At 45.3% G+C, this 287,127-nt stretch overlaps 6 protein-coding genes, 1 long non-coding RNA gene, 1 other non-coding gene and 3 pseudogenes across 20 annotated transcripts; 5 read left to right on the top strand and 6 right to left on the bottom strand.

Moving 5' to 3' along the window:
- The first annotated feature begins 66,923 nt into the window (after positions 1-66,923).
- LOC119519718 lies at positions 66,924-69,158 on the top strand (annotated as a pseudogene).
- A 10,573-nt stretch (positions 69,159-79,731) lies between these two features.
- RUFY1 (RUN and FYVE domain containing 1) lies at positions 79,732-131,240 on the top strand. 5 transcript variants are annotated; one of them, XR_005214120.1, is made up of 19 exons: positions 79,735-80,018; positions 86,521-86,694; positions 87,909-88,026; positions 92,698-92,799; positions 94,130-94,253; positions 103,557-103,618; positions 106,139-106,204; positions 107,762-107,831; positions 110,168-110,269; positions 110,991-111,107; positions 111,587-111,754; positions 116,870-116,967; positions 118,277-118,396; positions 118,879-119,008; positions 120,717-120,811; positions 123,407-123,455; positions 124,730-124,807; positions 125,534-126,599; positions 127,450-131,240. XR_005214120.1 is itself a non-coding variant. In XM_037817765.1 (18 exons), the coding sequence occupies exons 1-18, from the start codon at positions 79,739-79,741 to the stop codon at positions 125,675-125,677; spliced, it is 2,097 nt and encodes a 698-aa protein (XP_037673693.1). In that variant the 5' UTR covers positions 79,735-79,738; the 3' UTR covers positions 125,678-131,240. The 5 variants fall into 5 exon arrangements, 3 of the variants coding, with proteins under 3 accessions (XP_037673693.1, XP_037673695.1, XP_037673694.1); XM_037817765.1 differs by having other exon boundaries at positions 125,534-131,240; XM_037817767.1 differs by lacking the exons at positions 79,735-80,018; positions 127,450-131,240 and adding an exon at positions 86,304-86,320 and having other exon boundaries at positions 125,534-125,677.
- Positions 124,448-128,335, bottom strand: LOC119520023. Its single transcript, XR_005214122.1, has 2 exons — positions 124,882-128,335; positions 124,448-124,741 (listed from the first exon to the last, which is right to left on the bottom strand). It is a non-coding gene; the product is annotated as an uncharacterized LOC119520023 (long non-coding RNA).
- Positions 128,505-137,182, bottom strand: HNRNPH1 (heterogeneous nuclear ribonucleoprotein H1). 8 transcript variants are annotated; one of them, XM_037817773.1, is made up of 14 exons: positions 137,116-137,180; positions 136,692-136,819; positions 135,516-135,671; positions 135,166-135,309; positions 133,500-133,638; positions 132,358-132,536; positions 132,203-132,274; positions 132,013-132,146; positions 131,755-131,890; positions 131,248-131,331; positions 131,076-131,165; positions 130,320-130,412; positions 129,814-129,863; positions 129,156-129,266 (listed from the first exon to the last, which is right to left on the bottom strand). In XM_037817773.1, the coding sequence occupies exons 2-13, from the start codon at positions 136,786-136,788 to the stop codon at positions 129,814-129,816; spliced, it is 1,374 nt and encodes a 457-aa protein (XP_037673701.1). In that variant the 5' UTR covers positions 136,789-136,819; positions 137,116-137,180; the 3' UTR covers positions 129,156-129,266. The 8 variants fall into 8 exon arrangements, with proteins under 8 accessions (XP_037673696.1, XP_037673699.1, XP_037673698.1 ...); XM_037817776.1 differs by having other exon boundaries at positions 131,272-131,331; positions 132,013-132,125; XM_037817774.1 differs by having other exon boundaries at positions 131,272-131,331; positions 137,116-137,178.
- Positions 137,183-137,692: 510 nt separating this feature from the next.
- On the top strand, positions 137,693-141,848 carry LOC119519717 (annotated as a pseudogene).
- Positions 141,849-154,242: 12,394 nt separating this feature from the next.
- On the bottom strand, positions 154,243-154,349 carry LOC119520143. The gene has a single exon (XR_005214136.1). It is a non-coding gene; the product is annotated as a U6 spliceosomal RNA (small nuclear RNA).
- Positions 154,350-160,391: 6,042 nt separating this feature from the next.
- CBY3 (chibby family member 3) lies at positions 160,392-162,087 on the bottom strand. Its single transcript, XM_037817470.1, has 3 exons — positions 162,038-162,087; positions 161,888-161,945; positions 160,392-161,012 (listed from the first exon to the last, which is right to left on the bottom strand). Exons 1-3 carry the CDS (start codon positions 162,085-162,087, stop codon positions 160,392-160,394), a joined length of 729 nt encoding a protein of 242 aa, XP_037673398.1.
- Positions 162,088-174,185: 12,098 nt separating this feature from the next.
- Positions 174,186-174,906, bottom strand: LOC119519714 (annotated as a pseudogene).
- Positions 174,907-182,739: 7,833 nt separating this feature from the next.
- On the bottom strand, positions 182,740-188,426 carry LOC119519713 (lysine-rich arabinogalactan protein 19-like). Its single transcript, XM_037817469.1, has 2 exons — positions 188,421-188,426; positions 182,740-183,387 (listed from the first exon to the last, which is right to left on the bottom strand). Exons 1-2 carry the CDS (start codon positions 188,424-188,426, stop codon positions 182,740-182,742), a joined length of 654 nt encoding a protein of 217 aa, XP_037673397.1.
- CANX (calnexin) lies at positions 182,889-219,164 on the top strand. 2 transcript variants are annotated; one of them, XM_037817651.1, is made up of 15 exons: positions 182,889-183,045; positions 195,951-196,130; positions 196,416-196,489; positions 196,959-197,017; positions 197,458-197,599; positions 198,016-198,097; positions 206,610-206,802; positions 208,248-208,437; positions 211,359-211,472; positions 211,758-211,914; positions 213,048-213,263; positions 213,866-213,985; positions 214,867-214,993; positions 215,178-215,257; positions 216,908-219,164. In XM_037817651.1, exons 2-15 carry the CDS (start codon positions 195,954-195,956, stop codon positions 216,959-216,961), a joined length of 1,785 nt encoding a protein of 594 aa, XP_037673579.1. In that variant the 5' UTR covers positions 182,889-183,045; positions 195,951-195,953; the 3' UTR covers positions 216,962-219,164. The 2 variants fall into 2 exon arrangements, with proteins under 2 accessions (XP_037673579.1, XP_037673578.1); XM_037817650.1 differs by lacking the exon at positions 182,889-183,045 and having other exon boundaries at positions 195,945-196,130.
- A 1,672-nt stretch (positions 219,165-220,836) lies between these two features.
- Positions 220,837-264,076, top strand: MAML1 (mastermind like transcriptional coactivator 1). The gene is made up of 5 exons (XM_037817649.1): positions 220,837-221,410; positions 251,901-253,295; positions 255,325-255,561; positions 257,601-257,697; positions 260,958-264,076. The coding sequence occupies exons 1-5, from the start codon at positions 221,090-221,092 to the stop codon at positions 261,908-261,910; spliced, it is 3,003 nt and encodes a 1,000-aa protein (XP_037673577.1). The 5' UTR covers positions 220,837-221,089; the 3' UTR covers positions 261,911-264,076.
- Positions 264,077-287,127: the final 23,051 nt, after the last annotated feature.

Genomic DNA, 287,127 nt, shown 5'->3' with positions numbered 1-287,127 from the left:
TTAAAGAGCTCTCCCAAATCATTCTGAAGCAAGGAGCCAGTGGTCTAAACTGTCTAGTGATTTTTATTGAAAAGCAGTAAAATAATTTTAAAAACTTCCTAGTAACTCTTGGGATTAATCTTATGAAATAAATTCTAAAATACTGCTTTTAATATAAAGACAGATATGAGACTGAGCCCTAGCAAGCAGGAAATAGATACAGAATTCTGGTCAACTTTTGTAACCTATATTAAAATACATGTTTATTGAATGACTAGCAAGGCACACACACTTTCAAAATAGCATTATATAAATTTTGAAGACTTTTAAAAATGTCTAAACAGATATATATATGTATATATTTTAGCATCTGTCTAAACAGATATACATATGCATATATTTTAGCATCTACTATTTTAAGGTAAATTCTAAATCGGAATACTGTTATCTCGGTGGCTGAACTGGTAAACTTCAGTGGTAGTTCTTCAACATGGAAACACATTACTGACCAAATCTGCACAGGAATCCTTATAATTAGTTTTCTGTATTTTTGCATAAAATAGCAAATTGGTGCTTGGAAGACTTTTAGTTTAGGGTTAAAAAAAAAAAAAAAAAAAAAAAAAGAATTGTGAGAGGATTCCAGCTGAAACAACCCAACTTCACAAAGTTCTTTACTATTCTTTGAGAATAAAAATAACAGCTACTAAAAACTTTGTGAGATTGCAGCTAAAGCCATGCATACTGGGAAATGTAGTTTCAGTCACATCTATTACAAATGACAAGGCTGAAAGTCAATGAAAATAGCAGCAAATGGAACCAAATAATGAGGGAAGGAGATGATGAAAATCAGAGCTGAAGTAAATGAAATTTTTAAAAGCAGCCACTAAAGAGGATCAACAAAGACACAAGTTGACTCTTAGAAAGGCAAAATAAAATGGCTGCTGAGCTTGAGCAAGAAAAAAATAGTAGAGAAGGCACAAATAAATAATATCAGCAATGAAAAAGAAGATAGCACACAGAGATCCTACAGACATTAAAAAGATAAGAGGCCAAAAAGTTAAACATATCATTACAAAATGACCCAGCAATTTCACGCCTAGGTATGGGCCCAAAAAAAAAGTGGAAAACAGACATCTACTTGAAAACTTACCCATGAATATTCACAGCAGTGTAATTCTTAATAGATAGAAACAGAAGCAACCCAAATGTCCATCAACTGAAGAATGGATAAACACAATGTGGTATGTCCATACAACTGAATATTATTCAGCTAAATAAAGGAATGAATTATTAGCACATGCTACAGCATGGATGAACCTTGAAAATGTAATGCTCAGTGAAAGAAACTGGACAAAAAAGGGCACATATTGTACAATTCCATTTATACAAAACTTCCAGAATAGGAAAATCCACAGAGACGGGAAGTAGATCAATTAGAAACTCTCAGGAGAGTCTGCTGGCAGAGCTAGGATCAGTCGGTTCCCTGTGTTGAATCAAGTGTGGCCAAGGTGACGGGACCGTGTGGCATAGATTTAACTATCAAGGCCCCCCCAAGGGAGGGTGGGGAGCTGTTCTACCAGAAGCGAGGCCAGACAAAGAGTGGCCATTCCACCCCAGTTTGTCACTGTCCCTCAAGGAGTGTGGCCTCCAGACCTTCCCAGCAGAGGGCACAGAGCAGAACCATCCCCCCAGGTTCTGGCTTCCTGCTTCTTGCAATGTGAGCTTTCCACCCTGTAGACACCCTGAGCCATCGGTCACCGTATGCGTCTTCCACAGCCACTCTACCAAATCCCCACAAATTCAGTCTCTTACAGTTTTGGAGGTCAGAAGTCCAAAATCGGGTTCTCTGAGCTAAAGCCAAGCTGTTGTCAGGGATGGGTCTTCCTGGAGGTTCTGAAGGATGAATCTATTTCCTGGCTTTTTTTTTTCCAGCTTCTAAGGGCTGCCTGGACCCCACCGCCCAGTCCCAGAGCATCTGAGGAGCTCACGGGGACCCCGAGAAGACCAGTGACTTGGTGGTTCTGAAAAGGAAGAAGAGAATGGCCTACTTGTTTCAAGCCCAGCACACATGATCTCCAAAGCTTCAATTGCAGACACTGGGTGACCTCAGGGCAGCTGCTGCCATGGGAAGGGCTGGAGGACGGGTCTTGCTGGAGAACCTCAATGTGGCTGTGAAAAGCAGAGAGAAAAAAGAGACAGATGCCCAGTGTAGTCATCATCCTCTCTCAAGGACACGAGCAGACGTAGGGGCAGTGTGGGACTGCGGCTGAAGGAAGAAGGATGAGGTGCCAGTCCCTGCCTGACCAGTGCTCACTGCTGCCAGGGCGTCTCCCAGCAGAGAAGTAGAGCAGCCCTGCGACTGCCCTGCCTCCTGGGAGACCTGCTGGTGTGACCCAGGCACCCTTCGGGGTCTCCTCAGCTCTGTTCTGTGTCCCTGCTCATCCTGGTAGTCCCGAGGGCAGGGACTGGACCCAGTGTGGGACCTGGTGCATGGGAGACACTCAGCAATGCTGGGTGGTGGGTGGGGGATGGATGATGGATGGATTGGACAGACGGATGGATGAATGAGTGGATGGATGGATGGATTAATGGGTGGATGGATGGATGGATGGATGGATGGATGACGGATGGATGGATGGATGGATGAGTGGATGGATGGATGGATGGATGGAAGGAAGGATGGATGGATGGGTGGATGATGGATGGATGGACGGACAGATGGATGGATAAATGAGTGTATGGATGGATGGGTGGATGGATGAGTAGGTGGGTGGATGGATGGATGGATGATGGATGGTTGGGTCAATAGACAGATGAATGGATGGATGGATGAGGGAGGGAGGGAAGGAGGAATGGAAGGATGGAGGGATGAAGGAATAGAAGTGAATGGACCCAAGTAGCCCAGTTCTCTCCAACTCCAGGTAAGGACACTGAGGTCATTTCTCCCTTCTGGCCCCACCTCCAGCTGACAGCCAGAGAGTGGGTTTTGAAATCACACACTCCAGGGAAAGCCTGGGAAAGTCTTTTAACCACTCTGGGAAAGTCACTTAACCTCTCTGTGCCTGTGTAAAACAGGGGTGGCACCACTACTCGCCTCATACATTGTCAAATCAGTGGGGTAATCCACATAGAGCCTTCAGCACAGTTCCCAGCAGACACGAGCCCTCGAATGACGCTTGGTGTGCTCCAGCTGCTGTGCCCCTTCACTGCCTGGGCCTCTCGTCTGCTCCCTCTGAGGACGCTCCCAGGCTGGCGAGAGTGCAGCCCAGCGGGGTAAGTGCTGCGAGAGCGAGAAGCCCAGCATTTGCCGGTCCCGGGAGGGTCCCTGGGCCAGTCTGCCCTTCTACAACCTGGGGCTGAGGTCAAGACGAGTGGCCCCGGCCAGGCCCTGTGCTCCTCCTGAGGCCGGAGCTTCTCTGGAGTAGGGGCCTTGGGCTAAAGTCCCACAGGATGGCATAGAGGGGGTGTTTTCCCATGGGCCGTAGCCCTGCAACCCAGGAGAACGGGTGCAGCTGGAGGAGCCCGGGACGTGCCTCCCAGACAGTCCTCTTCCCCTGCTGTACCGTGACCCAGGGTGGCGTGCGAGGCCTCGGGTCCATCGGGGCTCGGTGTGCTGGCCCCTTCCCCACGGCAGGGCAGCGCACGCAGAGCTGCGGGGGTGCGGGAGAGCAGCGTGGAATCCAGAGCACGCCGGAGCTGCAAGAGCAGGCAGGGAAGGTGGCACCCCCAGGGCTGCAGAGCCCCGAAGGCCGAGCTAACGAGCCCGGACCCTTTCCCAGTTGTCAGAGCCAGATAGTCCCAGAAGGGTCTGAAACACGAGACAGCTGTGGTGGAGGAGTATTTTCCCGTCTCCGCTCTTCAGGACTGGATAACCAAGTACCACAAACGGGGTGCTCGTGGTGGATGGAACTGCGCACCTGTTTGGACATCTTGGTCGTGATCTGCATTCTCACGGATGGACCCACTGGAAATACGATCTCTTGCAGATGTGACTTCAGGTGAGGTGTGACCAGGTGAGTCAGGTTGGCCTGTAATCTGGATTGATGGAGACTTTCTAAGCAGAGTGAAAATCAGACGGAGAGAAGCCACAGGGAGCAGCCAGAAGATGAAGCCAACGGAACCCGGAGGAGAACGGAGGAGACACCGCCATGTGCGTTGTCACGTGACGGAAGAGCCAAGGAACCCCAAAGACGGCCGGACAGCCGGAAGGTGCCGACCCCGGGGGGCAGCCGCCTGCCAGCCTCTGAAACCGTGAGCCAGCCCACTGCGTGGCATTTGTTTTAGCAGTTGGGAAACTAAAGGCATGGCTCAAAACAACAAGAAATACTGCTGCACAGTTCTAGAGGCCAGAAGTCCAGAATCACGGTGTCGGCAGGGCCACGTCCCTTGAGGCCTGCGGGGAGCCTCCTTCCTGCAGGTCTCTCTTCGCCAGCAGTTCTCGGCGTCCCCAAGCTTGTGGACACATCAGTCCCCTCTGCCTCCTCCATCTTCTCATGGCCTCTTCACTTCCGCGCCGGTCGGTGTCTCTCCCCCTGTCCTAAGGATGCCAGTCGTGCTGCTTTAGGGCCCCCTCTAGTCCATTTTGGCCTCTTTTTAACTAATCACATCTTCAAAGTCAGATTCACGGGATGGAGGGACAGGGCTTGGGACTTTGACATTTTTGGGGGGAGGCACAATTCAACACCCAACAACCCCACGCGCTCTGGGATGGTGGGGGGTGGAAGCAGAGTCCAGTGTTCAGAAGTGCATCGGCGGTGGCCAGGGGCTGGAGAGGACGCTGTGCCAGGAGGGGCATCGTCCACGGGGCCTGGGGGTGGGCGCCGCGGTGGGACACCAGAAAGAGGAGGCGCCTGCAGATTTAGACAGCGCTGCCCGCTGCCCGAGGACCGTCCGAGGCTGGGTTCCTGGGTCCTGAGAGCTCGGGGAGGGCCTTGTCTTCAGGAAAGACGGTTCTGTTCAGCCTGTGCCCGGTGGCTGTCACGGGCTCCCATGTCTCCAACCCAGGCGCCCCGAGCAGGCAGCCAGCCGCTCCCGCTGCTGTGCATTATTAAATTATTCCAGGGGAAATTAGGAGAGAGGCATGAATAATTCAAGGCAAGGAACAGAGTTGAATCTAATAAACCCTGTCTGCCTGCTTGAACTCTGACACGACTGGCAGAGCGTGCGAGTAAACCTGCCGGGGAGTCTGAAATTAGAATTCCAGGCCGCGGATTCGGCGCTCCTAGATTTTGCAGGGGGAGCTGATTTGAAGAGACTCGTGCTGTTTGCTTCCCAGTTGCAGATCAGGGTTGAGAAGCACCACGGCTGAGCCCCAAATCTGGCTCTGCCACTGTTCCAACCTGCCCAGCCTCGGGGCTCAAGCAAGGAGGGGCCGGGCCAGCCCCTGAGGTCCTCTCGATGTCCTCGCAAACGCCAGGAGAGCTTGGCCACCCAGGCCGGACTCTTCAGCTACACATTCACTTAAACATCCGAGAAAATGAAGGTCAATATTTTCTCCACAGATGCCCACACTGTTCTGTGATTGTTAAATGATAAATGAGGGAGAAGTAAGTCATCGCCAAAACCCCACACATCCCGAGCGCTGACAGGGGTGCATGCCAGACCTCAGCAAAGCAAGGTCATGGGTGGAGTTAAATCAGCAGAGTCAGGCTCAGGGACGGTGGCTGGTGGCCCCAACCCACTCATGCAACGTCTCCAGCCCCCTGTGAATTCCCCCTGGGGGTCTCGTGAACAAGCCAGCTGGGCACACCACTGCCCCTACTGTAAGTTCCCACCTGGGCTTGCCCTGTGGACCTGGCATGGTGGCTGCTGGCTACATGTGACAGCCTCCACTCATCCCCCATCCCCCATACTGCCTTTCCACTGGGCCCTGCTGCTGCTCCGCCAGGCTCTGCAGGACCCTGCAGGGAGCAACAGGAATCCTCCAGGCACAACAGGGTTGCCACTGCGCCGGCGAGCCTCCCAGATCCCACCTCCCACATCCAAGCATGGTCTGACTATGGCTACTTTGAGCTCCTCTTTGGGGAGGGATCAGCCAGTGCCCAGGGCTCAGAGACAGCACCCCCATCTCCAGCAAGGCTCAGACAACCTGCTTGCCTCCATCAGCATCCCTGCCTGTATCCCTGGAGCAAGCCTTGTGCCTCCTACAAGTTACTCAGCCTCTCTCAGCTTCTGTTCCCTCATCTATAAAAGTGGGGGCTGTAGTATTTGTTTACGTGACTTGAGCTCTCTGTATTGGTTCCTTCCATGGATATTTATTGGGCTGTCAAAGGCAGCCTCATAGAACTGAACTTACAATCTAGGAAGGTCCGACATCACACAAGCAGGCAGGCTGCGTGGGGGCTCCAGGCCCAAGGGAAGCACTGGGCCCTTCCAAGGGGGCGGCTCGGCCCCAGCTCCCACCGACGAACTGGCAGGGGTGGCAGCCCGCGAAGGGACAACAAGACAGCCAGCTTGGGTGGGTGGGAAGCCAGCGATTTGTCACCGTGGGTGAGTCACAGGGACTGGCTCTTCCCACCACGGCCTGCCAGGGGGCCCCGGCCAGGCCCCCACCGTCCCTGCCCACCCCACCCCAGCCAGGCCGCCATCCTTCGGCAAACCCCCCGAGAGGCACATTCCCGCCGCCCGGCCCCCTGGGCTCCCTGCTGCACCGCAGGGCTCAGCTCTGCAAAGAGCAGCCGTACTTCTTTTTGACATTTTCCAGATAAGTGGATGCCTTCATCCTGGAATTTAGGAGCGACCTTTATCTGCTGTCTGGGAGGAAACATCTGTCACCAACTGAAGCCTCCCGCGTCTGCCCCTCCAGGCTCGGGAACCGGCTCCAGGGTCGCCGCCGTCTGGGCCTCTGGGATGATCAGACCCCGACTGGGCACTGGCCCTTCACCCAGCCCACCAGCAGCCCAGGGGCTGGAGCACCCGGCAGCGAGGAGCAAAGCGGGGTCCCAGGGGGCAGGCAGGAGAGTCGGGGTCCCCCCGCTCCCCTCCCCATGGACACTGGAGAGGGTGCAGCCTCCCCTGCAGCCGGCACTGCCTGGCGCCCGATCCAATTGGGGTGGTGATACATGATGTCTCCAGTATAGGCCAGTTCATGGGGACAGAGTTTACCGGGACTGGGGTGGGGGGCGAGGAGGGTGTTATTGTTTAAGGGGTGCATCATTTCTCTTTGGGGGATGGAACAGTTTTGGTTGTGGATGGAGGTGAATGTGTTTAATTCCGCTGAATCGTACACTGAAAAATGGTTAGCTTGGGGAAATGTGTGTTTTCTGTATACACCTGGCCACTGTAGAATTTTCTTAAAAATTGGGGTGATGGCAGCAAGGAGTAAGCTGGGGAGGCAGGAGTAGCTATTGGGCAAGCAGCCAACTGTCTGCCCGGGGGTGATGATGGGACAGAGGGAGGGGTCCGGGGGGGAGGCAGTGGAGGGGCTTGGGCTCCTGCTGCCCCGAGTGTGCGGACCCCGGCAAATGTTTTTTAGGGGGCCACTCTCTACGGGAACTATTAGGCCACCCAAAGGTGGCATGTCAGCCCCATTCTTCCCCCACCCCCAATCTCACACGATCCCACGAGAACCAGGCCACACCGGCCAGCAGGAACCATCTGGAACCGGGGCTCAGCCACGGGCCCCCGAATGAGCTCCACGCGAGCCCCCGGGCTCCCCGAGGCTCGCAGCAGCCCCAGCAGGAGGAGGAGGCACAGGGGTGCTGACGTGGGGCGTCACCCCCTGGGTCTCACCGCCAGCCCTGGCTGCTCCCAGGCACTGAAGAGGGACTTGGAAACTTTCTAGAAAAACACCCCAAAATGTGGAAGGCCGAGTGCCCGGGTCTAAAAACGAAACCCCCCGCGGAGGCCCTAGTATGGGACCAGGATGTCCCTAGACCCTCCCCCCCAGGAGCCAGGGCAGAGCTCGACACAGGGGTCCCGGAGCAGGGAACCAGGGAGGGTCTTTTGGACACTGAAGCGGAATTAGCCACCTCGGGCGACGCTGCAGGAGACATCGCCCTTCCCGTCCCAGAGGCCGGGGTGGGGGGTCCAAGTGCAGACGCTGCACCCACCTGCCCACGCCCGGGCCGCCCCACGAGGCCCCCTCTCCCGCCCGGTCTCCTTCTCCCCGAGACTCCCCCCGAAGGCCCAGAGCTTTCCGTGCAGAGCCGCAGACGGCGCTCGTCTCTCCGTGTCAACAAGCCCAGCGTCTCCGGGGCAATGACTTTTGCTGGGTAAACACTCGGCAGCGAGAGACGGCGGGTGTGAGCCCCGGCCCAGGGCTGCGCCGTCGGCGGGTCATCTCCCTGCCCAGGCACGGACAGCACCCCAGGGCGGCAGAGGGGGCGGGAGGAGAGAGCCACTGCTCATCCTCAGTTCCAGAGGAAGAACCAGGCCTCCCAGGCTGCAGCTGGGGAAGGAGACCCACCCCGGCGGCGGTTAGCCCTTGAGAGGGAGCAGGGCGTCCTGGAGGAGGGGGCCCGAGGCTGGGCGTCGGATCCCGATGGTGGCCCCTCGGCAGGCAGTGATCATGGCGGGCGGTGGAGGGAACACGTACTGTCCCCTCCCCGGCTTCCCTTCCTTAGGGATCCACCATTCCACGGTGACTGCTCTGTCCCTGAGTCTGGGGGGGACTCAGCCACCTCCCCGGCCCCCGCCCACCACCGTGAGCAGCTTGAGACCCAAGCTCAGCGGTCCTTGGCCGTTTCCTGCCCGCAGGGGAACAGATGTCTCCCTCATCGTCTCTGACTCGGGCTGGGGCAGGTCCAGGCCTGTTGGCAGGGGCAAGGGTGAGGGTCATGAGCTCTTCCTTCCGTCCACTTCAAGGATCTCCAAAGTCAAGCCTCGTTGCACAGTCAGGATTAATTCTCCTCGATTGGGTCCACGAGGGAAATTAACACTGCCCCAGTGACAGGTCTCTGACATTCTTCCTGGTGAACGTTGCTCCTTCGGCTAAGAGAACAAGCTCTCCTCCCCCTACTGCGTTACTCTGCAGCACCTTCCTTCTCTAAGCTGTCAAGGAAGCGTGCCAGCGCAAAGCCACGTCCCCCATTCGCTGAGTTTCCAATCACCCCACCACCCTTGTCTCCCCTTTATCAAGTTCCACTCCTCTTGGAGCTCAGCAAACATCTGCTGCATGGATAAATGATGGATGGATGGATGGATGGATGGGTGGATGGATAGTGGATGGATGGATAGATGGATGGTGGATGGCTGGCTGGCTGGATGGGTGGATGGTGGATGGATAAATGATGGATGATGGATGGATGGATGGATGGATGGGTGGATGGAAGGATGGTGGATGGGTGGATGGATAGTGGATGGATGGGTGGATAAATGATGGATGATGGATGGTGGATGGATGGATGGATGGGTGGATGGATGGATGGATGGGTGGGTGGGTGGGTGGACAGTGGATGGATAAATGATGGATGATGGGTGGATGGATGGATGGATGGATGGTGGATGGAGGGATGGATGGATAATGTGGATGGATGGATGGATGGTGGATGGAGGGATGGAGGGAAGAGAGATGAATGGATAGATGGATAGATAGGCAGATAAGTATATGGATAGAAAGAGGGATAGAATTTATGGATGAATGGATGGATGAACAGATGATGGATGATGGATGGATGGCAGATGGATGGATGGATGGATGGATAAACTGAATGATCAAGAAATGGATGAATGGATAGATGGATGGATGAAAACAGATGAAAGGATAGATGAATGGATAGGTGGATGCATATATGGATGGAATGGATGGATGGATGGATGAATAGATGAATTTCTCTTAAAAGACCATGAGCTTGATTTGCAATGGGTGGAGGTGGCCTAAGGGTACATAGACTGAGGAACAGAATGGTGAACTGTGGTGTATACATACAATGGAACACTGAGCAACTACGAGAAGGAGTGAAGCTGTGAGACACACAACGAGGTGAATGGATCCTGTACACAGTATTTGAGTGAAGTACACCAGAAATAAAGGCAAACACTATAATACCTCACCAGTATGGACTAACTACAATGTGTAAACTCAGAACTGAATCTTAGAACATAGCCTAACGTGGACATGATTATTGTAATAGTCCCTAGATTGTAAGCTCTTACAGCAGTCAACTCTATTCCTGAATTGTAATGCCTGTCTCTAAACTCTGAGATGCTGATCCCTTAGTGTATAACCTGATTGGTCTCTGGAACAATGCGTATCTATGGGACACCTGAAACTCAGAGCTAGAGCTCGGCAGATATGAATGTCAGTATTAGTGCATACAGCAACTGTTTAAAAAAAAGCTGAAAAAGAGCCCAGACTTCAATTAGTGATATGAATGAAGCAGATCTGGTTAAGACTAGGGCAAACCAGGCCAAAGGGTAAAGGTTGAAACTGATTGTGTTTTAAAACTTCAACTTCCATATGAGACCAAGGGAAGAGATGTCTATTTGGTGCAGGATCTATATTTTCTAAACAGTACAACTCTACAGTCGGTTTGTTCAAACACCACAATTACATGGAACTTTGAATAGGAAGTGAGATACTGTAGGTTAGTATAGATTAGAGTAAAATAGTGACACATCCCAAAGTAATTTGGGCAGAGAATAAAAAATATATTTACAGCCTTCCCCCCCTCCCCAGCCCCAAGGAGCTGGGGGAAGGTGCAGAAGTGTTGGACTTCCTCACCTGGACTGGTGTTGATGTTCTCACAAACTTTGGGACTGGCAGTTTGATATGCCGAGCCCTCAATTGGGGGACTTGCCCTTATGAAGTTCATTACTGCAAAGGAGAGGCTAAACTTGCATATAATTGTGCCTAAGAGTCTCCCCCTGGGTGCCTCTTTGTTGCTCAGATGTGGCCCCCCCCCTCTCTCTCTCTCTCTCTCTAACTGAGCCATCTCGACAGGTGAACTCACTGCCCTTCCCCCTACGTGGGACCCGACTCCCAGGAGTGTAAATCTCCCTGGCAACACAGAGTATGACTCCCGGGGATGAATCTGGACCCGGCATCGTGGGATTGAGAATATCTTCTTGACCAAAAGGGGGATGCAAAATGAGATGAAATAGTTTCAGTGGCTGAGAGATTTCAAATGGAGTCGAGAGGTCACTCTGGTGGACATTCTTATGCACTATATAGACAACACCTCTTAGGCTTTAATGTATTGGAATAGCTAGAAGCAAATATCTGAAACTACCAAACTCCAACCCAGCAGTCTGGACTCCTGAAGACGACTATATAATAATGTAGATTACAAGGGGTGACAGTGTGATTGTGAAAACCTTGTGGATCACACCCCCTTTATCTAGTGTATGGACGGATGAGTAGAAAAATGGGGATAAAAACTAAATGACAAATATGGTGGGATGGGGGGATGGTTTGGGTGTCCTTTTTTTACCTTTAGTTTTTTATTCTTATTCTGATTCTTTCTGATGTAAGGAAAATGTTCAGAAATAGATTGTGGTGATGAACGCATAACTATATGATCATACTGTGAACAGCTAGCTGATTGTATACCATGGATGATTGTATGATATGTGAATATATTTCAATAAAACTGAATTTAAAAAAAAAAGCAATTAAAAAAAAAAAAAGACCATGATCTTTTTGAAGGCAGAACTATGCATTTCAATTCCTTGTTATTCCCACAGTGAATTCCACACAAAAGGCTCTAGAAAGTATCTGAGCTCTAATGGATGCTCTCCAGACAGCGCTGACAAGGTTATTGCCCTCAGATGTTACACATTCCATGCAATATTCTTAGGAAAATGGGGTAAAATCAGTGGGAGTGACTGTAATGGGTACCAAAAATAATCCACCTAGAAGCTATTTTCTGAGAATTGCTGTGAGATGATCACACCCTTAAAAATGTACTTTGAAAATATAACTCATTAATATATATATATTATCTTTGAGCAACATGAAAAAAATGTTGAGTGCAAGAAAAATAGTCTTATTTTCCTATTTCATATGAGTTTCTCTCCCTTGGCTCCAACGCTGAATAGATATCAGCATAATTTAGGAAGGAACATCTCTTAAATATTTCTGTATATTTTTCCACAATCAGAAAGTAAAAATATGTTTTCTGTAACCAGACAGTTAAATCCACATGATGTAAAGGTCATTGGGGTCTCAAAAGCAATTCAGAAATCTCCAGCTCCTGTACTGAACGTGCCCCCCGGGGCAGGTCTGTCAGCCCTCCTCATCGCAAACCAGGAGAAGGGAAGTGATCAGCCTCCGGCCGCGAAGGGCCTCCATGGCAGACAGAACCCAGGCTCCCTCCAGCCCCGGGCACCGTCCCCTGCCGTCAAACCTCCATACCGTGTGCGGAGGACTCCGATGGGTGCTGAAGAGCAACGCCCACCAAGAACCAGCCCTGGGCCTTCCTCTCGGGCCTTCTTCTGGCCACACCCTCGAGACCACGCCCTGGTGCCCCAGACCCCACAGCTCCCACCCCATCAGCCCCACATTCACCTTCAAGACCCATGGGTCTTGGGTGGCTCTATCCTAAAGGGTGTACCGTGCACCCAGGAGGCCTGAGGGTGCCCAGGAAACAGCTGTCCACAGAAGAGATGGATAAATGATGGGCTGTTGGCCAGAAACGTTCTCCTTTCAGCACATTCCCACATTCCAGCACAGAACTCCAAGGCGTCCAGGAGGTCTTGCATTTGAACCTGGCTTTCCAGACCGTTATAAAGCTATGTTTCTGAAAGCAGGAGCTAAAACATATTTTATGATTTATAAAACATAAATGATTTATAATATGATTTATAACTGTTAAGTATTTAGATCAGCAGTTCTAAAACTTTTTGCCCTCAGGACTAAAATGTGTAAACTCTTAAAAATTATTGAGAACCTCAAAAACTTTTTATTTGTAAGATTACATCAGTGTTCACCATACTATAATTTTAAACTGAGATGTTTTTTAAATATTCGTTCATTAATTCATTTTAAAAACAGTCAGAATAAACTCAGTGCATAGTTATACAAATAAAGTGTTTTTGTCAAATACATTATTTGTTAAATATGGTATTTTATCAATATACAGTATTTTATCAAATACTTATATTTTCCAAAACAAACAAAAACCGTAACAAGAAGGGTGATACTGTTTTACAGCTTTGCAAATCTCTTTAATATCTGGATTAAGAGAAACTGGTTAGGTTCTCACCTCTGTTTCTGCATTTAGCCCATCGAGGTGTGTCATTCTGGCTAAAGTATAAGGAGAAATTCTGGACTCCCACAGAGAAGTGATTGGAAAAGGGAGGCATATTTTAATAACCTTTTCAGATAATTATGGATACTCTTGTCTGACACTACACCAAAATGCAACAACTAGTGGTTTCCTAAAGATTAGGCGCCAGGGCCAGAACTAAGATGAGGTAAGGGCACACAACTTAGGAAGACACTGATTCTCAGTGCTGTTCAAGTAGCAGCCCTGCACTTCACTCCTTTCACCCTGAGAGCAGCCCTGCTGGTTGAGCGTGGAATCTCAAACCATTCTGATGAACTTCTCGTACCCTGTTCCTTTCACGTTCATTCATCCATCTGGGCCCTTGAATGGATCTTTTGCCCATGCACGATGTTGTAACTGTCAGGACTAGGAGTTTATTTTCCCCTACTTACCAGCTAATAAGTTACCTTGCTCCTGTTTCATAGACGCAAGCAGAAGATACGAAATTCCTGGATCAGAGACAAAGGACTTATCGCTCACAGCATGTTTGCACAGCAGGAGCATGTTTGTCTTGCTTCCCTTTTCACCCGAGTCCCTCAGGAGTGATGTGGCCATGCACCCAGTGGGTTTGTGCTGCAGCTGAGGACCCCTGAGCTTGGAGCACCACCTCTTTTATAGCAGAAAGAAAACCTGCTCCTTGTCCCAGAGGGAGACGGTGCCTCCTTCCCCAAGGCGGCTTGCTACAAACACAACTCCGAGAAACGGCCTGAGTACAAAGAGCGTCCGGTGCTTTCCTTCCTGGCACACCCAGAAGTCAGGTAGGAGTGGAGAGCTCTTTTCCAGCAGAAGCACTATGCTGTCATTGGTCATTTAAATAATTGGTTCACTGAGTCACGCAAACCTTCCAAGTGTTGACACATTTCCTTAAACGACATCCAAAAATCACATTCAATATCAGCATCAATCTCATCAGAAAAGTCCTCACGTATTGAGAAGCCATTAAGCTCAGGGCGGCCAGGACACATTTTCCAAAATTCTAAAATTTGCTTGAAAGCTCAAATTTTATCATTGGCAACAAATGCTGGCTGTTGTCTTCCTTGAAGCTGACATGCTTGCTGTATTTATGTTTGATAAGAGTCTGCCAGATACCTGTCTGAATAACCATGTATGTCTGTCAGTCTGTCTTTCAAGTGAATATTGTATTCTGTGAAGACACGACTCAACTCACAACTCAAGCAATGGCACAAGGGCTCTCCCTGAGAGAACCACGAACCGCAGAAAGCAGCAGAAATGATTTCCCACATCATCGCACAAAACACTAAAAAGACATGCGCTCAGGAGTCATGATTTAATAAAATTAGCAACTTTCACTTCTTCATTAAAAAACATTCTTTAGTGGAAGTGACTTTTTTTTTAACTGGGAGTGGATAGCAGTACATAATATGAGTCCTAGAGCCTTTTGGAGTCACTGCCTTGATTTTAATTATGGCTGCAGTAGTTTTACACCATTGTTTTGTCTCATCCATGCAAATGTCAACACAGTGAAAAAGGCAAATAGACATTGCTACGAATGTGAAATTGTTCAGATTCCAGAGACCCTCTGGAAGGGTCAGGGGCTGCAGACCGTTTGAAGAGTGTAGATTTGATACTTGCCTCCATTTGTACCCTTGCCCCAGGCCCCGCAGATGTTAGGGAAAGAGCTTCAGGGACACAGAAACACAAGAGAGCAAGCTGTGTCCATGCCTCCAGGGAGCCAGCAGGCAACAGAAACGAGGGAAGGGGAGAGGCAGAAACAAGGCAAAACAGCACAGGCCCGAACCCGTGGGCAGCTGCCCCTCCGGTTGTGGACATGTGGAGATGCAGACCCAGTGAGGCCAAAACATCTAATTCACCAGGAGAAGCCAGAGGCCAGAAACGGAGTCCAGCCTGTGGGCTGCCATTTGCAACCTGTTGGTCTAAAAGGACAGTAGACTCTAAATAATTGCAAGTCATGCTGCTGTAAAGGAGCAGCCAAGTGCCCTGGAACACAGGGAAAGGAGGGCTGGGAACCAGCTTCTTGAAAATTTTACCGAGTAGGAACTATGATTCTCCCCATTCTACAGATAAGGAAACTGAGGCTTAAGTCTATAAATAACCAGCCCACAGTCACAGGATGACACCCCTACTGATCTCTCCCTCACCTCCACTTCTCCAGCCCCTCTGGGTTTCTTGCTGTACTGTGGGCAAGCACGTTTCTGCCTCAGGAATTTTGCAGCTGCTTTTCCCCCTGTGTCTGCAAATCTCCTCTCCCGGATGGTATTCAGGTGTCTGTTTGAAAGGAGCGTCTCAGAGAGCCGTCCCCTATCTACCAGACCTTTAAGAACCTCACATGTCTGCACATGCTGTATGCATTCACCCTGCTTTATTTTCATCTTAGTGCATATCATTTCTTAAAATTAGATTTATTTCCGTGCTTAGTTACTATCCGCTCCTCGCCCTCCCCCTCCACGCAGCCTCTTGCAGAAAGTGGTCCAGCTCCCCAGGCAGTGCCTTGGCACATGATAAATGTCCAATAGCTGTTTGCTAAGTGGCTGGAGAACATCTGCTGTAGGAGAGAGAAATGCAAGACACACACAGACACAGCTTGTAAGGGAGTTGCAGTTTACATCACAGTTGTAAAAGAGTCTAATGACGCGAGATGTGAAACTCAGAGGAAAACAGGCATGGAGAGGGGAAGTGGGTTGAACAGGGAGATCTGGTCAACCTGACAACTAATGGATGTGGAATTTGTGTTGGGGCCTCCAGAGCCGGCTGGCCGCTGTGGAAAACACTTTGATGGTTCCTCAAAAAGGTAAACAGAGCATTGCCATATGACCCAGCAATTTCACTCCTGGGTATATGCCCAAAAGAATTGAAAGCAGGGACTCGAGCTCATACACCAAGTTTCATAGCGGCATTACTCACAATCGCCAAAAGATGGAAGCAACAAACGTGTCCATCAACAGGTGACTGCATAAACAAACATGGGATAGACACACAGTGGAGTATTGTTCAGCCATAAAAAGGAATGACGTTCTGATACATGTGACAGCATGGAGGAACGCTGAAGACATCATATTCAGTGAAATAAGTCAGACACAAAAGGACGATTATCGAATGAAATACCTAGAATAAGCAAAGTCATAGAGACAGAAGGCAGAGTGCAGGGCACCAGGCCTGGGGAGAGGGGCAGTGGAGGGGAGTCATTGCTTAATGGTACGGAGCTTCTCTTTGGGGTGGTCAAAAATCTTGGTAATGGATGATGGTGAGTCACAACATTGTGAATGTAAATAACCCCTGCAGTGTACACTTAGAATTGGTTAAAATGGGAAATGTTTTGAGATATATATATATATCCATAATATTTTAAAAATGAAACAAAAAGATCCGGCCAGTAACTCAGCAGGTGACCTCACTGCCTTCCCCCCTACGTGGGACCCGACTCCCAGGGGTGTAAATCTCCCTGGTAACGAGGGGCATGACTCCCAGGGATGAGCCTGGACCTGACATCATGGGACTGAGAGTATCTTCTTGACCAAAAGGGGGATGCAAAATGAGACGAAATAGTTTCAGTGGCTGAGAGATTCCAAATGGAGTCGAGAGGTCACTGTGGTGGACATTCTTATGCACTATATAGATAACACCTCTCAGGCTTTAATGTATTGGAATAGCTAGAAGTAAATACCTGAAACTACCAAACTGTAACCCAGTAGCCTTGACTCTTGAAGACGATTGTATAACAATGTAGCTTATGAGGGGTGACAATGTGATTGGGAAAGCCGTGTGTATCACACTCCCTTTATCCAGTGTATGGATGGATGAGTAGAAAAATGGGGACAAAAAACTAAATGAAAAATAGGGTAGGGGGGATGATTTGGATCTTCTTTTTTACTATTTTTTTTATTCTTATCTTCAATTTTTCTGGTACAAGGAAAACGTTCAAAAAATAGATTGTAGTGATGAATGCACAACTATATGGTGGTACTATGAACAATTGATTGTACACCATGGATGATTGTATGGTATGTGAATATATCTCAATAAAATTGAATTTAAAAAAAAAAGAAAAGAAAAGATCTGGCCAGCAACTTCTGCACGGGCACAGGCCATCCAGTGATAACATGCAAGCATTTTACCTACTCTTTCCTTATGCATAAATATTAGTTGCTAGACTTATTGATAAAATAAAAAATAGACCGACAACCTGATTTGTTTTTAAATGGGCCAAAGGCTTGATATTTTCACAAAGGAAAATATCCAAATGGCCAACAAACATATGAAAAGGTACCCAACCTCATAACTCATGAGTGAAAGCACGCTGCGATATCACTGTACCCCAGCAGATTGGCTAAAGATAAAGAGACTGAGCACACCTCGTGTCAGGGTAAATGCGTAACCAGTGGAAACTTCACGCGCTGCTGGTGGGTATCCAAATTGGTACCGGCACTGCGGGAAACCCTGGAAATATCTCCTCACCCCTAGCTGATGTCTACCCTTTGAGCCAGATATTCCTCTCATTATAAACCCAAGAGAGATGCGAGCCTATATCCACTAACAGCCACGTTCGAGAATGTTCCCAGCAACTTTATCGTAATGGTCAACCTCCCAAATGCCCTTCAACGAGAAAATGGGTAAATAAACCATGACGTGCACATAACAGAATCCAACACCCCCCAAAAAATGAGCAAACTACTTATACCCTCGGCGACACGGACGGACGTCATTATGTCGAGTGAAAGAAGCCAGACACAAAAGAGAATGTACTGAATGGCTCCATTCATATGAAGGCCAAGAACAGGTAAAATTCTATTTTGAGGGCACCCTATGAAGTGTCGATAAGCTTCTTGACGTGTGTGTAAAGATTTCTGCTGTTTGCTTAAGATCGGTGTACTTTCTGCACTTTGTTATGTTATACCTCAATTTTTAAAAAAATACAAATACAGAGTTTGATTGAAGAAACCCCAACACGAAGGACGAATCAGAGTCTGTTTCTCTCCTCTCCAAATACCCTCGGTCACTGCTCAAGGGCCCCTTCTCTCGGTGTCAGAATCCCCTCCTCGCCCCCAGCCTGCAGCCCCAGGCTCCGGGCATCGCGCCACCCCTGCTGGCTGCAAGGCACCTTGGCATCCGGAACTCACGCATCCCTGCCGCCTTCGTTCTCTCTCCAGCTGCCAGCTTATGACTTGGCAAACTCTCCCCTTGACCTACCAAGTTCCCAGAGCCTTCCAGAAGCAAAGCAAGAAGGGAGAGAATGCATCCTGGGGTTCTGCCCAAGCCACTGCTCTGCAGTCACCCCCCCGTTTCCCCTCCGCTCTCCCGGGGAGCTTGCTGGGTGGCGGGTGAGGGCTCCATCACCCTTTCCTGTGTAACAGTTAAATGGGCTGGATTTTGATCCAGTTATTAGAAACAGGGCTTCTTGGGGTTCTGGTGCTGTCAAGCACACGAAAAAGGAACTTTTCTGTGGGGTGAGCAGTGGGGAAGGCCCTTGAGGAAGGAGCCAGACAACAACCCTTGAGCAGAGCTCTGAAGAGGGTCTGGGCAGGGCAAGGGTGGACGGCTCCCACAGCTGGGCATGGAAACACGGGGGGACGTGCCTTCCACGCTGGAGGGACTGCACCCTCCACACCCTCCCTCTTCTCACCAGCACGCCGTCATCCGTGAGTGCCCCAACCCACGAGGCCAGCACAGAGCCTGCTTGGCCAGGGAGTGAGCACTAAACACGGATGGAAGCAGTGGGCGCACCGGTGGGTAGATGGGCAAGGGGTCTGTGAGGGTCGTCGGAGGGACAACACAGAGGTTCTGGGCACACTCTCGGTGGTGTCCCCTCTGACCCAGCCCAGCTAAACGCTGCCCCCCGCTCATCTCCAAGGTTGCCTTCCATGACGTCCCATCTCAGGAGCCCGAGACCGGCTCAACGGGGGGTGGGGGCAGGAGGCTGCTGCCGGTTTGATTTTGCAACACATCTTGGTCTCCCAGGTTGTCCCGGCAAAGTACCACAACCTGGGCAGCTCACAACCCCACGGGTTTATTGACTCCCAGTTTGGGGGAGGCCGGAAGTCAGAGACCAGGGGTCTGCAGGGCCACGTCGAAACAGGGAGGGGAGGACACTTCCCGGCCACCTCTGGCTTCCGGTGGCTCCCAGCAATCCTCGGTGTTCTTGGCCGGCGGGTGCTTCACTGCATCTTCACGTGAGCATCTTTCCTTGACCCCCTTCCAAGGCCAGACACAGAGAGGACACCAGGGAGCCAGGAGGGCATGGGGAGGGGACCAGGAGCTGAGACGGACACCAGACAAAGTGCTCACAACTGCCCAGTCTGCAGCCAGGGGCTGGGGAAAGGACTGAGCAGGGTCTCCCCCAACAACAGCCCCACGGGGAGCAGGGCCTATGCAGCATCTCCTGGACGTCTCGAAGGCACCGCAGCTCACAACACTCAGCTCTCCACCCAGGACAGGTTCTCTGCCAGCATTCATTGCTCCGCCCCTGCTCCTCCACCCTCTGGGACAAACAATCCAGGGCAGAACTCAGGATCTCCTTGGAATCCCCCACGCCCTCATCCCCATCCTGCAGCTCCAGCTCTTAAATATCCTCAGTAAACCCTCCACCCGTCTCCGTCTCTACCATCTCCTCCCTGCACACATGGCTGGCATGTTCCTGGGAAGGACTGAGCCCCCTTCCCACCTCTGATCTCATCTCTCCCCAGGACCATCTCCCGGCTTTTCCCCAGCCCCCGTCCCTGAAAGACACCCAAACATACCTCAGTCCTAGGGTGCACACTCTAGAACTAATAAGGAAAAAATACCAATCCAGTAAAATTTTTTAATCACATTATATGTCATCCTCCATTTCCAAAGATTTTTAGAAAACAGAGGCAATTGGGGGATTCCTGAAACTCAAAGTTTTTGTTTGAGTACACCAATGTACAACACACAATACGTGGTGTAAGATGGTGCATGAGCCAACATAAAAACACCGCTGTGTTCTTGCAAACACCAAGTACCACGTACCACACGTTTGGCTCACAGCTCTGTCCAAAAGTGGGAAATAAAGAATCAGGGGACACAGTAGCTGCACAGACACCCCAAAAAGAGAGGCAAGAGGGACCCTGGGTTCAGGCAAAGCCCAAATTACCTTCTCCTTCACCTCTTGCTACACAAATACCCTTCAAACAGTTCTTGGGCTTCTTGTAAGTTATGCTCAAAAGACCTCATCCAGCAAGGACAGCGTTTGCTGAAAATGTAATCACTCTTCTGACAATGCTGAGCGTTGCCCATCATCCCGCTGGGGCTGCAGCCGCCGCGTGGGTCCTCTGGGTTGGTTCCAGAAGTTGCGATGGATTTTCACTTATCACTCCCTCAGCCCCCCTCGGGCAGCTGCAGAACAGAGTCTGCCCCGTGGCGCAGAGCAGAACATACTGGACTCTGCTGCACAGTTGGAGATGTGCTCTGTGTGTTCCTGAGAAGTGAGAACACTATTTCTCATTTCAGAGGCCGGGGCCTCTGACCGATTCCGCAGGAGCGTCTGGAGCAGCCCCAGTGGGGAGAGAGCAAAAGAATCAACACCGACGCTTACCGCAAGGGGAAACAGCACACACCTGACAGATCCCCAGGCATTTCATTCCCGGTTATTCAAAGCAAGCAACATTGAAGTCCCATTTTACATTCACTCACTTTGCAAAGAATAAGAAAGTTAAATGATCGTGTTCGATGCCGGCCCGGGTACAACGAAATGGGCCTGCTCGTACACCGGGGGCGGCAGTATAATTAGCACGGCCAGTTTTTAGCAAGGGGGGGTAGCTATGGGCAGCAAGAAATGGAGGGCAACCGCTCTCTGACCCCTCCATCCCGCATCTTAAGAAAGTTGTCGGAAGGAAAAACCATGCGCAAACACACGGAGACATTAGATCATCTTTGCAAACTCAGAGACAACCTCAGTTTACCGCACCAGATTTAATAAGGAATTAAGGCCCATCAGACAGCAGAATGGCGCGTGGCCGCGAAGTGCTAGGAAGACTAAATGCAATGTGGGAAAGCACCCACGGGCCCGGGGAAGGGAAAGAGGCAGAACTCAGAACCTTCCGACCGTGCGAAAGGCACCCGCACGTGTAGGCCTGGTGCTAAAGGACCTGCAGCCCTCCCCGCGTCGGACACTCGCCACCAACCCCGAGGAGGTGCATTTTCCCAATGAGGCGTCAGGAAGCGAAAGGCTCGACCACAGCCACAGACCCGGGTCCGAGTCCGGGCTGCCGGGTCACAAGCCAAGATCTCAGACGCAACCGTGAAAGTAAAACAGACATTGAGGGAATGGAGGACTGTTTGGAGGCTTTTCGTTGGTTCGTTTGTTTTCTAATTCTATTCTGAGTTTTCTTTCCAATACCTTTTTTAAGTAAAGGAAAATTGATCAGAGATCTGTGAAACGAGTAGCACTCGATCTCCTCTCTAGGAAACCTGCCCCGACGGAGCTCACCACCCTTGGCCCATCCTTCTCCGCACGGTGCCCACCACACGCCCTGCTCATGGCGGTGAGGGGGCTCCATCCTCGTCTCTGCATCCCCAGTGCCTGGCGTGGGCGGCCGAGGTGGCACCCAGGCCATGTCGGATGGATCGAATCATTCGTAAGCGGCAGCAGCGGGGGCAGAGGGACAGAGGACTTTCTCACTCCAGGACCTCCTTCCTTCCCAGGAGTTGCCCAGAAGTCTCTCCTCGGCCCTCTTCCCTCCTCCTGCTCCTCGATGGGGCCTCCACGGCTCCTGAATCCACTCCCTCTTCCTCCTTCCCTGGACCCCCTCTCCAGTTCAGGCCTGGCTCCAGCCCCGTGCCCTCCGCTCAGAGCCATCTTTCTCACGGACACGTCTCCCACGTGGCCCCTCTCCTGCTAGTGTCTTTAGTATCCACTGTGGCCGTCAAAGGAAACCCAGACTCCGTGACCCGGCGCAGGCCCCTCCGTCTTGCCTCCCGCTGCTCCCAGGCTGCCACTGTCACACCAAAAGTTCCAAGTTCCCAAATACGCCACACTCCTTGTTTTCATTTCTCAGCTGCTAAAACAAACACCGTACAATGGGTTGGCTGAAACAATGTGCATTTATTGGCTCACAGTTTTGAGCCTAGAAAAAGTCCAGATCAAGGTGTCGGCGAGGTGATGCTTTCTCCCAATAGACTGTGGGTCCGGGGCTGGCCGCCGGCGATCTTGGTTCTTGGCTTTTCCGTCACAAACCAATGCATATGGGGCATCTTCTCCTTCCTCTTCAGGGTTCCGTTGGCTTCGAGCTTCTGCTCTCCGTGGCTTTCCTTCCCTGAGTTTCACTCTGCTGATCAATTATTTGATATAATTCATATCACAGCCCGATCTGATTCGGTCGGGCCACACCGGAACTGAAGTCACATCCTCTAGTGGTCTTATTTGCACACCCACGGGAATGCACACCGAGATCAAGAACACGTGCAAACTTGGGTGCACAATTCAATCCCCAACACTCATCACACCGCTTTACAAATGCCGTCCTCCCGCCCAGCATGCGTTTCTCCACTCCTTTCCTGGTAAATTCTTTCGTTCTTTTTAAATAACAGCTTTATTGAGACATATTTCACATACCTTGCAATTCACCTATTTAAAGTTCATGATTCAGCAGTTTCTAGTGTATCCACTGAGGTCAAGAGTCCAGCTTTATTCTTTTGCATGTGGCCATCCAGTGTTCCGGTACCATTTGTTGAAAAGACTGTACTTTCCCCATTGAACCGTCTTGACACTCTTGCTGAAAATCAGTTAACCATAGATGTTTGGGTTTATTTATTGATTCTCAATTCCATTCCTTTGTTCTATGTGTCTATCCTTATGCCAGTGCCACACTGTCTTGACTCCTGTTGCTTTGAAGAAACTTCTTTAATTAGGAAATGTGAGTCTAACAATTTCATTTTTCTTTTTTGAGATTTTGGATCCCTTGAATTTCCATATGAGTTTTAGGTTTAGCTTGTCAATTTCTGCAACGAATTCAGCTGTAATTTTGATGGAGATTGCATCAGATCTCTACATCAATTTGGGGAGTATTGCTGTTTTAATATTAAGTCTTCTGATCCATTAACATCGGATGTCTTTCCATTTTCTTAGGTCCTTTTTAATTCTTTCAGCAATGTATACAGTTTTCATGGTATAAGTTTTGCACTTCTTTTGTTAAGTTTATTCCTAAATATTTTATCTGTTTTAATACTATAGTGAAGGAATTGTTTTCTTAATTTCATTTTCAGATTGTTCATTGAAAGTATTTAGAAATATAATTTTGTATATTGTTATAGTGTCCTGCAACTTTGCTAAACTTGCTTATTAGCTCTAATAGTTCTTCAATGGATTCTTTAGAATTTTCTATATAGAAGCTCATGCCACCTGAAAATTGAGAAAGTTTTATTTCTTCCCTTCCAATCTGGATGCCTTTTAGTTATGTTCCTTGCCTAATAGCCCTGGCTAGAGCCTCCAATACAATTTGAATAGAAGTGGTGAAAGTCGTCACTTGGTTGTCTTGTTCCTGATCCTGGTGGTAAAACATTTAGTCTTCACCCATCAAGTACGATGTTAGCTGTGAGTTTTTCATAAATTCCCTTTATCAGATTGAGGAACCTCCATTCTATTCCCAGTTTGTGGAGTGTTTTTATCATGAAGGGGTGTTGAATTTTGTCAAATGCTTTTTCTGTGTCTATTGGATGATCATATGCTTTTTGCTTTTATTCTATTGATATGTTTTATTACATTAGTTGATTTTTAGGTGTTAAACCAACCTTCTATTCCAGGGATAAATCCTGCTTGTCATGGTGTCTAATCCTTTTTATATGTTTCTGGATTCTGTTTTCTAGTACTTTGTTGAAATTTTCTGCATCTACATACATAAGAGATAGTCTGTAGTTTTCTATTCTTGTGATGTCTTTATCTAGTTTTGGTATCAGAACAAAATAAATAACGGCCTCAGAATGAGTTAGGATGTCTTTATTCCTCTTCTATTTTTTTAGAAGAGTTTATATAAAACTGATATTAATTCCTTTTTAAATGTTTGGTAAAATTGACCATTGAAGCCATCTGAGCCTGTACTTTTTCATTAATAATTCAATCTTTTTATGTGCTATAGGTCTATTAAGATTTTCTATTTTTTCTTGAGTCAGTTTTTGTCATTGGTATCCTTCTAGGAACTTGTCCATTTCATCTAAGTTATCTAAGTTCATCTAATTTGTTGGCAACTATAGCTGATCAGAATATTCTCTTATAATTCATTTTATTTCTGTAAAGTCACTAGTGGTGCCCCTCTTTTGCCTAGTGAATTCTTAGTCATGTTCTAAAATCCAGGTATTATTTTACCAGCTTGCTGCCCACCAACTCACACACACACACACACACACACACACACACACACACACACACACGCCTTTCCCATCGTGTTCTGTGCTCACAGCCTACCTTGGCCACAGTGAGACCAGGGCACCCCCAGCGCTCTGTGTGACAGCCTCCTTGTTATACACCAGAAAGCTGTGCGTTCTCCAAAGGTCAAGACCTCACAACTCACCCCTAAATGCCCAGTCCCCAGGGCAGAGCTGGCCGGACTTTGTCTGAACCGCATGAGTGTTTGCTGCTGTCAGATAAGGGGCTCTCCATGCTAGGAGGCAAAGAGCAGGTTGGAGAAAGCAGGTGTGTGGGAAAGTGAGGTGGGAAAGAGAAAGGGGCAGCTTTCCAAGTGCTGGTGGCCCCAAGCCTTCCTATGGGGTAACAACTTCTTTCTAGACCTTGTAGAGTAACTGCTAAGGAAACACAGTCGGGGAAGGCTCCAGGGCAACACTACACTATCAGCTACTCATAAAATGCCTTTCTGCAGCCCTCTTTCTTTCTCCAGAGGTATTTGGCATTTGTGGCTTAACAGATGAAGTTTGAAAGTTAAAACCAGTTCCCACAACACAGCCCCCGGTCCTTTGGGCGCTATCACCTGTCATCTGAGCCGGTAACAAATATGCAGGGCTGAACAAAGCGCGTCAGGGCTGTTTCTTCAGGGCTGGGAGGGTTTTATGGGATCTCTTTGCTAATTAAAATTCTCTCTTGCAGACAGCTGTGATCTTTGTGTCTTACGTATCTGAAAAATGCATCCTGACATTTAAGCCACACTCGCTGGGATGGTGCTAGCAGCAGTAACGAACCACGAAGTCCAATCAGGGTGGAAATGCTCAGTTCTATGAGGGCTTGATTCAAACGGCAAGTTCACGTAGATTCCTGAGGCTTGACGTTAATCCGTCCACACCCAGAGGATCTACCTTCTTGCCTGGCGGCGACAAGGCTGTTGACCAATTCTGCTGCCCCTGAAGTCTGCGGCCATCAGCCACCGTCTCTCTCTGGACGTCTTGAGGTGCTGCTACTGGCCAGTTGGCATCTTCACAGCACAAGTATGGAAATGCTTTCGGACCATGCACAGCTGTCACCAAGAAGTTAGGATTTAAGGGCTGGTGGTGATTGCTGAATCACTATATAGATGTTCCTTCTTACTTTCTGGTATATTAGCGTAGACAGAGGGACATACCTGAAACCTGAACTGTAGTCCAGCTGCCTTGATGTCTGATAATGATTGTGTAGCCTTTACCTTGTGCCTGACCTTCACTTATACCCATTTATCCAGTTTTTCTACTTTAAAGTCTTATGATCACTAAAATCAGCCCCTTTTTATTAATGAAGGGTCCTGGGTCAGCCCAGAACTAACCACCCCAAGTCCAAAGTTGTCTTGATAACCGAAGCTGGATCTAACCAAAAGGGGCCTGCCTGACATGTGTGGTAACTTAGACTTTAACCTACAAGTCACCTACACCTCATTATAATAGTAAAAATCACACCCACCATGATGTTAAGGCCATTTCTTACACACGTTCTGTGACTGAGCATGTCATCAATCTGCACCTGCTCAACAATTAGATCACCTCTAATTACATCATCTGGGGCCACTGTGCTCATTATCCTAAAACCTGCCCATCTATTGATGCTATAAAACTATCAGAGTTACTGCAGTTCGGGGAGGCAGATTTTGGACCCATGGGCTTTCTGCTCTCCTGCTTTGTGCCTAGAAATAAGACTCTTTGTCTCTTCGAAACCTGGTGTCTCAGGAGTTGGTCGTTTGAGCGCATCGGGCAGAGAATCCATCGCCTTGGTCCGGCGACAGGGCCGGGAGGTTGGGGAGCAGAGTCCCAGGCCCCTCCAGTCACAGCCTTTGCCCAGGGCCCTGAAGAGGCGGATGCGAGTGAATCTCAGGGAGCAGTAGGGGGACAGGGGCCTCCTGGCCGCAGACAAACCCCTGCAGCCAGACACCCCCACCCCCTGCCAGCGTCCTGGCCCTCCAGCCTCCCACGCCAGAGGAAGCTCCCTGTCCCCTCCCAGGTCCCCGGAAAGCGACCACGTGGGGTGGGGATGTTCTATCAACTCTTCTTAGAGTCTGTAGAGGCCCAGGCCATGGCTCCTCACCACGGTGGCTCTGGAGGGTGTCTCAGAAGTTGGGCCCCACCCCCCACCCACGGTCTCTGGTGCAGACAGCACTGATGGACGGCAGGGTGCTGCCGCGGCCTGTCCCGTGTGTAACAGGGAAAGCAAAGCTCGTTCTCAGGGTTTGGGGCTGGGGAGGAGAACAGAGGGCGAGACGCGCCCCTGGAGGTTAGGAGGCCGTGGCCTGGGCCTCTGGGTCACGTCAGGCCCCGAGCAGAGGCTGGAGGGGAGGAGGTGGGGACAGGAAAGGGCTCCCAGTGCACAGGGCAGATTTTGTCTGATTTTGTGTTTTTCTTCCTCTAGGAGATTGCTAGGAAGCACAGCTTTTTCCAGAGAAAAGAGTCAAAGGTCAAAGGGGCAGAGGGCACCTGCAGAGGAGAGAGAAGCCCCACACGGGGCCCTAAGACCACAGTGATGGGGCCTGCCCAGCTCTGGGCCCCTCGGTCACCACCACCACGGTTTTGCTTGTTGGGTTTTTTGTTTTTGTTTTGTTTTGTTTTTAATTCAACTTTATTGAGATTGTTCACATACCATACAATCATCCCAAATGCACAATCGGTTGCCCATAGTACCATCACACAGCTGTGCATCCATTATTCCAGAAAAGAAATAAAAACAAAGAAGGAAATTCAAGTCCTCCCAAACCCCTAACCAACCCCCTCCATTACTGATTCATAGTTTTGGTATAGCACATTTGTTAATTTGATGAAAATGTTAAAATACTACTAACTGTAGTACATAGTTTGCAATAGGTATATATTTTTTTCTATATGCCCCTCAATTATTAACTTCTAGTTATAGTGTCATACATTTGTTCTAGTTCATGAGAGAGATTTCTAATATTTGTACAGTTAATCATGGACATTGTTCACCACTAGATTCACTGTTTTATACACTCCCATCTGTTAACGTCCAACTTTCCTTCTGGTGACATATGTGACTGAGCTTCCCCTTTCCACCATATTCATATACCATTCAACACTGTTAGTTATTCTCACAATGTGCTACCATCACCTCTGACCATTTCCAAACGTTTAAGTTCACCCTAGTTGAACATTCTACTCATATAAGCAACCGCTCCCCATTCTTTAGTCTCGTTCTATATCCTGGTAACTTATATTTCATGTCTATGAGTTTACATATTATAATTAGTTCATATCAATGAGACCCTGCAATATATGTCTTTATGTGTCTCTTATTTCACTAATATAGTGCCCTCAAGGCACTATATTCTTCATCAACTTGTTGGGTTTTTTTAAACAATATAGATTTATTACCTATTCATAAAGTAAAGTCATCTTAAATACATGTGGGAAAGCGTGAGGCAGGAGCCGTCCCACAGGGCTGCCCGTTGCCCATTTTTGCCCTCCGATCTCACTCCTAGAGACGTGCTCAGTGGACGGGGCCAGGCCGGCACCCCCAGCATCCAACACGGGGAACGCAGCCTTTGCGCAGGGTCACTGCTGGGGGCTTCGCACACCCTCTGTTTAATGCTCTATTTTACTGGCAACATTCTGATGCCATCCTGGAGGGTGGCGTAGGGAGAAGCTTCAGCAGACGATCACGGAGTCGTTCGGAGATGCCAGCCCTGGACCCCGATCTTTTCTCTCCTCGGTTGCCACCTTTGAGTTGGATACACGGCCACTGAAACTGTGACCTATTAGAAGATCCTTGCAAAAAATACATAGTTGGTATGGCTATAAGGAAATAGCTGTGAAGAATGCAAAATTGTACACACTTCATGGAGACCAGTTTGGCATTGTTTATAAAGAATACAAACGCATTTGTCCCAGCAACCCCACCTCTGGGAATGTTTCCTACAGATAGATGTGCACAAGTGTGAAATGATCCGTGAATGAGGTTTTACACTGCAGCATTGCTCGTAATGGCAAAATATTGGAAGCAAGCCAAGGATCTATCAATAGGAAATGGATTAAATAACTATGGACCACAATGGAACATTATACAAGTGCAAAAACGAGCGAGGATATGCATCTGTGATGGTTCAAAGCTCTGTGCACCCCAGAAAAGATCACGTTCCTTTAATCCACTCCTGTGGGTGCAGACCTACTGTGCGTGGGACCTTTTGATCAGATTATTTCGATTGAGATGTGACCCACCCCATTCAAGGTGGGTCTTAATCCTCTTACTGGAGTCTTTATAAAACGATAAGACACAGAAAAAGCCCCAGAAAAGTTTAGAGAAAAGCCCCAGAGAAGCTAAGACAGGCAGAAGCTAAAAGAGAGGACACAAAGAAAACAGAGAGGAAGGTGCTGAAGCCAAAAGCTGGAAGAAACAAAACCAGGAGAGAAGGCCCAGCTGAGATTGCTGGCAGCTGATCTATCACCCTGTTGATGCCTTAATTCGGACATTTTCACGGCCTCAGAACTGTAAACTTGTAAGCTAATAAATCCCCATTGTAAAAGCGAACCCATTTCTGGTATATTGCATTTCATCAGCTTTAGAGAACTAAAACAACACCCCTTATTTTTCATTGCTTTGGTAAATTGATTTTTTTTTCATTGCGTTTTGGAGCATAGAAAAGCAATTGATTTTTGTTCATCAATTATATATCAAGCAACTTGCTAAACTCCCTTACTAATTCTAATCATTTATCTCTAAATTTGTGGAACAGTCTTCTATTTATACAATGATATTGTTGGATGATTACACTTTGGTTTCCTTTTTTCTAATCCTTATACATCTAGTTTATTTTTCTTCTTTGTCTTAACTGTCTGGGACCTCCAGGACAATATTGAATGGAAACACATATTGGCACCCCTATCCATTCCTGATTAGCTAAGGATTACTTCTAGCATTTCACCATAACATGTAACGTTGTTGTAGATTGTTAGTATAGAGCCTCTTCTATTCCTAGTGTGCTAAGAGTTTGTTGTTGGGTGTGTTGAGTGGTTTTTTTTTTTCAATTATAAATGGCTTTTTAAAATTTTATCAAGTATTTTATGCATCTATTGAGGATATCATCTGCTGTTTTCTCTTTTCACCTATTAAAGTGGTGAATTTGCTAATAGACTTTGCAATGTTGAATTAACCTTGAGTTTCTGGAATATAACAACCTTGACATAAGCTGTTAAGTTTTTATGTATATTCCCTAGATTCAGTTTGCCAATATTTTACTTAGAAGGTTTCGGCATCCACGTCCATGGGTAGAACAGCCTGTAATTTATTTGTCTCCTAATTTGCTTGCCTCGTTTTAGTATCAAGGTTATTTCAGTATTATAAAATGAACTGGAGAGCGTTTCTCCTTTTCCCCAGAAGACTTCATATAAAAAAGACTGAAACCTTTTTCTCCTTTAAAGTTTTGTTAAACTTGCTTCAGTCTATTGTTTTCTCTGTGAAAGACTGTTTACTAAGGATTCAATTTCTTTAAATTTTATTGAACTAGTGATTCTGGTTTCTATTTCTCCTTGGGCCAATTCTGCTTAATGGTATTTTCCAGATGTTTCTAGGAAGTTTGGAAATTATGGGCATCAAGATATCCATATTATTTTTTTACTATTATTTTAATCTTTGTTGTATCTATAGTACTTCTCCTTTTTCATTCCTGAAATTTGTGTGTTTGACATATTTCTTTTTTTACAGCTTCATGGAGATATATTTTAAATACCATAATATTCACCCATTTAAAGTGTACAGTTCAGTGGTTTTTAGTGTATTCACAGAGTCCTGCACTCATTACCACCATCTAATTTTAGAACATTTCAACATCCTAAAAAGAAACCCAAAACATATTTGCAGTCCTTCTCTATTCCACCCTCCCATCCCCCACCCCTGCCCCAAGCAACCACCCGAAAATAGCTTTTAATATGTTGGATATTTACATGACCCAAAAGTCAAATTGGCATTAAAATGCATAAAAACCTACCAGAGAATTCTAACTCCTGCTCCATCCCCATCTGCCCCCCAAAGGTAATGATTATTATTGGTCTTCTGTTTATATTTCTTTAAGCAAATACAAGGAAATACATTTATTCCTTTTTCCACCCTTCCTTACACAGAAGTAGCATAATTTATACACTATTCTGCACTTTTCTTTTTCACTTAATATATCCTACGCAGCATATCCTCACTCATTTTTGCACTTGTATAATGTTCCATTGTGGTCCATAGTTATTTAATCCATTTCCTATTGATAGATCCTTGGCTTGCTTCCAATATTTTGCCATTACGAGCAATGCTGTAGTGTAAAACCTCATTCACGGATCATTTCACACTTGTGCACATCTATCTGTAGGAAACATTCCCAGAGGTGGGGTTGCTGGGACAAATGCGTTTGTATTCTTTATAAACAATGCCAAACTGGTCTCCATGAAGTGTGTACAATTTTGCATTCTTCACAGCTATTTCCTTACAGCCATACCAACTATGTATTTTCAAATTTTGTCTTTTCACCAATCCAATTTGTGAAAAATGGCGTCTAAGCGTAGTTTCATTTGCATTTCCCTTATTGTGAGTGTGGTTGAGTGTCTATCATACGTTTAAGGACCATTTGTACTCCTTTCTCTATGAATTATTTCCTTCCTTTGCCCATTTTCTATCGAGTTCTTGGTCTTTTTTTTTTTTTTACAGAATTAAAGCCTCTTTCTTCAATTATCCATCGTTGTGGAATAAACCACCCCAAAATGGAAGGGCTTAGGCCAGCCGTGATTTACTATTCCTGGGGGTCTGTAACTGATTGGGCTCAGCTGGGCGATTTGCCCCACGTGGCACCAGCCGAGGTCACCTGGCCGCCGGGCTGAGCTCCACGGTCTAAGAAGACTTGTCACTTGTCCGAGCCTTCGTGCACCTCCGCGTGGCCTCGCCAAGTGCTAACGTGGACTCCCTTGCAGCGTGGTGGCCTCTGTACAGCCGGACACCTACCACAGTGGCCAGCTCCCGGGGAGGAACAGAAGCTGCCCGTCCTCTCACAACCGTGACCCAGAAGTCATGGGTGGTCACTTCAGGGTCCTGCTGGTTGCAGCGGTTCACGACGCAGCTCAGATGCAACGCCCCGGGGGCCGACTCCACCTCCGGGTGGGAGAAGTGGGGTGGGGGCAGGAAGGAAAGAACGGTGGCAGCCGTCTTTTAAGACCACCCGCCATCTACAGGGGCACTACGTAGATTATCCCTTTGTGAAATACTTTTTGCCATATTTTCCTTTGTCTTTTGACTTTGTTTAGTGTTTGCATTTGGGGGAAGGGGTGCCATGTAGATGTTTTTAAATATTTCTACCTTTTTATTTTGAAACAATTATAGATTCACAGGAAGTTGCAATGACAGGCCGAAGAGGTCCCCAAGCACCCTTCATGCAGCTTCTCTCTGTGGTTGCATCTCACATCACTAAAGCACAACATCAAGTGCATCCTGAGGTCTGAGGTACCCGGTGAGTCTGCCTCCTCCTCCCCGTCTTTTGGAATCCTCCGATGTCTGTTTTATATGTGATTTCCAGGGCTTTTAGGTATACATAGTGGTAGGAATCAGAAAAAGTACGTCTACCCCATCTTTCCAGAAGCAAAAACAAAGACTTTTTAAATATAATCAAATTCATCAGACTCGTTTTATAGCTTGGATGTTTTGAGTGATAGAAAGGATGTCCCCATTTCAAGGTTATAAAGAAATTTGCCCACGTGTTCTCCTAGTACTTTCATGATTTCATTTTTTAAATCTAAATCTTTGAGCCACTGAAGACTTATCCTCATAACCGGTTGAGCTAAGAACCCACCTTTACGTTTTTCCAAACGGCCACCTGGTGGTCCCAGCAGTTGCTCCCATTTGTTTGTTTGTTTCAAAGGCCACAAGCTTCTGGGTTTGTCCGGGGCTGACCGTGCCCCTTACTTTAGTCCCTGCGGACGCAGAATGACGGATGTGGCTGGGGTGGGGGGAGCTGGGGGCACGGTCCACAGGAAAGTGAAAGCCGTGGTGACCTTGATGTTGTTGGCACCGTCCTTGGACGTGCAGATCTCAGGTGAGGATGTGGTGCTGGGATGTGACTCCCAGCCCGGCTCTGCTCCGCGGCTGCCAATGCAGACTCCGTTAACCGACTCCATACGGTTCAAGAAAAAGAAAGAAAGGAAGACATGAAGGCGTGAAGATGGGCAAGCTTTATGGAAGGAAATCTCCTCACCAGGACTGCGGGGATTTTTTTCCTTAGACATGAAAAAAAGAAATTAATAGCAGAAATTTTTCAGAAATGGTTCTGGTTTTATCCAGATTTTTATTATCTTTTAATCATGCTGTATGTGATCATTTCATAACTAAATCAAGTTACACAGAAGGTCTGTTCCTATCTGCAAAGTCACTTCACAGATTTTTAGGGGTGGTTTCGTGGTTCACCCCTTAAAATTTTTGTGTCGCGGATCTTTTCCTGCACTGTGCCCTTGTGGAACAACTTTCTTCTACTTTGGGCAATTCTGATGAATTTTCTTCATCTGCAGAGAAATCCTGTTGCTCTTTTGCAGGGTGTGTCTCGGGGGCTTTGTATGGATCTGTAGTCACCCCTATTGTGACGCCAGCATTTGAAGGCGTTCTCTGTCCCTGGGCCAGCACTTAGCTGGTGGCCCCGGGGTGGCGTCTCCAGGATCCTCCTCTGTGGCCTGGTGAAGGGCCGCGTCTCCCACCCCTGTCTCTGCAGAACCGGGTCACCTCGGTTCAGGAAAACCCCTGCCCCAGCCCGGACCCCCGGGTCCCTCATCAGCAGCTGCTGCCCTTGAAGGACACACGACACCTTGCGAGGGGGGTGGGGGGACAGTCACTCTTTTCCCAAGGGGGTTCGTCCTAAAGTGGCCCCTTCTGGGTGCCCCGGGCCGGCATCCCTGCAGGTGCCCTGCCTCCCATCCGGTGGCGGATCAGAAGGACCCGGCTCCAAGAACGGGGCCGGTGGTCTCCAGGGGTCACTGCAGCTCACAGGGACGCAGCACAGTGCCCAGGTCAGTGTGCTCTGTCGTTCTACGCCAACGACCCCTCCAGGATTTGGAGACATGAAGCGTGAGGTCGAGTCCACCATAGGGTCAAGTTGAACAGTGGACAACACCGTCTGCCAAAGGGCCTTGGCCACCCCCACTTCTGAGAAGGTCCCACGGTTCCTCCTCGTCCTCCCGCTACGGTGGGCAGCTCTCCTCTGCTCGTGCTCTGCCGCTGCGCCGGCCCTCATCCTCCAGCTCCCGACACGGCGCCGCGTTCCAGGCGACCGCAGCAGGGCCAGTGTCGCAATGAAGCCAGTCACACGAGTCCTTTGCTTTCCCAGTGCCTATAAAAGTATGTTTACACTATACTGCAGTCTATTAAGTGTGCAACACATTATCTAAAAAACAGTGTACATACCTTAATTAAAATGTGACACGGAGACATGAAGTGAGCACGTGTTGTTGGAAAAATGGCGCCAATAGGCTTGCTCAACGCAAGGTTGACATAAAACTTACATGCGTAAAAACAAGAAACGCAATCTCCATGAAGCACAATAAATCGAAGCGCGATAAAACAAAGTGTGCCCTACTTCCTTCCACAGTCCCAAATGAGGCTCCAGGACAACCTTGGCTCCACCGACGTGCCCCCTAAACAAGGCGCCCGCCCCACCCTTGGCCGGGCACCAGCAGTGGTGTCACCGTTCCTTCTTCAACACGGCCTGGAGACGCTCTCGGCTGGGCCGTCCACCCCAGGGCGGGTGAGGGATTCCTTCCCATTTAACAGCCAGAAGGAGGAAGGAGGAACGTCCACCTGCCACGGCCCTCTGCCCTCGTTCACCAGCTCTCTCCTCCGGCGCCCGAGCCCGCTGGGAGTCCGTGGCGGGAGGCTCCTGCGTTGCCCGTGTCCTGGGCCCCTCCTCGCCTGTCCCCTGCATGTGGTGTCCCCAGAGTTCTGCCCCCTTGCTCTGTGCTAGACACTGAACCATGCCCCCCAACACAGACATGCTCAAGTCTAATGTGTGTGTGTGTGTTTCTTCATTAAAGAAGTTGTGGGTTCAGAGAACAATCAAACATAAAATACAGGCTTCCCATATACCACTCCAGTATTAATATTTTGCATCGGTGTGGAACATTTGTTACAATTGATGAAAGCACATCTTTATAATTGTGCTACTGACTGTAGTCCATGTTTTAACTTAGGGTTCACTGTTTGTGTAGGGCAGCTCCATGGGTTTTTAAGATTCTTATTCTGTTACCAAATATACAATTGAACGTGTCCCCTTTTGATCGCATTCACATGCACAATTCGGTGGCGTTAGCTGCTTTCACAGTGCTGTGCGGCTGTCACCACCACCCATTACCACAGCATTTGCATCAATCCAAACAGGAGCCCTACACGTCTGTACATATTAAGCCTTGACTTCCCATTCCTTATCCCCACCCCGTCCCCTGGTGACCTCGATTCTAGGTTCTGACTCTATGAATTTGCTTATTCTAATGATTGCAAATCAGTGAGGTCGATGGACACATGTCCTTTTATGTCTGGCTTATTTCACTCAACATGATGTCCTCAAGACGTCCAGGTCTTAATCTGCGTTCCTCTGCAAACAGGACCCTGAAGACGCTGCTGTCAGTTAAGGTCAAACTGCACGGGGTGGACCTCAGTCCCACAAGGCTCACGTCCTTGAAGCAAAGGAAATGGCGTGAGTGAGCGAAAGCAGAGGGGCAGCACGGGGAGACAGAGAGACGGCGTGTGACAGAGGACAGACCCCGGGACAGAGCACGGCACGTCAAGACCTCCAACCTCCAAAACTAGGAGAAGATAAATTCCTGTTGTTGAGGCAAACCCACGGTGTGGTAGCTTTCCTCTCTGTGGACTCGCCTGTGGACGAAATCATTCACCATGTGGTTCCCATACTCAGAGCCCTTCAAAGGCCCCTCCCGGGGCAGAGGCTCTGCCCGTCCCCCGCCCCCTCTCTGCGTGGCCCTTCCTCAGGGCTGAGCCTGGGGGGCCTCCCGCCCTCCCCGCTGCACCTTTTCACAAACTCTTCCTCTTCCCCACTGCGGCACCTGCAGAAGCCTCACGCTGTGCCCGTCCTGCACGTCCCACCGCTGCCCCCGGGTTCGGTGTCACACGTGGGACCTGGTCTCTGGGTAGGACCCTGAACCCCCAGCAGACCCAGCTTGGGGTCTTCACTCACTTCTGCTTCAGAGCCCAGAACGTGGTGAGTCCTCAAAATATCCACCGGGGAGTGACTGATTTACTCCCTTTCCTTCTCGCCGTCTCCTGTAACTGGTCTAATAACGAACCAAAGAAATGTGCTTAGTGAGTTTGGGGTGTTTACCAAAGGGAATTTCATTGTCTCTGTTCTTGATCTAACTGCCAGATCAGGCAAAGAATATTTTGTCCCCTAAGAAATCTTAATAAACCTGCTTTTGACTCGTGTATGGTCAGAAATTGTTAGCTTTTGTTTCCCTGTGGTCCTTGGTACTAGAACACATTCCACTCTGTTGGCTGATTCTTGAGCACGTCCAAGAAGAACATGTGGCTTTGGGGCCTCTTCTCTGGGGTCTCAAGCATTTGGGAAGAGCTTTGCTCTACCCCGTGTCCAGTGACCCCTGTCGTGACCTTCAAGACGTCAGCTCAAAGCATCGTTTCCCAAGCTGGCGTCCGCATCCCTGACCCCAACCTTCCTCTCCATCACTGCCATTGGAACTCTTGTAAGAGTTTGCTGGTTGGACAAAGCCCACCCGCTCTCTGCAGAACCAGCCCCGAGGGCACTGTCCCCAGCCTGCCGTGCTCACCAGGCTGACCCCACAGGCCTCCACAGGGCCACTGGGCTGCAAACCCACAACCCTGAGACGCAGCTCATAGGGAGCACTTGCTGGAAAAAACCACCGTGAACTCAGACCTGGCTATGACATTCTTCTCAGTTTGAGATCCTATTCTCTCCCTCCTCCCCCTGTGTCTTTGAATTCCCAGTAATCCTGTGATGACATTTCTTCACTGTCTGGGCTATAGCAGGTGTTCCAGTTTGCTAAAGCTGCCTTTATGCAAAATACCAGAAATGGATTGGCTTTTATAAAGGGGATTTATAGGTTACAAATTTACAGTCCTAAGGCCATAAAAGTGTCCAAACTAAGTCATCAACAAGAGGACACCTTCACTGAGGGAAGGCTGATGGCGTCCGGAACACCTCTGTCAGCTGGGAAGGCACATGGCTGGTGTCTGCTGGTCCTTTGCTCCTAGGTTGTGTTTCAAAATGTCTTTCTCCAAAATGTCTCTGGGCTTCTGTCTCTCTTAGCTTCTCTGAATTCTCTGCTTGGTTCTCCTGGGGCATTTCTCTCTAAGCATCTGGGGGTCCTCTCTTAGCTTCTCCAGGGCAAACTCTGGGCTTCATCTCTTAGCTTTGCATCTCCAAACATCCTTCTGTCTGCTTCTCCAAGCACTTGCATCTATGTTGGCCATTAGCTTCTCCCAGGGTCAAACTCTGGATCACATATCTTAGCTTCTCTCCAAAATGTCTCTCTCAGCTTCTCTGAGCTCCTTCCCTCTATGAGCTCTCTCAAAGGAGTCCAGTGATCTAATCAAGATCCACCCTGAATGGGCAGGGCCACACCTCCATGGAATGCTCTAATCAGAGGTCTCACCCACAGTTGGGTGGGTCACATCTCCATGGAAACAACCCAATCAAAAGGTCCCACCCTAATCAGAAGCCTGATAAGTCTGCCCCCACAAGACTGCATTAAAGAACACGGCTCTTGTGGCGAACATAATAGATTCAAACCGGCACGGCAAGTAACCACAATACACACAGTATTTTTTAGTTAATTGAATAAAGAGACCCAGATAAAACAAAGGCGGCTAGACCCTAAATTCTAATAGCCGGGTGCCAATTACATCTGTGACAAGAACCCTGTAGCCCCCTGATGGGGAGACCCTTCCTCTCTGCGGTGGAAAGCCTCGTCCCTGCAGCCCTTTGCAGGAAGCTCAGCCACTCAAATCAGCTTTGCCTCTGAGTTCCAGCCTCATATCCGAGAGACACGGGTGTCCCTCTGGTTACTTCTGCACCCTTGGTGTTCTGAATTACAGCCACTCAATCCCCTCCGAGAGAAAGTCACCCTTCTTACACGCCCAGAACTTTAGAGTTCGCTCATGCAGGGATCAGACTTACAAAGGGAGAAGACATCCTGAAAGCCCCGTCTTTCAGGAGCTGAGAGGAGCCCAAGAGGGCTGCCACCCCTTGTTGCCGAGGCTGCCAGCGGCAAGGCTGGTGACCCCACTCAGCCCAGACCTGGCCCGGGCTGCTCGGTGCCATGGAAACCGCACACGGCGTCGCCTGCTCCTCACGCCCTCGGCGTGGCCACTCGGCGGGCAGGAAAGAGCTGAGCAGAGCCTCCGGGAGCCAGCCTTCCTTCTCAGGTCTGACTCCACCACCACAGGGACCTGGGCCGGGCATTGCCCCGTTAGTGACAGCCCTGCCCTCTAAAGTGGGCGATGACATGGGAAGATGAGAGGATCAGAAACCCCGATTCAGAGGAACCAGTCTCTCTCTGAGCGTAAAGTAACTCATACAGTGTGACGGTTTGAAGCTGAGTGTGTCCCAGAAAAGCCCATGTTCAGGAAACATCAGCTAATCCGTCCCTGTGGGTGCAGACCCAGTGTGGGGGGGACCTTTTGATTAGGTTGTTTCCACGGAGATGGGACCCACCCCATTCAAGGTGGGTCTTAGTCCTTTACTGGAGTCCTTTATGAGAGGATAAAAGGCAGAAAAAAAGCCCCAGAGAAGCTAAGAGAGAAGCACACAGAGAAGCTGAGAGAGAAAAGGCAGAAGCTGAAGGCAGTGCCACTCAGTAGAGAAGGACAGCAGATGCCACCATGTGCCTTCCCACGTGACAGAGGGACCCAAGCTTGGCAGGAATCGGTCTCCAGAGAAGGTATCACCTTATTGATGCCTTAGTTTGGACATTTTCATGGCCCAAGACCTGTACACTTGCAAGCTAATAAATCCCATCCGTTCCTAGTATATTGTATTCCAGCAGCTTTACAGAACTAAAACACACACAATTACAGTGTGTTGACTGTCAGTGGACAACGGGCAGCCCTTAAAGGAACTGAGCGAGGAAGTGACCACTCACTCCTCGCAATCGGAAAGCGAAATAGAGGATTTACCCCCCCCCCCCCCCAGCTAAGGATCTGTCCCCTAACCTTCTCCAAGGGATTTAACTAGACAACCGCTAAATAGCAATATTATATATTTAGTGCCATAGCAAGCCGCAGCAGGGTGGCTTAGGAATTAGAAATTACCGTCCCTCTCTAGGGTCTGCCTCATCCGCCTTGACATCGTTCTAATCATCTCCTTCCTCCGCTTTGAAACTTTCAGTGGCTGCCCGTTGCCTGCAAGAACAATCTGAAGGGCTTCCATGAGCCAGCCCGAGTTCCCCACAATCTGACCCAAATCTTCCCTCCCACTGCTCAGCACGCAAGAGTGTGAACCTGGAGTCCCGCCAGGCTGCCCTCCACATTGACCCATAAGCATCCCGGGTTCCCTTCAACCGTTCTTTATCCAAGGCCCCGTCAACCCAAGTATGATACATCGTCCACTTATACGCGGCTTTACTTGAGCTAAGGGAGACTTCAATGATGCCTGGGAACAAATACAGTATTGCAAAGAAAAGATACGCATGGAGTCTGCTACTAGAAGACAAGAAAGGATTAGAAATATTCTCACCCAGTAAGAGGTTCTCTCAGACACTGGGGGACATCTGGCAGAAGCTGCCCAAGTTCTAGATGCAAGTTCCCTCTGATCCAGCAACCTCATTTCAGGATAACAATTCTGCAGATAGCCCTGCATGCAGATGGACGGCTGACACGCAAGATTATCCACCAGGCCTTCTTTGTAATGGCAGAAGGCTGGAAACCTCCCAACTGGTCATCAGTAGAAGGCTGGTTAACATGTTATGATACAGCCACCTGGTGAGACATCAGAGCTGGAAAAGACAGTGGAGGAGATCTCCAAGGACCAGTATGAAAAGCTCCCCAAGATACATGGGTAAGTGCATAGCATGCCGTCTCCTTATGAGAAGGAAAAAATTAAAATGTATAGCCACATATAATTGCATAAGAAAACACTAGAAGCATAAAGAAGAGTTGAATGAAAACGGTCACCCAGAGGGGGCTGTAGGAGGGGGAAGGAGGAGATAAGGCGATCTTCTCATTGTATCATTTTGACTTTCGAACCATGTTACGCATCTCCCGTTCCAAAGCTAGATGTCATTTTTAAAAAGAATTCTACCCACACAAACATAAAACATTTTTAAATTCAGCGACTTCACAAAAACACAAGTTAGGCTCCGCTTGCTGGGTTGATCCATGGGATTCAGTGTTTCCTCTTTCCTTCCCCGCAGAAAGCCCTGGGAAGGAAGCATTTTGTCCTGTCTGTCCTTGCGCAGCACCGAGCGTGCAGCAGGTATTTAAAAAATACTTGTTGTTGTTTTTAATGTTCTTTTGTGGAAACCAACAGCCGCAGATAAAATGCCAAACAAGGCGTCAGCGCATATGAACCGGACTGTTCACTTTATTTTAAAAGAATCACCATAGTGATGAGAGACAAGTGAGAGAAACGACATCGCCGTTGCTAAGGGCAGCAGCCGGGCCCGACGAGCCTTCTGGGACAAAACCGGACCTTATCTGCACCAGGGGTTCATCACCGGCTGTAACCTTACACTTTGGGGACATTTTATTGTCAAGTTTGATTCATTAACATTTGAATATGCATTGTTCCTTAAAACACATAGCTCAAATATAGGAGACTTGGTTTTCTTGCCATTTTTTCTTTGCCGATGGGGGAAAAAAAATGGGAAACGAAGTCTGGTTTATATATAATTTGTCACACATGTAATATATCCAACTTTGTAAGCACTCCAAGTTTTCATTAACTCTGCTGAAATATATTTACATTAAGAAATCTCTCAGCCCTAATGTCATTGGTTTCAAACTTCCAAACTTAGTTGTTTTGCTAAAAAATGCAGATCGGAGCCAGATGGAGGACGAAGCACCCCCATTCGACCTCCCTCCCAAACAAAAACCCATGAATGACAGAAAGGAGTTGGTTATTTAGAACAGGCAGAAAAGGAGAAGGAAAGGAGAGGAAAAAGAAATCTGGAATGGCATGAGAGAATAAGAAAGACCCCCGTTGGACCAGGGTATTTGCCCCCAGGCTAACGCTGAGCGTGTGAGTGTTTTGTCCAGAGAGGCAAGAAGCCAGTGACACTGAACCCCAGAAAGGCCACAGAACACCCCCCACCACTTTAAGCTATGGACCCCAGCCCACCCCAATAATCAACTGCAGTAAATAAAACAAGCTAATAGGATGTCTTAGACATAAAGAGGGACAGATGACTAAGGATCACCAAACGTTTGAGAGAAACCAACACCACGATAAAAAAGACATCAAACACAGCCCAGAAGAACTATAACCAGAGGAAACTCAGGGAGAAAATAAGACATTTTAGTAAGTATAATTGCTCTCTTCAGAGACATAAAGAGGATATTTCATCCATAAAAAGTTATAAGTAGTAGAAACTGAAGATTAACTTCGAGAACTCAATTGATGACACTTTTCCCAAAGAAGATAAACAAATGGCCAAAAAGCACATGAGAAGATGCTCAACATCACTAGCCCTCAGAGAAATGCCAAAAGATGGAAGCAACTCCAGTGTCCATCAAGAAATGAATTTATAAACAAAATTTGCTATAAACATTATTATTTAATAGTATTCAGACATAAAAAGGAATGTAGTTCTGATACATGTGACAACACGGATGAACCCTGAAGACATCATTTTGAGTGAAATAAGCCAGACACGGAAGAACAGATATTGTATGATCTCACTGCCATGAAATAATTAGAATAAGCAAATTCATAGAGTCAGAACTAGACTACAGGTGACCAGGGCCCAAGGTGGGGGTGGGGAGCGGGGGGTTAGTGCTTAACTGGTGCAGAGTTTCTGTCTGGAGTGATGGGAAATCTTGGTAGTGGATATGGTGGTGATGGTAGCATAACATTGTGACTGTAATTAACACCACGGAATTATATATTTGAATGTGATTGAAAGAGGAAATTTTAGGCTGTGTATATGTTATTAGACTGAAAATTTTTTTAAAAAGTATAAGACTATACAACAGAAAAGGGAACCCCAATGTAAACCATGGACTATAGTTAATAGTACAATTATAGTGATAATCTTCCGTCAGTTGTAACAAATGCACCACACTAATGCAAGGTGCTAATAATGGGAGGGAGGGAACATGGAAACTCTGTATTTTCTGCATGATTCTTCTGTAAACCTACAACTTCTCTAATAAAAAAAAAAAATTCCAGCAGTCATTTTGGCAGAAATGGACAAGCCGGTCCTAAAATTCATATGGAACTGCGAGGAGCTCCAGATAACCAAAACAATATTGAAAAGGAAGAACAAAATTGGAGGACTCACGCTTTCTGATTTCAAAACTACAGTAATCAAAACTGGGTGGTACCGGCATACTGACGGACGTATCAACAAATGGAACGCCTCCAAAGAACAACTGATTTTCATCTCGAGTGCCAAGTACATTCATTGGGGGGAAAACAGAATCTTCAGCAAAAAGCCATTTCTCTAGCATTCTGAAGGAAAATTGGTTTTAACCTAGAATCCAATCACTACCCAACCAAACTAGCATTTAAGTGCAGACGCACCATATAAACATTCTCAAGCATCTATATTTTTGTACCACCCCCACCCCTAGAGAATCCAAGAATGTAAAAGATAGACAATATAATAGATAATGGAGGGGAAAATAAAGCAAAAACTTAGAGTCGATACATAAGGTAAAAAGTAGATATGTCAAATTTCAAACTGGAATTAAAATTTCAAATGAGCTCACTGTGGTAGGGAAATGGTTACAGGGCGAGTGGGTACAAAATAGAAGGAAAGAGAGAAATCACACTCAAAGTGCATATGTTATTGTCCAACTGCAAGAACAGTTCATTTTGCAGATTGTCCAATTAGTACTGCCACATTTCTGAAAATAACTTAATGGAAGGTTTTTAATAAGCTGTAGTGATTCACAAATAATTGGACTAATAAACCATTTTGCCTTTTTTTTTTCTAAGTGAATGAGAGGGTTTGCAAATTTTGTGTCTTTGAATTTACTCAAGGACAGGAATAAGGGTGAGGGCTGGGAAATACATCTAAGAAATTCATTTAAATGATCACGTATCCTTTTCAGCACCTGCTGATCCGTTAAACTGCGGAGAGGCAGCTCACACTAGCTGGACGGCTGCCTGGGATGGGATGGGATTGCACACAATCAGGAACTATACAGAAAATAGCTGCATCCCAACAGGTTCTCGTCAACAGAAATATGAAAAACAAGAATTTCCAATGTATCAACCTATTAAGTTAAACATAAATCTCTCCTTTATCCTTTCAACTCCAATAAAGAACCTTCTCCTGCTGACAAGAGCAGGTGTGATGGATTAAATTCTTGACCCCATTCTCCGCCCTGCACTGCACCCTTCCACTGAGCCTGAAAGCATATTTAAGCCCGTCTGCTGGAGGGTAGAGAGGCCAAGGAAGGTAGCCAGGTCAGTGGGCAGCAGCAAGGCTTGCGCTCCAGAGCAGAAGCAGCGTGAAGCTGGCCCTGACGACGCCTGGGCAGCCCCTCGGGAGCCCCCACGAGCTGCGGGAGGTGGAACTGGGCCCCCCTTCACTGACCACCATGTCAAGGACAACCCCCTATGGCAGACTGAGCTCCCAATCTCAGCCCCTGTTCTAGTTTGCTAATGCTGCTGGAATGCAAAACACCAGAGATGGACTGGCTTTTTATTTTGGTTACACAGTTACAGTCTTAAGGCCATAAATTGTCCAAGGTAACACATCAGCAATCAGGTACCTTCACTGGAGGATGGCCAATGGTGTCCAGAAACCTCTGTTAGTTGGGAAGGCACGTGGCTGGTGTCTGCTCCAAAGTACGGTTTCAAAATGACTTTCTCCCAGGACGTTCCTCTCTAGGCTGCAGTTCCTCAAAAATGTCACTCTTAGTTGCCCTTGGGGCCTTTGTCCTCTCTCAGCTTCTCTGGAGCAAGAGTCTGCTTTCAATGGCCGTCTTCAAACTGTCTCTCATCTGCAGCTCCTGTGCTTTCTTCAAAGTGTCCCTCTTGGCTGTAACTCCTCTTCAAAACGTCACCCACAGCTGCACTCTGTCCAGTCTCTTTGAGTCAGCACATTTATATGGCTCCACTGATCAAGGCCCATCCTGAATGGGTGGGGCCACGCCTCCATGGAAATATCTCATCAGTCATCACCTACAGTTGGGTGGGGCGCATGTCCATGCAAACAACCTAATCCAAACATTCCAACTTAATCCCCACCAATATGTCTGCCCCACAAGATGGCATCAAAGAATATGGCTTTTTCTGAGGGACATAACACATTCAAACCAGCACAGCCCCCTTCCGGGGGCGTTAGCCCACTGTCAGCATGTCCTTCTGAGGGTGTTACTTCTAGTTAAGGTGGGGGCCCAACTGGATGAAGTCAGACCTTAATGTCGTCACCGGGGGCTTTGGGAAGAGAAACTACATGGGGGGATGGGAAGCGGGAAGTCACCGGAACTCGCTGAGAAAGGAGAGGACGTTGCCATGCGACGGGAAAGCCAAGGACCCCCGGGGACTGCCGGCCATTTGGAACACCGCCGACCCGGAGAGGAAGCCGACCTCTGGCCTCTGAAACCTGAGACCACAAATCCCCATTGTTTAAGCCAGCCCACTGGGTGGTATTTGCCACGGCCACTGGGAAACCAAAACAGCCCCCCAAGAAGGGTCTCGTGCAACCCCACATCCCATCACCCAGTCACTCTGAAGCAGAGCTGAACGTGGAGGAGGCGGGCATCTCTCAGCTCTTTTATGGGGGGGGATCATTTCCTGAATCCCCAGGACAGAACTCGCTCGGCCGTAGACGCTGAGGACATGCACAGCTTGGGGGTCACGGAAGTGGGTAGCCCAAAGGCCCAGACTTGAAACATGTTGGTGGGTAGCAGAGCAGGGGAGGGGTCCTGACCCCAGACGGCCGAACTAGCAGAGGCCAAGGGCAGCATCTTGGGGTACAGGAGGCGGAAGAGAGCAAGGCGGGAGGGCTAAGGGTTGCCACATGCTGGAAGGGGCACTGGCCGGGGGCCTGGAGTCACAGCTTAGCCAGACCTCACAGCAGGACAAGCCGGGGGCTGCTGGGGCTGCTCAAGGGGCCCCTTGGAAGACCCTAGAAATACCAAAGCAGGTGGGACGTCCACGGGGACCTGGGCTGCCAGGCTGAGTAGGCAAAGGCACCTCAGAGCTGCGAGATCCACGAATAATGTCAGTGAAGCGGCCTCAGAGCCACGGGCTGGTGCAGCCCCGGGCATTTAGCTTATATTCAGTGCGCATTAAAGCACGGAAAAAAATATGTACCAGAACTCAGCTGGAAGAAAACCTTGTAAAATGTCAATAGTGCCTCCCCCTTGCATGGTACTCGATGCATAATAAAAGAAAAACCTTAGATGTATTTATGGACACATGATGCCTTAAAGAAGAGCAATTCTCCGATGTTTTGGTCTCAGGACACAATTTATCCTCCTAAAAAATTATTGCAGACCCTAAAGAGCTTTGGTATACGTGAGTTGTAGCTATTGATTTTCCTGTTATTAGATATTAAAATTGAGATTTTGAAATATTTATGTGTTCATTTATAAATAAGAAGGCCATGACATTTGAACATAAATAACATTTTATGAAAAACAACTATACATTCCAAGACAAAAAAGAATTACTGAGAAGCACAGCCTTGTTTTACAGTTTTGCAAATCCTTTCACGTCTGGCTCAGGTCGGCTTCCACCTGCAACCTGTTATGATGCGGAAAATTCCACTGCACCTTCGTGAGAGAATGAGAGAGGGAAAAAAGGCAAGTGACATCTTAGTATTATTATGAAAATAGTCTTGGCCACACTTGGAGAACTGCAGCTGTAAAGTAGGACTATAGAAAAACAGGCAATAAAATTTTCTGAGCAAGTGTCACGGTGCCACCTAGTGATGCTTTTAATGATTGTAATTCCTGGTTGCCCAACGTGCGCGTGTTGAGGACTTGCACAGGGGGGGATGGAATTCATAGTTCGCCTCTCTCTTCACGTGTGACTGGCTCCGTGTGAAGTCTGCCTCCAATGAAGAAAACAGACAAATTCCCAGCAGAGTCCCAGGCCCCTGTGTGTCCTCCTCATTCATGAGAGACCAATGATAGATTAGCTCTTATGAGATGTTACGTGTGTGTGTATTTTGTACTAATAATTACCTCTAAGGTTATAAAAATCATTTATACAATATGATCAGAACTGTGTGATTCTGGATCCTTGTTGGAACAAAATTTCAAAACCCAATAGCGAGACAGTCGGGGACATTTGAACATGTTCATCTGACGGTATTGAGCACTATTGTGATTTTTTATCTAATGATCTTGCGGTCATGTGTTTAAAAGATTTCATGTAATTTAGAGGCATCACCTGGTGTTTTACACATACTGAAGTCTGTGTGGATCAAACGACAAGATGACAAGTTTACTCTAAAATAATCCCATGGTAGGGAGAGGTGGCTTTAAATTGATGTGAGAATGGGGGTCTTATCCTCTTCTCTCTATTTTTTATTTATGCTTGAGAATTTCCATAATAAAAACTAAAAAAGGCAAACAAATTTCTTAATAAAAATATCACCGGGGTTCCTCTCTGAGCCCCAGCCCTTCCCACTGGTGTGCGAGCATGTGTGTGCGCACATATTTAGGCCATGCGCATAATTGTGAAGATGTTAGCTGGCACTTACTGAGTGCAAGACGTGTTTGCGGTCAACTATAAACAGAGCAAAGGACAAAAATCCTCGATCTCAAAAGTCTCGTGTGCAAAATGCAACTCCGTTTTTCACAACCCCATTTTCATTCCTGACTCCACTTTCTGGAAATGTAATTTGATCCCTCCCAGGAAGACCCCATCCCATCTACAGTCAATTCAGGCAGACCCGTCCCTCTCTGCTTTCTCCCCCATCCTCAGGAGGGAGCCCCAGAGCCAGGGGAAATGAACAATACCTGCCCAGTCCCCAGCATCGGCCCAGGTGGCTCCTGACCCCTCGTACCTCGCATCGGTGCCCACTCACGGCCTTTGAAGGGACAGCTCCCAGTGATGGCCGCTGGCTGGCAGGGAGAGGCAGGGGCCGTGCTTTTGTCACAGCTGAGAGTGCCCCTGAGTTTCTCCAGTCCTTTCCCAAAAACCCCAGGGATGCGCACCTGCTCCCCCCAGGCCCTGGGGTGACTAGCACTCAGAGCCTTCCGGGATTTATCTGTTGCTATCTGTGCTGGTTTGAAACTTTCTGTACCCCAGGAAGGCCATGTTCTTTTAATCCAGTCTTGTGGATGCAGACCTATTGGGGGTGGGACCTTTTCGTTAGGTTGTTTCCATGGAGGTGGGACCCCGTCCACTCAACGTAGTTTCCTGGAGTCCTCAAGAGCGGTCAGGGAGGGAGAGGGCTCAGGGGCTGACACAGACCCAGACGCTTGGAGATGCAGACAGAGGGATGTTTGGAGATGTTGAAACCCAAAGCTTGCCCTGGAGAGACAAGGAGAGGACCCCTAGATGCTTAAGGAGAAAGCCACTGGAATCAGAAGCTGAAAGCAACACAACCTGGGAGCAAAGGACCAGCAGACACCAGCCCTGTACCTTCCCAGCTGACAGAGGTGTTCCGGACGCCATCAGCCTTTCTTCAGTGAAGGTGTCCTCTTCCTGATGACTTAGTTTAGACACTTCTATGGCCTTAGAACTGTAAATTTGTGAACTAATAAACCCCCATTGTAAAAGCTAATTCATTTCTAGTATTTTGCATAACGGCAGCTTTAGCAAACTGGAACAGTATCCAAAGCAACCCAAGAACATCTTGATTTTCCATCTTTGCCCTCTGCTGTGGGTTCTTAAAATCCATTTAAAAACTCAGCTGGCCTCCTGTTCTCTCCAAGTCTGAGATTTCATTGTCCTCCTTTCCCTGAGCCAAAAAACAAAAAAACAAAAAAAAACAAGAGTGCTGAGAAAGCCCACGGGGACCACAGTGAAAATAAGACCAGAAAATAACATACGTGGAGCTGGTTGGAGGGCTCAATTCAACCCAAAATGTATGCACGGAGAACCTGAGAAACAAGGAGCGTCCCTCAGATGGCAGGTTTGCAAATCCTTGTCCAGCTCACCTGCCTTTCCAGCCTCCACCCCCGAAGAAAGATTCATTCCCGGGCCTCGGGCCAGCTTCCCAGTGCACGCCCAGCAGCCCCATCTGGGGTGGGGGCACGTCCCTGAAATGAGAAGGAAAGGGAAGGTCACAGGCTCTGTGAGCAGAAGTTCTCAACAGAACCACTTGGGGAGCTAGTGAACATGCCGCCTTCCCGCGCCCCCGCCCAAAGATTTGACTCAGGGGGTCTCAGGTGGAATCTGAGAATCCGAGAATCTGCATTCTCCCAGCTCCTGCTCCCTGCTGATGCCGACGCCGCTAGGAGGGGCAGACCCCAACCACCAGGACAGGTGGTCCCGGGAGAGGCAGACTGCCTAGAAGAAACAAGAGAAGACTTGGAAAACAGTAGCAGTCACGAGAACCATTGAGGAGGGTCAAGAAGACATTGCAACAAAACAATAAAGAGAAAGAATTTGGAATATATATGTGCATACATGAATGCATAATACATAAACATAGTTGGATCATAAGTCAGTAGAAGAAGTGATCCAAATGATCAAGCAGAGCACACATTGTCCTAATTATACTAACCTTGCCCCGGCACGTACCCCAAAGCCCCAGTCCTCTGGCTTCCTCAGTCTGGCCACCCCCAGCTCTCCGGCAGAGTGTCGTGACTGCTCATCAGTCCCGGCTCCCTGGGCACTGGCTCCTCGGCAGTGCTCAGGCGTTTCTCCTCCCACCCCTTCCCAGCAAGTGGACCCGCCTGGCACTGGGTCTCGCCAGCGCGTCGTAAGCTGAAGAGACGGCCACTTCCTCGCCACACCTGGCACCTGGCTTGCCAGCTGTCCTTTACCCTGCTGCAGCTATGTGAAGAAAGCCACATGTTGAGATGTGGGACCTAACACATCAAAGCAGCCTCATCCGTGAGTCACGCATGAAACAGATGCCTGGACAGGTTGCCAGATCCGCAGCGGACACTGCAGGACTGAGAAATAAACCTGCACGTGGCCAGCCGCTGAGGGTGAGAGCTGCTTGTTACCGAGGCAGAAGCCTGGCCTATCCTGACTCATACTTTATCTCATTCAATTTTTCAGCTTTGATTACTCTCTTGATGCCAATAACTCCCAACTCTATAAAGCCAGCTCAAATTGGTCTCCCGGACTCCAGACTCAAATGTCCAACTGCCCACTCGACATCTCCCCTTGGATTGTTGACATCTCAAACGTCACACGTCCAAAACTGAATTCCTGATTTTCCTTCCTGTACTGGTTTGTATGTATTATGTCCCCCAGAAAGAGCCATGTTCTTTGATGCAATCTTGTGGGGGCAGATGTATTACTATTGATTAGATTGGAATTCTTTGATTGTTTCCATGGAGATGTGACTCAATCAACAGTGGGCAAGACCTTTGATTGGATGATTTCCATGGAGGTGTTACCCCACCCATTCAAGATGGGTGTTAATTGGATCACTGGAGTTGTATAAAGGAGTTCACAGACAGAAGGACCTCAGAGCAACTGAGAGTGACATTTTGAAGAGGAGCTGCAGCTGAAAGACATATTTTGAAGATGGCCATTGGAAGCTGACACTGAAATTTTGGAGAACGCCATTTTGAAATGCAACCTGGGAGCAAGCAGACATCAGCCACGTGCCTTCCCAGGTAACAGAGGTTTTCTGGATGCCAATGGCCTTTCTCCAGTGAAGGTTGATGTATTACCTTGGACACTTTTATGGCCTTAAGACTGTAACTTTGTAACCAAATAAACTCCCTTTATAAAAGCCAATCCATTTCTGGTATTTTGCATAATGGCAGCATTAGCAAATCCGAACACCTCCACAGCATTCCCCGTTTCGACTAGTGCCAAATCCCATCCCACCACCCTGCTCCAAGCCACTATCAGCTACCATCAGCCTTGCCGCAGGGGCCTCTTCCCACATCCCCTGCCCAATCTGTTTCCAAAGGATCAGCCAGAGAGAACCTGTTATAACCTTAGTCAGATCAAGTCACCCTTATGTCAAAACCTGGTGATGCAGCCACAACAATATCAATGTATAGATACAAAGATAAAGAGCCATATTGAACTCTCACGCTGAATTTCTTGGTCAAGCAATTAAATTATTCACTTTTATCATTTTCTTAACATACACAGATTCCTCACAATTCTGGAGACCAGAAGTCAAAAATCAAGGTGTTGGCAAGACCACACTGCACTGTTTGATTCTGTGGTTTACCCCAAAAAAGGCCATGTTCTTTTCATCCATCCCTGTGGGTGCAGACTTATTGAGGGTGGGACCTTTTGCTTAGGTTATTTCCATTGAGATGTGACCCACTTAATTCTAGGTGGGTCTTAATCCTTTGCTGGAGTCCTCTGTGAGAGGATAAAAGGCAGAAAAAGCCCAGAGAGAAATGCCCAGAGACTTTTGGAGAGAGCCAGTGAAACCAGAACCAGGAGAGAAGGGCCAGCAAACGTCACCATGTGCCTTCCCATCGACAGGAACCCCGGATGCCAGCAGCCTTTCCCCAGAGAAGGGATCTTTTCCAGGTTGCTAAAGCTGCCATTATGCAAAATACCAGAAATGGATTGGCTTTTATAAAGGGGATTTATTAGGTTACAAATTTGCAGTTCTAAGGCCATAAAAGTGTCCAAACTAAGGCATCAACAAGAGGACACCTTCACTGAGGAAAGGCCAAGGGTAACCAGAACACTCTCTCAGCTGGGAAGGCAGATGGCTGGCATCTGCTGGTCCTTTGCTCCCAGGTTGCATTTCAAAGTGGCTTTCTCCAAATGTCTCTTGGTCTCTCTTACCTTCTCCATGGCAAACTGTGGGCTTCATCTCTTACCTTAGCATCCCCAAACGTCTTTGTATCCACATCTCCAACCATTTCTAAGCATCAGCAAGCATCTGGGTCTGTGTCAGCTCTTAGCTTCTCTCTTAAGGACTCCAGTGAACTAATCAAGACCTGCCCTGAATGGACAGGGCCACATCTCCATGGAAATAAGCTAATCAGAAATATTACCCACAGTTGGGTGGGTCACATCTCCATGGAAACACTCAATCAAAAGTTTCCATCCTAATCAAAAGACTAATAAATCTGCCCCCACAAGATTGCATTAAAAAATATGGCTTTTATGGGGGACATAATACATTCAAACCAGCACAAACTGATTGTACACTTCGGATGATTGCGTGGTATGTGACTATATCTCAATAAAATTGCAAGGAAAAAAATCCCCACTACTTTGTATTGGTGATAGATAGAATCTGAAAAAAAAAAATCAATACTTTGCATTTCAAGTAAGTGGAGGAAAGATGCACATTGAATAAATGGCATTTGAGTAAATGGCTAACATTCGGGGGAGATCATAGCACACAAAAAAATAAATTCCAGACAGTTCAATATACCAAACTCTGGAGAAACGAAAACCAATGTCAAGGCAGAAGCCGTGGAGAGCAGGGAGGTGGGGGGGCCCTTGGAAAGCACGGTGCTGCCGGTCTCTTTGGCCAATGCCCCCCACACACACTTCCTCGGGACCATCCTGGCTGCGTCTTCATCTAGAATCCCGTGGGTTTTGGAAACCACGGGGTAACATTAGGGCAGTGCTAACCCTGCTCAGGTGGAAGGTGGTGGGCAGGAGCACACAAGCCACCTGTCCCCTGGACACCACCCACCCACCGTCACCACCCCAGTTCCTGGGGCTGGTGGATTACAACCTACAACCTGCCTTCTCTTGATGCCACCTTCAAGTGCGGGGATTTAAGTAAAATCCGGACCAGCAGAGGTGCCCGGTGGAGTGGCAGCAAACAAAGAGCGATCCTTGGTGGTCCTGGGGCGCCTTGGACCCCCACCCTGGGGCTGATCCTCTTTTCACCCCCTTACATTCTCCATGTGGGCATGTCACTTCCAGCCCTTCCCTGTGCTCATTGCCAGCTTGAGTATCGGATCCCTTCCAGACGGCTGATCACCCAGGAGTACGGCTACCTGAAAAGAAAGACATCAGCATACTCCATATACATCCACGCAGACAACAAAGATGACTGAAGCAAAAGTACTAGAGCAGACAAAGAGAATTTAAATAAGCACAAACAGCAGCCTAAAGAACTAAGAGGCTATGTTAGCAATACGAAATGAGAACAAAAATGCACTTGGAAAGTTATCACATGTGCTCTATTCTACAATTTAAAACTACAATTTAATAAAAATTTTAAAAATCTTTAGAAAAATAAATGTAAATATAAAGTATCAAAAATATAACAGAAATGTGATTATCCCATTGAATTGTATGCTTGGGAGTGCTAGAAATGGGAAAGTTCATGTTGTATATATGTTTCCACAATTTCAAAAGAGAGAAAGAGATTAAAGGGGAATAATAACTAATTGCAATACATGATCTGCATGGGATCTGATAATGAAGGAGAAAAGGTCCAAAAGGACATTATTGGGACATATGAGACCGTATTTGAGCTTTATATCAATGTTAAATATCTTGAACTTTATAATTTAACTTAGGGTGGTTACATAAGCGAATAAATATCCTTGTTTTTAGGAAAAATACATGGAAGTGTTAAGAGGAGAATGCTGTACACAACCTACTCTTAAATATTTAAAAATTAGGTAGATGAATAGATAAATAGGTTATGGATGGATGGAAAGATAGATAGATAGATATAGATAGATAGGGCAAATGTGACAAAATGTTAAAATTTGGTGGATCTGAAGGGGGGATGTGAAATGAAATGAAATAAACTTCAATGGCAGAGAGATTCCAAAAGGAGCCGAGAGGTCACTCTGGTGGGCACTCTTACGCACAATATAGGCAACCCTTTTTAGGTTCTAATGAATTGGGGTAGCTGGTGGTGGATACCTGAAACTATCAAACTACAACCCAGAACCCATGAATCTTGAAGACGATTGTACAAAAATGTAGCTTATGAGGGGTGACAATGTGATTGGGAAAGCCATAAGGACCACACTCCACTTTGTCTAGTTTATGGATGGATGAATAGAAAAATAGGGGAAGGAAACAAACAAACAGACAAAGGTACCCAGTGTTCTTTTTTACTTCAATTGCTCTTTTTCACTTTAATTTTTATTCTTATTATTTTTGTGCGTGTGGAAATGAAAATGTTCAAAAATTAATTTTGATGATGAACACCCAACTATATAATGGTACTGTGAACAATTGATTGTACACTTTGTATGACTGCGTGGTATGTGAATATATCTCAATAAAATTGAATTTAAAAAAAAAAAGTTGGTGGATCTAAAGAAATGAAAACCTATATCCTTTTAGGAACAAAAAGTTCAAGGGCCCCAATGCAGCCAAGAGGGCTCCATTTGCCTTTTTCTTACGATTATTATTTTTTTTTAATAGTTAAGATACTACCGGATGTGTTGTCAGATAGCTCCGTCCTGTTTGGTCTTTTCAGCAGACACTAAGCTTGCCTACCGCATAGAGGTTGAAAATCGGCGTGGAAATTTAAAGCAGGTTCTCATTGGTGCACAGCACAAATTAGTTATCTATGGGGATAATAGTTTTTTCATCTTCACTAGTCTCTGATGCAGCGTATCCAAACTAATTGTCATTCTCTTAACTGAATACCACTCTGTAATTGCAAAAAAAAAAAAAGGTTGTAGCTCTTTTGTTGACATTCTGAATGCTTCTAAGTAAAAACAATTTTTTTTTTTTATTGAAAGGAAAACCAGAGAGGCGGGGCAAGATGGCGGACTGGTGAGCTGTATGTTTTAGTTACTCCTCCAGGAAAGTAGGTAGAAAGCCAGGAACTGCATGGACTGGAAACCACAGAGCAATCTGACTTTGGGCATACTTCATACAACACTCATGAAAACGTCGAACTGCTGAGATCAGCGAAATCTGTAAGTTTTTGCGGCCAGGGGACCCGCGCCCCTCCCTGCCAGGCTCAGTCCCGTGGGAGGAGGGGCTGTCAGCTCCAGGAAGGAGAAGGGAGAACTGCAGTGGCAGCCCTTATCGGAAACTCATTCTACTGATCCAAACTCCAACCATAGACAGACTGAGACCAGACACCAGAGAATCTGAGAGCAGCCAGCCCAGCAGAGAGGAGACAGACATAGAAAAAAACAGCACGAAAAACTCCAAAATAAAAGCGGAGGATTTTTGGAGTTCTGGTGAACATAGAAAGGGGAAGGGCAGAGCTCAGGCCCTCAGGCTCATATGCAAATCCAGAAGAAAAGCTGGTCTCTCTGCCCTGTGGACCTTTCCTTAATGGCCCTAATTGCTTTGTCTCTTAGCATTTCAATAACCCATTAGATCTGTGAGGAGGGCCCTTTTTTTTTTTTTTTTTTAATCCTTTTTTCTTTTTCTAAAACAATTACTCTAAGAAGCCCAATACAGAAAGCTTCAAAGACTTGCAATTTGGGCAGGTCAAGACAAGAGCAGAACAAAGAGAGCTCTGAGACAAAAGGCAATAATCCAGTGGCTGAGAAATTTTACTAAACACCACAACTTCCCAAGAAAAGGGGGGTGTCCGCTCACAGCCATCATCCTGGTGGACAGGAAACACTCCTGCCCATCGCCAGCCCCATAGCCCAGAGCTGCCCCAGACAACCCAGTGTGACGGAAGTGCTTCAAATAACAGGCACACACCACAAAACTGGGCGTGGACATTAGCCTTCCCTGCAACCTCAGCTGATTGTCCCAGAGTTGGGAAGGTGGAGCAGTGGGAATTAACAAAGCCCCATTCAGCCATCATTTCAGCAGACTGGGAGCCTCCCTACATGGCCCAGCAGCCCAGAACCGCCCTGGGGGGATGGCACTCACCTGTGACATAGCACAGTCATCCCTCAACAGAGGACCCGGGGTGCACGGCCTGGAAGAGGGGCCCACTTGCAAGTCTCAGGAGCCATACACCAATACCAAGGACTTGTGGGTCAGTGGCAGAGACAAACTGTGGCAGGACTGAACTGAAGGATTAGACTATTGCAGCAGCTTTAAAACTCCAGGATCACCAGGGAGATTTGATTGTTAGAGCCACCCCCCCTCCCTGACTGCCCAGAAACACGCCCCATATACAGGTCGGGCAACACCAACTACACACGCAAGCTTGGTACACCAATTGGACCCCACAAGACTCACTCCCCCACTCACCAAAAAGGCTAAGCAGGGGAGAACTGGCTTGTGGAGAACAGGTGGCTCGTGGACGCCACCTGCTGGTTAGTTAGAGAAAGTGTACTCCACGAAGCTGTAGATCTGATAAATTAGAGATAAGGACTTCAATTGGTCTACACATCCTAAAAGAACCCTATCAAGTACAGCAAATGTCAAGAGGCCAAAAACAACAGAAAATTATAAAGCATATGAAGAAAACAGACGATATGGATAACCCAAGCCCAAGCACCCAAATCCAAAGATCAGAGGAGACACAGCACCTAGAGCAGCTACTCAAAGAACTAAAGATGAACAATGAGACCACAGTACAGAATACAAAGGATATCATGAAGACCCTAGAAGAGCATAAAGAAGACATTGCAAGACTAAATAAAAAAAATAGATGATCTTATGGAAATTAAAGAAACTGTTAACCAAATTAAAAAGATTCTGGACACTCATAGTACAAGACTAGAGGAAGTTGAACAACGAATCAGTGACCTGGAAGATGACAGAATGGAAAATGAAAGCATAAAAGAAAGAATGGGGAAAAAAATTGAAAAAATTGAAACGGACCTCAGGGATATGATAGATAATATAAAACGTCCTAATATAAGACTCATTTGTGTCCCAGAAGGGGAAGAAAAGGGTAAAGGTCTAGGAAGAGTATTCAAAGAAATTGTTCGGGAAAACTTGCCAAATCTTCTAAACAACATAAATACACAAATCATAAATGCTCAGCGAACTCCAAATAGAATAAATCCAAATAAACCCACTCCGAGACATAGTCTGATCACACTGTCAAACACGGAAGAGAAGGAGCAAGTTCTGAAAGCAGCAAGAGAAAAGCAATTCACCACATACAAAGGAAACAGCATAAGACTAAGTAGTGACTACTCAGCAGCCACCATGGAGGCGAGAAGGCAGTGGCACGATATATTTAAAATTCTGAGTAAGAAAAATTTCCAACCAAGAATACTTTATCCAGCAAAGCTCTCCTTCAAATTTGAGGAAGAGCTTAAATTTTTCACAGACAAACAAATGCTGAGAGAATTTGTTAACAAGAGACCTGCCCTACTGGAGATACTAAAGGGAGCCCTACAGACAGAGAAACAAAGAAAGGACAGAGAGACTTGGAGAATGGTTCAGTACTAAAGAGATTCGGTATGGATACAATAAAGGATATTAATAGAGAGAGGGGAAAAATATATATGACAAACATAAACCAAAGGATAAGATGGCTGATTCAAGAAATGCCTTCACGGTTATAACGTTGAATGTAAATGGATTAAACTCCCCAATTAAAAGATATAGATTCGCAGAATGGATCAAAAAAAATGAAGCATCAATATGTTGCATACAAGAGACTCATCTTAGACACAGGGACACAAAGAAATTGAAAGTGAAAGGATGGAAAAAAGTATTTCATGCAAGCTACAGCCAAAAGAAAGCAGGTGTAGCAATATTAATCTCAGATAAAATAGACTTTAAATGCAGGGATGTTTTGAGAGACAAAGAAGGCCACTACATACTAATAAAAGGGGCAATTCAACAAGAAGAAATAACAATCGTAAATGTCTATGCACCCAATCAAGGTGCCACAAAATACATGAGAGAAACACTGGCAAAACTAAAGGAAGCAATTGATGTTTCCACAATAATTGTGGGAGACTTCAACGCATCACTCTCTCCTATAGATAGATCAACCAGACAGAGGACCAATAAGGAAATTGAAAACCTAAACAATCTGATAAATGAATTAGATTTAACAGACATATACAGAACATTACATCTCAAATCACCAGGATACACATACTTTTCTAGTGCTCACGGAACTTTCTCCAGAATAGATCATATGCTGGGACATAAAACAAGCCTCAGTAAATTTAAAAAGATTGAAATTATTCAAAGCACATTCTCTGACCACAATGGAATACAATTAGAAGTCAATAACCATCAGAGACTTAGAAAATTCACAAATACCTGGAGGTTAAACAACACACTCCTAAACAATCAGTGGGTTAAAGAAGAAATAGCAAAAGAAATTGCTAAATATATAGAGACGAATGAAAATGAGAACACAACATACCAAAACCTATGGGATGCAGCAAAAGCGGTACTCGGGGAAATTTATAGCACTAAACGCATATATTAAAAAGGAAGAAAGAGCCAAAATCAAAGAACTAATGGATCAACTGAAGAAGCTAGAAAATGAACAGCAAACCAATCCTAAACCAAGTACAAGAAAAGAAATAACAAGGAGTAAAGCAGAAATAAATGACATAGAGAACAAAAAAACAATAGAGAGGATAAATATCACCAAAAGTTGGTTCTTTGAGAAGATCAACAAGATTGACAAGCCCCTAGCTAGACTGACAAAATCAAAAAGAGAGAAGACCCATATAAACAAAATAATGAATGAAAAAGGTGACATAACTGCAGATCCTGAAGAAATTAAAAAAATTATAAGAGGATACTATGAACAACTGTATGGCAACAAACTGGATAATGTAGAGGAAATGGACAATTTCCTGGAAACATATGAACAACCTAGACTGACCAGAGAAGAAATAGAAGACCTCAATCAACCCATCACAAGCAAAGAGATCCAATCAGTCATCAAAAATCTTCCCACAAATAAATGCCCAGGGCCAGATGGCTTCACAGGGGAATTCTACCAAACTTTCCAGAAAGAACTGACACCAATCTTACTCAAACTCTTTCAAAACACTGAAGAAAATGGAACACTACCTAACTCATTTTATGAAGCTAACATCAATCTAATACTAAAACCAGGCAAAGATGCTACAAAAAAGGAAAACTACCGGCCAATCTCCCTAATGAATATAGATGCAAAAATCCTCAACAAAATACTTGCAAATCGAATCCAAAGACACATTAAAAAAATCATACACCATGACCAAGTGGGGTTCATTCCAGGCATGCAAGGATGGTTCAACATAAGAAAATCAATCAATGTATTACAACACATTAAAAATTCAAACGGGAAAAATCAAATGATCATCTCAATAGATGCTGAAAAAGCATTTGACAAAATCCAACATCCGTTTTTGATAAAAACACTTCAAAAGGTAGGAATTGAAGGAAACTTCATCAAGATGATAAAGAGCATATATGAAAAACCCACAGGCAGCATAGTACTCAATGGTGAGAGACTGAAAGCCTTCCCTCTAAGATCAGGAACAAGACAAGGATGCTCGCTGTCACCACTGTTATTCAACATTGTGCTGGAAGTGCTAGCCAGGGCAATCCGGCAAGACAAAGAAATAAAAGGCATCCAAATTGGAAAAGAAGAAGTAAAACTGTCATTGTTTGCAGATGATATGATCTTATATGTGGAAAACCCTGAGAAATCAACGATACAGCTACTAGAGCTAATAAACAAATTTAGCAAAGTAGCAGGATACAAGATTAATGCGCATAAGTCAGTAATGTTTCTATATGCTAGAAATGAACAAACTGAAGAGACACTCAAGAAAAAGATACCATTTTCAATAGCAACTAAAAAAATCAAGTACCTAGGAATAAACTTAACCAAAGATGTAAAAGACCTATACAAAGAAAACTACATAACTCTACTAAAAGAAATAGAAGGGGACCTTAAAGGATGGAAAAATATTCCATGTTCATGGATGGGAAGGCTAAATGTCATTAAGATGTCAATTCTACCCAAACTTATCTACAGATTCAATGCAATCCCAATCAAAATTCCAACAACCTACTTTGCAGACTTGGAAAAGCTAGTTATCAAATTTATTTGGAAAGGGAAGATGCCTCGAATTGCTAAAAACACTCTAAAAAAGAAAAACAAAGTGGGAGGACTTACACTCCCTGACTTTGAAGCTTATTATAAAGCCACAGTTGTCAAAACAGCATGGTACTGGCACAAAGATAGACATATAGATCAATGGAATCAAATTGAGAATTCAGAGATAGACCCTCAGATCTATGGCCGACTGATCTTTGATAAGGCCCCCAAAGTCACTGAACTGAGTCATAATGGTCTATTCAACAAATGGGGCTGGGAGAGTTGGATATCCATATCCAAAAGAATGAAAGAGGACCCCTACCTCACACCCTACACAAAAATTAACTCAAAATGGACCAAAGATCTCAATATAAAAGAAAGTACCATAAAACTCCTAGAAGATAATGTAGGAAAACATCTTCAAGACCTTGTGTTAGGCGGCCACTTCCTAGACTTTACACCCAAAGCACAAGCAACAAAGGAAAAAATAGATAAATGGGAACTCCTCAAGCTTAGAAGTTTCTGCACCTCAAAGGAATTTCTCAAAAAGGTAAAGAGGCAGCCAACTCAATGGGAAAAAATTTTTGGAAACCATGTATCTGACAAAAGACTGATATCTTGCATATATAAAGAAATCCTACAACTCAATGACAATAGTACAGACAGCCCAATTATAAAATGGGCAAAAGATATGAAAAGACAGTTCTCTGAAGAGGACATACAAATGGCCAAGAAATACATGAAAAAATGTTCAGCTTCACTAGCTATTAGAGAGATGCAAATTAAGACCACAATGAGATACCATCTAACACCGAATAGAATGGCTGCCATTAAACAAACAGGAAACTACAAATGCTGGAGGGGATGTGGAGAAATTGGAACTCTTATTCATTGTTTGTGGGACTGTATAATGGTTCAGCCACTCTGGAAGTCAGTCTGGCAGTTCCTTAGAAAACTATATATAGAGTTACCATTCGATCCAGCGATTGCACTTCTCGGTATATACCTGGAAAGTCGGAAAGCAGTGACACGAGCAGATATCTGCACGCCAATGTTCATAGCAGCATTATTCACAATTGCCAAGAGATGGAAACAACCCAAATGTCCTTCAACAGATGAGTGGATAAATAAAATGTGGTCTATACACACGATGGAATACTACGCGGCAGTAAGAAGGAACGATCTCGTGAAACATATGACAACATGGATGAACCTTGAAGACATAATGCTGAGCGAAATAAGCCAGGCACAAAAAGAGAAATATTATATGCTACCACTAATGTGAACTTTGAAAAATGTAAAACAAATGGTTTATAATGTAGAATGTAGGGGAACTAGGAATAGAGAGCAATTAAGGAAGGGGGAACAGTAATCCAAGAAGAACAGATATGCTATTTAACGTTCTGGGGATGCCCAGGAATGATTATGCTCTGTTAATTTCTGATGGATATAGTAGGAACAAGTTCACAGAAATGTTGCTATATTATGTAACTTTCTTGGGGTAAAGTAGGAACAGGTTGGAAGTAAAGCAGTTATCTTAGGTTAGTTGTCTTTTTCTTACTCCCTTGTTATGGTCTCTTTGAGATGTTCTTTTATTGTATGTTTTTCTTTTTTTGTTTTTTTTGTTTTTTTGTTTTTTTAATTTTTTTTTCCATACAGTTGATTTAAAAAGGAAGAAAAGGTTAAAAAAAAAAAGAAGAGAAAAAAAGGAAAAAAATATGTAGTGCCCCCTTGAGGAGCCTGTGGAGAATGCAGGGGTATTCGCCTACCCCACCTCCATGGTTGCTAACATGACCACAGACATAGGGAGCTGGTGGTTTGATGGGTTGAGCCCTCTACCATACATTTTACCCTTGGGAAGACGGTTGCTGCAAAGGAGAGGCTAGGCCTCCCTATGGTTGTGCCTAAGAGCCTCCTCCCAAATGCCTCTTTGTTGCTCAGATGTGGCCCTCTCTCTCTAGCTAAGCCGACTTGAAAGGTGAAATCACTGCCCTGCCCCCCTACGTGGGATCAGACACCCAGGGGAGTGAATCTCCCTGGCAACGTGGAATATGACTCCCGGGGAGGAATGTAGACCTGGCATCGTGGGACGGAGAACATCTTCTTGACCAAAAGGGGGATGAGAAAGGAAATGAAATAAGCTTCAGTGGCAGAGAGATTCCAAAAGGAGCCGAGAGGTCACTCTGGTGGGCACTCTTACGCACAATTTAGACAACCCTTTTTAGGTTCTAAAGAATTGGGGTAGCTGGTGGTGGATACCTGAAACTATCAAACTACAACCCAGAACCCATGAATCTCGAAGACAATTGTATAAAAATGTAGCTTATGAGGGGTGACAATGGGAATGGGAAAACCATAAGGACCACACTCCCCTTTGTCTAGTTTATGGATGGATGAGTAGAAAAATAGGGGAAGGAAACAAACAAACAAACAGACAAAGGTACCCAGTGTTCTTTTTTACTTCAATTGCTCTTTTTTACTTTAATTATTATTCTTGTTATTTTTGTGTGTGTGCTGATGAAGGTGTCAGGGATTGATTTAGGTGATGAATGTACAACTACATAATGGTACTGTGAACAATCGAATGTATGATTTGTTTTGTATGACTGCATGGTATGTGAATATATCTCAATAAAATGAAGATTAAAAAAAAGAGAGAGAGAATATCGGAAAAAAAAAAAACAAAAAAACGGAAAACCATAGGATGGTAATGTAAACTAAGGAATATAGTCAATAGAATAATTATAACAATATTGTTTCATCATTTGTAACAAAGGTACCACAATAATGCAAAATGTAAATAATCAGGAAAACTGTTGGGGGTGGGGGTAAATGGGAATGCTGCATTTTCTGCACGATTTTTCCTGTAAACCTACAACTTCTCTAATATAACTTAATATTTTTTTAAAAAAAGGAAAGGTAAGAGATTTAGAGGATAGAAGTGGAAGTGTAAATATCGAGGTAATAAAAGTCCCAGGAAAGACACATGAAAAGGAAGGAAAAGGAGTTCCTGGAGAAACAAAAGAAATAAATTTCACAGCATCAAAGCAGGATGGAGATCTTGTATTGCAAAGCCACGGGGTGGCAAACAGGAGACCTAAGAAAAAAATCATAAACAGGCTTTGAATCTTGTCAAATTTTGTTTTTTTCTTGAAAATATTGAGATAATCATACTATTTTTCTCTTATTTACATGTGGATTGCACCAATAGATTTTCTGGTTTTGAACAATCCTTACATTCCTATGCTAAGTTCTAACTAATTATGATGAATTTAAAAATACATAGTGCTTGATTCTGTTCGTTATATTGTGTTTTACATCTATAATCATAAGTAAAACGGCTCCATAATTTTATTTTCTTATGTTATTTTTATCTAGTTTGAGAATCAAGAATTCAAGTCTCATAAGATGAATTGGGCAATTTTTACCCTTTGTATGTTTTCTAGTACAGCACTGTCCAATAGACATATAATGCAAGCAACAAATGTGATTTAAAATTTTTTAGCAGCCACTTGAAAAAGAGTAAAAAGAAACACATGAAATTAGTTTTGATATATTTATCTGATCTAATAAATCCAAAATAATATCATTTCAGCCTACAATCAACATAAAAATTATTAATGCAATAGTTTACCCTTTTTGTACTAAGTTTTTGAAAGCTGGTATGTATTTTACACTTAAAACATTTCTGCCCACTTCTCTTGCACTACACACACCCGCTGTCCCCTGCCACCTCTTCTCAATGTATTTTAAAATTGAATCTCAGTGTAGTTTTAATTTGCATTCTCTTATTATAAGCTTGGTTGAGTTTTTCTCATAGGTTTAAATGGCATTCTCATTCCTTTTTTCTGTGATCCGTCCCTTCATTTCTTTTGTCCATTTCTCTCTTGGCTTGTTGATTTTTTTTCTTTTCGATTATCATAATTTCCTCATATATTCAGTATAAAAATCCCTTGTATTGTAAGTTGCAAACATTTTTCTCATTTGTCTTTTTTTACTTCCTTTATAGTGGTTTTTGCCATGCAATTTTTACTTTTTATGTAATCAAATTTATTAATCTCTGCCCTTTTTGCTTCTGGGTTTTGAGTCACAGGAAACCAAAATTGTTTTCAATGTGAGTCATTGTGTGAGAAAACGTTCAGGGCCTTGTGTGTATGCCCAACGTAATTTTTTTATTAAGCCTCATATATGAATGAAAATTTGGCTGAATATGAAAGTCTAGGTTAAAGTTCTTTTCCTTCAGTACATAGAAATGTTTACTTTCTTCTTTTATTTCATTCATTGTCACCATTGACAAATTTGATGTCAATCTGATTCCTGTCCTGTACTGGGTGAACAGCTTTTTGTTGTTAAGTGTTTAGAATTTTTTCTGTCTTTAAATTTCACTGTACTGTTTCTATGCATGGTGTGGTAACTTAACAAATACACATAAAATGATATGAAAAGGGGTCAGAAATATTGGCAGGGGCTGGACCACAGGGCCTTATAGACCTGGATGGATGGATGGATGGATGGATGGATGGATGGATGGATGGAAGGGAGGACAGAGGGAGGGAGGGAGGGAGAGAGGATGGGAGGAAGGAAGGAAGGAAGAAAGGAGAGAAGGAAGGAATAAAGGAAGAGAGAGAGATGGGAGGGAGCGAAGGAAGGAAGGAAGGAAGGAAGGAATGGAGGGAGGGAGGGAGAGAGAGAGAGAGAGAGATGGGAGGGAGGGAAGGAAGGACTGTGTGTAGAAACTATCAAGTCTTAGATGTTAGAAACCCAAATCCACATTAGACCACTAGATGGCAACAAACCATTTCTATGTGTTATTCAGTGCGGCTTTTGATTAGCAGAAATTTATCAGAGACTTTCGGACATAGAGGCCATCTGCTCTCCTGCTCCGTGCCTAGCAGTAAGACTTTCTCTCAAGCCTTCTGGACCAAAAGAGTGAAGGGAAATGAAACAAAATTAAGTTTCAGTGGCTGAGAGGTTTCAAATGGAGTTGAGAGGTCACTCTGGATGTTCTTCTTATGCACTATACAGATATCTCACTTCAGTTTTCAGTGTATTGGAATAGCTAGAAGGAAATACTTGAAACTGTTGAACTGCAACCCAGTGGCCTTGAATCTTGAAGATGATTGTATAACTATGTAGCTTACATGGTGTGACTGTGATTGTGAAAACCTTGTGGCTCCCACTCCCTTTATACAGTGTATGGAAAGAAGAGTAGAAAAATGGGGACAAAAAGTCAATGAATATGGGGGCGGGGGTGAGGGGTATGGGATGTTTGGGGGGTTCTTTTTCACTTTTATTTTTATTCTTATTTTTATTTTTATCTTCTGGAGTAATGAAAATGTTCAAAAATTGATTGTAGAAATGAATTCACATCTATATGATGGTACTGTGATCAACTGATTGTACACTTTGGGGATTGTATGGTATGTGAATATATCTCAATAAAATTGCATTTAAAAAAAAAAACTGTTCTCTATTTGAAACCCTGGTGTCTCAGGAATTGGTCATTTGAGCGCATCAGGCAGAAAATCCCCCGCCCTTGTCTGGTATCCATTTGACGACCCAATGGGATGATGCCCAGGTCTCTGGAGCCCTGGTAGGATGGGTAAGCACAGTAACCTAGCCTTTTGCAGCCACTGGGCTCGGCAATCAGGGATGTCTCTGTCCTGCTGGCCTTCCAGACCCTTTTGGTGTCTTAAAAAGCTTCAAAGAGAAAAACCGTTTCCAGTTCGAGTCCCCCTGGACCTGGCTTTGAGGCCTGGTCCTGCTTCCAGAACGATCCCCTTTACTTCACCCTCGACACCTTTCTGTTTCCTGGGTACCACTCTGCTTGGGGTCCAAGGCCCTGACCTGAGTTTGTCTGTTGAATATACTCCTGGCAAATAAGTAAAATTGGTGTTAAATGAAATTAAGTAGGCTCGTTTAACTGTTAACTAGTGTGTTACCTAGGTATAAAGGGTTTAATGCTTATTTAATTGTTAATCAGTGTATTACTTAGAAACAATGATGCCTGTTTAATTGCTAATTGGTGTGTTTGGTCTAGTTATTAATTGGTGTGTTACTTAAATATATATAGTGCTAAGTGTCTCTAAATTTGTTAGTTGGTGTCTTACTACATTTGTATTGATCAAGTGTTCCTGACTGATTACTGTATTAGTTACGGTTCTCTAGGGAAATAGAACCAACAAGAAATATCTGTAAATATAAGATTTTATAAAAGTGTCTCACACAATTGGGGGGATGCACAAGTCCAAATTCCATAAGGCAGGCAGCAAACTGGCAACTCTGACGAAAGTGTTTGATGAACTCCTCAGGAGATGTTGGCTAGCCAAAAAAAGACATAAAAGTTCTCTCTCTTTCTCCCTTAAAAGTCTTCAGCTGACTGGATTAAATCAAGCTGACTGCAATCTCTCATTGTGAAAGACACGCCCTTTGTTGATGTGATCAGTCACAGCTGCAGCCAATTGACTGATGATTTAACAAACCAGCCTTCTGGTTTATTAACCAACCACAAATGTCCTTGCAGTAATGGTTAGGCCAGTGCCTGCTTCACCAGACATCTGGGCACCATCACCTGGCCAAGCTGACTCATGAACCAACCATCACAGTTACCAATTATGGAAATTCTTTAAAAAAGGGAACCACTGGGCTGTATTGAAAAACTGGAAAGATTTTAATTATGAATCCATGAGAAAAAAGTTTGTTTCTGTAACACAATCTGGCCTCAATATGATTTAAGATTAACAAAGGGTCTTGGGGTCAGCCCAGAACTAAACCACCCCACATCCAACGTTATCTTGACAACCAAAGCTGGATCTAACCAAAATGGGCCACTGACATGCACAGTAGCTTATCAGACTTTAACCCACAAGTCACCTGCATCTCATTATAATACTAAAAATCACGCCCATCATCATGTTAAGGCGGCCATTTTCTTACATACGTTCTGTGACTAAGCGTGTCATCAACATGAACGTGCTCAATAAGTAGATCACTTCTAATTAAAAAAAAAAGTGTTCATAATTTTCTACCCTGGGAAGTAGTCAAGCCTTCAACTCTCTTTAGAGGAGAAAAAGTCTCCTGACTGGAGTGGCTATTCAGCTGTTCTCTGTGCAGACACGCTGAAGTCTCTGGCCCAAGGGTGACCAGGTGAATTACTCCTCAGGTGTTTACCTCAAAGCAGGTAGCCTTCGTCCAATATCCATGGTGCATTACACAAATATTATCACGTTCTAGGTGGGTCTGATGTGAAAAGAGTAGGAGTCATGGCCTTAGAGAGTGACGATCTCTGGTTCTGGTAAAAGAGTAAAAGAACAAAAAGTTTGAGAACACTGGTCCGGGGAATGAGCTGGGGGAGTCACCTGCCCTGGTAAAGCAAAGACCAGCCCTGAACTCGTCATTTTAAAACAAAGTGAGTGTGAAATCAAATTACACTGTTAATTCCTTCAATTCACACGTAATGAGCACCCACTCTGTGTCGAATCTGCAACACGGAAGTGGGTGTAATGTTCAAGTGGTCCCTTTTCTCAAGGAGCTTTCCACATAAAGAGGAGCCAGACAGGCAAATCAAGGGCTCTTATTCACAACTTGTCATTCATTGTGACCAATAAGTATGTGGAATGAAGTTCAGCCCCACTAGAGATATCAGTTAGGAACACTTACATCTGCAAGTAAGAGATTTACAAATAGGGGCAATTTATCTTGATCATTCCCTCATGCTTGTCACCTCATGGTAGCAAAATAGCTGCTCTTGCTCTGGGCATCACATCTACATTCATTGAAGGAAGAAAGGGAAAGGGACATAGGTCATCAGCTGTATTTTTTCATTAATCAGGAAAAGCAAAAGTCTTCCCAGAACCCCCAACAGACTTCTGGTTACAGCTCTTTGGACAGGAATATGTCACTTGGCACCCCCTTTTGCCACAGAGGTTGTAAACACGAGTATCTCACCTAGTGATTTACAGATTCAACGCAATCCCAATCAAAATTCCAACAGCCTTCTTTGCAGAAATGGAAAAACCAATCCTCAAATTCATATGCAAGTGCAACTGGTCCCAAATAGCCAAAACAATCTTGAAAACAAACAAAATTGGAGGCCTCATAATTTCCAACTTCAAAACTTACTGCAGATTGCTGCCCTGGTCCCCAAGAGCTCCAGCAAGGCTGTGGTAATGTCCGGCTCTGCCCACGTTGCCGAGGACCCCTCAGGTGGGCTCTGGCTCCAGAGAACACATGGTGGGTGAAGAGGATTCTCTAAGAAAGCAGCTGTCAAAGGGCAGTGAAAATCTTGAGGAAGATGAAGACCAGAAAATCCCTACAGAGGAGTCCTTAGAGACCCCTAACAGTTGTCAGCTTCACATAAACCAGTTGATATCGAAGAAGATATAGTTGATGGCAGACGCAGAGCAATTGAAGCCATTTTTTATGAAGGAAGCTGGCAGTCAATTGGGTGAGTCTATGACCAATCTCACTGGAAAACTGGCACCATTAGACATTGATGGGTGTGCGCTCACATTTTTGTTTCTGTTCTTGAAGGCAGGAAAAACAACCACAGAGCTAAAGATCTACGGGCACCTCCAGCAAAAGGAGAGAAAGCTTCTGATTGTGAGAAGGTCTCTGCTAGATGAGCTGTTGGAGGCGGACCACACTGGAACCGCTGATCACACGTTTACTGCCCTCCTCCTCCTCTTTCTCCCTAGCACACTGGTAGTAGTCTGCACTGACGAGGGAAGGCTGGGGCCGGAGTTCAGTCTCTTCTCTTACACTTTTGGCAGAGTTCCCACTTCCTTTGGAACTGGAGGGCCATGTTCTTGTCCATACTTTCAATTCCCTTTTTCCTCTTTCAACGCTGGGCCAGAGGATACAGGCTGAGTTCCCATCCAGTGATACCTTCTCTCTTCCACGGCTCACTTTTCATGTTCTCCCAGACTGGAGTTTGAGGTTTTGGAACAACATACATTATATTAGCACATACACATAAGCTGCCAGCAGCTTCCCGGTTCGTTTTCACACTTGAACAGCTTCGTTTGATAATGAAGACTCATTCATGCATCAGAGAGTATGACCCTCAGGTACTGGACTCAGCTAGGGAGAAACAAGCAGTGTTCCAACACCCACAGTCAACCAGTACTTGCACTTCTTGTTTGCTCCAACATTCAGCTACTGTGACGGCTACCCCAGGACTCCCACTGTAAGATGCAGTTGCGGTCGCGTCTATTGCGTCGGGGGGCGGCCGGTTGCTGAACCCTCGGCTCTCGGCGTTGCTCGGAGGGTACCGGCGGCGGGGGCTCTTTCCCGGAGGCGAGGGCGAGGCGGGGGACTTGGCCAGGTCCCCCGCGGTGGCGTGCAAGGTGTGGAGGGCGGCGAGAGGAAACAGGCGGGACGCTTTTTTGAGGAGGGTAAAGCCAAGAGCCTTTATTCAGGGGTGAGCACAGGTTATATAGGCTGGCAGAGAGGGCGGGGGTTGTTTGAAAAAGGGGCGGGAGTTGCTCTGGCAACGGTGCATGCGCACTGGCGGTGGCGGGAGTTGCTCTGGCAACGGGGGTGGCGGGCAAGATAAGGGGGGCGGTTTTCTCTGGCAAGCTTCCTGGCGCCCAACGTGGGGCAAGATATTTTGGGTGAGGAAATGGGGCCTGCATCCGGCTCCACTTTCTCAGGCCCAGGGGGCTGTGGAGGGCGATATCGCCCGTGCCCACCACCCTCCCCAGGGGCGGATCCGGTCCCCCGGCCCAGGCCCGCCAAGTCGGAGCACGTAATCAGTATCCCGCATGCAGTTATGTTGCTATACAGTTTGCACAGGCTTTTGGTTGCCCTTTTGAGTGTACTACATCCTTGAAAGGATCTGTGCACCCTTGTTTCAGAATATCAAACAGGAACTCTTCAGTACTCGTGCTTGGGTCCTGTGTGTATTTAACTCCATCTCGCCATGTGTGCTGATTCTTTTCCTTCCTCCCTTCCTCCCTCTTTTCCTTTCTTTTTTCCTTTCTGCCCCGCAAGCCCAAGCCCTTTGCTGAGATGTTAGGCTTTGGTGACAGGACGTTCTATTAGGATTGGTGGAATTCTACATCATACTCCAACTATTTCAGCCCTTGAATGTGGCGGTCCATGAGTGGCCACAGCACTGTGCTTACAAGGACTTTCTCTGGTTTTTCCTCTAAGAAGTTCAAATCTACTGCCGAGTTAGCTGTATTTGCTGTGTCTGGGGTCGTGCACGGACATTCCTTGGCTCTTTGCTTAAGATTTTTCTATTCAGTGCTCTCGTGCTCTTCGGAATGGCTGTCAACGTCGTTGTCAGTGGTAGCCAGAAAAGACCAGTTTACAACTTTCTTATGTGGACTTCTCTTTTCTTGGGCCATCATCCTGTGCTTTTATTCTCAAGAATGTGCTCATCAGCAACAGCCTCGGAGAAATCCCATGTTTCTGGGTTATGTTCGGCCACGTTCCTGGACTTGTCATTTCATGTCTTAGAAGTTTGGACTGGAGATTGGATGTTCTGCCCAACTTGTGGCCAGGGGCTGTGTCAAGCTGCTACTGAAGTTGTCCATGTTATGTAGACAGTTCCAGGTTTTACGGATAGTTCACTCCATCCCTCAGCCACGGAAGCTGAGCTGTGGGACAGTCCCTGGAATCTAGCACACCTAAGCAGGACTTTTCTTTCCTTTTGGGAGAAGGCACACTACTAGCTGCGGTAATGATAGCTTTTGCTGGGTCATATCTGCTCAACGATAATTATTTCTCTGCATCTTTTGTTTCTTGACTTCATCCAATCAGAGACTATACATCATATTTTCTTGGCCACCGAATTCACCAAAACACTTAAAAAGAAATCATTTAAATACCTCTGGCTTAGAAGATTTTTCCATATACACTGTTGGAATGTATGCTAATTAAAAATGTGATTACAGAAGAAAAGAAAAGAATTCCATGTGGAATGATTTTTTTTTTGCTATTTCTAACATAAAGGGAGAAAATGTCATCTATTTTCCAAAGATAATCTTATTATACATCCTGTTTTGGTATTTGTTATATGAAGAAAGTTCAGTTCTACTTGATGTTTACCTCATTTTCTTTATTCAAAATAGGTTATGATTCCTGTGAAGCAAACATATGCTTTTTTTCTTGAATTATTGAGTCTGCATCCCTAATATATATTGAGAGGATCAAAATAGGAAGGGAAAAGGAAAGAGGGAGTACAGGAGAAAGAAAAACATTTCCTCTTATAACTTAAAAAATTTGTTTAAAGGTTTGCAGAGCTAATTATGTGTTTAAATTATTTTGTTTATCATGGAAAATTTATGTGGAAAATGACTTATTTTTATTAAACTTTAAGATCCTTTAGGCAAAGGATTATCAGATATGACACAAAAGCACAGGCAATAAAAAGAAAAATAAATTGGACTTCATCAAAATTTAAAACTTTGGTGCATCAAAGGACTTTATCAAGAAAGTGAAAAGAAAACCTACAGAAAGGGAGAAAATGTTTGGAAATCATATACCTGATAAGGGTTTAATATCCAGAATATATAAAGAACTCCTACAGCTCATCAACAAAAAAACAAATAAGCTAATCAAAAAGTGGCAAAGGCGGCATTAGTCACAATCGCCAAAAGATGGAAACAACCCAAGTGTCCATTAACAGATGAATGGATAAACAAAATGTGGTATATACATATAATGGAATATTATTCAGTGGTAAGAAAGAATGAAGTCCTGAAGCACACAGCAACATGGATGAACGCTGAGGACATTGTTAAGTGAAATAAGTCAGACACAAAAGGAAAAATGTATGATCTCACTGATATGAACAAATTATAATACATAAACTCACAGACATAAAATATAGACTATAGGTTACCAGGGTATAGAATGAGGACAAAGAATGGGGATCAGTTGCTTATATGTGCAGAATGTTTAACTAGGTTGAACCTAAAAGTTTGGAAAAGGAAATATTTGGAAGTGATGGTAGCATATTATTGTGAGAATAATTAATAGTGCTGAATGTGCTTGTGGTGGAAAGGGGAAGTTTAGAGTCATGTTTGACACCAGAAAGGAAAGTTGGAGGTTAAAACACGGGAATGTATAACAGTGAATCTGTGGTGGACAATGTCTGTGATTAACTATACAAATATAAAAAGTTCTTTCACCAACTAGAGCAGATGTACAACATTATTACAAGAAGTTAATAATAGAGGGGTACATGGGGAAAATTTACCTATTACAAACTATTGACTATAGTTAGCAGTACTATTTTAATACTCTTTCATTAACAGTAACAAATGTACCACACCAATACTATGGGTCAATAATAAGGGGGTTAAGGGGTATGGAAGGATTTGGGTTTTCTTTTTTTATTTATATTTCTTTTCTAAAGTAATGAAAATGTTACAAAATTGATCATGGGATTGTAGCACAACTATGGGATGATACTGTGAGTCACTGATTGTATACTTCAGGTGATTTATATGTGTGTGAATGTATCTCAATAAAACTGCATTTTTAAAAAGTGCGCAAAGGACTTGAATAGATGTTTTACCAAAGAAGATGCACAAATGGCCAATGAGCACATGGAAAGATGTTCAACATCATTAGCCATTAGGGAAATGCAAATCGAAATCACAGTGAGATACAATTTCAAACCCACTAGAATGGCTATTAAAAAAAAGAAAACAGCACGTGTTGAGGAAGATGCAGAGAAACAGGAACCCTTGTACATTGTTGGTGGGGATGAGAAATGGTGCAGCCGCTGTAGAAGACAGTTTGGCAGTTCCTCAGAAATTTAAATATAGAATTACCATATGACCTGGCACTTCTAGGTATATACCTTTCTAAAGAACCGAAAACATGGTGGCCGGTTGGAATCTATTATGTACCCCAGAAAAGCCTTCTTATTTTAATCAAGTCTTGCGGGTGCAGACTTACTATGGGTGGGACCTTTTGATTAGCTTTGTTTCTTTGGAAATGTGACTCCACCCATTCAGGGTAGGTCTTAATTAGTTCACTGGAGCCATCTATGAGAGGATAAAAGGCAGAGACATGTTGAAGAGAGCAGAGAGGCACTTAGAGAGAAAATGCCCACAGATATTTTGGAGATGCGGACAGAAAGCCATTTGGAGATGCTGAGCTCAGAGATGAAGCCCAGAGTTTGCCCCAGAGAAGCTAACAGAGGACCCCCGATGCTTAGAGAGAAATGCCCTGGGAGAACAAGCAAGGATGCACAGGAGCTGAGAAAGACGAGTGAAGACAGAAGCCCAGAGACATTTTGGAGAAAGCCATTTTGAAACCTGGGAGCAAAGAACCAGCAGACGCCAGCCACGTGCCTTCCCAGCTGACAGAGTGTTCTGGACGCTATTGGCCTTTCTTCAGTGAAGGCATCCTCTTGTTGATGCCTTAGTTTAGACACTTTCAAGGCCTTAGAACTGTAAATTTGTGAACTAATAAACCCCCATTGTAAAAGCTGCTCCATCTCTGGTATACTGCATTTCTGGAAGCTTTATTAGAAATGTAAATTTGTGAACTAATAAACCCCGATTGTAAAAGCTACTCCATCTCTGGTATACTGCATTTCTGGAAGCTTTAGCAAACCAGAATACAGGGACTTGAAGAGATATTTGTACACCAAAGTTCATAGCAGCATTATTCATAATAGCCAGAAGATGGAAGCAAACTAAGTGTCCATTAACAGAAGAATGGATAAATAAAATATGACGTATACATAGAATGGAGTATCATCCAGCCATCAAAAGAAACGAAGGTCCGATACGTGCTACAACATGGATGAACCCTGAAGTCATCAGGTTGAGTGAAATAAGCCTGACACAAAAGGACAGATATTGTATGATTGTGCTTAGATGAAATACCTCCAGTAAGCAAATACACAAAGGGACAGACAATAGATTACCAAAGGCTGGAATGGCATGTGGGAGTTGAGGAGTTATTGCTTAGTGGACACAGACTTTCTGTTTGGGGTGATGAAAAAGTCTTGGTAATGGATGGTCATGAGGTAGCACAATATTGGGAATGTAACTAATGTCACCGAATTGTACACATGAAACTGGTTAAAATGGGAAATGCTGTGGTGCATATGTTACCACAATAAATTTTTTAAGTGAAGAATGATCTTAGATGGACTCAAAATATCGAGTAACAATATCATAAAATGACTTATTTTTTTCCTATGACACATCCCATGAAAATATCCCGAATGACGAGCAGCATGGTAAATGGGATAACTACTTGACCACTTTCGATCAATTATCTTAAGTAATAGCTATGTCCAAAGAGATGCAAATAAAATGAAAATGTAGACACACACACACACAAGAAAAACATATGATTTAACTATTAAAAGATTAAAGAGGACTTTGAGAAAAATGATGAAACCTAAATATTTTTGTACTCTTTCTGATTCCACTGAAAGTTGAATGTGAAGTAAATGACACTATATCTTTATATCATACAATTTTCCTGAAAATTTATGCAAAAAGAAATCAACACTGTTTCAGTCTTTATTCATTCCAAAAACTAGCACATGGCTCCCAACACATTTTAAATTTTGCTATATATGAGATAAAAATAAACTTTTCAGAATTTTTGTTTTCATTATTCAAAATAAAATCCCAATCAAGCCTTTTGTGGATTTCCCCCCACTGTTTCATATGGATTTACTTTTTTCCTTTTTACTTTTTATTATGAAAATTCAGGCATTCAGAAAAGTGAAGAGAATAGACAATAAACTCTTATACTCATTACCTAAATTTTTAAATTTTGTACCTCTTGCCATATTTGCTTCATCTATTTTCTTTTGTTAAAGAATTTTAAAGAAAATTATTACAGGCATCATGACATTAGTCAACTTACTGTCTAATACAGGTCTAAAACAATAAAGACATTTCCTTCCATAACCACAATCCATTATCACACTTAACAAAATTTCATAACATCTAATACCTAGTCCATGTTCAAATTTTCCCAATTGACATCCCCCACCATAAAGAATGAACAGAAGAGAGGGAGGGAAGGAGGAAGGAAGGATGGAACAGAAGGAGGGAGGGAGGGAAGGTGGGCTCAGGCAGGTCAGCAAACCATCTGGGAGGTCTACCTAGCTAAATTTTCTGTCCATGCCAAGTAGGAAATAAGCAATCTGCAACTGCAGCCCTAGAACAAGACGGGGCAGTACAACTCCCATCCAGCTTCCGGCGATGGGGCAGGTGAGGGGCGAGAAGCAAGAAGCGGAAGGATGAGAGCTGCGTCTGAGAAAGTCCAGAAGGGCATGGAAGAGTAAAGCCCAGATGCGAGATGCCCCGAGAAAGACCACAAGCCCCGGCGAGAGGCAGGTGAGCAGTGACAGGGGGGACAAAAGGACAGCATCAAATCTGAGAGACAAGGGTCTATGAAATTAGGTGAGAATCCTCCAAAAAAAAAGTAAAAAGAAAAGTGAGAGTGAAGGGCAATGGTCGGGACTGGAAACACATTCAGGATAAGGCAGAAGACAAGCCCAAGGCGTAAGGGAAAGGCCCCAAGTTGAGTCTGAAAACGATCTGGGGAGGAAACACACTGAGGGAATTCACGAAAAGTCAAATGGGGGTTGGGGGCACATGCTTGAGACAAAGGACTTTTAAATCATTATTTCAAACCTACAGAAAATCAGAGACTAATGTAACATGTCTGGGTATCTCGTCTTACTACGTATACCTGAAATATTCACACGTCCTCTTTAGCAAAACCCCTTTTTCCAAGTTGTTCTGGTTTGCTAATGCTGCTGTTTTGCAAAACAGCAGAAATGGATTGGCTTTTATAAAGGGGGTTTATTTGGTTACAAAGTTACAGTCTTAAGGCCATAAAGTGTTCAAGATAACACATCAGCAATCGGGTTCCTTCACTGGAGGATGGTCAATGGTGTCCAGAAAACCTCTGTTAGCTGGGAAGGCATGTGGCTGTCATCTGATTGCTCCCAGGCTGTGTTCCAAAATGGCGTTCTCCAAAATGTCAGTGTCAGCTTCCAATGGCCATCTTCAAAATGTCTGCCTCTGCTGCAGCTCTAAGTTCCTTCTGCCTGTCAGCTCTTCTATATGGCTCCAGTGATTTAATTCAGACTCTCCCTGAATGGGTGGGGTAACACCTCCATGGAAATTATCCAATCAAAGGTCTTGCCCACAGTTGAGTCACATCTCCATGGAAACACTCAATCAGAAGGTTCCAACCTAATCAACACTACTACGTCTGCCCCCACAAGATTTCATTAAAGAACATGGCATTTTGGGGGACATAATACATCCAAACCAGTATACAAGTATTCTCCAAAGTTAGATTCCTATAAAGTAAAAAATGGAAAGGAACTTAGAAGTGCTGTGTTAGTTGAAGGAGAGTTAAGGTATCAGGTATGAAGAACTTCATCTGCAAACTCAATTGCTGACCCACACTCCCTTTTTTCTCTCTAGATAAACTCATGTGTTTGAGTTTATATAAGTGGTATCAGTTGCATTTACCATTCTGTAGCTTACTTTTAAAATTTTTATTCAGTAAATATCTTGGAGATATTTCCATGTCTGGACATACACCTTTGCCTCATTCCTTTACTGCTTCATCACAAGAAGCTATTGTCAATTAAGAATTCCTCTATTGGCGGACTTTTAGGTGATATCCATTCTGTTGCAAACAGTGCTCCAATGAGCGATCTTACATCCACAGGTGACTGTTTCTCCAGGATGCTATCATGTGAATCTGGATATAACAAAACTGGTTGGTTGGCTTTCAGCCTCCATCCTGTTCTCAAAAGGCAATTAACTAAAGATCTCTCACCACAATCACTTGGAATTTTCCCAGTTCAGCAAGTTGTTGTTGTGTACGATATAATTTTCAAGATCTTTTTTCTTAGGTTTGTGGTATTACAGATGGACTGAAAAATATTGCTTGCTTTGCTCTTGCAATAATCAACTCTGCACTTTTTGAGCCTGGGGTGTATGTGTGTGTGTGTATGTACGTGGGGAGTTAAAAAAAACTTCCAAATTGTGCTCCAAAGCCTATACCAACTTAAACTCCTGCCAGCATTGTACGAGAAAACCCATTTCCCCACCTTCACCAACACCTGATATTTTCAGATATTAATTTTACCAATCTTATGGGATAAGGGAAATGACATTTTATTGTTCTTTTAATTTGCATTTTTAGCCCATTTGTTTCTTATGGCAGAACCATCCTCCTTAGGACATGAGCCGGTTTGGATATATTATGTTGCCCAGAAAAGCCATATTCTTTAATGCAATTTTGTGTGGGCAGACTGGTTAGTCTGTTGATTAGGGTGATACCTTTGATTAAATTATTTCCATGGAGGTGTGGACACCACCCACTCTGGGTGGGTCTTGATTAGATCCCTGGAGTCCTTTAAGAAAGCTCACAGAGAGAAGGAGCTCAGAGAAGCTGAGAGAGACATTCTGGAGAGAAGCTAAGATATGTGGTCCAGAGTTTGTCCCCGGGAGAAGCTAAGAGCCAACACAGACCCTGACACTTGGAGATGGAGACAGAAGGGCGTTTGGAGATGCTAAGCTAAGAGATGAAGCCCAGAGTTTGCCCCAGAGAAGCTAAGAAAGGACCCCTAGATGCTTAGAGAGAAACGCCCCAGGAGGAAGAAGCAAGGATGCACAGGAGCTGAGAGAGAGGAGGTAAGACAGAAGCCCAGAGACATTTTGGGGAAAGCCATTTTGAAACAAGAACCGGGGATCAAAGGACCAGCAGACGCCAGCCATGTGCCTTCCCAGCTGACAGAAGTGTTCCAGATGCCATAGGCCTTTTTTCAGTGAAGGTATCCTCTTATTGATGCCTTAGTCTGGACACTTTTGGCTTTAGAAGTGTAAATCTGTAACCTAATAAATCCCATTTATAAAAGCCAATCCATTTCCGGCATTTTGCATAACAGCAGCATTAGCAAACCAGAACAGGATATAAAACTTAAAGAGTTCGTATGTCCTCATTAGCAGTGGGTGTCCTTCCCCAGATCTGCTCCACCCCAGCACCCCTAGATACGGGCTGGATAGAATGCCTGGAGTGATGGGGGGGAAGGTCCAGTTACACACCCTCCATTCTCAGGGTGGGCCCTACCGTGGAAATTCTCATAGCATCCCTATCAATGTTTCCGGAGTACTGGGAATATGTTTAGAAGTTCTTCATAGATGCTGTAAAATGCTCATGGGCTTACTTTCTCCTTATCGTTTGCTTTCCTATTTATAGGTGTTGTATTACTCCCTTTTGACAAGATATATTATCAATATATACAAATGCCCCATTTACTATCCTGAAGGGAAAATCATAGATAATAAACCTACCAACACTCAAGTTTTTGAAAAATTCATGTCCTAATTGTAATATAAAGGAGAAATAAATATATAAATGTCAATATGTAAATGAGACATAACCACCACTAACAGAAAAAATGTAGCCAGACATTTGTATCTTTAGGCAAACTCGCCACAATTGTGGCGGCACAGATGCCAACTGTTTCGGGTATTGTATCCATGATTCAAATGCCAAAAGCAGCGTTCTTGTGGGTGACGTGATTTTCTGAAATTGTTAATAACTCTTGGGTTTCTGAACAAATTAATTTGCCTTCCTGGAAAATTCAGTTAGTCCCTATTCATCAGTATTTCCAGTTCTCCTTTTTCCAGACATTAATAGGACTGAACTTCCCAACTCCCTTAAAGTTAGAAGTGGCCACATGATTTGCTTTGGTCAATGACATATGTCTGGGTAATATATGACATCCAGGCTGGAGTATTTAATGTTGATAAGATTGTATCAAGAAAGCCCTGGGGACACCTCATAGTAAAAAAAAAAGCCCTACTTCCTTCTTTGAATTCCCTCTTGCTATCTTTCGAAATTTGAAATCCCTTCCATGCAGCTGATCCAGATAGCCAATCAAGCTTCTGGTCCATTACTTTGACCCAATACCAAATAAAGCCCACAGACCTTAAACCTACCCCTAAAAGATGGACAAACCCTCTACCGATCAGAAATCAAGCTAACTTCCTTTTTATGTCTATGAAATCATTTGCCATCCCTAGAACCCTAAAGCTATTTCCGTTCTTGCAAGTGACCTGGTTTCCTTTGCCACAGCAAAACTCTAGTGTCCTGAATAAAATGCTGTGTCTGCAAACTCGACTCCGATTTGTCTTTCACAATGTGATGCAAAACACTCCAGCTTTGCTCCAAGTGATGGAGTCTCCAAGAGCCTGGGTCCCCAAGTAGCTCTTGCGTCCCCCCAGAGCTGAGCAGAGCACCCCCTTAAACTACACTGGATGTGTAGCATGATGAGAAACAAACTCTTGTTATGTTAAGCCACCGAGATTTGGGGTTGTTCATGACTGAAGCATAACCTGACCTGACACAATATTAAAACTGCAAAAAGAAAGTCTATGATTGTATACAAAATGGAATTAGGTTCCAGGCTTGCTACTGTCAGAAAACATGGTCTTCAACGGTTAGGCCTGCCCGATCCCGCATCAAACAGAGAAACATGTCTCTGTGTCTTGGTGAGAAGGTGAGTTTTATTAGAGGTGCACATGTCAGGAACTGGAAGAAAAATTTTCCAAGACCAATTTGGAGTGAGAAGGGCGATTTGGGCTTTTATAGTCCAAACAAAGAAATGTCCAGGAGGAAGGAACGAACAGAGGGAGGGAGGGAGAGAGAGAGGGAAGCTCTCATCATTACGAGCAAGTTTTTCCCCTGTCCAGCAACATTGGAAAGTCATGCAGGATGCAGGACGATTCTCTGTATTCCAGACTGACACCCCTATCCACCCATCTCACCACAATAACAACGAGCAGCACCTCTCAGTCACTGGGACAACCCAAACACCATCCCCACAAATTCCCACCACCACTGAGAACAACTGGACTTCAGGGACCAGATAATGCAAATCAGTGAAGTGAACTGCACCCAGGCTGAGAACCAGGAACAACTTGGCTTTCTCCAGCCAGCAATTTGTTGCCACCAAGAAACAGACCCAAGTCGCCAAAATCTTCTGATGTTTCAAGAAAGTCAAAATCCAGATTTCTATGCGAAATCTTTTACTTTCAAAACATCTGCAACAACTTTTTTTTCAAAGTTAAACACTAGGAATCAAACAAAACCCATTCTGCTGGTTTGGCTTGGTCAAACCACTTGCAAAGTGTCAAATGGTACTGAAACTCGAGTTTCCACTTAGTCAAAGTCCCCTTCTTTTCCTAGCGAGGTAACTGATCGTGAGTAATTCCTTACAAGCACAGTGACTCGCCCAAGCCTCGGGTTGTATAACAGATACAGTAACCACAATTGCTGACATCTGCTTATGTGCCAGACATTGTGCTTCTTACGTGCAAAATCTTATTTAAGAAGTCGGGTTCCAGTAGCATCGTCACGTAACTAATTAGTAGCGGAATCCAGAATTTGATTCCCAGTTCACCATAGCGTGTTCTTTCCCGACACGTTGTCATATTTAATCACTGAAATCTTAAGTAAAAAAAAAAAAAAAAAAAAGGCGGAAATCCTGCTCTCCTGCCCCCGTGTCCTCACTTCTTGCTCTTTAGACTGCTGCAGAAAAATAACACCGTAGAAAATACAAAAGAGAAAATGAGAATTAAAAAGAACTCGTTTCAGAAAGAAAAATAAAGTCTTGGGGGCTCCGTGATATGCCAGGCGTAGGGCTGGGCGCCAAACCGTGCTGGCAGAGAGCTCAGAGGAACTTCCTAGGCTGCGAGTCCTCTGGCTTTGGCGGGAACATCCGTGCTTCTTGTATTACGATTTGTACTTTTCCAGACGTTTTTAAGAGGAAAGAAAGGAAAGGAGGGCAGGGAGGAGGGAGAAGCAATGGGGCAAGCACAAAGGAAAAAGGGCGGGAGAGCGCAGCTCCGCCCGCCAGCGCCCGGAGAGCCCGCGCACGCGTCCTGAGAGCCCCGCGCACGCGCCCTGAGAGCCCGCGCACGCGTCCTGAGAGCCCCGCGCACGCGCCCTGAGAGCCCGCGCACGCGCCCTGAGAGCCCGCACCTGCACTGCTCGCCGGGTCACATGACGCGGCCAAGATGGCCGGCGGGGAAAATGGCTGCTCGGCGGGGCGGGGGCCGGGGCCGGAGCCCGAGCCCGGAGAAGAGTTCGAGATCGTGGACCGGAGCCAGCTGCCGGGCCCGGGCGAGCTGCGGAGCGCGGCGCGGCCGCGGGCGGCGACGGAAGCCTGGTCGGCGCCCATCCTGACCCTGGCGCGCAGGGCCACCGGGAACCTGTCGGCGAGCTGCGGGAGTGCGCTGCGCGCGGCCGCGGGGCTGGGCGGCGGGGACGGCGGCGCGGACGGCGCGGCGCGCGCAGGTAGGACGGGCCCGGGCGCCCCGAGGGCGGGTGAGACCGGGTGGCGGAAACGGCCGGCGGACTCGCCCCTGTCTGCGCGGCGGCGTGCGGGGCGGGAGGGCCCCGAGCTGGGGCGCCGCCGCGGGACCCTGTTCCTGGTGTGCCCCAGGGCGGCGGCGTCGTTCTCGTTAGAAAATGCACGACTGTAAGCTTCAGTTGTTTTTTAAAGTACGTAAGAGACGAAGGCAGCACTGTTCTTCTCTATCTCACAATGCCGGCCCGTCCCACACTTCCTCCAAGAGTTAGCAGCGCATCCCGGACTCGTCCTGTAGGAAGAACCCAATCGGAAGGCGGGAGGTTTTGATTCCAGCTTTCCTCTGCCACCGACCCGCTGCCTGATGGGGATGGGTCACATTTCCCCTCCGGCAAGAAAAGGGGTTTTTGTTGTAACACCTGGAGAGCTCTTTAAAGTCCTTTCCGCTCCTTGTAGCCGAGGATAGACTTCCAAGTATATCAGTGAAAAGAGCAGAGCCGTGGAAACGGGAAATGATTATGATAGCAGGAGTCTAAGTTAGAAAACGCTACTAATATCTAGAGCTGTGCTGTCCAGTACAGTAGCCACTACGGTATAGAACATTTCCATCTTCATAGAAAGGTCTGGAAAAGAGAGTGTACCTTTGAAGTTTATCAGTTCCCTCCCTACACTGGTCAGTTTGCTGTAGATAACGGCACTGGCCCCAGAAGAGTTAATTGTGAGATTTCCGGTGGCCTGGAAGGATTAACGAGTAGTTTAAAAGCTGACTCTTTTTGAAATTCTGATAATGACAAGTCGGACTAGAAAGTAATGAGGAAGCAGGTCCAGCACAGGAAGCTAGTTCCACGAGCCCACCACCTTTATGGAAACGTCTGTACATCAGTGGGGGTGTGACTATATTCGTTGACAGTTGGACCTGAGAATCAAGGCATGGGGTCTTTTGAAGTCCTGGTAGATGTTGGCACACAGTAAGGATTGCAAAATGAAACGTGCCAGTGTCTAGAACCGTGAAATTCTGTTTTGTAAGTGAAGTCCTGTGGAACCAAGGAGGGCGCACCCGTGACTTGGGCTCACCTCCCACTGCCTCCTCAGGATGGCTTCCCAGCTGCCCGCGCCCCTTCCCCTGGCCCACATGGCCTCACCCTGCCTGCTCCTTGCTCCTCCCACCTTGCCACCTCTGCTGGCCCAGGGAGGGTCTCAGGACTGAGAAGGTTTCCACTGCCCGGCCCCATGCTGGCTGCACCATGGCCCCATCAGGCTGGGATTTGGCAAGCCACCCCCTCCACCCAGCCTGTTCCAGATCCAACTGTGTCCCTGCACGAAAGTTGCAATCCTTCAGAGCCCTGGGAAGGGGAGATTGACTTTTGCACTGGGCCCCGAAACTATGTAGCAGGCCCAGCCTTGTGATAAGTACAATTATTATCCCAGTTTTAAAAAGAGGGGAATTGAGTGAAGAGATGTTCCGTAACTTGACCAAGTCACTTCGAAGTGGCAGGGCCAGGGCTTGAACCAAGGCCATCTGCCTCGAGCCCATGCATTGAATCTCAACACCGGGCTGTCACTCCCTTCAAAATAACTTATAAGTCACATGCCATGATGTATGCCATATGGATGTTTTAATTAATTAAAGAAAATAGGAAGCCAACAGTTGCCCCTCAGATCTGGCAAAAATTATGAACATGGTTTACGAAAGACTGAAAAATGTGGGAAACTGCTGGGCTGAACTGTGCTAGTCCCAGAGGGTAGGATTTATAACCAGCAGGCAGGACAGGAGTTGGGGTAAAGGAAAAGGACCTGGGGCGAGAGCTCAGAAAAGGCAAGTCAGGAGAAGACGGTCGCCACCGCTTCATCGGAGCCAGGGCAAGGCCAGCTTACTCTTTTTCCCACAGTGTCCCAGAGCCTTTTATCTGCTTACACAAACACTGAGGACAGGGAGGGTGCACAGAGCTTGAATGTCAGCAGCCTTCTTGCCGGGTAAAATTTTTTGGTGACACAGGCTGAAGGAAAATGTGGAATGTTGTAGAATGCCTTGATTGCTTGTTTTGAAATGTTATCTTCCGTGAGATCTGGTACCACAGCCTGCCACCGTGATTTCGTTGCCCATGGTTGTCTTGTTTGCTTTGTTTTGTTCTTGCAAAGGTAATAAATGCACGTGGTTTTAAAAAAAAAAAAAAAATCAAACCACACAAAAGAACAGTGTGTTGTTCAGTCTTCCTTCCCAGGAACTGTCACCAATACTGTGTTTCTCAGAGATAGTCTATGCATCCAGCACCATGTGCTTTTATTTACACACACACACTTTTTTCACACCAACAGCAGGATATAACGTTCTACATCTTGCTTTTTCGAGTTATGTCTTCTAAAGGTTAAATAGGAAAACATGCATATTCATAAGAATTAATCTGCAAAGTACAACATCTTGCATGTGGGTACTCACGGAAGAGGGCAGTCTCTTATTTTTAAATTAGAGACATATTTCCCAGAATGTCTTTCCCTCCACACAACTGGTACAGCTCCTTCCCAAATGAAGCAGGTAACTTTTTCCTCCTGCACTTGGCTGAACTCAAATTAGCCATTGAGGTGAGAAGGGAACATTCCTGAAAATTATCGAAGTGTAAAAAAATCCTTCCTTATCAGTACCACCATCCAGTATTAAAAGATCTTGAGACACAATGGGCTACTTAAAACTAAAGTTCAAATTTATAAAGAATCTAGTCACTTTGCTATAATGCAGGACCCAGCACACACAACAAAAAAACCCCTCTCCTGACTGCTTGCTCTCAGTGCCAAAGGTTACAAACCTGTAGCCCTTTGAGGTGTTTGTGGCTGGTGGTGGTTTTTTTTTTTCTATCCTGCTTTACAGTGTAGAAGCATTTTTTAAATATATTTTTAAGCCAATCAGCAAGTTTTATATAAAAATCCAGATCTCCAGCTCCTGCGGGAAGCCTGGACCTGGCACAGCTGACCAGCATTCATCCAGAGAGAGGGTGGCTCGCGGCAGGGGTGGCTCCCTGGAGCCTGGGCAGCTTCCCTCTGGGTCACAGGCCAGGCCTCCTAAGAGAGTCACGTGTGAGATTCCTGGTCAGACCAGGGATTTGTCAGTCCGGTGTGCCCAGCGCTCTGTGACCCTGTTGTGTTGAACTGTGACTAATGATGCTTAGAGGTGTGACTAGCTTGGCCGAGGTCACAAAGCCAGTAAGACCGAGAGACAGAATGGCCTGAAGATCCTTCGGACTCTCATTTTCCGTGAGTGTAGATTAAGCAGCAGTGGGAATAGGTGACTAACAACAGGGTGGGGATGAGATGGCTCCAGAAGGCTGTCGTGTTCCCGGAAATCGTGGCAGAGCCACTGCCGCCCAGCTCTGGCCTGGGGCAGGTGATCTTCCCATTTTCTGCTCACAGCACTCCCAAAAAGAATCCCCAGCTTTTAAAGTTGACATAGGAAATTCTTTGTCATAATTTTGAAGTTGCTCAGAATACATTTTCAAGCTTGTTATATACCGTAAAAACTGTTATATTGTTCCTTTAAATGTATCGTGATATCTAAATAGGTTCATGATGTGATAATCACCATCATCCATCTTAAAAATACATAAGAAATTCTTCTTTAATATTTGAAAATGTTTACATTTTCTTTTATTCCTTAAACTTGAACTTACAGTCCATTTCCCCTGCATAATCGGATCTTTTAATGGAGATGTGTATGTTTTTAAAAAATTGGTCATTGTGTCATACATCTCAGCAGAAAACATGTAAATAAATGGAAATTTAATAAATTTTTTCTTGTGACTAAGGCTCTAAGTGTTTAAAAGTGTTTTCTTCTGGAGTAAATTACCTTTAAAATTATTAGTAGGATCCAGTTGATCAAAGCAATGTAAATATATTCAACTTGTATAAATAATTATACAGGAATAAAATTTTATTGGAATTGCATCTCTTAATGAGCTGAATGGTGTTGGTTTTTATCAAATAGCCTGTACCTGTAGATGAATATATGTGGTTTCCTGATAAATTGTAACAAGACAGCATCAATTTTATTCCTGTTTTTTGTTTTCGATAGATGTGATCCCTGAGAAACCTGGTTCACATAAATCAGAAATAGAAATGGACAGGGTTTTGTTATAGCAGTGTTGCTCCAGTCTTCTTAGTTTCTTCCAAGTTATATGCCTTTATCAAATTACACTGATCTAATATCAAAAAAAAAATTTTTTTTTGTTTTTTTTTTTGTTCAAAGCAAATAATCAAAAACCACCTGCCTTGCAAAAGCATACAGCCTAGTCATTAAAGAAACTTCTCAACTTCTGGAAGTTACCAAAAACAGTAAAATTTAGCAATGATAATGAGTTATACTTGTTATTCTTTCACTTAGAGATACCTCTTTTAACCCAGAATCCTCAAAATGGTTGGGGACATCAAAATATTGCCTATTTCATTACACCTTTCTTTGCCAATACAATACTTTTTGACCAAAAGGCTTTTTAACTTAATGTGTACTTCAAAACATTTCAGTAAAAAAATTGGAGCTGCCATTTTAGCTCAACTTATGGAAAATCTCTACCAAGTTAATGGGACATACTAGGGATGAGTAGTGAGACTTGCTGAAAATAACTACATACATTTAAGAAGAAACACATTTGGCTTTTTTTTTTGTTTAATATTTTAAACTTTGTTTTCACTGGAAAGGTCATAAGAGGGATACATTTTTTGACAGTAATTGGATGGTGGAAGAGGTGAAACCCATCAAAGGAAAATTGTGATTACTCCCACCACCCATTCTACCATGTATCTCAATTCAGGATGCCCTGTAGAAGGCTAGGACCCCCTCTCCCCCAAGACCAGGCCTCCTTGACACAGGTACAAGGCAGTGAGAGATTGGAAACTCATGTTTTTGGTGAGTTGATTAATTATCAAAGAAGGTTGCGCCTCCGTGCCCCAGGTCAGTGCATCCAAAGGAAGATGCGGGACAGGGAGTGGAGGGCAGCTCCTCTCGAGTGGAGACGAGTCCATGAAGCTTGAGCATGTGGGAACTGATTTCCTTAAAATATCTGGGCCTGCCTAGGCCTTGGCAAGACTTCTTCCACGTGTTGCTGACTTGAAGACCACTATAATGTATAGGACGGGGCTTGATATCCTTCTTAGGGTAAACATCTTCACAAATTGCTTATATAGTTATTAGGCCATTCAGGTTTTCTCCCTCCTCTTGATGAGGCTTTACAAATTTTTATTTACTTTGCCAATCACCCATTTCATTAACGTTTACAAGTTTAGAAATTTATATATAGGACTTCCTCAGAACTTCCAAGTAACTATACCTGCCCATGCAAATACTTTCCCACCGCACAACCCAGATGAAATGTTTAGACCGGCTTTTCTTTCCCAGCAGCCCTCCCAGTCTCTTCTCAATTTTCTGCCGAGAGAATTTAGAATTTTTAGTCCCCAGGCTGTTTCCATAATAGTTACTGAATACCTTTATTACAGATCCTTCCTGTATAGAGTTAACTATGTAACGACTCTCCGCGCCCTTTCAACTCTTCCTATGTCCATATGAATCAGTGCCCGTGCAATAAGCCGGTAACGGGCTTGACACCCAGGATACACAGATCGGTAAGAAAAGGCAAGCAGTGCACCGCTCGGCTGGATGACAGGTTTAACGGGCAGTCCACAGCCGGCAGACGCGGAGCCCGCCCAAGCCCGACGAGGTGCTCGAGCTCCCCGGCAGCCGGCCCGCCGCTACCCGCAAGGCGCTCGGGCGGGGACGCTCGGTTCCCCGCGGGACCCCGTCCGGGTCCACGTTTCTACTTCTTCGGTGACAGCCTTCCTGGTCCGGGGCAGCCTTCGTACGCTCGTCACGGATATCCGATATCGGTCGCAGACAGACTTGGTTTCACTGGGAACAGAAGGAACGATCAGCGGAGCTCCCGCGACCCCGCGGAGTTCAGGCGTGTCTGAAACTCGTAACGCGCCCTGGTCGCGGACAGAGGGACAACTGTGCCAACACGGATGTCAGCCCGGAACCGAGCGGAAGACGCTTCCGCGCAGGACACGGCAGGGCCCGCTGGACAAAGGAGCAACGTCGGCGGAACGCCCCGGACCGAGAAGGCGAAGTGGCGCCCACCCCCTCGTGGGCGTGGCCTCGAGCGGGCCGGCCCAATAGGAACGTGCGGGGGCGGATCGCTTTCCCAGCACACCCTCCGGCGGAGGGGGGGGGGTGCTTCCCTCAGTTTGCGCGCTTCCATTGGTCAAAAATGGAGTTCCGGGTTGTCAGGGAGGCCAATCGCGGCAAGTCTTGGTAGAACCGTTGCCCTAGCGACGCGCGGGGCCGCCTGGGAGAGCCCGTGGGTAGGAAGGCCGGCGGCTGTCTTCTGACCCAAGCCGGGAACCCGCTGCGGCCAGGTGCGGCTGCGGGGCCGCCTGACCCGTCTCCTCGCGCTGGCCCGCGTGCCGCCGCGTCAGGCCGCTAACGCAGCTGTCCCTGCTTCTGCCCCGCAGCTTCCAGGAGCCAGATGATGGAGGAGCGTGCCAACCTGATGCACATGATGAAGCTCAGCATCAAGGTCCTGCTGCAGTCCGCCCTGAGCCTGGGCCGCAGCCTGGACGCGGATCACGCCCCCTTGCAGCAGTTCTTTGTAGTCCTGGAGCACTGCCTCAAACACGGGCTGAAAGGTGAGCCTGAGTGGGCTCCGGGAGCGTGGAAACGTGGGCTGGACGTCCACTGGGCGTTTACCCGTCTGTGCCAGACGCCGTTCTGGGTGCCGGGATAACGTCAGTGTACCGAGCAAGATCCCGGTCGCAGCGCCGTCCGGGAGAAACACGGCGCAGGATTATAGAATGTAAGAAACACCTGAGCAATTCTTAGTTTTCCAGTAGCCACGTTAGAAAGAAGGAAAAAGAAATTAAAGTTCATTTTAATGTATTTTCTTGAACCTGATCTATCCTAAATATTGTCATTGACACGTAATCAATACTAAAAACCTTACTGAGGAGGCCTTTTTTCTCATACTGTCGTAAAAATCCACTGTGTGTTTTACACTTAACAGAACATCTCAATTCAGTTCCTCAATGGCACAGCCACTTGTCAAGTGCTCAGTAGCATGTGTAGCTGCCATATTGGACAGCGCACGTCTAGAGGAAGAGACAAAGGCAGAAGCAAACAAACATAATTACCAAATGCTACTAAGTGAAGGAAATCGAAATGGGTTCAGCCTTTCAGCTAGGGTGAGAGGGGAAGAGAAGCCTGAGCTGAAGCCTAAAGGAGAAGGAGCCAGACTCGCAAAGATTTGGGGGGGGATGCGTTCCTAGCAAAAGAAAGCGCCAAGTGCACAGGCCCTTTGTGGGACCAAGCTTGGTTTGAGGAAGACACCAGGTAGCTGAGGTGTGCAGAGAGGGAGAGTGGCAGGGGATGAGCTCAGGTTGGTGAGGCGTTGGATTTTATTTGGAATGCATTTGGAGAGTTTTACGCAGAGAAGTAATGTGATTTATGTTTTTAAAAGAACTTTCTCCTGTGTCGAGAACAGATTCTAAGGGTGGGGTGGAGAGAATATTAGCAGCAAGGAGGCCAACTAGGAGGTTGTTGCAGCAATTCAGGTGATGAGTTGAAGAAATAAAGCATAGATTTGGCATCAGGTTGAAGGGAGACAAGGGTTTCACAAGCGTTCGTATGAGCCATATATGTAGATGTATCAAAGCAGCCCTGCTGCCAGGAGAGGGGAGAGCTAATGTGTCACTTGGCCTCTCTCTCCCAAGCCTCAAGACTAAGTCAGAAGGATTAAGCAGCAAAGCTCTGCAGCTTTTACTTGGCTTTTGGGGTAGAACCCGTGGGCCCCTGAGGAAATGCTGCAGCCTGCTCTAATGAATAACACTTTTGTTTTCCCTTTTAGTTAAGAAGAGTTTTATTGGCCAAAATAAATCTTTCTTTGGTCCTTTGGAGCTGGTGGAGAAACTTTGTCCAGAAGCATCAGATATAGCCACTAGTGTCAAAAATCTGCCAGAATTAAAGTAAGTAAGAAGTGGTTACACAGATTGATGTTTTAAAAAAAAAAAAAATCTCCTTTTTACTTTATCCATTTTTCAATTCCTTGGTGATGAAACCTTTTCTAACTTAAAACAAACTGTAGTGTCAGCCAATCCTACTTAGAATTTACTCCCAGTTCTGCTGCTCATTATCTACGGTCTTGAACAAGATTTGCCCCTCTCTGAGCCTTAGTTTCCTTTGCTTTAAAATGGGGACATTGGTTCCTGCTTGCCACATGGGACTATTCTGAAGGTCAGGTAGGTTGAAAAAACATTATAAAGCAAGGAGCAGTTAGAAAAATGAAAAGGAGTCATTGTTACACTCCCAGAATCAGTGTTTCCGTACATCTGGGCAGTTTTTCACCCAGATTTTAGATTCCAGGACAAGAGGCATTTGGGAATAGGCTGGGGCTCATGAGTCATTGGCCATGTCTGAGTTTGCCTTTGGGACCCCTTTGCACAGGCTGAAAATCAAAAACTGGACGGAATACAAAGAAGGTATCGTGGAATCCAGGTATCCGTTTAGAAAGGGCCCTGAGGAAGCTTGGGGCTGGTGGGAGGGAACCTCTGCAGCATCTCCCACCCAGGACTGGACTGCTCAGCCTCTGTTTGCTCCTTCCACAGAGCCAGCCTGTTTCATTTTCAGATCACAGTGATAAAGCACCGCTGTTTCCTGAGGGCCTGCCCCAGGCCAGGCAGTGTGCTGAGGACATTTATTTTCATAATCCCATTTACTCCTCCACATCAGTCCTCTGGGACAGCTGTTGGTATCCCCATTTACAAGTGAGGAAACTCGGGCCTGCAGTGGGTGAATAACTCGCCCAAGGGCCCTCGGCAGGTGAGGGGTGGAGCCAGAAGAGACCCCGGGTCTCCTGGACTCTAAAACCCCCGATTTTCCCATTAAACTCCATTGCTGCCAAGCCCCGTGCATTCCTCTGAAGGCTGGACTGACACCGTCCGTCCTGTCCCTAAGTCAGCCTCTGGGCCTCCACCAGAATGTGCTTGAAGTCATTTGCACATGACAGCCTTTCAGATATTTATTTGGCGCCTCTCTCGTCAGCCTGTAGTCTTCTGCCTCGTTTCTTTAAGTCTTTATATGGTGTGATTTCCAAAATCTTCCTGTCCAGCTCAGTCCCTGAAAAGCAAAGCACGTTACAGTGTGTCCTGTAGAGTCCACTGGGGCAGGACTACCCTCCCGTCCTGCACGGGAGGCAATTTCAAAGTCTCGTTCTGCTAACTCACAGCTCTTCATGAGCTAAATCCACCATATCTGTTTCCTTATTAAATCCTGCAGGTGCCAAACAGGTTTCAAGTTCAAGTAGCATAAATCCTCTCACTGCCAAAAAGTAAAGGCACGGGTAGTTCCTTCTCTCAGTGCCTCTGGAGGAGGCAAGTTGGGGCCCATGTGGAAAAGGGCTGCTGTTTCACTTTCTAAAGGATTGCAATGTTTTTACTATTTCCTTAAGAAGTACCAAAAGCTCTGAAATTTTGACAGTGTTTTGGGAGTTAAGACTAATGTTTTGTTTTGTTTTGTTAGGAACTTGTTTGACTCTAAGGCAGTTTGAAACTTGCAGAATAAACATTGCATTCCTTGTCTAATTAAGATAAAAATATCTTTTACAGTATGGTCTTATCACCCCAAATTTTTCAGTGTTTTCGAGTCAGGGCTTAACTGAACGTAGCTTTACACAACAAATTCTGATTTCAAATATTGGCACTTAAACCTAGACAAGTCTTCTCTCTCTGTCTTTTGAAAATTAAAAATAACTGTCTTTTTCTTTTTGCCTAGTATTTAATTAGGAGATAAAACTCCTAAAACAAACAAACAAACAAAAAAAGGATGAAATTGTAAAACCTCCATTTTCTTACTAACCAGGGAAAAAAAGCTACTGTTCATAGCTTGGTCTGTATCCTTCCAGATCCTTCAGTGCATGCTCAGACTGACAGATCAGCTTCTATTTTTATTTTATGCCCTCTCCCAGTGGCCTCACACTGCACTCATTTCTGTGGGAGACAGTTTGGCACTATCCACAAAAATCACAAAGGCAGCTACCCTTTGACCAGCTTCTAGGCCTTTTAGCCTAACGTTGGAACATGTGCAAAATGATGCGTGTACCGAGTTATTTATTGCAGCACCATTTTTTTTGTTGTTCAGTTCAGCTTTATTGAAATACATTCACACACCATACAGTCATCCATGGTATACAATCCACTGTCCACAGTATGATAATATAGTTATGCGTTCATCACCACAATCTATCTCTGAACGTTTTCCTTACATCAGAAAGAACCAGAACAAGAATAAAAAATAAAAGTGAAAAAAAGCACACCCAAATCATCCCCCCATCCCACCCCATTTGTCCTTTAGTTTTTATCCCCCTTCCTCCACTCATCCATACACTAGATAAAGGGGGTGTGATCCACAAGGTCTTCACAATCACACTGTCACCCCTTGTAACCTACATTATTATATAATTGTCTTCAGGAGTCCAGACTGCTGGGTTGGAGTTTGGTAGTTTCAGGTATTTACTTCTAGCTATTCCAATACATTAAAGCCTAAGAGGTGTTATCTATATAGTGCATAAGAATGTCCACCAGAGTGACCTCTCGACTCCATTTGAAATCTCTCAGCCACTGAAACTATTTTGTCTCATTTTGCATCCCCCTTTTGGTCAAGAAGATACTCTCAGTCCCACGATGCTGGGTCCGCATTCATCCCCGGGAGTCATACTCTGCGTTGCCAGGGAGATTTACACCCCTGGGAGTCGGGTCCCATGTAGGGGGGAGGGCAGCGAGTTCACCTGTTGAGATGGCTCAGTTAGAGAGAGAGAGGGCCACATCTGAGCAACAAAGAGGTACTCGGGGAGACTCTTAGGCACCATTACATGCAAGTTTAGACTCTCCTTTGTGGTAATGAGCTTCATAAGGGCAAGTCCCATGCTCGAGGGCTCAGCACATCAAACTGCCAGTCCCAATGTTTGTGAAAACATCAACACCAATCCAGGTGAGGATGTCCAACACATCCGCACCTTCCCCCAGATCCTCGGGGCTGGGGAGGGGGAGTGCAGCACCATTTTTAATAACAGAAGCTTCGAAACAACCTAGAAATCCTGTTAAATAAATTGTGGTGCAGTCCTGTAATGAAACACTCTGCAGCTGTGAAAAAATGATAGATATCTTTGTGTACTGGTACGGATTTTCAAAATAAGTTATCAGCAAAATAAGCAAGTTGCAGAACAGCCTGTAAAATGCGGTCATTTTTTGTAAGAAGGGGAGAAAAACAAGAACTTATATTTGTACTTGTTTCCATATGCATAAAAATGTTATACAGGAAAGAAGGAACTAGGAAGGGGGAGAACAGAGTCAAAAGGGAAATTTGCAACTGTAGGCCTTTTAATGCTTCTGGTTTTTGAACCAACTAGAGATATTACTGCCTATTCAAAAATAAATAAAGGTGAAACAACTTAAGTATTAACCTATATGCACTGTTTTGTAAACTTTTATCTATATAATATTAGATTTTAAACCTCTCTCCATATCAAATATTCATCCACACATTTTTTTAAACGGCCAAAGAGAATTCTGTTGTGTCGTTAGTTTATTTAACCCCCTTTGGGCTTTGTGGTTGTCTTCAAATTCTCACTATCACAACGAGTGCTGTGGTGAACAGCCCCAAATGTACATCTTTGGGTCCGTCTTGAGCTGTGTCCTTAGGATGTATTCCTGGGTATAGAATTTTGATATTTGATGTCATCAAATTGCCCGCTAGAAAAGAAACTCGACCAGTTCACGCTCCCACCCAACTGTGTGGCAGGGGCTGTTTTTTCACATCACACCGATGTTAAGTATCTTTGTCTCTGTACTCAGTTTTTTTCTTCATACTTTATTTTTGCGTGCATGTGTGTTCCAGAGTATTTTGTGTTAATGAAATCAGGTTAACCCCTAGAAGTCCATCTTCTGAAATCCCCAAGGTGCCTTCTGACGCAGTGGACTACCACTGGCTCTGATAGCTCCCTTTTATGCAGGTAATCGATAACGGCCTTCCCTTTCATGCTTTCTGGGATGTTACAAAATGCAGTTACTCTGCTGGAACAGAATCTTTTTCTTTTCTCTAAGTAGTTTCAGGTCTGCAACTGGGAAAGTTTTGTTCTCTTTTCACTGATTAAAGAGCAGGAAAACAGGGCTTTTCAAAATTGCATCTTTGAGCTAATGCCTTAGAAATCTTTTGAGACATCAACATTTTAACAAGCAATGACTATGTTCTATATTATGCTTTTTAAAAGAATCTTTATCCACGATACAAATCTAACATGAGAGTTCTAGCCCCCGGTGAAATTTTGTAAAGTTATGCAAAGTTTTATTTTATTATATTTGTTCCACGAATCAGAGTTGTGTGGTTTAAGATTTTTTCCCTTTTGTATTGTAGGAAAAATTGTATTTATGTATATTATATATTCATGGAACATAGTTCAAACAGTACCCAAAGTTAAGCAGTAAATCCTCTGCCATCCCAGACGGCACCCGCCCCCTTGTGTAAAACCAGCTGTTAAGCCTGTGCATGTGTGAGCATGAGTAGCTTTCTGGCCAAGTTGAAGTTTTATCCTTTGTTTTGTCATCGTTATGCAACAACGGTTTGCTTATCTGTTTTAATTCCAGGACGGCTGTGGGAAGAGGAAGGGCGTGGCTTTATCTTGCACTCATGCAAAAGAAGCTGGCAGATTATCTGAAAGTGCTAATAGACAATAAGCATCTCTTAAGGTATGTCATCACCTTTCGTTGCTTATGACAGCTTTGCAGATAATTAGAAAATAGCTCTGTAGATCATTTTGAATTAAAACAAGAGTGTATAATGCATGCACGTTTTATTCAAATTATCACCAATCTTCAGTGTTCTGTGGCTTAGTTTTAAAATAGCGACATTTCATTTTGGGGCTCTGATATCTGAAAGTCATTATGAATAAGAGTCATGACGTTTCAAAAATGAAAAGTGATTTCGAAGATAATTTCTTCAAAATTATCAATACGTAGGAAGCCTATTCCATGAAGTTTCGAAAAATGGTATTTATTAGACTGGATGATGACAGGAAAAAATGACTTTAGAACTAGGCACAGTGGACAATTTTAAGGTACGCTCTTTGTAAGAACATCCCTAAATTACCTATTTTCAGGTTCCATATCCAGCTTGTAAAATGCTATTATCTCTTAACATCAGCAAAGAATTAACCAGGCTAACACTGAAATGTATGGCTGGCTCGTCTTGGATATTTATAACTATGTAAGCAAACGTAATCATCATGAAAGCAGTTTTCTCTGGAAGATGAGAATTTATGAGGGAGGAATCTCTCTAGAATTTAATTCCCTTGACTAATTGAAATAAAAGTATTCTTTTGCAGCATCGCCTATTACCCATAATTTTTCAGTGTTTTCAAGTCCTGTCTTATTCTTGAACATACCTTTACCTGAGGGATACTAACTTCAAATATTTCATATTCAGTGCTTTGAGTACAGTTACACTGAAAAGTTTGAGTTACAGATTTTGTTCTAGTGAACAAATGCTGAAGTCGGTACCCATGTGGACACACACGCACACACTGGCTTGGGTGCTACTGGATTGGTAAACTGGCAAATCACTGGCAACCAGAGGCAGTAATGGGGCTGGAGCCACAGGGCAAGGGGCTGAGATGATGGGGGGTTGTGACCCGAGGAAGAGCTGTATTTTTGGATGTGGGGTGGCTGTGGGATCCCCGTTTCCTATTTATGTGGGTGTAAGTGTGGGAGTAGTTCATATCCGCGTGGAAGAGGGAGCCGGCGGAGACTCAGGAGGGGCTGGGAAGGCTCCTCCAAGCAGAGGGATTTAACCACAGACAGGAGAGAGGAGCCAGTTCTGTTCATGAGCAGAGAGGAGAGAATGGAGAAGAAACAGCAACCAGAAGTGCTGGAGGAAGGTGGAGGAAAGCAGGAAGTTCACACTAGGCAGTTTCCGGCTCCTCAGTGAAGTTGGAAGCAAGTTGCAAGGGCAGGGCAGGTTGGGGTGAGGAGAAGCAGGGGGATTTCTGAGCAGCTCCCCTATCGTGTTACTCTCTTCTAGTGAGTTCTATGAGCCGGAGGCATTAATGATGGAGGAAGAAGGGATGGTGATTGTCGGACTGCTCGTGGGACTCAATGTTCTCGATGCCAATCTCTGCTTAAAGGGAGAGGACTTGGATTCTCAGGTAAGGCGGCACGTTGGCACTAGCGGCAGTGCCTTCACAAGGTTCTGCGGGTGTGTGCTAAACTTAAGAAATGGCAAATGGCAAGGGGCCCTCCAAGAGAGAACTGTGCAAGACACTGTGCTGGGGCAGAGGAGGAAGCAACTGGAGAGGGCTTGGGGGGAAGGAGCGCTGGAGCCGGTCTGTGAAGGCAGATGGCTCAGGGCAGGTGAAACACCAGCACGGGCAAAGCCGCAGGGCCCACCCAGAAACTTGCGACGTGTTTGGGAACAGGCTGACAGTTCTCCGTGCTGGAACAAACCTGGGATGCTCGAAGGCAGGTGAAGGTGGAGCCTGGGGCCAGCGGTAGGCCTCAAATAACACGCCGATGGGTTTCGGTTTTATCCCTTGGGCTTTGGGGGGCCATTGGAGGGGTTTAGGCAGTGCCCTGAAATGATGAGGCCTGGCTTGGAGCCCTCCGTGTCATGAGCTAGACGTGGCCAAGACTTGAGAGAGCAAAAACATCAAGAAGAGTCTTCTAGAAGACCCGAAAGGTAGTGACGTGAGGATGGGGGTGGAAAGAGAGAGTCGCGGAGCTGGGGGAAGTCGAGGTGGTGAAACGGGGTGCGGGCACAGGCAGATGAGGTGTGGCGTGCTCTGGGGGCCAGGCCTGCCTGCCCGCGCAGGAGCTGGAGACCTGGGCTGCGGCCTGAGCCCCTGGTGGCGGCCGTGAGCATCTGAGGGGGACGGGGGCACCGAGCCACCCCCTCACCTGCACCCCCTCCTCGGGGCGGCCGTGGCTGCGGCTGGGCCCCACTGAGCCTTCCTCCCACCACGTTTTTGGACCTGAAGAAGCGAAAGCTTCTCCATCTCCCTGTACCAGGTCAACTCTTATATAACCTACCTCCCCCGCCGCCTCTTTTTCAGTAGTTTTGTTGGTTTTGCATGTTGAGAATTTTTTCAAAAAATTCAAAGAAGTGTATTTAAAAAGAAAGTAAACGTCACACTAATCTCATTATTCAGAGAGTGCTAACTCTGTTTCATTTTGTTGTATATCCTTCCAGCGTGTGAATGAAGGGTTGTGTGGGTGTGCTTATGCATTTTAGAGAGGGATGGCCTGAGTTTTCTTATTAAAATACAATACGATTATTCTAAACATACTGGTTTATCTTTTTTTTTTTTAATTTAACAATATTTTCCACATAGCTCTCAGTGTCAGTAGAGAAATGTTAACCATTTTAAATGCCGGCATGATATTCCATTTTATGAATATACCAAATTTTTTTTTATCATGGTAACAGCTACAAGGTAACATTTCCCATTTTAATTACTCTCAAGGACATAGTTCAGTAAATATACCATAATTTAACCAATGCCTTCTTAACGACAATATTATAAACTTCTTTAAACCTCTGTACCCTCGTCCATTTATTTCCTTAGGACATTTTGGCAACTAATGGGCCTCCCGGAAGGTTTTCATCTTTACACATCCTTCCGCTGGATGTGAGAGAACCCATTTCTTCCCTTGAACACTGGATATGACAGGCGTTGTGTTTTTCAGTCGGATAAACAGAACAACTCATTTCAAATTAACATTTTTGAGAACTAGTGGGGTCAAATGTTCTTTCATGATTGTTTTGTCTTTGGCAATTTAGCTTTTGTGATGACCTGTTCCTATCTTTTGCCAATTTTTCTGAGCTTTTCGTCCTTTTCCACTTTTTTATTATAGATGAAGGATATTAACCCTTTGTCTGGATGTTTTGTTATCAATATTTTTTGTTTTCATTTTTTTCTTGCAATTTTATTGAGATATAATCACATACCATATAGACATACACAGTGTACAATCAGTTGTTCACGGTATCATCATATGAATGTGCATTCATCACCACAGTCCATTTTTGAACATTCTCCTTACTCCAAAAAAAAAAGAATAAAAACAAAATTAAAAAAAAAAAAAAAAAACACAAAACAACCAATCCCTCCCCGCAATTATTAATTTACTTTTTTGTCCCCATTTTTCTACTCATCTGTCCATACACTGGATGAAGGGAGGATGAGCCACAAGGGTTTCTGCAATCACAAGGTCACGCCGTATAGGCTATATAGTTATACGCTTGTCTTCAAGAATCAAGGATACTGGGTTGCAGTTCAACAGTTTCAGGTATTTCCTTCTAGCTATTCTAATACACTAAAACCTAGAAAGGGATGTCTATGTAATGCATAAGAATGATCCCCAGAGTGACCTCTAGACTCCATTTGAAATCTCTCAGCCACTGAAATTTTACTTTGTTTCCTTTCTCTTCCCCTTTTTGGTCAAGAAGGTTTTCTCAATCCCATGGTGCCGGTCCAGGCTCGTCCCCAGGAGTCATGTCCCATGTTGCCAGGGAGATTTACACCCCTGGGAGTTGGGTCCCACATAGTGGGAGGGCAGTGAGTTCACCTCCCAAGTTGGCTTAGAGAGAGAGGCCACATCTGAGCAACAAAAGAGGTTTTCTGGGTTTGACTCTTAAGTACAATTGTAAGTAGGCTTAGCCTCTCCTTTTCAGTAACAAGCTTCATAAGGGCAAGCCCCAGGATCAAGGGCTTGGCATACTAAATTGGTTGTCCCCAACGTTTGTGAGAATATCAGGAATTCCCCAGGTGTGTAAATTTAATATTTCCACATTTTTCCCCAGTCCTTCAAGGGGACTTTGCAAATACTTTTTTATCCTTTGCCCAAATTACTCTGGGATGTGTCAGGGTTTCACACTAACTTGTGCAAACCAACCAGATCTCACTCCCTATTCAAGGCTCCATGTAATTATAGTGTTTGAGTAAACTTAACACACAAGTTAAATTACATAGCGTGCTACAGAAAATAAAGATTTTCCACCAAATGAACATCTCTACCTTTGGTCTCACATAGAAGTTTAAGTTTTAGAACACAGTCGATATCATCCTTTACCCTTTAGTCTGATATACCTTAGTCCCAACCAAGTCCATTTCATTCATGTCTCTAACTGGAGTCTGATCTCTTTTTCAGCTTTTTTATCATTTGCTGTGTGGGGTAATGCTGACATTCATAGCTGCGGGACTCTGGCTCTGAGTCTCAGGTGTCACTCAGATACCCGAAGTCCCAGGGACTGACCAGGTTATACACCAAGAGCTCAGCATCTCAGGATTTGGAAATAACAATTGCAACTCATGAATGGATGTGACTGCTGTGAGAGCTTACAATCTAAGAATCTTTACAGTGAGCTTTCTCCTGATAAACTGTGCTCTTAGAGTCACTTCTCAGAGTTTGCACACTATAGTTAGTCCATATTAATGAAACATTATATTGTCTGTCTTTTCGATTCTGGCTTATTTCACTCAACATACTGTTCTCAAGGTCCATTCACCTATTTGCATACCTCACGACTTCATTCCTTCTTGTAGCAGCTCAATATTCCGTTGTATCGCACACACCACAGTTCACCGTTCTGTTCATCAGTCAGTGCACCTTTAGGCCCCCTCCATCCATTCTACTTCCCCACCAGCAGTGATTAGGTACATCCCTCTCTCCATTGTTTCCATTTTTTTGTTTTTCTGGTTTCTCAGCAGTGGATTGCCCTATAGAAAGTTTTCCTTTTTTCTGCGGTCGCATTTAACTGACTTTTCCTTTATGGTTATGCTTAGGAAGTTTTTCCTTGTCTTTAAAAATTTAACTTTTAAAATCAAATATGTATTTTTTGCATTTAATCTTTTTTTTTTTACATAGTGTGAGGTAGGACTCTACATTCTATTAGAAATGCAAAACCAGTTTCTCGATACCATTTATCAAATATATTATTTTTCTACCAATTTGAAAGTCTACCTTTGTCATCTGTGAAAATATCCACAGGACATGGAAGTTTCTTTCTGGACTCTGTTCAGTCCATGTATCTCTTTATTCCCATACAAGTCGCACATTCTTTTAATTACTAGCATAGTATGCCTTACAGTCTGGTAGTTCAGTCCCTGCCTACTGTATTATACTTCTTTTTCAAATATTTCTAGGCTGTCCAACCATCCTACCAGAAGAACTTGAACACTATTTTGTCAGATTTCATAGTAAAAGCTCCACTGGGATTTTTATTGACTAGTAAATGTAATTGGGTATCGTGGTCTGATCGTTAACCACAAAGCCTCTAATATGTTAACATAAAATACGTTTGCTGCTGAAATCTGATGGATCCTCCTTCTCACAGTTAGGAATTATTGTTCTATTCTAATTTACTTTGAGTTTTTATTAAAAATGAATTTTGAATGGTATCAAATACCTTTTTTTGGCCTCTATTGAGATATATCTGTTTCAACCTATGATATAATTGAATTAATGTATAGGTTTCCTATTATAATGTTATGCCTGCATTCCTAAAATAAACCCTGCTTGGTCATCACGTATTATTCTGTTAATGTACTCCTAGGTTTAGTATCTTTAAGGTTTATTTGGAATGTTTTCATCTTCGCTTATAAGCAAAACTGTTCTGAATTTTCTTTTTCTATACTGTCTTCATCATTTCTGATGAGAAATTAGCACTCAATCTAATTGGGATTCCTTATAAGTAACGTGTTGCTTGTCTCTTGCAGCTTTCACAACTCTCTCCTTGTGTTTGCATTTGGTAGTGTAATCAGTATATGAAGGGATGTATTTTTCTTCGTGTTTTTCCTGTTTGGTGTTCTCTGAGCTTCTTGGATGTGCATATTCACATCTTTTGCTAAGTTTGGGAAGTTCTCTGTCATTACTTCTTTGACTGTTCCTTCTGCCCCTTTCTCTGTTTCTTGTCCTTCTGGGACCGCGTAACACTTATATTAGTGCACTTAATGGTGTCCCATAGCTGTCTTAGGCTATTTTCATTCTGTATTTCTTTTTTCTTTCTGTTTCTCTGCCTCTTTTCAAGTATCTTCAAGTTTACTGATTTTTTTCTTCTGTCAGCTCCATTCTGCTCTTGAAACACTCCTGGCATTTTTCATTTCGGTTATTAAGGTCTTGAACTCCAGTAGTTCTGTTTGGTTCCTTTTTAAATTTTTATTTATTTATTTAGACTCTAATATTGTTCATTCATTGTTTTCCTGATATGCTGTAGCTCTTTCTCTGTACAGTCTTTCATCTCCTGGAGCATTTTTAAGATCATTGTTTTAAAGGCTTTGTCAGTATGTCCACATTCTTTCTTCATTGGTAGTGTTTTGTATTTTTATCCTCTTCCTTTGGAGGGGCCGTCATGTCCTGTTTCTTTGTCTTGTACTCTTTTTGTTGAACACTGTACATTTTAATATTTTACAGTGTTAACGCTGGCATTTACTCCCTGGGGTGTCTGCTTCCTGGTTTTGTAACCAGCTGGTGACAAGGCAGATTTTCTGGAGCTCCAGCCCTGCTATCAGGAAGGCCTGCCCAAGGCGAATGCAGTGTGCAGGGTTTCCCGTCTTTCTGGGTCTCTGTCTTGTCCTGGGCTCTTGCTTGTTTGTTGTTTTGGAGGTCCCCTGTCTCCAGGAGCTTGGTTATCTCCTCTGTTTCCCAGGGGACAAACCTCCCTCTTTCAGGTATCTGAAGCTGGCAGGCCTTTGTCCCAGACTGTCCACCTCTGTAGTTTTTTACACTCCTTTCATTGTCTCATGCTGCCTTTGCCTGGAGGGTAAATTCTGGGAGGAGGGTCCCCCAGGGAGGACTTTCCCAATTCAGTCTTTCCAGCCAAAGGAGGACTGGGGACCCACAGAGGGGGTGCAGACCTGCTCCACAGGGCCCTGTAGAGGAAGGGGTCAGGAAGGGAACCGGAGACTTCTCCAGCAGATCCCCAAAGCTGAGCTTTCCTGGCCTGCCCAGCACAGGCAGCTCTTCAGCTGACTGTCCCCGCAGCCCTGAGGAAGCACCGCTTATATATATAATGTTAAGATATTTATTGTAGGAATTGGCTCATGTGACAGTGGAGGGTTGAAACAGTGTCTGCCCTCAGAGCCGGGACCTAGTGATCCGAATTTGCTAATCAAAAGCCGTGGTCTGTGCTCTGCCGTGCGCACCCCTGTTCCTGGGGAAGAGGGTTTTTATGTCCCTTTCCGTCACCAGCTGGTAGCCTGGGACTAGACCCCACAGCGCCCTGCTGCAGGCGTGGAGAATGAGCTCCAGTAGCCACCATGCAAAGAGAGCAGTTTGCTGTTCTTTACCATGATGTATCATCCTCTTCCTCCTGCTCGTCCGTGGATGCTGTACAGTGTAGTGTGCAGCCTCTGGAGTTTCTAAATAGTGATTCCGACAGCTCCTGCCTGTTCAGGAGCTGTTCCAGCGGAAGGACGGCACACTGGAGCTCCCTGCTCCGCCATCTTCCTCAGAAGGGTCTTGTTTTTAATCCCACTGTTCTCATTATATTGTACATTCGCTAAATGTTGATCGTATTTGGTGGAGATTTACCTACTTTTTGCTGAACTTTGAAGAACCATCTCTTGGTTTTATTTTATCAGTTCTTCTGTAGGGCTTTATTTGCTTTCTAATCCATTTCTGCTTTTGGTCTTAATTCTTTCCCACTTTTTGGATTATTGTTAGGTTTTTTTCCCAGTTGAACATATACATATATATTTATGGCTTCATTTTTTTATTTCAGAAGAAATACATGCTTCTCAAAAAAAAAGTTAAGCAATACTGAAGTGTCCAGAGGGAAAAGTGGAATTCAAACTCCCCTTCTCCACTCCCCACCCCAATCCTACTCTCTTCCCCGTAAGTAATGATGGCATTTCAGGGGGAAATAGTTCTAGAACCTTTTCTACTTTTTCTATGCATCTATGTATACATAGGTTTTGTTTTAAATTCAGTTGGTTCTTGTTTTCTGTTGCTGTGTAGTCAATAATAGTCACTTAAGCACCATTGCTCAGGGCTCAGGGGGTTGAGCAGGGTGATTTTTCTCAAGGGCTCATGTCATCACAGTGAGCTCCGGCGGCACTCTCTGACGGTTTGCTCTCTTAAATGCTTGTCTTCTGGGCCGAGAAGACTCAAGAAACAAGGTGACCAGAGCAGCAGGGGCTTCTCAGGCCTCTCTGTGTCCGTGAGGTCTCTCCAGGTGGTCTGTCCCTCTTGGCGACTGCAGGGTAGCCAGACTTGCTACATAGACACTCAGACTGCAAAGGCATGTGCCCCAAGAGAAAGACACATGTAGGCTGGACTGCCTTTTTTAACCTCACCACAGAAGTCACCTGTTCTGTTTCCACTGCATTCTGTTTGTCAAGGCAGGCCCAGAGGCCCCCCAGGTTCAAAGGATGAGAAATGGATTCCTCTTGGCAGGAGGTGCGTCAAAGAATATGCCAGCATGCTTTAAAACTGTCACTCAGAGGTTTCATTTTTACCTAGAATGGGACTGATTTTGTACATATTATTCTTTGACTTAGAATTTTATCCTGGATGCCTAAGAGTCTCCCCCTGAGTACCTCTTTGTTGCTCAGATGTGGCCCTCTCTCTCTCTAACTGAGCCATCTCTACAGGTGAACTCGCTGCCCTCCCCCCTACATGGGACCCGACTCCCAGGGGTGTAAATCTCCCTGGCAACGCAGAGTATGACTCCCGGGGATGAATGCGGACCCGGCATCATGGGACTGAGAGTATCTTCTTGACCAAAAGGGGGATGCAAAATGAGACGAAATAGTTTCAGTGGCTGAGAGATTTCAAATGGAGTCGAGAGGTCACTCTGGTGGCCATTCTTATACACTATATAGATAACACCTCTTAGGCGTTAATGTATTGGAATAGCCAGAAGTAAATACCTGAAACTACCAAACTCCAACCCAGCAGTCTGGACTCCTGAAGACAATTATATAATAATGTAGATTACAAGGGGTGACAGTGTGATTGTGAAGACTTTGTGGATCACACCCCCTTTATCTAGTGTATGGATGAGTGGAGGAATGGGGATAAAAACTAAAGGACAAATGGGGTGGGATGGGGGGATGATTTGGGTGTTCTTTTTTTCACTTTTATTTTTTATTCTTGTTCTGGTTCTTTCTGATGTAAGGAAAATGTTCAGAGATAGATTGTGGTGATGAACGCATAACTATGTTATCATACTGTGGACAGTGGATTGTATACCATGGATGATTGTATGGTGTTTGAATGTATTTCAATAAAACTGAATTTAATAAAAAAAAAATTTTTTTATCCTGGACATAGGAAAAATTGGAATAGAGACCATAAGCTTTGTATCTGTGGTAAATTTCTTGAACTTGATAACTGCACTTAACGTGTTATGTGAGTGAATATCCTTGTTCCTAGAAAATGTACAGGGAAGTAGTGTGTATTCAAGGAGCATGATGTCTACAACCTACCCCCAAGTGTTCAGAAAATGGATTGATAAATGGATGGATGGTTGGATGGATGGATGTGGATGGATTATTGGATAGATGGAAGTATGGATGGATGGATGATGGAAGGATGGATGGATGGGATATACAGCAAATGGGGCAAAATGTTGAAATTGGTGGATCTGCGCATCTTTGAGGGGGGTATGTTGAAGTTCTCTGTAAAGATTTTGTATTATTTTTATGACTGTCCTGGAAGTTTGAAGTCATTACCAAATAAAAAGTTGAAGAAAAAACAAATGTTATCCTGGAGCTTTTCTTCATATTACACTTCGATGCTCTGCATTCTGTGTTATAGTTGCGTAGGGTTCCCTGAAATGCTATAACATGAGTTATCCAAGCATTTCTCTGTTGATGGCCGTTTCGGTCGCAGCCGGTTTCTCTGTATTTCAAGTAGGAATGGCTTCACTTACTCCCTCTGGGGTGCACGGTCGCGGAAGAGGACCCTCCCTCATTCTTTCCCAAGGGCTTTCTTTCTTGACAACGCCCTTGATGTGTAGCTGTGTAAGGGGTCTTGGTCCCCTGCAGTTCCCAGCAATTGTATAGAATTTTCCCTGCGACACTGATGGGATCGGCTTCACCAGCATTGAGGAAAGGAGTCAGAATCTGTGTCAATTAAGGCTTCTAGTTTAGCCTAGAGAGCCAGGGCTCCTGTTTTTTGTTTGTTTGATTGTTGTTTTTTTAATTACTTTGTACCCAGAGAACTTGTTGAGCTTTGTAAACAACATGATTATGAATCTTAACTAGGTGGTAAAATTTCAGACTATTTCCTTAAATTCTCATTTTTAATAAGTTTTTCTTCTGGAAAGTGTTGGGGTCATTTTTCTTCTGGTTGGTTGGTTTGATGGACTGCCACTTTCTAGAGCTGAGGACAGATTTGTAAGAAAGAGACAGGAATGTAAATACCCCAGATGTTAAAGCTGATAAGGCTTGTGGAAAACAGGAAATGTTGTTTTTTTAATTTAAACTTGTGTGTTCTGTTCTGGCCAGGTTGGTGTGATCGATTTTTCCCTCTACCTTCGGGGTGTTCAGGATCTCGACGGTGGCAAAGAGTAAGTACTGTGTTGTTGGTTGCTCCCTTCACATTTTAGATGGGATCCTGGCAAAGAACACTACTCTTGGTTTTGCTTTATTTGAGATTTTAGTTTCTTATTTAGTGTTGAGTTTTTTTTAACTGCAAGGTAATGCACTAATGATCCTCCTCGTTTAAGAAGTTAAGCTGTTGCTATAGTTGGGGCTGCTTGAGCCAATGCCATGCTGTGGGCTGGCTTAAATATGGGAATTTATTAGCTCGCGGTTTTGAGGCTAAAAGAAAGTCCCAATCAAGGCGTCGTCAAGGTGACGCTTTCTCCTCGAAGCCTGTGGCGTTCCGGGGCCGGCTGTCCACGACCCCGGCTCCTGGCTCCTCCGCCACCGGGCGACACTCGTGGCGGCCTCTCCCGGCCTCTCCTTTCCCTAGTGGGTTCTGTTGACCTGCAGCTCCTTTCTTCCCATGGTTTTTGCACTCTCTCCTTGTCTGAATTTCATTCTGCTTATAAAGGGCTCCAGTGACAGGATAAAGACCTCTCCTGATGGGGCCGGGCCACCCCTTAACTGACGCAGCCTCACCGAAAGGTCCCCCTTACAAGGGGCCTACTTGACCCGCGGGGATGGGTGAGGTTGAAGAGCGTTCTTTCTGGGGCACAGCCAGCTCCAAACCTCCACAGCTGGGCAGAGGGAGGAAGAGGCGATGTGAAATCTCCCCGTTCACACGGCCCTCCTCACCTCCATCGCGGTCCCGCTCCTCACCTCAGAGAAAACAACTCTTCCTTTCCTTCCAAACCTTATTTTAACGCCTTAAGATACATATTTGTTGGTAAGGTATTTTGTGTAACTGTTTGTTTGTGTGTTTGACTACCAGTGGAATGGTATGATATAAATTACTCTTTGATCTGTTCTTTGATCGTAGTGTGCATTAGATGTCTTTCTTCAAATATCTAGTTCTTTCTCATCCTGTAACAAGGACATTGTTTTAAAATAAATTCTCTGGGGGAAAAAAGGAAAAGAGAAGGGAGTTGAAGAACAGTGTGTGTAACGTGGTAGCGTTTATGTTAGAATAAAGCAGGAGATGATGCGTGTGCATGCACTGTGCTCGCCCACGTGCGGCATTTGTAGAGGGGCACACAGCGCCTGCTAACAGTGCAGTCCTGTGGGGAATGGAGACGGAGGCAGACCTGGGAGGGGGTTCAAGTGGAATATAAAATAATTACCCACCAAAGTCCGAGAGTAACTGAACAAGTATTAAAAAGGCATTAATAATAGAAAGGTACATAGTTGCAAACTATGGACTGCAGTTTACAATACCATCTTAATGTTCTTTCATCAGCAGTAACAAATGTATGACACCAATACTATGGATCAATAACATGGGGGAATTGGGGTTTTCTTTTTTCTTTTTATTTCTTTTCTGTAGTAATGAAAATGTTCTAAAGTTGATCATGGGGATACATGCGCAACTATGTGATGATACTGTGAGCCAGTGATTGCACACTTCAGATGGTTTATATGATGTGTGAACATATCTCAATAAAATTCTATTAAAAAAATTATTACCCACCAATAAGGGGATAGTACAGTAAATTATACAACGTCTGTAATATTCCACACAAAGATATATTATGGAGACATAAAAAAGATTAATTTGAGCTACTGTTAGAGTAGACCTGGAGGGATTTCCACAAGGTATTCATGAGTGAGCAAAGTGTGACACTGAGAAGTGCACGATACCCCATTTCCTTAAATGAAGAAAATCCCTAATACATATTTTATGTTAATTATATGTGTTATATATACATATACATGCATACGTGTGCATATATCTGCATGTACATTTATGCATACATACGTGTATGCAGACATATAAAGATATATCTGTATATGTCTGTATACACACCCGGAAGATAGGCATCAAGTTGTTAATAAGGGTTAGCTGGGAGAGCTATGCAAAGGGCAGGACGGGGGAAAGCAGGTAAAATCACAGAAACAACTGCCCTGAAAAACAAAGCCAACGTGTATGGTGTGAGCCTGGGTAAAGGATCACATTTGTGTCAATTATATGCATGCTAGGGAGGGGGGGGGGAATCCTTAACTTTTAAAATGTTGGAGTGTTTGTGTTTTTTTAAAACCCAGAGTTCCCTGGCCTTTTGAACTAACTGATGAGCTTTGCTTTTCTGGAAGTCTCCTGATCTCCTTTCTTTCGGTGTGATGAGTTTCGTGTCCTCCGCCACATCCCAAGAGCCACCGGCATGAGACAGGCTGGTGTTTCCCGGCCTGCTGAGGGCTTGCTCTCCCCACACCCGAGGGTCAGCCCTTCCGGAGAGGGGCGGCCACGGAGCTGCTCCCCAGGGGCTCTGCAGGGTGCGTCCTCCCGGCGCCCGGGCCACCCTCTCCCCAGGCAGCTTGCAGTCCCGTTGGACCGTCTCTTGGTTTCCTGAAGACATTGGCACTTCCCTGAGCTGATCGGAAGGCTGGGGGCAGTTAAAAAGCACGAATGGTAAAAATATGTCTCCCTTTTTCATGCTCTTTTGAAAAAGGCACGAAAGGATCACTGATGTCCTTGATCAAAAGAATTATGTGGAAGAACTTAACCGGCACTTAAGGTAGGCCTCGCCGCCTCTCCTGTCTTACCGGTGCATGCTCAGTAGCCCGTCATCTTTTCATGCCGCCTTGTTGAGTTGCCTTATATTTATAACTAACAATTGTCATTCATAGTATGCTTTTTCCCAAAACAAGAAAAAAAGTTACCATTCAAGCAATGTGCATGAAGAAGTAGAATTTAGTATCGATAAAAAGCTTTGGGGACTTCTTTGATTTTTGTTTGTTTGTTTGTACGGTTGATACAGTTTAGAGAAGTAAGTAAATATAGATTTGAATCTTCACTCCCCACCCCCACAGCCACGTAGCTCAAGACCACAGCCATGGGGAGCCCAGTTGCTGCTGGGAATAAGATACTCCCTCTGGTGTCCTGGGGTAGGAATAAAGTGGAAAACCACTGGGTGAGGCTTTCCAGAACAATTTGGTAGTGATGGCAGGTCTCTCTGTCTTGATTTTTTATTTTAACTGGAAAGCCGCTACTGTATCTCATGAAACGCTAACCTTTGGAGGTGTTGGTCGGGAGTGGGGGGAGAGTCACGATCTGATCTCATTCTCTCTTGGACCCCTTCTTTGCAAGTGTTCGTGGCACCTGACAGCACCTTCGTACTCCAGAGGCCCAATTAAACCCACGAAGGAGCTGGCACCTTCCTCAGAACGATCTCGGGGAGATGCTGCTCCAGCGTCTCCTTAAGTGTGATGCTGGCTGCTACTTTGCCAACAGATTAAAGACAGATTCTTTAAACCTGGAGGCGTTTTATCAGAAATAAATGTTGACTTTTATCAAATGCCTTTCTACATCCATTAACATAATCGTGATTGTCATCCCATAATTTGTTGATGGGGTATATTTTATTAAGGGGCATCTTCATTAACGAACCACTCATGTATCGCAGGGATAAACGCCACTTGCTCATAGCTTTGACGATTTAATCTTTCTCCTAAGGTGCAACCTGACCTCCCCGTTCTCTAGTTTTCTTCACTGGCATGTATCAGGAATATGCAGCCTCACAAAATTAATTAGAAAGCTTTGCTTGATTTCCATGCCTGGGTACAGCTTCTGGTTCGTGAGCATTGTTTAATCCTTGAAAACTTGAAGCTATAAAGTGGAGGTAATACTTAGCTAGCTTTTCAGTTTTTCCCAGTTGTTAGTCCATCTAGGTTTTCTGTATTTTGAGGATAACTCATTTTTGGTCCTTTGTATTTTCTAGGAAAATACACTTCACTTCACCCATGTAACACCGTGTTCTCTCACTGCACTTACGTAGTGTTGTAAATCACGTATGTTACAGTTTTCAGAATTGAATGGAATACAAGTTGCCCTTGCTTCTAAATGCTTTACTTCATATGTATGACACAGTGTCCATTTTCTAAGACAGTATAGATGTTACAGTATTTTTTGTTAGATAGCTGTATTTAGGCTTCTCCTCTCCCCTGAGTTAATTGGAGACCTCCTGACTTTCCACTTCATATAGGAAATGTAGAAACCTCTGTTTTCATTTTTCACAGGCTGGGAAAACAGCTTTTATAAGTTCATATTTACTTCATATTTTAATTTCCTGCAGCTGCACGGTTGGGGATCTTCAGGCCAAGATAGACAGCTTGGAAAAGACAAATTCAAAGCTTCAAGAAGAGGTTGGTAACATGGAAGTCCTTACATGAAACAGCGTTTGCCCAGGTTAAGAGAGGTGGTCTAGTTGGCCAACCCGACGGGAGAGTCTTGGTGGTGGGAATGGGAGCTGCACGTGGGGCAAGCTTTCTCGAACTCTGCCTCTGTGGAATGTCTACGTTCTTGCGGTGTCCGGGGCTCCCGGGGAGACCGGCCAGTTCTCAGTGACTCGGCGTTGGTCACTCCCAGGACAGCCCACAGAAGCTCCTTGTAGGAGAAGCCCCGCTTCTGCTGTGATGCTGCTGTTGTCTCCCTCTTTTTCCACCTCCCCGATCTCCCCACTGCCCTGGAAGGCCAGATCCCATGGAGGGGTGTACATGCCGTAGCCCCCCTTCTGCCTTTCTGCCTCTGCACAGCATGGCCTTTCTCCTGCTTCTCAGTGGGAAGAGAGAGGGTGAAAGCACAGGGACGAGGAGGGCTGAGGCCGAGGAAGGGAGCCGGCTGCCCCCTCCCTGGCCACCTCCTTGGTGGACACATCTCGTCTCCTGCTAGCTGGAGGGTGCTCGGCCTTTCTGAGCCCCTCAACGGCTACCGGCCCCTGTCTGCTTTGGCCTGCCCACCGGGACCGCTGGGAGGAAGACGTGCTTTCAGAGGGGCTTGAGTTTGCCCACCCCCATGGCCGGGAGCACAGCTTAGAGCAGCCTTGGTCAAGGGGACCCCAACTTAAGGCTCACTTCAGACAGACAGCCCTCTCCCAAGGGACCCGAATGACAAGACTCTCAGGGGAGGAGCTCAGGTTTGCGGGAGTAGAAGGGGGCTCGGGGCAGGCTTCCTAGCCTGGCTTTGTGGGAGAAGCCTGCGTGAACTTAGAATTGGAAGGCTCATGTTCGCCTGGGTAGGTGGGCCTGTGAGCCTCGCTTTTCTTATCCCCAAATGGGGGGATAAAACCTACTTAGAATATTACTGTGAAGATTAGAGTTGATTAATATCATCCAAATGTGTCCTTGGCATGTGGAGGCGCTCGGCGGCTATCTGGTCGGTCGGTTGTAGGATAAGCAGATTCACCCTTTGTTCTCGCGGACGAGTTAGCGTGCTTTGAACGCATGTCTAACTGAGCTTGGGAAACTAAACAACAGGAATATTTTTCTTTAGAAGCAAATGATTGTAATGGAAAATGTGCTTTCCATTCCTAAACAGGGGTAAAGTATGCCTCTGTTTCAGGGGCGTTTTTGTGCCTTCGGAGAGTGGAATGGGAAGTAGCTTATAGTTTGGTCCTGGTTCTTCCCTTTGAGTAGCTAACACTTCCTTTTAAATCCTTCAAGTTTCTTATTTGGGCACAGCAGTTAGGTAGAGAAAACTCAACCCTGGGGCCTGGATCTGAGCAGAGAGTAAATCCGGGGAGGTTTAGATACTGTTGACAAAGGAGGAGGTGAGGGGGTCAGTGCTACAGGTTCCTGAACGGTGCTGAGAAGGACGCTCGAGGAAAGCACCCCGTTCAAGCAGTGGCCTGCTTTCTCCTTCTCCAGCCTCTCGCTTCTTACTCCAACCCGTGTTCTGAGGCTGGAGTAAGGAGGGGTCGGCTGGCGTGTTTACTCACCCCCCTTGCCTCTCCTTACGTCCATGAACGCCACCCTGCTTCAACACACGCCCGTACACTTTTCTAAACTCCTGTAGCTTCAGGGCACGTCATCAGTGGTTTGTTTTTCATCTCCCCTCTACCCCGCAAAATTCTTTAATTCTCCCTCCAGAGGTGAAACGCAGTTCTGTGCATTGGCTAGAAAAACTGTAAAGAAGGAAGAATCGGTAAAAATGCCCATAATCCCTTTGCTAGGTGACAGCTACTTTTATCACTTGGTATATTACTTTCCCATACTTTTGTTAGCAGTTTTAATGGAATTAATTTTTATTTTTTAAATTAGAGTCAAGAGCTTACCATGGAACCTGCTTTTTTTTTCCCCATTGATAATATAAGTATTTCTAAGGCTACTAAAAGTTTTTGCAAATGTTTTAATAGCTACATATTTCTGTTTTATGTCTCCACTGAAATTTATTCAGCCTGTTTCTAAGTTTTCATGTCTGTAAATCTTGGCCCACATTAAGTAGTATCCAGTCTTTGTGGAAGGGGAGAAAATTTGGGAGGCAGCAGTGGTTAGGAGAGAGTTTACTATATATATGTTTTCATGCCTTTGGAATTTTGAACCATGTGAATGTATCACCTATTCAAAACAAGGAAATAAAATAAGAAAACAACATATAATCAGAAAGCCCATTGTGAATTGTGAAGACACCAGTTAAGCGTTGTCTTTATTTGAGCAATGAGATGATTTTGATGTTAAGGAGAATAAAACTCTTTCTTACTCAGCTTTCCGCGGCAACTGACCGGATTTGTTCCCTTCAAGAAGAGCAGCAGCAGTTAAGAGAACAAAATGAGTTAATCCGCGAAAGAAGCGAGAAGAGCGTTGAGGTGAGAAGTGAACTTAGCGCTAGGCAGCTTGCTTCTTGCTCGGGCGTGTGCACTGTGACTCTCATGCTCGTAGTTGGAAAACAGCCCGTTCCCCATGAGGGACACCAGCACTGCCCCCACGCTGCCCTCCCACGGCAACTCAGCCCCCTGGACCGCCGGGGATGCCCCACACACGCCGTGCCCCTGGCCTCGGCCTTCTACCGGCACGTTCCCGTTCATCCCTCCGTTTCCCCTCTCGTGCCCGTTGTCTGTGCCGCTGCCCCATGTCCCGGGCAGGCCCCAGCCCTCCTTCTCCTGCCTTCCTTATACCTCTTTGGACATCCCTCCAGTAGAGCACTCAGTGTATTGCCTTTTATAAAACTGCTTGCTTGCTGCTCTGTCTTACCTGGAGACTTGACGATACCCGATTCATCTCTCGAGCCACCCATGCTCAGGAAATGCCAAGTGCTCGATTGCTCTGCTTCAAAGGAAATGAAATCTAAGCTGTTTTAGGGACCTAGCTCTTCTCAAAAATCCATTCCTTTCGCCCTCGTCCTTGATCTTCAAGTTCTAACACCATGAACATTTTGACCTTTCTCTGTCACACTTAAGAAACAAATTATCAAATTTTAAAAAACAATAGTTATCTTACATTTTTAAAAACTAACACATTTTTAAAATATTTTTGGTTAGCTTGCTTTCCATCAGCAGGTCACCCTTTCAGTGTTCTCATTTGATACAGATCACGAAACAGGACACAAAGGTTGAGCTGGAGACTTACAAGCAAACTCGGCAAGGCCTGGATGAGATGTACAGCGACGTGTGGAAGCAGCTCAAAGAGGAGACGAGGGTCCGCCTGGTGAGCGTGCGGGAGCCTGCCTCCTTACCGGCTGTGTTCAGTCGCTCAGTCTTTGGGTGTGGGGGCACGTGTCCTGAATCGTCCAGGACAGAAACTATTTCAATGTTGGTGGCCGTAAAGTAGCAAACCATTCCAGGAATTCCAACATTGCAGCATCCAGATAGCTTCCAGCACAAATGCAGGGCGGGCATTCTGTCGGGTGGTGCGTTCTGACCTGGGGGTTGGAGAACAGTTGCTAGAAATCTAGGCTCGTGTTGTCACTTACCAGCTTCCTGTTGACTTGACACCAAGTCCGTTTTAATTACAAAAAAAGAAAAGGGAAAACTTAACCTCGTTATGCTTGAGACAAATTTTTCTAGGCCTCTGTAACCTGTTCCGACCTGCGCTGGCATTGTAGGCATTGCGCAGATACCGCCTCCATTATGTACACGTGTGTGGTGTGCATTAGCACGTTTCCTTGTTGACATTATCCTCTTCAGGAACTGGAAAAAGAACTGGAGTTACAAATCGGAATGAAAACCGAAATGGAAATTGCGATGAAGTTACTGGAAAAGGACACCCACGAGAAACAGGACACTCTGGTCGCCCTTCGCCAGCGGCTGGAGGAAGTCAAGGCGATCAATTTACAGATGTTTCACAAAGTGCAGGTGGGAGCTGGCGTCGTGTCCCTGGGCTCTGTCCCTGCCCCGCTCCTTCTGCAGACCAGCCCGTTTGGGGCCACACTTCCCCCCCCTCGATGCTTTCCTGGAAACAGCGAGGAGAGCCGCCGCTCCAGCAGAGGCGCTGAGAGGCAGCCGCTGCCCTCGGCAAGGCTGACATGCATCCTGCCTTCCGAGTGACAGTTCACTAAACGTTCCGCCTCGGCTGTCCAGGGTCGCCAGCTCTGCAGCCTGCAACGTCTGTAACACTTGACACCGCCAAACCCGGCTGCCAAGGCAGTGCCGCTTATTTTTAGATTTTTCTTATGGCAGCACCGTGCCCCAAATTTCAATCCAGTACTAATAGAATTATGTGATCTTTTTTCACATCAAATCTCCCCGCCACCCTTTGGGCCTCAGATAGAGAACTGAGTCCGTCAGACAACTCGGTTTGGTGCACACTGTAATATTAATCCATACAGAACTCTTGTCTATTTATTTTTACTTCCTTCTGTCCCCCTCCCTACTGTCCCCCTCCCTACTCCCATCCTCTTTTCCATAGACCACCATTCTGATGTGTTTGTTTTCCTTTTTATTTATATCTGTCTTTCTAAAACGTGTCATTCCAAGTAGGAATTTTAAGTTCCGTAGGTGGTAACAGGCTGTAGGTCTCGTTCTGTTTCCTGCTTTGTCCCCCTCAGCCCTACACTTGCCTGCGGGTGTCTCTCGTCTTTGCACTGGGAGCAGCGTGGTTCCCTAACATGCACCCACTGCGTTCTCTTTGCCCGTACCCCCAGAGACGGACAGACGGTTTCCCTCCAGCTCCACGGCCACGCCCGCACACAGCTGTCTCCTTGGAGACAGGGCCGACTTTCTCCACTATAGTGACGGAGTGTGAGCCGGTCACCTCCCTCTGCACGCTGACCGGACAGGCCCGGCCCCATCGCTTTCCAGAAGGGCTTCTCCGAGGCCTGCGCCTTTGCTAACTCCTGCGTCCCCACATCCCGGCCACCCCTCCACACCACCAGGTTTCCCAGCTGTTGCCAGTCACGGGACATCTTATTGTTTGAATCATCAAGCTGCAGACTCGAGCATCCCCTCGTACGTTTGCTAGCCATTTATGTTCCTTCTTTGCGAATTGCCTCCTCATATTTGTTGCCCTGGTTTCTTTTGGATTTTGGATTTCCTGTCTCTGTTGATTAGCAGTAATGGCATGTATAGTCTAAATACTAATCCCTTATTGGTTTGCGTAGCCTAAGTGTCTTCTGATCTGTCATCCAGTACCTCTAAGTCCTTATATTTGATGTAGTCCAGTGTGTCTCCTCATGTTATGATTTGAAGTTTGGGATTTGTTTAAGAAGTGCTTCCTCATTCCCAGAACCCAGGTACAGTCTACATTAGTTTTACCTCTCACATGCAGGTTTTTAACGCATCTAGAGTTGACCTTCGGATATGGTCTCGCCTAGCAATCCAATTTGATTTTTCCTCCTATAGTAAGCCACTGTGGGCTAATCATTCTTTTCCCACTGGTACGTGGTACCACCTTTATCATACAGCAAATTCCTGTGCAAAGGGGAACTGTGTTTTCAGGTCTCTAGTCAGTTAGATGGTCTGTCTATTTTAATTACCATAGCTTTGTAGGATGTTTTCATGTCTACTAGGTCAAGTCTGCTCTGCCTGCTCTTCTCTTTTTTCCTCTATTAAGATTGACTTCTCTGTTTGTGGACCTTTATTCTTTTTTTTTAATGCGATTTTATTGCGATATATTCACATACCAGATAATCTTCCAAAGTATACAATCAGTGATTCACAGTGTCATCGTATAATTGTACATTCATCACCACAATCAATTTTTGAACATTTTCATTACTCAAAAGGAAGAATAAAAAACAATAAAAAATAAAAAGAATTTAAAAATTTAAAAAAATTAAAAATTAAAATTAAAAATAGAAATAAAATAATAAAATTAAAAATTTTATATTTTATAATATTTTAGTTTTAAATATTAAATTAATATTTTAATATTTTAAATAAAATAAAAAATATTTTTAAAATAAAAATTTACATAAAAATAAAAAAGTGAAAGAATAAAAAGAGTTAAAAAGAACACTTAAAACATCCCATAACCCTGATCCCTCCCTATTATTTATTCACTTTTTGTCTTTGTTTTCTTACTCATCTGTCCACACACTGGATGAAGGCAGTATGAGCCATAAGGTTTTCACAGTCACACGGTCACATCATAAAAGCTATATAGTTACACAGTCGTCTTCAGGAATCAGGGATACTGGATTACAGTTCAGCAGTTTCAGGTAGTTCCTTATAACTACTCCAAAACACTAGAAACTTAAAGGAATACCTATATGGTGCATAAGAACGCCCACCAGAGTGACCTCTCGACTCCATTTGGAATCTCTCAGCCACTGAAACTTCATTTTGTTTCATTTCTCTTCCCCCTTTTGGTCAAGAAGATGTTCTCAATCCCACGATGCCGGGGCCGGGCTCTCCCTGGGAGTCACGTCCCACTTAGAGGGGCGGGCGGTGAGTTCACCTGCCGAGTTGGCTTAGAGAGAGAGGCCACCTCTGAGTAACGAAAGATGCGGATCTTTATTCTTGATAAAAATTGGAGAGTAAGTTTATAAATTTCCTCCCAAAAAAGGCAGCAGAATTTTTTTAATGAGCACTACATTGAAAGTATAGACTCATTTGGAGAAAAATTGAGCTCTGCGTTCTGTTAAGCCGTTCCATCCAAGAGCATGGGATGATAGCTCTCCGTTTGTTCAGAAAGTTGTTCTTTGCACTTGTTTTCCTCCATAAAGGTCTTTCATTTTCTCTGAATAATTCTTAGATTCTCCATAGATTTTGTTGCTGTATGACTGATGCCTTATTTTTGTTACATTCTCTGGTTAGGTCTTGCTGGTGTAGTAGAGTTGTGATGTTTTTATTAACTGATCTTGTATTTGACAGCCTCTGGCTTACCACGTAACTCCAGTAGCTTGTCTGTTGATCCTGTTGATTATAGATGCAATTGATCATATATTTGGGAAATAAGACAAGCCTCACCTTCAATTTTTGCACCTCTTGCTTCTTTTTCATTTCCTGTAGCATTGGCCTGGACTTCTAAGGATGGTATTAGATGGTAGTAGAAATAATTAGCAAATTCATGGTTGTCATCTTAAAAGGAATGCATCTAAAGTTATCATTAAGTCTCTCATACTTGCTAGATTTTTGGTATATAATCCTTACCCAAGATAAGGAAGTTCCCATTTATTTCTTGTTTGCTCAGAGGTTTTATCATAAATGAGTGTTTAACTTTATTGTGTTTTTTTCTGCATTTTATCCATTGATATAATATTTTTCCCATCGTTTATGTAGTGATTTATATTAATAGATTTTCTGATGTTAAATAATCTTCATATTCCTATTCGTACTTGAATATGATGTATTATTTTAAATAGACTTTTGACTGATTTAGGTAATATTATATGTTATATATGTGTTTACTACTAAGATGGGCCTCTGGTTTTATTTTCTTTTACTTACCTTATTTGGCTTCAGAATCAAGGTTAGACTGGCAGCATTATAACATAAGCTTAACTGCTCTCTCTCTTTCCCTGGAATAACTTGTATAGGACAGCAAATATTTGTTGTCTAGAAGTTTGGAGAACCCGCCTGTTTTGTAGGACTCATCTGGCAGGTCTGGGGTTTTGGGTGGGGAGATTTTAATTATCATTTCAATTTATTGAATGCTTATTACTGTTGTTCATGTTTTCTATTTCTTCTTATGCCAATTTTGGTATATTTTTATATTTATTCCAGAAATACATCTATTTTGTTTAAGTTTTCAAATGCTTCAGCTTATAGTTGTACAGAATATTCTTTCATAAAATTGTTTAAATCTTTTTCATTCCACATTTTCTTATTTTCATCGTCTTTTTTCCCTTATTCAGTCTTGCCAGACTTGTGTCTGTCTGAAGTCTTTTCAAAGAACCAGCGTTTTTTAAAAAGTCCTCTTTATTGTTACTCTCATTCCTTACTTCACTGATTTCTACCCTCACCTTTTTTATGTTCTATTTTCTTATTTTTTAGGTTTGCTCTGTGCCTCACTCTTGAAATCAATGCTTAGTTCATTTGTTTTATCTTTTTTATTCCTAAAAAATTAGATTTTAAGTTAAAAATTATCCACCAGGTAATTTGACAAAAGTATTTCATCTCTGAAGCACATTTTGCACATTTTAACATCTGAAATTGAGATGCATCTTCTAATCAATGGCTTGCTTTTCCTTTCTCCATGATATGTCAAATTCTGGTACATCTTATACTCAGCTGCATCTTGGATGGAGTGAAGTAAGGCTTCGTGTTTACCTTGTCTTTTAGCTCTTAGGTATTTCCACGTTTCCCTTCTGGTTTATTGCTTTAGCACAGGGATGTTTTAGTAACATGCTGTTTGGCTTCCAGATACGAGGTGTTTTCAGCTGCCCTTTTGTTGTTGACATCTAATTTTATAACATTTAGGTTGGAGAACACAGTCTGCCTGTTATTTCTTTGGAATTGACTAGGACTTCTGCAGTGCATTTTTGGCACTTCCTGGGGTTGGGTCAGGGCTCATGGCATAAGTGCACACTCCTCCACGAGTCTGCCCTCGCTGCAGATACCAGGTCAAGTTTGGGGTTCCCAGGCCACCCCCACTTCTGACCAGCTGGCTACAAATTTGGAGACCTTCGAAAAGGCTGGTCCCGTCCCTCCCCACACAGACTCCACTCCCTTCTCCATCATCTGGTCCTGGGAGCCAGCGGGCAGCACTGCTCACCGAGTCGGTTCTTAAAACCCAGAAACAGAAGCAAAAACAGTAAGACACACACCCGAGGAGAAAGAGGAGCACATATCCTTTGCTGGGGAAGAATGAAGGACCCCCTCCTTCCCTCTCTGTCCTTCCTCCTGTCGAGAACGCTGGCAGCCTGGGCCCAGTTGACCTCCCAGGGCTCTAGGGAGACGTGGCAGTTAACGAGACACTCTGAGAAGCGCTGTGCAAGTCCAAGGTTAGCGATTAAGCCCCACGTGTAACCCAGCATGGGGCGGATGAGGGGCAGGCCGAGCACGAGCCCAATGTGCTTCGTTTTGCAGAATGCGGAGAGCAGCCTACAGCAGAAGAACGAAGCCATCTCCTCTCTCGAAGGAAAAACCAACCAGGTTATGTCCAGCATGAAGCAGATGGAAGAAAGGTAACTCCTGATCCCTGGCAGATCATCCCTGGAAAGCACGAGGCCTTCTTGGGGCCTGGGGACCTACTCAGGCGTCTCCCCCAAGGTACAGACAAGGTGGGGCGACTGCTCCTCGCCAGGCAGTGAATAGCGGGTCCCCCCGCCGTGCCTCGCGTGTGCTCAGCTAATCGGCCTCTGGGCTGCCGAACCAGCTTGTCTTCTCGCGGCCAGCACTATAGACAGTGAGCTCCTTGTCGCGGTGTGTTCAAGTAGGTCAGCGGTGGCTCAGGATGGAATCCGAGACTAGGCACACACAGATGCAGAGGCATTCCGTGGAGAGAGGGGTTCTCCGTGCTAAATGATGCTGGGACAGTTGGACATACATATGCACAAAAGAAAAATAGCCTCACTCTCATTAACTCAAAATGAACCATCTTTCTAAGTGTAAAACAAAACTATTAAACTTCCAGAAGAAAACATGAAGTCTAATTAGAGAGCTGAGATATGGCAGTGAAAGCCTGACCCGTGAAAGAAAGACTCGATAAATGGGGCTTTATCAAAATTTAAATTTACTGTGTTAGAGGCACTTTAAAGAGAATAAAAAGACAAGCTACAGATTGGGAGAAAATCTGCAAATCACGTATCCATTAAGGGCCTTTTGTTCAGAATACGTAAAGAGCTCTCAGAACTCAACAGTAAACAGTCCAATGAAAACTGGGTTTGAGGACTTGAACAAACACCTCAGCAAACCTCTTTGGGTGGCACATAAGCCCTGGAAAGGAGGTTCAGCGTCATTATCCTTAGGGAAAGGGGAAGTAAAATCAGATGAGATGGGGGGAAGGGGTGGGGTATAGGAACGCTGTACTTTTTGCATCATTTTTCTGTAAGTTAAAAAAAACTTTGTTTTAAATCACAGCAAAATGCCCCTATACTCCCAGTGAAAGATTTAAAAAACATGTTTTAACTGACAACATAAGTACTGGCAGGATGCAGAGTAACTGGTACTCTCATAGGTTGCTAGTGGGAATGGAAGATGATACAACCACTGTAGAAAACAGTTTCCTAAAAAGTGAAAACGCAGATATGCCATGTCCCGGCAGTCCCCTCCGGGACATTTGCCCAAAAGAAATGGGAACTTGGGCTCACGGGAAAACCCGAACGCGAGGCAGCAGCTCCAGTCCTACCCGCTCAAACCTAAAGCAACCCAGAGGAAGAGGCCTCTCGGGCGCGGGCTCGCTGCGGCCCACCTGCAGGCCGCGGGCAGGGACCTTCACTTGGGCCTCTGCTTCCCGGGCCGGGCTCACCGGGGCTCGCTTGTGCTCGGGCCCAGGCTGCAGCACTCGGAGGGCGCCCGGCGCGCGGCGGAGGACAGGAGCCGCGAGCTGCAGCGGGAGCTGGGCGGCCGGGTGGACACCCTGCAGCGGCAGCTCTCCCGGCTGCACGACCAGTGGTAAGGGCCGGGGCGCGGGGAAGGCGTTGCCTGCGGGTGTTCTTGTCCTCTCCAGAGAGAATGGGGGGCGCAGATCGAGTCCCACTTCAGGCCGTAGTTCCCCACATGAGGCTAGAAGCACAGGGAGAGCATACGTGCTGAGTGGAAAGCCTGGCAGCATCCTCCACTGCCAGCAGGCTCTGGGTTGTAAAGAGCAAAACGCGTCCAGAACCCTTTCCCCTCGGGTCTCCGTTTCTCAGAGCTCTTTTCCTTTGTCCCCACCTGCTTTTCCACCCTCGGAGGGGTCGTCCTCTGTCCCCGGAGGTGCTGGCGGGCCCGGGGAGAGGGGCACCCCCACTTCCCTGCCTGGCTGACGGGCTCAGATGGCCAAGCGGCAGCTCGGATGCGTCGCCATTCCCTGGGCGGTGAATCAGGCTGGGGCTTCTGGACTTTCCATGAAAGTCTCCCCCAAGACAAACTGAAGTTCTGTCCTCTGAAAACAGCTCAAGTCTAGAGAAGGAGCTGAAGTCAGAAAAAGAGCAAAGGCAGGCTCTGCAGCGAGAACTGCAACGTGAGAAAGACACCTCCTCTCTGCTCCGAACAGATCTGCAGCAGGTAGAAGGGCTGAAAAAGGTAAGCGAGACACAGGGCTTCCAGGGTCTCCAGAAATCCCGGGAAGGAGCCTCCCGGAGGGGGCTGCACCCAGGATGGGCGCCAGGTCCCCTGCCCCAGTAAGCCGCAAACGCCTGCCGTGCGCCCAGCCCCACTCAGGGTGGGGGTCCCGCCCGGGGAGGGCGAGCGGTTCCCTCCCACCCCACCCCCAGAGCCTGTGTTCTAGGGGGAGAAGCAAAAACAAGTCATGAACCAGTCAGCAAACCCCGTAAACTCAGGTAGCGAGGAGTGCTACGAAGGGGATGAAACAGCGGGGGCTGGGAAGGGGCGAGCCTGAGATGGCCAAGCGAGAGCCCTCAGGCCGAGACAGCAGGAGGGGTCCGCTGGTCTTAGCTTGGAAACAGGCGGAAGGAGAGGTCTCAGGCTGAGGCCTGGGGCGGGCAGAGATCCAGTCAGGCGGCCGTGAAACTGCGGCCAGGAACTGAGATTTATTCTGGTTGAAGAACTAGACCTGTTGGGAAGTTAGAAGCAGGTGAGATGTCTTCCCCTAACATAAAACCATCGGAAGGCGGAGGCTTCCAGCAGTTGTGCCAGAGCCGACTGCAGCCTGGTGTGCTGCGCGTGTGTTGGGGTGATGGGGTAGGGGCTGGGGGTGCCTCTTTGTGGCCAGGGCCCCTTCCCCACGTGGTGATGGGAAGAGCCGAGTGATCTGAGTGGGCCAAGGAAGGCTCTCTGGATTTCCGTGGGGAGGTCCCCGGAGCCCCTTGTGGAAAAGCACCCTGGAGCCAGGCCCGTCGAGGGCTGGGGCAGGCCGGAGGGGCTGCCTCTGCCACCGGGAGGAAACGGGGCCGAAGAGGAATTCCAAAGAGGTTTTCCATGTCGTGGAACACGTTCCCCTTGTCTCCACCGCAGGGTGCATCCACCTGAGATTGAACCAGCCCCTACCCCCAGAAAAGGCGGCAGGATGATTTGTCAGACATGACCCCTAAGTCACAGGCTCTCTTGGTGCTTCTGAGTCAGGGGTCCCCGGGGGAGGCGGGAGGGGGCTGCTCAAGGCCGACCTGGTGCTAGAGTTTCCCGGGCCGTAGTGTCAGACCCGGCTTATCTGTCCCTTCAGGATGCCTCAGGGCCCAGATGACACGCAGTCGTCAGCGTTACTCCCGTGAGCTCCCCTCGGCCAAGGGCTGCCGGGCGGCCACTCTCCGGCCACGGGCGAGATGCCGGATCTGGGCTTCCACCAGCCTCGGTCACTCATTGTCAGGAAGAGTTGGACCCGTCCTTTCCAAAAAGCAGTTTATTCAGTGGTTTATTCAAAGGTGCACCAAAAAAAAAAGCCCCTTTCCAACAGATGCAGGCGTCCTGTTTTGTGTAGGTTTCAGAGAGAGAGAGATGTCTATTTTTGAAAAAAACTTGTTTTTCAGTAGAAGGTTAGATGGGCAAAGCCGTCTGCCCCGTGCAGGTAACGGTAGCTGTTTCGGGTCCCGGGTCACTGTTGGCGCAGCCGAGCCCTCCTGGGCCCTCCCCTCAGGTACCCACTCGAGGAGAAAGCTGGCAGGAAGGAATCCACGGCACGCTCCCGTCTGGAGTGAGCGTAACACAAGAAAACCGCTTGGGGCTTTCACAGAACATTCCGGCCCGCTTGTGGCTCTGGTTACTAACCTTAGAAAAGCACTCTTTGTAAAGACTCTGGATGCGATTCTGCGTCCGGTGCCTGGCTTGTTGGTTTCAGGAGCTGCGGGAGCTCCAGGACGAGAACGCGGCGTTACGGAAGGTCTGCGGCGAGCAGGAACAGGCCCTCCAGGAGATGGGCCTGCACCTCAGCCAGTAAGAACCCGGCCCCCCCGGACCCGGTGCTGTTGTGGGAAGGGGGGTGGTTAACCCGCCACCAGCTAACTAACTTGTTAGCAAACGCTCAAGTTCATTAACCTAGAACGTAGGAGTTTAAGAGAACCAGGTCTGAGGGCCTCCCGGGAGATGGGAAGTGGGGGAAGTTTCCCCTGAATGTCGGCTCATCGGAGGGGATGGGGGTCCTGGCAGTTGCGGGCAGGCTGCGTGCAGCCAGCGTGCCATGGCGGAGAGCGTCTCGGCGCTGCTCGAGTCAGCACACAGTCAGACTGCAGGGAGGGCGGGCGGCTGGGCACTGAACCCGGCCTCGGCGTCCTCCAGCGGCCGTCTCCCTCGGGGCTCAGACCCTGTCCCCGTCTCCGCCTCAGCCGGTCTCCCCGGGCTGCTGGTCCTGTGAGGCTGCTCGGGACACCCAGCCCCAGCGGACAGGGCATGCTGCAGGGCGTGGGACGTGTCGTTCTGGGTGGCTTTCGCCTTCTCTAGCTCATGGGTAGCTTTTCTCCCCGTGAGTCAGGAGTCTTTGGGTTGTGAGTGACAGAAGCCAAACTCACACTGGCTTAAGCAAAAAAAAACCAGGAATCGGTCTCCACCTCCTCTGTCTGCTGTCCTTCCAGATGTCTCTCCATGGGGCAGGATGGCTGTCTCCAGGAAGCAAAAGTGCCTCTTGCTCCCTTTTTGGCCTTATTTTTCCTTAGTCAAAGTTCCCATGAGATGCTTGGTGGACATGCTCTCCCACTGGAGCCTGGCACCCGCGCCCGCCGCCAGTGCAGGGCTCTCCGGAGCAGACGGCCATGGGAACAGGTTTCCAAAGCTAAAACAGACATTTTTTTGTGGAAGTTTCAGAAGTCAGTCCAGCTACCCATGAAGGGTCTAGAGGACGGAGTCTTGGGGCTTGGGGGGCTGAGAAAGGAGCACCCCACAGCGCTCAGGGCAGCCACTCTGCAGGGGCAGGATCGGGAGACGTGAGCCAGGACCCCGGCGCTGTTATGGGGTGAGGGCACTTCAGCAGTCGGATCTCTCTGGAAAGAAATAACATAGCAAAGCAAGTCCGGGCGCTCAGTGGTGAGAAAGCAGGAGTCCCCAGCAGAGGGGCCCGTCGGGACGTTTTCCAGCTGCCGTGTGGCCTCGGGAGACAAGAGCACCGGGCACATGCTCACTCGTCTTCCTAATTTTTAATGGTGGCAACTAACGCACTTTAAAAAAAAACACTGTGAGATCCAGAAAAACCTCTGATAAAGGCCAGTTCCCAGGGAAAGCCGACGAGAGAAGCCAAGGCCAGACAGGACGCTGTACAAAGGGACCGAGCAGCTGGACGGGTTCCCCAAGAACAAGAGGGTGTGTGGGCTCTGACCCCCTAACGCCGACCCTCGGGGCGCACACAGTCAGCAGGTTAAATACGAGGTTCCACCCCAGGACAGGAGCTGGGGGACGCCCGCTGGGGGGTGAGGGTGCCGTCTCCGGCCCTGCCCGCCCCCCAGCCCGCCTCCCCCACTCTCACGGAGGCCCCTTCTTGGCGCCTCTGTCCCCGGCCGAGGGCCCCGTGCTGCTCTCTCCTTCCTGGTACTTGCCATGCGGGACCCCTGCCCCCGCCATGACGGGGAGCCCGGGTGCTTCTGGGGTGGCTGCGTGCCGTGCTCAGCGGGGAGAGGCCTTAGGGCCGTGGCCTGCCCCCCATCCCCCCGGCCACGGGGCAGCCCGTGTCTCTCTCAGGACCGTCCGATTCCTTGCACGTGGGGCCTCCCAGTGACGTTCTGGGCACTCGGGCTGCGCCCTGCCCTGGGTGCCCCGGGTTCCCGGGCCCTGCCTCCAGGCAGCTTCTGCTCCCTCCGGTCCCGGGGCTGTTTTGCAGGCGGGAGGGAGCCGCCGCCGAGGGGGTCTGTGAAGGTTTTCCAGTCCCTCCCTGTCCACGGACCTCGGAACCTGCCGTTTTGACACTTAGTCTGATCCCTTAGGTTAGATTCACCTCAGCTTTTAAGGTAGCGCCCCCCATGTTAAAAATGCGTGGTGTAGTTTTATTTGGTTTTAATGCCACCCGTTTAGATCCTGTTCAGTCCTGCCTTTTAGGTGGAAAACTGAGGAGCTGTTCTTGCAGTAAGGAAAGAGGATGGAGGACAAACGAGGTGCCCTGACAGCCCTCCAGCCACAGCGGGGAGGGACGCGAGCCCCCCGGCGCCCACTCGCAGCACACGCCACACATGGGTCAGCCCAGAGAAGCCCGGAACCTGGGCTGCTGTGAGGTCATGCTCTGTTTGTAAACGAGTGCATCAATTCCAAAATCTGTTTTAAACCCTTGCAGGCTAAACCCTCTGACTTGGGGCCAGAGTCTGTCCATGGGCTGCTATTTGTCGGCCTCAGACCCAGGCAGATCTGTGTGCCTTTGTGATTAGGGCTTCTGCAGGTTTTATGAACAGGTAGAAAGCATTTTAGGACAACTCAGACTGTTGCACTCCTCCCTCATAAATGTTGATATCATCACAAAGCCCAAACAGTCAGTGTGAGTTGTTTTGTTAATTTTGGAGCCTCTCTTAGGGCTATTAAAGGATTTTTTTTTTTTTTGGTTTTTGTTTTTTTTAGGTCCAAGCTGAAGATGGAAGACATAAAAGAAGTAAATAAGGCGCTAAAGGTACTGGAATATTAACATTCTTAGCAGAATACTGTTAACAGCTGACTTCCAGCTTATGTTCCTGTATTCTCAGCCCTGTCAGGTGAGAACGTGGGGTGGGGGGGGGACACAGGCTGACAGGAACACGCTGCTCAGAGACACTGCCGTTGGGCCGAGATGGCCGTGCCACGAAGCAGAACCGAGGTCTGATCCCAGGACGGTTGGCCTGGTTCACAGGTGCGCCAGGGGACGGGGAGGTTACAAAGCCAGGGATTTTAAAATAAAAGAGAAGGACCCTTTCCCAAGAGGGGCCCATGGCCTCCAGGCCCCGAGCCGGGCCAGGAGCACGTGCCAGTGCGGGCAGCAGAGGAGGGGCAGGGGCTCGGCCCTTCCAGGCTGGCTGCCCAATGGCCGCCCGTTCCCCGCAGGGAGACCCCCACCCTGGGCGGGGGCTGCCACCCCCTCAGGCCTCACTCCACTCCAGAGCACAGACCCCAGGCCAGAGTCCCTCGGTCAGGTTTTCCGTCCAGTGTCTCCGCCTCTGGTCAGCTCCCTTCCCAAGCACACAGCAGCTCCGAGAAGGAACTGGCACCGCAGCCAGCAGCCTGGAGTCCTGGCTGAGGTCAGCTCCTCGATGTCATTGCTGTGAGCTGCTCGTCTTTGTTTTATGGCCCCTGCACTGCCCAGAAGTGCTTTACACAAGTGACAGCAGCACCAGAGGGAGGCCGCAGACCCTCAAGCAGGGCTCCAGAGGACGCGGGCTGCCCCGTAACGACCCACCATCCTCAGGTCGGCCTCGGGCCTCAGTCCCTGAGCCCGGTTTTCCTTTTGGCCACGTGGCGTTGGCTTCCTGGGGCCTCGGGGTGTGCTGCTGCCCGTCTCCTGGGCTCTCTGCGGGGAGCAGGGACTCTGGTCCTGACAGACGTGCCCTCCATCCTCCTGGTTAGGCCAGTCACTGTGGACGGCGTCTCCCTCGGGGCTTCGGGGTTGCAAGTAACGGAGTTTGATTCTGGTGACCTCAGCCAAACGGCCTTTATTGAATAAGAGGGTCTCAGGGGTCTCGGGTTAGCAGGGGCTGGAGTCCTGCGAGAGGCTGGAGCAGAGGGCAGGCGCTCGGGCCAGGACACGTCAACTCCAACCGTTGTGTCCCCTTTGTTAGTCCCGGGAGGCCACGCCTAGTAGGAAGGGGCAGTTCCTCAGAAGGAAACCGAGATGGCAGCAGGAAGGGGCAGACAGCCGACTGTCCAGCAAGGACCAAGCCCTGAAACGGGATGCTCGGGTGTTTTTCCTCTCAGGGCCACACGTGGCTGAAAGATGACGAAGCAACACATTGCAAGCAGTGTGAGAAGGAGTTCTCCATCTCCCGGAGGAAGGTGCGTAAGGGGGCCTCCACCCACCCAGACAAGGGGCTGCTTGTCTGCACAGCCGCCCTCCGTGAGCTCCTCACCGCAGGTTCTCTGAGCAGCAGGATGTGGCCTAGCGACCCGACGCCACACGGCTGCCGAGGGGCTGATCCCAGAGTGGCGGGCCACTGTCGGCCCGTCGCCCGCCTTCGGGTTCCGGGGACGGCCCACCCTTGGGTGCAGAATTGACTGAGCTTGGGTAGTGGGCACAATTGGGGGCTGTCATTTGAAGACCAGGGAGATAACCTGCTGCAGTGTCAACCCTCCCATCCCCTCCCACATTCTCATCTGCTCACAGTAACAGTCTCTGGAAAATGAGCAAAACTTCCCCCAAATTCCAGGCAGTGCCTTGCCCACAAGCCCTTCCGGAGGCCACTCCTCAGAGCCTTGGCCCTGCCCGATGGGGTGTGCCGAGGGGGCGCTGCCCAAGCACCCAGGGAGCCCAGGACCTACACGGAGGTTCCCAGCAGCCCGTCTTAGACAGTGGGAGGCCACCAGGGAAGGCGGCGATTAAAGGGAATCATCGGGGCCCTTTGTACCACAGGTTACCAGCCCTCGGTCAAGTCCTAGCTTGAAGAGCTTGGGGAAGCCCACCTCTCCCCCAGCACTAACTTTATAGCAGCATAAACGTAACGAGGTCTGGGGCCGAGGCGGCCGGGGCAGGTGAGCTCACGGGGCCTCTTCTCCGCCCTCCAGCACCACTGCCGCAACTGCGGCCACATCTTCTGCAGCACGTGCTCCGGCAACGAGCTGGCCCTGCCCTCGTACCCCCGGCCGGTGCGCGTGTGCGATGGCTGCCACACGCTGCTGCTGCAGCGCTGCTCCTCCACGGCCTCCTGAGCCCGGCCCGGCCCGGGGAGCACCGGCGAACGCGCCTCAGGGAGACACGGGGTTGGGGGAGCTCGTTTCCCGAGACTCCAGGGAAAGGAGGAAACCCCGGCCGTGCCAGCAGCCCACGAGAAGGCGCGGACCGGAGCTGGAGCGCACACCTTCTTTTCTGAGCCCTGAGGGCTCTGCTCCTCTGTGTGGGGATCTTGTCAGAAGTAACCAGTTTTGCTATTGTCATTTTTCACTTTTCAAAAATTAACCTATTTTGCAACGGCTGTGCTAGTGATTCATCAGTTCCTTCCTCTTCCCCCCTCCCCGACCCTCCAAACACCCTTGCTCTCCTCACACCCTCCGGGCCCTGTGGCATGCCACCTCTGCCTCCGAGCAGACAAACGTGCCACCCAACCCCATGCCCACCCTGCAATAAAACCCCGGATGGTTCATTCTGGTGCAGAAAACAAGCCATGTCAACTTCACTGAAGCTTGCCAGCCAAGCATCCCCTGAAGGCCCACAGGGAGGAGGGCTGGGGTGGAGGGCAGGAAGTAAGGTTTGGGGAACACTGCAGGCAGCAATTGGCGGAGAGCCCGCCAGCTCTGGAGCCCAAGCTGTGCCCTGCCCAGGTCCTTGCCAAGCCCACTGCCGGTGGGCACAAAATAACCGACCGGCCTTGGGCCCATCGCCGAAGCTCACATGCGGTCTGCTGATGGAGCGGAGGTGCTGGGATGGAGAGCTGTGGGGGGGGCACCCGGCCTGCAGGCATAAGCTGTTCGTGGGACTTAAGACTGGCCTGGGATCCTCCTTTGGCTCCCCGAGCACATGCACCGGGACCCACCCCCCGGGAAGGGGCCGCAGCCTTCCCATCGGCTGGAGTGCACAGGACACAAGGCTCCGGAAGTCATGGGACAGAAAGCAGCAGCAGTCTCGGGACGTCAGGTGGGTCGGGTCCCCCTCTCGGTCAGATAGGACGCCCGTTCCTTACCCTGCCCCACGTGCCAGCCGCCGGGTCAGCACCGGTCTGACGCTTGTTTTAAATGGCTCAACTGATCTCGACTCCAGGTCTGCCCCAGCCTCCATCCTCAACATACCTTTTATCACGGGAAGCTGTCCGCATTAGGTCCCAGGATTAACCCAAGGTCACAGCTAGAGGGCTTCATGGTCAGGATTCAGGCCTGTCCAGCTCCAGAACCTCCTGCCTAACTTGTAAGCTTCAGGTTTTCAGACCAAATTAGGGAAGCAGATGGTGGCTGCACTGGGCCCCGCAACCTCGCTTCACCCAAGCAGGGTTTTAATCTCATGTGGCCCCAACTTTTTCAGAAAAACTCGGCATACTGCACCTTGTTCTCTCAGTGCACCCAATTTGTGCTCTCCACTTGCTGGGGGAGTAGGGGTAGGGGCTTCAGCAAGTCCCTTCACTTCTGAGCCTTGGCACTCACCTGCACCCATAAAAGGAAGGATAACCCCTACATCACGACTCATGACAGCATCGCAACAACCATGTGTCTGTGTGACCGATGCCTGGTTCCCTTCCTACTCTTCCCAATTTATATGCCCAAGGTCGGAGACCCTTCAGTCCAGTTTGGCATCACTTCCGTCCAACCCGTATTCTCAAGCTCAATTTTGTTCAACTATTAGAGGGCCTGGGGTATGAGTCATTCTAAGTTGTTTCCATGTGATACTGGTCCGTGGAGCACAAGATCATAAAGGACCATAAGGGACATAAAGGACTTTTTTGAAGTCAGATGGTTCTGAAATAGCTTATCAGCCTTACTCCCTAAATTTCTAGTTGACAAAGATGGTTCCTCGTTCCTAACCTTAAAGCAGCCACAGGACTCAACGACACCAACCCTCTTCTCAACACCCGAGATCAGGTAACTTAGTCAAGACCTCAGCCAAGTGCGCCCTCAGCACTGCCCTCTGGAAACGTGTCCCTCCCTCCAGCAGCCTTTCCGCAGTGCCCGGGACAGGAGGACTGCGGGGTCCTGCACACCTCCTCGAGTCCAACCCTGCCAGGTACAGCACGACCAGGACGTCAGCCTTAGCCCAAAACAAACGAGAACCTTCAGCACGGCCACGGCAAACTTCAGACCGGTGACTTCCGGGTGCACCAGCCCAGAGAGAGATCAGGTTCTAACCTCAGTGCTTCTGACTCCGGAGAAATGATTCCGTACCTGGACTCGGCAGAGGCAGTTTCCAAACGGAAAAGCCCTTGGGTCTAGACCAAAGGGAATTCTGTGAAACCTTTAAGAACTGCTTGTTGCAACTTAGAAACTTGTCCCCCAGCAAAGCCTGCGAGCCCTACCCTACCGAGACATGTCGCCATAGTTGGCTTAAACCAGCAGCTGTCCTTACCCCCAGAATCCGTGGCATCTACCCCAGGTTCCCAGGAAATACAACTTTGCTCTCGGGTAGACTTGACTTTTAGAGAAAAACACACAAGATCCAAGACCTCAACCCACAAGCTTCTTCAGAGGCTTCCTTTTAGAAGACACCCACATACAAGCAAAATCCAGACGAGTTCCCAAGGGTGGCTCCGGGCAGCCCCTCTCCTCTGGACCCGTCCTCAGCCTTGCCCGGGTGCCTGTGCACATGCAGGCCATGCAGCTCCCACAGCTCACAAGCAGTTCACGTCAGGCCAACTTGCAGCCCCTCCAGAAGGGCCCCCAAGCTCGGTTTACCTTTGTTGCACTGGAGGGAGGAGAAGTCTGAAGGCGTCTACACCGCAGCCTCCACTGCAGAGCCTCTGCCAAGCCTGAGACGTGGACCACTGTCACCTACGCCCCAGGCTGGAACAGAGTACAGAACAGTCCACATGACGCTGAAGCACAGGCAAGACAAATGGCAGTTTTTAAAAGGAAGATTTATTTGACAGTTTTCACTTAGCGCAATACACCTAAAAGGAAATCACGATACAATGAGATTTAAATCAAGGCCTCAGAATTTCATACAAACACCAAGACCAGAAATCCTAAAGTACTGGTATTGCGTCTCAATTTTCCCCATTAACTTAAAAAAGCTTAAACTTACGTGCCTTACAGATTAAATGAAACTAGTAATTAACGAACATGCCAAATGTTTCACTTTTAATTGTAGACACAGCTCCTATATTTTTGACTTTTACAAAAAAGCATGTCTTTCAACATGTACCCAAACAGTGCTCAATGTCATGTGTAGGTATAAGAGCAACATTTAACATAATTGAACTGCTTTAACCTAAATACGCTACTGCTTTAAGTACATCCTACAACAAAACTAACTTGAGAAATGCTGAAAATTGTTCAACAGTTATAGTTTACTCAATCTTTGTTGTTAACATCCTAGATGAATTTCGTGTTCAAAAATACTGAACCTGAAGTCTTTAAAACAATCCTGATTTCCACTTAGAGTAAGCATAAGTTACAAGCTTGTATTGCCAAACTGTTCAACTGAAGTTTTTGTTTTTTCTTTAAAAAAAAGTTGCCCAGGAGGCAGTGACCAGGAGCCCTTACACCCCCCACCCCCCGCTCACACTGGACATGCCCGACACCCCCCCCATTCCGTTCACTCCCACGGCCACGCGGCTTCCACTGCTGTAGCAGCTGCTGCCCCCGGCTCCTTGGCCACCTGCGGAGAGAGCGAAGGGACAAGTCAGGAGGGTGCCGGGTCAGCAGCCACCCAAAACACATTCCAAGGAGAGTTTACAAAGTGTACGAGTGCAAAGGGCTGCTGTCCGAGACAAGCAAGTTTGGAAAAGGGGAAACCCAACTCCAAACAAGTCTCAGTTAACCCCTTTTCTCTGCAGTACCAACTTGCCAGACTCTTGTGCTACCATTTAAACGGATGCTTCAGGATCAATGTGGAAAATTAAGTTTAAAGGAAAACTAGTGTTTTTCAAAAATTGCAAAAATTACTTTGTTGTTTTTAAAGCTAAACAAGGTAGTTCAAAAAAAAATTTACCATTAACCTTCACCTGTCCACTGAGTGGCATGTGTGAACAGGAGCACAGGGGTCTCGTGCTTCTCCTGTTTGTGGGCAGATGTGAGACCCAGCACTGCCCACAGCAGCAGCCTCCAGGGAGTTCAGTCAGAACCACTGACTGCTACCAAGTGTCATTACAACATACGTGTTTGCTAGTGGGAATTTAAATTATATTTTTTCAGAAAATATTTACCTATGCAATGTTTGATTGAAAATCACTGGAGTTTTCCTGTAAAACTTGGTCTGCAAAAGGATTTTGTAGGGTAAGACTATAATACCAAAATCACCATTCTTTAGACCAATTGAAAAAAAAATAAAACCAATCCTAGGTTAACTGACTAGTAAATACGGTCCTGAACCCAACCACCATTCCATTTAAAATTGTCCCTCCACCTAAAATTGATTTAATGCTAACCAAAAGACAGAAAGTGAACTACTTTATCCAATGTTTTCATAAACGGAGGCAGACAGTTTCTGGCTCGACACTATTCAAAACTGCAATAATGACTAGTTTCAAATTTTGTAGAACGCTTCCCCCTCCCAATGCTTGTTTCTGAAAATTTCTACACTAAGAAATTGTATCAGAGTTTAAAGTATACATTTAACACACCCATTTCACCAAAAAGGAGCCTGCACATTTTCCCCAACTAGAGAAACCTGCCTAGGACTCATGTCACGCATGTGAAGAAATGTGCATACCGTATCCACTCATGCTGCTCTGGCCACCGTAGCCGCCTCCGTAGCCGCCGCTCAGCTGCTGGCTGGCCGGGCCTCCATAACTGGACTGGTTCGCTGTTAAGAGAACATCAGAACCTTGTATCCAATTTAACGTGGTACCTGCTGATACCGGGCTTGTAAAGCTACATCTGTGGTTCTCCAGCCTTCGTCTTCTGTAACTGTGACTCCCTGCCCCTTTCTGCCTATTGACTTCCCTCAGACTAGCCCTCTATCCACCATCCAAGCTACTCAAACATTTACAAACCAAATGGCAACGGTCTACAGCCACAGGATTAAACCCACAGGATTTCATAAGCAGAGGCATTTTGTGAGGCTCTTACAAAAAACTAGAGTTGGTAGGGATCCCCCCCTTCATTTGATATACACTGAGATATACTGATACACATTCTCACTGAACACCTAATTAAGCCCCCCAAATTATTTTGACCGTTTTTGCCAAACATTTATTTCAGATCTAGACTTTATATTTAGGCAAGTCAAAGGGTTTCATTCTGGTCCCCTCCCCCAAAGTACTTAGATATAATCAGATTTATCTATCCTAAGCAGTTTTATGTAACTTACGTGGATTTAATTAGTAAACCAGACACAAAGTATATTCATTCAAATCAAGAAACTTTGCCTAACTTATACTGTTATACTAAATTCATTAAATCTTGATTAACTTACATAATCAACTTATAGATATATTTGGTTTTTAAAAAAACTAACGATATTTACACAAGCCCATGCCTCCCATCATCTGGCTACCATAAGCACCACCGCTTGCTCCTGCTGTAGAATTCAAGAAGAGCTCTACGTATCTGTGCTCTGAAATTAGAAAAAAGGCATACAAGGTTAGCTTAAAAAAAAAAAAAAAAAAAAAAGACACTAAAGTGATATTTACACAAACCCATGCCTCCTAGTATTTGGCTACCGTAAGCACCACCGCTTGCTCCTGCTGTAGAATTCAAGAAGAGCTCTACGTATCTGTGCTCTGAAATGAGAAAAAAAGAAGTTTGAAAAATGTTTGTTGAAGGAATCAGATAACCCATTTTAAGTTCTTGAAACAAGTCAATCTGTGAGCTTCAAATTCTCTTGATGAAAACAGTCTAATTTTTTCTCAAGTTTTCCAAAACGCTGGCTTAAAAACTAGCCTTAAGTTTCACATGTTAATTTAAACTGCATTAAGTCAGTCAATAAAAAATCCTAGTTGGACTTGATTATACTTCAACGTTCGTATCACACATCTCTTTTATTCATATTAATTGAAAAATCCACATACTTTCAACATCCGTAAGAACTTATCAGAGAACAAATTTCTCATACAACCTTATGGTATTGCTCTAGCCTAAATATCCTGGAAGATTTAGTCACACAATCCCCTATAAGCCCCAGATATACTTTTGAAGACACTCACGCATATTTGCTTTGTCTTTTGACATAGCTGCCACGGCATCTTCATGAGTAGCAAACTCAACATCTGCCTCTCCAGTCACTCTGCCATCAGGACCAATTTCAATGTGTACTCTCACAGGATTGAGCGGTGAAAAAAACTAAAGGTATTTCAAATAGTTAACTTTCTAATGTTACCAAAAAAAAAAGTTGTTAACACAGCATTTCATTCAGTTAACATAAGGCCCACATTTTTTTCATTGCAAATCCATCTGACACTTACGTTGTAAATGTCATTCTCGGTGGCTCTGTAAGGTAATCCACGCATGTGTACACAGTGTCCCGTTGTGCTCTGGAAAGTAGAGCTGCCATCCCCGTATCTGTGATCAGACATTCCTGAAAAACAATAATTGAGGTCTAGATGGACAAGAGTGTAAACATCCTCCAGCTGGAAAATTCAATTCTTACCTTACCTCTTCCAAATCTATCCGACCCAAATCCATAGCCATCGTTATAGCCATTATAATCATCATAGCCTCCATAGCCTGCAAGTAAAAAAGCACAATTCATCAAAGGAAACACTGGGCCAAAAGGAACAATTCCTCCAGCCCTGCACACCACCGCGTACCTCCGCCGTAGGCGCCACGTCTCATCCTTTCAAAGCCAGCCCCTCTGCCGATACTGTTATACCCTCTGCCGGCCCCAGGCCTGTCATAGGGGCCCGGCCTCTGCATGGCCATGAGCTTCCTCGGAGGATCATAGTGAGTTCTAACTTCAGCTCGACTGCTCTTAAAGATCTCGATATACCTAAAGCATTGTTCACGAGGGAGGGGAATGGGGAGGGGAGAGAACACATTAGTTCATTCGATACAGGTATTAGCTATACAAGTAAACAGTCGAGTCATAGCCATGAAACTGACAAATATTTAAAGCCAGATTTCTTTTATTGGCATAGGCTATGACCAGAAATTCACTCAATTTTAATATTACTTAATTTAAACTTTATAAAGAAAAAAACTCACTCCTCTTAGGCGCTGGGAGCCCAACCTTAGGGGTCAAGAGGAGCACTGTAAATAACAAATGTTTTAGGAGGGAAAGAATTCCACTCAACTTTCAACATACCAAGTCTTAAATCCACTGGCAGTGTGTATAGCAAGTGGGCTAAAAAGCCAGCCTTCACCAACAGTCTAGCCCACACTACACACTTCCTCTCGCCAATAAAAACCCCAAGCCTATGCTTTTAGTAGGAATCAGCATAGGTAAGCGCATGCTTCAATGAAAAATAGTCACAAGCAAAGAGAATAAAACCTTTTGTGACAATTTCTTGAAAGCTATGCTTATTAATACATATGCAGAATATTTATACAGCAAGAAAAAGTTTGTTGCATTTCAACTTTAAAAACAAGATCAGAAAGTATCACATTTTCTTATGGTAACAGTAATTTACTAGGTGGATGTTATTACAGCTAAAGCCAGATTTGCATTAACAGTTTTTTAAAGCCATAGTCTCTCAACTCCACTGACTAGTGTTAATCAAAATACAAAATTTAGGAAACTTTCAGGCCAAATTACATGGGGACCATTTTAAAACCTAAAATTGAATTTGAATGTAGTATGGGGCTCTTTGACATAGGAGAGGTTTGAAAGTTGTGGCGAAGCATCAATTAATTGGGACTAAGGAACTAGTTTCCTCCTTTTAAGCAGAGAGAATATGGATTTAATTGTTTACCATAAGAAAAGTGACAAATCCAGCCAACCATCCATCCCCACCTGTGCCCTATTCTTTCCTTGTGTTTCTTTAGAGCCTTTTCAGCTATTTCCTGTGAAGCAAACTGCACGAAGGCCTCCCCCGTACTCCTCCCCTGGAAGTCCACCGGCAATGTTATCCCATTTGGCACGATTTCCAACCCTTCAACCCAAGGACAAATAACCCCAGTAGGGGGGCAATATTAACATCACAAGCCCAGAAATGATTCTTCTTATAGCTTTAAATAAACCAGAATTTTAACTTTAGGTGAATGGTATGCTTTCAACAATACTCTTTAAATATGCATTGCAGTAATATGAAGTTCCATGATTACAACAAAGTCTAATTCTTAACACATCCCATTGCACAATAACATAAAAAAAACTTGAACACGGGATGCATTAAGAATTCAACAATTAAGAACACTTTTATCTATGCAACTTAATGCTGAGCACTATACAAGAATCGATCATACAGTTTCAAACATTAAATACAACAGTTTTACTAAATTCAGTACACGCATCTTTTACCTCAATTTATATTTCAATACTTTTAAGCTAGTGGAACTTCAAGAAATATACATTTAAACATTTTATATACAAATTGAAACATTGCTTAAATCATAATTGACAAACATACAATCTCAACTTTCAACAAACAACTGATCTACACAGTAATCATGCACGCTTATGCTCTAAAAGTAGTATGAGTCACTTCTGGAAATTCCGTCTATGAAAAATCCTTTCCGTGGATACATTCCCAAGCTTACAAAAAGGGTTTAAAGCACTTTCCTAGAAGATATGAAATTATGTTCATATTTAACGTTGACAGATAGCATTCATTTCTCACCAATTTAGATTAAAAAAAAAAAACAGACTCAATTTCAGAAATTCTGACAAAATATTAGGACTTGACACATTCTAATAATTCAAGATTTTAATACATACTAAACCATGAAAGGATTTCTTGTTCCTAATTCCAGTTCATTATGTCATGAATATTAAGACTAATAGTTAAAATATATTATCTAACATTGTACACATGCAATCTTATCAGCTCTTCAGCATAAAAACATTCAAATACTTTAGGCCCAAAACAATTTCAAAACACTTTCTGTATTTTACACACTGAAAGACTGTAAACATTCAACCTCTCTCTCTCTCTCACTACCATTTGACTTTCAGTCAAGCGTGTAATATCCTGGCTAAACCAAGTTGCTTCCATAGCAGTTTTTTTTTTTTTTTTGTAGGAAGAGAATTAGGTCATGAGATGTTTCTGGTTCATGACCCAGTGTCTCTTAAAACAGACACTTGCCACTGCCATAAATGACAACCGCCTAACCCACACATCAATCTTACGGTGAGGGATCTTACCTTTAAATTGAAGTACTTTGCTCAACAGCAATTGAGGCAAGTGGTTAAGCTATTGAGGACACTCCTCAAATTATCTAGTCTGAACTACAACATCAAATATAGGCAAAGTTAGCGCATGGCAGGTCTTAATTTCCACCTTTAAGATGGGCTTAAATTATTTGAAGGTCTCCAGGAAGAAGAAAACATTAATTCACTTGCATATACTTACAACCTGCTTAAATATCTACACTACTTAACTCTTAAGGGTCTGTATTAAATCACATGTTGCCAGAAGCTAACCAGACCTCACTGCTCAGCAACACACACGACTACATACCTGAGAAGAACTGAACAATCTCTTCCTTGCTACATCCAAAGGGGAGTCCTCTAAGACGCACAAAGCCATCATTGGCCGTGTCAGGACTATTTGGACCAGTATGCTTCAACACCCAATCCATTTCAACGTTGTTTGACTTGAATACTGAAAGAGGTGCTTAGAATTAGTCAACTTTGGAAAGTTAGAAAACAAAGTTCAGACTTCCTAGGTCTTTAGATAAGCTAGGAAGAGCTGCCATAACTCCCTTAGATGACCATTTCCATGCGGTCAAATACCTAAAATTCAGAAGGGGTAAGAACTCTATGTGTTTAATGTTTTGTTTACTGTTACTAGGGCAACATAAATCAAACCTTCAACATATCTGTGTCCCATAGTTTCTCTGTCTTTTTTCAGGGCCAACTTGACTTCATCTTCTGATTCAAGTTCAACAAAAGCCTCGCCACTTGGTCTGCCTTCTCTGGTGTAGATGAAACGAATACCTTGAGCCCCATTTTGAATTTTGCATTCTGGAAAGAAAACAGCCATTAATACAGAATCGAAAATGTAAAGTCACCTCTGGGTGATACAGATGAAATGCCCGTCTGTGTCCCCACTACAACATAGAACCCTGCTGGAAAGCCTAGAAATGACCGACGTATTATTCAATGGTGACTCTGATTGCTAAGCAGTCCCCGTCTCAAACTCTTATTCCCTAAATATGGTGATTCCAATCCATCAGGAAAACCCAACAATCAAGGCAGCTTCTTAGACGTTCTCTCTAAAGCCAGGTCTCCATTAAACATCATATGTCAACTTCTCAGCCACAAACCGTCAATTCTGGATCTTCTGGTTTTATGGCATTTTCTGAAACGCTTCAGCTGTGATCCGGAGCATTTGCTGGTTTTACCTTACCAGCAGCCACACTGAAACTCCCTCACTCAAATCCAACCTGCAGGCCCGTACTCACCTGAAAGGGCACCACCGCCACCCCGCTAATCGCTCCAGGCTCGCCCCCTTGCCAAGCGGCTTCCGGCACGCTAGGTTCTCGTTTTACAGGGCGTTTTTCCGTTAACGACACTAAATTCAGACAGTAAGTCAATGCTATCAAGTGTCTTTCCAAACCCCGTAATTCCTTCCCCACAGACCTCTCGTTCCCACTCGCACTAGCACAGAACAAGGGCGTTTCTCAGGAAGCGTGAACACTGCTCCGCAGCTACTCGGGCGAGAAACCGCCCCGGGCCGCGGGGAGCCGACGAGCGCGAACCGGCCACTGCCCGTCTCCACCGGGACGACCGCCTAGAGGTGGAGGGGACCGGGGCTCCGCAGCAGAAGGCCCCTTCCAGGGGCGCCCGGGGCCGCCCGCCTCTCCCGCGAGGGCCCGACGGGCATCCAGAGCCCGGAGCCCCGCGGCGGGCGAAGCGACGCGGGAACAAAGGGCCCGGGAGGGGGGAGGGGAGGTGGGGGGGAGGGGGAGGGAGGGAGGGGGAGCCCCCCCCCCCGCGCCGCGGCCTCCTGCCCGCTGGGGGCGCCCGCCCCGCCCGGCTCACCCGAGAAGAAGCGCTGCACCTCCTCGGCGGAGCAGGACCAGGGCAGGCCGCGCACCTTCACCACGAAGCCCTCGCCGCCTTCCGTGCCCAGCATCATCGTGTCTCGCGGAGCGCCGGCGTCGGGGACACTACGAGGCGCGAGGTCAGGCGGCCCCCGGCTCCCCGACCCCCACCCCCGGGCCCCGGGCGCGGCGCCGGCGCGGAGCCGAGGAAATGGCGGCGGCCGCTTCCGCTCCGCCCCCCCACCGCACACAATAGCGGCGGCGCGGCCTACAGGCCTCGGCGGCCCCCGCGCCCCCCGCCCCGCGCCCGGGCCGCCGCGGCCGCTCGCGCTCCACCAGGGCCCCGGCGGCAAGCCGCGCCCGCGAAAACCGGGTCCTCGGCGGCCGCCCGGCGGCAACAAGAGGCCCCGAGTGGGACTCACCAGGAAACGCGACCTGAGCGCGGCTGACCAGAAGTGGCTAGGGGGCGCCTGCGCAACCTAAATAAGGCCCGCCGAGCGCGCTCTGCGCACGCGCACGCGGGCAGTCGCACCGCCCCTTCGCGTCACAGAGCGCTCCGGCGCATGCGCCGTCCCACGCGCGGGCCCACCTCCCGCCTTCAGATTATTGCGCGCAGGCGTGTCGGCCTCAGCCCCCGCCCGCGTAAACCCGCCGGGCTCTCTTCTGCGCCTGCGCCTTCCCGCGACAATTGAATTTAGGGCCTCAGCGGTTTACAATTGAGTTTCCTGCGCATGCGTCGTTCTCCTAACCGTTTTGTCGCCTCGCCCGCCAGAGTGGGGGAGGGGAATGGCGGCAGGAGGCTCTCTGGAGGGGCGGCCGCCTCCTGCTCGCCCTAGCCTTGCTGGGCGCCCCTGGCCGAGTTGAAGGGGACGGGCGCGCCCCCTCTTCCCCGCGTCCCGGCCCCGCACCCCGCCGGGGCCCTCCCGCGCTCGCGCCCTGGGACACCCCCCCTGCCGCCCGGGCTTTGTCCCGGGACCCCTCGGGGCGCCTGTGGCCGAGATGAGTGATGTCGTGAAGGCCGCGCGCCGCACCCGCCGTCCTCCCGCCACGTCCAGGGCCCGGAGGCGGAGTCCCGTGTGTGTGTGTGTTTTGCACTATGACGGACACTTACTTAGATGTATAACCTCAGCCTTGAAACCTCCCCTCTGTCTACTAGCATATCGGTATCTGTTGGATTACGTTCAGCTGCAAGAAACAAGACAATTAACTGTGTCCTGAACAAGATAAACTTCTCTCTCACAGCTCACAACAAAGTATTTCTGCAAAATGTCAAACAGATGAAATGCAGCACAGCAGCAGGTATAATATGTAAGATATCTAGGCCTTCACTTCATCCTCCCTAAAATGCGGGACAATAAAGTTTTGACACTAAAGTTATAAAATTTTGATGATATCTTGCTAATGATAGTGTTTGACGCATGATACTGTTTGCTTACCAGTGAGCCAGATGAGGAAATGAAGTCCAGGGGAATGAAATGCATGAATAATTGGAGATGAATGGCCTTGAGGAGGGGTTGTGCATTTATAAATCAATTTTCTGAGAATCCAGTTTTGACAGGTTGAGGAAAACTGGAGAGGAAGGACATCAATGGGATAAAAGGGGCGGGTGATCCTAGATGGGGTCCCAGAGGTGGGCAGGGCCCCATCCGCCTGGGGAAGATGTGGGCAGATCTTCAGCAGAGGAGCAGTAGGAGCTGTTTGGGAAGGAAAATCCCTTCTGGGTGTGACGACACAGAAGGACCTGGCAGAGTGAAAGCATGATGGAGCGTGCCCTCCACTGAGGCCAGGATGCATGACTCCCAAGTCTTACAGCCCGGAGGTCTACAACCCAAACACTTCTTTTTCTTGAGTGTACTCGTTCCAGAATATCACACAGAAGCCTCCCTCCTCCCCTTCCTAATAGGTTACAACATTTAAGAGCTCTAGTCTTGTTAGATGGCCTAGGAACATTGTCTCCTGTTTAGATGAGGGGGAAACCTTGCCCCCCTTGATACTGTGTCTTAGTTTGCTAGTGCTGTGGAATGCAAAACACCAGAGATGGATAGGCTTTTATAAAACGGGATTTATTTTGCTACACAGTTACAGTCTTAAGGCCACAAAACGTCCAAGGTAACACATCAGCAATCGGGTACCCTCACCGGAAGATGGCCAATGGCGTCCGGAAAACCTCTGTTAGCTGGGAAGGCATGTGGCTGGCGTCTGCTCCAAAGTTCTGGTTTCAAAAATGGCTTTCTCCCAGGACGCTCCTCTCTAGCAAGCTTGCTTCTCTTCAAAACATCACTCACAGCTGCACTCCGTTCAGTCTCTTTGAGTCAGCATGTTTTATATGGCTCCACTGATCAAGGCCCACCCTGAATCGGTGGGGTCACACCTCCATGGGAGTATCCCACCAAAGTCACCACCCACAGCTGGGTGGGGCACATTCCAAGCAAATCTAACCAGCACCAAAAAGAAAGACCACAAAGATAATGGCATTTGGGGGACACAATACATTCAAACCGGCACATACTGCATTAAAAAATAAATTTTGGCTGCACCTGGAGGCTCCAGGTACAGGGAAGTCATGCCCATAGTACAGAGGCGCTAGCTAGCAGGTGTCTGTAGGTAACGTTCATTGGATACTTCTCTATCAGATATTGCCTGGTACTACGCTGTGGCTCTAGCAGAGAAAGAGATTGATGGAAACAAATCTAGAAACAGGTATATTTGAAAATTCGGCGTCCAATAAGGATTTTCAATAAACAGGTTTAAAACAAATGGCTAGCTCCTTAGGAAAAAATATCACTAGTGCCCTATTTCACACCATACATTAAAATGAACTCTAATAAACAGGCTTAAATTTAAAAGGATGAAAAGCTAAAAGCACTAAAATAAAACATATGTATGTATTTATAAAATTTTGAGATGAGGAAGCCATCTCTAATCATGAAATTAAAGACATCATCAGAAGAGAAAAGTGAGAGCCGGAGAAAGATGGTGGCACAGAGTGCTGAGGCCTGGAGCTAAACTGTGCAGCAGCTGGTAAGGAGATTTGTGTTTGTTATTTTCAAACATGTTGTAAAGTTCGTGTTTTGAAGCCAAAATATGTGTGGGTTTTTTTTGGTTATCCTCAAGTTTAGTCATCCACATCAATTCCTGAAAACAACTGCTCCTATACGTGGATAGATTGTTCAATCCAGACTCATAGGTACTGGAGAAGCGATTGGAGAAGTAACTGTCAAAGAATGATTCAGAGGAAGATGTTGTGGAAACACCTGCCGTGTCCCATGATGAACACACACACCAAGACACAAGGACCAAAAACACCGGCCACTCCTGCGGCTCACCGCCTGGCAATGGAACACAATATTAAGGCGAGTGAAGTTGTTGGCTCAGGGAAAGATGGCAGAATACTTAAGGAACATTGTCGCAACTATTTGGCAAAGCAGACAGGAGCTATATTACCTCCTTCCCCAAAAGCCGAAATTATGACGCCACCAGCAACACCAAAAGACAGGACGACTACTATACCAATATCAAAACGCCCGGTATTCACAGGGGAAGACACAACAGAACCCGACAAAGGCTTTTGCGAAGCGGTGGTCACAACGATGGCTGTGCATCTGAAGACTCCTCACCTTGGGGGTTGCAATGTGGTTGACCTGACTGAACTGGTTAAGCGGCTAAAGCCCATCGCTTTTGTGCGTGGAATTAAACTCTCCTCTATGCCCTTCTTAAAGGCTGCTTCCTGGGGATTGCTACGGTTCCCCTTTCTTAATGCTTCTGTGAATGAAAACTGCCAGAACATGACATATAAGGCAGTTCATAATCGGGGTAATGATGGATACTGAGCAAGGGTTGATTGTTCCTAATGTAAAAAATGCTCAGATCTGCTCTGTATTTGAGACTGTTAGTGAATTGAACCATCTCCAGAGACTGGGCTCTGCAAGGAGGAGCAGAACCAGGGATCTCACAGGAGGAACGTTCACTCTTTGCAACGTCAGATCACGTGGTGGGATCTATGCCAAACCAGTGTTCTTGCCACCTGAAGTAGAAATTGGGGCTTTTGGATCAATTAAGGCCCTTCCCCAATTTAATCCTGGCAACGTGGGACGTGACCCCTGGACCCGGCATCATGAGCTTGAGAAAGACTTCTTGACTAAAAGGGGAAAGAGAATTGAAACAAAATAAAGTTTCAGTGGCTAAGAGATTTCGAATGGAGTCGGGAGATCACTCTGCAGGTTATTCTTATTCTTATGCATTATATAGATATCCCGTTGTAGCTTTTAGTGTACTAGAATAGCTAGAAGGAAATACCTGAAACTGTTGAACTGCAACCCAGTAGCCTTGATTCTTGAAGATGATCGTATAACTATATATCTTACCCGGTGTGACTGTGTGATTGTGAGAACCTTGTGGCTCACACTCCCTTTACCCAGTGAATGGACAGATGAGTAGGAAAATGGGGACAAAAAGTAAATGACTAATGGGGGGGAGGAGGAGTATGAGATGTTTTGGGTGTTCTTTTTTACGTTTATTTTTATTTTTATTTTTATTTTTTGGAGTCAGGAAAATATTCAAACACTGTGGTGATGAATGAACAACTATATGATGATACTGTGAACACCTGATTGTACACTTGGAATGATTATACAGTATGTGAATATTTCTTAATATAATCGCATTTAAACAAAAAACAAAAAGACGAAAGTTTGACATTCCTGAGGGTCGGATAAGAAAAGAATCGTGAAGACCCCGCACTTTAGACCTTGCGCATCAATATCTAAAGCTAATCACCGAAGCTGGGACAACAAGACATGCTTGAGACAACACAAGATTGAGAAATTTGCCCGTGCCCTCCTCACAAGGATCCAGCGTCATCGCTGACCTGACAAGAAGCATCATGTGGACATTATTTAGTTTTTGACCCCTATGCATTTTCCTTTTCCTATAAAGACCCTAACTCACAACCCCACTTCCAGCTGGTTTGGGGAAGACGTCCTCCAGGTCCTTGCACGCTTCTCTGTAGCGCAGATCATGCGGGCCCTTTATTGGAAAGAGCCGGGCTTGCGGTGTCAATGTGGCAACTCCACTGGGCCCCCTCCTGCGACTTGCAGCCCTGATCCGTGCCCCGTCAGCTGCAGTGCTTGCCCGGATCCCACAGCTCCACGCCTAGCAGCTGCCCAGGGATTTCCCTGGAGGACTGAGGCAGGAGGTTCTCTGCGAAGCTTCTGCCATGGGTGGGCACAAGGTGCATTTGTGTGATGGTGATTTCAAAGCCGGGACCTCCCCTGGGCTGGGTACGTGGGGGTGTTTCCGTGTTGACCTCCACTGGGCCCGTCCGCCCCTGCCGAGGACACTGCTGACTTGCTCTGGGTTCATAAATGCGGACTCGGGGGCTCTGAGCCCCACCATCCACGACCCCAGATTTGTGGCTCCCTGTGGGTTTTGTATTTTGTATTTTTGAATCAAGGAAGCCCTTTGTTATTGAGGAGCCCAGAGTTTGCATGTTTTGTCTTTGTGTTTTTGTTTTTGCCTTTAAGTTAGAAAACCTGTTGACTTTGAAAAACTCCTATCTTGATGTTTTGTCTTCCTGATTTTTGTTAGTGTTGCCTAGCTGTGGGATGTGCCGGCTATGTCTCCTTTGGGTTGTCTCTTGTCTAACTGATCTAAATTTGGAGGGAACCCCTTAAAAAAATAAATTAATTTTCTACTGTAATGCTGCCTGGCCACAGTATAAATTGGATGTTGGCAAAGAGTAGCCTAAGAATGAGACTTTAAATTTCAATATCATCTTGCATTAGATTTGTTTCATAAAAAAAAAAAATCACAAATGAAATGAGGTGACTTATGTTTGAGCTTTTTTTAGAATGCCATTAATTCTTGTTAAAGAGTGTATATTCCTGTTTCAAAACTGCATTGACTAAAGTGTTTTAAGTATTTAGCATTATTCTGACCACTTTGATTTTGATAGTTAATCATATATTGTAAGATGTTTGCTTGAAGACAGTTTCCAAAATCGTTTTGGTAATATTAGTATGTAGGGTATTGTGCTAGTTTGAATCTATTACATCCCCCACAAAAGCCATGTTCTTTAATGCAATCTTGTGGGGTCCGACTTATTAGGCTTTTGATTAGGGTGGAACCTTGTGATTGGGTTGTTTCCATGGAGATGTGACTCACCCAGCTGTGTGAGACCTTTTCATTAGATCATTTCCACGGAGGTGTGGACTCTGTCCATTCAGGGTGGGTCTTGATTAGATCACTGGAGTCCTCTAAAGGAGCTCACGGAGAGAGAAAAGCTGAGGGAGACACGGTGCCATCATATAGTTGTTCATTCATCACCATAGTCAATTTCTGAATATTTTCCTTACTCCAAAAAATAAGAATGAAAATAAATGTAAAAAAGAACACCCAAAACATCTCATACCTCTCCTCCTCCCCTATTATTCATTTATTTTTTGTCCCCATTTTTGTATTTGTCTATACACTGGGTAAAGGGAGTGTGAGCCACAAGGTTTTCACAATCACATGGTCACACCGTGTAAGCTATGTAGTTATATGATCATCTTCAAGAATCAAGGCTACTGGGTTGCAGTTCAGCAGTTTCAGGTATTTCTTTCTAGCTATTCCAATACACTAAAAACTAAAAAGGGATATCTATATAGTGCATAAGAATGCCCTCCAGAGTGACCTCTTGACTCCATTTAAAATCTCTCAGCCACTGAAACTTTATTTTGTTTCATTTCTCTTCCCTCTTTTGAGTCAAGAAACCTTTCTCAATCCCAGGATGCTGGGTCCAGGCTCATCCCTGGGAGTCATGCCCCGTGTAGGGGGAGAAAGGGAGTTCACCTGCTGAGTTGGCTTAGAGAGAGAGAGGCCACATCTGAGCAACAAAAGAGGTTCTGGGGGTGACTCTTAGGCACAGTTATAAGTAGGCTTAGCCTCTCTTTTGCAGTAATGAGCTTCATAAGGACAAGCCCTGAGACTGAGGGCTTGGCCTACTAAACTGGCAGTCCCCAATGCTTGTGACAACACCAGGAACTCCCCAGCTGGGGAAGTTTAATGTTTCCACATTTTTCAGTCCCTCAGGGGGGCTTTGCAAATACTTTATATTTTGTGCCCAAATTACTCTGGGAGGTATCAGGATTTCACACTAACCTGTACAAACCAACCAGATCTCACCCCCTATTCAAGGTTCCATGTAATTTTGATGTTTGAATAAACCAGCCAAACAAGTTAAATTATATAGTGTGCTACAGAAAATATAGACTTTGCACCAAATAAACATCACCTCCTTTGGTCTAACACTGAAGTCAAAGTTTGCAAACACTGTCAATATCATCCTCCACACTTTATTCTGATTTACCTTAGTCCTAACCAAGTCCATTTTGTTCACATCTCTAATTGAAAGCTCATCTTTCTTTTAGCTTCTTTAACATTTGCTGTGTGGGGTAATACTGACATTCACAGCTGCCAAACTCTGGCTCTGAGTCTCAGATGTCACACAGATACCCAAAGTTCCAGGGACCAACCAAGTTATACACAAACAGCTCAGCATCTTAGAATTTCGAGATAACCACTACAACTCAGGAATAGATGTGACTGCTGTAAGAGCTTATAAACTAGGAACTTTACCATAAGCCTTCCCCTAATAACCTCTGCTCTCAGATTCAGTTTGCAGAGTTTGCACATTATAGTCCATATTAGTGAGGCATTGTAATGTTTGTCTTTTTGATTCTGGCTTATTTCACTCAGCATACTGTTCTCAAGGTCCATTCACCTAACTGCATAACTCACAACTTCACTCCTTGTAGCAGCTCAATATCCCATCGTATGTACACACCACAGAACCCTTCTGTTCATCAGTCGGTTTGTCTACCTTTAGTAAACTTTTGTCTTTTGGGGAGGAAGTCTCTGATTCACTGGGCTACAGGGTGTGCTTGATGCTCTTCTGTTGTTTTATTCCAGTAAGCAGGACTGAAAGTGTCTGGGTAATATCTTTCTGGGAACTAAGAACAAAGAGAAGACTGCTAAGCTCTGCTAGGGGAAGCCTATTTTTCAGCTAGCAGTAGAAGCATATTTTTGGTTGGAAAGATGTTTAAATGTGTGTTGCACGAGGGAAGGACCAGTTTATGAAACAATAGCACAGAATTGCTCGCTTTTATTGAAATGTGGATAATTATACACATACAAAGGAGAAAAAAAAGTCTGGAAAGATATAATCCAACACGTTTACAGGGACTCATTCTGTCCTTAGGGATGGGAGCATGGGTGGATTTCTGGCTTCTCAGTATGGTCTAATTGTTTTAATGCAGAGCACTCATTACCTGTAGGGGTAAAATTTTTAAAACTCTGAGTTACCATTCTCCAAGGACCGGGAAAGGGGATCCTAACGCCCCCTCTTGGGTTCATTCCACATGTCTCCTGTAGGCAGGGTGCAACCCAGCCGATCGGTTCTGAACCTTCGAGACACAGCCCCTGGCTCCCCCAGACTTCAGCCAGTCAGTCACTGTGATTCACTTCTCCACCAATCCAACCATATTGGTGGCTGATGTCATTCCTTGCACTTTTGGGGTCTTCCTAACTTCATTCTCCTTCTGGAAGGTTCCTTGAACCACTGCCCACCAGCTCCTCTCTGCCTTCTTTTCACGCATTCATTCATCCAGCAGATGTTAAGTGGATTCTCTGGCCGTGCCCTGGAGTGCTGAGTGCTGGACCTAAAGGGGCAATCGTGGGAGAAAATGGCCCCGCCCTGCGGTAGCTTACAGTCCAGCAGGGGAGGTGCACAAAAACCAAAGAATTATACAACCCAGTCTGTGAAGGCTAGTGAGAGCCCCTAACGTAATCTGGGGTGCTGGGGAAGGTCGCCAAGGAAGTGGCATTTAAACCGGGATCTGAGGGAGGCCTGGTTAGGGCAGAAGGATCCGTGGAAGGAACCCAGGTTGAGGGTGAGGGGTAAAGGGGCCGCAGTGGTGCCCCTGATTCCACTGACAGCAGGAAGCCACTCACTGAAGGCTGAAACCTGTGACGTGACCCAACTTACATCCTTAAAAGAAGCTTTTGTCCCTGCTGGGAAGAGTTTGCTAAGCAGTCCCTCATCCTTCCAAGCCCCACGCCACCCCGTTGGATATTCCGCACATCCTTCTTCTCTGATTTCCTTCCCATCTCTCCATCCCCAGGCACCACTCTGGACCAGGCCTCCATTGTCCGAAGAAAGCTGTAAGCTTGTGCTTTGGCCCGCTGCCCTCACACTCAGCAAGGGTGATTTTTCTCCCAACGTCTTTATTGAGATATAATTCACATGCTATAAAATTCACCTTTGTAAAGTTCAGTGGCTTTTAGTCTACTCACAGAGTTGTGTTACCATCACCACAATCAAAATTTAGAGCTTTTCACCTTCCCCCAAAAAAGGAACCCTAAGGCCATTTGCAGTCCGGAGCGATTGTTCAAAAATGCAACCGGGCCATGCTCCTTCCCTGTTTTAAATCCTTCCAGAGGTTCTCACTGTATCTCAGATTTGATCTAATTTCTGGCAAAGATGCAGAGTGAGAGAAGCACATGTTGATTAATTGTTCAAATATTAGAACAACCTTGCAACCTAGTGTCGAGTGAGCTACCAAACAGAGAAGTGGAGGAAGAAATTCTGAAAGGCTGACGAATTACCCCAAAGAGACTAAATTAAATCCAGAACGGATTGTACCAACGAAGAGCAAGTTTGTGTTTCCACTTTCAGCAGGAATAGGGGCTCAGAGGAAGCCATAACTCCTGTGCTGGTTTGGATCTGTTACATCCCCCGGAAAAGCCATGTTCTTTCAATCCAGTCTTGTGGGGGCAGACCTATTGTGGGGGGGACCTTTTGATTAGGTTTCCATGGAGATATGACCCCACCCATTCAAGGTGGGTCTTAATCCCCTTGCTGGAGTCCTCTATGAGAGGATAAAAGGCAGAGACATTTTGAAGAGAGCTCAGACAAGCTACGAAAGAAAATGCCCTGGGAGAAGGAAGAAGGACCCACAGGGGAGGCTCAGACAGAAGCCCAGAGACATTTTGGAGAAAGCCATGGAAACCAGAAGGTAAACCCAGGAGAGGCCCAGCAGACTCCAGCCACGTGCCTTCCCACGTGACAGATGAACCCCAGATGACATTGGTCTTTCCTCGGAGAAGGTATCGTCATGTAGATGCCTTAATTGGGACATTTTCATGACCTTAGAACTGTAAATTTGTGAGTTAATTAACTTCTATTGTAAAAGCCAATCTATTTCTGGTATATTGCATGGCAGCAGCTTTAGCAAACTGGAGCCCCTTCCCTGTAGAAAACAGTTACTTTTTCCCACTGGAGTCACAGTGTGTAAATGTTACCCATTCCACCTTCCTTACACACATATTGCTGCAGATGACAATGTTCACTAATGGCTGCAACCAGTGTTAACCCACCTGTAAACACACAACAGGGAAAAACAAACCAGATAGGAGAGAGACTAGAGACTCCAGGAGGTCCGAGGATGCTCCTGTGGGAGCGGCGTGGAACGGTGCACAGCCCCAAGGACAGTCCACTCCAACCTGCGTCCTCAGCCTGTGCAGAAAAGCACAACAAAGAGCGACAAGCTGGCCCTACCGGACAGCTGGAGTCCCAGCCTGCCGGCCAGAGTGGACCAGCTCCACAACCTTCCGTTCCTTGTGGCTGTGAGACACGCCAGCCGCCACTGAAGGATTCTTTCACCTGCTCTCCGTCACCCAGGAAATGCATCCTGGACTCTCAGTGCTCACGGGAGATGCTCCTTTTAGTAAAAACATGGCACCTGCTTGGTAGCACAGCTACCTGACTATCAACCTTCGTCCACACCCACCCAGTCATTTAGTGCGGAGATGATGGCGGCTCCCCGGAGGCCTGGCCTTGTCAATAAGGACCCAACTGCACAAAGCCGCTCCTTCCTCACCTTCACACTCCTCCTCCCAGAGCGTCCCCCATTCAGGGCTCAGTCCGTCACCAACCAGACCTCGTCTTTTGGTCCAGGAACTTGACAAATAAGGAGAATTACTATGAAGTCAAATGAGTCTGCATCATGTATGGCTGTCCCTTTAACCCGGGCAAGTATCGAAGACAGAGGGAAATTTTAAAAAATAAAGAAGACAAAGGGCAGCCAGGGGTCAGGTGCGAGGGCAGGACGGGACACACGGGGTTGGCAGTGGGAGGGAGCGGGCTGGGGACATCACCTGAGCAGAGAGCCGCTCTGGAGAGGGGCGGCCGGCAGCCGGGTCAGGGCGGGGAGCCGAGGACGGCAGGTCTGCAGGTTCAGCCCGCTGGGGTCAAGGACCGTTTCCGGGCCAGAGCTCCCTGCTAAGAGCGTCACCTCCTCTTTCTCACCGCGGCCTCCCAGCCATCCCCAATCTCCATAGACAGGCTCAGGGACTTGCACCAAGTCAGAGACTTGCAAGCGGAGCCGCCTTGCAGGCCGGTCCACATCCGAAGCCCTTGCCCTGTTGTGTCCAGCCTGAGAGCCAGGGGCCCCTGGCCCAAAGGAGCACCAGGGGACTTGCAAACCCCAGCAGAGGAGGCGGGGGCCCTGGGGCCCTTGCTGGGGAGTACCCTGGGGAGGGAGAGTCATCCAGAATCTCAAAACAGCCCCAGGAGCGGCAACAAGCAAAAGTGTCCCAGGCTCTGCAAATGCCAGGCGGGTGTCTGCTGGTGGCTCTGGGTGACCGGCAGGCCACACCCAACCCCGGGCTCCCACCCGTGCCTAGGAGGCCGGCGGCAGGCTGGGCCTGGGCAGTGACTCCCTCCTCGTGCGTGCACTGGAAATAGTTGCAAACTCTTACCACCACGCGCCCCAGTGGCATTGCAGCCAGGCAGGGTAAGGCCCTGTACTTTCCGTTCTAAACCCTGCTCTTCAAAATCCTAAATGTGCTGCTTGATACGTTTACAGGCTTGTATTATATATATATATTTTTTTTAATAAAGACATAAACTTTTATTTTCACAGAAATATAGCACCTAAAAGAGAGTACTGGTATTCAAAATACATACAAAAGTATAATATCTGCAATTTCTTTAACTTTAGAAGAATACAACTTAAAAAAATTTACATCAGTCTGTATTTTTTGTTTCCATAATAGTTCACACTCAAAAAATACTGAAGGCTCTAAAGAACTTATAATACTATGACTTATGTATATATGGAGAGAATATTAGAAATTTAAGTGATGTATGTATAAATAATTATTGATGTTATTAAAGTGATATTTGCATTATTGAAATTAATAAAGATAATTAAACCTTTATTTTTTTTTATTTTTATCTTCATTTTATTGAGATATATTCACATACCACGCAGTCATACAAAACAAATCGTACTTTCGATTGTTTACAGTACCATTACATAGTGGTACATTCATCACCTAAATCAATCCCTGACACCTTCATTAGCACACACACAAAAATAACAAGAATAATAATTAAAGTGAAAAAGAGCAATTGAAGTAAAAAAGAACACTGGGTACCTTTGTCTATTTGTTTCCTTCCCCTATTTTCCTACACATCCATCCATAAACTAGACAAAGTGGAGTGTGGTCCTTATGGCTTTCCCAATCCCATTGTCACCCCTCATAAGCTACATTTTTATACAACTGTCTTCGAGATTCATGGGTTCTGGGTTGTAGTTTGATAGTTTCAGGTATCCACCACCAGCTACCCCAATTCTTTAGAAACTAAAGAGGGTTGTCTAAAGTGTGCGTAAGAGTGCCCACCAGAGTGACCTCTCGGCTCGTTTTGGAATCTCTCTGCCACTGAAGCTTATTTCATTTCCTTCCACATCCCCCTTTTGGTCAAGAAGATGTTCTCCATCCCACGATGCCGGGTCTACATTCCTCCCCGGGAGTCATATTCCACGTTGCCAGGGAGATTCACTCCCCTGGGTGTCTGATCCCACGTAGGGGGGAGGGCAGTGATTTCACCTTTCAAGTTGGCTTAGCCAGAGAGAGAGGGCCACATCTGAGCAACAAAGAGGCATTCGGGAGGAGGCTCTTAGGCACAACCATAGGGAGGCCTAGCCTCTCCTTTGCAGCAACCGTCTTCCCAAGGGTAAAACCTGTGGTAGAGGGCTCAACCCATCAAACCACCAGTCCCCTATGTCTGTGGTCATGTTAGCAACCATGGAGGTGGGGTAGGCGAATACCCCTGCATTCTCCACAGGCTCCTCAAGGGGGCAAGGCTTGTATTATTTTTATATGGAAAACTAGCATCAAGTGCACCTTCCAAAACGGATTGGGCCTGGGTTCCCTTGGAAGCAGAGCCTGTGGGGACGTGATTTGGGAAGTGAACAGGACACTGCTCCTTGTCACCAGGCGACAGTTGCTCAGGTGGCCAAGACATCCTGTGGCACTTCAGGAAATGTGTCCTCTGGGGGCAGGAAAGAGGGTACACTCACCCACGGGCTCCTGACTCGCTCCCCCAGCTGGTCCGGTGCCCCCTGGCAAAGCTGGCTGAAGCCCCCATCAGGGTCAGCCAGTGGGGGTGGGCAGAAAAGGTGAGCAGAAGGAGCACAACATTTTGAATGTAATTGACAGCACTGAATTATATATTTGAATGCGGTTAGAAGGGAAAATTTTAGGTTGTAGGTGTGTTACTAGAATAAAAATTGAAAATAAAAATCCATGGGCCTGCCCTACACAGGGAACCCTAAGTTAAACCAAAGACTGTAGTTAACAGCACAATTATAAAAATGTGCTTTCATTGATTGTAACAAACGTACCAGTAACACCCATGCAAGGTGTGAATAAGGTGGGATATGGGAATCCTGTATTTGATACGTGATTGTTCCGTAAACCCACAACTTCCCTAATGAAAAAATAAAAAAACAAGTAGATAAATAACTAAAAGTGACAATGACAATTAATTGCAATATGTGATCCTGGATAACATTACATTAGCCTTTACCCTTTGACCGAACAATGCCACTTCCCGGAATCTATCCCAAACACTAACTAGCCAAGCTACTAAGCCACAGGCTTTTTGTTGCAGCATTAGTCGTATTAGCAAAAGAGGGGAAAACAATCCAATCATCAGCGACATAATGGAATAGAGTATCGGACGCCCGCCCCATAGGATCCTCCAGTGCAGCTACAGAAAAGAAAGAGAATATCCTGCACGAGCTGCTGCTGTGTCAAAGCCCCGGCATTCACCCGCACGCGAAGAGAGCAAGGCGCCTTGCAGATTTTACAGCCTGCTATCCTCTGCCCAAGAAAGGGAGGACGTATATCCATGTATGTTCCACTTACGTTTTCCAGGAGAAACAATGGGAGGATAAATAAAAATTAATATACACATTTATTTAGAGGGGGAGGAAGGCGCAGGGTGTCCCATGCTTTATACTCTTGTCCTTGGAAATATATAAACATGCACACATTTTTTAAAGTTTAATCAATACAGACGTTGGATTGATTTCTCTGCCATCTCAATAAGCAGAGCCTGAAGGGGCACGGATGATTTTTAAGGTCCTTCCCACTATGGTTACATCAAAAACAGGAAAATGGCAAGTGTTAACGAGGACGTGGAGAAATTGGAACCCTCGTGCGTTGCTGTTGGGAATGTAAAATGGGGGCAGCTACATTGCAAAATAGTGTCTCAGTGCCTCAGAAGATTAAACATAGAGTTACCACCCCCAAGAGAAACGAAAACCTATGCTCACACAAAGACTTGAAGCTGAGAGTCCATAGTAGCCTAAAATGGGGAAGACAACCCAAATTTCCATCAGTAGGTGAAAGGGAAAACAAACTGTGGCATTTCCACACAACAGTACTACTCAGCAATAAAACAGGATGAATCTTGAAATAATTATGCAGAGTAAAACAAACTAGGTTTTGAAAAACAACACACATGCAAAAAAACAAATACATACTGTTTTATCCCATTTATATAAAACTCAAGGGATGGAAGGAAAGGATTACGAAGGGGCACAAAGAAAATTTTGTAGGTGATGAATTTGCCCATTATCTTGATGATGGTGGTGTTTTCATGGGTAGATAAGAAGTCAAAACTCATCAGCTTGTGTGCTTTAAATGTTTGCAGTTAATATTCCACGAAAAAGGGTGAGATAATACCGGAAGTTCTTGGAGTATATCATCTATCGAGTTGGATATTCCTTTCTATATTTGTTTTACTGAGAGTTTTTCTCTTGGGTGGATGTTGAATTTTATCCAAGGTTTTTTCCTGTATCTTTTGAGACTATCATATGGTTTTTGTCCTTTAATCTCTTTAGGTATTATATTTATAGATTTTCTAACATTAATTCGCCTTTATATTCCTGGGATAATCTCAATTTGCTTGGTCCATGGCAAATTGTCATTTTAATACACTGTTGAATTTGGTTTGCTAATAATTTGTAAGGCTTTTTGTATTTACCTTTTTGCTACTTCTAATTTAATCGCGTTTATCTTTCCGGTAAGATTGGCCTGTGGTTTTCTCTTTCAGATCATCCTTTCCTGGCTTTGCTGTCAAGGTCAGACTAGCCATGAGTTCAGGAATGCTCTCTCCTTTTCTGTTCTCTGGGAGAGTTTGTTCTTTTCTGCTTGGAATGATCTGTTCCTTGACGGTTCGGTGGAGCTGGGCTGTGAAGCCATCTGGCTTTGGTATTTTCTTTGTGGGAAGATTTTGAAATACTAATTCAATCTCTTTAAAGCTTATAAGAAAAATTCAGGCTTCTTTTTGAAAAGAAATTATTATGGAAAATGCCAACATATTCAAAATTAAAGAGAAAAATAATGAACCCTTATGCACCCATCACCCAGCTTCTACAATTAACAACTGTGGCCAAACATTTTCCCTCTGCATCCTCACCCATTGCCCCAACCCACATCCTACACTATTAGGAAATTAATTCTAGATGTCATATCATTTTTTAAAAATTGTGGTAAAATATATAACATAAAATTTCCCATTTTAACCCATTCAAGCATACAATTCAGTGGCTTAATTACATTCACGATGTTGTGCTCCCGTCACCACCACCCATTACCCAAACCTTTCCATCACTCCTGTTTTGGTTGGCTAACGTTTCCAGAATGCAGTATTCCAGAAACGGATTGGCTTTTACAATAGAGATTTGTTAACTTACAGTTTACAGTTCTGAGGCCATGAAAATGTCCCAATTAAGGAATCAACGGGGGATACCTGGACTCCGAGGACAGGCCGCTGGCGTCCGGGGCGCCTCTGTCGCGTGGGAAGGCGCATGGCCGGCGTCTGCTGGTCCTTCTCTCCTGGGTTCTGTTGCTTCCAGCTTCTGGCTTCAGTGGCTTCTCTCAGCTTCTCCGGGGCTTTTTCACTGAGCTCTCTTGGCTTTTTCTGTCTTTTATCCTCATAAAGGACTCCAATAAAAGGATTAAGATCCACCTTGAATGGGCTGGGTCACGTCTCAGTTGAAATAAACGTAACCAGAAGGTCCCTCCCACACTAGGTCTGCACACACAGCTTCAAACCAGCGCCCTGACCGGGAACTCTGCACCCATTAAACGCTGACTCCCCATTCCCCTCGCCCCTCCCTCCTGCCCTGATAACCAGTAATCTGCTTCCTATCTCTATCACATCATATCATGTTATCTGTAAATATTTCAGTAGGTATCTCTAAAAGATAAGGAATTTAAAAAATAACGTTAATATTTTGCACCTACAAAAATTTGACAATAGTGTAATAAAATTAAATATTCTGTCCATTTTCATCTTTCCCTGATTCTTTATCATATTTTTATTGTAGAATATGACATATATTCATGAAAGCGATAGCTTTCCAAGTGCAATTTAACAAATAGCAAATTTTAAAGAATATTACAAGCTACAATTCCACAGTTTCAGTTATTTCCTTATTATGAAATATAACATATATACAAAAAGGTAATATCTTTCAAAGTATAACTTAACAGGTAGATACATAGGAAATTTCCAAGTTATTATGAGTTACAGTACCATAGTTCCAGTTATTTCCTTGTTGTGAAGTATAACATATATACAAAAAGGTATAGCTTTCAAATTACAATGTAACAAGTAGCTGTAGAACAAATTTCAGAGGATGCCGTGAGTTACAGCTCCACCATTTCAGTTCTTTCCTTCTAACTATTCTAATACTCTAGCAACTAAGAAAAAGAAAATTACATAAAGATTCAGTAATCATAATCCTTTGTTAAATTCCCTCTGTTGCTGCCCTTTCCTCTAGTTTAATTTCTTTCCCGACCTTCAGGGATGTTGAGGCAGTGACCACCCTAACCTTTCCTGTTGGAAAGGGGTGTCACCTTTTGAGCAAAGGGGACACATCTAGTTGATGTTCTTGAAGAGGCTGTTGCCTCTGGGTTTGGGGACTTAGCTGACACAGGAGATCTCTGGAGGGTTTAAGTTTCTGACGGATTAACTTAGTGAGTGAAACTTTTATAGAGTCGCAGATAGGGCCCTGCTATGCAATGTGTAGATTTTCCCCATGTACCTTTCTGTTGTCAACTCTCTGTGCCAGTGTCATCCCTTGGGAATACATCATGCAAGCACCTGTCTGTGGTGCTGATCTGGTGTGAAATATGCCTTTAAAGAAAAAAATACGGAACGCTTCATGAATCTGCATGTCATCCTTGTGCGGGGGCCATGCTAATCCTCTCTGTATCGTTCCCATTTTAGTATTTGTGCTGCTGAAGCGAGCACTCCCAGATTCTTCTGGATTGTTTTTGTTGTTGTTCGTGTTGTTTTATGGCTTGTTTATATCAAGAGCCAAATAGCATCCATCCATTGTGACTGCCTGGTATATGTCTGAAGTGTCTTCAGAGGTCTGCTCGAGTCTTGCAAATCCCAGCCCCCATACCCCCGTCCCAACTGCCTTTCCCTTTCCGGGACATGGGCTGGCCCTCCTCAGTGCCCGCTGCCCACTCTCCCTGGCCATCTGGCCGCCGAATGGGCTTCGGCCATCTCTCTGTCAAGCCTCAAGGCCCGCTGCTCCCCCTCTCTCCGCTGCTCCGGGCTGGCGTGCACCGCAGCCTTTTGAACTGCTGCTGTAGTCCCCAGGACACGCTGCAGCTGGGAGACTCTGCAGCCACCCACAGCCCCTGTGGAGAGCACGGGGCCCACGGGACCCACTTCCCTTCCGTCAGCCCTGGCTGTTTAGGGCCGGGTTGGACACCCTTCGGGAAGCAGACCACCAGTGGTGGTGGAAAAGCTCCTTCTCTGTGGCTCCAGGAACGGCCTGAGTGGGGCTTCTCCAGCCCTGGCCTTAGCGGCTCCTTCTCTCTGAGTCCCAGAGCCCATCCACCTCCAAGGGCCTCCTTGTTGGCCCCGTCCCTGGGGACCAAATAGGCATTTCTGGGTCTTTGGGTCCTGCCAGTGTTCCCTGAGGGCCCTGTGGCCATCCCTTCTCACACAGGATGGTTCCAGATGGAACCTTGGGTTTGGACTTCAGCCTCCAGAACTGGAACGGCTCCTGGAGAACTGGGTCAAGTGGTGACTCCTCTGGCCTCACGTAATAAATCCACTAGAACATTCCGCTTCCTTGAGCCTTCAGATCCCACCCTCAAAACTTGTCCACATGCACGTGGTCAATAAGCACATGAAAAGATACCCAGCATCATTAGCCATCAGGGAATTCAAATCAAACCCACAATGAGGTACCACTTCACACCTATTCAGTGCAGATATTATTAAAAAAAGAAAAGAAAAGAAGTGTAGGAGAGGATGTGGGTAGATAGGAACCCTTGTACATTGCTGGTGGGAATGTAAAATGGTACAGCTCCTGCCAAAGCCAATTTGGCAGTTCCTCAAAAAGTTAAATATGGTGTCACCATATGACCCTGCGATTTCACTTCCAGGTCTCTACCCTAGAGAACTGAAAACAGGACTTAAAGAGATTTTTGTACAATATTCATAGCAACGTTATTCACAATTGCCAAAAGATGGCTGCAACCCAGGTGAAAGGATAAACAAAATGTGGTATAGTCACACAATGGAATATTATTCAGTCATAAAAAGAAATGAAGTTCTGACCCGAGAGACAACACGATGAACTTGAAGACACCATGTTGAGTGAAATGAGCCAGGCATGAAGGGATGGACACTGTGTGATCTCACTGCTGTGGGATATCTAGAACATGCAAACTCACGGACGGGAGGTGGATTGCAGGTTCCAGGGCCTGGGGATAAGGTGGGGAACCGGGAGTTAATGCTTAATTGGCGCCGAGCTTCTGTTTGGGGTGATGAAAAGTTTTGGCAATGGGTGATGGTGAGTGTAGCACAGCACTGTGAATGTGATTAACAGCACTGAACTGCACACAACTTTAGGTGGTTACACTGGGAACACCTGTGTTAAATACATGTTTCCATAACAAAAATTGAAAAAACGCAGAACTCTGCCAGGGCAGCCCTGGCCTTTCCACTTCATTAGCTGTAGCTCCCACTGCGTCCTGCCTTCCGGGCATCCTCCAGCGCCACAGACGGACACGCTCCAGGTGTCCCTGGCAGGAGCCACGGGAGGTGCTCCCCTATCAATAAGCCGTCTTACCCGGTCTCTCCAGGACCCCAGGTCTCGTACCCTCAAGACCCAGTTCCACACGTGTTCCAGTTTCTGCTTTTTGACAGGTTCGCAGCTTTTTGGGTGACTAAGCTAGAAGAGAGACTGGACTTCACCGCTGGGGCTTTGCTGAGACCTGATCCTGGGTATTGGTCTGGGAGCAATGGGACAAGGTAGATTTTCAGGAGGGTCAGCATCGTCTTGTAAGACACGCACCTCAGGGGAGAACTTGGCATTGTCTCCCGGCCAGGCGAGGCTGTGCTCTGTCAAGGGGAAGGAGGAACTTCTGCTGGCTGCGAGGGCCAGGAGCTCCAGGTCCTTGGGTACATCCACCCAGACATGCCCCTAGCAGGCCTCAGTCCCCGTCCTTCAAGAGTCCCGACGCTAGGGTAGGAAAACTGTTGAAGATAGAGAGTCCCCTTTGTAACTCTACTGCCCCGCGGATGAAATCTTGGGCCTGGTTTTCAGGCACATTTGCCTCCTGGCTGCAGGAAGTGAGGGGCCTTGGGACTTTTTGAATTACGGCATGTCCTGAGTTGAGAGGGGCTGACCTGAACCTTTCATTCTCAAGAGCCAAAGCCACCGCATACACCACACTTGCTCTGCCACTCCCATCTCTTTCAATCTACCACAGGTAAGGGTTTTACATTTTAGGACACTGCAGGTTATCACCACCCGGCTTCCCAACAGTAGCAAGCTCTTTGTTGCATTCTGACGTACATGATCTATTTCCAGATACCTGTCCCAAAGGTCTGTCTTCTAGTGCCACTTCCAATACTAACTGCCTTTGCTGAGTCCCCCGAAAAGCAGGGACTGAGCCCAGGACTCGGGTGCAGGCAGGTTATTTGGTAGATGATTCCAAGAAACAGGGAAGAAGGAGGCGGGCAAGTGACAGAGGGTGGGAGGAGGATTCAACAGTGTGTTGTTGGGCTGGTTACCAATACAGGCAACCGAAGCGAGATCTCCCCGGGGCCCCTCTGAAGAACGTGTCCCAGGCACCTCCGGATGGGCTGTTTGAGGACAGGAGGTGGGCCGGGTAGCCACGGCTCCCATCCCCTACTGCTGGAAGGTTGCCCCAGAAGCTTCAACTCCCCCACACTCCTAGGCTGTGCCTTCAGGCTGTGCGAGCTCCTGAAGCTTAGGAGAAAGTCCTGACATAGAGAAGCAGAGAAACTCAACAGACTCTTGAAGTGAGCCCCTGACAGTGTACACAGAACCATCTACCATAGCAACAGCTAAAATCAGAGGTGGGCTTTTCAGAGTCAACCAGAAATTCCAAAAATGTCTGCTAAGCTGTTCCTGCCTCCTAGGGGCGCAGAAATCTATGACAATGCCAAAAGTCAAACACTGTCTGTTCCCCTGGGTTCTTCCTGAAGAGCAGGATTGAGATACCTGTCTCTTGTGGGCCTTTTTTCATTCTGGAGACGTTTGGAGTCAAGTTAGTGGTAAGCACTATGCTATACTGAGATTCAGCAGAGAACAACAAAAATTTCTGCCCTTATGGAGCTTACACTGTAATGGAGAAAGAAAGACAACAAATAGATAAGATACACAGCATGTCAAACAGTAGTAGAAGGTAGAGAAAAATAAAGGAGGAGGAGAATAAGTTGTGCTGGCTTGTTTGGGGGCTGGAGGGAAGAAAGGCTATTTTAAATAAGGTAATTAGGGAAAATCTCACTGAACAGGTGACATTTAAACAGAGCCCTGAAGGAAGTGAGAGTGAAATCAGCAAGACACTAAGAAGGAGCAATTTTTAAGTAGGAGGGAAATCAGGATAGTGTGGTGCCGGGAAGCCAAGGGAGAGAAGACTTTCATGGATGAGAAGGGATCAAACGAACGCACGGCTTTTGCTGGGCCGAGTGGGAGGAGGCTGAGAACCAGCCCACGCACCTGACAAAGGGGAGTTCAGTGGTGCCTTGACGAGAACAGGTTGGTGGCAGCTGAGGGTGAGAAATCCTAACTTGAATGGGTTTAAGAGCAAACAGGAGGGAAGGAGTTTGAGACAGTATAAGCAACATCGGGGGGTTAGTTCTAAAGGGAAGCAGGAAAATGACGCAGTAGCAGGAAGGGGATGTGGGTGAAGATGGCATGTTTTTTCCAAGACAGGAAACCAACTATTTCCCTCTTATTTCCCTTTCTCTCTCCTCTTGCTGTAGACATATCCACAGCCTTTTTGACCTCCTTCTTCAAGCCTAAAGTCATATTTTGCAAAACTCTATTCCTGAGTGTTTTGATAGTAGGTGAAAGCCACAGAAAGTCCTTTGTCCCTGCTCTGTCATGTCCTTCCCCTGGGGGGGGGGGGGGGAGCTTGGCTGCAAAGTCAGATACTCAAAATATTATTCTGCCCTATTTAATCTGGGTACTTTATCGACTAAGCAGGGCACACAGTGGGCCGTGGGGTTTCCTGCCCACCTGCCACCGGTGTAGCAGGGCAGATACTGATCTCTGCCCAAGGACTATTTGTTTTCCAGTAGTTTGGCCAAAGCAATATTCCGTCAACCTTAGGCATGCTTGGATCACCTTTATGATTTTTGCTATTTCCCCATAAGACCTACAATTGGTACTTCATGTTTTTATGTAAATCAACTTTTTTTACTGTTATTCTTGTTTTTAATGTAATTTTATTGAGATATAATCACACACCATACAATCCTTCCAAAGTACAATCAATGGTTTATAGTATCATCACATATTTGTGTATTCATCACCATGATCATTTTTAGAACACACACATCACTCAAGAAAAAAAGAAAAAAAAAGAAGACCCCAAACATCCCATACCCACAACCCCTCTCTCTTATTGATCGATCAATAGTATTGCACTCTACCCAATGTTAAGGCTTACAATAGAGGTTGGTTAACTAAGACTATTCTTATTTTTATTATAGTACCTTAGATATATAACATGACATTGGCCATTTTAACCATTTTTTTAATATACAATCCAGTGGCCTTAATTACATTTTAATTATTTTAAAAGGAAATTTTATTTCACGACTATTATAACTACGTTTAATATTTTTACTTAGTCCATACTAATATAAATACAGAATTGTTAAACTACAAAAAAGCACTGCCCTAAAGAAGTATCATTTTTAAGTTTACTGTCTAAAGACATGTTTAGAGTTGCTCTGCTGATTCATATAACATGGTCATATTTTTGTATAAAGTTGTGGGTTAGTAATTCCTGGTCAGTTCCTGAAAGCAAGTCAGGCTGCTGCAGGACACCCACATTCTCTCTCAGCTTCACCTGGTGCTGGGGTAAAGAACCTAAGTCCTACGGAAGGGTTTATGTCACCTTGGATTCTGAAGTGACCTGTCTATACCCCAGGTAGAAGTTTGCATATTGTAGAGACCAGTGTCCCCACTTTGCTCTGCATCCACATCATTCACAAGTACAACAGACTCTGTTCAGTAACACCTTATAAAATAGCTTGCACATGTGTGTTGTGGGGGGGCAAGCCCCCAGAGAGAACACTGATCTCCATGGGGATCCAAATTAGACACCTGCAGCAGGGAAGTAGTGAAGCCAGCTAGGAAGTGACAGCCAGGACTCAGCTCCAGCCAACAGCTGCTAGGCAGAATGAAGGTCCACAAGAGCTGAATCTTGCGATTTTCCAGGAGAAACAGAAAAATTGGATTTTTGAGTGACATCTCATTTTTAAATATCTGCAACTAACGTTATGTATATATATATATAAAGTGGCTCGAACGAAACCTGACTGAGCACCGGATTCCCCCTGCAAAATGCTCGTCTGCACCCTGGAGCGGGCAGACTTATCCTATGGAGAAAAAGGAGGCCCGAAACAGAGCAGCGACTTGCCTAAAAGCCCCACAGCCACAGGGTGGAGGCGGAACTCCAGGTTTTGAAGGGCTGTTCTGGGGTGGGCGGACAGACTCCTGGGAGGTACGACAGGCCCGCCCCGCGCCTCCAGGCCCGGGGAACCCCTGCCCGGCGCATCGCCCCCCACGCGCCCCGCACCCTGCAGCCCCTGGGCGCCCAGCGCCTCTCCGCCTCCCGGCCCGCGCCCTCGGCTCCTCGGCCCTGAACGACCGGTCTCGGGCCTGGCTCCCACCTCCGCGTCCCCGCGCGCGCACCTCTCCCCCGGGCCCGGGGAGAGGCGCAGAGGGCGGCCGAGCGGCAGCGCGCAAGGAGCGAGTGCGCACGCGCAGCACGCAGCTTTATTGCGTCACCGCGACTCCAGAGCGCGCGGCTCGAGCATGAGCACGCCGCCGGCGCCCTCGCGCGTGCGCAGCTTCCTCTGCCAGGCGCGCGCGGCGGGCGCGGGGCTGTCCTGCGCGTCGAGCTTCTTCTCCAGCAGGCGCATGCGCGCCGTGGCCTCCGTGAGCATGTCCATGAGCAGCTCCTGCTGCAGCTTCAGGTAGTTGTTCTCCTCCAGCAGCACCTGGCCCTTGCCGCGCTGCACCTGCGCCCTCCAGCCCGCCCCGCCCGGGGGCCCCTCGAGCGCCCAGCGGCCGCCGCGGAAGACGAAGGCGTGGTCGCTGAGGCGCGTGCGCGGCGCCCCGTAGCTGAGCCCCAGCTCGGCCTGGCGCGTGCGGTGGTCCAGCAGGTAGAAGGTGGACAGGGACGAGATGCGGCGCAGCGGCGGCCGCCGTGGCGAGAAGCGCCGCGAGCAGTGGTCGGCCCAGAAGCGCCGCAGGCGCTCCCACAGGCGGCCGGCGTGGCCCGTGAGCTGCCCCCCGAAGGCCTCCAGGGTGGCGGCGCGCGGGGGCCGCAGGGGGCTCGGAGCGGCGCGCCCGCGCCTGGGGATCCCCGCTGTCCTGGATGCTGAGGCGAGCCAGGGGCGCTGCTGGGGGCGGAGGGGAGACCGGAGGCCGGTGAGTGGCCGCTGGGTGCAGGCCGACTCCCCGTCCCGCCCCTCCCCAGCCCTCGCACGGGCAGAGGGTCACTGGAGGGCCACCCACCCCCCCAGGACCCGAGAGGAGCAGGAATTTGCCAGGCGGGTTGGGGCGGGGTCCTCCAGACAGAGTGAAACGCCGGGGCCAGGCTTGCCTGTGCTCGATGGGAGGAAGGGCTCGGGGGTCGGATTGGTCTAGGGCACTCGGTTGGGGCCAGCAGAAGAGACTGCTGACGGGGTGGGCCAGGGCACCACGTGGAAGTCTCAGACCTTTAGATTTCATTCAAGGGGCCTGTTGAAGCCAGGATTGGATCTGGCTTCTGGAAAGGATCTGGTGGGATGCCTAGCAGAGCCAAGACCAAGTGCCCTCATCGTCCAGCCAGTCAACAACTTTGCCCTGGCCCCTGCTCTGTGCCAGACCTTGGTCTGGACAGTGGGTCCCAGCCCAGCCAGTGCTGGCCCTCAAGATGCTTCTAGCACTGCCAGGAACACAGCTGACTGCACAGATCCCAGTCCGTTGTGCTCAGTGTCATCCGGGGGCATGTGTATGGGCATGGACCTATGCTTAAGTCCCCAGGTCACAGGGGTTGCACAGAACAGACATGACCTTTGTCCCAAGTGGACTGCTTTCAAAGGAAGCTGAAGTCCAGAGAATGACAAACACACCCCCACCCCCTTATCAAGTACTGATTCTGTTGTGTGAGAAAGTGGGCTATGGGTTGCTTTTTTAAATCCCTCTTTTCCCCATGGAGGGTGAAAAGGGAGAGCTGGGGCAGGGTCCCCTCTGTTCTGGCCTCGTTGAGTCCATGCGTGTGTATTCCTCTTACAGAGCTGGGCACGGGCTGGAGGGTCCCAGCCCGTAGAGCTACTTTAGGGAGGTAATCTCTGGAAGCCCACGGAGGACACGGGGTGGAACCAGACCTGTGTCTTCCCAGGGGACCCTTCCTTGAGAGTCTTCACGGCGTGTTGGGCCTCACCTGGAAGACGTGTTGGAGGTGCTGAGCTGCTGCCCCAGGCCTGGCCCCATCTCTGAGCCACTCAGCCCCTGTCCACCGCTTGTGACTCATAATGCCTCCAGCCCAGGGCAGCAGGGATGTTGGCAGCTGCACTTTCAAACTGACCCTGGGTGCTCCTTTGCATTCACTCAGTGCATTTATCCACCTCCACTCAGGCACTGTGCTTGGGAAGTGAAGAGATCCCCTCCTCGCACCAACATTCACGAAGTGGAGTGGGGTGGGGGTCATGAGCTGAGCCTGAGAGGGGAATTTTGTTCTAGGGGAGTGAACAAGGTAGGGTTTATGAAGCTAATAGGGTGTTACAGGTCAGGTTCCCTAGAAGCAGAGCCTAAGATTGGGATTCTTCAAATCATTTATTGGGTTTGTGCTCTCAGGAGAGAGGAGTGAGGGAAGCAGGACAGGGCAGGGGAAGAAGCTAAGCAGAAGTGTGATCTCATGACCCCACAGGGAGCTGTCAACATAAACTGCACCCCCGAGTTCAGCCCCATAAGGTAAAAGGGCTTTTGCCCTCCCTACCACCATTGCAGTCATTGTCAGGGGGAAGCTGTAACTTATCAACCAAAACTTAAGGCATCTGTGGGATGGCTACACGCCGATAAAGGGATCAGGTAAGGTGCCAACAGCCTGGGGGAGGGAGAAAGGAAATAACTAAATGAATAAGAATTTGTGGTTGTGATACATGCAGTGAAGAAAATGAAATAGGGAGAGAGAGAAAGTGAATATGGGACAGAGGGAGGGGGAGAACAAATTAGACATGGTGCTCATTCAGGCTAAGACCGGAATAATCAGGAGATCGCAGCCACAGGAAGATCCTGGGGGCTGCAGACGGGAAGGGGCTCAGCATGTTTGAAGGACAAGCGCCATGCCTTGGGGTAACATAAGGAAATGAGGTCAGCCCTCCTTGCAAGCCCCCCCACCCCCCAATCACTGTCATCACATCTACTTGGCGTTCGTGACCCCAGGACATCATTTACAAAGGTGTCTGAGCCTCTACTTGGGGCCCCCAAGTCACTCCAGCCCCCTGCGTGACCCAGGCTCCAAGGGAACTCACAATCTGGGGTAGGCCCTTGTGGTAGCCCCACCACTTGGGGAACTTTTTTTTTTTAGCAGTTTTATGGAGGTGTAATTGGCATCATAAATTGCATATGTTTAAAATGGATAATTTGGCTTGAGAAATCAGCACAATCAAAATCATGATTACCATCATCTTCTGGCGGCATCTGTTACCTCCAGAAGCTTCCTCTGTTTCCATCACCATAGATTATTTTGCTTTTTCTGGAATTTTATACAAATGGAATTATACAGTGTGTGCTCTTTTGCAATTGCTTCTTTTAGCATAATCATTTTGCGATTTACCCACGTCGTCGCATGTTATTAACAGTTCATTCCTTTTTATTGATGAGTATTATTCCAGTGCATAGAAACACCACACTTTGTTTTTCCATTCACCTGTTGGTGGAGATTGGGGTTGTTTCCAGTTTGGGGGCTATTTTGATTATTATTACAAATAAAGCTGCTGTGAAAATCTGTGTGCAAATCTTGGTGTGGACATTTACTTTCATTTTTCTTCAGGAATAATAGAAATAGAATGGCTGGGTCATATGATAGGTGAATGTTTAACATTTTAATACATCATCAGAATGTTGTACCATATCTCCATCAGCAGTAAATTAGATTTCCTGTTCCTCTGCATCTTCTCCAATAGTCTGGTAAATCTTTTTAATTTTAGCCATCCTATTGTGTGTGTAATTGGATCTCATTATAGTTTTAATTTGCATTTCCCTAAAGATTAATGATGCTGAGCATCTTTTCATGTGTTTATTTGATCTCCACTTTGGGGAAGTGGCATTCAAATCTTTTGCCCATTTTAAATTACATTGTTTGTCTTATTGAGTTGTGAAAGCTCTTTGATGATAGATACAAATCCCTGTCAGATATGTTTTTGCAAATATTTTCTCCCAGTCTTTGGCTTGCCTTTTCATTTCCACAGCGCTGTCTTTTGGAGAATTAAAGTTTTAATTTTGATGAAGTCCAGTTTATCAATTTTTTCTTTTATAGTTCATACTTTTTGTGTCATACTTAATTTTTTTGCCAGACCCAAGGTCACTAAGATTTTTCTGTTTTCTTCTATAAGTTTTATAGTTTTAGGTTTTCCATTTAGCTCTATGTTCCATTTTGGTTCACTTTCATTTATGGTGTGAGGTAGGGATCAATACATTTTTTTCCCATATAGATGTCAAATTGACCCAGCAGCATCGTTTATAGAAAAACTAGCTTTCCCCCCTAATCGTAGTTGTGTCTGTGTTGTTCATCATATGGCCGTATGTGTATGGGGTCCCTTTCTGGGCTGTTCTCTTCCTTTGGTCTATTTACCTATCCTTGCTCCAATATCACATTAATTATGGTAGCTTACCATAAGTCTTAATATCTGGTAGTGTAAATCTTCCAGCAGTATTCCTTAGGATTGCTTTAGATTTCTAGGTCCTTTGTATTGCCACATAAACTTTAGAATTACAATGTCAGTTTCCACAAGTAAACCCTTGTGGTGGCTGTTCACAGCCCCTCTTCTTGTCATCAGGACCCTGAGGGCCCAAATCAACCTTCAGGTTATCTGACGGGCATGGAGTCAGAGCCCAGAACCAAGCCAGGGATTCCTATTCTCTTACTGTCTCTCCCACTCTATGAAAATGACTTAATGAACAGTCATATTTCAGGCAGGACACTGACCATCATCAGGAATGCTGTATTAGTTAGGGTTCTCCTTGGAAACAGAATCAATGAGAGGTGTCTCTGATTATCAAATTGTAAAAGTGACTCACGCAACTGCGGGAGCACACGAGTCCAAATTCTGCAGAGCCGTCAACAAGCTGTCAACTCCAAGGAAGATGTCTGATGAACTCCTCGGGAAACGAACCGACAACTTTGACGAACTCGTCAGGAAACGAACCGACAACGTTGACGAACTCCTCAAGAAACGAACTGGCAACTCGACAAGCTCCCCAGGAAATGCTTCACTGAGCAGCTGAAGAAGAAGTGAAGGTTCTCTAACCGTCAGGCTTATAAGCCTCCAACTGATCACCTGGACCAAATCCAGCCAATTGCATTCTCTCACTGTGGAATCACGCCCCTTGATGAGTCATCAGTCAGCTGCAGTCAATTGACTGATGATCCGACAAACCAGCCCGTTGGTTTATTAACCAGCCTCAAATATCCTCACAGCAATCATCAGGCCAGTGCCACCTAGCCAAGTTGACACATGAACCCAACCATCACAGTCCACCCCTTGTCAACTTGGCAGTTGTACACATCACCTAAAACCATACCTTCAAAATGAACATTACAGCTTATGCCTTATGATAAGGGGTAAGACAGAGAAGAAAGCAAAAATATTTTCTTTACAGACAAATATAAACATTCTCTTAACAAAACAAGGAGGAAATATTCATGCCATCATAGTCCTCGTTTCTGTAACTGGTCACGTGGCCGTAGTTCATATTTATCATGACCTTCTTCCACTACCCATTCCATGTTCCCTTTACCCTCAGCAAGCACTTCAGCTGGCCGTGGTTCTTTGCCTGGTGGGGTGACCCAAACCTTCATTCCTGAAGTTTCTTGGCCATTGGTAGTCCTGCCTGGATTGGGTTGTTGCAGTTTTCCATTGACTTGAATCACGGGGCATGGTAGTACTAAGAGACGCCCTAGGGGATCTCCTGTATTCCAGGAAAACTCTTCTTTACTTCCACTGTGTAGTTGCAGTGCTATTTCCCCTTGATAGTCAGGATCAATCACCCCAGCCAGTACAGTAATCCCCTTCCTTACCTGTTGATTCAGAGGCATAAGAAGCCCAAAGTGGCCAGGTGGCAGTCTTAACTTCCAGTTCAATGGGATTATTGTGTTTTCTGGTGGAAGCACTCCTCCTTTTGGAACCAAGACTTGTAGACCAGCAGAGCTTAAACTTGCAGGGACAGGAAGCAAAAATTTCCCTAGTGGATCACTAGGAGTGATAGTGAGTGGTGCCACTCCTGTTTCCACCCCTTGATTCCTGGACCCATGAATCCTGGCTATGGGAGAAACAGCACCATAGAGTGGACGCTGATTCAGAGCATACACAGCCCCCTGGAGAACACTGCCCCAGCCCTGCAAGGTATTGCCACCTAGTTGGCGCCGTAATTGAGTCTTCAACAGGCCATTCCACCGTTCTATCAACCCAGCTGCTTCTGGATGATGGGGAACATGGTAAGACCACAGAATTCCATGAGCATGTGCCCATCCCCTCACTTCATTTGCTGTGAAGTGGGTTCCTTGGTCCGAAGCAATGCTGTGTGGAATACCATGACGGTGGATGAGGCATTCTGTAAGTCCACGGATCGTAGTTTTGGCAGAAGCATGTCGTGCAGGGAAGGCAAACCCATATCCGGAGTATGTGTCTATTCCAGTAAGAACAAATCGCTGCCCCTTCCATGATGGAAGTGGTCCGATGTAATCAACCTGCCACCAGGTAGGCTGATCACCCCAAGGAATGGTGCCATATCGGGGACTGAGTGTGGGTCTCTGCTGCTGGCAGATTGGGCACTCAGCAGTGGCTGTGGCCAGGTCAGCCTTGGTGAGTGGAAGTCCATGTTGCTGAGCCCATGCATAACCTCCGTCCCTACCACCATGACCACTTTGTTCATGAGCCCATTGGGCAATGACAGGAGTTGCTGGGGAAAGAGGCTGATTGGTATCCACCAAACAGGTCATTTTATCCACTTGGTTATTAAAACCTTCTTCTGCTGAAGTCACCCTCTGGTGAGCATTCACATGGGACACAAATATCTTCATGTTTTTTGCCCACTCAGAAAGGTCTATCCACATACCCCTTCCCCAGACTTCTTTGTCACCAATCTTCCAATCATGTTCCTTCCAAGTCCCTGACCATCCAGCCAAACCATTAGCAACAGCCCAGGAATCAGTATACAGACGCAACTCTGGCCAGTTCTCCTTCCAAGCAAAGTGAACAACCAGGTGCACTGCTCGAAGTTCTGCCCACTGGGAGGATTTCCCCTCACCACTGTCCTTCAGGGACATCCCAGAAAGGGGCTGCAGTGCTGTAGCTGTCCACTTTCGGTGGTGCCTGCATATCGTGCAGAACCATGTGTAAACCAGGCCCGAGTCTTCTCTTCCTCAGGCAACTGACTGTAAGGAACTCCCCAAGATGCCATAGCTGTGGGCTGGGAAAGGGAAGGTAAGGTGGAAGGAGTGGGGGCCATGGGCATTTGGGCCACTTCCTCATGTAACTTCCTTGTACCTTCAGGACCTGCTCGAGCTCTATCTCGTATATACCATTTCCATTTTATGATGGAGTGCTGCTGTGCACACCCAACTTTATGGCTTGGTGGGGCAGACAACACCCAGCTCATGATAGGTAACTCAGGTCTCACGGTAACTTGGTGGCCCATGGTTAAGCGTTCTGTCTCTACTAAGGCCCAGTAGCAGGCCAACAGTTGTTTCTCAAATGGAGAGTAGTTATCTGCAGAGGATGGTAAAGCTTTACTCCAAAATCCTAAGGGCCTGCGTTGTGATTCTCCTATAGGCGCCTGCGAAAGGCTCCAAATAGCATCTCTATTTGCCACTGACACTTCCAGCACCATTGGATCAGCTGGATCATATGGTCCAAGCGGCAGAGCAGCTTGCACAGCAGCCTGGACCTGTTGCAGAGCCTCATCTTGCTCCGGTCCCCACTCAAAACTAGAAGCTTTTCTAGTCACTCGGTAAATGGGCCGGAGCAGCACACCTAAATGAGGAATATGTTGTCTCCAAAACCCAAAGAGGCCAACTAAGCATTGTGCCTCTTTTTTGGTTGTAGGAGGGGCCAGATGCAGCAGCTTATCCTTCACCTTAGAAGGAATATCTCGACAGGCCCCACACCACTGGACACCTAGAAGTTTTACTGAGGTGGAAGGGCCTTGTATTTTTGTTGGATTTATCTCCCATCCTCTGTCACGCAAATACCTTAACAACAAATCTAGAGTAGTTGCTACTTCTTGCTCACTAGGTCCAATCAACATGATATCATCAATATAATGGACCAGTGTGATGTCTTGTGGGAGGGAGAAATGATCAAGATCCCTGTGGACAATATTATGACATAGGGCTGGAGAGTTGATATAACCCTGAGGTAGCACAGTGAATGTAAACTACTGGCCTTACCAGCTGAATGCAACCTGTTTCTGGTGGTCCTTGCTGACAGCAATAGAGAAAAAAGCATTTGCCAGATCAATAGCTGCATACCAGGTACCAGGGGATGTGTTGATTTGCTCAAGCAATGATACCACATCTGGGACAGCAGCTGCAATTGGAGTCACCACCTGGTTAAGCTTATGATAATCCACTGTCATCCTCCAGGACCCATCTGTTTTCTGCACAGGCCAAATAGGAGAGTCGAATGGGGATGTGGTCGGAATCACCACCCCTGCATCCTTCAGGTCCTTAAGAGTGGCATTAATCTCTGCAATCCCTCCAGGAATCCGGTATTGCTTCTGGTTCACTACTTTGCTAGGCAGGGGCAGCTCTAGTGGCTTCCACTTGGCCTTTCCCACCATAATAGCCCTCACTCCAGGAGTCAGGGAACCAATGTGAGGATTCTGCCAGTTGCTGAGTATGTCTATTCCAATTATGCATTCTGGCACTGGGGAAATAACCACAGAATGGGTCCGGGGACCCACTGGACCCACTGTGAGACGGACCTGGGCTAAAACTCCATCAATCATCTGACCTCCATAAGCCCCAACTCTGACTGGTGGACCAGAGTGACGTTTTGGGTCTCCAGGGATTAATGTCACTTCTGACCCAGTGTCTAATAATCCACAAAATATCTGATCATTTCCTTTTCCCTAATGCACAGTCACCCTGGTAAAAGGCCATAGGTCCCCCTGGGGAAGGCTGGGAGGAAGAGTAACAGTATAAATTTTTGGCAGTGTGACAGGGTCCTTCTCCAAGGGTACCCGGCCTTCCTTTCATTCAAGGGGCTCTGGATCTGTAAACTGTCTCAAGTCTGGGAATTGATTAAGGGGCCGTGACTCTCTTGTTTTTGTAATTCAAGGGAGATTTTTGTTCACATGGCCTAGAATTCTGCTTATATAGTTCAAACAAGAATTTAGTCGATTGCCCATCTATTTTACTACTTGGTACTCCATGATCCACTAGCCAACGCCATAAGTCTCTGCGAGTCATATTATTTTGATTGCTGCTTTGAGCCTGTTTTCCATTATGGTAGCCATGCCCACCTTGTCTGTGGCGATTAACTGCAGCCACTTGGCTTCTGCTGACTCGGGACCCGATTATCCCCATTGTGTTTCAGGATTCCAGTTCAGTGACAGCAGTTCCTACAGTAATATCTGACCTACAGAGAAGGGCGACTACAGAGCTCTTCAGGGATGATGGAGCTAGTCTCACAAATTTATTCCTCACAGTCCTGGTAAAAGGTGTGTCCTCTGGACATTCCAGGGCTGTGTGAGCAGGTCTTCCATGATAAATCCACTCTAACATTCCAATCTCTCTAAGCCTTTGAATCCCCTCCTCCACATTGTACCAGGGCAGTTCTGGCATTTCAACCTCTGGTAATGCCAGCCACCTTTTGATCCATGTGTCAGCCAGCCACCCAAACAAACTGTTAACACCCTTTCTAATCCCTTGAGCTACAACATTGAATGCAGAATCTCTGTTTAGTGGGCCCATATCAGTGAATTCAGCCTGATCCAACCTTATATTCCTTCCACCATTATCCCACACTCTCAATATCCATTCCCACACATATTCCCCTGGTTTCTGTCTGTATAAGTTGGAAAACTCATACAGTTCTTTTGGAGTATAGGGTACTTCCTCATGGGTCACACTTTCTACCTCACCCTTTGGGGCTTGTTGGGACTTGAGCCTAGTTATAGGTCTTGAAGCAAAAACTGGTGGTGGGGGTGGGTCATGAAAAGAGTTAGAATTATCTCTCAAGCCATTCACCTCAGGACACTGTTGCATTTTCATCTCTTAAAACAGGATTAATCTCTCCAGACAAAAGAGTGAGGGCTGCTTCCTCAGGGGAGGTGATTACAAGATTAGCAGGCACTGAAGGGGTAATCTCCTTAGGTGGGGGTTGGGTGGCAGGCTCCTTAGGGCAGACTGGAGGCAGAGAAGCTGTTTCCCCAGGACAGCCCTCTACAGGTAAATCTAACAATGACCCAGCAGAATCCAGGGTTCCAATGTCCTCACTGTCATTATTATCAATCCATATGTCCCCATCCCAAGTTTCTGGATCCCATTCTTTTCCAATCAATGCCTTTACTTTAACAGCAGACACCCTGAGAGGTTGAGATTTTAGTTTACGCTGTAAATGTGCTACTCGCACAATAAGAGACTGCGTCTGATTTTCAGAAACCTCCAATCTGCGGGCACAGGAAATAAGATTTTCTTTCAGGGCACAAATGGAACCCTTTACATCTGTCATACGGCGTTCAAGTTTTGAATTTGAAGCCTTTAGCTCATCCCTTTCTCTTACAACTGTATCCAAAGTATCTAAGAGCAGCCAGCCAACATCATTATACTTCTTAATACTGCGAAACTCCGTGAACGTGTCGAAAACACTGTCACCCAGAGCCTTGCTTCATACTAGAGCACAATTAGGAGAATCAAATGGTGCTATTTTGCTTATTTCCTTTGCCAACTCCTGCCATGGACTCTTAGTACCCTCTTGATTATTGGAAATAGAGTCATTAGTGCCTCTGAATCTAATCAGAGTAGAAAACAAATTGTAAAAGCCCATTTTAAGATTCCGTTTCTCAAGAACCACTTCCGGTACCAAGTTGTATTAGTTAGGGTTCTCCTTGGAAACAGAATCAATGAGAGGTGTCTCTGATTATCAAATTGTAAAAGTGACTCACGCAACTGCGGGAGCGCACGAGTCCAAATTCTGCAGAGCCGTCAACAAGCTGTCAACTCCAAGGAAGACGTCCGACGAACTCCTCGGGAAACGAACCGACAACTTTGACGAACTCCTCAGGAAATGAACTGGCAACTTCGATGAGCTCCCCAGGAAATGCTTCACTGAGCAGCTGAAGAAGAAGTGAAGGTTCTCTAACCGTCCGGCTTATAAGCCTCCAACTGATCACCTGGACCAAATCCAGCCAATTGCATTCTCTCACTGTGGAAGCACGCCCCTTGATGAGTCATCAGTCAGCTGCAGTCAATTGACTGATGATCCGACAAACCAGCTCGCTGGATTATTTACCAGCCTCAAATAGCCTCACAGCAATCGTCAGGCCAGTGCCACCTAGCCAAGTTGACACATGAACCCAATCATCACAAATGCGTACAACTTTCAATTTCCCTCGTCCCGTGGAGTATCAAATCAGAAAAGCTACAAAACCCAATGAAGTCTTGATTGGATGCTTTGAACAGGAAATGGTTAGAGAGAGGATGGACATTCCCATTTAACGTTAACTCCTTCATATGTAGGATTTGATTTTGAGGAAATTAAATGAATTTACAGATCCACAGTTGAAAAGCATAGTTACCAGCTCCTTTGAGGGACTCCGTTGTTTTGTCCTGAATAATTCTTGTCATTTAAATGAAAGCCTGAGATTGGGGCATTCTGCAGAAAATAGCAGAATTTCCAAAGTAGGAGCTGATCAATTATCTGAAATTGTGAGAGTCTGGCTTTTTTTTTTTTTAATTCAAATTTAAGTTCAAACTTAAATGTTGTAAATTTAGAAGTTGGACAAGGAACTCCTGTATATTCTTCATCCAAACTCCCTGTTGTCAATATTTTACCCCTGAACCATTCGCACACGGCCCTTTACCCCTAATTGCTTCAGGGTGTATTCTCTTACAACTACAGTACAGTTATGAACTTCATAAATTTATATTGATCAATTATTTTATCAACTGATTATATACTATTTCAATCTTGTCAGTTTACATTTTTTTTTTTTTTAATCCCTCTAGCACAGGATCCAGTCTAGGTACAGATATTTCTAAAAAAGAGAATTCTCATGTCTTTTTAGCCTCCATTAATTTGGAACTTTTTTTTAATAGAAAATTACTTGTTTTCTGTTTGTCTGATGTTCCCTTACCATGAGATTGAAGTTACACATTTTAGGCCTGAGTGCTGCGTAGATGGTCGTGTGTCCTTCTCAGGGTATTGCATCTAGAGACATGCAATGTCCATCTGTTATTGGTGATGTTGATTTTGGCAACCCAAACAACGTGTCGTCGGATTTCTTCACTGCATGATTACTGGACTTGGCATTGAGGATAATGCATAGTGGCAGCAGGACCGGTTTCTTGTCCAAAAGGAGATGAACTTCACCCTGCTGGGGAGAGGACAAGAACTGATTCAGAGAGGAGGGCAGTAAAATCAGCAGCTGAGAAACTCCCTTGGCACTCTGGTCCTCAGGGCCAGCCCCAGGAGACCCAGAACCCCCGAGAAGTTGGGGGTTCCGAGTTCTAGTGTGGGAGGGCATGAAGGGCCCCGAGAATTGGCACTGGTCCACCTGCAGTCCAGGAGAAGAGGGGCCGGGAGAGGGCCTGAGGCAGCTGCTCCCCGCTTGGGGTGGAAAGGCAGGGCAGGCTCGCATTTTCTAGAGCTTACTACCTGCCGGGTATTGTTCTATGCATCTTTTTTTTGATAATTAAATATTTTTATTTGATGTACAGATTTCAATTTCACTTGTACTTGCATACAATTAATTTTTTTCTAATGAATTTTTTTCTAATGAATAACTGTTCAGAATTGCATGTTAGTTCCACTGACCCCCTTTTCACTTTCTCTTTATAACGTGAGCCTCACACTGTCCTTTCATAATCAAAGTTGTCAGCACCAAGAAGAAAACAGCCGCTGGCCCTTTCCTTTCAGCAGTGTAGGGATTGTGTGGACATAAAACATGTTGGGCAGGTTCATGTTTCTGTGGCAACATTTGGTTTATTAAATATATGTAGTGGAAAGGGTCCCATTACAAAAGAAACTTGAATATATTCAGTGGGCTGGGTTGTTCAACTTGGCTGTGTCAGTAACCAGGTGCATCATCTGCCTCACAACTGCAAAGTACCAGAATTTACAATTTGACAGTGGGAAGGCAGCTCAGATACCTCAGTCCCACCCCTTCCCTTCCGTGTTACAGATGGGGAAAGGGGGTCAGGAAACAGAGCTGAACGGCAGGACTGGGGCAAAAACACAGGCTGTCAGCACCAGGCTCTTTATTATACCATGTTCGTTTATCCCCATAGACTGTCAAACTATTTGAATAAAATTGTGCTCTATGAGCCAATTTTTTTTCAATCTGAGGTGCCAGAAAAAATGAATTGTTAAGTTTCTTCTGCACAGTTTTTTCATCTAGGCTTTAATTAAGATAGGGACAGTTTTGATCTGTCTTTCCACTAAAGTTTAGGGCATTCACTTCAACTTGAGTTTGGCGATTAATGAATGAGTGGGATGGGCTTCAAGAATTGTTTATCTCTCATGCCGTTTCTCTCTTTACCTATCACTTACATAATTACCTGTTCTCAAATTTAATACCTAGGTCAATGACTTGATTTATTTTTTAAAAGATAATACCAGATAAAGTAATAGGCCAGATTGAAATAGTGTAGTTTTAACATCCCAAACAGGAAGGAATTTTTTATTTTCCAGTAAAAGGTGACATAAATTATATGGAGAAATAATATTAAAAAACATTCAGAAGTAGTCCTTGTTGTTCAAGGCATTTAAGGATGGCCAGCAGGGGCGAGTGATGTGCTAGACTCCAAGGAATTTTATTGGCTTCAAAATTAAAAACCATTTTCTAAGATAAAAGGAATGATCAATAGCACAGTAAAGAATAATCAGTACTGAATTTTGTAATGGAATGATTCACGTGAGTTTCCAACTAAAAACAATAGAGCTTATTTACTTTCCTAACAAATAATGATTTTGCCTTTCACTGTAAAATTCAGATCTGTCATTTATAATGTTGCCTGGATTATCTCCCAGCGGGCTCTGTGGGAAGTGCCGATTCTGGTAAACCCAGGAGCACTGTTCCTGCTGAGCAGTGAGTCGTTGGCCATGAGGCAGGGTGGAGGCACCATATGGATGCTGGTTGATAGGTTAGTCTTTGGTGGCCATGGAGCGGCGATCAGTCTTCTCAGTCGCTGCCCCAGATCCATCGTAGGTATTAGAAGCACTGACCAGTTATTCCAAAACCAAGCACGTGATTGATGAGGTTCCACTTTCGACCTGTTGTGCTAACCTGATTGCAGGGCTGTCCAACAGGTATAAAGCCACACCAGTCACCTTCCATTCCAGTGTTTACATGCAACTTGTGCTTTCCTGGCTGGAGTGGGTAGATGAGAGATTTCTCTTGCATTACTGTAATTGGCAAAGGAGTGGTATCAGTCGCCTGGAACAGGGTGTTCACAGGTGCCATAACCTGGTCAAAACGTCCACCAAGTCCTCCCAGTGTCACCGTCATATCTACCTGTAGGGCTTTTTCTTCTTTCTTCTCTTGGAGCACTTGGAGGCACTTGGTAAAGTCAGTGTGGTCTTGATCAGGGGAAATCAGCTCCCAACCCCTAATACTGTAGTACTCCCTGACTTCAGGCCTAATAGAATCAAAATCTCCATTGATGAATTCAGGCAAAAAGCTTTCCTGCTCTCCTTCCGTGATGTCATATAAGCGGTTGGCATCGCCATCAGCACAGGCTTTTAAAATAACTTTGCTCCAGAGATACAGAAAAAGTTGTTCCAAAGGCTGGTTCAGAATCAAAAGGTGCTACTTCAGATTCCCAGTGGGAAGCAGGGGTTCCAACGGGGTAAAGACACGCTCCATATTGGAATATTGGCCTGGGATGGCGGGTGGAGCCGCTAGTGAAAGGAGCCCACCCTGCAAGAGCAAGGGTGAACGATGACTTGGCACTCAACTGACGAGTTCTGTTCTATGCATCTTAACTCAGATAATCCCCACGGTGACCATAACAGGTGTTTCAGTTTCCCAGCTGCTTAAACAAATACCATACAATGGGTTGGTTTAACAAAGGGAATTTATTGGCTCACGGTTTCAGAGGCTAGAAGACTTGCTTCCTCGTGGGTTGGTATCTTCGGGCAATCTTTGGGGTTCCTTGGCTTTTTTGTGACATGGCAATGCAAATGGCAGCCTTCTTTCTCCTCTGGGTTCATTGACTTCCCACGTTGTTTCTGGTTGCTTCCCATGACATCACTCTCCAGCTGACTTGCATTTTGCTTATCAAGAACTCCAGTAATCTGGATTAAAACCCAACCTGATTTAGTTGGGCCACACCTTAACAGGAGTGTCTTTGTGAAGAGATCTCATTTACAAAGGATCCACACCCACCAGGATGCCGAACAAGACCAAGAACATGTCCAAACTGGGGGACACGATTCAGTCCACATCATGTCAGACTACTCACACATCGAGTTGCTAATGAGGTGTCACTAATGTGGTTTAGTTTACCCGGAAATTATTAGGTTATGCTTTTGAATCAGGTAAAATGGGAGCTACGATATTCCACACCAGTATGGCAGAGTGAGATCTCACTTTGAAAATCCCTTCAGTGCAATAATGGACAAAATGTTTAAGAGGAAACCAAAGGACAGGGTTGGGATCATGTAAAAGATAAAAACTGTCTGTACCTGAAATGCAAGAAAGATGCAAACTGGTTTGCAGCAGCTGAAGCTGTCAGCTTGGTGGGCTCTGCCTCTGGAAGCAGAGAGTAGACACTGGGAGCTTAGTACTGGCAGGATAAGTAGGACCCAGAACACTCCATGCAAAATAGGGAATTGGAGTCAAGCTACTGTTTGGAGTCAGAAGCTGGCATGTCCCCTCCCCTTTACAAAAGGAGACTTCAAAATAAGCTATCATTCTGCTGATTGGGTCTACAGATTTTTTGCAAAAGCTGCACCATTTTACATTCCCACCAGCAATGCATGAGGTTTCCAATTTCTCCACATCCTTGCCAATACCTGTTATTTGCCATTTAAAAATAATAGCCATCTTAATGGGAATGAAGTGGTATCTCATTGTGGTTTTGATTTGCATTTCCCTAATGGCTAATGAAGTTGAGCATCTTTTCATGTGCTTGTTGGCCATTTGTACATCTAATCTGGTGAAATGTCTATTCAAGTCCTTTGCCCATTTTTAAGTTGGGTTGTGTTTCTTTTTGTTGTTGAGTCGTAGAAGTTCTTTATAGATTCTAGATGTTAAACCCATATCAAATAATGTGTTTTCCAAATATTTCCTTCCAATCTGTGGGTTGTATTTCACTTTCTTGATAGTGTCCTTTGGTGCTCAAAAGTTTTCATTTTAACAAAGTCCAATTTGTCCACATTTTCTTTTGTTGCCTGTGCTTTTGATGTCATATCTAAGAATCCATTGTCAAATCCAAGGCCATGCAGATTTGTTTCTATGTTTTCTTGAAGGAATTTTATAGTTTTACCTTTTAAATTTAGGTCTTTGATCCATTTTGAGTTAATGTTTGTATCTTGTGTAAGTTAGAGTTCAACTTCATTCTTTTGCATATGGATATTCAGTTTTCCCAGCATTATCTGTTGAAGAGACTGTTCTTTCACCATTGAGTGGTCTTGGCAACCTTGTTGAAAATCAACTGACCATGGATGCGAGGGTTTAATTTTGGGCTTTCAATTCTATTCTATTGCTAGCACCTCACCGTTTTGATGAATGTAGATTTGTAGAAAGTTTTTTTTTTTTTTTAATTCTGTAAACTTTATTTTCATCATTGTTGTAAGATTAAATCATTGTAAAGTGCCAAATATAGAATCAAAATGATCACTCAAATGGTGTCTGGTATTGGAATTATTTAGAGCAATTCTGAGGTTCTTAATACATATTACCAAAATTACATTTGGAACATTACACCCATCAACAGTTATGAGATTCAAATCCATTTGAAGTGAGTGAGAGAAAAATGGAATTGGAGCATGAGTAGCCAGCATTAAAACATTGGGAGTCCTTGGCTGTTCAAGAATTTATCATCTTAGGACCTACAATGAGATTCGGTACAGACAACTCATGACACAAAAATTTTACTAATCAACTGACCCTTAAGCAAATAGTCCTCACTAAAACATCCCTTAACACTAGCATCTATAAATATCCTTATCAGATTCTCTGATTTCAGGTATGGTTCCAAAAATGTAATGCAAGTTGATTGCAAAGTGAAATGGCAAATCTTATTTATATTATGTGCTAAAGTAGAACTGCTTTTACCAAGAGCAAAACCGTTACCAAACGAGCATCTGACAGATACGGATCAGACAAGTAACAGAGAATCTTCAAGAATGATTTCAGGAGAGGTGTTTCAGAAAATATTCCGAGTATCAGCTAGAAGATCTTGTCCCTTAAGGTAAGATCTCAAGACTTGCTGTGGACCACTGTGGGTCTCAGAGAATTCCTTCCCTGCTTGCTGTGCTTTCACCCTCTTTACTCTCACCCAAGAAGGCACTTCAGAATTCAGGAGTGGGAAGGACATTATCAAATAATTCTAGTTTATATTCAAAGTAATCAACCTAAAACCTTTAAACTTTCAACTATTACTCATATTCAGTCCTTACAATATACTTTATAACAACAGTTGCTTTGTTTTTTTAAATAACAATAGTTTTGAGAGTGCACAAATCACTCAAATATGGGGAGAAAGTATAAGTTGTCTTTATATTTTTATTTATTTTTCTAACGTCTCCTTTTTTTTTCTAATATACATATTAGCACAGGAGTACATGCATATGATTTATACAACTTCATATTGGGGCTGTGCATATGATTTATTTTTCAGTAGGATGCAAAATCAAATATTTGGAAGGCCTGTGGTTGAAGAGGGTTGAACTGGGGCTGGTTCCCAATCTTAGCAAACTGGGAAGTGAATCCTTTCTCTTTTCATTCTACTAAAGACTCATGAAGTAAGAAAGCCACTCTGCTGGACTGTTCTTTAATTTCAGTAGAAATCAAGTACTGGCACTTGTTTCTGGCTCCATTTCATACCTGCAAGTTAGGCCCTTATGGTCTGGCTTCCAAGCATCTTGCTCACCTACGAAGGCAATATAAAGGTGACTATTCTACTTGGTATAACATTATATCCTTTAGTAAACTGAGGTTATCCAACCAGTGAGAACTGATTAAATTGTTCTCTCTCAGCCCTAGGGAGCAATTAAACACTAGCTAAACAGTTAGCTTAGAAGTTTGTAAAGAGTTAAAACAGATAAGTGAAATTAGTAGTTAAGATTTTTATCAAGTTTAAATTAAAAAACTCCAACAATGATTACAATTGGTTTTTGTTTAAAGTAATACATTTGTGGCCCAAAAAGTTCTTAAATTGTACATTTTAGGTTTTACCAACTTCATAAAAATGCTTTGGGGAGAGCTGCACCCACATTTCAATTACGTGATTATTTCTCTGCCCATTCTTCTCTCTCTTTTCTTTCCTAAATAACTTCTTTCAGGTATGCTTCAAGATAGAATTTATCCTCCTCATATTTTGTCCACTGCTCTTTAGGCAAGATCTGCTGTCTCACGCTCAGGTCCAGTGCTCTCTTAATGCGGTATTACATTCGCCTGTACAGAATAACCCAGTCTCGTTCCCTATTCTACGTTCCATGTAATTAGGTTGTTTAAATAAACTGACCAGACAGGTTAGATTAGTGTGCTACAGAGAATTTAAGTTTTGGACAAAATAAACATCTCTTCTGGTTAGCTCTGGGATTTTACCACTTATGGAAAGTCTATTTAAAGAGAGAGGTAAAATAAAGACAATACCTGAGTGTTGGTGACAATGTGGAGAATCTGGAGCCCTCCTGTGTGGAAATGTGAAAGAGAGCAGCCACTTTAGAAAACAATTTGCCAGGTTCTTAAAACGTTAAACATCAACTTACCCTGTGAGTCAGCAACTCGGCTTCTGAGCTACCTGAGGGAGACGGAAACCTCCACCTGAAGACTTGTCTACAAACGTTCACAGCAGCATTATCTACAACAGCCGAGACGGGAAGCCGCCCAAATGCCCATCAGCCATCAGTGCCTTCGCAAAATGTGGCTTATACATAGGTGGGAATATTAAAAGGAACAGATTATTAATCTGTGCTACAACATGGATAAACCACAAGAACATCAGGCTAAGTGAAACAAGGCAGATATGAGACTACATGTTTTATGCCTCCATTTATATGAAATTCCTAGAAGAGGAAATCTGTAGAGGCAGAAGGCAGTGCAGGGGTTGCTGACTGCAAACATACCCAAGGGAACTTTGGGGAGATATTCCAAGACTAGATGTGGTGATGGGTACACAACTCTATACATTTACTAAAAAAATCATTGAATTAACACACTTACAATGGGTGAACTTTATCGTATGTAAATTATACACCAATAAAGTGTAAAAAAAACCAAACAACAAACTCCATGATGGTAGAATAAAAGACATTTAATTGTGCAAGATTTTTAAAAACAATGTACTTCACACAGTATTTCTTAGGAAGCAACAGGAGGATCCATCTCCCAGTTGAGGAAGTAAACTAAGATAGAGGGTGACGTCAGCTTATTAGGGGAAAATTAAAGCAGAAGTCCACATAAAGAGTTGTAGATGAATGTCCATAGCAATTTTATATAATATCCCCAAACTGGAAAACAAGCCAGGTGTCCATCACCTGGTGAAAGGGTAATCAAACTGTGATGCATCCTAGAATAGATTAGCGAGTATTAAAAAGAACACACTACTGATAAGTGCCACAACATGGGTGCTACATACTACATGCTGTTATGAGTCCAGGAGTATGAAATCCTAGAAAAGACAAATCTTATAGTGTCAGAAAGCAGATCAGTTTTTGCATGAGGCCAGTGGTAGGGACTGGCTGGGAATGGGTAAAAGGGAAACTTTTGGGGTCATATGAAAAAGACAAACCCTGTAATAGAAAAGTGGACAAATGACATCAATAAACAAGTCACAAAGGAAGAAACAGAAATGATTAATGAACATGAGAAATGATTAACCTCACTGTAATAGAGAAACTTCAATTAAAATAATTTCATACTGTTCTTTGCCTATCAATTTCACAGTGCCGGATTAGTGTGGGTACAAGGAAGTGACTGTTACTGACCTAACCACATACAAAGGGCCTGTTGGAATGTGGGGTGCTCCCTCTTGCCGTGTGCCCCTCATTCTCCTTCAAGCAAAGGAAAGTGTGAATGAGCAAGGATGAGGTGGCTTTTCTTCTGGGACTTTGTGGGTATGGTGGAGGGGGCAACTTTAGCTATAAGAGGAAGCTGGAAATGAAGGATAAATTGATCAATATCTTCAGTACAATTTTGTTTACAGTGGCTTTAAAGCATATATATTTTTTTGAGAAGTTAGGCACAAAAGCAGAAATCTATTTGATACTTTATTGGAAAAATAATATATGCATCTGTTATTAACAAAAGTCTCCTTCCTTCTTCCAGAGTGTCAAGCCCTCTCTTAGCAGTTTCTTGTACAGTTTTCCAGGGAGCCTGTTTGTCCAAGCTTCTGTTTTTAAGAATATACCTCTCTTTGTGACACAGAAAGAAGCATATTTCACTCAGTGCTTTTTCACTTAAAACTAAACTTGGTGATTATTCCACATTATGAGCACATATATGTCCTCACCTCAGGCTTTTCATACTTTATTTAACCAGTTCTCTAGAATCGGTCAGGTTTTTTCCAAGATTTTGGTCCCAAAACAGTGATGCAATGTGTATCATTTGTATCTTCATACCCTCAAGTATGGTCCGTGGATATATTCCATACATACATGTGGATATATTCTCAGGCGTGCAATTGCTGGGTCAAAGAATATGTGTATTTTTAAATTCATATAAAGAATTTATTTTGAAAAACAATGTACAGGTTATACAATAACATCAGAAAATATTCAGCCCCATCTGCCACACCTCCTACATCTAAAAATGATACGATTATTTTAATGAGGTATTCTAATGCCTCAATGTACCTTTGAATTGGCAAGAAAATTCTCCTTCTTCAAGTTTTTATCCTTAGTCTTCTACATTGAAGAACATCTTACTTTGGTGGAAAAACCCGTACCCCTAGACCTGCTCCGTCTCAGGTACAAAGTCACATTCCCAGGCTTGGGCCTAGCTTGATCACTTCTTTCTTCTGGGGTTTGAGCACCTCACCTCCAGTCACCCAGGCCCCAAATCTCTCCGTGTTAGCTTTGGTTTCTCTCTTTCCTTGGCCTCCTGAGTCCAAGGCGCCATTCATCAGCATCAATCTTTAATGCTTTGTTTCTATATAGGAAGCCATTTCTGAATCCTGCCCCTTATCAACTGCAAGAAGTAATTTCCGCACTGTCCTCATAGCCACTCGTCTCCCTCTCTTCAGCCCCCCTGGAATAATATTAAAATAAGCCTTCCCCAAGCACCTTAATCATGACCCAAATTTAAAATCCGGAATATCTCCTTCAATTCCTTGACTAGGCCAGTCCCGCCTCAACTCTCGAGCTGACTTACCATCACCACTTCAATGAACATCCTTCCCCAGCCTTAACTATTGTACACAGCGTCCCCAAACACCCTTTGCTTGGTTTCTTGCCTTTGCACATGTTGTTCCCTCATCCCAAGAAACCTTCCTCCCCCTCTCTATTTCTAGAAAACCTGCACGTCCTACAGGTCCAGCTCACATCCTACCACTCTCCCTGGCCGCCTAGGTGAAAACAGCTCTTCCCAAATCGGAACCGCATTCAATTCAACACAGGCGCTCCATCTTCAGCCCTCAATCTTTGCTGCAGGGGTGACTGCCCGCACACGTCGAAGCTCACTGTTTGGAATACTGGCATCGGAAAGCTATTTCACCTTGCACACCCAGGTAAATAGGAAGTAAAAGGCAAAGCTCTCTCGTGCAAATCTGGAGGTTCAGAGGTGGAGAAGCACCAAACCCTGAACCCAGGCGAACACTTCAGTGAACCCTCGGATGCCCTTCCAGGAGGGCATCACACTGGCTTCTAGGTCACACCCACTGGTTCCGGATTTTTCCGCGCTAGGATTCAGCCCTTGGGGAAGAAGGGAATGGGAGGCAGAGGCCAGGACCTGTACAGTTCTAGAAAAGCCCTAGGCCTCTTCCATTTTCTGAGCTTCTCGGCGCAGTAGACTGCAGATGCGCTAACGGCGGCTACGCACACCGCGAGGTGTGTCTGCACGTTTGCAGCGCTCCGTCCCTCTCTCAAGCCTGTCCTCAGCGTGACGTCCAACCCTCCTTGCAGGAAAGGACCCAAACCGGAGGTTCACATTACTCTAAACTGCATTTTACTTTGGGCAACGGGCGGCCGCGGGTTCCGGGACCCGGAGCGATGACTCGGCAGGACCCGGGCCTGGTCGGAGAGGGCCGAGGCCGCGGGGTCGGGTTCCCCCGCCGGACGGACCCCCGAGCCCCTGTGCGGGCGCCCATTTCCCCTCGGCAAACAGCACACGCGGTCCTTCGCGACGCGGGAGCCCCGAGGGTCGCTTTCAAAACCCACCCCCGAGGCACCATGGCAACCAGGCCTGGCCGCGCCGACCCCGCCCCATGACGCGCGCGCCCGCCGTCCCCGATCCCGCCCCCCACTCTCGCCCAACCAGGAGGCAGTTCCTGCCTCCCTTCAAGCCAATCGCCGCCCTCCACGAAGAATAGCCCTAGGGGGCGTCTGGGAAGGAGCCCAGAGCGACGGCCACGCTGGCCAACCGGATCCCGGTTCTCGTGCATGGGGGCGGGACTTGGCGCCCGCCGCGGCCAGTCCGGAGCGAGGGGCGGGCGCGGGGCCGGGCGTCCTGCGGCGGCGTCGCTCGCGCAGCGGCGGCAGCGGACGTCCAGGCCTCTTGGTTCCGAGGCACGTGACGGTCGGGCCGCCTCCGCCGCGGTCTCCACTGCAGCGCGGGGCCGGGCGAGCGTGCGGGCGGGACGAGGCGCGGGTGCCGCCGTCGGTCCCTGGGAGGCTCGAGGTGAGGCGGGGTGGGGGCCTGTGAGGAGGCCGGGGCCGGGCCGGGCGCCCGCGTCGGCCATGAGGGGCGAGCCCCGAACGCGGGCCGCCTCAGGTGCGGGGCCGGGCCCGGGCCGCGCCGCCGGGTCGGGAGGCGTGGCAGGCGCCCGGGGGCGCTCCCTCGGGCCCGCGGCTTCGCTTCCGGGGCTTTCCCGGGCCTCTTCCCGGTAACAGCCGCGAGGTGGGTCGGAGCGATCGGGGTGAGATCCGCAGTGGGGTCGGGCCTAGTCGGTGGCCCGCGGAGTGGGGAAGGGATATATGGGGCCGAGAGAGAACGTGTGGGATCGGCGCTGCGCTCCGGAACCTTTGAAAACGCAGACTCCGAAGTGAGGAGTCGGGAGAATGTACTAGAACGCGCCGGGTGTGGAAACTTTGGTCTGCACGCTGGTGGCCCCTCGCTGGGGCGGGGAGGGATCGGTCGGAAATTCACGGGACGGGCAAAGGGAAGTAAAAGGGAAAGCGCACGGAGGGGAGGGAACCGGCTGGGCCAAGGTCGTGCGGCCGGTCAGCCCGGGAGGAGAATCGAGGGCGAGGCGGTGTGCGGGTCGTGGTGGGGGTGAAGGTCCTGGTTCACATCCTCCTTGGGCCGTTCGCTGGCTCGGCGAACTTGGGCAATTTCCTTAACCTTTGTGCTCCAGTTCTTGCCAAAGAGTAGGTATAGTAACACCCGATGGCGCTGGGAGGGTTATATTAGGGTGTCTATAAAATAGGACGGGGAAGCCTGGGACAGACTGAATGCTGTTACAAAATAGAAATGGGGAGTGCTCAATAAATAAAATAGGACAGGGAAGCCTGGTACGGAGTGAATGCTCAGTTATAAAATAGAATAGGGAACGCTCGATAGATAACTACTGCGGTGAATTACTGTGATCTCGATGTTGCTTCCTTGCACTGACGTCCTAGTCTTGCGTTTGGCGGAGTGCTGTTTCCCAGGATGGCCTGGGGGAAAAAACTGGAGCTTGTGCTTTTAACTGCTGGACCAGGCACCAGCAAATGCTGGCTGGGGGGAGTTAAGCTGAGCTGAACATTGAAGAGCTTGGGAGGACAAAGGTGAACGCGAGTTGGGTCTCTTGAGCTCTTATTTTAAGAAGCTTGCTTAGCTTTTTAGTAAGTAGGTTTTTTTGTTTGTTTTAAGAGGAAGCAGTGTAAACTTTAAAATCACCCCCACCCAGGGGCTGGTCTTCAGAGTCTGATCCTCTCCCCCTCAAGATCTGAATGTACCAACACCTATTGACCAAGTGTATTGATTCAGAGATTCATCTTCCTCAGGTACTGTGGGATGAAAATTGCTTAAAATCATCCCTGAACAAGAGGTATTTACATTAAAATCAAGGTTAAGAATACATTCTCTCTGTGTCAGAATTACTTAATGCCTTACTGGAATTGCTGGCCTATCAAAAAATAAAATGAAATAACCAGCATAAAGGAATGGAAAGTAACAGTGGTTGAGGGTCCTGAATAGAATCAACTCCATGTTTTATCTTTGATATTATTAGACCTAGAGCAGAGGTAAAGAACTGTGTGGGAGTTCAGAAAACAAGCCAGATAACTGGATTGTGAGGCTGCTGGAGAGAAGTAAGTATTGGGGTACATGTCGTATAATAAACCGATTTTCTAACCTCTCTGAAAACAGGTGTCAGCGTCCCGCCCCCCTTCCATCCTCCCCCCACTATCTTAACTGGGCAGTTGAGCTGTCACCTTATCTTCCAAGGACCACACTGGGGGGGGGGGCGGGGTAAACGTTTTGGCAGAAGTCCTTGCTGCAGCTTTGGCAATCCCATTGTTTCTTCCTTTCAGTTAGAGTTCCCTTGGCCCTGCAAGATACATTAAGGGGATGAAATGACAGTTGGTAATTCATAAATTCAGGCTCAAGAGATGAAGTCCAAGCCCGGCCACAATAACTAGCTTATGTCCCGCCCTGGTTTACACGTCTCTAAAATGGGAGTGAGATGTCTGCTCAGATACCTTACCTTTGTCGATCCCAGTAGACTCCTAAAAATGGCAAACATGAAACTACTTTGGAAAGTGTAAAGAATTGGGCAAATAGATTGGGCAGCTCCTAATAACCCCAGAAAACAATCAAAGTGTCAAAGCATCGTTGTAGCCTAGCTAGTTTACTGTAGATCTTTGTCAGAAAAATACTGGTTAAATGCCTTGTTGACTGCAGCAGGTGTACACTTTTAAATTGAGGTTAACTTTGAGCTGTGAACATGGATTTGTGGAATTTTATTTTTTAAAGAAGAATCTTCAGCAGTATGTTTTGAGTATTTACATCTTAAACCTACTTATTTGAAAGGAAAAAAGAAAGTGCTGTGAAAAAATCAATTCTAATATTCCTATCAGTGAAAAAAATCCAAAAAGGTAAACAAAACAGTGTGGAAGATCTGTTTTAAAATGGAGGAGCATTTACAATAAAGACCACTTTGTATTTTATCTACCCTTTTATTTCCTTTAAATTTTTTAGATGCGCATGATGGTAAAATCATAAGGTACAGTAGGAAGCAGTAGTATAGTCCATCTGTGACTGGAGGCTTTTTAAGTGGTTCCTTTCCAAACTGTGACTTACCATTTCTTATTTGCCTTAAAACTCAGGGTTTCATACCTTTAAAATTTCACAAATAAAAGGCGTTGTTAGGCAGTATCTGGTCATAGTTAAAATCCCAGCTAACATTGAGTACGCACTGCAGGCTGGCACTGTCATAAGCACATCACATGCATTTGTCTGTGCAGCAGTCTTACAAGGCAGATATTGTTATTCTCATTTTCAGGATGAAGCAACTCGGGCCCAGAGGTCAGTAATTCACCTAAGCTCACACAAGTTATTAGGTGCCTGAGCAGAACTTGTGAGTCCCGGCTTGTAAACCCTCACTGCTGTATGCTCTTGGACAGATTATGCAACGTCTCTTAGCCTTAGTGTTCTCGTGTGTAATGGGGACGATAGCGCTGCCCAAGCGTGGTTCTGAGGATGCAGGTAGAGCCCCACAGGTGTCTAAAGTCTGCAAGACTTGACATTTTGAAAGGATGTAAAATAGAGGCATGGGTTGCTTATGTGAAGGAAAGGCTGCCTATTTTTAAAATCACTTTTTTTTAGACTGGATCGTTTTCTTCTGTTACTCTTTCTAACCTATTGTAGGTTCAAGGAGGTGAATATGAAAATGTCACAGGAACAAACTACTCAATATCCTAACTTTTAAGAGTCCAAGTCTCCCCCGAAAGGCTCAGGACCAGATGGCTTCACTTTTGAATTCTGCCGATAGAGAATAATTAGCACCAATCCTTCACACGTTCTTCCAAAAAAACAGGAGAGGGAACACTTCCCAGCCCATTCTGTTAGGTCAGGATTACCCTGATACCAAAACCAGGCAAAGATGTCACAAGAAAAAGAAACTGCCGACCAGTAGACCCAAAAATCAGCAAAACACCAGCAAACTGAATCCAGCAATATAGAAAGCTTATACACCATGACCAAGTGGGGTTTATTGCAGAATGCAAGGTTGGTTCAACACGAAAATCAGTGTAATATACCACTTTAGTAAAGGGACAAATATGACACGATCATCTCAATAGATGGAAAAAATTATTTGACAAAATTCAATACTTTCATGTCAAAAACACTCAGCAAACAAGGAATAGAAGGGAACTTCCTCAGCCTGATTAAAACACAAAGAAATAATCGCTTGGGGGGAAAATCAGACTCAGTTGAAAAGACAACTATAAAAATTTAAATTTAATAAACCTGAAAATAATTTGAGCCTCCGTTTGTTGTAAACAGATCTTTTTCTGAATGGACCCTTATCAATGATAAAAGTTTCTCTTTGAGAACTGAAATTTATTTCTTTAATTGTCTGCCCATTCCTGAAGTTTTTTAGATTTGCTGAAATTCGATGCAGTATCTGTCTCCTGTTAAAACCAGTATATTTTATGTTTGGTTGAAATCTCATGTATATTATTAAATGTGTATAGTAATATAGATTATACTTTTGTTTTTTAGATTGTGTGCTGAAAACAACTGTAATTAACCTTAAATAAAATTTATGAGAATTTGTAAAGAGAAATAATTGAGCAGAAGAGTAAGAAAGAAATCACAGATAATCATAGAAGTTTCCATGTCAGAATCCTAAAATTGAATATATACTGTTGCAAGGAAAAGTTGAAGAAATCAAATAGTGTAATTGGGGGAAAATGAGTTTTTCTTGGTATGTGAAATCATGCCACTTTGTTGAAATATGTTGCAGGAGTAGGCAGGCATGTATACCCTGTGGTCCAGTATGAGAATTTAAAACGTACTCAATTTGATTGTGTTTCAAAAAACCCAAAATATTGTAATGTACCTATGAAGTACTGGACGTGTATTTTTCACAGCAAACTTTTGAGCCAGTAGCACCCACATACGGAAATGAAGACTCCTGAAAGTTACTTCCTGACTTCCAGGACCCTAGACTCCCGTCAGGTCATTCTGCTGCATCCGCCATGTTGCCATGTGCTTAAGGAATTAATTTTTCAGAAGCATCGGTTTTTAAATTTGAAACTTGTCTCTTGAATTCAAGACAGCTTCAATCTTCCAAAAGTTGAGAGTGAACTGAAATATTAAATGTGAGTGAGGTAGGTGCTCTTAAAGATCCCTTCTGATCCTGAGATGTTGAGGGTAAGGCTTTTTGCCCTGTCTTTGGGAAATTGGGAAGGCAACCAGTAATCATTTGCGTATAATATGAATGTGCTTGCTTTGTGGCTCTTGTTTTCTTGGCATTGTATACATTTGTCCATGTGTATCTGTGGCCCCAGAGTGTAGAGATTCTCTGACCTGGTCCAAATAGATAATTATGTTTGATTATTAGAAACAAAACCCTTAACTGGAAGAAGGTAGAAGAACTTTACTTCATTAAGTTCAAATTTCTGATCAGCTCTTGTTTCTGACACTTTTGAGAATTTTGTGCTTTAGAGGACAAGAACAATTTAAAGCTGGTTTCTAGACTATTTTGATCAAATCTAAACAAACATCTTCACTGGTCCAGTTTTACATTTCTTTAAACTTTTTATTTTAGAATAATTAGATTCACAGGAAGTTGCAAAAATAGTACAGGGAGGGAGGTCCCTTGTACCCTTCCCCTGGCTTCCTCCAATGGTAATATCTTACATAACTATACTACAATATCAAAATCAGGAAATTGATATTTTTTGTTTTGTTTGTTTTTTTTGTAACAGCTTTATTGAGATATAATTCACATAACACATTTCACCCATTTAAAGTACAATTCAGTGTGGATTTTTAAAAGAAATTTGCCAGTTTTAAGTGTACAGTTCAGTGGCATTCCATTTATAGTGTTGTGCAACCGTTACCACCATCCGTTATCAAAACTTTTTCATCACCTCAATAGATTTTGCATGCACTTGTGTGTGTGTGTGTATGTATGTGTACAGTGCTTTGCAGTTTTATGTCAGCAGTTCACTTTTGAAATTTTTACTTTTTTTGGCATTGTTTTTTATAGAAGGAAAATACAGAATAGGGCTAGCAAACCTGTGTGCATTTTTGCAAGTTAGGTAAAAAGTAGATTGTAATACTCTGAGTTTACTTGTATTTACCAAGAAAACCAAAAAAGCATGATTTGTAGAACTAATACTACATTATATTCATAAAGTCCAAAAATATGGGCAGCAACTCAGAAAGTCATCAGGTCACATTCAATTTATATATAAAAAAATTCATGTTTTTAGACTTTATAGACATCTTAAGTAGGTTGACTTTTTTTAATGTTTGATACCCAGTTGTTCCTTTTGGAATGAAATGTTCTCAGCATGCGCTCATTTGGTGTTTGCCATGTGCCAAGCCCCACACTTGCTCCTTCAACATTTTGTAACCCAGAATTCCTGCAGTTGAAGCTTCCGCTTGCTAGAAAACAGTGTGGGACTTTAATCAAAGGCTCACTTGGGAGATTTACTGATGAGTATTTGAAGACTGTGCAGTCTGTCTGTCTAGAACCTAGATATTCTAGGTTTATCTCCAGATCAAGTTCTGGATCATCAGCAAGTGGACCCTGTAGTGTCGGTCTCCCCAGTGTTGGTTTTATTGACTCTTCTTTGCTTATGTTAAGGGATAGCGTGAGACAGAGCCAAACACTGCTCCCCTTTGGCATGTAACTGAGACCAGTTTTTTTTTTTTTTTTTTTTTTTAAATTCAGTTTTATTGAAATGCATTCACACACCATACAATCATCCATGGTATACAATCCACTGTCCACAGTATGATAATATAGTTATGCGTTCATCACCACAATCTATTTCTGAACATTTTCCTTACATCAGAAAGAACCAGAACAAGAATAAAAAATAAAAGTGAAAAAAGAACACCCAAATCATCCCCCCATCCCACCCCATTTGTCCTTTAGTTTTTATCCCCATTCCTCCACTCATCCATACACTAGATAAAGGGGGTGTGATCCACAAGGTCTTCACAATCACACAGTCACCCCTTGTATCTACATTATTATATAATTGTCTTCAGGAGCCCAGACTGCTGGGTTGGAGTTTGGTAGTTTCAGGTATTTACTTCTAGCTATTCCAATACATTAAAGCCTAAGAGGTGTTATCTATATAGTGCATAAGAATGTCCACCAGAGTGACCTCTCGACTCCATTTGGAATCTCTCAGCCACTGAAACTATTTCGTCTCATTTTGCATCCCCCTTTTGGTCAAGAAGATACTCTCAGTCCCACGATGCCGGGTACACATTCATCCCCCGGAGTCATACTCTGCGTTGCCAGGGAGATTTACACCCCTGGGAGTCGGGTCCCACGTAGGGGGAGAGGGCAGTGAGTTCACCTGTCGAGATGGCTCAGTTAGAGAGAGAGAGAGAGAGAGAGAGGGGCCACATCTGAGCAACAAAGAGGCACCCAGGGGGAGACTCTTAGGCACAATTATATGCAAGTTTAGCCTCTCCTTTGTGGTCATGAGCTTCATAAGGGCAAGTCCCATGATTGAGGGCTCAGCACATCAAACCGCTAGACTGAGACCAGTTTTGAAGAAACTTGTCCATTCCAGAAGACTCATCGATGTTAAGATTTCATGTTTGTGGTTTTCTTTTTTAATTGCCGGCTCTCCGAAGGCCCAGGCCGAGGCAGATGTTTTAAGTGGGCGCACCGTGAGACAGCTGTTAGGACAGAGTGGTCTGGTTAGGGTCACGTGGCCGGCCACCTGCCGGTGCTGCCCGGGCCACGGAGTTCACGGTGACAGCAGTCTGGGAATGATGAAGATACCCGTTTGAGAGAAAATGGCCCCTAAAAGAAAACCAGAGAATGAAGTGCTCCGAGCAAGCGATGGCTTCAAGCAGGAAATTAAAGGTGTGGGGGAGGTTGTGCTGTCGTGGCATCCAGGAGTTTGGGCCGGCTCGTCCTGAAGGAGCAGGTGCACCGTAGTGCGCACAACCTGTGCAGCAGAGAGTATGGAGAGGTGGTTAATGTTCCTTTGTTAGAGCAAATTGTTATTTGGCTTACAGGTAATTTCTGTATCCATTTTTCTTCCTGACCAGGCCAGACTAGGGACCACTTGTTCTGTGGCTTTGGTGGTGGTGGGAGTGGTGGGTTGTTTGTTTTTTAAAAGCATTATCGCTTTGTTCTTGAGCTGATTGTTATATGTTTTCTATTGACAATCTTAGAAACTGGGTGACAGCAAAGTGTGCTGTCTCAGGATTCTGAGAATGTAAAGACAAATGAAGACTCACCCTTAAAAAGGGAAAAACTTATGAAATCCCCTTAGACATGAAAGTATGAGAAAAGTCATGCCTTTTAGAAACAAAGCAGTATAGAGTTAAAGTAGGGTGCTGTTATTGGCAGTCCAGAATCTTGGTTTTGGGTCCTGTTCTGCCAAAAGGTGTGTGATTTTTGGCAAGTCAATCTTTATTCCTGTTGTTTCCTCAGAAAGGGAGTTAGATGAGATTTCTGTGGGGTATTTCAGCCTCAGGGTATTTTGGAGAGGGTAGAGGACCAGCTGAGGCATAATAGTGCAACATGCCTTTTTTTTTTTGGTTTGGTTTGGTTTTGTTTTAAATAAACTTTGCTTTTTAGAACAGTTTTAGATTTACAGAAAGTTTGCAGTGATATCCCAGAGAGTCCCAGATGCGCACACCTCGTTCCTCTATGAAAGGCTTCCATTAGTATGGTATATTCATTATGGTTAATGAGCCAGTATTAACTAACATCTATACTTAATTCACATTTCCCTAGTTTTTACCTGCTGTTCTTTTTCCATTTTGGGATACCACAGGACCTTAGACTCTTGTTTGCTGTGACTGTTTTCCAGGCTTTGCTTGTTTTTGATGAGCCTGCCCTTTTTGAGAAGTACTGACCATGTCTTTTTTAGAATGTGCCTCAGCTGGGATTTGTCTGATGGTTTTCTCACGTTGAGGCTGGGGATATGGGTTTCAGGGAGGAGGACCACATAGTTCACGTGCCATTCTCATCACATCAGGGGTACGTGCTGTCACCGGGACACATTGTTAATGTTGACTTTGATCACCCAGCTGAAGTAGTTTGCCAGGTTTCTCCACTGTAAAGTTGCTCTATTTTTTTTTCTCCATTTCTTCCAGTTAATGAAGCAGAGACTTAAGACCAGCTTAAAAAATACATTATCTAGAATTGTTTGCAATTATGGGTAGGTCTCTAACAAAACTTCAAATATTTAAGTTTGCTTAATAGTGGCTCTTGCAAGTTGGCATTATCTTGGGAGTACTGGGAAACGATAGGGGTTCAAACAGTGTTCACAGAGCTAGCAGGGCATAAAGTGCCCAGGGGTAGAGCTGTAAGAATTGTCATGGTTTGGCCATCTAGAGTCCCCACAGTTGGAACAATCTTCTGTGTAGTTTGAACCTAACAGGTGAGTGCCCATACACTTCCCTGAAAAGCCAGGTTCTTGACTCGGAATCTAGGCGAAAGGCTGGTGGGAGTGAAGTGCATGCCCTGAAGTTTTCTGGAGACTTCCAGTACTGTTCTTGACAGGACAGGCAGTCTTCTGCCACCTGGAAAGCTTTTTTTCTTTTCCCTGGGGTCATTCTGCCTCGCCCACCTGGAGGCCTTCCTTCTCCCAGGTTCCTTAGTTCCCCAGCCTGGAGTGTCCTTTCTGCAGCTAAACCCTCCTCACCATGAATCCCTCTGTTCTGGATCACTCCCTGTAGTGCTCTTTGCTGGCCAGTCCTCCTGGTTTCTGTCACCCCTCCTCAGTGCTTAGTAACATTTTGTACGGCGTAGTAGAAATATGGGGTTTGGATTCTTTGAACTTGCGCTTGTTGGTTGTGATCGTGAGAAGGTTATTTAAAATGATTTCATTGAGTCTTAGTTCCAGGTGTGTTACAGGAGGCTTAGATGAAACTGTGGTGCAAACATGCTTTATAAACTGGCACATAGAGCCTGGCTGGCTTGTTCATAACCCTCCAGTCAGTGGTTCTTGCGCCTCACCTGGGAACTTGCTGGAAATGTGAATTCCTGTGCCCTACTGAATCGGAAACTCTGGGGCTGAGCGCAGCAGTGTGCTTTATTAACAAGCCCTTCTGGCGATTCTGCTGCACGCTCAAGTTTGAGAAGCTCTGCCCTACTTCATCACTCTTGAAAACCTAAAGACAGGATATCAACTAGTTAAAATTATTCAGGAAAAAAACCAAGTTGTTAGCTTGCTAGGCCTTTCCTTGAGTAACAGAGTTCTGACATCAATACCTAGTCCTTGCTAATCCCGTGGTTTTGTGTTTACTCAGTACTGGTCTTAACTGCATTTTGTTTTACTTTTAAAAGTTGTAACCATTGTAATCATGATATTTTAGCTATGTTTCTCGGGCTAATTTGAGTATAATTATAGCCTGTCCCTGGGAATCCAGTCATGTGTATAGCATTCTTTCTATGAGAAAGATAACTCAGAGTTGTATAATGTTGATTTAGATAGAAGTGTTGAGCCAGCCTGTTTAGTTTTAGAGACTCTCCTATTGTCATTGAAATTCAAACAGAGCAGTGTTGCTGAGCCATGTGTATTATTTTGATGGTAGAAAATAGAGGCCTTTCCAGTGAATAAATGAAAATTTTGATTAAGTATATTAGAAACCAGAGCGCGATGTTGACATTGAGACTTGCTTCTAAAAACTAATATACCAGTCCTAGGAAAGGTTACAAATGATTTTATTTTGCACTTCTGTTGTTTTCAGCACTGCTGTTTTCGTGAGCATTTAGGCATCCAGTGAACTTTACCTTTCATTTTGTGAACACAGTCCCAGGATGCCTAAATAAGAAAAATACCACAGAACCTAATTCATGAAAGTCTAGTTCTTTGTGTTTGAGTTACTCGCTTTAAAGGATTACAGAATTTATAAGGAATTTGGCATTACATTCAACAGCAGAATAAGTTGAAGTAAATTTTTTCTAGAAACTTAATCGGTCAAAATGGCAGCCACAGTTGTGAGTTGAGGCCGTGGAAGTTTATGAAGGAGTCACTTCACTTTCTTTCTGTCTTTCTTAACTGGTTTTTGGACTTTATCCAAAAGCTAAAGGTCTCCATTGCAAACCAGAGACCAAAAATTTAAGCTCAGCTTTCTTAAGATTTTATGTATCGAGGATGGTATAAAGGCACAGAAGCTGAAGACCTAAGTTCATATTTTTGAGCTTGTTTGTTAAGAGACTTTAGGCAATGCATTTCGCCTTTTCGAACGATAACCTGTTTATAAAAAGAGAGATACTGGCATCATTTTTATAAATTACCAGCATCATAGGACTGTTAGGAGGGTCTGTTGAGAAATTATATTAAAATTCATTGTAAATGGGAAAGAAGCCAAGAGTAAGGTTTACTAGTCATACTTTCCCTCCTCTCCCTAGTTTTCCTTCCTACCTGTGGCAGCAGAAACTATCAAGAGCTTTCTAGAAATATCAACTTTGTGGCAAACCGTGGCTTCTTGGACAGACCATGAACTAAGAATAATTATTTTTACATTTTTAAAGGATTGTAAGAAAGAAAGAATAATAGGCGACAGAGAACATCTGTAGACCATGAAATCTAAAATATTTAGTATCTTCCTCTTTACAGAAAAAGCTTGCGGACTTCAAATGTTCTCTCAGACTTGTTTTAGTGACACGTTTTGATAAAGTGTTTTAAGATAGCAGGTTGGTGAAGTATTTGTTGAAATGCATGTGTTAGACAGGGATTTCCCTATTGAATACTTTTGCATGGTATGGTTGGATTAGCCTTTTAGTAGAAACTTCATAAAAACTCATAAAAAAGAATATGAAGTTTTCAAACTTCATATTCTTTTTTAGAATGTCTTTATCACTTGATTATTACCTAAAACCTTGAGATTCTTTAGCTTATTTCAGCAGAGAAAGGAATCATCACCTGGGGAGAAAGCAAATGAGAGAGAAAAAGTGGTTTGTGGCAATCAGGGAGAAAGGCAAGCAGAATCTCTAAATCTTGTTGAAAAGAGAAAATTAGAGAGGAAAACAATACTTGAGATGTGTTTTAGTTTTCCTTGGTGGCGTGTTAAGGGAGAACGAGGAGGAAATGTATAACTAGCCTTGACGTGCAGGAGGGAAGTCGGAGATGTCTGGAGTAGAGCGGAAGATTCTTAGGGGAATACCTTGTAGAGCAAGAGGAGGGTGTGGGCTTGATGGCTAGGGGATTTTGCAAACATGGACTCATGAAAGAGCTTTTGGGTGATCAATCTGGTCATCTGGATGTAAAATGGCTTCAAAGAGGAAGAAGTGACTGGAAGCCATAGTTGCACAAGGTACCAGTAAGCATCTTGATGGCCGGTGATGGAGAGGAATGGAAGATGGGCTGGTGTAGTATGTGGATGGAGAGAAAGGATATCTTGTATACATGTCTTGTAGGGTTTCTTCCCCAGCCACATGGCTCATCTTTGTAAATCCAAGAACAAACAAAAATTCATGTGTTTTCAAACCATTCTGTGCATCCCTGTGGCTCAGTTTTTCTATCTTTAGATTTGTAGTCCTTGGAAAGGCCCACTGCCCCACCCATGGCAATCTATAGTATGCAAGGTATTCACATGCTCAGGAAATAAGAGATTAAAGTAACTGGTCCTTGGTTTGATGTTTTGGAGCTTGAATCTGAATAATTTAAAAACCATTGTCTACATTTGATGACATTGGAACAAACCAGTAGCATCCATGTTGTCTTTAATACGAGGTGAATTATCTTTTTATTTATTTCATTGAATTGTTTTAATCAATGCTGTTTGTAAATTTATGTTTGAAAGGGCTTTTTCTCTAGATTTGTGTAGCCAAAGTAATAGTCTACATAGTGGGGACAGTTGTTTATGTTTGAGGTTTATTTTGAAATTTTCTTGAAATTGAATCTTCTAACTGATGTTAAGAAAATTCCTTAACCTCTCTGGGCTCACTTTCCTAGTCTCTAAAATTAAGGACTCACACTAAGGTTCCTTTTAGCTCTGACTTGAAGGACCTTACTTTTTTTTTTTTTTAATTCAGTTTTGTTGAGATATATTCACATACCGTAATGTCATCCATGGTGTACAATCAGCTGTTCACAGTACTATCATATAGTTTTGCATTCAACACCCCAGTCTATTTTTGAACATTTTCCTTACACCAGAAAGAATAAGAATTAAAAAAAAAAAAGAAAGTAAAAAAGAACAACCAAATCATCACCCCATCCCACCCTATTTTTCTTAGTTTTTGTCCCCATTTTTCTATTCATCCATCCATACACTGAGCAAAAGGAGTGTGATCACAAGGCTTTCAAAATCACACTGTCATCCCTCGTATACAATTGTTGAAGACCCTACTTTTAAGTAAAAGAGAAGCTAATGGTGTTTATGAAATTTTAAATAGGAGGCAGTGTATCAGCTTGACTCTGTCTTACATGCAGGCCATGGAAGGGAAGTGGTTGCTGTGTGTGCTGCTGGTCCTTGGGACTGTTGCCATTGAAGCTCATGACGGACATGATGACGACATGATTGATATAGAGGATGACCTCGATGATGTCATCGAGGAGGTAGAGGACTCAAAGCCGAAACCAGACACCAGCGTTCCTCCTCCATCCCCAAAGGTCTGCAGTGCTCTTTGAATCTGTTCTTTTTACCTCTTGAGATAATCAAAGTATGAAGAGAAATTTCAGTCCTGTTCAGAAGGAGAGCAGAGTTGGCTAAAATGCTTGCTGATCTCTGTCAGCCTTTGTTATGTCTTGCCAAAGGGTAAATTATATGGATTGAATTCAAGGACCAGCTCTGTAAGCTTTATGGTAATTGAAAAAAAAACCGTGTGAATAAATTCTACTGGGAAAGACATGTTGCTGAAAATTTCAATTCTTAATTTATTTTTATATCGAACACAGGTCACTTACAAAGCTCCAGTTCCAACAGGGGAAGTGTATTTTGCTGATTCCTTTGACAGAGGAATTCTGTCAGGGTAAGTGTTTCTTAGGAAGAAAAAATCTTAGATGCAAACATCATGTAAATAGAATGGAATAATGGGTTCCTCTTTGCACGGCTTCTTATATAGTGAAATGTCTAACTTTTTAATGTTCCTAGTGTTGGCATCCATTTGGGAAAACTCTCTTTTGGAATGTCGAACTCTTCCATTCCTCCCCCTCTCTGCTATCCTCTTTTTCGTTCTTTGAGAAAACTTTTTTTCTTGAGTCTTTCAGAAGCAGAATAATCTGAATATGGTACTTTTTCTTACAGATTCTTGAATTGAGTACAATGTAATGTTACTACTGTGTGACATACTTAAAAGTTGAAAGTAGAGGTGCTAAGTAGGCTTTAAGAAGAATGGGGATTTGAAAATGTAGATTCTGCTTTTGTTGGCATTTACATTGTTTCTCTTCATAGGTCAGCTACCATTTGAATCTTAACTTTGGGATTTGTCTTAATTATAGGTGGATTTTATCCAAAGCCAAGAAAGATGATACTGATGATGAAATTGCCAAATATGATGGTGAGAATTCCGTTGATTTATATCACAGATTGAAGATTGGCATTTTGTTTCCATGTTTCTCTTCACACTAGTTTGAAACATGCATATTTTATGATTTTTGTCTTTTAAATTTTGCCATCTTTGTGTATTCTTGTATATTTTATAGGATTAGACCTATTTGATGTTTGTTTTACATCATAAAACTGCAAAGCAATTTATCATTTATGGTTAATTCTGGTCAATTATAAAATAGCTAGTTCTATTTTTTTTTTAAAGCTATATCATAATATTTGTCAAGTATATGTGTATTTAGTATTAATAGACCACCTCTAATAGGTAACTGGAACATATTAAAAATTTGTCAGTATTTTAGGCTCAGAACGTGGAGTTTTGCTTGTTCCCATTTAAAAGGCTTTGAAAGGTATAGTTAAAAAGTCCGACACTTCTGGGTTGTCTTGTAGGAAAGTGGGAGGTGGATGAAATGAAGGAAACGAAGCTTCCAGGCGATAAAGGACTAGTATTGCTGTCTCGGGCCAAGCACCATGCCATCTCCGCCAAACTGAACAAGCCTTTCCTGTTTGATAGCAAGCCCCTCCTTGTTCAGTAAGTGAAGTGGTTGTTGATAGATGCTTTCCAGGTCGGGTCACTCAGAAGACATTATATTGTAAAACTACTATAAATTACAATGGGGATTTTGGGGTGATTTTTAGAATCCTATAAATGGGATTCCATAGTTTTTTTTTCCTGCCTAATGAATTGTATTGAAATAAACTGGCTGTTCTTCCTCCTGACAGCAAATGAACATCTGAATTTTGTTAGGAATGTGCATTAAGGTTTTGTCTCATTTCACTTAATTGTTTTTCTGAGATTGAGTAGCCATTCAAAAGGAATATACTGTCTAATCTTTATTAAGGAGGTTGTGGCAAAACATATGATTAAGATGGGGAGGAGGAAAGTAAACTAAGAGATTTGATTTTTCAAAATGCCGTGCAGTTTTCTGCTTTTCTCTTTGAAATTAGGTATGAGGTTAATTTCCAAAATGGAATAGAGTGTGGCGGTGCCTATGTGAAACTGCTCTCCCAAACCCCAGACCTCAGCCTGGTAGGTACTTCCTGTTTCCTTCTGTAGCAATTCAAAGTTCTTTTTCTTCTTTTTTTTACTAGCTTTCATGTTATCAGGGTTCATTTTTTAATTCAGTTTCATTGAGATATATTCACATACATGGGAGATTACCCATGGTGTACAATCAGCTGTTCACAGTTCCATTGTATAGTTGTGCATTCATCACCACAATCAATTTTTGAATATTTTCTTTACTTTCCAAAAAGAATGAAAATAAAAATAAAAAAGAACACCCAAATCATTCTACCCTCCCCATCCCACCCTATTTTTCATTTAGTTTTTGTCCCCATTTTTCTACCCATCCATCCATACTGAATAAAGGGAGTGTGATCCACAAGGTTTTCACAATCACACTGTCACCCCTTGTAAGCTACATTACTATACAGTCGTCTTCAAGAATCAAGGCTACTAGGCTACATTTCGACAGTTTCAGGTATTTCCTTCTAGCTCTTCCAGTACACTATAACCTAAAAAGGGATATCTGTATAGTGCATAAGAGTGCCCACCAGAGTGACCTCGACTCCGTTTGAGATCTCTCAGCCACTGAAGCTTTGTTTTGTTTCATTTCTCTTCCCCTTTTTGGCCAAGAAGATTTTCTCAGTCCCACAATGCTGGGCCCAGGCTTCTCCATGAGAGTCATGTCCAGCATTGCCAGGGAGATTTACACCCCTGGGAGTCACGTCCCATGTGGTGGTGGTGGTGGGGGGGGGGGGGCAGTGAGTTCACCTGCCGAGTGGGCTGAGAGAGGCCACATCTGAGTAACAAAAGAGGTACTCTGGGGGAGACTCTTAGGCACAATTTTAAGTGGGTTTAACCTTTCCTTTGCAGTAACAAGCTTCATAAGGGCAAGCCCGAAGAGCAAGGGCTCGGCCTACTAAATTATTAGTCCTCAGTGTTTGTGAGAATGTCAGTAATAACCCAGGTGGGGATGTCCAACATTTCCACATTTTTCTTCAGTTCCTCAAGGGTGCCTTGCAAATATATTTTTACTCTCTGTACAAATTACTTTAGGATGTATCAGTATTCCACACTAACCTATACAGACCTACCAGATCTCACTTCCTATTTAAAGTTACATGTAATTATGGTGTTTGAGTAAACTGACTGTACAAGTTAAATTATTTAGTATGCTGCAGAAAATATATATCCTGTACCAAATAAACATCTCTTCCCTTGGTGTCACTTTTTTTTTAACCTTTTATTTGGAAATAATTTCAAACTTACAGGACAGTTGCAAAAATAATACAAACCCCATGTAGAGAACTCAGCATATCGCCTTCCTCCCCAAAGCCACATCTGCCGATTTTAATATTTTGCCATCTTTGCTATATACATTCATCTATTTTCTGAACACTTGAGAGTGGATAACGCATCATAATCCTTGAACATGCAGTACTTCCGTGTATGTTTCCTGTGAACAAGGATATTCACTTACGTAATCACAGTTAATCAAGTTTAAGAAACTGAACATTGATACAAAGCTTATATTTTTTAATTCAGCTTAAGTCACAAAATTGTCCTTTTGAGACTTTTCTCCTCCATTCTCAGATCCCATTCAGTTTCATGTATTTCATTTAGTTGTCATTAACTCTTTTAAAGTTTTTTTTCTTATTTTAGTTGTGAAAACATAAATACAATATAAATCTTCCCATCCCAACCCGTCCTAAGCACACCGTTCCGTGGGATTCATCACGTTCACAGTGTTGCAGTACCCTCACCACCTTCCATTACTAGAACTTTCCCTTCACTCCAAACAGAAACCCTACACTCATTTTGCAGTGACTCCCCATTGTTCCTTAACTCCACCCTTGGTAACCTTTTCTCTACTTTCTGCGTCTGTGAGTTTGCATGTCTAATATTTTCTTTGTGATTACCATGGGGCTTAAATTTAACATCCTGTATCTATAACAGTCTTGTTTCCTTTGAAACCAACTGAACAACTTCAACAACTTTAATAATATACCCCTGTTCCCCCACCTTTATGTAGTTCCTGTCACAAATGACATAATTTATATGTTGTAGAGTCCAAAACCACTGATTTTTCATTATATTCTGTGCATTTGCTTTTAGATTCTATAGGAAATTAAAAGTGGAGTTACAAACCAAAAATACAGTAGTACTGGCATTTATATTTACCCACGTCATTATCTTTATGGGAGAACTTTATTTCATGTGGCCTCAGTGAATTGTCTCCTGTTCTTTTTCTTTCAACCTTCAGAACTCCCTTTATAGCATTTCTTGTATCACCGGTCTGGTGGTGGTAAAGGCTCTCAGCTTTTGGTTATCTGGGAATGTCTTAATCCATCCCTCGTTTTTTTTGTTTTTTTTTCTTCTTATTCAGTTTTATTGAGATATATTCACATACCATATAGTCATCCATGGTTTACAATCAACTGTTCACAGTACCATCATATAGTTGTGCATTCATCACGCCAATCTATTTTTGGACATTTTCCTTATACTGGAAAGAATCAGAATAACAATTAAAAATAAAAAAGAACGTCCAAATCATCCCCCCATCCCACCCTATTTTTCATTCAGTCTTTGTCCCCATTCTTCTACTCATCCATCCATACACTGGATAAAGGGAGTGCAGTTCACAAGGTTTTCACAGTCACGCTGTCACTCCTTATAATCTATATCGTTATACAATCGTTCAAGAGTCAAGGCTACTGGGTTGGAGTTTGGTAGTTTCAGGTATTTACTTCTAGGTATTCCAATACATTAAAACCTAAAAAGTGTTATCTATATACTGCGTAAGAATGTCCACCAGAGTGACCTCTTGACTCCATTTGAAATCTCTCAGCCACTGAAACTTTATTTCATTTCATTTCGCATCCCCCTTTTGGTCAAGAATATGTTCTCAGTCCCATAATGCCGGGTCCAGATTCACCCCCACCTCCCTCATTTTTGAAGGACAGTTTTGCTGATACAGAATTTTTGGTTGGTGGTATTTTGCTCTCAGCACTTTGTGTCTTACCACTGCCTTCTTCCTTCCATGGTTTCCAATGAGAAATCAGCACTTACTGAGATCTATGGAAGCTCCCCTATATATTGCACATAGCTTCTTTCTGTCTTGCGACTTTGAAAATTCTGTCTTTGGCATTCGGCAGTTAGATTTTAACATGGTATGGTAGGGGTCTGTTTCGGTTTCTCTTATTTGGAGTTTGTTGAGCCCCCTGGGTGTATATATTCATGTCTTTCATACAGTTTGGGAAGTTTTCATCCATTATTTCTCTGAATGGTCTTTCTGCTCCCTCTTCTGTAATTCCCACATTGTGAATATTGGTATGCTTGGTGGTGTCCCCAGGTTCTGCAGCCTTTGCTTTTCTTCATTCTTCTTCCTGATCCTCAAACTGGGCGATTTCAGTTGTTCACTAATTCTTTCTTCTGCCAGCTCCAATCTGTGTTGAATCCCTCAGTAATTTTTGATTTCTGTTACTGTGATCTTCAGCTGTATCTGGTTCCTTTTCATAATTTCCATTGCTCTATTAATATTCTCTCTGTGTTCCTTTCTCATTTTCCTGATTTCCTTTAGATCTCTGTGTTTTTCCTTTAGCTCTATGAGCATATTTAGGACGACTTTTTAAAAAGTCTTTGTCTGGAATGTGCCAAGTCTGATCCTCCTCATTGATGGTTCCTAAACATGCTTTAATTGTCTCCTTTGTCTGGGCCATCTCTTCCTATTTCTTTGTATTTTTTTTTAAAGTTTTGCTGAAACCTGGACATTTTGATATTTTAATGTCTTATCACTGGCATTTAGACTCTGAGATGGCTGTTCCTTAAGCTTGTAGCCATCCACTTTTTTTTTTTTTTTTTTTTTTTTCTATCAAGTAAAATTTACTCATGATTATTTTTGGCTGTTGCTACCTCTTTATAGTTTTAGGTGAGTGCTCCTTAGATACTGAAATCTGTAGTTAACTCTTTTTTTTTTTTAAATCTTCATTTTATTGAGATATATTCACATACCACGCAGTCATACAAAACAAATCGTACATTCAGTTGTTCACAGTACCATTACATAACATACATCACCTAAATCAATCCCTGACACCTTCATTAGCACACACACACAAATAACAATAATAATAATTAAAGTGAAAAAGAGCAATTAAAGTAAAAAAGAACACTGGGTGCCTTTGTCTGTTTGTTTGTTTGTTTGTTTCCTTCCCCTATTTTTCTACTCATCCATCCATAAACTAGACAAAGGGGAGTGTGGTCCTTATGGCTTTCCCAATCCCGTTGTCACCCCTCATAAGCTACATTTTTATACAGTTGTCTTCAAGATTTCATGGGTTCCGGATTGTAGTTTGATAGTTTCAGGTATCTACCACCAGCTACCCCAATTCTTTAGAACCTAAAAAGGGTTGTCTAAATTGTGCATAAGAGTGCCCACCAGAGTGACCTCTCGGCTCCTTTTGTAATCTCTGCCACTGAAGCTTATTTTATTTCCTTTCACATCTCCCTTTTGGTCAAGAAGATGTTCTCCATCCCACGATGCCGGGTCTACGTTCCTCCCCGAGAGTCATATTCCACGTTGCCAGGGAGATTCACTCCCCTGGGTGTCTGATCCCATGTAGTGGGGAGGGCAGTGATTTCACCTTTCAAGTTGGCTTAGGTAGAGAGAGAGGGCCACATCTGAGCAACAAAGAGGCATTCGGGAGGAGGCTCTTAGACACAATTATAGGGAGGCCTAGCCTCTCCTTTGCAGCAACAGCCTTCCCAAGGGTAAACCCTGTGGTAGAGGGCTCAACCCATGAAACCACTAGTCCCCTATGTCTGTGGTCATGTTAGCAACCATCGAGGTGGGCTAGGCCAATACCCCTGCATTCTCCACAGCCTCGTCAAGGGGGCCCCACATATTTTTTTCCTTGTTTTTTTTAACTTTTTTTTTTTTTTTAAATCAACTGTATGAAAAATAAAAAAATAAACAAAAAAATTAGAAAAAAAAAACACCACATACAATAAAAACATTTCAAAGAGACCGTAGCAAGGGAGTAAGAAAAAGACAACTAACCTAAGATAACTACTTTACTTCCAACATGTTCCTACTCTACCCCAAGAAAGTTACCTAATATAGCAACATTTCTGTGAACTTGTTCCTACTATACCCGTCAGAAATTAACAGACCATAGTCATTCCTGGGCATTCCCAGAACGCTAAATTTACCCACGATAGCTTATCTGTTCTTGGATTATTGTTCCCCCTTCCTTAATTGCTCTCTATTGCTAGTTCCCCTACATTCTACATTATAAACCATTTGTTTTACATTTTTCAAAGTTCACATTAGTGGTAGCATATAATATTTCTCTTTTTGTGCCTGGCTTATTTCACTCAGCATTATGTCTTCAAGGTTCATCCATGTTGTCATATGTTTCACGAGATCGTTCCTTCTTACTGCCGCGTAGTATTCCATCGTGTGTATATACCACCTTTTATTTATCCACTCATCTGTTGAAGGACATTTGGGTTGTTTCCATCTCTTGGCAATTGTGAATAATGCTGCTATGAACATTGGTGTGCAGATAACTGTTTGTGTCATTGCTTTCCAATTTTCCGGGTATATACCGAGAAGTGCAATCGCTGGATCGAATGGTAAATCTATATCTAGGTTTCTAAGGAACTGCCAGACTGACTTCCAGAGTGGCTGAACCATTACACAGTCCCACCAACAATGAATAAGAGTTCCAATTTCTCCACATCCCCTCCAGCATTTGTAGTTTCCTGTTTGTTTAATGGCAGCCATTCTAACCGGTGTGAGATGGTATCTCATTGTGGTCTTAATTTGCATCTCTCTAATAGCTAGTGAAGCTGAACATTTTTTCATGTGTTTCTTGGCCATTTGTATTTCCTCTTCAGGGAACTGTCTTTTCATATCTTTTGCCCATTTTATAATTGGGCTGTCTATACTATTGTCATTGAGTTGTAGGATTTCTTTATATATGCAAGATATCAGTCTTTTGTCAGATACATGGTTTCCAAAAATTTTTTTCCCATTGAGTTGGCTTCCTCTTTACCTTTTTGAGAAATTCCTTTGAGGTACAGAAACTTCTAAGTTTGAGGAGTTCCCGTTTGTCTATTTTTTCTTTTGTTGCTTGTGCTTTGGGTGTAAAGTCTAGGAAGTGGACACCTAATACAAGGTCTTGAAGATGTTTTCCTACATTATCTTCTAGGAGGTTTATAGTACTTTCTTTTATATTGAGATCTTTGGTCCATTTTGAGTTAATTTTTGTGGAGGGTGTGAGGTAGGAGTCCTCTTTCATTCTTTTGGATATGGATAGCCAACTCTCCCAGCCCCATTTGTTGAAAAGACCATTATGACTCAGTTCAGTGACTTTGGGGGCCTTATCAAAGATCAGTCGGCCATAGATCTGGGGGTCTATCTCTGAATTCTCAATCCGATTCCATTGATCTGTATGTCTATCTTTGTGCCAGTACCATGCTGTTTTGACAACCGTGGCTTTATAATCTTCAAAGTCAGGGAGTGTAAGTCCTCCCACTTCATTTTTCTTTTTTAGAGTGTCTTTAGCAATTCGAGGCATCTTTGCTTTCCAAATAAATTTGATAACTAGCTTTTCCAACTCTGCAAAGTAGGTTGTTGGAATTTTGATTGGGATTGCATTGAATCTGTAGATGAGTTTGGGTAGAATTGACATCTTAATGACATTTAGCCTTCCTATCCATGAACATGGAATATTTTTCCATCTTTTAAGGTCCCCTTCTATTTCTTTTAGTAGAGTTATGTAGTTTTCTTTGTATAGGTCTTTTACATCTGTGGTTAACTTCATTCCTAGGTACTTGATTTTTTTAGTTGCTATTGAAAATGGTATCTTTTTCTTGAGTGTCTCTTCAGTTTGTTCATTTCTAGCATATAGAAACATTACCGACTTAATGTGCGTTAATCTTGTTTCCCACTACTTTGCTAAATTTGTTTATTAGCTCTAGTAGCTGTATCGTCGATTTCTCTGGGTTTTCCAGATATAAGATCATATCATCTGCAAACAATGACAGTTTCATTTCTTCTTTTCCAATTTGAATGCCTTTTATTTCTTTGTCTTGCCGGATTGCGCTGGCTAGCACTTCCAGCACAATGTTGAATAACAGTGGTGATAGCGGGCATCCTTGTCTTGTTCCTGATCTTAGAGGGAAGGCTTTCAGTCTCTCACCATTGAGTACTATGCTGGCTGTGGGTTTTTCATATATGCTCTTTATCATGTTGAGGAAGTTTCCTTCAATTCCTACCTTTTGAAGTGTTTTTATCAAAAAGGGATGTTGGATTTTGTCAAATGCTTTTTCAGCATCTATTGAGATGATCATTTTTCCCTTTCGAATTGTTAATGTGTTGTAATACATTGTTTGATTTTCTTATGTTGAACCATCCTTGCATGCCTGGAATGAACCCCACTTGGTCATGGTGTGTGATTTTTTTAATGTGTCTTTGGATTCGATTTGCAAGTATTTTGTTGAGGATTTTGCATCTATATTCATTAGGGAGATTGGCCAGTAGTTTTCCTTTTTTGTAGCATCTTTGCTTGGTTTTGGTATTAGATTGATGTTAGCTTCATAAAATGAGTTAGGTAGTGTTCCATTTTCTTCAATGTTTTGAAAGAGTTTGAGTAAGATTGGTGTCAGTTCTTTTTGGAAAGTTTGGTAGAATTCCCCTGTGAAGCCATCTGGCCCTGGGCATTTATTTGTGGGAAGATTTTTGATGACTGATTGGATCTCTTTGCTTGTGATGGGTTGGTTGAGGTCTTCTAATTCTTCTCTGGTCAGTCTAGGTTGTTCATGTGTTGCCAGGAAATTGTCCATTTCCTCTGCATTATCCGGTTTGTTGCCATACAGTTGTTCATAGTATCCTCTTATAATTTTTTTAATTTCTTCAGGATCTGCAGTTATGTCACCCTTTTCATTTATTATTTTGTTTATATGGGTCTTCTCTCTTTTTGATTTTGTCAGTCTAGCTAGGGGCTTGTCAATCTTGTTGATCTTCTCAAAGAACCAACTTTTGGTGATATTTATCCTCTATTGTTTTTTTGTTCTCTATGTCATTTATTTCTGCTTTAATCCTTGTTACTTCTTTTCTTCTACTTGGTTTAGGATTGGTTTGCTGTTCATTTTCTAGCTTCTTCAGTTGATCCATTAGTTCTTTGATTTTGGCTCTTTCTTCCTTTTTAATATATGCGTTTAGTGCTATAAATTTCCCCCTGAGTACCGCTTTTGCTGCATCCCATAGGTTTTGGTATGTTGTGTTCTCATTTTCATTCGTCTCTATATATTTAGCAATTTCTCTTGCTATTTCTTCTTTAACCCACTGATTATTTAGGAGTGTGTTGTTTAACGTCCAGGTATTTGTGAATTTTCTAAGTCTCTGATGGTCATTGGCTTCTAATTGTATTCCATTGTGGTCAGAGAATGCATCACAAGCTTTTGAAAGTTTGCTTTTGAATGTTTTTATTGAGTTACTTAAAATAATCCACTTTTGTCTCTGCAGGATCAATTCCACGACAAGACCCCTTATACGATTATGTTTGGTCCAGATAAATGTGGAGAAGACTATAAATTGCACTTCATCTTCCGGCACAAAAACCCAAAGACGGGTACATATGAAGAAAAGCATGCTAAGAGGCCAGATGCAGATCTGAAGACCTATTTTACTGACAAGAAAACACATCTTTATACATTAAGTAAGAAAAATTATTAGTTTCAAGGTTTTAGAACATTAAGTTGACTATCCATTGAATTTGAGGATTGCACATCTGGAGAGGATCCAAGCCTGCAGATAAGGAGGAGTCCTTGTTTACTCTCTCCCATAGGTTGATCTGAGAGCTGATGTTTGAAACAATTTAATTAAAATAAATTTTATTGTCCTATAAAGAGTTTCTTCACTGGTCCTCTTATTTCCTCTCTAGGTTTATCTTCTTGTTGAAAAGAATATTCAACAAGAGGACATACAATAGAAGTATACATGAAATTTTTCCAAGTTATTTTTTACTTGAACTTTCTTTGGCTCCTCTGGCACTTGGGTAATCGTTTAATTGTTTGGACATTGGAATAGTTTTTTAATTTAATGAAGCTTTTCTTGCTGTTTTGAGATCCTATAGACATGATTCTTTTTCTAAAGAATATAATAATCCTTTTTTCTTTTTAATACTGTAGAAGTTCAGGAGATAGAAATAAGCAAAAAGAAGACATTGAAAATTATCTAAAATATCGCTCCTAGACATTACCACTGATAGAACATTTTGATACATATTTGTCCAAACACTTTTTTGTATGTGTGTATAAATTATACAGGCACATAACATTTTACCAAAAGTGATCATACTATAGTACTTTCTGTACTTCTGATTACTTTCTTTACTTCAAAAGAATGTGAGAATTTTTCCATGAGAGTATATATTTTATCTTCATTATCACTTATAATAGCAGTATAATATACCATCATCTGGATGTGCTGTTACTTAGTCACTTGCCTATTGGACATTTAAGTATGGAATCTGAGCTTTAGCTATAATAAACCACATATTAAGAGGCCTCTATGTATCTAAAATTGTTTTCATTCTTCATTGGACTCTAAAAGTACAACCACGAGGCCATGTGGTTTAATAATAAAATGTTCAAGGTTATATAAGGCTTGTGTGACTTGAAATTTTTAGTAACACAGATGGCAGTAATACCAGCTGTGAAAGTGAAGAAATGGGCCTTTCCTCTTGGGGATGGTTATAACGAATAAACTTACTTGCCTGATGACTGAAACCGTTTGTGTCAGACCAGTGAGGGTGCATTAGTTATGTATCTTTGTGTTTTTTTGATTTTTTAATGTACATAATTGAGGTCACTTGGTTTTAAAATACTTAACTGTTACTTGTTGTAATTCCTGGAAACCTGAGGAACTGGCGTTTAGGCTCCACAGATGAGGAGGAGGGTGTTCACTTGCCCTCCGCCCCAGAGCCCGTCCAGGGCAGAGCCAGGCGTGGGAGACCACGTTCTGACTCCAGAACACGTTGTCTTACATCCAGGTTTCTGCACTGCGTCCTTCTGTGGGAAGTTACCATCTCTTGTGTTGTGGTAAAGAGAGTCTGGGAATGAATGACTAGTGTTTTTTCTTCTCCATTTAATTTTATTTCAGTCTTGAATCCAGATAATAGTTTTGAAATATTAGTTGACCAGTCTGTTGTGAACAGTGGAAATCTGCTGAACGACATGACTCCTCCTGTAAATCCTTCGCGTGAAATTGAAGACCCGGAAGATCAGAAGCCTGAGGACTGGGACGAAAGACCAAAAATCCCAGATCCGGATGCTGTCAAGCCAGATGACTGGTGAGCTTGTGGGACCTATATTACTTGTGGCTTGAGCAAGCCAACATTATTGAATAAGAGCTGATATTTTCAATAATCTATAAAAATGTAGGCTACTATAGCTCAAAAAGGGCCAATACCATTCATATGCATTGCTTCACCATTTTAAAGACAGCAAAATGCTGAAATTATGTTTTTTATACATTTTTTTAATTGTGAAATTTAACATATATACAACAGTGATAACTTTCAAAGTAGGATTTAACAAGTAGTTAGCAAAATTCAAAGAATGTTATGGATTGCAGTTCTGCAATTTCAGTTATTTCCTTATTGTAAAATTTAGTGTATATACAAAAAGGTGATAACTTTCAAAGTACAATTTAGTAAGTAGTTTATATAGGTTTTAACTAGAAACACTCTGCTCTGTGTTGAGCAGTAGAACAAAAGCCAGAAGGACTCAGCCGGTCTCCACAGAGCCCCAGTCTAGTTGAGGGGCAGTCATGTGAAGGCGATTGGCATGCAGTTTGGGAAGTGGTTGGTTGGAAGGTGTTGCTGGGTGAACAGCACACTTAGTAGATCCAACCCAGGGTTGGCTTCTTGGAGAAGGCAAATCAAGTTGAGGCTTGAAGATGGGATGTGAGGTAACTAGGTGGTGGAGATTGGAAATGATACCCCTGGTTTGAAGAAGAATGTATCAGGTGCAAATGTCGAGGAGCTGGAGTGAGCTTAAGGAATATGAGAGAAATTGAGGCTGTATCTTTTTTTATGTAGGTTACAAAATGGAGAGTGATTAGAAATGGAAATAGTTGGGGTCATGCTCTTATTTGTGGCCACATGTGATATATTTGAAGTCCAGTACAGAAGCTTTCAGCCATGTCAGCACGTGAATAAAGGAAAAATAAAGCTCACCTTTCATTTGTAAAAGTGTCCTCTTAGGCTTAGCAATTGAATTCTAGCTGATGTCCCCCCACCCCCACCTCCGTGCCCACCCTTTTAAAGGCCAGCTCTGTGTATATGAAATTTTACTGTGCACTAGTGTAAATGCCCAGTTCATTTTTATAATTGGTGATCTTTATGTTTGAACTCAACTTTGTTGAGTACTGTCTTCCTTAACTAGCTTTGGGCTGGCGGGGAGGGGGCGCGTTGTGGGCAGAGTAAATGTTCAGCTTCAGAAGGGTCAGCTGACTATTATACAAATTCTTGAAATTCTCATATAATTTAAAACTAGCACAATACGAGCAGAATCTTGACCAAGGATAGAAAGTATTTTTGTTTTCCAACTAAATTGGCACTGTCTTCCAGCAACTGCATAAAACTTTGAAGTTGGCTGTCTTTGTGAATTTCTTAGGATGAATTTTTTTTTTTTTACTGAGATACAATTCCCATACCATAAAATTCACCATTTTAAAGTGTACAGTTAAGTGGTTTTAGTATATTCACAAGCTGTACAACCATCACCATTATCTTTATTCCTGAGCATTTTATCACCAACAAGAAATTACCCCATCCCCATTAAGCAGTTGAACCCACATCTCTCCTCCCAGGCCCTGTAACCACTTACCTGCTTTCTGTTTCTATGGGTTTGCCTATTTTGGATATTTCTTATAATGGAATCAGATAACTTGGTCTTTCATAACTGCTTTTACTTAGCATAATATTTTCAAGGTTCGTCCATGTTATAGCTCGTAAGAGAACTCCATTCCTTTTTTAGGACTGAATAATATTCCAGTGTATGGACATTGCACATTTGTGTTTATCCATTTATTAGTTGATGGACGTTCAGGGTTGTTTCTACTTTTTGGCTGTTAGGAATAATGCTTTGAACATTCATGTACGAATTTTTGTGTGGGCATAGGTTTTCAGTTCTTCTGGGTGTGCCCCTAGGTGTAGAATTGCTAGGTGATGCGATAACTGTCCACTTAACTTAGAAACTGTTTTCCAAAGCAGCTGTACCGTTTACGTTCCTATCAGCAGTGTTTGAGGGTTCTAATTTTTCAGCATCGTTGTCAGTATTGTCCTTTTTTTTCCTTTTATTATAGCTATTCTATGAGTGTGAAGTAGTATCTTATGTGGTTTGCATTTGCACTCATTTCTCTGGCTCATTGGCCATTTGTATATCTTCCTTGAAGAAATGTCTGTTCAAGTCCTTGGCACATTTTTTTAATACAGTTTTATTGAGATACATTCACATTCCCTACAATCATCCACAGTGTACAATCATTTGTTCACAGTACCATCATATAGTTGTGCATTCATCACCATGGTCAATTTTTGAACATTTTCCTTACTCCAAAAAAAAATTAAAATAAAAGTGAAAAAGAACACACAAAACATTCCATTCCCCCATCCCACCCTATTCTTCATTTAATCTTTGTCCACGTTCTTCCACTTATCTGTCCAAACACTGGATAAAGGGAGAGTGAGCCACAGAGCTTTCACAGTCACACAGTTACCACAGTCACACAGTGCAGGCAACACAGTCATACAGTCGTCTTCCAAGAATCAAGGCTACTGGGCTGCAATCTGACAGCCCAAAGTGTCTCCCTCTAGCCATTCCAGCACACTAAAAACCAAAAAGGGATATCCATGCAGTGCACAAGAATACCCTGCAGAGTGGCCTCTTGACTCCACTCGAAATCTCTCAGCCACTGAAACTTCACTCTGCTTCATTTCTCTTGCCCTTTTTGGTCAAGAAGACCCTCTCAATCCCATGATGCCAGGTCCAGGCCCATCCCCAGGAGTCATGTCCTGCATCCCCAGGGGGAGTCACACCCCTGGGAGTCATGTCCCACGCAGAGGGGAGGGCAATGAGTTTATCTGCCAAGGGTCGTGGCCCATTTTTTAAATTGTTACGAGTGCCCTGTTTCAGATGCAGAGAGTGGGACCACACTATGATTCCTTGGCCAGTGTTGTCTTTACTAGCTTTTTCTTTTGTGTTTAAGGGATGAAGATGCCCCTGCTAAGATTTCCGATGAAGAGGCCACGAAACCTGAAGGCTGGTTAGATGATGAGCCAGAGTACATTCCTGACCCAGATGCTGAGAAGCCAGAGGACTGGTAAGAGCATTAGCTTCTTAAAAGTTGATCTGCTTTCTCGTGAAGTAAATTTCAAATACAGTGTAGAGCTTGCAGGGTAGAGCTTGACAAGTTTAATTGCATATTCTTTTTTTTTTAACGCTTCTCTCATCAGAAGACGTTACTGGAAATGCAGAAACAGAAGACAGTGCTTTGCAGTATGGTGCTGTGAAAGCATTGTGGCCGTATTTTGGGGAGTGCTTGGACCGCTGTCCCTAGTTCTGCACCGCAGAAGCCATTTGTAACTTGTTGCTCATACCTCCGCAGGGATGAAGATATGGATGGAGAGTGGGAAGCTCCCCAGATTGCCAACCCCAAGTGCGAATCGGCCCCTGGTTGTGGGGTCTGGCAGCGACCTATGATTGACAACCCCAATTATAAGGGTAAATGGAAGCCTCCCATGATTGACAATCCTAACTACCAGGTTTGTGCCTCTTGATGGCTAAATGGCTTTTATTGGTCTTAGTATTGAAAATTGTCTTCCGTGAAGCTGTCAGGTGGTTATCATATTCAAATTATTAAATTAAAAACAGTAAACTTCATAAATTGAGAGAGAGAGCTTAATGGATTAAATGTTGCAAAGAAAGATAAACCTAGAACCTGGAGAGAACAGCTTTCATTGTTGCCTTATAACTTAAGCTTAAAGGCTAAAAGAAAAAAATGGGAAACTTTGGATTTGGGTACCCTGCTGTCTGGTGGCAGCAGTACTTCAGCTGCAGGATCTGAGAGACGCGAAGGAGAGAGGGTGGCAATGTGTGTTGGCACCTCAGCCACAGCAGATCAGCTCACTTCTTGGCCTCAGTATTTCCAACTGTAAAGACACTGTGAGGCCCAAGGGAGGTGCTCAGAATGCAGGGAGTGATGATCAGGCATGCTGGGGAAACATAGCCGTTCAGACCCCATCTCTTTTCTGTTTCTACCCCCATAGAATTACAATCATTCATACCCACTTTATTTGTCAAACTTTACCTTGTAAAGTGTAGGTCTGTCTATACGAACACATTGTATGTATGTTTATCTGCCTCTAGATGCATTTTTACTTGTGTAGTCAAACCATAAGATAAATCAAAAATTGCCCTTCACCTGTTTGGTTGATGGATTTTTAGGTGGATTGCCATTTTCAGTTTTAGAGTCAGTGCACCTTTATCCGTATCTAGGTGGATGTATTATTTCTCTAGGTAGTTTTACTTAGAAGGGAGATTGCTGGTTGAAGATCATGTACATTTTAAATCACCTGAAAAAGACTGTACTGATATACACTCCTACCCAAAACTGCAGTTGATAAGCGTGGAGGTTGCCAGAACAGTTCAGGAAGAGCAAGGTTGTGTTTTGAACCAACTTGTGGGTACTAAAAAAGAAAGTGGTTGGAGTCCAGATATCTTAGAGGTAGAATGTGCAGAACACTTGGCACCAGATTCATTGTTCCCTTTGCTCATTTAAGTTTCATGAAGTTGGCACATATCTCCATTGATCGTGTAGAATTCATCCGAGAGTAGGTTCGCCATAAATTTTTATCATTACCTGAAATAATAATTTTCTTTTCATATGATTTCCTAGGGAATCTGGAAACCAAGGAAAATACCAAACCCAGATTTCTTTGAAGATCTGGAACCTTTCAAAATGACTCCTTTTAGTGCCATTGGTTTGGAGCTGTGGTCCATGACCTCTGATATTTTTTTTGACAACTTTATAATTTGTAGCGATCGACAAGTAGTTGATGATTGGGCCAGTGATGGATGGGGTCTGAAAAAAGCTGCTGATGGGGCTGCCGAGGTTTGTGCCTGCTTTTTATCTATTTTTGCGGGTAATTAAATGCTGCTTTTGTGAAAAGTTATCTTTTCGGGTATGTCGTTTTGCTTTTTTGGGAGTATTGGCATAAAAAGAGACAAATTGCCGCTAAAGACAAAATCCTGGGTTTTAGGACATGATTTCATTAGTCTAAAGTAGTGGCTTTGGATTCTTTATTTGTGTTATGTGTAGGGTGTGTTTTAATGCACTTCTAAATGTTGAATCTTGGTTTACCCAGTATATGGAATTTTTAAACATTTGGTCATGTGGCAGAGCTGGGAATTGGAGAGCCAGGGTCCTTTAGATCAAGAAAGTCTTCATTTTTCACTGGTTCCTGAGGTTAAGGAAGCCTTTTGCAGGTGACTAACTTTTGCCTGTAAAAGTTAAGTCACCTTGATGATAAAGGGGAACATGAAAATTGAAGCTCTTCTCTGATGTCCTTTTTAGATTATACTAACATCTTGGCTTGAACTCTTTGAAAAAGGAGGTGCTTGGGTAGTGCTGGGCAGTGGCTGAACAGCGGGCAAGTGTGCCTGTGTTTGGTGTCAAGAGCCAGACCTTGACGTCTGTCCTGTCTTGTTTTTCAGCCGGGTGTGGTGGGGCAGATGCTCGAGGCAGCGGAGGAGCGCCCGTGGCTGTGGGTGGTCTACATTTTGACTGTAGCTCTGCCTGTGTTTCTTGTTATCCTCTTCTGCTGTTCTGGAAAGGTGAGACTTTTCTTCAGAGTCACTTTCAGAAAGAACTCTTGTGCTGTTAAAAACAACATGCAAAAGATACATTGTGCCAGGTCTTCTTCATAGCAGCTCAGTAGTGACTGGCCCAGATACGGCGTTGCCTTCAGAAACTTCTCTTCACTAATTCTCAGTGGCCATTGACTGTGCCCAGATGGGAGTAGAGTTTTTAGCCCCTCAGTTTCTAGTGTTATTTACACCACTATATAATTATTACTGTTTTTAATATGTGGCAGCAGTTTTCCCAAAAAGTAGTCTTAGATATAAACCAGCCTTCTGGGCACAAATCAGTTTTCCTCCTGGCAGAGTTGTTTCAGTTCTTAGACTTTCTGTAATTGGATCTTTGATTTCTCATTATCCATTCTTTCCCCATATCCCTACCTTCCAAAAGAAATACACAGAGTGGGTAGCACAGCCTTATTGTTAGTTTTGCTTGTTTAGCCCTTGTTGCACGAAGTGTTAAAAAAAAGACAAAATTTTGATTAGGCTTGCTTTACTTATGCTAAATGAAGATTGTACTTCACCTTGCCGTCAAAACACGTTGTAATCTTTTCTAGCCTGTGCACCCCATCTGTGGCCCGGTTGGCTTTAGTACTCAGAGCTGCACTTCTGCCTGGCCCTGTGGTTTTTACTGTTCCATCTGTCTTGAGCCTCTACATACACTTGTACACACACACGCACGCATACACACTCGGGGAAGTCCCCTGAAGGTAGGAATTGCATCTTACTCGTTTTCTCAATCGCTGTCCTCCAGGATGTAGCCTGGTGCAGAATCTTTCCCACAGGTACTCAGTGGTCCTGTGATAATGTAATATATAAAAATGCAAACAGAACTGTTTACTTGGGGAATATTTCAGAAACAGCCTAGTGCTGTGGAGTACAAGAAGACTGACGCTCCTCAGCCAGATGTGAAGGAAGAAGAGGAAGAGAAGGAGGAGGAAAAGGACAAAGGAGATGAGGAGGAGGAGGGTGAAGAGAAACTTGGTAAGAATTAGACCCCAGAATCTGCTTTAATCCAAAACCCTAGAATGTGGTTTTGAAGCCTTATAAGCAAGTTGTGGTAAAGATTGTTTTAGACGCTAGTGGTATGTTCTGATGGTAATTGTCTAAGGGCTGAAAAGAAAAGGGAAGGTTTTTCTCAGTTGTTTCACTGTAACTTCTATTCTAGAAGAGAAGCAAAAAAGTGATGCTGAAGAAGATGGCGGCTCTGTCAGTCAAGAGGAGGAAGATAGAAAACCTAAAGCAGAGGTAAAAGAGGGGGCTGGTAAATTTAATATCTCAAACAAAGTTAAAGGTGCATTTAAAGTAGAGGGAGTAGTTTTGTAGGGAAATTTACAGTGGCTATGACAGTAAAAAATCTGTTAGCCAATTTTATAAAAGTGGGGTTCTTAAGGATGCAGAACAATATTTGATAACTGAAAGCTACATCTGGATTTTTTCTGTGCTGAAAATGGTTTCTTGGAATAGCAGAATGTTTTAGGGGAAAACTAATAAAATGCTTTCTAACATGAAACTTCAGGTTATTTACACTTTTTTTAATTTATTTAACAGTCTCATACATCTCTTGTACAGAGCCCTTAAAAGCTTTTATTTCCTCTGCTCAAATCACCGTATTCTAAAGCTTTATCCCTGTTGCCCATGGATTGATTCATTCCCATAACAAATGATGAATGCCGTGTGTTATTCCAGGAATTTGGTATACAATAGTGAATGAGACAAAGATTCCTGACCTTTGGGGAGCTTAAATTCTAGTGGGGGAAAACAGACAATAAGCAGTAAATATTATACAGAAGTAAATGCCACAGAAAGTTAGAAAGCAAAAGGCTATTTAAACAAAACACAAAAAGGATAGGAAAAGGTATTGGGAGTGCTGGGGTGGGCTGGGTTGCATGGCCTCGTTGGAAAGTTGACATCTGAGCAGACTTGCAGGAGGTGAAGGACAGCTTTGCCATGGAGCTGACGTTGAGGAGAGTGTTCCAGGCAGCCGAGCAGCCAGCATGGGGGCCCGAGGGGCCAGGGTGGCAGTCGAGTGAGAGCATAGGGAGGCCCCAGTAGGCGCGGGCTCCTAGGCAGTTATGCAGACGCAGTCTTTCCCGTCTAGTGACATGGGCAGCTGTTGCACGCTTGTGGGCATGGGGAGAGGTGTGATCTCTGCTTTCTGTAGGCCAGGGAGAATCCTGGAGCAATCCAGGCAAGATGCGGTGGCTCTGAACGAGGTGACAGGAGTGGGGGTGGTGGTGAGAACCAGTGGGCTTCTGGATCTTGGTCTTCTGGGGGATTGGTTAGTGGGATATGAGGGACAGACAGTAGTCAGGGATGACCCCAAGGTTTTGGGTTGATGGATTCAAATTCAAACCCAGCTTGGCATGAGGGCTGTCTGCTATCTGACCCCTTCTTCAGTGTCCTTTGTCTTAGTATCCCAGCAGAGATGTATGTATCTGGGCTTTCAGAGGTCCTTTTCCTAACGCTTCTCTGTTTCAGTCTGAGCCCTCATGGAAAGCTCAACTATGTTCTATTTCCAGCTACCACAACTCCACCCTCCTATTGATAAAGGTCAAGGCTGTTTGTGTCCTTGTTTATATTTTCAGTGGATATGTTCTGCTTCAACTACAATGCAGAGTTCTTGAAGGCAGGGACCACATCTCATGTTTTTATACCCCTTGTACTGCCTCACACAATAAAAAGTAGCTATAGTAGAACAGAAAGAGCACTGGGCCCTTGTAGTCTTGAGTGTTACATGAGACTCTCCTTGGATAGGCTTCAGGCCCCATGAATCCCAGGTTTTATTTTTTACTCACTTGGGCTACTCTCAGCCTGACTGATCTTGAAAATATGGTAAGTTTTTATTTTTAAAAAGTGCTCTAGTTAAAAAGAGTTTCTTGTCTTTTCAACCAACAGGAGGATGAGATTTTGAACAGATCACCGAGAAACAGAAAGCCACGAAGAGAATGAAACTATCTTAAGAACTTGTTCTGTGATTTCTTCTCCCTCCCTCTCCCCTGCAAGTGTTGTCCCAGGAGGGGACCTGGTACACCCTAGGTTGAAACTCAGAAAACCTCAAGACACCACCACCAACAGGTTCCAGGCGAACACTGGCCCTTGTAATTTTCAACATCTAGCAGTAAATAATTGCAGTTGTGACATAAAGGACCCTGTTTTTGTAGAAAGAAAACATTTAACATAATGGTTGTGAAATGTAACATGGAGAAACTAACTTGTATTTTTTTGTTTTTAAACATCTTTGTTTTCTAAAATAGAATAATAGAACTTTGCCAGTCTTTAAAATCTTAGCTTAATTTAATATATTAATCTGTCTGTGCAGAAATAACATCAACATTTAGAAACACTAGGGGGACAAATTGCAGTTTTTGTTTTTTTAAGTTTGGGATTACACAACATTCAAGTGTCTCTGTCCCTTAAAATTGATAATCATGTTTAAAGTGCAGTCATTCATGGTTATGATCTTGTTTTGCTTGCTTCCATTATTCAGTTCCTCCTGAGGAAATTGAGGCAAGGGATTGCATGGAAGCCCACATTTATAGAAAGGTTCCGTTGAAGTTGTATTAGAAGTAGACATACAAAAAGAAAAACAAAACCTTTTCACTTGATGTTGGTTACACCATAAAGTGTGTGTATTCTGTTGTGCTTGGAACTGCTCAGTTCTCAGACAGCTTGGGAGGAGGCAGCTTAGTGGGGTGCACTGGGCGTTCCTGCTTGACACAGGTGGCTTCCGAGGACTGCTGGCTGGGCATGCGCGCTCTGGAGTGGCTGCAGATGTGTTTTAATCACTTCTTCCACTGTGTTGACACTGTTTTCCTTACCTGTTTCCCAGATTCCCAGCTTTCTCCTCTGCTATGCATTTTCTTCACAGCGCAGCTTGCTGTTCGTCGCTGAAAACGATTATAAGCTCTGCATAGTGTTAAGCTTTATTGTGATTACGTGTATGTTTCTTCTTTTTCCTTCTTAAGCAGACCCACACCTTTCCAGGGTCGAAGTACAGGATAGAGTACAATCTTTCATTTTTATCCATTTTTGTTACTCTGTGTGCAGACTTGAGAAGTCTAATCCAGAGGTGAGCCAATTCAGAATCGACTGTAATTGAACACAGGCTTAAAGTATTCATGGGAGGAGTGACATCTAGCATGCTGATATTTATAGCTGCTGAATCTTTCAAGTTTTCGTTTTCAATTCATGTAACAGTTGTGTCTTAAATTACACAATAAAGCAATCCTGTTCAAGTTTTTTTTTAAAGCACTGCTTGTAGAATTTTCTACAGTGATTTTAGGTTGTTGGGTGCTATCAGAATCTCTCCTCCATCAATAGAGTGTAGTAATATCTATTACAACACACTGAAACGTATTCAGAATTAGATGTTTGTGCTTTATTCTTTCTTCAGAGGCATTTCAGATGTACTGTTGATACTGTTTCTTGCACTGAATATGTAAACACTCTGCAGTGTTTATATTGTGGAGGAAGGGATATTCATAAAAGATGAAGGTTGTATCCGTTTATTTTGTTTATCTTCAACATTTTTACTGGTTCACTTAAATCCTTTTGAGGGTGGGATGCATTGTTCTTGCTGTTCAGTGCTTTATCCTTTTCATCTGTTCTGTGGTCACAGTGACCTTAGCTATGTAGCAGACTTTCCCAAATGTATTGAGTGCAAATAAACAGTTACTTAGCAAGACCTGGAAATATGTCTGCAGGTTTCTCCTTGAAGCACACGTGTGGGATCATTGCATAGAATTTCCATGAATCTGCCTTCTTCACTCTTTCCTTAAAGTTGCATTTCGTGCCTCAATCACACTTTCTTCCAGCTGAGTTGTGGAGGGACAGGTTTAAATCATTAGCGTTTATGGCTTTCCCAGGGTTATTTAGCAGAGGTGCCCCCTGGCCCCCAAGTGCCTTTTCTTGGTTCTTTCATTCTTTTTGTTCAAGGTACAGCCTCCTGATTCAATGTCTGACCCACTAATGAATGACCAGCAGCAGTTTTCGGCTCAAAAGGCACGTATATGATTTTACAGGCTGGTTCTCTCTGCTGCAGTTGTAGAATACCCACTTTCTATTAGATGTGCCCCTCAGTTCCTCTTATCCACCAAGTAACTTTTTTCAAATTGTGAAGTTACTAAATAGTATTAAAGCCCTGTGTTAAGCATCTGCTTTTGACTGAGCTTCTTCATGGTAACCTTAAGTGTGTGTGTCTCTTTGGTGAGCTAATCTCTCTTTATTTTTCCACTGAATGTGAATTTGCTAATATGCAGAAACTGTTATGGACTGGGGAATAGTGTTACTTTGTCTCACAACATGAGTTTGAGTCAGTCTTTTATATTTAATCCTTGCCTGTATTTCCTGCCTGATTGTGGTTCAGTATTTTCTGTTGTGTAATAGGGATAGCAGCTCAGAAATGGAGGGGGATGCTATTGGTAATTTGTAGATACTATTCTATAAGACATACAGTAACCAAAGAAGTTTTTATTACAAAATATTCTTTGGACTCCATCTTCCATTAGTTTTACATACGTCGGGGATGCTTTTCACAGTCATGCTAAAAGAGTTTTTCGTGACCTGTACTGCTTCTGAATGGCTTACTGAGAAGTGTACAAAATGTAGTACACTGAGTTACCATTACTCTTAAAAAAGAAATCATTTATTTAATTCTGATCTAAAGTTTATGTTTTAAGACAAAAAGCAAGACTGCTTTATGACTTCATGGGCACTAAGCACTTTTGCCTTGGGTCATTTCCTCGATTAAAAAAAACAAGAAATTGTATGCTTTGACTGTATTTGCAAAAAGAAATAATTGACCCTAAAAGATCTTTTTTTTTTTTCCCTTCTGATTTTAAAATAAAACCTTTTTTGTGGGCCCTAAAGGCTGTGCCTAATCTGCGAGTCCACCCCGGTAAAAACTTGAGTGACATGCTGTGGATGGCGCCCTTCTATCTGCAGCCTCTTCCTGGCACCTCCTACTTAGCCAGTTAGCAATTAGGGCTCCAGTACCTGTTACCAGTATCTCTTGGCTCAACGCAGACCGTCTCGCTTTAGTCTTAAATTCGTCTCGTCGTTCCTGTTTTTTTTTTTTTTTTCCCTCTGACGGTCCCTTTGCCTGTGAGTTATGTAAACTAGAGCCCAGTGAACAAGGACTAGTCGTCTTTGGTTAAATTTTTCTTAAATCCAGTTTTATTGAGATATATTCACATGCCATACGTCTTTGGTTAATTTTGAGTGACTCCATGTTACCCGACAGACCGTCTTTAAATGTAAAGCTTGCCTTTCCAGTAATCCCCACTAATGGAGCTGTTCTCTCCTTCACCCCTTCCTTTCTCAGGCCTTTTTTTTTTAAGGTAGTGAGTGGCTGAACTTCTGAAACTTGTTCACTTTTTTATATAAATGGGAGTTACTGACAGTCCCAATGATTCAGATTCTTCAGCTCACTCGTGGACCATTCTGATGGGTTTGGGGGCTGGATGTCAAGGAAAGACGGCTGGCACTGAGCGTGACTACTCTGGCTCCCGGGAGGCGCAAGGGGAAGAAAGTGGCAGCGCTCTCCCGCCAGGCGCCCGGACCCGGCTCGCCCAGTGCGCCCGGAAGGGCCCGCCCCCAGGGGCGGTGCTTCGGGAACCTCCGGCCGCTATGGGACGGGCTCCCGGCGGTCACGTGGGGGCCGGTAAAGCGGCTTTAAACCCTGCTAGGGAGCCTGAGCACGCCGCTGACGTGCTCGCCCCACCCCCTCGGGTGGCCCGTTCCTCCTCCGCTGATTGGCCGGAGCCCCCGTTCGTCAGCACCTGACGCCGGAGGCCCCAGTCGAGGCTCCGCCCTCTTCCGAGAGGCCCGAAAACAATTTTAAGATGGCGGCGACAGCGGTGCGGAAAACAATGGGGTCGCGGCGGCAGGGGCGCGCCGAGGCCTGAGGCGGGCAGCGAGCGCCGGCCCGCAGTCGGGCCGAGCCGGGCGGGAGGAGGGCCCGCCGCCGCCCACGGGGGGCCATGGCGCGGCCCTGAGGCGGACGGCGGCCGCCGGCGAGGAGCGGAGCCCGCGTCGCCAGCCGGCCCCGAGCGGTCCGGCCCGGCCCGCCCGCGGCCCATGGTGCTGCCCGCCTGCCCCATGGCGGAGTTCGCGCTGCCGCGGCACAGCGCCGTCATGGAGCGCCTCCGCCGGCGCATCGAGCTGTGCCGGCGCCACCACAGCGCCTGCGAGGCCCGCTACGAGGCCGTGTCGCCCGAGCGCCTGGAGCTGGAGCGCCAGCACACCTTCGCGCTGCACCAGCGCTGCATCCAGGCCAAGGCCAAGCGCGCCGGCAAGCACCGGCCGCCGCCCGCGCCGGCCCCGGCCGCCGCCCCGCCGCCCGCCCCGGGCCCGCGCCTCGACGCCGCCGACGGCCCCGAGCACGGCCGCCCGGGCGCGGTGAGTAGGGTGCGGCGCCCGGCGTCCGCGGAGACTTCCCGGGGCGCGGGAGGGCGCGGGGGTCCCCGCGGCGGCTGCCTCCCAGACGTGGTGTCCGAGTGCTGAGAGCTTTGCCCGGGGTCGCCTGCGGCGGTGGCGTGGGTCCTGCCGCGGGGGCTTGGTCGCGCCTCTTCCGCAGTGTTGATGGGCTCTTGCGCTTCGCTGGGGTCAGGGCGTCAGTCTGCACCCGGCTCGGCCCGGAGCGTGCTGAAGTCGTGAACTCGCCATTCCCACTTGACAATTTCAGTTTTAACTCGTAGGCCTATTGAAAACCTCTGATGGTACTGATTTGTTGATCGATGACTCTTTGGGGTTTTAGTAGACAGTTCGTGAAATTTGTTGGTAGAGGTTTTTTTTTTCCTTCCTGCAATTGATTTCTCTAAGAGAGAGGGAGACGATAAGATTTTGTGTGCGTGGTTTTCTTGGTCATTTAAAGTTTAAAACCAATGTCACTGCGCTTATTGTTCTGGGTATTTTCTAATTCATGCCTTTACTTACCTCCCAGCCTGGCCATGGTAGAGCTCTCTCCTAATTCCTCCAGAGGCCTTTAGACTCTCCCTTTCCATTCTCAGTAACTGATCTTCCTGAAACTCTGCTGTCGGAAAGCTCAAAGCCCTCCCATTGCTTTCGGGACCAGTCTGGCCCAAGGCATCCTTCCGTGTCCCCTCCCGGGTCCTCTACTCTGGTTGAATTATTTTCCTCCTCCTCTCCCACACTAGCCTGGGCTGCGGGACCACAGGACAGACCCCGGTTTCATTGCTTACTGTCTCGACTGGACACGTCTTCTCAGCCTCACTTTTGCTTGTTTGTAAACTGGGGGGATGCTTGGCTTTTTATCGCTGGGTTCTTACAAGACTCAAAAAAAGGGACAGTGACTGTGACAGGATTTCATAAACAGAAAAGCTGCTGCAGAACCCTCCTTCCCACCTTTGAGAACCTGCCGTCCTTCCTGGTCCAGCTGTCCGCCTTCCTCCTCTTTAAAGCTAGTCTCGGCCACCCAGCCACAGCGGCCAGGGTCTCCTTTGTCACAACAGCGGGCAGCGTGTGTTGTCCATGCCCTTTATTTTTAGCACATAGTACAGCCTTCTGTGGGACATGTCCAGCCAATTACACTGTGAGCTCTTGGAGGCAGGGAAGGCCTTTGGCTCCGGGGACTGGGCACATCTTGGGCCTCAGCATGTGTTTGTTGAGTGATTGAGGTTCAAGCTGGTCTTACTTTACTCAGAAGTCTGTCTTCCTAGTCTCTACCCTCAGAAAACACAATGGCTTCCCTGCATGAGCTGCCACTTGTTTTGAGGAAAGCCTGGAAGAGGAGTGCATGGTCATTACTGTTTAAGTCAGTAATGAAAGCTGATAAAAAAAAATCTTAGTTTTACGCATAACTTGAACACTTCCCAAGAAGCAGGTTAGTAGTGATCAAATTTCTTTATTTACATGAACTCTAAAATGCTCAAAGCCCTCCCGTTGCTTTCAGGACCAGTCTGGCCCAAGGCATCCTTTCTGTACCCTCCCGGGTCCTCTACTCTGGTTGAATTATTTTCCTAAGTCTAAAGAAATTCAGACCCCATGAGATTTTTTGAGACCTGAATTACTGAGGAAATACTGGGGATGTTGTTTGGAAAGAAATGAGTTCTGAGTGTGTTAAAACTTGATTCTGGCCTGTCATTCACTCCTCTGGGCTCAGAGCCAGATCAGATGTACCATATTATGTTGCTGGATTTACCTTACTCTTTCTTTGACTTTATACCTTTACTTTATACCATGACCCACTTATTCATGTTTACATTTTAGAGTTCATGTAAGTGTCTACTAGGAAGAGTGATCCCTTACATTCTGAGCTCACAAGTTATTTTAGCTGAGCTGATTGGCCTTGGAGTGGGAGATAGCGCTAGGAAAACAGTGGCATTTTCAGTTCAGAGAGGGAGAGTCCTTGACTTTGTAGATTTGGCATGGAGAGCAGAGCTTTTTACAGAGCTGGAGAGGAGCGGGTGCCTCTTAGCGATTGTTCTTAACACCTCCACATTACATCCGTGGTCTCATTACTGTCCCTTACATTAAATTCTTGGTTTTTGCCTCCCCCCAAGTGTGCTATAGTACTGATAGGCACCCATTTCATAGCCAGTTACCATCACCAGACCATTTGTACAGCCGAAGAGGAGCCGAATGTGTTAATCGATTTCACCTTTGGGTGTTTTGTTTTCTTGTTTTTTGTTTTCCCTTCCTAGGATATCCCACCATGTGAAGTATTAACCATTATCTGCTACTCTGTTGGAGATGAATCAGGCACAGGGCTTCAGATATTTTTTCCCCATTTAATTGTCAAGGGATGACCCTGTTAGGTTTTCTTTATACCATGTGCACTCTTAAAAAAAAAAGCAGTATTCTACTGACAGGATTGACTTTTTATTAGGAATGCTAGATTATGGAGAACAATCCTGGCTGTTTATACAGTCATTTATTGGGTAAATGAAAATAGTCTTTTGTAGTAGCTTGACCTTTTCTTTTAGTAAAATGCTGTGTGAGTTTTGCTTGGTCCCTTTAGTGATCGTTGTTACACTTGTGCTGCTGAGCAGAAAGGACCTTTACTCCAAAGTGGTTGTGGTAGTTGACAGAGTTGACAATTGTATGCCATCCATTCATCCTGGAAGTTGCTTCCCCTGTTTAGTTTCAGATGTGCAAAATCTCTCTCTCTCTCTTAGCCTTTTATTTGGAGATAATTTCAAATGTATAGGAAAGCTACGCAAATAGCACAGAGAACACCTGCCTACTCTTTACCCAGACTCACTCACCCATTGTCGACATGAGCCCCGTTGGCTTTATCGTTTGTGCTTTCTCTTTCTCCTCCTCTCTTTCTTTCACTCCCAACCTTTTCTTCTCTGGGTGGCCTGAGAGGCCGCAAATACCGTGGCTGTCTGCCCCTGAACTCGCCAGCATGTAAGAAAGGTGTGCTTAATTTTGATAATGATTTTGTAAAGAAAACTTAGGTGCAGATCATACAGATAACCTTAAATTCTGAAATTATTTCCAGGGAGTAGATGTTTCTGAACATAAAAAAGATACTGTACTGTAATCACGTGGTAGTTTTTGTTTGTTTTTGTTTTTGTTTTTAAAAAAAGGATTTGGTAGCTTTAGGATCCCATTTCTTCCCGTACACCTGGGGCCTGTGCTGGCACCATCTTCATCTTCAATATCTCCTTTCTACTGGGTCCTTCCCTTCAGCTTGAAAACATGAGCATCTGTTTTCCACACCAGAGAGACCTTTGTTTTGGCTTTTCTCCCCCTCAGACTGTTATTCCATTTCTTCCTTCCTCTGCCCTTGGTCATTCCTCATTAGCCCTTTGCAGTCTGCCATTGCCCCCCAAAGGACACAGAGCCTGGGATTGCCACATTCAGTGGCTTCTTAGTCATCCTTCTTGACTTCCTCCTCCCTGAGACTCGTCTGTTAGCTGCCACTCTGTTCTGATTTTCTTTTCAGCTTTCTGCCTGTTTCTTCTCAGTTGTCATCCTACTTTCCCTTATTAATTTATGCAACAAATATTTGAGTGCCTACTGTGTGCCAGATATTATTCTGGGGATAAAGAAGGGAACAAGACAAACCAGTACCCTACTCTTGTGGAAGAGATCGATTTTAAATTTTAATTTTAAGTCACAGTAAATGCTAAGAAAAAAATTTAAAACAAGTAATGTGATACTGCATGCCTGCCAGTCTTGGTTTGGACCTAAATGACAGGGGCTGTCGGGGGGAGACTCAGGAAGGAGCAGTACAGCCGGAGGGACCCACAGCCACAAAGTCCGAGAGGCAGGAACCTTCCCGGCTGCAGCAAGAATGGAAAAGAAGGCTGGTGTGGCGGGAGGTAGCTGGCGTGGGAGGGCGTGGGCAAGGGCCAGACCTGTGTGAAGGGCGCGCTAGCAGGATTTCACGCAGATGCGTGATGTGACCTGGCTACTCGGTGGGGGATGCACGGGGTGACACAAGCCAGAGCGATGCAGTTAAGGGGCCTTTGCCGTGGTCCGGCTCGGTGGGGAAGCCAGGGCTGCGACTGGGAGGCATGGGGTGCAGAAGAGGAGATGGTTCTGGCTAGCTCGTGGTGCAGACGGGCAGGACTTGGTGATGCCTTAGATGGCTAGAGGTGGGGTGAGAGAGGAGTTAAGGGGAACTCCTCGGTTTTTGGTTTGAGACACGTTCTCTGCACTTGGCACAGTTTTATGTATTGGTATTCCTCGGATTATCGCCTTACCCCCTTTACTTGTTTCACTCTGCATTATATTCTGGGTCACCTCACTGGCTCTTTGATGGCTTCAGTCACCACCTTAAGATTCTCCAAATCTCCAGCCCGGATCTCTCTTCTGATCTGTAGTTCCACCTGTCTACTGGGTATCTCCACTTTGATTTCCCACATGCTCAAGATGGACTCTCCCTCTTTCTTACCAAATCGTGTGGACCTTTTGACTGTTTTCCTTCATCCAGCTATCCAAAGTAGAAACCTGGGAGTTCCCCACTTCCAGCATCCAGGTGGTCACATGTTCAGCTAATCCTGGGCTTCTGCTGGAGCCGGGCAGTGTGGTAGGTCCTGGGCCTGAATTGCAGCTGCTGGGGAAGCCGACTGGAGCCGGGCGGTGTGGTAGGTACTAGGCCTGAATCGCAGCCGCTGGGGGAGCCGACTGGAGCTGGGCAGTGTGGTAGGTACTAGGCCTGAATCGCAGCTGCTGGGGGAGCCGACTGGAGCCGGGCAGTGTGGTAGGTACTAGGCCTGAATCGCAGCTGCTGGGGGAGCCGACTGGAGCCGGGTGGTGTGGTAGGTACTAGGCCTGAATCGCAGCTACTGGGGGGGATGACTGGAGCCAGGCAATTGCAGAGCAGCACCGAGAGCTGCAGTGCCTGCAGGAATATCGTGAAGGAATACCTCTTGAGTGGTTTGGAAGGCTTTAAAACCTTGAATTTTGAGATGGGTCTTAAAAGATTTTGTCAGATACTTTTCCCAAAAGGTGTTCCGTGGAACACTAATTTCCTGGCCTTTTAAAAGTTTTAGAGTGGAACAAATTTGGGAGTCACTGGGTTAAACTAATTTAGACAGTTTTCTTTATTTAGGACTTCACTGGACCTTTAATATGCATGGGACTCTGGAGCACTTACTGAGGGGCGTCTAGTAGGACTTTGAATCCTTTGGGAAACTCGGTTGTAAGAAAAGCCCAAAATCGTGACAGTGCGAGTACTTTGAGTTGGGCGCTTGCAGTGTCAGGGGCTGGAAGATAAAACTAGAAAGGTAGGAGTTGGATCTTGAAAAGCCTTATATTTGAGGCTGGATTGCAGTAGGTAATACTGAAACACTCTGAGCCCCTCACACTTTTTTAAGTTGATGTTTAAGACTTTTTGTCCTAAGTTTTTAAACTTCTCAAAACTTAGCTTTAGTGTTTGTTGTTTGGATCAATTATATGTTAAGTTACTATAACTCTACAGTATAAGAAATTTATGTTAACACAGCTTTATAAATGCTACATATATATATATTTTGTGTGAATCAACTATTTTACAAAGAGAAATGGAAGAAAAAAGGGGGAAGCTATTTATAGTCACAGGGAATGTGACTTCTGGGGAATTATAAATATTAACATTTAAAAATAAAATGGTTACATCACTTTTTAAAATGTAGCCAATGGAATCTGAATACTTTAGAGATTGTCCTTATCTTTCATCAACCATTTAAAGAATACTTTCCCTTAACAGAAATTTTAAATCATTCCTTTTTCTCCTGGAACTTGCATTTCTTTTACACTTGCCCATGTAATTTTAATTTAAGGTAATTGATGCTTGAAAGTCTTTATTGGTCACTTACATTTCTCTGGGAAAAAAATGGGTATAAAAATTGAAATTTAGAATTTAATTTACTTTGACCATAGGGATCTAAGCATCTTTTTGTATCTTTTCTTTTTAAAATAATTGATTCAAACAAAAGAGTATATGTACCATTTAAAGGCGCCGTGTGTTACATAAATTTCTTACTTCAAGGAGTTAAGCTATGGTAATTTAGTACACAGTAAATGACAAATACATTATAAATTTTTGTAAGTAATTATTAGGCAAAAAGTGCAGGTTTATTAGAAATGCCTCTTAATGAGAAGGCTTTCCTCTCTCAATTTGTTTATGTAACCATAAGAGAGTATATTTGTTGCCAAAATGAGAGCGTTCTCAATTGTATTCCTGTTTTTTGTTTTTGTAAATATAAGCTCTGGAAAAAAACATGTTCATATTAATAAGTATAAGGGAAGGGGGATTTAGTTATAGCAATGCTATTCAATTCTTTGAAACCCTAGTTATGTGCCAAAAATCACATAGTAATGTGTTATGAAAAATTATTTTACTATTGAGCTGACAGTTTGGTTAAATCCTCCAATTTTACTGAAAGCAAAAAATTAGAAATCATCCAGCTTTCAAAAGGGATTCATCTAGTTAGTGGTCATTTGCTTTCTCAATCACTGAGAAATATAAAAAGAAAGGCTTTACCAAGCCTTATCAATTGATTATTGATTATACCTTCTATTCTTTCACTTAGAAATATCTTGTTTAACCTAATATACTCAAAATTCATTGGGAAAATCAAAATACTGTTCAGTTCAGTACACCTTTATCAATATGGTATTTTTTGATAAAATAATTTTATTTGCTTTAAATATATTTTCATCAAAACCCTAGTGCTACAGATGTAACTCGTTTAATAAATGGAAACTATCTTCCACATAACCTAATCAACAGAGCCAATCCTCATTGTGCTGTTAATCAGCCGAATGAGACTCACTTTGTGTTAGAAATATCTTGGTTTCATTTTTCAAGTATACATGATAATCCAGGTATCCCATGACTACCGTATTACTTCCGAATTCTAATTCTGAGAGAGCTAGATAAACATTTGCATGGAGCCTTGTGGTGAATTTTGTTGCCTGTATCAGATAAGGCAGACTGCTTTCGTGTTTCTTACCCACGTTCTTTGCTCTCTCATGGCGTTCTCTTTCAGAGAAGCCGCACATTCTTTGATAAGTTGAGGGATGGAAGAGTGAAGTCCTCAAATGAAAAAAATCTGCATTCCTGCTGCCCACTCTGTGGCATATCTGAATTCAAACCGTCCCAACCGACAGGCTGCACTTTGGTGACCTAAGACTCTAGAGCGTGGCAGAACGTTTGGAGCAGAACCAGTGGCATAGGCCTGGTGGGTTAGGAAGAACCGTCCTGGGACTTCTGGGCCATCATGGTACTCACAGTGTGCTCTCTGGCCAGCAGAATCTGCTTCACTTACAAGGGTAAAAAATGCTGAATGTGCATTTTACCAAGGTCTCTAGGTGATTTATACGCACGTTACAGTCTGGAAAGCACCCCTTAGTTATCCCCAGAGATAAGCACTGCCCTGATTTGAGCACTTAAAGTACCGAAGTTTGGCCTGTGGCTTGGGATGTTTTGAGTCCAGATACGTCATAGAGTGGGAAGGAAGAATGGTGATGTCTTCATTTAAAGGCATTGCTCTTCTACCCTCAACTAATCCGAGGCTGTTGGAGGGAGAGCTCCCTGGTAGAGCAAAGAGAACGGGCCTGGTGCTGCAGCACGTCGTGGGATGAAGTCCATGAGATGCGCCAGGTCTTGGAGATTCTTGGAGTGTGCTTCTTGGAAAGTGGCCTGATCTCTCTCACCTTGTTGCCTTCTTGTGTGTGTGCGCCTTGCCCCCGGTGCCATTTAGAACTTTGCCCCTATGTCATCCCCTCCAGGACCCCTGCTCCTGGGACTTAGGGCAGCCGTCCTGGGCGGGCATCCTCAGCTGTCTCCGCAGCCTCTGCGTGACTTGCCTGTCTGGGATCAGGGCAGCCGATCACGACTGCATTGGTGGAGGCAGCCCAGCCAGTCAGGGCAGGATTCATTGAGAAAATTTGAAAAGGACCAGCCTCTCTGAATATGCTGTCATTTCATCCTCACGCTAGTCTCATATAATAGGTATTGTTAGGCCCAGTTTTTCATGTAAGGAAACCGAGATGCAGGTTAATTTTCCAAGGTTGACAGCTAAGTGGTGGACCCAGATTCAAGCCAACGTCCAATACCAAGGCTCTTTATCTTTCCACTCTGCCGTTTGACTTCTGCCAATAAAATCGTATGTGGGAAAGAACTGTATAAAAATTAGAAGTTCTTTTTTAGAAGCAGATTGTTAGTTAATACGCTGGTTGGTGTAGACCAGTGACTTTCAGTCAAATATACTCGCTGTGCCGCAGGGGTATACATATTAGAATGACTTGGGGCCCTTATTAACTACACATGTGCCTACTGCTGCCGCCCCTACGCCCTGTTCCTCTCTGTTCTTGCTGAAAGGATTCACTGCTGTTGATGGGGTCCGTCCTGCCCTGTGTTGGGGCAGATTAAATGATTGGTTTCATTTCTTCCCTCCCTAGGTCACACGTGCCCACACCTTGCCGTGGTCTTCTAATGGACAGAGCGTGTTTACCCATCCCTTGATTTTGGTCTTGGCCATGTGACTTGCTTGGGCCAATGAGGTATTGATGAGGGACATAAGAGAATATGCTGTATCCGTGAAACAAGTATTGAAAAGCATTCAGAAAACAAGAACTTGGAAGTTAAAATATACATGAAGTATTATCTCTACAAAACATATATATGAAAAAATGAGTAAATGTCCCCCAAAATGAATAAAGAGAAATAGATAGAAAATAGAAGAGTAAAAAAAAAATTGGAGAACCAGTGTCCAACATTTGAATAATAGAAGTTACAGAAAGAAAGAAAGCAGGGTAGGAAATGATAAATAATTCTAGAACTATTTCCAGAATTGAAGGCCATGCGTTGCCAGACTAAAAGGGCACACTGTGTCCAGCCCTAGGGAGGAAAATAGACCCTACTGTTCATGCCGTTCAGAACACTGGGCTTAAATAGAAGGTTCTGCAGGCCTCTGGGTGGGGAGTGCATAGATCGAGATCACATTTCAATAGCAGGTCTTTGGACATCACCGCAGCAGTATAGGAGGCAAGAGGACAGTGGAACGAAGGAAAATGATTAATACCCATTGCTTTCCACCTAGCAAAACGATAGAACAAGAACGAGTGTAAGATGAAGTCATCTTCAGAGAGTAGAGGTTTAAAAACTGTAACTGTCACACATACCTTCTAAAGGCCACTGGGACATGCTCCGGGAAATGGGAAGAGGAGGGCAGGGGATCCAGGAGACTGGGCACAGAGAAGTGAGAAGGGAGTCCCTTGGGGTGGGGCGTAGGCTGGCGGGAGGACAGCTCTGCACCCGCCGTGGGGTCGCCTGAGCCGGGTGGCAGCGGTGGGACCCAGCAGGCAGGCGTCGCCCCGAAAACCCCAGCTCCAAGGCACAATTCCCGGGGTTCTCACCAGGACTTAGCTTGTCCTTTTGTTTTGTTTTGTTTTGTTTTTCTCAGTTGTGTTTTTTTTTTATTTAAACTCTTTATTTTGAAATACTTTCAAATTTACAGCAACAGTTACAAAAACAATACATACCCTTCACAGAGAATTCCAACATACCCTGTTATCCACCAATCTTGACACTTTGCCACATGTGCCAAATCATTCTATCCACCCATCCATCAGTCTGTCAGTCCATCTGTCTGTCTGGCAGTCCATTTATGAATCCATTTGCTGAACACTTGATTGTTTGTTGTATACATCATGCTCACTTAACAGTTACAACTGTCAGGTACATTTCCTTAGAACAAGGTTATTCACTTATGTAACCACCTTAAGGGCAGTTACCAAGTTCAAGAAATTTGATATTGTTACAAAGCTTAGTCTGTATCCCAATTTTTTTCATATGTTCATGTGATGTCCTTTTGTACCTTCTCCCTTCCTTTGTTAGATCCCATCCAGAATGATGTGTTGCCTTGAATTGTCATTGCTTCCTAAGTTGTTCTTCCTTATTTTTTCTGTAATTGTGACTTATGTACAACTTCAGCTTTCCCATCTCAGCCACTCCCAGGCGTACATTCTGTGGAATAATTCACATTCACTGTGTGGTAGTACCCTCACTACCTGCCATCACTAAAACGTTCCCATCTCCCCAGCACACACAAACCCTACATTCGTTTCACGTTAACTTCCCCTCCCCCGACAGCCTGTGCTCTTAATTTCTGTCTCTATGAATTTGCATATTCTCCGATATTTTATTTGTGGTTACCAACTGACTTGAATTTAACATCTTAAATCTGTAACAATTTTGCTTTGATAGCAACTTAATTTCAGTAATACATACAAACTGTATTCCTAAATCTCTCTGTGGCTCCCCTTCTACCTTTATGTAGTTCTTGTCACGAATTACACGTTTATACATTGTGGCTCCCAAACCACTCATTTCTCATTACATCTTATGCATTGGTTGTTTTAGATCCTATAGGAAGTAAAAAGTCGAGTTACAAACTAAAAATGCAGTAGTACTGGCGTGTACATTGACCCTGTCATTACCGTTACCGGAGATCTTGATTTCTTCCTGGGGCTTCAGTCTATTGTCTAGAACCCTTTGCTCTCAACCTGCAGAACTCTCTCTAGCTTCTCTTGTAGGGCTGGTCTAGTGATGTTTGTTTGTCTGGGTATGTATTAATCCTCCCACTTTTTTTTTTTTTAATTAGAGAAGTTATAGGTTTACAGAAAATACAGGATTCCTACATGCCCCACTTCACATATGCAGTTTTCTCTATTAACATTTTGTGTTTATGTGGTCCTTGGTACAATTGATTTAAAAATATAATAATTATACTATTAACTATATAGTTCATAGTTTACATTAGAGTTCATTGTATTGTACAGCCCTGTGCTTTTTAAAAATTTTATTTTAACATACATACAACCTAAAATTTCCATTTCTACTCACATTCAAATACATAATTCCATAGTGTTAATTACATTCACAGTGTTGTGCTACCATCACTACTGTCTATTACCAAAACTTTCCCATCACCCCAGACAGAAACTCTGTACCAAGTAAGCACTAACTCCCCATTCCCTGTGTCCACTCTGCCCCTGGTAACCTGTATTTCACTTTCTGACTTTTTGAATCTGTTAATTCTAATTATTTCATTTCAGTGAGAGCGTGCAATATTTGTCTGGCTTATTTACCTCAATATGATGTCCTCAGGGTTTATCCATGTTCTAACATGTGCCAAAACGTCATTCCTTTTTACAGCTGAATAATATTCCTTTGCATGTTTATACCACAGTTTGTTTTTAGCCCTTCATCTGGTGATGGGCATGTGGGTGGCTCCCATCTTTTGGCAATTGGGAATAAAGGTGCTAGGAACATCAGTGCAGATATCTCTTTGAGTCTCTGCTTTCAATTATTTTTGGCATATAACTGGAAGTGGGATTGATGGGTCATATGGACATTCTGTACTTAAACTTTCTGAAGAAATGCTCTACTTCTCAATATTTTTTATATCGATTACCTGTTGTGATGATAATATATTGGGTTAAATAAAATTCATTATTCACTTTACCTGTTTCTTTTTACTTTTAATGGGACTGCTAGAAAACTTTAAATTACATATTTGGCTCGCATTTGTGGGTAACTTTAAATTACATATTTGGCTCGCATTTGTGGGTGACTCTGTATTTCCATTGTCAGTGCTGTGGTGGTAATAGGCAAGTTTGTACTATATTCAGTTTAACACTAAAGCTGTATTGGACTGGGATGGAGGAGGATTAGCGGAGCTGTAAGAACAGTTATGAGGCAGTAGTGAGGTGCTTCCCAGCAACCCCAGGAAGGAACTCTTACTCCCAACCCTGTTTTTATTAGATGAGGGACCAAAGCTTTGAAATGTTAAGTAATTTGCCTGTGAGCGCACTGCCCTTAAGCAGTGCTACCAGAACTCAAACCAGGTCTAGCTGTGCTCTCAGCACTCCGCTACATGGGATTACAGTAGGACACAAGGGAAAAGGTGGGTGGCACTAAACATTTGTCAAGGCTTAGGGGAAGAGAGAACCGGAAAGAGGGTTGCAAGTGGAAAATAGAGAACATGAGTGGTAACGGAATGAACAAGGACCTTGAAGAGATGGATTGGGTGGGGGCAGGAGAGAGAACCCAGGTGGGGCGGGGGTTGGATTTAGACAGTGTGCTGGTTTGGAGATGGTTAGGTACCTCAGAAAGGCCATGGTTTTTTTTTGTTGTTGTTGTTTGTTTTATTCTGTTTTGATTTGTTTTAAGGCCATGTGTTTTTTTTTTAATTCGGTTTTATTGAGATACATTCACATACCATACTATCATTCATGGTATTCAATCAGCTGTTCACAGTACCATCATACAGTTGTGCATTCATCACCCCAATCTATTTTTTTGAACATTTTCTTATACCAGAAAAAGTAAACATAAAAAATAAAAGTAAAAAAGAACACCCAAATCACCCCTGCTCCCACCTTATTTTTCATTTAGTTTTTGTCCCCATTTATCTACTCATCCGTCCATACACTGGATAAAGGGAGTATGATCCACAAGGCTTTCACAGTCACACTGTCACCCCTTGTAAGCTACATTGTTATACAATCATCTTCAAGAGTCAAGGCTACTGGGTTGGAGTTTGGTAGTTGCAGGTATTTACTTCTAGCTGTTTCAGTACATTAAAACCTAAAAAGTGTTATCTATATAGTGTGTAAGAATGTCCACCAGAGTGACCTCTCAACTCCATTTGAAATCTCTCAGCCACTGAAGCTTTTTGTTTCATTTCTCATCCCCCTTTTGGTCAAGAGGATGTTCTCAATCCCATGATCTCGGGTCCAAATTTATCCTCAGGAGTCATGTCCCACGTTGCCAGGGAGATTTACACCCCTGGGAGTCAGGTCCTGTGTAGCGGGGAGGGCAGTGAGTTCACCTGCAGCGCTGGGTTAGCTGGAGAGAGAGAAGGCCATGTTCTTTTAATCTGTCCCTGTGGGTGCAGACCTATTGGGAGTGGGACCTTTTGTTTAGATTATTCCAATTGAGGTGTGACCCACCCATTCAAGGTGGGCCTTAATCCCCTTGCTGGAGTCCTTTATGAGAGGATAAAAGATGAAATTCAGAGATCTTGGAGAAGCTAAGAGATGAAATCCAGAGTTTGCCCCAGGAAAAGCAAGCAAAGATCCACAGGAGCTGAGAGAGAGAGCCACTGAGACCAGAACCCAGGAGAGAAGGACCATAAGATGCTGCCATGTGCCTTCTCATGTAACAGAGGAACCGTGGATGCCAGCAGCCTTTCTTCAGGGAGGGCATCCTCTTGTTGATGCCTTAATTTGGACATTTTCACAGCCTAAGAGCTGTAAATTGTAACTTAATAAATCCCCATCATAAAAGCCAATCCATTTCTGGTGTATTGCATTTTGGCAGCTTTAGCAAACCAGAACAGAAAGGAAGGGCCATAGCTCCTACATGCACAGAGTCCCTCATTTAATTCAGAACTTCTGTAAACGGAAGATCGCAGTGTTTATGTTTTCAGTAGATGTCGTGATACATCTTATTTTCATATGCCTGAGTAGCATTCATAGAATTTGAGAGGTCCAAAGGATTTTAAAGATAGCTGTTCAACCAAACAGTAATTATCTGCTGCTTTTTTAATGGCTCAAGTCTATTCTAAAATAACCCTCCTTTGATGCTGTCTGGCTACCACCAGTCTCTCTCCTCTCCCCACCCTCTTTTTTTAAGTAACATCTTTCTCAAGATGTAAATCACATATCATCCAGTTTACCTATTTAGGTGAAAATTCAGTAGTTTTGTATATATTCAGAGTTGTGCCCCTATCACCACAATCAATATTAGAACATTTTCATCATTCCAGAAAGAAACCCTGCATCTTTTAGCCATCACCCCTCAACCCCCAGCTCCCATCCCTACTCAACTACTAATTTACTTTCTCTGTCTTTTTGCCTTTTTTTTTTTGGCAAGTTTCTTATTTACTCTAGTGCCTGATACAATGTGTTGTACTTTTAAGTTAATAAATAAAAGGGTAGGCGCTCAGATTTTTTGTCCATGAAGTTTCTGGAGGTCGTGTCTTACCTTGCCATTGATATTGCCTTAATCTGGCTTTAATTTTTGTTGCCTTGATGTGTTTTGTTTTTAAATTAAAGAAGTTGCAGGTTTACAGAAAAATCATGCAAAAAATTCAGGATTCCCATATGCCACTCTATTATTAAAATCTTGCATTAGTTGTTAACAATTCATGAAAATATTTTTATAATTTTACTATTAACTATAGTCCATTGTTTACAGTAGGGTTCACTGTGCTCTACAGTCTCGTGTTGTTTTGCTTTTTAATTTGTATTCTAGTAACATATAAGCAACCTAAAATTTCTCCTTTTAACCACATTCAAAAATATAATTTAGCACTGTTTACAATATTGTGCTACCATCACCACCATCCATTAAAGAAACTTTCCGTCATCCCAAATAGAAACTTTGTATAATTTAAGCACTAACTCCCTATTCCCCAACCCTACCCCATCGCCTGGTAACCTATGTTCTAGATTCTGATGCTGTGGGTTTGCTTCTTCTAACTCTTCCATGCATATGTGATATCGTACAATGTTTCTCCTTTTGTGTCTGGCTTATTTCACTCAACATGATGTCTTCGGGTTCATCCATGTTTTCACATATATCAAAACTTCATTCCTTTTTAATGCTAAATAGTATTCCACTGCATGTATATACCACATTTTGTTTATCCATTCTTCTGTTGATGGACACCTGGGTTGCTTCCATCTTTTGGCAATTGTGAATAATGCCACTATGAACCTTGGTGTGCGTGCAAGTATCTGTGCAAGTCCCTGCTTTCAGTTCTTTTTGGTATATCCCTAGAAGTGGGATTGCCAGGTCATATGGTAATTCTGTACTTTGCCAAACTGTCTTCCATGGCAGCTGCACCATTTTACATTGCCATCAGCAATGAATGAGTGATCCTATTTCTCCACATCTTCTCTGACACTTACAATTTTCCATTTTTAAATAGTAGCTATTGTAGTAGGTGTGAAATGATATCTCATTCTGGTTTTGATTTGTTATTTCCTTAATACCAAATGATGTTGAGCATCTTTTCATATGCTTTTTGTCCATCTGTGTATCTTTGAAGAAATGTCTGTTCAAGTCTTTTGCCCATTTTAAAATTGGGATGTTTGTCTTTTTGTTGTTAAGTTGGAGAATCTCTTTAAATATTCTGGATATTAAACCTTTGTCAGATACGTGACTTCCAAATATTTTCTCTCTTGTGTAGCCTGTCATTTTACTTTCATGATAAAGTCCTTTGATGCTGAAAAGTTTTTAATTTGATGAGGTCCCATTTATCTATTTTTTTCCTTTTGTTGCTTGTGCTTTGGGTGTAAAGTCTTAGAAACCTTTACATAACACAGGGACCTGAAAATGCTTCCCTACATTTTTCTTTATGAGTTTTATAGTTTTGGTACTTATATTTAGGTCTTTGATCCATTCTGAGTTGATTTTTGTATATGGTGTGAGGTAGAGGATCTACCTTAATTCTTTTACATATGGTGATCCAGTTTTCCTAGGACCATTTGTTAAAGAGACTGTTCTTTCCCAGTTGTGTGGTGAAAAATCAGTTGGCTGTAAATATGAGGGTTGATTTCTGAACTCCAATTTGATTCCATTGGTCTGTATGTCTTTTCTTGCGCCAGTACCATGTTGTTTTTGTTTCTGTGGCTTTGTAATAAGCTTTAAGATTGGAGAATGGGAGTCTTCCAACTTTGTTCTTCTCTTTTAAGATCACTATGGCTATTTGGGACCCCTTACTCTTCCACATAAATGTGATGATTGACTTTTCCATTTCTGCCAAGGAGGTTGTTAGAATTTTGATTGGGAGGTGTTGATTCTGTAAATTGCTTTGGGGAAAATTGACCTCTTAACAATATTTAGTCTTCCAATCTATGAACATGGAATGTCCTTCCATTTATTTAGGTCTTTGAATTCTTTTAGCAAGGTTATGTGGTTTTCTGTATACAAGTCCTTTACATCCTTAGTTAGATTTATTCCTAGATATTTGATTCTTTTAGTTGCTATTGTAACTGGATTTTCTTCTGGATTTCTTCTTTAGATTGTTCATGACTTGTGTATAGAAACAGTTCTGATTTTGAAGTGTTGATCTTGCACCCTGCCACTTTGCTGAATTCATTTATTAGCTTTAGTAGCTTTGTTGTGGATTTTTCAGATTTTCTCTATATAGGATCATGTCCTCTGTAAATAAGGGTAAGTTTTACTTCCATTTTGAATGCCTTTTATTTCTTTTTCTTACCTAATTGCTCTGACTAGAGCTTTCTGTGCTGTGTGGAATTTCAGTGATGACGGTGGGTGTCCTTTTCTTGTTCCTGACCCTTTAGGGAAAGCTGTCAATCTTTCACCATTAAGTATGATGTTAGCTGTGGGTTTTTCATATGTGCCCTTTGTCGTGTTGAAGAAGTTGCCTTAGATTACTGGTTTTTGCTGTGTTTTTTACCAAAAAGGGTGTTGAATTTTGTCAGATGTCTTTTCTTCATCAATTGAGATGGTCATGTGGTTATTTTCCTTCATTCTGTTAATGTGGTGTATTATATTAATTAATTTTCTTATGTTGAAACACCCTTGCATACCTGGGATACATCCCACTTGATCGTTGTGTATAATTCTTTTACTGTGCTGTTAGATTCGGTTTGCTAGTATTTTGCTGAGGATTTTGCATCTATATTCATTAGAGAGATTGGTCTATAATTTTTTCTTGTGGTTATCTTTATCAGTCTTTGGTATAAGAGTGCTGTTAGCTTCTTAGAATGAATTAGGAAGTATTCCTTCCTCTTGAATTTTTTGAAAGAGTTTAAGCAGGATCAGTGTTAATTCTTGAAATGTTTGGTAAATTTCACCAGTGAAGCCATGTGGTCCTGGGATTTTCTTTGTTGGGAGATTTTTGATTACTGATTTCATCTCTCTTTACTAGTTACTGGTTTGTTGAGAACTTTTATTTCTTCTTGAGTCAGTATAGTTAGTTTGTGTGTTTCTAGGAATTTGTCCCATTTCATCTGGGTTATCTAATTTGTTGGCATATGTTGTTCATAGTATCCTCTTTTTTTTTTTAATGGAATTTTGTTGAGATATATTCACACACTGTATAATCCATCCAAGTATACAATCAGTGGCTCATAGTATCATCATATAGTTGTGCATTCATCGCTACAATCAATTTTAGAACATTTTCCTTACTCAAAAATAAAGAAAAAAATAAAAAAAGAACACCCTAAACATCCCAAACCCATTAGCCCCGGTATTATTTATATATTTTTGTGTTTATTTTACTGCTCGTCTGCCCATACAGTGGATAAAGGGAGTGTCAGTCACAGGGTTTTCACAGTCACACGGTCGCACGATAAAAGCTAAATGATTATACAATCATCAAGAATCAAGGCTACTGGATTACAGTTCAACAGAATCAGGTATTTCCTTCTAGCTATTCTAATACATTAGAAACTAAAAAGGAATATCTATATAATGCATAAGAATAACCTCTGGAATGACCTCTCAATTCCATTTGAAATCTCTTAGCCACTGAAACTTTATTTTGTTTCATTTCTTTTCCCCCTTTTGGTCAAGAAGGCTTTCTCAATCCCATGATGCCAGGGCCAGGCTCATCCCTGGGAGTTATGTCCCACATAGAGGGGAGGATGGTGAGTTTATTTGCAGAGTTGGATGGGAGAGAGAAGCCACATCTGAGCAACAGAAGAGGTTCTTTGGGGGTGACTCTTAGGCATAATTTCATGTAGGCTTAGCTTGTCCTTTGCAGAAATAAGTTTCATAAGGGCAAGCCCCAGGATCGAGGGCTTGACTTATTAAATTGGGAGTCCCTGATGTTTGCAAGAATATCAGGAATTCCCCAGGTAGGGAAGTTTAATATTTCCACATTTTCCCCTAGTCCCTCAAGGGGACTTTGCAAACACTTTTTTATTTTCTGCCCCAAATATTCTGGGGTGTATGGGGGTATTACATTAAACTGTACAGAATAACAAGATCTTATTGCCTAATCTAGGTCATAGTATCCTCTTATAGTTCTTTTTATTTCTGTGGGGTCAGTAGTAATGTCACCCTTTTCATTTCTGATTTCCTTTTATCCTCTCTTTCTCCATCAGTCTAGCTAAAATTTGCCAATATTAATGATCTTTTCAAAGAACCAACATCTGGTTTTGTTGATTCTGCCTTTTTTATTCTCTTTTTCATGTATTTCTCATCTCAACTTGGTGATTTCTTTCCTTCTGTTCACTTTGGGTTTAGTTTGCTTTTCTTTTTCCCGTTCCTCCAGATTTGAGGTTAGGTCTCTGATTTGACATCTTTCTTCCTTTTTTTTTTTTTTTTTTTTTATTATATTATTTTATTGTAGAATATAACATATATACATAAAAGGGATAACTTTCCAAGTGCAATTCAACAAGTAGAGAGAAAACTTCAAAGAATATTATAGGTTACAGTTCCACAGTTTCAGTTATTTCCCCATTATGAAATATAACATATATACAAAAAGGGAATAGCTTTCAAAGCATGATTTAACCAGTAGATATATAGGAAATTTTCAAAGTTATTATGGGTTATAGTAACATAGTAACATAGTTCAGTCATTTCCTTATTGTGAAATCTAACCTATACACAAAAAGGTGTACCTTTCAAATTACAAATTAGTAAGTAGCTATAGAACAAGTTTCAAAGGATGCTATGGGTTACAGTTCCACCATTTCAGTTCTTTCCATGTAACTATTCTAATACCTTAGCAACTAAGAAAAAGAAAATTATATAAAGATTCAGTATTCATAATCCTTTGTTAAATTCCTGTCTGCTGCTACCACTTCCTCTAGTTTAATCACTTTCCCGATCTTCAGGGATGACCAGGCAGTTACCACCCTAACTTGTTCATGTTGAAAAGGGGTGTCAACTTTATGAGCAAAACGAACACATCTAGTTGATGTTCTTTTTTTTTTTTTTAATCTTCATTTTATTGAGATACATTCACATACCACGCAGTCATACAAAACAAATCGTACTTTCGATTGTTTACAGTACCATTACATAGTTGTACATTCATCACCTAAATCAATCCCTGACACCTTCATTAGCACACACACAAAAATAACAAGAATAATAATTTAAGTGAAAAAGAGCACTTGAAGTGAAAAAGAACACTGGGTACCTTTGTCTGTTTGTTTGTTTGTTTCCTTCCCCTATTTTTCTACTCATCCATCCATAAACTAGACAAGGTGGAGTGTGGTCCTTATGGCTTTCCCAATCCCATTGTCACCCCTCATAAGCTACATTTTTATACAGTTGTCTTCGAGATTTATGGGTTCTGGGTTGTAGTTTGATAGTTTCAGGTATCCACCACCAGCTACCCCAATTCTTTTTAGTATTTGAATTTTGCCACGTTGATGCCCTGATTTTTTTTTTTATTTCAGTTTTATTGAAATATATTCACATATCATACAATCAACTGTTCACAGTATGATCATATAGTTACGCATTCATCACCACAATCTATTTCTGAACATTTTTCTTACATCAGAAAGAATCAGAATAAGAATAAAAAAAAAAAAAAAGTAAAAAAAGAACACCCAAACCATCCCCCCATCTCACCCTATTTGTCATTTAGTTTTTATCCCCATTTTTCTACTCATCCATCCATACACTAGATAAAGGAAATGTGATCTACATGGTTTTCACAATCACACTGTCACCCCTTGTAATCTACATTATTATATAGTCATCTTCAGGAGTCCAGACTACTGGGTTGGAGTTTGGTAGTTTCAGGTATTTACTTCTAGCTATTCCAATACATTAAAACCTAAGAGGTGTTATCTATATAGTGCATAAGAATATCCACCAGACTGACCTCTTGACTCCATTTGAAATCTCTCAGCCACTGAAACTATTTCATCTCATTTTGTATCCCCCTTTTGGTCAAGAAGATATTAATCCCACGATGCCGGGTCCACATTCCTCCCCAGGAGTCATATCCTGCATTGCCAGGGAGATTTACACTTCTGGGAGTCGGGTCCCACGTAGTGGGGAGGGCAGTGAGTTCACCTGCTGAGGTGGCTCAGTTAGAGAGAGAGGCCACATCCAAGCAACAAAGAGGTACTCGGGGAGACTCTTAGGCACAATTATATGCAAGTTTAGCCTCTCCTTTGCAATAACGAACTTTACAAGGGCAAGTCCCACGATCGAGGGCTCGGCACATCAAACCGCCAGTCCCAATGTTTGTGACAACATCAACACCAGTCCAGGTGAGGAAGTCCAACACTTCTGCACCTTCCCCCAGCTCCTCAGGGGGAGGGGGGACGGGAGGCTGTAAATGTATTTTTTATTCTCTGCCCAAATTACTTTGGGATGTGTCACTGTTTCACTCTAACCTATACCAACCCTCCGCATCTCACTTCCTATTCAGAGTTCCATGTAATCGTGGTGCTCGAACAAACCGACTGTAGAGTTATACTGTTTAGAAAATATAGATCCTGCTCCAAATAGGCAGCTCTTCTCTTGGTCTCACATTGCGTACTATACCTTTTTAATATTTTTAAAATGTTAACTCGGGGGCTTATGGCCTGAGATGTCTGTTAATCTTGAGTTTGTATCCAGGTAGTGATAGCACAGGTTTTCTTGAATGTCAGGAGCTAACAAAACCAAGCAAACCTAAACAGAAAACACCTGGCAGTCTCTGCGTACTGGCTTTCCTTCAGCGTCCCACCCTCCTGTCTAGCAGGTCAGCCCAAGGCGAAGGCAGAGTGCGGGGCGCCCCCGTCTGCTGTGGGCCTGTGTCTCGTCTTGGACTTTTGCTTGCTGTAGCCTTAGGATTTCCCTGTTCACAGGAATTTAAATACCCTCTCAGCCACCCAGGAAGCTGACCTTCTCCCTCCTGTGTGTTCCTCTGCAGGACTTGAAGCAGGTAAGCCGTGGCCCCTGGCAGCCCGACCCCTTTGTTTCTTACTCTGCTTTCGCTGTCCTTGAGCCGCCTTGGCCAGGAGGTCAGGCTCTGGGCTGGAGCATGTGGAGAGACGTTTCCCAGGTCCGTCTTTCTTAGCGGGAACAAGGCCGCGGACCCACCGAAGAGCCTGGCGGGCTCAGGGCTGCTCTCCCGAGGCTCTCCAGAGCTGCGCTTTCTTGGCCTGGCACCTGCCTAGTGAATGCAGCCCTTACCTGTCCTCCTGAGCTCTGAGGAAGTGTACTGTCTTTCAGTCTCCTCTTTGTCCAGGGTGGGTGGGACCATGGCCGTCCCCAGAGCGGGCCCCCCGTAATCTGCAGTAGCTAATCAGAAGCAGTGCTCAGCAGTTGGCTTTTGGGGAGCTATGTCTTTGTGTCTCACCCTCGCACCAGGTTCCTGCAGCAGGGGCCAAGTGTGAGTGACAGCCATGAGACGGGGGCTGGGCGGAAGTAGCCCCTGCCTGCAGAGTGCAGCCCGTTGGCATTCACCGTGATTTACCAGCCTCTCCTGCCCACTCTTCCCTGGGTGCTGCACCCTGTTCACTGGGTGCCGGAGTTTCAGAACACTTGACTCAGGCACTTCCTGCCTGTTGAATAGTTGCTCTGGTGGAGGGACTGATTCCTGGAGCTTCCTGCTCCTCCATCTTCCCAATCCTGTCCCTCTTCTCCCTTTTTAAACTGGACTTGGGAAAGAACGATCCACACTCATCTCTGCTCACCTCCTGCTTCCTTTTCAGTTGGCCTCTGATTGCCAGATCAATAGACACGTTCCCTTTTTATCATTGTGGACCTTTCCGATGCCTTTAACCCGTCACACCTAAGCTTCTGCTCTGCGTCTGTGTCTCCAGGTGCCTCCAGATTCTCCCGGCCCTTGTCTTTGACGTGGGCCCTCTCACCTGCCCCTTGGCCGTCTTCCCACCCTCTGCAGTGGTGGGGTCCTCTCCTGGTTTCAGCTGCACGCCCTGCTGATGGCTGCCTTCCCCCGGACCTCAGACAGCGTTGTTCCCTGCCTCTTGGCATTATCTGCATGTCCCACAGTCACCTCACGCTTTCCGTGCCTAAAACTATGACTGTAAAAGTGGTGGGTTCTCTGCCTGATGGACACAAATGACCAATTCCTGAGACTTCAGGGTTTCAGAGGGAGGAGTTTATTGCCAAGCATGAAAAAGGAGCACAGAGGCAGTGATTCTGAGAGTTTTGTCGTATCAAGAGACAGGCAGGTTTTAGGATAAATGGCTCAAGGTGACAAGGTTAGAGATGATCTAATTATTGAGCAAGGGCAGATTAGTTACACGCTTCATCACAGAATGTGTGTAAGAAGGTGGCAGCCTTAATACGATGATGGATGTGATTTTTAGTGTTCTGATGAGGTATGGGTCACTTATAAGTTAAGGTTTTAGTTACTGCACATGACAGGCAGGCCAATTTTGGTTAGATCCAGCTTTGTCTAGTAAGACAGCTTAGGAATTGGGGTGGGTTAGTTCTGGCTGACTCAAGTTCCTTCGTTAATTAACGTTAAGGGACTGTCTCGTGATCACAAGACTTCAGAGTTGTAAAACAACATAAAGGGGTCAGTTACGTGTTATCACAAGGCCTTTACAATCATAAGGTTAGGATACAGTCATCAAAGATCAAGGCATCTGGGTACAGTTCAGTGAGTTTCAGTAGATTTGGGTTTTTACTTGTGGCTATTCCGTAATACACTAGTAAAAAGGCATCCATGTAATGATTCAGTAATCATAATCATTTATTGACGACTTCTCAGTTACAAAACTGAACTCATCCCCTCCTCCCAAAAAAACACAAGCAAACCTGCTTCTCCTTTATTTTCAGTCTGTCCCATGTACCCAAACTTCAGATAGAAACAACTTCTAATATAAAACCAGTCTGCAGTACCTGCTGAATTTACTTCCGCTCGGAAGTCCATCTCTTCCTTCCCACTCTCATGGTCCAGTCCACATCTGTTTTACTTGGTCACTCTGACTCTCCACACATCCACTGTGGAGATCTTACAAAAATGCAAATCTGACCCCATCTGCTACAGTCCCTCGAATGGCTTCTGTTAAAATGACGGTCAGCACAGCGTCACCCTTAAGTGTTTGTGAGGGGAAAAAAAAATGAATCTCATCAAGCCTCTACCACTTAGCAGGAAGTTGAGAATATAGAAAGAAGATCTTGAAAAGGACACCATGGGATGTAATCAGCCAACTGTAGAAGGCAAGAAATTCTACAGGACACAAGGTTCAGCTTCCTTGAGAAATGAGTGCAAGAGACAAAAAAGGAGAGAAGAGGGCACTATAATGTGTTAAAAGAGTCTTATGAGCTGGTCAGCTATATGCAGCGTGTTGGATTCTGAAGTGAATAACCTATCTGTAAAAATAGTTGGATTTTTTTAAACATTCAGTGATGATGATGTGATTTTTCTAAAGAGCATTTATATTTTTGAGATACATACTGAAATATTTGAGGAGAAATGTGTGATTCCTAGATTAGCCCATAGAGCAGGTAGGGTGCGAAGGAAAGAGGATTGGCTGTGAGTTGTTTGGGTTGGGCAGTGGGTACATGGAAGTTCATTGTACTGTTCTTGTTATTTTGTGTAGCAAAATTTCCCATTAAAAAAAAAGTTGTGTTATTGTGGAACCACATTCCATAATGAAAGGGTGGGAGTTTTTTTGTTTGTTATAAAAAGATGTTGATGAGACAGAGAAATTTGAGCACTGATGGGATCTAATGTGATGATAAAAATTATTATTGTTTTGGTTATGATGATGATACTGTGATGTTATACACAGACATTTTTTAAGAGCTCTTATTTCTTAGCGATGCATACTAAAGTATCTGTGGATTGAATGATATGTTGCCTAGGGTTTGTTTTTAAAATAATGCAGGTTGGGCGAATAGGGAGGTAGAAGCGAATCAAAATTGGCCAAATACTGCTGGTTGTTAAAGTTGGATGATTTTGACAATTTTGAAATTGTCCGTCAGTGATATTTGGGACCATCGTGGTCTGTTCCTGCTTCCCTTCAGCCTCCTCTTTCAGTGCTCCCGGCTGTGCCCTTTGCACTGCAGCTCCTGACTCCCTGGGTTCTTTCCTCCTTGCCTCCCCCGTCCCCCGTCCACGCCCACTCCGGCTGACTGCTGCAGCCCAGCCTCTGCCTCTCAGCCTGGGTGGCTCAGATGCTGCCTTCTACAGGAAGTCCTCCAGCCATTCCCACGCTCCCCTCCTGCCTTCCTCCAGAATGATCTGGGCCTGCCTCCTTGGCTTCGGGAGCAGGAACGATGTGCTGTTTGTCTGCTTATCCCCTGTGCCTGGTGCCCTGCCTAGAATATAATAAAAACCTAGTGAGTGTTTGAATAATGACTTGTCCTCTGTTTGCCATGATTTTATGCACAGCCTGTAGGAGGACTGCCTGAAAGCCTGAGGGCATCTCCTTAGAGCATCTAACCTAGCACCTTCTTTTTTTTCTTTTTTTTATACATTTATTCTTGTGAAATTTAGCATACACACATAACAGTACAATTTAGCAAGTACTTAGCAAATTTCAAAGAATGTTATGGGTTATCTTTCCACAATTTCAGTTATTTCCTTATTGTGAAATATACGTACAGAAAGGTAATAACTTTCAAAGTACAATTTAACAAATAGTTATATAGGTAATTTCAAAGAATGTTATGGGTAACAGTTCCACAGTTTCTGTTCTTTCCTTAGTGTGAAATATATGATATATAGAGAAAGGTGATAGCTATAAAGCAAATTTCAAAGAAGGTTATCGGTTACAAATCCACCATTTCAGTTATTTCCTTCTAGCTATTATAATATCCTAACATTTAAAAAATATATATAAAGATTCAGTATACATAATCCTTTGTTAATTCCTATCTTGTCTGTCAGCGCCTTCATTTTACACATCAAGAAAGATCCTAATGGATATATGTGTCTTAACTGTGGGCACACAGTGCGTTAGCGACAGCCTGGCCTGTTTTCATGTGCACCAAGCCACCTTCTGAGCTGCGTTTGGGTTCTCAGATTGCTTTTTCTATAGTGAGGAGAATATACTGACTGACTGCCAAATACAAGAATCAGTTTATTTAAGCAGCTTTATTTCTCAGTGTAAGTGAATTTTAACTTTCTGCTTTATAGTGTTGACCCTGAATCATGGAGAAAGAGATTGCATTGTGTTAAATATTCAGAGCCTTGCTTTCATAAATAGTTTAAAAAGCTTTCTATCAGAAGTTGTGATGGCCATGTGATAAAATGACAGAGCTATGTACACACATTGTACCCAGGTCAAATCCCTGGTTTTGATACTGGACTTTGTTCTGGTTTGCTAAGCTGCTAGAATACAACAAACCAGAAATGGGTTGGCTTTTTCAGTGGGGGTTTATTAGTTCACAGTTGTACAGTTCTAAAATCATGAAAATGTCCTAATTAAGGCATCAGGAGGTAGATCCCTTCTCTGAGGAAAGGCTGCTGGTATCTGATTTTCCTCTGTCACGTGGGAAGGCGCATGGCGGTGTCTGCTGTCCCTTCTCTCCTGGGTTCTTGCTCAAAATGGCTCTCAGTTTCTGTGGGTCCTTCTTGCTTCTCCCGGGGCATTTTCTTTGTTGGCTTCTCTGAGCTCTGTCCAAAATGTCTCTGCCTTTTATCCTCCCATAAAGGACTCCAGCAAGGGGATTAAGACCCACCTTGAATGGGTGGGGTCACATCTCCATGGAAACAGCCTAATCAGAAGGTCCCCCCCACAGCAGGTTTGCTCCAGGATTGAATTACAAGGATGTGACTTTCCTGGGGGGCATAACAGATCCAAACCAGCACAGACTATAATTATGCAAAATACAGCCATTGGGGAAGCTGAGTGAGGGTACACAGGGCCTCACTGTACTTATCGTTGCAACTTCATGTGAATCTATAATTATTTCCAGATAAATAATTATATATGTCTAGGCACCAAAATGTAAAGTTCTCTGTAAAATCTTTATGTGTGTCTTTCCTGTGTGTCCTTGTGATTATCAGTGGATTCATTGGCAAGGAACGGTGCTGATGGAGGCCCTTAGGATTGGCTGCGTGGGGTTGTTTGCCTTGTGACTCGGTGGCCGTTCCAAATGACAAGTAGCGCCTTGCAAGTGAGGATTTTCGGTAAAAGGTTATAGAGTTCTGTGATGCTTTTTCTTTCTCCTTAGTGTTTTGAAAAGTGCTGTTTGTGCCTGTGGTGTGTGGGATTTCGTCCTGACACAGCCAGTTTTTCTGGTGACGGCACCTCGGCTGGCTGTGCTTGGCCAGGGGAGGGGCTCCTGAAACTCTGGCTCACCCTCAGCTGCTGGCACGCACAGGCGCCTTGTCGCTTCACCCGGGACGCCGGGGTTAGCGGGGCTGGGGGGCCGCCTGACGGGTGCGGGTGGCATAGACAGACCCCCAGCAGTCACCAAGCTCCTCCCCAGGACCTCCAGAGGCTCCCATGTCAGGAAGCCTCAGGAATTTTCCAGGTTCTTCTGCTGTAAAATAGGAACAGTGGTACTCACCTTCCAGGGTTGTTTTGAAGGTTCAGATCCCAAATTAATTGGGGATAATCAATGCAGGTGCTGAGTGCCCACGAGGCACATTTCCTAAGGAAGGGACTTGTCCCGTTAGCCCTTGGCTCAGACCTGTGTTTTATCAAAGTGACAATTTGCTGCTTGACATGGATTTCTCAGATTTTTCCTCAAATAATTGAAATCTTGAATGTTGCATGAAAATGGATCCACTTTACCTAAAGAGGATCTTTCCTACCACCAGTCAGGGTTCCTGAGGGGTCCTCTGGGTGCCAGGGGAGCTCACGGATAGAGGGAAAGTGAGCATGGCATTAGGTTGAAATTGCTGTATTTAACCATTCCCACCTAAGACAGTTACTATGTGTGTTTCAAGCCGAACTTTGGGGTGTGCCGCAGAGGGGTTGTGGGTGTGCCTGTGAGTCACACCCGTGCCAGGGCAAGGAGCCCTCGGAGGCCAAGCTCGGGACGACGAAGGGGTAGCAGGAGCTGTTGGGTGGCTTTAAGGAGAAGAGTGATGTGGTCAGATTGGCCCTGCAGAAGGCTGACTGTGGCCTGGAATGAAATATAGATTGGGGGAGCGGGTTTGCAACTAGATGAGACTGAAAATAACTGAAGTGAGAGAAGCTGGTGTTGGCGAATCGAGAGAGTGGTGCACTCGAGCCCTGCCGAGGAGGCCGCCACAGTAGGACTGAGCAGGTGCGATGGATACTGGGTGGGTGGGAGTGACAGGCACCGAGATGGGAGCAGGGGGGAGGGACACAAGTCTGGGGCGAAGCTGGCTCAGCTTTGGCACAGAGTGAGTGTGAGGTGTCTGGAATGTGCAAGTGGAGGCACACGGGTAGCTGGAGAGTAGGAATCGAGCTGTGCAGGGCTTGCCCTAGATTCACAGATAGTTGGTGAGTGCTGGGCAGTGTCCTGGTGGGGGGCATCTTTGCTCCCCATTCCAGTGGGGTGGCTGGGCCTGTCCAGTTGAGCGCCTCCCGTGGAGGGAGCAGGACAGAGGGTTAGAGCGGGGGGGAAGGCCTTTGAGGGGTGTGCCAGCCCTGGGAGGTCCGATGGAAGGAGCTTTGCGGGCAGAAGGGAGAGCGCATGCAGGGCCCGAGGCCAGAGTGACGGGAGGGCCGCGAGCGTGGATCGAGGAGGCAGGGGCCGGGGAGGAGGGGGCTCGTCACAGCTGCTGAGGACGGGGGCGACGGATGCAGTCACTCAGCAGCGTGTGCAGAGTGGACAGAGAAGAGGCCTCCAGCGCTCAGAGGGCAGGAGAGGGGGGACCTCAGACAGAGATGACAGGAGAGTGCAGTGGGAGAACACGAGGGGAGACAAGTGTATCAGACAGAGGAAACTGGTGAGTACCAGGTGCGACAGGGAGAGAGACCTCAGGACCGAGAGCGTGGCCGTCAGTGAGCGTGAGGGCCATCGGTGACCTCGGGGAAGGCGAGCCTCCTTCCCTCCTGTCTCTCCTCCTCCCCACTTCTGGTCAGTCGCCTGATGGTGAGGACAGAAGCTGGATCTGTGGACCGGTGCTGATGGGGGGACAGGAGGAGGGAGGAGGAGGAAGAGGGAGCTCCCAGAGCGGTGGGCGGTTGCCAGCGTGCAAGGAGCTGCCCCCGCTGCTGACCAAGAAGGAAGGGCGCAGGTGGCAGGCAGGTGAGACCGGGCCGCGGTCCCACGGGAGCCCCTGGGCGAAGCGCCCTGCGAGTGCACGCGTGGAGCCAGTCCCCCCAGGCCTGCAGCACCCACGCTGTGTGTTCTTGCATGACTTGGACTGTGCCCGGGCTGTTTCCCCGTCCCTGCTGTAAATTCCTGGAGATGCGGCTGCCAGGCCCTTGCATCCCGCCTCCCTGGCAGTGCCCTGCTGGCGGCGCCCGCCCCGCGCCCCTGCCAGCACCATTCCAGTAGCTCCGTGCGCGGTCGGGGAAAGGCCCGGTGTTTCCTCTGGCTGAAGGCAGTCGCTGCTGGAACGCTGAGTGTCCTTTGGAACGCTGTCTGCAGCTGTCTGCATGTGGCTGCAGTTGAAAGAGGGAGTGGTGGCTTTTCTCGGCGTCAGCACAGGGGAGTTTCTGCTTCTCATCACCTGCCTGCTGACTCGTCGAGGGCCTTCACCTCCTACCGTCTTCCCTTCAAGGAAGTGGAAAACGCAGCTCCCAGGGTTGCAGACAGCCGGGCCGGGCGCTGTTGAATGCAGCTTTCCAAAGAGAAAATAGTAGACACAGCAAACGTTCAAAAAAAAAATTGGCTACAGGTTTTTTTCTCCTACCGATTGAGTGGGTACGAATTACCTTCCCCCAGAAGAATCTTTCCAAGCAGTGGACTCCTGAAGGGTCGCCTCTGGAGCTTGGTGCCTTTGCTTTCCCGCCCCGAGGTGGGCGCTGCTGGACAGCGAGTTGTGGTCGGCGGGCGGAGGTGTTCCCTGTCCCCTCCCCACTGGGCTGACGTTCCTCAGTCTCCCTGAGACTGACTTAGGTGCCCACATGTGGACTTACAGAAAGAATGACTCAGCCGGGATTTAGAGTGCTGTGCAGTTGGTTTTATTAACAGTTAGGAAGTGAGGACATCTTGAAGTGCAGTGAAAAGTGAGCGGGGCCGTGAAAGGTTGGGGGGAGCCTTAGAGACTTGAGGTTGGAGGTTGAGGAAGTTGCCTTCCTTGTTCCCTTGCTGCTTGCATGATTGTGCCCAGCGGTCCATTTCCTGCTGAGGACTTGGGGCTGGAGCGGGGTGCATCTGCTCTCGGGGTTCGGGGTGGCCCTTCCCTGCAGCCAGAGGGCAACAGCCCCACCGCAGTCTGTTAGAGATGCTGCTCTCCAGAGCGTTCTCCAGTAGCTCACCGGAGATGCTTAGTGTGAGTGGGAGGGAGGATGGGATCCGGGCGGAGGGTGGCGGTGGGGGAGGAGCATGTGTGTTGGGAGGGTGCGAGCAGGCTCATCTGGCGGTGGAGGTGGAGAAGGCGTAGAGAGAGAGCACCTTCCCTCCAACCTGTCCCTTCCCAGTGCCCTTTTCTCTTCAGGAGACTCCCACCCCCGAACTCTCATGGTCTTCACTTCTGTGCCATTGGCACAGGCGTTCTCCTCACTCCGTAGCAGTGTCTGTCCTGGATGGCGGCCAACCTGCGAGGGGCAGGGACTCTGTGAGGAGCAGGGACCACTGGATCTGCCGCTGTGTGGACCCTGTAGGAGGCTGGGTGGATAAACCCAGTGGAGGGGAAACTGGGGAAGCAGAGAATCGGTGGCACAAGACTACCCATGACTGTTTAAATGGATGGTCTGGTAGCAAGTGGGGGGGTTTTGAGAGCTGGTGTTTGGCAGCAGGCAGAGCGCAGGAGCAAGGGATGTGGAGGTGCTTGGGGGACAGTGGGGAGCAGGAGAGAGGGCAGGACCAAAGCCGAGAAGCCGAAGCTTGCATGGCCCGGGAGGACGAGGCCCACCTGAGAAAAGAGGCGCACCAGGGCACGGGGGCCCCGAAAGGCGCTGGGAGGGGTGGGGAGCTGGCCCGTGCCTGAACCTGGAGGCCCCCAACCAGACTGAGAAATGCACTTGTCAGGGCTCCCTCAGTGTAAGCAGCAGAAATCCAAACTAAACGCAAGGAGGACTCTGGGCTCAGGGCCAGGAGAGGCCCGAGGATGTGAGTGTGCTCGGGCACGGTTAGGCCGGGGGCTGAATGTGTCCCCGAGCGTGTCTGCGTAGCCTGGGGCTGCTCTTCCTGCTGTGGCCAGTCTGGGGCCAGCCCTTGGGCAGGATGTGCTCGGGCAGCCTCGGGCTTGTGTCCTGCAGAACGCGCTGCCTTCCAGCTGCTCGCCCTCTGCCTGCTGGAGTGCAAGGGACGGATGGGCCCTTGGGAGTGGCGGCACTGGGGGCTGGGCGGGCGGGTGCTACAGGAGAGCCCTGCGAGGCCGCAGGCCCGGTGGAGTGTGTGTGGTCCCAGAGGGGCTCGAGGCCTGGGCCACGTCCCTCAGTCACTCCTGTCCGTGTTTTCCAGCACCTCCACGATGCGGTGAAGAGGAATCTTGACCGAGCCGCCTCCCCCCAGAACGGTGATCAGAATGGCTACGCGGACCTCTTCTCCGGGCACAAGAAGAGCCGGCGGGAAGCCCCCCTGGGCGTCTCCGTCTCCTCCAACGGGCTGCCCCCAGCCTCCCCTCTTGGCCAGCCGGACAAGGCCCCCGGGGGAGACGCCCTCACGGCCAGTAGGAAGCACCTGCTGGGAGTGGACCCCGTCACCAAGAAGGGTCTGGCTGAGCCGAGCCTCCCCCTGAACGGAGCCGGCCACCCCGGGGAGCCCTTCCCTCTGGGCCTGACTAAGGAGCTGAAGCAGGAGCCCGTCGATGACCTGCCCTGCATGATTGCGGGGGCCGCAGGCTCCATAGCGCAGAGCAACCTCATGCCGGACCTGAACCTCAACGAGCAGGAGTGGAAGGAGCTCATTGAGGAGCTGAACCGGTCGGTGCCCGACGAGGACATGAAGGATCTGTTCAACGAGGACTTTGAGGAGAAGAAGGACCCGGAGGCTTCTGGCTTGGCCACACAGACCCCCCTGGCCCCGGACATCAGTATCAAGACCGAGTTCTCCCCAGCAGCCTTTGAGCAGGAGCAGGGCGGCTCTCCACAGGCAAGGGCCGGGTCTGCGGGCCAGACCTTCCTGGGGCCCGCGTCCGCCCCCGTGAGCACGGCGTCGCCCAGCCTGGGGGGCCCTCAGACAGCCTTCCACACGGCCGGCCAGCCGGGGCTGGAGACTCCCGGTGCAAACCTGATGCCGGCATCGGCCCAGAGTGCACAGCGAGCCCTCTCCAGCGTGGTGCTGCCCGGCCAGGGCACAGGAGGGGGCTCAGAGCTGTCCTCCGCCCACCAGCTCCAGCAGATCGCTGCCAAGCAGAAGCGCGAGCAGATGCTCCAGAACCCCCCGCAGGCAGCCCCAGGCGCAATGGCCACATGGCAGCAGGCGGGGCCCTCCCACAGCCCCCTGGACGTCCCTTACCCTGTGGAGAAGCCTGCCAGCCCTTCCAGCTACCAACCAGACTTTAGTAACTCCAAGCTGCTCGTGATGCCCAGTGTGAACAAGAGTTCCCCGCGGCCTGGCGGCCCCTACCTGCAGCCTGGCCACTTGGGCCTGCTGAGTCACCAGCCGCCCGGCAGCCTGACTCAGAACTCTGCGAGTAGCCAGGGGCCTGTGCTGGGCTACGGCAACACAAAGCCCCTTTCTCACTACAAGGCGGACTGTGGGCAAGGAGGCCCCGCATCTGGCCAGAGCAAGGCCGCCATTATGGCCTACCTGCCGCGGCAGCTGTCCCACCTGAGTAACGAGCAGAGCCCCTTGTTTCTGATGAAACCAAAGCCAGGAACCGTCCCCTTCCGATCTCTCGCTCCACCCAGCCAGGTAAAAGTGCTTCCTGTTCTCTTCTCTGCAGCACGTACCTTCAGAGCTAAACTGAAAGGTCTGAGGTAGTTGTGGGAGCAAACGGCTGCTGTTTGCCTTTAATTGCCTTGGAAATGAAAATTTATAAGCTAATCAGGGGTGATTCTTAATAAACAAAAATAGGGTAAAGTTCCCTAGTATAACTTGATTTTAAGTATACACACATTTGAGGGATAGCTGCATTTAATCCAGTGTCTCTTTCATGTCATACAGTTAAAGTCATTTGTGGCTGTTTTCTTGCAGTGAAAAATTACGTTTACTGTGCTCCTTAGGGCCTTTGGTTTTTTTTTAACCAGCTGTCAGATCTCTAGATCCAGAATCCCTTCACTTTTGCTAAGTGTCTAACACTTAGGGCTGTGCTGCTTCTCGCACATCTGGACTCTGCAGGCATCAAGGGGGATGCCCAAGCCTGGCCGAGTACCTGGCTCCGGAGGGTAGAAAGTGGTCTCTGTTCCGGTCACTGGTTGTGATCGTTGTTTGTGTTTCTGCTCATGTTCAAAAATGTTTTAAAATGCTTCCCTTTCCTAGACCCTTCTTGTGGCGAGGGTTATTTGGTAAACACAGAGTGCTCCCCTGGCTTCCTCAAAAAATAGAGTGGAGCACACCTTGCTTTTCTCCTTCCACACCGTATCCTGGCAAGTATCCCACAGCTGCATCTGTTGACCCATCAACACTTTAGCAGTTGCCTAGTGTTGAGTTATGTGGCTGTACCACCGTGTGTGTAGCCATTCCCCACTGATGGCTGTTTAGCTTGTCCCTACCATAAATAAGCCTGCAGTGAGTAACTTTGTGTGCATAGCTTTGTGTATCTGTAGCACAGTCTAAAATTTAAAGATCAAAAAGCCCAATGCTGGTAGTGTTGTGAGGCAGTTGACACTGATATTGGTTCCAGGTGTGTAAACAGGTATGATGCTTTTAGAGTAATGTGGCATTGCACGTTTTTCATAAGCCATAAAAACGTTTCTAAGCACTGACATGTTATATCCCTGTGATTTCTTCTAAAGAAATAATCCGGAGTAAGAAGCAAGTGTCATACAAGACATTCGATGCATGACTCTGTCTAATAGCCGAAAACTAGAGGCAGCCTAAGCATGTCCCGGCAGGAGAAAGCATGTGTGAATGTTGGTGCTTCCATTTATGTCAGCCGTTAAAACGTTACACAGCCAGTAAATGGACCTTAACAAAGACAGCGTTGACACAGTGACACAGTGGGGATGACTGACGTCCGAGGAGCACTCGCAGCTTAAAAGCTGTCATATCCCTTAAGCCCCCGATGGCGGGGGAAGAAACCAGCGTTCAAGTCTGTCTGCTGTAAGAGTAGAACCTTGTAGAGATTAAATACACAGACAAATAAGGGTGGAAAGGAACTCAGAAAGTCAAACATGTTTAAATAGTAATTGCTTTTTGTTTCTTTCCAGTTTTGAACTAAATCTTTTCCTTTTAGATTGAAGTGATGTTGTGATTATATTGTGGCAGCCTTTGACATGAATCCCACTTTTGGTCCATGTATTAGCAGATAATATCTATTAAAGTTCTCATGGAGACACTTTAGTGTTTTTTGAGCCAGAGTTTCTTGACAAATGCTAAGCAGGCTCTTCCCAGAAAATGCTGTATGCCTGTGGTCAAGCAGCACAAGTTGCAGGTGGTTTGGGGGAGCCCCGAAGCCCGGGATCCTCAGAGGGCTCTCCCCTCTGACCCGCCTGCACGCGGACGTCCCGCAGTTGCTTATTGGAACTCTTCGTGGGCCAGTGTCAGAGCTCAGGCGTGCTCAGTGTAAAATCACAGGAGCCAAGCCCACACCCGTGGGCGATGCAGCATGGCCAGGTGCCTGTGCACTCGGCGCTCAGCCCTCCTGGTCTCTGCCCTGGCCCTGTGGGCGGCCGTTACGGAGCCGGGACGTGAGCCTGTGAGGAGACCCCGCTGGGCACAGCAGCAGTGGGCAGGCTTCACCCGCTCCCGACTCCAGCACACCCCGTACCTGTGTTGACAGGAGCAGAGTTCGGCACCTGTTGCTCCAGCCCAGGCGGCCGGTGTGGGGTCCCAGGCACCCGCCACCTCAGGGGCCGGCTCCCGTGGCAGCGCAGCCTACCTGGGCAGCCAGCAGCAGGCGGCTGCGATGAAGCAGCACCGGCTGCTTCTGGACCAGCAGAAACACCGGGGGCAGCAGCCAACACACCTGCAGCAGCAGCAGTTCCTGCAGAGACAGCAGCACCTGCTGGCAGAGCAGGTAAGGAGGAAGGTGGGGCTCCAGCCCCCCCCCCCCCCTCGCTGCGTCCCGGGCCATCCCAGCGCCTGCGCGCGTGGAGGGGTCTGTGCTGGTGAGCACGTCCCGGAAGAGGGCACACTCGCTCCGGACCCTGGTGGCCTGGCTCACTTAGCTAGTGGGGGTCAGTGGAGGCAGGACAGGTGGCTGAAGCTGTGTGCTGGCAGCCCCTGAACCTCCGGGCTTACTTGCCAGTTGGTTTGCTGTGGCACCCAGCTTTGTTGAAAATGTGGGGAGTTGTCATGAGCAAGAAAGTGATGCAAGGAAACAAGGAAGTCCCCGAGGTTTTAGAATCAGGACAGACCAGCCTCCCCCAACCTCACGGTTCACCTGCTGGGACGTCAGGTGTAGTTCGCAGCCACTAGGGGTTACGAGTCAGAGTGCTCAGGATGTTAAAGTAGCTTGTTAAGATCTAGGAGAAGCCTTAGCTTTCCAGAGTGTAAAGACGGTGGCACAGGACCTTAAACCCCCCTCCCGGCCTCGCATCTGCCCTCCATTGTTGTTTTTCCCAGTAACAGCTTTACTGGGATATTCACATGACATAAAATTCACTTAAAGGGTACACATCAGTGGTTTCTAGTATATTCACAGAATCGTGTAACCCACTCCACAGTCCATTTTAAAACCTTTTCATCACCCCACCCCCCAACATCCCCATACCCATCACAGGCTCCCCGCGTTTCTCCCCGGCCTCCCCCACCTTGGGCGACTACCGGTCTACTCTCACTCTCTCTAGATGTGCCTACTCTAGACATTTCACACAGATGTTTTTAGGATTCACCCCTGTTGGAGCATGTGTCGCAGCTGTGTTCCCTGTTAATGGCCGAGTGGTACTGCATTGTGTGGTGAATACAGTTGACGGAGGTTTGGGTTGTGGCCACTTTCTGGCTATTATGAATAAAGCTGCCAGGAACATTCGTGTGCAAGTGTTGGTGTGGCCGTGTGTTCTCGTTTCCCATGGGTGTGTGCGAGTGCAAGTGCTAGCTCATGTGGGGAACTCCATGTTTAGGTTTTTGAGGAATTGTCAGGCTCTTTCCCCAAGTGCCCACACCATTTCTGGCCCCACTAGCAGTTCGAATCCCCCATGTCCTCGCCAGCACTTGGCGCTCTCTTTTTGGCTCTCGCCAGCCTCGCAGGTGGGAAGTGCTGTCTCATCGTGGCTTTGATTGGCATTTTCCTGATGCCACCCCCCGCCCCATGTTTTTAAGCTGATCCACACACCTCCTTTTAGTCATTGCTCCTTAGATCTGCCCCATCCTTCTGTTTCATGCTATGTATAAAAACCCCCAAAATGAGATCATCAGCATTCTCTCCACAGAACAATTTACTTTCCTGTTTTTTTTTTTCAGTTTTAGTTATTTCCTTATTGTGAAATATAACATATATACCATAAAATAGCATCTTTCGAAGTATGATGTAACAAGAAGTTATATAAGAAGTTTATGAAGTTGTAAGTTACAGTACCATAGTTTCTGTTATTTCCTTATTGTGAAGTATAACATATATACAAAAAGGGGATAACTTCCAAATTATAATTTAATAAGTAGCTATAGTACAAATTTCAAAGAATGTTATGGGATGCAGTCTCACCATTTCAGTTCTTTCCTTCTAGCTATTCTAATACCCTAGCAACTAAGAAAAAGAAAATTACATAAAGATTCAGTATTCATAATCCTTTGTTAAATTCCATCTTGTCTGTTGCCACCCCTGCCTCTAGTTTCATCACTTTCCCTATCTTCAGGGATGTCTAGGCAGTGACCACCCTAACCTGTTCATGTTGGAAAGGGGTGTAGACATTATGGGAAAAGGGGACGCATCTAGTTGATGTTCTGGAAGAGGCTGTTGCCTCTGGGTTTGGGTCTTAGCTGGCACAGGAGCTCTCTGAAGGACACCTGGATCCCTATTTGAGACTCTGTAAAAGTTTCACTCACTAAGTTTATTCTTCAGACACTAAAATCCTAACTCTGTTTTCTTGGTTGGTTTTTGTTGTTTTGTTGCTCTAGGAGAAGCAGCAGTTTCAGCGCCATCTGACCCGCCCGCCACCCCAGTACCAGGACCCCACACAAAGCCCCTATCCCCAGCAGGCTGGACAGTTCGCAGGTACAGGGGCGTCTGAGCGGCGGGAAGGGTGGGGGAAGCAGACCCAGTTTGATCGGCTCGGAATCTGCCGCTGCCCGGTGCTGGCGGAGCTCCCGCTGGCTGCCCGCTGCCCGGTTCCACGCCAGCTGCCGCGTCGTGAAGCTGCTCGTGTGGGCTTTGGCCCAGCTGAGGAGCCTGGCTTCCTGCCGACCCTGCTGCCGAGAGAAGAGGGTCCCGGGGCGGGCTGTGCACCAGACAGGGCAGTGCAGTATTACTGTTAGCTGTAGCCCAGAGTGTGCATTATACCACCCTGTTCTTAACACCTTGTAATAGTTGTTAGAAACAAGCATTATACAAAAAAATGCTCATCCAGTTCTGGAGGAGAAAAGAATTTATTTACGATCTTGCAAAAAAGGACATACAGCCAAAAACGTGGCAGGCTGGTGTGCCAGAGGAGGAGAAGGGCGGTCTTTAAATCTCCTCCTCCTAATGCGCGAGTCCCTCCCCCATTTCCCCATTGGCTGGGTACTACAGAGGTTACAGCTGTCCCAGAGAACTAATTCATGTTTGAGATTTTAATTTGTACAGCCTATGCAAGAGACCAACTAGCTCATTATTGAGATTTTGAACTGATCAGCCTATCCAAGAGAGTTCATTCAGTTTAAAAAAAATTTTTTTTTTTTTGCTGGGAGTTCCCACCTTTGATTTTTCCTCATATCTCTTTACATTCCAGTAACCATGGTTACTTTTCCATGTGAGGAGCTGGCACAGATTCTCTCTTTCTTCCCTTTACCATAGGGCTTGTTTAAGCTGGTTTTGCCTCCATTTTCCTTATTCCATGCTGTCTCTATGTGAAAGCTAAACTTATCCCTTTCTTACAATAGTGACCGCATTTGTTCTGTAGTCTTATATTTCTACAGCCAACCACCTTCATCCCCCACTGCAGGGTTCACTGTGTTGCACAGTCCCATGTTTCACCCTCTGGCTTTCCTGCTAGTGACATACAAAACCCTAAACTTCCCCTTTCAACCACAATCACACACACGATTCAGCGCTAATTACACTCACAATGTGCTGCCATCCCCTCTATCCATTTCCAAACATTTCCAGTCAACCTTATTAAACATTCTGCACAAATTAGGCATCAGCTCCCCATTCTCTACTCTCATCCTGTCTCCTGGTAACCTATACTCTAGACTTTAACTTCATGAGTTTGCTCGCTGTAATTAGTTTATATTAGTGAGGTTACACAGTATTTGTCCTTTTGTACCCGGCTTATTTCATTCAACATAATGTCCTCAGGGTCCATTCATGTTGACACATGCTTCTGGACTTCATACTGTATTCTGAATAATATCTCATTATGTGTATATACCACATTTTGTTTATCCATTTATTGGCTGATGGACACTTGAGTTGCTTCCGTCTTTTGGCAGTCGTCAGTAATGCCACTGTAAACATCGGATTACAGGTGTCCGTTTGTGTCCTAGTTTTCGGTTCCTCTGAACGTATACCTGACAGCGGGATTGCTGGCTAGGAACTGCCACACTGTCTTTCACAGCATCGCACCGTTCTGCATTCCCACCAACGGTGACTGAGCGTGTCTGTTTCTCCAGATCCTCTCCAGGACTTGTAGTTGTCTATTTTTTTTTTAATAATGGCCATTCTATTGGGTATGAAATGACATCTCGATTGTGGTTTTGATTTGCATTTCCCTAATCCTAGTGATGCTGAGCATCCTTTCATGTGATTTTTAGACATTTTATACGATCTTTAGAAGCACAGTAATTTCTAGTTGGATGAAGTCTTATCAGCAGGAAATGGTTTCTGAGTCTTGAGGAAGTTCTTTGCTTTCTTGTTCTGTGTCACTTCAGAAACTGGCCCTCTGCTATGTTCCAGGTAAAGAGACACGCTGTACGGTTCTGGGCCTTTGCTGCTTTTCTCTCTCCCTTTGCCTGCCTGCTCTGGCATCAGGCGGCAGCGGCAGCTGTGGGTGGTTGACTGGGAAGGGCAGGCAGTGTGCTGAGGTCTGCGCTGTGCCGGGGGAGCTGGGCCGCCTGCTTAGGCCGTCCCTCCATGCGTGGCAAGAGTTCAGCTGCCCTGTGCTCTGTGCTTCAGGCTCCCTTCCCAGCTCCTCCTGGAATAGCCTGGACACCCGTCTCTTTCTTTAGCCATTTCCTTCCACTGCAGGGTGTCCCAGAGAAAGCAGCCACAGCCCTGGGTGCGTGAGGAGCAGAGGTGGGGTTCTGGGTGTGCTGGTTGGGAGTGTGGGAGCTGAAGGCTGCAGGCACCTGAGGGCCTCAGTCTGGACCGTGCTGCTCCCTCCAGCCCCCCTGGCCTTGTCAGGAGCAGTGAGAGCGAGGGAGATGACTGCAGCTCGACCCGCATCCTCAACCCTGTGTTAATTTTAGGTGCCAGTGGAGAGGCCGAGAGCTCAGCTCCTGCCAGTCCCCGCACAGTAAGCCCACCCCCACGCAGTTGAGTGCACTCGGTGCTGCCAGCACCCGTTGCTGAAGCCAGGCCCAGGGCAGTGCACTCATTCTCTTGTGCCGGCAGGATCTTGTAGAAAGTCTTCACACTTTCCCCTTCACCCCCGCTTGACCACGTGTTTTACAGCCTCTTTCCAGCGGGGTAGAAACTGCTGTCTTGGTCCAGTAACTCTGGCTTCGCAGACTTGCTCTTGGGCATGGCATCCAGAACACGTCCAGATCTGGTCCAGACAGTGTCTTCAGCTTCTTCTCTCCCAACCGGATGCCATCCCCGCACCCCGGCCGCACAGCCACATGCACACCTCTGCACACGCTCGTCTGCCTGCAGCAATCTCCCCAGGCTGCCAGGTGGCTGGCCCCAGGCTGCTCCCACAGCCGCTACAGCACCCTTCGTGGGAGCCCTCGTCACGCCATCCCAGGAGCAGTAGCTGGTGGGATCCATCTTTGAGTCCCCGGGGCCCAGCCCAGAGCAGAAAGGCAGTGGGTGGGTGACCAGTGAGTGAATGAGCCCACCGGCATCCCCGCCCCAGTGCCTGTCTGGATCCTGTCGTTGCTCCGGACTACCCTGGGGGCCTTCAGCTCCCTGGCTGACTGTGAGCTCTCCAGTGCTCCAGGTTTGTCCTCCCTGCCCATAAGACAGTGCAACAGGGCTGCAGCCTGGGCCTGTTAGATGTCACCACAGTGGTGCCCACGAGTTGTCAAAGCAGCAGAGTTATGTATGTATACACGTTAGCATGGCAAAACCTAGAAAGGAGAGCCACGTTGGATGACCGAACCTTCTCTGCCTTCCAGGGTCATCTGCTGCTGTGTCGGGCATGAGTAACTTGGGTCCGTCCGCCTCCAGCTGTCCCCGGGTGTTCCCCCAGCCTGGGAATCTGATGCCAATGGGCTCTGGGCACAGTGCTGTTTCCTCGCTCCCCTCCAACTCGGGCCAGCAGGACCGGGGTGTGGCCCAGTTCGCCGCCTCCCAGAGCAGCCTCTATGGCATGGCCGCCGGCATCCCCCAGATGGCTGCGCAGCCCGCGCCGGCTGCCAATGGGCACGCGCACCTTCCTCGGCAGGCCCCCGTGGGCCAGGGCAGCTCGGTGCCAGCCGCCTTCGGGCAGAACTCTCTGGGCAGCTCCAGTATCTCCCAGCAGCACAGTAAGGGGACCCTGAGCGCTGGTCTAGCCAAGCCACAGGTCCCCCGGGTCCCCACAGCCATGAGCGGCCAGAACCCCCCGTGGCAGCCACAGGGGATGCCGAACCTGAGTGGCCAGAGCCCGGGCAGCAATGCTGTGAGCCCCTTCCCCACCGCCTCCAGTTTCCACACGCAACAGGCCCACCTGAAGATGGCCGGCCCGCAGTTCCCCCCGGCGATGCCCAGCAGGCCCCTGGCTCCACTGAGCTCCACGGCTGCCGCGGGCTCCCTGCTGCCCTCTATCAGTGCACCGCAACGGAGCAGTGCCCCGGCCCCGGGACCCCCGCAGCAGGGCCTACCCGGCCTGAGCCCAGCGGGGCCTGAGCTGGGGGCCTTTGGCCAGAGCCCAGCTCCACAGATGGGGTCCCGGGCAGGCCTGCCCTGTGCCCAGGGCTACCCCGTGAGGACCGCGGGCCAGGAGCTGCCCTTTGCCTACAGTGGGCAGCCGGGCAGCGGTGGGCTGTCCAGCCTGGCCGGGGACAGCGACCTCATCGACTCGCTGCTGAAGAACCGGACTTCGGAGGAGTGGATCAGCGAACTGGACGACCTCCTGGGCTCCCAGTGAGGGCCGCTGCAGTGTGCTGGTGGACCCCAGCCCTCACCGTTCTCGGATTCCGGGAAGAGCAGCCGCCTCGGGCCCCAGGGTGGCCAGTCGGGCTGGCCCCGGCCCACCCACTGGCGTCAGTTCAGGAGGAGGGTGTTCCAAGGCAGCTTCCTGTCCAAATGACCAGGAACCCAGCAGGGCCGCCCCGTGATGTCAGGCTCAGGAAAACTTCTGTGCCACCGTGTTGACTTAATCCAAGATTTCTCCACTTGCCCAGTTCGGGAGACAGGTTTTTGCTGAAATGTTTATATAGCAGGATTACTTGCAATTTGTAGCATAGAAAAGGTTAACCGTTTTTAAAGAGGATTTTAAGCAGTTAGGATAGGTGATACTTTGACTTGATGAAGTCGCATTGGAAACCTGGGTCTCCTTCCTGGGAGGAGCCTCCCCTCTTTTCTGCTCTTTGTCAGCTTTCAGAGGAAGGGCGGCCGGAAGGGCATTTCTGACAGTGCAGCCGCTCCCTGCCCATGCCAGAAGGGCACAGGACGCCGCCAGATGGCTGGGCGTGGGCATGGGGTGGGGTCCGCTCCCCTCCTCCCCTCTGCCAGGCCCTTGGTGGCAGCACAGCGGCCCCCGTGGTCACTGTGGATGCTGGATGTTCGGGATTCCTGTGCACGGAACCCCCTCCTCCTGCGCTCCTCTGACATCGTGCCTCTGTGTACTGGGACCGTGATCGCTGCTTGGCCGTGCACAGACGTCTGTCCTTCACCCTGTCTCCATTTCCCAGGACCTTTCTCTCTGCCCCTTCCTCTCTCCAGCCAAAATGGAAAACCTCTTCAAGGCAATGATTTAGTGGATTAGGGGGGAAAAGAGTTATTAAAATTCCTTGGGGGAACCTAGTGCCCTGGTGAGGAAGGTAGCTCCTCCGCAGAAAGTCAGGATTTTGGGGACCCGTCCTGTCGGGGAGGAGGGTCTACTCCATGTCACTCCTGTGTCTGCCACTCCCACGCCCAATGACTTGCACTTTTTAAAAGAGAATTGCTTTATAACACTAACATATCCTTTCTTAAGGTTCAAGTGGGGGTTTCTTTTAAGGTCTGTGAATTAATGGACCTAAGTAAGCTAAGAGTCTACAGAAGAGAGTATTACCGAGTGGGCCGTTTGTGGGCGACGAGGATGGCAGGAGCACTTCCGAATACGGCCTCTGCAGCGGGATCTGTGGAGAACCCAAACCCCCCTTGTCTTTCCCTGGAGCCTCGGAGCCCATCATTGAGGACCGTGGGGAAGGAGCTGGGCCGAGGACGGTGCTCCCGCTCCGAGGGGGTGGGGGTCGTGCCCACAGTGGAAGTTATTTTGCACCAGCAGTGCCTTTTCACTGGGGGTACCGAGACCCCCAGATCCTCTTCTCCAGTAGCCATTTGCCGCCTTGGGTGGTGTCTGGGCCGTTTCCCCTGTGAACACCCTCCCAGCCTCCCCAGATGTGCTCCCAGCAGGGGGTGGATCATTCCGCAGGGAGACTCCGCTCTTTGAGCGAGTTCCCCAGTCTGAAGGGGAAGAGGGCGACTTCAGCAGGTTTTCTACCAAAAATAGCAGGGCCTGCCAGCGGCTCAGGCCCTGCTCCCCTCCCGGCCCCGGCCGCTGCCCCGCTGTCCGGTCCCAGCTCTGCCTTAGTCCTGTGGCTGGGCGGCCGGCAGCTTCTCACTTGCTGCAGTGTCATAGCAATAAAATGTGATTCCTGGGGTTCCCCCAGGGAGCCGCCCGTGGCTTTATTTATGACTCTGGGTCCTGGGCGGTCGGGAGGAGGCACCTGCCTCAGTGAGGCCCCATCTCCCCGGAGCCGCGGCTCAGACAAGGGTGCTCGGACTTGCGTTACACACACTTACTTTGTGTAAATAAATGTTTACAATTTTATATTAAAGATGGAATAAGACTTAGATCTTCTGACTGTATATTTTTTACTTTTATAGATTTTAAAACTATGATCCTTTATATATGTGTTTTGGGGGAGCTGTGATAAGTTTTATGGCAAACTGTTGGTATTGTTAACTTTCTGTTGTCATCAAAGTATGTAAAAGTCCTATTAATCCCCTTATTCTTCTACTTCCCTTAACTCTGGTATACACCAAAAAGAAATCTTTACTTTCCTTGTTTTATCATTATTAAAATAATAAAAGTATTTTGCTAGTATGGAAACAGCCTGCGTGTTTGCCTTGGGGGAGACGGGCCCTGCACGGACGCCTCGGCGGGTACTCGATTCCTATTGGGACCTTGTCTGCGTTAAGCCTCAGGGTGACGTCCCTTATGGGGACACAGTAAGTGGGGCGAGAAGCCTCCCCTGTTGGCCCAGCCCTGCCCGGAGGCTGAGGCGAGCACCGTGGGGCTGCAGGACCTGCCACCCCTCAGGTGTCCTCCCTCCGCACTGCTCTTGGCCAGGTCCCAGTTAGCTTCTGCCCAGAGGGGAGGGTGTTGGGGTCTCCCCTCGTCACTGCCAGCACGGTGGGGTCGGGCGCTGCAGGGGCTGGACACTGCAGCAGGGCCTCCGGACTCGCGCCGTGGTGAGGGGGTGCTGGCCAGACAAAGGAGCCGGTTTCCAGTCCCTGGGAAAACAGCACCTGCCCCAGGCCGGCCTTGTGACAGGAGCAGGGATTGCAGCCTTGAACCAAGGACGAGATCCCTGCTCCACGGAGTGTCCAGTCTCTGTGAAGGAGACGCAAACAGGTAAGCCAGGTGACGGTAAAGCCGGGCAAGAGGTCAGAGGGGCTGGGGCCACGGGGTTGAGGGCAGACCAGCGGCTCCCTTGGTGGACGGTCGGGTAAGTCTGAGAAGGTGGCAGGTAACCGAGGCCAAGTGCCAACGGAGCCAGGCAGCCAGAGCTCTGCAGTAGCTGAGGTCCTGAGGCCACATGACACGGGAGAGGAAGTTCCCCGGAGGAGTAGTGGGGTGCTGTTAACCTGAGCAGGCAGAAGTGATTGTGCCCAGTACGTAGGTGTTGAATTCTTACAGTTAGAGGGCGTGATGTGCACGAGTGGGGCCTGCGGTGTGCCAGCCCTGAACGGAGCCAGCTTGGCCTGCCTGGCCCCTGGAGCTGCCCAAGGGAAGTCGGGGGCAAGCTCTGGGGTCCCGAGTCCAACCAGGGGCACTAGCAATAAGGCGGCCTTGCAATCAGCCAGCCGATGTGGCCCTGAAAGTGGGCCTGGAAGTAGCGATGTGGCTGTAAAGCTGTCGGAAGGTGCAAAACTGGTGATTGACTGTGAACTTGGTCCGGGGCCGGTGGCTGAACTGGAACGTTCCAGGCACTCTCTGGCCAGACGAGCGATGGCAGGCAATGGTGTCTTGGAAACAGATCTGTTCTGCGCTTGTGATACGTTTGCCTTACTGGGCCTTTCCCCCTTTTGTCTCCAAGCTGTTAACTGCACCGGCCGCCTTGCAGACTGGCAGTAGTTACCTGTTGTGCCAGATTGGATGTGTTATGTCCCCCAAGACGCCATGTTCTTTGATGCAGTCTTTTGGGGGCAGACGTACTAGTGTTGATTAGTTGGAATCCTTTGAATGTTTCCTTGGAGATATGACTCAGTGAACTATGTGCAAAACCTTTGATTGGATAATTTCCATGGAGATGTTACCCGCCCATTCAGGGTGGGTCTTGATTTAATCACTGGAGTCCTGTAAAAGCCCACAAACAGAAGGACCTCAGAGCAGCTGAGAGTGACGTTTTGGAGATGGTGCCGAAAGGAAACTTTTGCTGACACTTTGCTCTGGAGAAGGTAAGAGAGGACAAAACACCTCAACAGCAACATTTTAAAGAACACACAGGAGCTGAGCAAGAAGCTGGAACACAACCCGGGATCAGCAGATGCCAGCCACTGCGGTCGCAGTTGATTCGTCTGGGGGGGGGGTGGCGGCCGGTTGCTAAATCCTAGGCTCCCAGGATTGCTCGGAGGGTACCGGCGGCGGGGGCTCTTTCCCGGAGGCGAAGGCGAGGCGGGGGACTTGGCCAGGTCCCCGGCGGAGTGGCGTGCAAAGTATGGAGGGCGGCGAGAAAGGAACAGGCGGGACACGGTTCTTTTAGGGTGAAGAAACCAAGAGAGAGAGAGAGTTTATTAGGGGAGAGTACAAGCTTATATCGGGCGTTTAGAGGGCGGGGTAGCTGTAGAGGTTAAAGGCTTGGATTGGTTCTGAGAGGGCGCGGAGGTTGATTGAAAAGGGGCGAGAGTTGCTCCGGTAACGGTGTCTGGCAACAATGTATGCGCACTGGTGGTGATGGGAGTTGCACTGGCAACAGGGAGTGTCCGGGCAAGATAAGGGGGTGGGGAAAAGGCGGTTCCCTCCAGCAAGCCTCCCCTAACAGTGTTATTTTGGGTGAGGAAATGGGGCCTGCCTCCGGCCTCACTTTCCCAGGCCCGGGGGGCTGCGGAGGGCGCTGTCGCCCGTGCCCACCACCCTCCCCAGGGGCTGATCAGGTCCCCCAGCCCAGGCCCGCCAAGTTGAAGCACGTAATCAGTGTCCCGCAAGCCACATGCCTTCCCAGCTAACAGAGGTTTTCTGGACGCCATTGGTCTTCTTTCGCTGAAGGTATACTTGTGTTGGTGCCTTAATTTGGACATTTTTCATGGTCTTCAGACTGTGAATTTGTAACCAAATAAACCCCCTTCATAAAAGCCAAACCATTTCTGTTTTTTTGCATAACGGCAGCATCAGTAAATGCTAAATAGCCGAACACCTGTCGAAGATAATGTGCTCTCTGAATAGTTGCAAACCCTGGTGATAAGCTGAGCTGCAGTCTCTGTTTGGCGCTTGCTGACCATTTCATGAAAGCCAGACAAAATAACTTCAGACCCTTACCTACAGTGGAAACCAATGTTGCAAGGACAGAATTTGAGGCACCACTGCAACCAGTTGCCAGGCATGCAAGCTTCTGGGAAGGGTAACTGTGTTAGGAAAAAACAAATACAAATTCAGCAACAAATGTAGCAGCTACTTGGGTGGAGGGGAAGGGAGTGGTGCTGAATTCCCTGTTCTGTCCATAATATCAGAAGATTTCTGCACCATAGAAGATACCGTGCAAGTCTAGACCAGACAAGTCTCAGTGAGAAGCTGGTGCATTCCATGATCGCCAGTGACTTTGTTAGATGGCTGCAAGTGCAGAAGGCACCCATTTTTTCTTTGGTACCTGGAATGCAGACCTTTTCAAGGTTAAGGAAAGAAAAATTGTGATGATATATTTTCAGTAAGTTATGAGAAGATCTCACTGCATTTCATGCAGCACAGACGTGTTTGGTGGACTGACTTCTTGATTTGTTCCTACTGAGAAACTCATGAATTTTAAAGTTCTGGGTTGGTTCTGTACTTTCTTAATTATCCGGATGTTTTTATCTAAGGCAGGGCAGAGCCCGACCGGAGCCTTCAAGTTCCAGAACTACTGATGAGCACACTTCACACTTGGACTTTCCCCACAGGTCACGGCAAATAAATAGGTCAGCCCGTCCTCTCTACTGGGGCAAGTGACTTCAGAGCTGGAGGCTCAGCTGGTTCTGGCCCTCACAGAGCAAAAAAGCATCTTCCCTCCCATGCCGGTTCGTCTTGATGCTTGGGCAGGAAAAGAAGCTTTTCTGAAACTTTGCAGTGGCCCCTGGTTCCTTCTGTTCAGCCTTCTAGCTAGTTTACTCTCCTGACTCTCATCTCCCCACCCCCACTTTTTTCCAGCTACCTTCCGGCACTATAGGAACACGAGAGCAGAACAGGGTTGGCTGAGCCTGAACCCCACTACAAATCTGCGAGAGGCTGTGGGTGGAACCTCTCCCTGCCTGCCCCAAAGTGGGGAGATTGGGCCAGACGCAATTAGTGTCCTTTGTGTGCCCCATTGCCCTAGCGCCCAGTGGAGTCTTTCTGGGATTTGCCTGTGGCGGAAGGGAGCTGCCGTGCCCAGGGGCAGCCTGTGTCTGGGGACTGGTCAGTGTGAAATGGAGAGACCCAGCCTCCTTCCCCCGATTTGGAACACCTCCAAAGGACCCTCCCAGCTTGAGAGCTCTGCGGGATTGACTGGGGCCTCTGTTTCAACTGCATCATGGCCCGTTTTCCCTCTTCCCGGGCCAGTTTCTCTTACTCCCATGCAGGGGTTGTTCCCTGGGTGCTAAGCTCCATCTAAACTAAATGCAGCTGGTACAGGGAGTGGTCTCAGGAAGCAGACTCTGAAATGGGATTTTGGAGCTGGCTTCCCTGCCAACTGGCTGGCCGTGAAGACCCCCTCACCAGTGGCAGGGGGAGCATGGTGAGCTCCCGGCCTGGAGAGTGGGCTGTCTGTTAAAACTTTTCACCGGGTGAACTGGGATAGGTTGGGGGTGGGGCTGGGGGATGCTCAGCTGGGGCAGAGAAGAAGTGAAGGGAATTGGTAGTTAGAAGGATTATGGAATCAGAGGGCTTGTCGCTGGGGCTTTCGGTGTTCACTGGGGAAAGCCAGTAAAAAGCTGAGCATGATTGATCACCAACTGAAGGTGATGTGAAAATCAGAGGACCTCTTTGGCAGCAAATAAAGAGGGCTAATGGAGCTGAGGGGATCGGGCCAGGACTGGACTTATGTTAGCAGAGCCCCAAGAAGGATGAGTTTTCACCTCTGCCACATCTGCTACACCAGGGTCCTGGTTTGGAAGGAGTGGGACCCTGACCTTGGGATGGGGCTGGGGGGACCCAGGGCCCGGGCTCCCCCTCCCTGCTGGGGAAGGAGGCCCCACAGCACATAGCAGCCTGTGTGCCCGCGACAGACGGTGAAGGCCGTCAGACCTCCTCAGGGAAGAAAGTGTGCACAGATGGGATCGTGAGCCGGGCATTGAAACCCCCTCCCTGATCACTGTTGACGACAAACCTCCAGACCCCTGTGCACGGACCCTGCGGAAACCCTGGTCTCATACACTGTGGAATGTCTTTGTCCTAAAACTTCATAAGCTGTCCCTTGCAGAGTGCTGACGTCCATTTTCCGGCCGGCCGCCGCTGGGAAGAACTCGCTCTGTTTGTAAGTCCTAATAAACCCATGTCTCGCTCTCTGCCTGGTGCGTTCTTTGGTCTTAGGGCTGGGCCAACCCAAGTCCTCCAAGAGCTGGGTTGGAACAGGAGTCATCTGGTCTGAAAATCCTCTAGAAAACCTCGAAAGCCCAGATTCTCCAGAAACCCCTGGGCCCATGGAAGTGGTCCATCCTCCCAGAAAAGGGCCAGTGCTTCCCTCTGCCCTGTGCTCAGGATCTGTGCTCTCTTCCCCGCTGTGCCCACAGACCAGTACTGAGGGTTGTGAGATACCGGAACCCGGCTTGGGAGGGCTGGGCCTGCCGAGAGGAAAGGAACCATGTGCTGGAGGTGCTGCAGGCCCCGGCCGCTGGGCAGGACCCTGAGGTCAGGGAGGGCTGACCAACACGGTGGGAAGCCCCGGGGATGGAGCTGACACGCTGCCAGGTTGGTGCTGGAAGCCTCCGGAAAGCCATGGCCCACACCGAGGGCCTCAGGGCAGTAGAAACGCCAGAGCTCAGAGAAGCAGGTGTGCTAGAGTGGACACACAGCCTGCCCCCCGGAAAAGGTGCTCTGTAGGAGCCAGAGGACACTCCACTCTGGGGAGGCTCGGATCTTCAAGTAACATACCTTTCAGAAGCCAGGCGAGCGGGTATTGGGATGTGTGGCCAGGTCGGAGGGGAAGCTGTGGCAGGACCCCACCCCCAGAGAGTTAGGGAGACAGTTAGCAGGTCTTCGTGTAGCCAGGGGCAAGAAAAAGGGACAGCCAACAAGGGGTTCCTTTCATTTACGTCACCAGGAGAAACAAAGGCTGCGGGGAAGCTACCCCATGAGAAAGTCACGAAACCTGATGCCGTGTCCAGACGCAAGGCATGTCTCAGAGCCAGGGCCCACGGAAACAGGGCCCCTGCCAGTATCCTGGGAAAAAGAAGAGGAACATTAGATTGTTTTTTTTTAGCAAAATTACTAACTTATTTACACTTTAAGCTCGTGTTAAAATCTTTTTAGGCTAGAGCCGCTAAGATGAAATGTGCAACGCCAATATAAACACCTGCGTGTGAATCATCTGAACGGAAGCCTCGAGAGGTCTCTAGAGGAACACAGGTGCACTCCATGGACCCCGGTTTTCCTTCACAAACCAGTGTTGCCTTAAATCAGGCCGTGACATCCCCCTCCTGCCCCCATCCGATAAGAAGAAATTTAGCTTATCTCCTTCAGATCAAAAAAGCCAAAAAGCTAACAGCTAATTTTGATGATTTGTTTGTCAACAGCGATCCGTATGGCATGATGAATGCCATGAGTAACGAAGATGGCCTGAAGAATGAGTTTAAACACGGAATGACTTGGTTGAATAGGCACTGAGTTGGTTTCCAGTGAGTCCTTACCCAGCCGTTCCAGGCTTGCTTACCATCACGACAGGCTCTTGGCCTTGCCTCGGTTGGGAATACCTCCGAGATGCTGTCAATAAATCCTTCACTCAATGTAAAAAAAAGAGGAATTGCTAAAATCACAAAAATCAAAAATTAAAAAACCGTAAGTTAAAGATCAAATCTAGATTTATTTATTATATGTATATATATATATTTTTGGCAGCGGAGGGGGTGCTTTTGGACCCACAGTCTCAGTTGACATTGACACCTGGGGACACCCAGTGTCACGTTGGCCCCTAGTTAGCGTGGGGCAGCGAGGGGGCGTGTACCAGGCGGAGTCCTGGCCCAGGACCCACACCCAGGGCCCCGGGGCTCCCAGCGCCACCTGCTTGTGTCCTCGGCCTTGGTGCGTAATCAGAGTGGACACTCTTGGTAGTTGGCCGAACCCTCCCCTGGGGTCTCAGCCTGGGACCTGAGAGCTGCCACAGATGGGAGCAACCACAGCTCCCCAGCCAAGAGAGGAGGTGAAACGCAGTGTCGCATCCTGAGGAAAGGTAGAGCCTAGTGCCGCCCGTAAGCCTTCAAGGATGCGGGGGGGTCTCCAGCACATATCCCCGTTTCATTCAGTGATCTGGTCCCTGCCAGGCGACGGTGGGTGACTACAAACCCAACCAAGCAGCGTCCAACCGTGGCTGCAGTTGACATCAGGCAGCCTCTGTCACCGGCCACCAGGTGCTGGCACAGTGAGCTTTTGAAGGACAACCTGGGGTGGTGGAGGGGGGCTGTGCACGACCCCACAGCACCAAAGGCCAGCCGAGCTCTGCCACTGCCAGATGTCAGAATTCTACAGACAGCAGAACTGTCTTTCTAAACCCAGAGAGCAATTAAGATGTTCCCAGATAAACAAAAGCTGAGGGAGTTCATCACCACCAGACCAGCCCTACAGGAGATGCTAAAGGGAGATCTGCAGGTTGGAAGGAAAGGACACAAGACAAGAAATCAAAACCACGGGAAGAAATAAGGCTCTCCAGTAAGGGCAACAACATACGTAACTATAAATGCCAGTACTATTGTATTTTTGGTTTGTAACTCCACTTCTTACATCCTACAGCTTCTAAAAGGCAAAGGCATAAGATGTAATGATTAATCAGTGGTTTTGACTCATAATGTATAAATATGCAATTTGTGATAAGAACTGCATGAAGTTGGGGGGACGGAGGAGTGTAGAAACATAGTTGGTGTATACCACGAACTTAAGATGGTATCTAAGCAACTGAGAGTGTAACAGACTTAGGCTGTTAAATTTAAGCTGCTTGGTAAATAAAAAGAAGATATTGGAAAATATGTGAGCTCATAGAGAAAGAAATTAGAGTACAGGTTGCCAGGGGCAGGGGGCAGAGGAAAGAGCAGTTAATTAAAAATGGCTTTAGGCAATATAACTTCTATAGTCAGTTCAAACACTACAATTTTACGTGGAACCTTGAATAGGAAGTGAGCTGTGGTAGGTCTGTATAGATTACAATGAAATAGCAACACATCCTAAAGTAATTTGGGTGGAGAATAAAAATATATATTTGGGGCCCCCCTGAAGAGCTGGGGTAGGATGCAGAGGTGTTGGACCTCCTCACCTGGATTGTTGCTGATGTTCTCACAAACGTTGGGACTGACAGCTTGATGTGCTGAGCCCTCTGTCTTGGGGCCTGCCCCTATGAAGCTTGTTACTGCAGAGGAGAGGCTAAACCTGCTTATAATTGTGCCTAAGAGTCTCCCCCTGAATGCCTTTGTTGCTCAGATGTGGCCTCTCTCTCTCTCTCTAACTAAGCCACCTTGGTGGGTGACCTCACTGCCCTCCCCCCTACGTGGGACCTGACTCCCAGGGGTGTAAATCTCCCTGGCAACGCAGGATATGACTCCCAGGGATGAATCTGGACCCATGGGATTGAGAACATCTTGACCAAAAGGGGGATGTGAAATGAAACGAAATAAAGCTTCAGTGGCTGAGAGATTTCAGATGGAGTCGAGAGGTCACTCTGGTGGACATCCTTACTACGTGCTATATAGATAACACTTTTTAGGTTTTAATATATTGGAATAGCTAGAAGTAAATACCTGAAACTACGAAATGCGAACCCAGTAGCCTTTACTCTTGCAGACGATTGTGTAACAATGTAGCTTACAAGGGGTAACAGTGACTGTGAAACCCTTGTGGATCACACTCCCTGTATCCAGTGTATGGATGGATGAGTAGAAAAATGGGGACAAAAACTAAATGAAAAATAGAGTGGAATGAGGGGGGTGATTTGGGTGGTTTTTTTGTTTGTTTGTTTGTTTTTATTCTGATTCTGATTCTGGTGTAAGGAAAATGTTCAAAAATAGATTGGGGTGATGAATGTACAACTATAAGATGGAACTGTGAACAGTTGATTGTACACCGTGGATGACTTTATGGTATGTGAATATATCTCAATAAAACTGAATTTAAAAAAATGGCTTTAGGTTACATGGAGCCTTGACTAGGGAGTGAGATCTGGGTGGTTTGTACAGGTTAGTGTGAAACCCTGATACATCCCAGAGTACTTTGGGGAGAGAATAAAAAGCATTTGCAAATCCCCCTTGAGGGACTGGGGGAAAATGTGGAAACATTAAATTTCCCCAGCTGGGGAGTTCCAGGTATTCTCGCAAGCATCGGGAGAGACTACCAATTTAGTAGGCTGAACCCTCAACCTTGGGGCTTACCTTTATGAAGCTTGTTACTGCAAAGTAGAGGCAAAGCCTTCCTTTAATTGTGCCTAAGAGTCTCCCCCAGAGAACCTCTTTTGTTGCTCAGATGTGGCCTCTCTCTCTAAGCCAACTCTGCAGGTGAACTCACTGCCCTCCACCCTACGTGGGACATGACTCCCAGGGGTGTAAATTCCCTGGCAACGTGGGACATGACTTCTAGGGACAAGCCTGGATGGGCATCATGGGATTGAGAAAGGCTTCTTGATCAAACGGGGGAAGAGAAAGGAAACAAAATAATGTTTCAGTGGCTGAGAGATTTCAAATAGAGACATCATTCTGGAGGTTATTCTTATGGGTTATGTAGATATCCCTTTTTAGTTTTTAGTATATTAGAATAGCTAGAAGGAAATACCTGAAACTGCTGAACTGCAACCCAGTAGCCTTGATTCTTAAAGACACCCTATAGTTTACAGGGTGTGAACCGGGTGATAGTGAAAACCTTGTGGCTCACATTCCCTTTACCCAGTGTATGGACAGATGAGTAGAAAAATGGGAATAACAATTAAATGACTAATGGGATGGGGAGATGGGATGTTTTGGGTGTCCTTCTTGTATGTTATTATTTTTTTTTTTGGAGTAATGAAAATGTTCAGAAATTGATTGTGTTGTTGAATGGACAACTATATGATGATACTGTGAACAACTGATTATGCACTGTGGATGATTGTATGGTATGTGAATATATCTCAATAAAATTGCATTAAAAATGGCTCTAGGGTTTCTGTTTCAGGAGATGGGAAAGTTTTAGTAATGGAAGGCAATGAGGGCACCGCGACAGTGTGAATGTAAGTAATCCCATATCCTGGTGTGCTTGGGAGTGGTTGAGATGGGGAAGTTTATGTTGTATATATGTTTCTACAATTAAAAGAATAAGCAACTAAAGAGACAATGAGAAATAAATGCAATATGTGATTCTGAACAGAATCTAGTAATGGAGAAAAGGCCCAAGAGGACATTTGGGGACATAGGAAAAAATTGGAATATAGACTGCAAGCTTTATATCGATGTTACATTTCTTGAACTTGATAACTGCACTTTAAAGCAGTTACATAAGTGACTATCCTTCTTAGGAAAAGTGTTCAGAAAATGGATTGATAAACAGGTATACAAACTGATACAGTGATGGATAGGTAGAATGTTACAGCAAATGTGGCAAAATGTTAAAATTGGTGGATCTGGCTATCTGAAGGTGGAGATATATTTTGGAGTTCTTGGTATGGGGTTTGTATTATTTTCATAACTGTCCTGTAAGTTTGAAAGTATTTCAAAATGAAAAATTTAAAAGTCAAAAAGAAAAGAAAAAAAGTGAGGAGGAAGGAGGACTTTTCTGAACTGGTATAGAGTGATTTCCAGAGTATTTTGTTGGGCAAGGGAAGCAAAGTGCAAAAGAATTCCTGTACTATGTTGTAAGAAAGAAGAGAAATAAGAAATTTACATATACCTGCTTATTTGTGCAGAAAGAAACCCAAGAAGGATAATTCATGAACTGAAGAGATTCATTACTGCAGGGTGTGGGTGGGAATGGCGTGGAAAGCACAGAAGAAATGAGGTCATTACAGTGACACTTCTTTGAACCTACCTTTTTACAGAGTTCTGATTTTTGGAACTATGTTAATGTTTTACTTTCTCAATAAAAGAAAATAAAACCAACAGATATGGGAGGAAAACATCCCTAAAATCGAATATAAACAAGAACCAATGAACCGAAAGGTATTTCAAATGAACACCCATTGGACCACATATCCCCAGGCTAAAAACAAAAAGAACTCTTAAACAAATAATTCAGCTCTGGTTTGTAGGTTTCTGGAGGCAATTCTGAAACTGGCTATCTGTTAAAACAAGTAAATAACATTGTAGACCGTTGGAGTGAGGTTTCTCACTGAAAGACAAAGGAAGAAAGGAGGAAAGCGAATAAACCCTGCAGTTTTAGATTAGAATGAAAAATACCCGTATAAACTCATGATTTTCAGCATACACAAATAAAGATATATGTGAGTCTGTGTATGTATAGCTATACCTGTCTCTATACGTACAGATGCCGAAACACGGAAACGCCTGTTTCCTGGTTCTCTCCGCCGAGAGTGTGGACGCACCTACAGCCTGGTAGCAATAGACACTCTCAGAGCCCAGAAATTGGTTTCAAAATACCATCATCCACTAAAAGGCACAGGGCTTCTTGGAGAAATGTGTGATTCCAGGAGTGGGACAGGGAAGGCACAGGATAGACTTCCAGGATTTTGTCGTGATAGAAAATAAGAAAATGCTCGAAGAAGGGACACAGGTGCCATCTTGAAGGGGTGCACTGGCCAGTTCTGGGGTGATGGGAACATGCAAGTAAATAATGGTAATAAACAACTGTGACCCTTTGAATCAAATAAGAATTCATGAGTGTACAATGAATGATTCAAATAAATAAGTGGGGGAGAAAAAGTTCTTTCTTACTAAAAAAGTAGATTGATGGAATTTAGCAACTGTCATTGTAATAAGTGATTCTGGCAAGAATCCCAAGAGATGCCACAACCAATGGGTGAGATTTTGAGGAATAAGAGGATTTCTTTTTTTACATAATTCAAAGTATGGTTCACCAAAGATACTTATTAATTTCAGTTGGAAAAAGAGCTGCTTTACAGGGAAGAAGTCATCAGACACTTGTCTTAGCATCTCCAGTAAGAAGGGGACAAGTCAACACCACTTGCTTCTGCAGAGCCCAGCATCACTCCTGCGATCTTCTCGCCAAAAAGATATGCACAGACTGATTCTGATCAGAGGAAACCTCAGACAGACCCAAACTGGTGGCCTGTGCTCGTGAAAGAAAAAGGGTCACGATTTCTTTCAGGCCAGAGGAGACTAAAGATGCTTGACAACAGAAGGCAACGCATGATCCTGGGTTTCCTTTTGCCATTTAGGAGCAAATTAGGATAATTGGCAATATCCGATTAAGGTCTGTAGATTAGATAGCAGAATTGGGTTAATGTTAATTTCCTGATTTTCAGAATTGTACTGTATTTTGTAGGAGAATGTCCTTGTTTTTAGGAAATACATGCAGAAGTATTTATGGGTAAAGGGGCTTTTTGTCTGCATATCTCCCTCAGATGGTTCAGAAAAATTGAGTGTGCACCTGTGTGTGTGTAGACAGAAACTGCAACAGAGAGAAAACAAATGTAGTAATATGATAGGAACCTGGGCGAAGGGTATACTGCAATTCTTTGAACTATTCTTGCAAATTTTCTTTCAGTCTGAAATTATGTCAAAAACAAAAAGTTTTGGGAAACATGCAACTCCAGCCTTACACCATAAGAAAATTAATTCCCAGTGGATTCAAGACTGAAATGCAAAAGGTATGGCGATTCATCTTTATAAGAAAATATAGTGGAGGTGGGGCAAGATGGCGGACTGGTGAGCTGTATGTTTTAGTTACTCCTCCAGGAAAGTAGGTAGAAAGCCAGGAACTACGTGGACTGGACACCACAGAGCAATCTGACTTTGGGCATACTTCATACAACACTTCATACAACACTTATGAAAACGTGGAACTGCTGAGATCAGCGAAATCTGTAAGTTTTTGTGGCCAGGGGACCCGCGCCCCTCCCTGCCAGGCTCAGTCCCGTGGGAGGAGGGGCTGTCAGCTCCGGGAAGGAGAAGGGAGAACTGCAGTGGCAGCCCTTATCGGAAACTCATTCTACTGATCCAAACTCCAACCATTGATAGACTGAGACCAGACACCAGAGAATCTGAGAGCAGCCAGCCCAGCAGAGAGGAGACAGGCATAGAAAAAAACAATACGAAAAACTCCAAAATAAAAGCGGAGGATTTTTGGAGTTCTGGTGAATATAGAAAGGGGAAGGGCAGAGCTCAGGCCCTGAGGCTCATATGCAAATCCTGAAGAAAAGCTGATCTCTCTGCCCTGTGGACCTTTCCTTAATGGCCCTAATTGCTTTGTCTCTTAGCATTTCAATAACCCATTAGATCTCTGAGGAGGGCCCTTTTTTTTAATCCTTTTTTCTTTTTCTAAAACAATTACTCTAAGAAGCCCAATACAGAAAGCTTCAAAGACTTGCAATTTGGGCAGGTCAAGACAAGAGCAGAACTAAGAGAGCTCTGAGACAAAAGGCAATAATCCAGTGGCTGAGAAAATTCACTAAACACCACAACTTCCCAAGAAAAGGGGGGTGTCTGCTCACAGCCATCATCCTGGTGGACAGGAAACACTCCTGCCCATCGCCAGCCCCATAGCCCAGAGCTGCCCCAGACAACCCAATGTGACGGGAAGCGCTTCAAATAACAGGCACACACCACAAAACTGGGCGTGGACATTAGCCTTCCCTGCAACCTCAGCTGATTGTCCCAGAGTTGGGAAGGTGGAGCAGTGTGAATTAACAAAGCCCCATTCAGTCATCATTTCAGCAGACTGGGAGCCTCCCTACACAGCCCAGCAGCCCAGAACCGCCCTTGGGGGACGGCACTCACCTGTGACATAGCACATTGATCCCTCAACAGAGGAACCGGGGTGCACGGCCTGGAAGAGGGGCCCACTTGCAAGTCTCAGGAGCCATACGCCAATACCAAGGACTTGTGGGTCAGTGGCAGAGACAAACTGTGGCAGGACTGAACTGAAGGATTAGACTATTGCAGCAGCTTTAAAACTCTAGGATCACCAGGGAGATTTGATTGTTAGAGCCACCCCCCCCTCCCTGACTGCCCAGAAACACGCCCCATATGCAGGGCAGGCAACACCAACTACACGTGCAAGCTTGGTACACCAATTGGACCCCACAAGACTCACTCCCCCACTCACCAAAAAGGCTAAGCAGGGGAGAACTGGCTTGTGGAGAACAGGTGGCTCGTGGACGCCACCTGCTGGTTAGTTAGAGAAAGTGTACTCCACGAAGCTGTAGATCTGATAAATTAGAGATAAAGACTTCAATTGGTCTACAAATCCTAAAAGAACCCTATCAAGTTCAGCAAATCCCAAGAGGCCAAAAACAACAGAAAATTATAAAGCGTATGAAAAAAAACAGACGATATGGATAACCCAAGCCCAAGCACCCAAATCAAAAGATCAGAGGAGACACAGCACCTAGAGCAGCTACTCAAAGAACTAAAGATGAACAATGAGACCATAGTACGGGATACAAAGGATATCAAGAAGACCCTAGAAGAGCATAAAGAAGACATTGCAAGACTAAATTAAAAAATGGATGATCTTATGGAAATTAAAGAAACTGTTGACCAAATTAAAAAGATTCTGGACACTCATACTACAAGACTAGAGGAAGCTGAACAATGAATCAGTGACCTGGAAGATGACAGAATGGAAAATGAAAGCATAAAAGAAAGAATGGGGAAAAAAATTGAAAAAATTGAAATGGACCTCAGGGATATGATAGATAATATGAAACGTCTGAATATAAGACTCATGGGTGTTCCAGAAGGGGAAGAAAAGGGTAAAGGTCTAGGAAGAGTATTCAAAGAAATTGTTGGGGAAAACTTCCCAAATCTTCTAAACAACATAAATACACAAATCATAAATGCTCAGCGAACTCCAAATAGAATAAATCCAAATAAACCCACTCCGAGACATATTCTGATCACACTGTCAAACACGGAAGAGAAGAAGCAAGTTCTGAAAGCAGCAAGAGAAAAGCAATTCACCACATACAAAGGAAACAGCATAAGACTAAGTAGTGACTACTCAGCAGCCACCATGGAGGCAAGAAGGCAGTGGCATGATATATTTAAAATTCTGAGTGAGAAAAATTTCCAACCAAGAATACTTTATCCAGCAAAGCTCTCCTTCGAATTTGAGGGAGAGCTTAAATTTTTCACATACAAACAAATGCTGAGAGAATTTGTTAACAAGAGACCTGCCCTACTGGAGATACTAAAGGGAGCCCTACAGACAGAGAAACAAAGAAAGGACAGAGAGACTTGGAGAAAGGTTCAGTACTAAAGAGATTTGGTATGGGTACCATAAAGGATATTAATAGAGAGAGGGGAAAAATATGACAAACATAAACCAAAGGATAAGATGGCCGATTCAAGAAATGCCTTCACAGTTATAACGTTGAATGTAAATGGATTAAACTCCCCAATTAAAAGATATAGATTCGCAGAATGGATCAAAAAAAATGAACCATCAATATGTTGCATACAAGAGACTCATCTTAGACACGGGGACACAAAGAAACTCAAAGTGAAAGGATGGAAAAAATATTTCATGCAAGCTACAGCCAAAAGAAAGCAGGTGTAGCAATATTAATCTCAGATAAAATAGACTTTAAATGCAGGGATGTTTTGAGAGACAAAGAACGCCACTACATACTAATAAAAGGGGCAATTCAGCAAGAAGAAATAACAATCGTAAATGTCTATGCACCCAATCAAGGTGCCACAAAATACATGAGAGAAACACTGGCAAAACTAAAGGAAGCAATTGATATTTCCACAATAATTGTCGGAGACTTCAACACATCACTCTCTCCTATAGATAGATCAACCAGACAGAAGACCAATAAGGAAATTGAAAACCTAAACAATCTGATAAATGAATTAGATTTAACAGACATATACAGGACATTACATCCCAAATCACCAGGATACACATACTTTTCTAGTGCTCACGGAACTTTCTCCAGAATAGATCATATGCTGGGACATAAAACAAGCCTCAATAAATTTAAAAAGATTGAAATTATTCACAGCACATTCTCTGACCACAATGGAATACAATTAGAAGTCAATAACCATCAGAGACTTAGAAAATTCACAAATACCTGGAGGTTAAACAACACACTCCTAAACAATCAGTGGGTTAAAGAAGAAATAGCAAGAGAAATTGCTAAATATATAGAGACGAATGAAAATGAGAACACAACATACCAAAACCTATGGGATGCAGCAAAAGCAGTGCTAAGGGGGAAATTTATAGCACTAAACGCATATATTAAAAAGGAAGAAAGAGCCAAAATCAAAGAACTAATGGATCAACTGAAGAAGCTAGAAAATGAACAGCAAACCAATCCTAAACCAAGTAGAAGAAAAGAAATAACAAGGATTAAAGCAGAAATAAATGACATAGAGAACAAAAAAACAATAGAGAGGATAAATATCACCAAAAGTTGGTTCTTTGAGAAGATCAACAAGATTGACAAGCCCCTAGCTAGACTGACAAAATCAAAAAGAGAGAAGACCCGTATAAACAAAATAATGAATGAAAAAGATGACATAACTGCAGATCCTGAAGAAATTAAAAAAATTATAAGAGGATACTATGAACAACTGTATGGCAACAAACTGGATAATGTAGAGGAAATGGACAATTTCCTGGAAACATATGAACAACCTAGACTGACCAGAGAAGAAATAGAAGACCTCAATCAACCCATCACAAGCAAAGAGATCCAATCAGTCATCAAAAATCTTCCCACAAATAAATGCCCAGGGCCAGATGGCTTCACAGGGGAATTCTACCAAACTTTCCAGAAAGAACTGACACCAATCTTACTCAAACTCTTTCAAAACATTGAAGAAAATGGAACACTACCTAACTCATTTTATGAAGCTAACATCAATCTAATACCAAAACCAGGCAAAGATGCTACAAAAAAGGAAAACTACCGGCCAATTTCCCTAATGAATATAGATGCAAAAATCCTCAACAAAATACTTGCAAATCGAATCCAAAGACACATTAAAAAAATCATACACCTTGACCAAGTGGGGTTCATTCCAGGCATGCAAGGATGGTTCAACATAAGAAAATCAATCAATGTATTACAACACATTAAAAATTCGAAAGGGAAAAATCAAATGATCATCTCAATAGATGCTGAAAAAGCATTTGACAAAATCCAACATCCGTTTTTGATAAAAACACTTCAAAAGGTAGGAATTGAAGGAAACTTCCTCAACATGATAAAGAGCATATATGAGAATCCCACAGCCAGCATAGTACTCAATGGTGAGAGACTGAAAGCCTTCCCTCTAAGATCAGGAACAAGACAAGGATGCCTGCTGTCACCACTGTTATTCAACATTGTGCTGGAAGTGCTAGCCAGGGCAATCCGGCAAGACAAAGAAATAAAAGGCATCCAAATTGGAAAAGAAGAAGTAAAACTGTCATTGTTTGCAGATGATATGATCTTATATCTAGAAAACCCTGAGAAATCGACGATACAGCTACTAGAGCTAATAAACAAATTTAGCAAAGTAGCGGGATATAAGATTAATGCACATAAGTCAGTAATGTTTCTATATGCTAGAAATGAACAAACTGAAGAGACACTCAAGAAAAAGATACCATTTTCAATAGCAACTAAAAAAATCAAGTACCTAGGAATCAACTTAACCAAAGATGTAAAAGACCTATACAAAGAAAACTACATAACTCTACTAAAAGAAATAGAAGGGGACCTTAAAAGATGGAAAAATATTCCATGTTCATGGATAGGAAGACTAAATGTCATTAAGATGTCAATTCTACCCAAACTCATCTACAGATTCAATGCAATCCCAATCAAAATTCCAAGAACCTACTTTGCAGACTTGGAAAAGCTAGTTATCAAATTTATTTGGAAAGGGAAGATGCCTCGAATTGCTAAAGACACTCTAAAAAAGAAAAACGAAGTTGGAGGACTTACACTCCCTGACTTTGAAGCTTATTATAAAGCCACAGTTGCCAAAACAGCATGGTACTGGCAGAAAGATAGACATATAGATCAATGGAATCGAATTGAGAATTCGGAGATAGACCCTCAGATCTATGGCCGACTGATCTTTGATAAGGCCCCCACAGTCACTGAACTGAGTCATAATGGTCTTTTCAACAAATGGGGCTGGGAGAGTTGGATATCCATATCCAAAAGAATGAAAGAGGACCCCTACCTCACCCCCTACCCAAAAATTAACTCAAAATGGACGAAAGATCTCAATATAAAAGAAAGTACCATAAAACTCCTAGAAGATAATGTAGGAAAACATCTTCAAGACCTTGTATTAGGTGGCCACTTCCTAGACTTTACACCCAAAGCACAAGCAACAAAAGAAAAAATAGATAAATGGGAACTCCTCAAGCTGAGAAGTTTCTGCACCTCAAAGGAATTTCTCAAAAAGGTAAAGAGGCAGCCAACTCAATGGGAAAAAATTTTTGGAAACCATGTATCTGACAAAAGACTGATACCTTGCATATATAAAGAAATCCTACAACTCGATGACAATAGTACAGACAGCCCAATTATAAAATGGGCAAAAGATATGAAAAGACAGTTCTCTGAAGAGGAAATACAAATGGCCAAGAAACACATGAAAAAATGTTCAGCTTCACTAGCTGTTAGAGAGATGCAAATTAAGACCAGAATGAGATACCATCTAACACCGATTAGAATGGCTGCCATTAAACAAACAGGAAACTACAAATGCTGGAGGGGATGTGGAGAAATTGGAACTCTTATTCATTGTTGGTGGGACTGTATAATGGTTCAGCCACTCTAGAAGTCAGTCTGGCAGTTCCTTAGAAAACTAGATATAGATTTACCATTCGATCCAGCGATTGCACTTCTCGGTATATACCCGGAAGATCTGAAAGCAGTGACACGAACAGATATCTGCACGCCAATGTTCATAGCAGCATTATTCACAATTGCCAAGAGATGGAAACAACCCAAATGTCCTGCAACAGATGAGTGGATAAATAAAATGTGGTATATACACACTATGGAATACTACGTGGCAGTAAGAAGGAACGATCTCGTGAAACATATGACAACATGGATGAACCTTGAAGACATAATGCTGAGTGAAATAAGCCAGGCACAAAAAGAGAAATATTATATGCTACCACTAATGTGAACTTTGAAAAATGTAAAACAAATGGTTTATAATGTAGAATGTAGGGGAACTAGCAGTAGAGAGCAATTAAGGAACGGGGAACAATAATCCAAGAAGAACAGATAAGCTATTTAACGTTCTGGGGATGCCCAGGAATGACTATGGTCTGTTAATTTCTGATGGATATAGTAGGAGCAAGTTGACAGAAATGCTGCTATATTATGTAACTTTCTTGGGGTAAAGTAGGAACATGTTGGAAGTAAAGCAGTTATCTTAGGTTAGTTGTCTTTTTCTTACTCCCTTGTTATGGTCTCTTTGAAATGTTCTTTTATTGTGTGTTTTTTTTTTTTTTTTTTTTTTCCATACAGTTGATTTAAAAAGGAAAAAAAGGTTAAAAAACAAAACAAAACAAAAAAAACACGGAAAAGAATATGTATTGCCCCCTTCAGGAGCCTGTGGAGAATGCAGGGGTATTTGCCTACCCCACCTCCATGGTTGCTAACATGACCACAGACATAGGGGACTGGTGGTTTGATGGGTTGAGCCCTCTACCGTAGGATTTACCCTTGGGAAGACGGTTGCTGCAAAGGAGAGGCTAGGCCTCCCTATATTTGTGCCTAAGAGTCTCCTCCCGAATGCCTCTTTGTTGCTCAGATGTGGCCCTCTCTCTCTGGCTAAGCCAACTTGAAAGGTGAAATCACTGCCCTCCCCCGTACGTGGGATCAGACACCCAGGGGAGTGAATCTCCCTGGCAACGTGGAATATGACTCCCGGGGAGGAATGTAGACCCGGCATCGTGGGACGGAGAACATCTTCTTGACCAAAAGGGGGATGTGAAAGGAAATGAAATAAGCTTCAGTGGCAGAGAGATTCCAAAAGGAGCCGAGAGGTCACTCTGGTGGGCACTCTTACGCACACTTTAGACAACCCTTTTTAGGTTCTAAAGAATTGGGGTAGCTGGTGGATACCTGAAACTATCAAACTACAACCCAGAACCCATGAATCTCGAAGACAATTGTATAAAAATGTAGCTTATGAGGGGTGACAATGGGATTGGGAAAGCCATAAGGACCACACTCCACTTTGTCTAGTTTATGGATGGATGAGTAAAGGAAACAAACAGACAAAGGTACCCAGTGTTCTTTTTTACTTCAATTGCTCTTTTTCACTCTAATTATTATTCTTGTTATTTTTGTGTGTGTGCTAAGGAAGGTGTCAGGGATTGATTTAGGTGATGAATGTACAACTATGTAATGGTACTGTAAACAATCAAATGTACGACTTGTTTTGTATGACTGTGTGGTATGTGAATGTATCTCAATAAAATGAAGATAAAAAAAAAAAGAAAATATAGGAACCATCTTTATCACATCAGGGTAACCATAAGGTAAAACATTGATAAACTTGCCACAGTAAATTTAAGAGTGTCTGTGCATCAAAAGACACTGTAAGGAACCTGGAAAAACAAGTCAAGTTGGGAGACTGTGCAGGTCTAGCCCCTAAGTTGAAATCCTTGGGGCCAAATATTTTATTTTTCCACCTAACAGCTTTATTGAGATATAATTCACATACTATCCACTTTATCCATTTGAAGTGTGCAATTCAGTGATTTCAGTATATTCAAAGAGTTGTGCAACCATCAGCACAATCCATTTTAGGACATTTGTATCACTCCAAAGAGACACCCCATACCCTTTAGCTAATACCCCATTCCCCCAGCCCACCAGCCCGAAGCAAACACTAATGTACTTTCTGTTTTTACAGATTTCCCTTTTCTGTACACTTCATATAAATGGAGTCATATATGTAGTTTTTTGTGCCTGGCTTCCTTCCCAATTTTGCATGGTGTTTTTCAAGTTTCCTCCGTGTTGTATCATGGATATACCACATGCTGTTTATCTGTTCTTCAGTTAATGGACATTTGGGCTGTTTCCACCTTTTGACTATTGTGAATAATGCTGCCATAAATAGCTTGTGTACAAGTGTCTGTGTGGAGTTGCTAGATAGTATGATACCTCTATGTTTAACTGGTTGAGGAACTGGCAGACAGTTTTCCACAGTGGCTAAACCGTTTTATATTCCCACCAGTGTGTATGAGGGTTCCAAAATCAGCACAGCCTTGTCAGCACTTGTTATTATCTGATTTTTAAGTGCTAGGTGTGAAGTGGTATCTTACCATGGTTTTGATTTACATGTCTCTGACTAATGAGATTGGGCATTTTTTTCACATGCTTATCGCTATTTGTTTATCCTGGAGAAATGTCTATTCAAATCCTTTGCCCATTTTTAATTGGGTTATCTTTTTATTATTGAGTTGTAAGAGTTCTTTATATATTCTGGATACTAGACCCTTATCAGATATACGATGTGAAGATATTTTCTACCATTCTGTTCCTTGTTTGGGGTGTCATCTCTAAGGATCCTTTGCCAAATCTAAGGTCATGAAGCTTTACCTCTATGTTTCCTTCTGAGAGTTCTGTAGTTTTACATCCTCCACTGAAGACCGATCGATTCTGAGTTAATTTCTGCACATGATGTGAGGTAGCAATTCAACTTTACTCCTTTCCATGTGGCTATCCATTGTCTCAGCACCATTTTCTGAAAATACTATTTTTTCATCTATTGAATGGTCCTGGGACCCTCGTTGAGATCAGTTAAACTGGATACATGGTTTTATTTCTGGAGTCCCAATTCTTTTCCGCTGACTGGTATGTCTGTCCTTGTGTCGGTACCACACTGTCTTCATTATTGTTGATTGTTTTGGCTCTTTTGGGTCCCTTGTAGTTCCATGTGAATTTTAGAACCAGCTTGTCAATTTGTACAAAGAAGTCAGCTGGGATTCTGATACGGATCATGTTGAATCTGAAAATAAGTTTGGTGAATTTTGACATCTTAACAATATTACATTTTCTGATCCACACTCATAGCATATCTTTTCATTTATTTAGATCTGCTTTAATTTCTTTCAACCATATTTTGAGGTTTTCAGAGTATAAGTGTTGAATTTCTTTTGTTAAATTTATTCCTAAGTATTTTGCTCTTTTTTTTCTTTATTAAAGAAGTTGTGGGTTTACGGAACAATCATACATGAAATACAGGATTCCCATACACCATCCCACAAAATACAGCTTGCATTGGTATGGAACAATTGAAGATGACACATTTCTTTCTTTTTTTTTTATAGCAATGTTATAAATTTCTCACTTAACACAAGATAATAACTGCAATAACAATAAATCTGCTGTAGTCAGCGGTTACAGTCCCCCCTTGACCTTGAGGGATTTGGGATGACCATTTGGCTGCCTCAAGCTGACGAAAGGAATTATTTTGTTTGCTGTTGAAGATACTTCTTGCTTTGAGATGAGCTGTTCCATCCTTACCTTTTTGTTAGTTGTCCAGGGCAAGTATTTTACTTTTTTTTATATTATTTTAAATGAAATTATTTTCTTAATTTCATTTTTGGATTGTTTGTTGTAAGTGTATAGAAATACAATCAATTTTTGTATGTTGATCTTGTATTCTGTAAACTTCCTGAACGCATTTATTAGGTCTAATAGATTTTAGTCGATTCCTTAGGATTTTCTATATACAAGATCGTATCATGTGCTAATAGTTTTACTTCTTGTCCAATCTGGATGCCTTTTGTTTCTTTTTGTTGCCTAAATACCATAGCTAGAACTTCCATACAATGTTGAATAGAAAAAGCAAGAGTGGGCATCCTTGTCTTGTACCTGACATTAGCGGGAAAGAATCCAGTCTTTCACTGTTAAGTACAATGTTAGTTGTGGGTTTTTCATAGTTATCCTTAATCAGGTTGAAGAAGTTCCTTTTGATTCCTAGTTTGCTCATTGTTTTTATCATGAAAGTGTTGGGTTTTGTCAAATGCTTTTTCTGTATCAATTAAGATGATCATGTAATTTTGTATTTTACTTTGTTGATATGATATAGCACATTAATTAAATTTTGGATGTTAAACCAACCTTGCATTCCTGGGATAAATCCCACTTGGTCATGGTGTATAATTCTTTTTTGTGTGGCTGGCTTTGGTTTGGTAGTATTTAGCTGAGGATTTCTGTGTGCATATTCACAAGAGATCTGGGTCTGTAGTTTTCTTTTCTTATAATGTCTACTTGGTTTGGGTATCAGGGTAATACTGGCCTTTTAAAATGAATTGGGAAGTGGTCCCTCCTCCTCTATTTTTTGGAAGAGTTTGTGACGAATTGGTATTAATTAATTCTCCTTTAAATGTTTGGTAGAATTCAGTGGGTG

The sequence above is a fragment of the Choloepus didactylus genome, chromosome 24 (assembly GCF_015220235.1).
Source record: "Choloepus didactylus isolate mChoDid1 chromosome 24, mChoDid1.pri, whole genome shotgun sequence".
Taxonomy (NCBI): Eukaryota; Metazoa; Chordata; class Mammalia; order Pilosa; family Megalonychidae; genus Choloepus; species Choloepus didactylus.
This window is presented reverse-complemented; position numbering and strand designations above follow the sequence as displayed.

Excerpts from the sequence above, each read along its gene's own strand:
- RUFY1 (XM_037817765.1), top strand. The coding sequence starts at position 79,739 with ATGGCCGGCGGGGAAAATGGCTGCTCGGCGGGGCGGGGGCCGGGGCCG. Across the intron at positions 107,832-110,167 it reads ATTCAAAGCTTCAAGAAGAG|CTTTCCGCGGCAACTGACCG; the intron begins GTTGGTAACATG and ends TTTCTTACTCAG. Across the intron at positions 110,270-110,990 it reads GAAGCGAGAAGAGCGTTGAG|ATCACGAAACAGGACACAAA; the intron begins GTGAGAAGTGAA and ends CATTTGATACAG.
- HNRNPH1 (XM_037817768.1), bottom strand. The coding sequence starts at position 136,788 with ATGATGCTGGGCACGGAAGGCGGCGAGGGCTTCGTGGTGAAGGTGCGC. Across the intron at positions 135,310-135,515 it reads GGGACACAGATATGTTGAAG|TATTCAAGTCAAACAACGTT; the intron begins GTTTGATTTATG and ends CACCTCTTTCAG. Across the intron at positions 132,537-133,499 it reads AAGGAAAGAATAGGGCACAG|GTATATCGAGATCTTTAAGA; the intron begins GTGGGGATGGAT and ends ACAATGCTTTAG.
- CBY3 (XM_037817470.1), bottom strand. The coding sequence starts at position 162,087 with ATGGGGCCAGGCCTGGGGCAGCAGCTCAGCACCTCCAACACGTCTTCC. Across the intron at positions 161,946-162,037 it reads ACCTCCAACACGTCTTCCAG|AGATTACCTCCCTAAAGTAG; the intron begins GTGAGGCCCAAC and ends GTGGGCTTCCAG. Across the intron at positions 161,013-161,887 it reads TCCAGCCCGTGCCCAGCTCT|CAGCGCCCCTGGCTCGCCTC; the intron begins GTAAGAGGAATA and ends CTCCGCCCCCAG.
- CANX (XM_037817650.1), top strand. The coding sequence starts at position 195,945 with ATGCAGGCCATGGAAGGGAAGTGGTTGCTGTGTGTGCTGCTGGTCCTT. Across the intron at positions 206,803-208,247 it reads AACACATCTTTATACATTAA|TCTTGAATCCAGATAATAGT; the intron begins GTAAGAAAAATT and ends ATTTTATTTCAG. Across the intron at positions 211,473-211,757 it reads GCTGAGAAGCCAGAGGACTG|GGATGAAGATATGGATGGAG; the intron begins GTAAGAGCATTA and ends ATACCTCCGCAG.
- MAML1 (XM_037817649.1), top strand. The coding sequence starts at position 221,090 with ATGGTGCTGCCCGCCTGCCCCATGGCGGAGTTCGCGCTGCCGCGGCAC. Across the intron at positions 221,411-251,900 it reads AGCACGGCCGCCCGGGCGCG|CACCTCCACGATGCGGTGAA; the intron begins GTGAGTAGGGTG and ends CGTGTTTTCCAG. Across the intron at positions 255,562-257,600 it reads AGCACCTGCTGGCAGAGCAG|GAGAAGCAGCAGTTTCAGCG; the intron begins GTAAGGAGGAAG and ends TTGTTGCTCTAG.